Source organism: Pseudophryne corroboree, chromosome 6 (assembly GCF_028390025.1).
Source record: "Pseudophryne corroboree isolate aPseCor3 chromosome 6, aPseCor3.hap2, whole genome shotgun sequence".
Taxonomy (NCBI): domain Eukaryota; kingdom Metazoa; phylum Chordata; class Amphibia; order Anura; family Myobatrachidae; genus Pseudophryne; species Pseudophryne corroboree.
In genome coordinates, this window is record NC_086449.1 from 101606213 (window position 1) to 101894570 (window position 288358).

The window sequence follows — 288358 nt, forward strand, 5'->3', positions numbered from 1 at the left end:
CACGGCTCTCCTCACTCGTACCTCAAACTGTCTTTCTGCTATCTCTTCCTGGATGTCTCAGCGCTTTCTTAAACTCAACATGTCTAAGACTGAGCTGATCATCTTCCCACCCTCCCGCACAGCCTCACCTCCCACAATCTCATTATCCATTGATGGCACACCTATCTCCCCTAGCCCCCAAGTACGCTGTCTTGGCGTAATCCTTGACTCCTCCCTCTCCTTCAAACCACACATTCAGCACCTCTCACAAACCTGTCATTTTCATCTCAAAAAACATTTCTAGAATCAGACCTTTTCTCACACAGGATGCCACTAAAATCATTATTCACTCACTGATTATTTCCAGACTGGACTACTGTAATCTCCTCTTAACTGGCCTCCCTGACAATCACCTCTCTCCACTCCAATCTATCCTCAATGCTGCTGCCCGGCTCATCTTCCTCACCAAACGCACTACCTCTACCTCCCCCCTCCTACAGGCCCTCCACTGGCTTCCCTTCCCTTTCAGAATCCAATTCAAACTTCTCACACTCACTTACAAAGCCCTCACCCACTCCTCTCCCATCTACATCTCTGACCTTATCTCCCTTTACTCTCCCACCCGTCCTCTTCGCTCTGCTAATGCACGCCGTCTCTCCTGTCTTCTGATTACTTCCTCCCATTCCTATCTCCAAGATTTTTCACGTGCTGCTCCATTTCTCTGGAATTCTTTACCTCTCCCCCTCAGACTCTCCACCTCTCTACAAAACTTCAAACGGGCTCTTAAGACTCATTTATTTACCAAACCTAGCCAAATCTCAACATAACCCTCTGTTCCACGCTCTCTATGTACCCCATCTGTGTCATCCCTGTCTGTCTACCCCTCCCCTTAGAATGTAAGCTCTCACGAGTAGGGCCCTCTTCCCTCATGTGCTTATACTTTTCTTACTTTAATAATCCTCAACTGCCCAGATCCCACAGTTTTTTGACCACCTGGAACTTATCTCTATGTTTACTGGTGTAGTTATGCTTAGTTGCCCTGTACTTGTCCTATATTGTATTCAACTGTAAGTCACTGTTTTCCTATTTTTTATGTGCATTTGTACTCTGTAATCGGGCGCTGCGGAACCCTTGCGGCGCCATATAAATAAAGGATAATAATAATAATAATAATAATTAGTTCTCACAACTGCGGGGTCTATCGAACCTCTTCTACTTCCTCAATGACCAGACTTCCTCGTACAGGGCTCTTGTCACTACCCAGAACTGGCCAGGCTGGCTTTGATGGTGTGGCTCTTGAAGTTTCACTCCTAAGGGCAAAAGGATTTTCTTAGGCGGTCATCCCAACTATGTTGAAGGCCCGCAAACCGGCATCTGCCGGATCTATTACAGAGTCTGGAATTCTTATTTCACCTGGTGTGCTGATAAGAATTATGGTGTTCACAGATTCAAGATGTCCAGAATCCTGGCTTTCCTGCAACAAGTCCTGGACTTAGGCCTTCATCTGGCCTCCCTTAAGGTTAACATATCTGCCTTATTGGTGTGGTTTCAGAGAAAAATTGCGTCTATACCTGACATTCATACATTCACTCAGGGTGTATTGCGGATTCAACCTCCCTATGTCCCTCCTGTGGATCCATGGGATTTGTCTGTTGTCCTGAATGCCCTGCAAGAGTCTCCATTTGAACCTCTTGAGTCAGTGGACCTTAAATGGCTTACGGCTAAGGTTCTTTTCTTACTGGCTATTGTCTCTGCCAGAAGGATGTCGGACTTAGGCGCTTTGTCCTGTCGTCCACCCTTTCTGATATTTCATTGCGACCGAGCAGTTCTTAGAACTCACCCTGGTTATTTACCTAAGGTGGTGTCATCTTTTCACCTTAATCAAGAGATTGTGGATCCCTTGAGGAACTACTTTAGGACATCCCCAATGTATTCCTTGTGGAACACAGTGTACCCTGCTGCAGAAAAGGAGATTTATGGTAGACTTACCATTGTTAAATCTCTTTCTGCAAGGTACACTGGGTTCCACAGGGCGTCCACTCTGACGCACCTAGCTTCTATGGGTTTGTATGGCATTAGCAGCTGGTCCCTTCTCCTGTCGTGAGAATGTGGTTCTATGTGACTAACATCTGCCTTCTCTTTTACCTGCTCCTGCATTGGACTGGTTAAAGAAACTGATCTCACAGTGCCTGGAGGCGGGGTTATAGAGTAGGCCCCAATGCATCCTGGGACAGCTAAAGCTTTAACCTGTTGGTGCCTGGATCAAGATCCATCTCTCCACCCCTATGTATTCCCTGTGGAACCCAGTGTACCTCGCAGAAAGAGTTTTAACAATGGTAAGTCTACCTTTTATATCGACATAAATATAGAAAATGACAGCTAAAATGGACTCCTACCAAATAATACATGTGAGATGAAGGTTCTAGATTGTCGGTAGAATAGATGTCACAGCCTAGGCATTCAAACTCATCAATACTTCAGCATCCCCCTCACTCTCAGAAATTATCAGGCAGCTCCTCCACCAACATGTTTTGACCATAAAATGGTCTTTCTCAAGGTAGCTCTGGCGTATTTATAATTGGTGCAGTGTTGGCGTATTTATAATGGGTGCACTGCACCCATTCTAAATGTGCATTCATGCATGCGCAGTAGGAAAATCACTGAGATAATGGACGCTGCATTTTTTTCCTGGAGATCTGCGCATACGCTGTAGACTTTGGGACAGCGCTAGTCTACACAGCGCTGCCGGCTAGAGAGGAGGGGGCCCGGCCGGAGCCTGCACACAGGCCTCCTCCTCTCTAGAAACGCCCCTGCAAGGTAGGAATCTATTTTATCTGTAATGTTTATATATTTCTTTCTATGTAATCAATAAACATTTGCTGGGACAGCTGTGTATTGCATAGCTGTCCCAGCAAGAAGAGGATGCTGCATTCTGGACGAAGCAGTATCCGACTGGGGCATGAAGGGCCAGTGGCGTGCGGTGAGGTGAGGCAGGGCCTTTCCTGTCATACTAACGTTGATGCCAGAGTTTTGAGCATATAAAGTATGTGAAAGTATTGTGGCCTCTACACCTATCCTATTGGTTCAGTCCACATGGGTGAAATTACAAATTCTTTACATACTACACCATATTTTGTTCTTTGCTTTTTTTTTTGGAGGTATCTGCACCTGAGAACGTTTTTGAATTATTCAAAGGGAAACAGAACTGGAAGGAACTATTTCTTCGTATTGAGGACCTTTGTCTATCTAAAGGTTATATTTGGTTACATTACTGAAACAAGACTGAGCGCTAGACTATACACCAGAGGTTCTCAAACTCGGTCCTCGGGAGCCCACACAGTGCATGTTTTGCAGGTAACCTAGCAGGTGCACAGGTGTATTAATTACTCACTGACACATTTTAAAAGGTCCACAGGTGGAGCTAATTATTTCACTTGCGATTCTGTGAGGAGACCTGCAAAACATGCACTGTGTGGGCCCCCGAGGACCGAGTTTGAGAACCTCTGCTATACACCTTTGTTCTTTTGTATATGTTCTTTTGGATTTGGTGATCCTGTGTGTGTATAGGGCAGCATAAGTCTGGTTGCGCCTTGGGACTGTTCACTTCTTCTTTCTGGTTGCCAGAAGCTGTTTAGATTAGTTCATCTTTAATTTTCATGTATCAATTTTTTCCTAAAACACTCGGTTTCATCACATTATAGGTAATCTATTTGTATCATGATCTCACAATACACACTACTGTATTATATATAGCACTTTATAAACAAATAATAATAATAATAATAATAATAATAATAATGTTCCTACAGATTGGAATGTAATTCACAGGAGGCAAGCATGAACTTGTGAAGTATACCTTAATAAAAAAGTAGATATACAGTATTTCTAAACCAGAGATCATTTCAAAGTAAATAATATTTCTTTCAATTAAAACATCACATTGTATATGTTTCTGTAACAATATTCCATATTCCAAGCTTCATTCTTGGGCAAGATATAATCCTGCACAGGACTGTGAATGAGTAAGTTCAGTATACTGTGAACCAACAATTCTATATAGTTGTAAAATTCTGATCGGAATGGATGTCCAGTAGGTTGATGGTGCTCTCAAGAATAAAAGTAATTATCATATAGAGAAAAAATTAGAAAAGAAGACTCTTTTTTGGGCATCTTCATTAAAATAGATATAAAATGTAAGGACAGAATACAAATAAAACAATCAGGTGTTTCACTGTGTATTACCTCTTTAATGTGTTGTAGTTGTTTATCCTTTAAGATTGAGAATGTTAGCTGTGGTTTTCTCCTGTCCTATAGGATTGTTATGGGAGAAGTTTGTGGAGTCTTAGCTGATGCTAGGCAGATTTAGTACCTATGTGATCTGGTTCACCCTCCCACCCTTCTTATATCTCTGTTGTGTGTTGTTCAGCTCACTCAAATGAAGACCGCAAGCAACAAGAATGTGGAATAATACCAGGCGGATACCCTTATAATAGGCTTTTTTAAAGAAGTCATGGCACCTTGTCTGTATTTTTTTTTTTTAAACAACATTTGGTTTAAAACAAGGTGGTTTAAAATTAAATTAGCCAGCCATGAATTATATTATATAAAATTATATTGTACTAGTTACCAGCTTGTCAAAATGACTGAACAACATAAAAGTAAAGTCAGAATCGGAGGCTGTGCATGCCCAAATGGAGCAACAATTGAATTGCTCCATTGTGCGCCATCTAGTGGTCCGCCGGCACGCTAAACACTTTGATTCCCCCATAGAGGCGAGGAGCAGCGTTAGCCTTTTATTATATAGGATATAAGATCATAGATAGACACAAACCTACCTCTATTTAATGGCCTAGATGCACAGCAAAAACACAACAAAAGTGTTTGTATAGAAAAAACAAAGAAGCAGGAACTAAAAGGGACTTTATAAGAAGTGAAGGCTCAGCAGCAATATTTAGAAGAATCCAGCTTCTTTCTCAAGCTACCATATGTATAACGTATACATACACACACGCACACAGTCACACACATGTCCCTGCAGTCTCGTATTGCACTGCGAGGACATTGGAATAACAGGAGCTGTCTTTCCAGCACCCCATACAGCCTGTAAGGCAGAACAATGGTTTTCACACTGTGAGATTGTGAGTGATGAATGGTGACATCATTGCTCCCTGTTTTAAAGAGAAGAATGATGCATGGGGAGGGGAGGAAAAGGGGCTAAACAGACACGTGGTTAGGAGCAAGATAGCCCTGAGGCGGCCTACAGCTACACCACAGGTGTTTGCAGAAAACTTTATACTTTCATATTTCTCACCTTCCCCTCAAGCACATCCATTCCTGGAAAAGTTGTATCCCAGACATGTCTGTACTCAATCCCTTATACCTTCTGTGACCCTACACACAGCCGTGTATTTCAATGGGGCTGTATTGTCTGCACACAATAAATCCTGGCATTTATGACTTCCAGGGGTTTTAGCTGAAAGGCAACAATGACAGCAGATGCTGCTCCGTAATCCACTTTAATTTTGCAGCCATGTCCCTCTCTTTCCATTGCAAATCCAGTTTTGTGAAGTGATGGTCCCAGAGCTGCAGTTTCACACAAGCACATAGACATGAGCACAACATTTACAGATTAAACAAATAGAAGTGTATTAATAGGGTTTCCTGTATTTCTGAGAAGTTGGAAACTATAATATATGACAGATAAGGAACTCTTGCCTAGTGCAATCTCTTAAGGCCTCAACTTTAAAACCAAATATATTTTAAAGCCTTAAAGCATTATTAGACTTTTTATAACGCCTTTGCGTATGTCTGAGTGTGTCCATGATTTGTTTATGGCATACTAATACAGTAGATCTCCTTTATTCTGGAGACACACCAGATCACCATTTCTTTACCACTGTCTGCATAGAGGTGTCCTATGCCCAGGGTCGGAATGGCACACTGGGGCACAGGGGAAGCCCCCGCAGGGCCTCACTGCCTAAGGGCCCACCCCCTCTTATAGGGATCCGACTGTGCATTTGAATGATACATTAAACATATGTTACCGTATTCTGCACAGGACTATGGTGAATTTGTTACAGTGCTTTGCTGTTGTGAATATGGTACATTATCATGCATGCACTAGCAGTGTTTACTGTATATATTGTCAAAGTCAGAAAAATATCTCTATACACACTGCCCTATTTGCACCTCATACACGTCCGCGCTGCGCATGCGTACGCTCTCCCGTGCGTGCGCATACTCACAGTCGCGGGCACCCGCAGGCGCACTGTATGCGTATTTACGGTAGAGTTTATGTGATCGTAGCGTGCGACTCAATCGTTACATATTTTCACTATATAATGTATTTTGTAGATCATGGTCCCTTTGATAGATTCTGAAAGTTTAGTTAATATAGCATGTTCCTGGACAGAGAGATCCCTCTTTGTATTGTACAAAGGGTCTAACAGGAGTCATACAGTGGTGTTTAGTATCCATCGGAAGAACATTTAAAGAGCAATATTCCGGTGTTGGTTTGGAGCGGATTAATCGCTCGTGCGAATAGTTATGGACATAAGAAGTTTATGTCCATTTACTATTATTTACTCTTACTTAGCCATGCGGCGGGAAACCCAGTATCCCACCCACCTGAACAGTTGGAAGTAGCCACAGCCCACCTGTATGAATCAACCTATGACCTTTTGTTATAGTGCGAAGCCGAATTCCTGTGTCCAATGAACAATGAGATTGTAGGGACCATTGAATTGTATTGTGTGTGGGGCATAAATAGACAAGCCGACCATATCCAGCTCACTCTCTTCAACGGTTCTCATTGCTGATAATCGGGAGCTGGATATCGAGGCGCATGCGATCGTTTCCCCTTGTGCGTAAGTGTTTCTCCGCAATCATATTGTTCTTACTGTTATTGTGAGCCATTTCTCTCTCTCTCTCTTTTCTCCTCTTTCTCTCTTATTTTCCCTTAAAACATAATTGTATTGTATTGTATTTCCTGTGTAGTTATCTGGTTAGGTAGTCTATGTTATAGTGTAGTGTATGACTTGTATTGTGTTAATTCTTTTGCAAGTATATCATTCATAATATATATATATTAGGCGTTGGACCCTAAGCCCAGGTATCTGTGTATTTCTTATAGTGTTTAGTATTCTCAGAGCGTCGGTGACGCTCGAACAGCATTTGAGTTAATAAGGTTATACTGTGTTGCATTTACACTCTATCACTACACTAAGGTCTTACAGCATATTACATAGTTTATGGATTAGATATAAAGGTTTAACATTGTGAGCGTCAGCGCCGCTGGTGATCTCCTCGTGGTCCCGAGCGTCCGCTACGCTATAGCGAATCATTACGATAGACGGCAGCCAATAGCGTGCCTGCCTGTGATCTCTCGGCCGTGAGCGAACGTGACGTTTGAGCGTCTCGACCACGGCTAAGCGATCGTTACGCTTCGAGCGTACCCTTACGGTACTTAATACGTCAATAGCGTACAGTGTTCTTAGACCTCATAAAAGGGTTTTATATAAGATAAATATTTAGCTTTATCAATTGGCGGCTCGCCCGTCCTTCACATATCTGCACTAGGTAATTTCAGCAGACATTATCCAGCAGCAAAGGGTGGGAGGTCATATTCCTCGTAGTGCTGTTTGGATAAGCGTCTGCTTCGCTTAGTAAAGGGTGCTGAAGGAATCCGGGACCGGAGGTAAGAACAAAATGATAGTGTCTTTTTAAAACTGTTTATTTCTGTCTTGCGTACACACGCACGCATATCTGCATTTCTTTTCATTCGTGTATTTTCATATATCACTCTCCTGTTTGCCATTATATAATTGATAAACGTACTAAGAGAGATTTGCCGCTATTTCATAGTTAAAGAGTAAAGGTAATACAGTTAAGGTATAGAAATACACACAGCTCTACCTAAAGGTAAAAGGAGAGATTGGTGTAGTGCGCGGTAGATGATCGAGGATCATCTACATTGATAAACGTGTTAGTTGTGTTACGGTGGACATTGGTTTTGTGTACACGTGTCTCTAACAAAGGGCTGAGACTCGCGTACGCAAAGGCCGACGCACGCAGCATAAATTACGCAACGGAGCGTCTGGGTACGCCCACGTAACTCAAGTCACACGATAGTGTTGATTTTTAAGTAACGCAACAGGCGATAAATAGCGCAACAGGCGATAAATAGCGCAACAAGCGATAAATAGCGCAACAGGCGATAAGTAGCGCAAATCTATTTTAAATTCGAAATTTAAATTAATAGATCCTTCTCCTAATTTGTAACACATCTGGTCTAAAGAGAAATTTCTGCGCAGAAATAGAAATAGAAACAAAAGTGTATATGTGGTGAGTGAGTGTGTTTTTACAATTTTGAGGATTGAACCAAAAGAAATCATCGAGTTCTCATGAAGATACATACGTGTAAGTGACATGCACGGTGGCTAGGGAGGCATCCTTGGTTAAACAAAAAATTTGAGCATTAGAGTATAGCAGACCAGGAGGTCATACTGTAACAGACCAGGAGGTCTAGGTACAGCAGACAAGGAAGTCCGCTATAGAGTCCACAGGCACAACACCAAAAAAAGGGTTGGTGCAACACCCATATAGGCCATACAAGCTCTTGCTGAAGGAATTCGCAGCCGCAATTTTCGATTCCGCTGGTCGCTCCGTACATAAGATTAGTTGCTTATGTGCTGAACGATTGTACCGCACGTAATTGTGTGCATTAGTAAACCTGACCGGTACTATTTGTGTACGAAGGTCATAAACGCTATTTGTACATTCTAACGTGATTTGTGTAATTTTTTATTTTTTCAAAAAGGGAAGTTCGCTGGTCACTCAGGAACTATCTGACAACCACACCTTTACTGGAAAGGGTTAATGCTCTGCGGATCACACTCACATGTTCCAGTAAACAAAGGTTAATAGGGGCCCTGGGTCGAGTACGCCAGCACTATATCAGTGTGATCAGGTCGTATTGGTCGGCGTGGGCGAGTGAGTGAGGTGCTCGGTAAACTTCACCGCCAACCTATCGTGAATATCTTGGTTTTTTGTAAGGTTCCGTAACACCTGCAAATTATGGGGGCCAGTTGTTCAGGAAGGGGGCGATCAACCTCGGTTCGGGTTGATTCTATAAACCGACCAGTCGGGTCGGCAAGGTACGTAATGTGTGAAAAGTACGGAAGTCACACAGAAGCTTTATGTGATGAATGGGAGAGAATGACAGTACATGACGGGGAGAAATTCCCAAGAGTAGGTAGCTTCAGCACAGAGGTGTTAACGAATTTAAGGAGAAGGATATGTCTCATTAAATCAGCAAAGAGACGAATCAAGCATTATGATTATTTGCAGTTGTGGCAACAGGAGGGTGACATACAGAGAGGATTGGCTCAGGCGGCGGGATCTGGCTCTATCAGGAAACTGATAGCCACGGCCCCACCGCCACCATACATAACGGGAGAAAAATTGGTTGCGGAGAATGACGCACTAAGGTGTAACAAACAAACACTTAGCAACTGTGTAAATGTTAAAGATAATGTTAACCAATTAACCAATGCAAGTATTAACCCGTGCAAGTTGTACCCTGTTTTGAACTTTCCCCAGGAGTGTGATCAAGAGGACGAATCGGCAACAATATCAGCGCTCTCTCTAGCAGCCACCATATCTGAGACAACAGTAGGCACGGCCCAACCTATAAGATTAGTAACAAAGTTCCCTAGCGGAGGGACAGGTGAGGTCGTATCAACGGGTAAGTACGGCACCATACACTATGCTGAAACTATTTCACCACAAACTGCAGAATCTACACAGAATGATGTTGTTAGAATTAATCCTGTTAAGGTAATAGTAGTGCCAAATGGGAAAACGGACACTTCAGGAGTCACTCCTGTTAGGAACATCGCCATGTATAGCCCGTTTACCCGAATGGAATTAAGGACCATAGTGTCTGAATTCCCTGACCCTAGAAAAGATTTAGTTGCTAGCCAAAAATACATCAGAGACCTAGGAAACACTTTAGAGCCCAATAATAAAGATTGGCAAGTACTGCTAAGAGCTTGTTTACCCTCCAATGTCGACGCAACTCAATTTTTAGCTGACTGTGGATTAGATCAGGATGTACCTCTTACAGATGTGTACAACAAAGATAATGTAAAAAGAATAAGTTTACAGTTAAAGGAGTATTTCCCAGCGGTAGTTAAATGGAACAAGATATTCTCCATTAAACAAAAGGAGTCAGAAACAGCTGCAGAGTATTTTCACAGAGCATTATCAGAGATGGCAAAATACACAGGCATAGAGGACATTAAAACAAACATAAACCATCGAGAAGTAGCAGTATCGGTACTGATGGATGGTTTAAAAAAGTCATTAAAGACTAGGGTACAGACCACACAACCATGTTGGCGAGGTCTGTCTGTGGCTACTTTGAGAGAGGCTGCTATTGATCACGACCGGAATATCACCAGACACAGGGAGTCACAAGGTGATAAGTTAATGTCAGTAAGTATACAGGCCCTGACCACAAAACAGCCTGTGTTAATATCACCAAACCCTGTGGGTAAGTCAAATGTGGTAACATGTTATTTTTGTCACAAACAGGGACACTTTGCACGAGACTGTAGATCGAGAAATGTACCAAAATCTTATCAACCCCCTAGACAACGACACGACACACGACATTGGGATCAGGGTCCACAGAGACGGAGTTATGAGCCACATACAGGGGAAACAAAAAGATACCCCCCGAACAGAGACTGGCACGCCTCTGGTAGTTCCCAGCTAACTCCCTCACAAGTAGTTGCTGCCAGCGGGATTCAGGGAGGTCACCATACCCAATAGGGGTGTGGCCATACCTGTAATCTGCAGCCAGTAAAATTGATTGCAAGCCTTGGAAGTGAACCCGAAGTTGCAATTAATGTAGCTGGTAAATCATTAAACTTTCTTGTAGATACGGGGGCGGCCAAATCAGTGATAAATTCGACAGTGGGCATGAGAACCACTGGTAGGACAATTCCAGCCATGGGAGTAACAGGAGTAGTCCAGCATTACCCTGTTAGCAAGCCAGCCGAGATTACAATAGGGCCTTTACATACCAAGCATTCCTTTTTGCTGGCTGCATCGGCACCGACCAATCTCCTGGGAAGAGACTTACTGTGTAAAATGGGGTGCGTCATTTATTGTACTCCTGAAGGTGTATTCTTGGACATACCTGAGAATCACGCTCAGGAAGTGCGAGACATGTTAGACTCCCCATCAAAATTAATGTCACATACCATTATGACAAATAGGACTCCCTCCCAAGTAGAAGAAATGACATCTCAGATACCAGAGTCACTTTGGACTAAAGATGGACAGGACACTGGATTAATGGCAAACGTAGCTCCGGTAGTTGTACAAGTAAAAGATGGAAGGATAGCTCCAAAAATCCCACAGTACCCTCTGAAGCCAGAGGTGGAGTTAGGAGTGTACCCAGTAATAGAGCGCTTGCTACAACAGGGCATTCTGGTAAGAACGTCCAGCACTGCCAATAGTCCCATCTTCCCTGTGAAAAAGAGTGGGGGGAGGGGTTACCGGCTAGTGCAGGATCTGAGGGGGATTAACAAAATAGTTGAGAGTCAGTTCCCCGTAGTGCCAAATCCAGCTGTCATCCTAATGCAAATCCCTCCCACTGCGAAATTTTTCACTGTTATTGACCTCTGCTCCGCTTTCTTTTCGGTACCTCTGCACCCTGACAGCCAATATTTGTTCGCATTTACATACAGAGGAGTCCAATACACATGGACTCGATTACCACAAGGATTCATAGATAGTCCAAGTATATTTTCCCAGGCTTTGCATGATTGTTTACAGTCTTTCCAACCAGTGAGTGGATCAGTATTAATACAGTACGTGGATGATCTACTACTGTGTTCTGATTCATTGGAAGCATCCCTGAAGGATACGAAACAGCTCCTGTTTCATCTTTCAGACACAGGACACAAGGTTTCCAAAGACAAGTTACAATTATGCCAAACTAAAGTAAAATATTTGGGACACTGTCTAACACAAGGACTGAGACACCTGACCGCTGATAGAATTCAAGCAATTAGAGACATGACTCTGCCACAAACCCAGCAACAGATCAGAACGTTTTTAGGAATGTGTGGGTATTGCCGTAATTGGATCCCAGGGTTTTCCATTCTAGCGTTACCCTTGCAGGAGATGGTCTCCTCAAACAAACCTGATCGGATTTCGCATACAGACGAGTCTGAGACGGCATTTGAGAGACTTAAACAGTGCCTAACGCAGGCACCAGCATTAGGTATGCCAGACTATGGGAAACCCTTTGAGCTGTACGGAACAGAAAGTGCTGGTTGCGCGGCAGGCGTCTTAACCCAAAAGCACGGTGATGCCAGCAGGCCAGTAGCATACTACAGCGCTCAGCTAGACACGGTAGCGCGATCCCTCCCCACATGCTTGCGAAGCGTTGCTGCGATAGCATTGCTAGTAACGAAAAGCGAAGATGTAGTGCTAGGTCACAACCTCACAATTCATACACCACATGCAGTGTCAGCCTTGCTAAATTCTGCCCAAACCAGGCACGTCTCATCAGCGCGGTTTACAAGATGGGAATTGGCACTAATGGCCCCCGTAAACATCACCATAAAGAGATGCAGTGCATTAAATCCTGCAACGTATCTCCCAGGTGTGCCTGGACAGGCACAAAGGGTGGAGGATGAGAGTGGTGGGGAAGGAGAATTTAACACAAAGGAGGACACACATGATTGTATGGAATATTTGACCCAAAATTTTACCGCAAGGCCTGACATCAGTGACAACCCACTGGAAGAGGTAGAACTTACGTTCTACACGGACGGTAGTTGTCATAGACAGTCAGACTCGGGAGACTTGTGTACTGGATACGCAGTCGTAGACGACCAAGGCACCATAGAAGCGGAACCGCTAGGCCCACCTCACTCAGCCCAGGTTGCTGAACTGGTCGCCCTAACCAGAGCATGTGAATTGGCTAAGGGTAAGTCAGCCAATATCTACACCGATTCTAGATACGCATTCGGGGTAGTCCATGATTTCGGAGCCCTATGGCGCCTCAGAAACTTCATGACAGCAGCTGGTACACCGGTAGCGCATGCAGCTCACATAAAAAGGCTTCTAACAGCGATACAGGAACCCGACAGAGTGGCTGTTATCAAATGTAAAGCACACACATATAGCCAAGACCCAGTATCACTTGGTAACAGCCGAGCAGACGAAGCTGCTAAGTTAGCAGCTGGTATCCCCAGACAGACAGACACCACACAACTGATGGTATTTAATACCATCAACACACAGAAGTTGTGTGAGATGCAAAATTTGTGTTCCACACAGGAAAAGGCAGTCTGGAAGGCAAAAGGATATGGCCAGGAGTCCTCAGGACTCTGGACGGATGGACACGGTAAACCAGTGGCCCCCAGAGCATACCTTCCATGTTTAGCTGAGGCAGCTCACGGGCTGACTCATCTGGGCAAGGAAGGGATGTGCAAGTTGGTAAGAGCATATTGGTGCGCCCCAGGATTTTCATCTCATGCAGGTAAGAGAGCAATGTCATGCCTTACCTGTTTGAGAAAGAACATCGGAAAGGCAATACCTACAGAACCATCTCATATCCCACCTGCCGGCGGCCCTTTCCAGGTAATACAGATTGACTTTATACAATTACCCCCTTGTCGGAATTTGAAATATGTACTTGTTTGTATAGATGTTTTCTCAAATTGGGTTGAAGCATTTCCTGCGGCTACAAATACCGCTATGTTTACTGCTAAGAAAATTGTGCAGGAATTTGTATGTAGATATGGTATCCCTAGAATTATCGAAAGTGATAGGGGTACCCATTTTACAGGTGATGTCTTTCAAGGAATGTGTAAATTGATGGGAATTGATAGCAAGCTGCACACTCCATACCGTCCACAGGCGAGTGCGAAAGTGGAAAGAGTGAACAGCACTATTAAAAATAAACTGAGTAAAGTGATGGCAGAGACAGGATTGACATGGCCAGAAGCTTTACCCATTGTACTGTACAGCATCAGAACCACTCCCAGGTCCCCTCTTAATCTGTCTCCCTTTGAAATCTTGTTTGGTCGACAACCGCATGTTATGATTAACCCTCAGGATGATTTGAAGTGTAACAATGAAGTGACTGTAAAATACTTGATTAACATGAGTAAACAGTTAAGGAATCAAAATGATAATCTGAAGTTAGTGATTCCTGATTTACCAGATAGTAATTGTCATGACATTGAACCTGGGGATTATGTAATGATACGGAATTTTCTACGCTCAGGTTGCCTTATTGACAGATGGGAAGGACCATACCAGGTCTTATTGACTAGCACTACAGCATTGAAGGTTGCTGAGAGAGAGACTTGGGTTCATTCGTCCCACTGTAAGAAGGTTGCTGATCCAGAGAGGTCCCGTGATAAGGAACAGACGGTAGAGGTTGTATCACTGGAGTGTCTGTTCCAGGAGGATTGAGGCGGCACCTGAGCATTGAAAATCACAAGACCAAAAGCAGTTGTCGATCCCCTGTTCCCTTTTATTGTTTTTCTCCAACTTCCCATCCCCTCTCCCTCAAATTATTTTTTCCCCCTTCTCATTCTTCTCCGTTTCCTCCTACAAGATGGACTTGCCCCAAGAGACTGTGATCCGGATTTTCCTGTTGACCATGATGTTGACCAGAGCAGTCTGTTCCGGCGAGAGTACCATGGAGGTCGAGAGAGGTTCTGGAATGGGTTCTGATGATAAAGATGGAGGCGTAGTTTTCCAAGAACAACTTAACCAACAAGTAAAGGTGAGTATCAGAAAACGATCCGATAGCATTGACAATAGAAGGAATTGTGAAGGATTGTTAGCTGAAGAAAACTGTATCTGTAGGCTCTGTGACAACGTAGTGGAGGACGGGTGCATCAAGAAATGCCAATCCAGTTTTAATATCCATATGGACCGGCATCCATTGAGTGACTATCACTCCTTAGTGGGTAGTGTGTTAAATAAAACAGATTGTTGGGTATGCTCTCAAGTACCTCAAGGTCATAGCAAATCAGGGCTAGTACCATTTCCTTTAACGTTAGGGGAGGTACTTGAGTTAAGTGGTGGGAGACCGGTGGACAGGAGGTTTAATATCTCCAGCCCTCCTAGTTTGAAGCTCCACCAATACCATGTGGATAGGTCCCTATTATGTTTTAACATCTCCAATCCCCGAAAGCCGGGAAATTGGGAAGTGTCATGGAGTAACCAAACCATGACCTTTTCGCATAGAGCAGATAGAATGCCTACAGATACAGAGCTTATACGCCACATAGCCAGTAGAGGAAAATCTTTCCGATATAAGTATACCTTAGGAAATAGGATTACGAGAGTTGGAGAGGTATCACCAGGATACTGTGCACATATCGTACAACCTGATACGTGTACTAAGCAGATGGAAGAATTAGGGTTAGGAGATTTCACATGGAAGGTGTGTAATATGGTTATGTCCTACTCCGTCCCATATGTTCTCCCCGATGATGCATATTTCATATGCGGGAGAAAGGCGTATAAGTGGCTTGCCCCAAACTCTGAAGGATTGTGTTATATTGGAAAAGTACTGCCTGAAGTAATGACTGTATCACATGACAAAATGAAAGACATACACCGTGTTGCCCAAACTCCTTATACTCACACCCATTACGAGCACGTAGTTAAACGGCACCTGATAGAAAGAACAGAGCATCCGGCCTCTGACATGATCCATGAATCCACCGGGATTCAGTTTCTAATCGCGTTAGACATCACTCGCACCGCCAGAGGAGTGTTGAATTATAAATACATATCTGCGCTTGCAAATTTGTTAGATAATATCACTGAAATGTATGATGACACGTTTAGGTATACTGGAAGAGAACTTCAAGCTTATAAAACAGAACTGGTACAGCATAGAATGGTTCTTAATTACCTCACAGCAGTGACAGGCGGATATTGTGTCACTCTGGCAACACAATACGGCGTGAAATGTTGCACATATATTACGAATAGCACCGAGGACCCGGTCGAGGTCATAGACCAAAAGATGGACGATATTCTCCAACTGAAGTGGGAATTTCGCAGGAGACACAATCTCACTCTTGCTGCTGTAGGTAATGAGCTGACTGGTTGGGTGTCATGGTTGAACCCGCGAAATTGGTTCTCTGGTTTAGGAGAGTGGGCTCAAGGAGTCATAATGGATGTTGGGAAGTTTCTCCTATGTATCTTAGGTGTTGTCATATCAATTGGTTTGATATTTAGATGCGGTCAGGCTTTAATGAAGTGCAATCGTCGTACCAGGGTGATGAGTTTAAGGAGTGAGGAAACTGTAATTCCAATGGATTTGATTTATGACCCAAATGTAGAAACAATGATGTGATGAAAATGCGATTTCTACGGTCCGTTTCTTTCACCTGTTTTTCCGTTTCCTCCAAGGTAAAAAGACCCACTTGGACGAGGAATTTGATGAGCCGATATACAGACAACAGATGGATTAAAGAAGAAGTTTTGACAACCCGATACACAGATTTTTGATGAACTTTGCCATAGATCCCCAGTTTCCCTAGAAATTTTAAAATTACGCTAGCCCAACACTTTTGTAAATCTATGGACATTGACAAAGCTTTTGCTCGCACCTTATGGGCAAAAGCACAAAGAAGACTGCATTCAACAGACACCGAACAAGACTTCAACCGACAAATGTTCATTTACCTGACATAGAATACCACTGCATTTACCATAAGTGTTCTTTATCTTCATTTCTACAACCCTCAGGTAATGACACACATAGTCGATAGGGAATACAGGCACAGATATCAGCAATCACATATCTCCCCCATTCATGTATCATCAACTAAAATGTGCTCCCCATTTTGTTACAACCAAAATCCGAAAAGAGCTCGGTAAAGTTTGACAGCCCATCCACAGACCCGTACCACGGGATAAGAAGGAATTCAAATGTATACTTCGCAATACCTCGAAGCTTGATTTAAAACATGTACGGCACGATGATACATGACCCCCAAACATGGATTCATACACACATGCTTCTGCTATCTCACTAGGTCATACCCTCTTCACACCTTCTCCTCTCTCCTCCCTTACCCAACCATGGAAATGTATTAACCCCTGACATATATTTTTCTCTTTTTGAAATGTTTTAGGAAGTGGCAGTTATTGTTGACTGCCAAAGGGTGGACTGTCAAAGTCAGAAAAATATCTCTATACACACTGCCATATTTGCACCTCATACACGTCCGCGCTGCGCATGCGTACGCTCTCCCGTGCGTGCGCATACTCACAGTCGCGGGCACCCGCAGGCGCACGGTATGCGTATTTACGGTAGAGTTTATGTGATCGTAGCGTGCGACTCAATCGTTACATATTTTCACTATATAATGTATTTTGTAGATCATGGTCCCTTTGATAGATTCTGAAAGTTTAGTTAATATAGCATGTTCCTGGACAGAGAGATCCCTCTTTGTATTGTACGAAGGGTCTAACAGGAGTCATACAGTGGTGTTTAGTATCCATCGGAAGAACATTTAAAGAGCAATATTCCGGTGTTGGTTTGGAGCGGATTAATCGCTCGTGCGAATAGTTATGGACATAAGAAGTTTATGTCCATTTACTATTATTTACTCTTACTTAGCCATGCGGCGGGAAACCCAGTATCCCACCCACCTGAACAGTTGGAAGTAGCCACAGCCCACCTGTATGAATCAACCTATGACCTTTTGTTATAGTGCGAAGCCGAATTCCTGTGTCCAATGAACAATGAGATTGTAGGGACCATTGAATTGTATTGTGTGTGGGGCATAAATAGACAAGCCGACCATATCCAGCTCACTCTCTTCAACGGTTCTCATTGCTGATAATCGGGAGCTGGATATCGAGGCGCATGCGATCGTTTCCCCTTGTGCGTAAGTGTTTCTCCGCAATCATATTGTTCTTACTGTTATTGTGAGCCATTTCTCTCTCTCTCTCTTTTCTCCTCTTTCTCTCTTATTTTCCCTTAAAACATAATTGTATTGTATTGTATTTCCTGTGTAGTTATCTGGTTAGGTAGTCTATGTTATAGTGTAGTGTATGACTTGTATTGTGTTAATTCTTTTGCAAGTATATCATTCATAATATATATATATTAGGCGTTGGACCCTAAGCCCAGGTATCTGTGTATTTCTTATAGTGTTTAGTATTCTCAGAGCGTCGGTGACGCTTGAACAGCATTTGAGTTAATAAGGTTATACTGTGTTGCATTTACACTCTATCACTACACTAAGGTCTTACAGCATATTACATAGTTTATGGATTAGATATAAAGGTTTAACATTGTGAGCGTCAGCGCCGCTGGTGATCTCCTCGTGGTCCCGAGCGTCCGCTACGCTATAGCGAATCATTACGATAGACGGCAGCCAATAGTGTGCCTGCCTGTGATCTCTCGGCCGTGAGCGAACGTGACGCTTGAGCGTCTCGACCACGGCTAAGCGATCGTTACGCTTCGAGCGTACCCTTACGGTACTTAATACGTCAATAGCGTACAGTGTTCTTAGACCTCATAAAAGGGTTTTATATAAGATAAATATTTAGCTTTATCAATATATCAAGAGACCCAGACCATGCACTCTCTAATGGTTAGCCAAGCATCTGTGGTGACTGGCTACAATACTACTTGAGGCTAGCCACACCCCCAAGCATGGGCCCCTACCACTTCAATCCCCTGGTGGGCCTTCATATCCCAGTCTGACACTGCCTATGCCACGTTGCCCCAGAGTAATTGAAGATCCTAGTGGGAAATTTAAAGGACCAACATTGTGGTTCTGCAGTTCTACTACAGGGGGGGATATTTACTAAAAATCAATTTTGGGAGAGTTAACAAATTGCCCCTAATCGCCCCTTATTGCCCTAATTGTTGGAATAAAAATAACTGATTTACTAACAAGCGTTTTGGTTATATTATGTCTCCGAACTCCATGCATTATCCAACAGCCAAAGATACGCAGGCATCCCTGCAATTCACCTTATGCACAGTAAATACTATACAAAAGTACTCTGTTGTTAGTGGATCAAATACGCACAATGGTAATGGAGCCCACTCCATATTCCCCCTTAGCACTGGGGTCCACGTGCTATTAGCCTTCTCCCCCCCCCCCCTTTTAGATGTTTGCAATGGGGTAGTTAAGCAGTCCACTTAGCCGGCTGGCCAGTACCTCACATGTCGGAGGATATGCACTCCTCTTACTCTGACCTCCAAAGACGCGTTTCCCCGCTTATATTGCTTATCAGCAGCTTCCTCAGTGTGTTCTATATATATTTTGTGATTGGTGCCTGGGATTGTAAGTTGTCTTGTGTTTTAATGACCTCTACTTCTTCAGGACCAGTAGCCGGAGGAAGTCTTTTCGGTGGTACCAAATTATGGAGAGGTCAACTGCTCTAGCACAATGAAGTTGACAGTGGAGGTGCCAAAAAGCGCTTCAGTTACATAAAACATTATATGAAGCATAAGATGGCCACAGAGTCCAGGCAGAATAGGCAGAGTGGCACTTGCTCCAGCTTCCAGCATGAGTGGCTAGAGTACGAAGAGCCACTACGGGTCATGCAGGATACAGATGCCCCACAAAAACAGAGTGAGTAATAAGCTAATGCTATCCTTTGTCATGTTAGTTTAATGTGCATAGTGTGTTTGCAAATATTGCTTGTTAAAAAGCTGTATTTAAACTCCAGGAGTTCCCCTATTACTTTACTCTCTCTAGATGCTGAAAAAAACATTTGGTAGGATCTTCATAAAGGTTGCTCTTGAAGTATTTGACATGCCTGGTGGCATCCTCACTGGTCTCCTGGCACTGTACTCCCTCTGCTGTGGTCTTGATCAGTGGTGCACCCTGATATTTGCACTTATAATTGAACTGCTCACCTCTCAAATTTGATCCCATCCTGATACTCAAGCTGTGTGAGTGGGCGACACAAATCCCAATCTCTTTGTGAGCAATATTCTCCTATCATTGACCCAACTGGCGATTTCCCTCCCTAACCTTTATTCTGTCCTTTGGTCCTATAGCACTGTCTCAGGCTATAAGATTATCTATTCCAATTCGTAATACATTAATACATGATTCTCCATTTTTCCATTCGGGATGCTGAAAACCTTCAAAGTACTTTTAACTTCAAACGGCATCCCAAAAAGATCAAGTACTGTACTTAAGAATTGACCTGACCTCCTGCTATGATTCTATATTCCGTGAAAATTTCCCACTTCTGTTCTCCAGAATGCAGACCGATTTGACATCTTGGAATTGAGTTATTATCTAGTGCCTGGGTAGGATCATAGCTGTCAAGATAAACATTATACAAAAACATTTTTTCAGAACCTCCCTGTAGCTGTTCCTGATGTCTTCCTCAGTAATGTTCTCAGTGTTCTTGTCCACTTTATTTGGAATCACAGAACACCAAGTATCACAGTTAAAGTCCTTGGAGATCAGTTCCAGGAGGTGGTAGAGGTTTTCCCGACGTCAAACTCTACGATCTGTCCTCCCATTTCTCCCATATTATTGCTTCCTACTCTCCCCCGGGCTCTACTACCTGGCTTGACATTGAATCAGCCTATGTTAATCTACCAGATCTGACCCCTTTATGGTGCCTACCTTCTGCACACAATAATCAGCACTCATTGTCTCCTCAAATTCGGTGGCTTCTGAGGCATTTAGTGTTGAAATGTCTGCATGCAAATATTGGTTTTAGGGCCTGGGGTTGATAATGCAATAGCAGCTGTTTTTTTATTTTTCATCTTTATTTCATGCCCTTGTCCTCAATGCTCACACAGTTTATCAGGTAGGCATAAAGGGATATGTGCAGAAATCCTTTGTCCCAATGATACTGAGAGTTTATATTGTGACCTGGCGTGATTGGGAGTCTTTCCTGCCTCAGTTTAAACAATAAGTGTAAGTCACTAGACCAGTTTGTGTTCACATTTCTTTGGGCCCATTACAAGTGCAGTAGGTCCAAGGCTACCATGTTGCCAGCTTTGGTGGGATTTCTTTTTTCTCTAAGGTGCATGTCTGCTATGATCCCTCAAAATCATTTCTTGCGAACATGCTTAAATGTTGGGCTAAAGAGTCTAATTCTAGCATGGATCCGAGGAAACCTGTGGATCTGAAGGTATTGCAGGACTTGCCTTCAAATGTTTTTAATGTGGCCTCATCACAGTTCGAGGCTCATCTTTTCTGAGACACTTTTTCATTTGTCTTTTTTCGGGGCGTTTCTGGTTACGCTTGGGCCACACATAGCGGTTTAGCGGGTCCCATTCAGCGGGACCCGCTTGGCAGGAAAGAGCGTTTTTGGTTCACACACTAGCCTTTCCACAGAATGCCGCTGCGTAGGATCCGGCCAGTGCCACAACCAAATTTCAAGTAGAACACAGTGCAGCACAGCCACACTGTGTGAACACATACATTCAAATGTATGTGTTCTATGTGAAATCCGGTCATCCTGTCATCTTGCTCAACCACAGCATATGTGTGGACGGCTACATAGGAGACCATGTACAAGCTACTTCCTGCAAAGCGGGTCCCACTGAATGGAACCCGCTAAACCGCTATGTGTGGCCCAAGCCTAAGTGAGCTGGTGTCATGAACCTGACTTAAATCTCCTATGTTGTAATAACCAGCCCTGTGACTTAGCTCAGCCTCCTGTCCTACAGGCCAGGATTTTCTGCAGTATTCCAGAGTTCGCTCAGCCTTGCTTTAGAATTACTTATTGATTTTTTGTTTTTATTCTCTGACTCCAGTATCTTCTGAGCATTCTAGTTTGTAGGCTGCTATAACCTCTGTGTAAGACTGGGGTATTACCGCAGCATTTTCCCCAGGCTAATTTTGCACCTGTGTGGACTCCAGATTGCAGCAGTGATCTCAGACCAGCTGGTAACTATTTGTGTGGCTGAGGTTTATGCAAGCTCCGGTGTGCAGTACTGTGGTGTTCTCTATCATTGCTGCCCCCCATGATCTCCAGCATGTATCTCACCAACTGCAGGCCTCCGGTCAACTGACTGTCCTATCACTGCATAGCAAGGGGAATAAAAGGATCTTTACTGGTACTAGCAGATGGCCTGAACAATGGTGCTCCTGCTACGTTTCCAGATCTCAGTTCTGCATTGTTAGCAGCTCCAGAACAACCACCTAGAAGTGGTGCTCTTTGCTACAGTATATTCCCGGTCCCAGCTGGTCCAGTTTCCCCGGTCCCAGCCAGTTCAACCTTCCAGTCCCAGACAGTACAGTCTCCCAGTCCCAGCTGGTCCAGTGATATTCCAGTGCCAGCCGATCCAGCAATACTCCGGTGCCAGCCGGTACAGTGATGCTCCCATTCCCATCCGGTTCAGCGATACTTCTGGTGCCAGCCAGTCCAGCGATACTCCCGGTACCATCCAGTTGAGCATTATTCCAAGCCTGGCTCCATTACATTCCAGTCTGGTTCCATGCCCCGGCTCCTTGTATTCCAGTCCAGTTCCAAGATTGATTCCACCGCAGTCAAGTCCAGTCCCAGCCCAGTCAACACTCCAGTTCGGTTCTTGCCCCAGAAGTGTCATAATTCTGGCTCCAGCCCGGCCGGCACTCCAGTCTGGTTCCTGTCCAGTTCAGTACCAGTTCATGCAAGAAGTGTCAGCAATCCAGTTCCAGCCCAGTCAGCACTCCAGTCCAGTTCCAGTCAGGTTCTACGTCAGTTCAGATCCAGTCTATGCAATAAGTGACATCCTCCCGGTTCCAGTCTGGTCAGCATGTTAGTCCAGTTTCCCGTTCCTTTATACCAATTCTGCCTTCTCCAGTAACAGCTGATACAGAACTACTCAAGTGTACCTCAAGGAGTTTGTTCTGTTATTAATCCAGTTTCATCCTAAATGACAGTCGCCTCAGACTTCAAACAAGTATTCTAATCCTACACTCCAGTTCCATCTCTTCATTGAAAGAACCTCAGGGAACATCAAAACGCAGTCTCATGACAATTGGTAGCTGCTATTAAAAGGGCAACTACATTGGGTTTACTTATGAGGACTGTTTTAATTAAAGAAGACACAGTTTTATGCAAGATTTACAGCTCAAAGACAGAACAATTAAGCAAGGGGTGATGGATTAATTTGATGGGTCATGTGAATAGTGCAATATGCCCAGACAGTCTTTCTTCTGCGTATTTTAATTTGCAGCTTAAAGGTGGTACTCAGTGGCTAATACAGTATGTGCAGACTCCTCCCCGCTTAGTAAAGCTCAGTTTGTGGCCATTTTTAAGCATTGTTTGGTTCATTTAGGTTTGAGGGATGAGGACTATGGCACACACTGTGGGGCAGATGTATTAAGCCTGGGCAGTGGCAAACGCAGGATTTGCATGGGTTTTTTTCCAGCACTGGGTGGAGCCAATCACGGGGGTGGGGACTGAGGTGACCCAGTATATGCTGGGTCCGTAAAACTAGTGTGTCTGTGTGTGTGTGTGTGTGTGTGTGTGTGTATATATATATATATACATATATATATATATATACATATATATATATATAATATATATATATATACATATCTACACATATATAGGGTTCACTATGGTATGCCGGCGGACAGGCTCCCGGCGACCAGCATACCGGCGCCGGGAACCCGACCGCCGGCTTACCGACAGTGTGGCGAGCACAAATGAGCCCCTTGCGGCCTCGCTGCGCTCGCCACGCTACGGGCACGGTGGCGCGCTATGCGCACCACGCTATTTTATTCTCCCTCCAGGGGTGTCGTGGACCCCCACGAGGGAGAACAATTGTCGGTATGCCGGCTGTCGGGATCCCGCCGCCGGTATACTGTGCGCCGGGATCCCGTCAGTCGGCATACTGAAGACCACCCCATATATATACCGTGTGTGTATGTAATATATATATACACACACACACACATACATAAACACATATACATAGCATATTAAACATGCATATATATATATATATACACATACAGTACACGTATATATACACATGTATATATATCATGTGTGTGTGTGTGTTTATATGTAGTATGTATATATACATGTGTATATATGTATGCACATGGATATATATGTACTATAATTAAAATAAAGTAAACTTTTATTGCACTTACAAGTGCCACCAGGAAGACAGCAGGCTGCAGAGGACGCTAGACAGCCATTAATAATACTCATGCAGCTAAAAAATAAATAAATTAAAAAAAATACTTTTCTCTGACGTCCTAGTGGATGCTGGGTACTCCGTAAGGACCATGGGGAATAGACGGGCTCCGCAGGAGACTGGGCACTCTCAAAAGAAAGATTAGGTACTATATCTGGTGTGCACTGGCTCCTCCCTCTATGCCCCTCCTCCAGACCTCAGTTAGAATCTGTGCCCGGCCAGAGCTGGATGCACCTAGTGGGCTCTCCTGAGCTTACTAGAAAAGAAAGTATTTGTTAGGTTTTTTATTTTTAGTGAGATCTGCTGGCAACAGACTCACTGCTACGAGGGACTGAGGGGAGAGAAGCAAACCTACCTGCTTGCAGCTAGCTTGTGCTTCTAAGGCTACTGGACACCATTAGCTCCAGAGGGATCGAACACAGGGCCCGACCTCGATCGTCCGTTCCCGGAGCCGCGCCGCCGTCCCCCTTGCAGAGCCAGAAGACGGAAGAACCAGGAGAAAATCGGCGGCTGAAGACTCCGGTCTTCAATAAGGTAGCGCACAGCACTGCAGCTGTGCGCCATTGCTCCCACAGCACACCACACGCTCCGGTCACTGGTGGGTGTAGGGCGCTGGGGGGCGCCCTGGGCTGCAATAAGTATACCTTTTGTCAAATGTGCACATAATACAGTTATAAACTGTATATGTGCCTAATCCCCCGCCATTAACATTATTAAAAAAGCGGGAGAAGCCCGCCGCGGAGGGGGCGGGGCTATCTTCCTCAGCACACCGGCGCCATTTTCTCTTCACAGCTCCGCTGGAAGGACGCTCCCCAGGCTCTCCCCTGCAGTATACACTACAAGAAAGGTAAAAAAGAGAGGGGGGGCACATAAATTTATGCGCAAAAGGTGATATAAGCAGCTATTGGGGGAAAATTCCTCTGTTATATAGCGCTCTGGTGTGTGCTGGCATACTCTCTCTCTGTCTCCCCAAAGGACTTTGTGGGGTCCTGTCCTCAGTCAGAGCATTCCCTGTGTGTGTGCGGTGTGTCGGTACTGCTGTGTCGACATGTTTGATGAGGACGCTTACGTGGAGGCGGAGCAGGAGCCGATAAGTGTGATGTCGCCCCCTGCGGGGCCGACACCAGAGTGGATGGATATCTGGAAGGTATTAACCGACAGTGTCAACTCCTTGCATAAAAGGTTCGATGACGTAACAGCTTTGGGACAGCCGGCATCTCAGCCCGCGCCTGCCCAGGCGTCTCAGAGGCCATCGGGGGCTCAAAAACGCCCGCTACCTCAGATGGCAGACACAGATGTCGACACGGAGTCTGACTCCAGTGTAGACGAGGATGAGACAAATGTACAGTCCACAAGGGTCATCCGATGCATGATTACGGCAATGAAAAATGTGTTGCACATTTCTGACATTAACCCGGTTACCACTAAAAAGGGTATTATGTTTGGGGAGAAAAAGCAGCCAGTGACTTTTCCCCCATCTGATGAGTTAAAGGAATTGTGTGAAGAAGCGTGGTGTTCCCCAGATAAGAAATTAGTGATTTCTAAGAGGTTACTAATGGCGTACCCTTTCCCGCCAACGGACAGGTTACGTTGGGAAACATCCCCTAGGGTGGACAAGGCGCTCACACGCTTATCAAAAAAGGTGGCACTGCCGTCTCAGGATACGGCCGCCTTAAAGGAGCCTGCAGATAGAAAGCAGGAGGCTATCCTGAAGTCTGTGTATACACACTCAGGTACTATACTGAGACCTGCAATTGCTTCAGCATGGATGTGTAGTGCTGCAGCTGCTTGGTCTGATACCCTGTCAGATAACATTGATTCCCTTGACAGAGATACTATTTTGCTAACCATAGAGCATATTAAAGACGTCGTCTTATATATGAGGGATGCACAGAGGGACATTTGCCGGCTGGCATCTAGAATTAATGCAATGTCCATTTCTGCCAGGAGAGTATTATGGACTCGGCAGTGGACAGGTGATGCTGACTCTAAAAGGCACATGGAGGTTTTGCCTTATAAGGGTGAGGAATTGTTTGGGGACGGTCTCTCGGACCTCGTATCCACAGCAACAGATGGGAAGTCGACTTTTCTACCTCAGGTTCCCTCACAGCCTAAGAAAGCACCGTATTAACAAGTACAGTCCTTTCGGCCTCAGAAAGGCAAGCGGGTCAGAGGCGCGTCCTTTCTGCCCAGAGGCAGGGGTAGAGGGAAAAAGCTGCACCAGACAACCAGTTCCCAGGAACAAAAATCCTCCCCTGCTTCCACTAAGTCCACCGCATGACGCTGGGGCTCCACAGGTGGAGCCAGGTGCGGTGGGGGCGCGTCTCAGCAGCGACCAGTGGGTTCGCTCACAGGTGGATCTCTGGGTTCTATAAGTGGTATCTCAGGGATACAAGCTGGAGTTCGAGGCGTCTCCCCCTCGCCGTTACCTCAAATCAGCCTTGCCAGCTGCTCCCAAAGAAAGGGAGGTAGTACTGGCGGCAATTCACAAGCTGTACCTTCAGCAGGTGATAATCAAAGTTCCCCTCCTTCAACAGGGACGGGGTTACTATTCCACAATGTTTGTGGTACCGAAACCAGACGGTTCGGTGAGACCCATTCTAAATTTGAAATCCTTGAACACTTATATAAGGAAGTTCAAGTTCAAAATGGAATCGCTCAGGGCGGTTATTGCAAGCCTGGAAGAGGGGGATTTTATGGTGTCACTGGACATCAAGGATGCTTACCTACATGTCCCCATTTACCCACCTCACCAGGAGTACCTCAGGTTTGTGGTACAGGACTGTCATTACCAATTCCAGACGTTGCCGTTTGGTCTGTCCACGGCACCGAGGGTATTTACCAAGGTAATGGCCGAAATGATGATACTCCTTCGAAAGAAGGGAGTTATAATTATCCCGTACTTGGACGATCTCCTTATAAAGGCAAGGTCCAAGGAGCAGTTGTTAGTCGGAGTAGCACTATCTCGGGAAGTGCTACAACAGCACGGCTGGATTCTAAATATCCCAAAGTCGCAGCTGATTCCTACGACGCGTCTGCTGTTCTTGGGCATGATTCTGGACACAAAACAGAAGAAGGTGTTTCTCCCGGAGGAGAAGGCCCAGGAATTGTCATCTCTGGTCAGGGACCTCCTGAAACCAAAACAGGTGTCGGTGCATCACTGCACGCGAGTCCTGGGAAAGATGGTAGCTTCTTACGAAGCAATTCTCTTCGGCTGGTTCCATGCAAGGATCTTTCAGTGGGATCTGTTAGACAAGTGGTCCGGATCGCATCTTCAGATGCATCGGTTGATCACCCTGTCCCCGAGGGCCAGGGTGTCTCTGCTGTGGTGGCTGCAGAGTGCTCATCTTCTCGAGGGCCGCAGGTTCGGCATTCAGGACTGGGTCCTGGTGACCACCAAGCCTCCGAGGTTGGGGGGCAGTCACTCAGGGAAGAAACTTCCAAGGACAGTGGTCGAGTCAGGAGACTTCCCTACACATAAATATTCTGGAACTAAGGGCCATTTACAATGCCCTGAGTCAAGCAGAACCCCTGCTTCAAAACCAACCGGTGCTGATTCAGTCAGACAACATCACGGCGGTCGCCCATGTAAACCGGCAGGGCGGCACAAGAAGCAGGATGGCGATGGCAGAAGCCACAAGGATTCTTCGATGGGCGGAGAATCACGTGCTAGCACTGTCAGCGGTGTTCATTCCGGGAGTGGACAACTGGTAAGCAGACTTCCTCAGCAGGCACGACCTCCACCCGGGAGAGTGGGGACTTCATCCAGAAGTCTTCAAGCTGATTGTAAATCGTTGGGAAAGGCCACAGGTGGACATGATGGCGTCCCGCCTCAACAAAAAGCTAAAAAGATATTGCGCCAGGTCAAGGGACCCTCAGGCGATAGCTGTGGACGCTCTAGTGACACCGTGGGTGTACCAGTCGGTTTATGTGTTCCCTCCTCTTCCTCTCATACCAAAGGTACTGAGGATAATAAGAAAGAGAGGAGTAAGAACTATACTCATCGTTCCGGATTGGCCAAGAAGAACTTGGTACCCGGAACTACAAGAAATTATCTCAGAGGACCCTTGGCCTCTGCCGCTCCGACAGGACCTGCTACAGCAGGGGCCCTGTCTGTTCCAAGACTTACCGCGGCTGCGTTTGACGGCATGGCGGTTGAACGCCGGATCCTAATGGAAAAGGGCATTCCAGATGAAGTCATTCCTACGCTGATAAAAGCTAGGAAGGATGTGACAGCAAAACATTATCACCGCATATGGCGAAAATATGTTGCTTGGTGTGAGGCCAGGAAGGCCCCAACAGAGGAATTTCAGCAGGGTCGATTTCTGCACTTCCTACAGTCAGGAGTGACTATGGGCCTAAAATTGGGATCCATTAAAGTCCAGATTTCGGCCCTGTCTATTTTCTTTCAAAAAGAACTGGCTTCACTGCCTGAAGTTCAGACGTTTGTTAAGGGAGTGCTGCATATTCAGCCCCCTTTTGTGCCTCCAGTGGCACCTTGGGATCTCAACGTTGTGTTGGATTTCCTAAAATCACATTGGTTTGAGCCACTTCAGACCGTGGAGTTGAAGTATCTCACCTGGAAGGTAGTCATGCTGTTGGCCTTGGCCTCAGCTAGGCGTGTGTCAGAATTGGCGGCTTTGTCCTGTAAAAGCCCATATCTGATTTTCCATATGGACAGGGCAGAATTGAGGACTCGTCCCCAATTTCTCCCAAAGGTGGTATCAGCGTTTCATTTGAACCAACCTATTGTGGTGCCTGCGGCTACTCGGGACTTGGAGGATTCCAAGTTGCTGGACGTAGTCCGGGCCCTGAAAATCTATGTTTCCAGGATGGCTAGAGTCAGAAATACTGACTCGCTGTTTATCCTGCATGCACCCAACAAGCTGAGTGCTCCTGCTTCAAAGCAGACTATTGCTCGCTGGATCTGTAGCACGATTCAACTTGCACATTCTGCGGCTGGACTGGCGCATCCTAAATCAGTAAAAGCCCGTTCCACGAGGAAGGTGGGCTCTTCTTGGGCGGCTGCCCGAGGGGTCTCGGCATTACAACTTTGCCGAGCTGCTACTTGGTCGGGATCAAACACTTTTGCAAAATTCTACAAGTTTGATACCCTGGCTGAGGAGGACCTTGAGTTTGCTCATTCGGTGCTGCAGAGTCATCCGCACTCTCCCGCCCGTTTGGGAGCTTTGGTATAATCCCCATGATCCTTACGGAGTACCCAGCATCCACTAGGACGTCAGAGAAAATAAGAATTTACTCACCAGTAATTCTATTTCTCGTAGTCCATAGTGGATGCTGGGAGCCCGTCCCAAGTGCGGACTTTCTGCAATACATGTATATAGTTATTGCTTAACTATAGGGTTATTGTTATGAGCCATCTGTTGAATGAGGCTCAGTTGTTGTTCATACTGTTAACTGGGTATAGTTATCACAAGTTGTACGGTGTGATTGGTGTGGCTGGTATGAGTCTTACCCTGGATTCCAAATCCTTTCCTAGTAATGTCAGCTCTTCCGGGCACAGTTTCCCTAACTGAGGTCTGGAGGAGGGGCATAGAGGGAGGAGCCAGTGCACACCAGTTATAGTACCTAATCTTTCTTTTGAGAGTGCCCAGTCTCCTGCGGAGCCCGTCTATTCCCCATGGTCCTTACGGAGTACCCAGCATCCACTACGGACTACGAGAAATAGAATTACCGGTGAGTAAATTCTTATTTTTATTTTATTTTTTAGTGGAGGGGGGTTTCTGGATGCTCGGAAACCTCCCCTGGGTGCGCCACTGCTGGGGAAGGGATAAAGAAGTGATAAAGCAGTGTTAAGTGCAAGTTGATAATGCACCAGCCAGTCAGCTTCTAACTGCCATTTTTCAAATCTGTAATGATTGGCTGGTGTGTTATCACCTTGCACTTATCACTGCTGCTTTATCACTTCTTTATCCCTTCTCCAGGTTAATACATCTGCCCCACATTTCTTTAAGATAGGTGCTGCCATTCAGGCGGCTGGTAGATGAATGTCATCAGCGAATACAGTAAGTCCTACATTTGGTACGATAAACTCTACTTTTGAGCTAACCTAAAAACACAGTTTATCCACTGGTTTTTAATAATTAGCATTCAAAAAGAGGGTCTGTAAAGGGATTTGTCATTTTTCCTCCTAGGGAACCTTCATTCAATTGGCTTATATCTAAAGGGTCACAGGAGGGTTTTTGAGTTTTCTTCTTTACCTGTTATTGTTATTATCCATGAATACTTTACTAGGTCTTTTCCATTGTTGTTTATGGTTTTCGTGAGGATACTGACATTAGAGAATATTTTTGTTTATAGTGCAAGATGTTTCACCAGATCGGTGTGGGTTATGGGCCACTCTTATTTTTATATATATATATATATATATATATATAGGCAGAGACTAGTGGCGGCTGCTGCCCGTGCTGCAGTGCAGGCCACACATACTGTAGCATTGGGGTGGTTAAAACAAATAAACATACCTATAATGTTACATGTAATATCTGTGGTGGCTGCCTCAGGTGCGTCATTGAGGTCAGTGACTGTGTGTGTGTGTGTGTGTGTGTGTGTGTGTGTGTGGGGGGGGGGGGGGGGGGGGCAGCATTCACAGAGATCCTGGGCTGCCCCCGGACACTCATCTGGCTGCACCGCTGGCTTCTACACTGTGACAGGAGCTGCACATAATGCTGCATATAATTTTACAGTCAGGAGCTCAAGCTTTTGATGTCACCACTTGAAGGCCCGCACCCCCTAGTGATGCCATTTGGGTCTAGGGATCTTTCTTAAAGGCAGAGGTTCCCAAACACAGTCCCAGTAATGGATTTACTGTTATGTGGCCAAAGCGGGTGCTTAGGGCCTGGCAGGTCTCAGGGAGCCTGCTGATAGGGCAGAATCTGGGCAGGAGCCACTGTTACGGTGCTGGTGTCTAACGCGGACCAGAGCTGAACTATAGTGAAAGAATTCAAAATAAACTACGGCTCCCAGCATCCCTTGCTGCAGGGAGCTCCCAGTATCTGTGTAGTTACACATGCTAGATACACTGGAATCAGTTAGCTTTCCGACAGACAGGATCCCGGCAGTCAATATATCGACGCCAGGATCCTGAACCAGGAGGCAATGTCGGCGTCGAGATACCAACACTGCATGGGATGCCGCCATCACATTACCGATTAGAAAAGAAAAGGGAAGAAAAAGCAGATCAACTATCTATCTATCTATCTATCTATCTATCTATCTATCTATCTATCTATCTATCTATCTATCTATCTATCTATCTATCTATCTATCCAGTTATATATATAAATAGTGCACTCACATTCCTGGGGTGCACATCAGGTAGACACGAGTATAACGTGTAGAAGGAACACTACTGTGTGGCGTAATGTTTTTATGGAGCACTGCTGTGTGGCGTTACATGAATAAGGAATACTACTATACAGTGGAATGTGAGTAAGGGGCACTATTATGTGGCGTAATTTGAATTGGGTGTACTAATGTGTGTTCATGCCCCTTCCCCACAATACCATGCCCCTTTTTCAGGGGGATTTATAATACACTGACTGACTAGGGAGGGCGTGGTTGTTTGAAGAGGGGTGCCCCAAATCAGGTTCTTTCTTAGGGCCCCATGAGGTGCAAATCCGCCTCTGCACAGTCCTCAAGGCACCATAACATACATAGTAACATAGTATTTGAGGTTGAATAGATGCAAATTGCCCATCGTGTTCAACCTGTTTTAAGTTGTGATGATTCTACATACTTGCTAAATAATGTTTAATGACTAGTTAGCTACTATAACTCATGTTACCCCCGGATTAACCACGTTGATATTTTAAGTATTATAACCTTGGATAGCTTTTTCATTCAGAAATGTATCAATTCCTTTTTTAAATCCAATTACAGAGTCCGCCATTACCACCTTCCCTGGTAGGGAATTCCATATCCTGATTGCCCTAACAGTGAAGAACTCTTTCCTCCGTTGCGTTCGGAACTTTCTCTCCTCCAGTCACAGCGAGTGCCCACATGTCCTAAACTGTGTTCTTTTAATAAATAATTCCTCTAATAACTCTTTGTGATGTCCCTTTACATATTTGAAAATATTAATAATATCTCCTCTTAGGCGCCTCTTTTCTAGTGTATACATATTCAGCCAAGTAAGTCTTTCCTTATAGTCCAGTCCTTCTAGGCCTTTAATCAATTTAGTAGCTCGCCTTTGAACACTTTCGAGTTCACTGATGTCTTTTTTATACAATGGTGCCCAAAACGGAACACAATATTCCTGGTGCGGACGTGCCAATGCCTTATACAGCGGCATGATTACATCCGAGTCCCTTGTCTCAATTCCCCTTTTTATGCACGCTAGCACCTTACTTGCCTTCTTTACTGCGGTTTGACATTGTGTACGGGTATTAAGCCTATTATCAATGAATACCCCCAAATCTTTTTCCAACTCTGTTTCCCCTAGGCGTTCCCCATTTAATATGTAGGATGCAAGTTTGTTTTTAGTCCCAAAATGCATAACCTTGCATTTGTCTGTATTGAACCTCATTTTCCATTTCGACGCCCAGAGTTCAAGTTTAGATAGATCATTCTGCAAGGACTCCACATCCAATTCTGAATTAATTATCTTACACAGTTTAGTATCATCTGCAAAGATTGACACTGTGCTTTCCAGGCCTATGTCTAGGTCATTGATAAATATGTTGAACAGTAGTGGTCCGAGTACGGACCCTTGTGGTATTCTGCTGACTACTGGGGACCAGGTTGAGGACTTCCCATTGACCACTACTTGCTGTACCCTGCTATCCACCCAGCTGCTTATCCATGTGCAAATAGTTTTTCCTAGGCCAATCTCCTTTAATTTGATCATCAGTCTCCTGTGAGGAACTGTATCGAAGGCTTTTGCAAAATCTAGAAAGACCACATCCACTGCTTTTCCTTGATCAAGATTATTGCTCACTTCCTTGTAAAAGCTAATTAAGTTAGTCTGACATGACCTGTCCCTCACAAACCCATGCTGGTTCTTGCTAAAAATCCTAGCGGACTTCAGATACTCCTGTATGACGTCCCTTAGAATTCCTTCCAATATTTTCCCCACTATAGATGTTAAACTAACTGGTCTGTAGTTTCCCGGAAGATTTTTGGATCCCTTTTTTAAATTATGGCACTACCTCAGCTATACGCCAATCCTTTGGTACCATGCCTTATCTAATTGAACTATTGAAAATCAAGTATAGGGGTTGTGCTAGTTGTGAACTAAGCTCCATAAGAACCCTCAGGTGAAGTCCATCAGGACCAGGTGATTTATTAATCTTAATTTTGCTTAGTCTCTCCCGGACTACTTCTTTGCTTAAACAAGTATCTAACCATGAATCATTACTGTCACAATTGTTATGCTCTACTCCCACCATCAGTTCTTCACTGGTGAATACTGATGAAAATAATTTGTTCAGTATTTCTGCTTTTATTTCGTCATTTATCAATTCTCCTAATTCATCTTTTAATGGACCTATATTCTCCTTTTTTAACCTTTTACCGTTTATGTATTTAAAAAACTTTTTAGGATTGGTTTTACTCTCTATAGCGATTTGCTTTTCATTTTCCAGTTTAGCTGCTCTTATTGCTTTTTTGCTTTTCTTATTACACTCCTTGTAATACTTGAAAGAGTCCTCCTTTCCATTAGATTTAAATGCTTGGAAAGCCCGCTTTTTTTTATCCATTTCTGCCTTAACCTTCTTGTTAAGCCACATCGGTTTGAGTTTAATACTCCTGCATTTACTGCCCATGGGAATAAAGTTATGAATATTGCTATCCAGCAACCCTTTTAAAACATCCCACATTTCCGAAGTGTTCTTGTTATTAAACAGAACTTCCCACTCTATGTCGTTAAGTGCACATCTAAGCATACTGAAATTAGCCTTCCTAAAGTTAAAAGTTTTGGTGGAACCCCTGTAGCTATGTTTCCTGAAACTGATGTCGAATGTGATCATATAGTGATCACTGTTACCCAAAGTCTCCCCAACTTTAGTGTTTGATATAATGTCCACATTATTAGTAATTACTAGATCCGGAGTAGTTTTACCCCTAGTTGGGTCCTCGACTAATTGAGACAAGTAGTGATCCCTAAACATATTTAAGAACCTGCTGCCCCTCGCTTTATCACATGAGTCCCCCAATCCCGCAGCCGTTTTGATTTGCTGCAATAGTTGTTCTTCCTCATGTATGCTAATATCCGACTGTTTGTAGCACGTGCCTATTACTAGTTTTTTGCATCAATTCCCACACTTGAGATTTCTACCCATAGTGACTCCACATTATCGCCAGTCTCCTCATAGATAACCTCCTTTAGGTATGGTTTAAGTGATGGTTTAACATAAAGACATACACCTCCTCCTCTTTTCTTAGCCCTGTCCCTCCTAAAAAGAGAATACCCCTCCAAGTTAGCAACCCAGTCGTGAGAGTCGTCCCACCATGTTTCCGTAATACCTATAATGTCATACTCAGCCTTTGATGCTAACAATTCCAATTCCCCCATTTTACCTGCTAGACTTCTTGCGTTTGCAAGCATACATTTTAGTTTATCGGTTCCTTTATTTGTTTGTTTTCCTAAAGCTTTCCCATCCTGGTTAACTAGTGCATCCGTAGAGTTACTGATACAGACTGTCCTTCTCACTCCCTCTCCAACCCGACCGTACTTAGTATTGCCCACCTTACTTTTCTCTTTGGTCAATCCAATGTTCCCGTCTAAAATCACCGCCCTGACATAAGTATTTTCCCTTAAGTCCCGTACAACAATTTCTATAGTCTGTAATGATGACACATAATTGTTATTATTTAATGCTTTAGCAATACCTTTCTTAACACCCTTAATAGAACCCATGCAAATACCCTTACCGGCTGCACTTTTCCTCCCCCCTTCTCCACACCCATTTATCTCACTACCACCATCCCTACTATACTCGCTGCATGACCCATAGTTTCTAGCTAAACCTTCCCCCCAGGCTCCTAGTTTAAAAGCTCCTCCAACCTACTAACCATCCTACCCCTCAGCACTGCAGCCCCTTCCTCATTCAGGTGCAATCCGTCACAAGAAAAAAGATGGCGCCTGACTGAGAAGTCCGCCCAGTGTTCCAAGAACACAAACCCCTCTTTCCTACACCAGTCTCTGAGCCACACATTTACCTCCCTAATCTCCCTCTGTCTCCCTGGGTTAGCACGTGGCACTGGTAATATTTCAGAGAAAATTACCTTAGATGTCCTTTTTTTAGTTTCTGGCCTAAGTCCCTATAATCTTTCTTAAGGAAATCCCACCTACCACTAACTTTGTCGTTGGTGCCAACGTGTACCAAGACCGCCGGGTCTTTCCCAGCCCCTCCCAACAATCTATCTACCCGGTCCGCGATGTGCCGTACCCGAGCACCCGGGAGACAACAGACCGTATGGCGATCACGGTCCCGGTAGCAGATTGCCCTATCTGCCTTCCTAATGATAGAGTCCCCTACCACCACCATCTGCCTGGGCGCCTCTCTAGCTTTCATCCCATCTGAGCTAGAGGGACCACTCCTCCGGTTGCTAGAGTGAGCAGTCTCCTCCAGCTCCATCATTTCGTCACTATCATCCACCGAATCTTCGTCCAATCAGGCAAATTTGTGCCTCCCCCTCTTTTCCTCCCTTCTAACAGTGACCCAACTGCCTACCTGATTTTCCTCATCTACCAGTGACCCCTGCTGCAACTCCTCCACCGTTCTATTTAAACTTTGCTCGAGATTGTAAATATCCCTCAGTCGCGTAACGGTCTGCTCTAGATCAGTTACCTGGGCTTCCAGGGCAACCGTTTGCTCACATCTCATGCATATGTATTCGCCCTGGGTCGGCTGCTCCAGGTGCGCATACATCTTGCACGACACGCACTGAGTGAGACTCTCAATCACGGCCCCTCCCATTGTTTGAGAACTCAACTCCCTATTACCTTTCGAAAGTACAATAAAGAGAATAAAAACCAACTAACCAATACAATTAATACACAATAAGTAAGTAATCAATACTTATCTGAGTGGGACCTCTCCTGCGGCACCGATACTCCACCTAGCAGTTGCAGTTGTTCCAGCTCACTGCACCTACTTTTCACTCGGCTTCCGGCTCCTGCTTCTGCTGATTTCAACTCACATACACTTACAAATCCAAGCAACACTTTAAAATACAAGCTCCCTTAAAATACAAGCTTCATTTTTAACGGTCCAGGTTTTAAGTATATCGATGCTTGGCTACAGGTGACTTAATTAGTCCATCAGTCAATTTGATTTAACCATCTGTGCTGAGCCATGGATATACTTAAAACCTGGACAGTTGGGGTGCTTTGAGGACCACGTTTGTGAACCTCTGCTTACAGGCTTTTTTTAATCTTTGGATTAGTTGGATTATTTTGTGTGTGGCGGGCTGTGGTTTGATGAACCTGACTATGGTGGGAAGGTGCTGTAAATCAGCAGCCACATATGATGCAGAATGTCACTCTGGGGCACTTACCTCTTCGAAGTAAGGTGAAGTGTCCTACTTATTTATGGTTTCTCTACGGAAAGTTCTGTAAGGTGCTTCTCTACGGAGGCGCACAGTCTGGCCCAAGTAAGGGGCGGTGAGTCCTTAGCAGCGCAGCTGCATCTTCAGGAGGGGTGTGTTAGGCGTCACTCATCTTATGTAAACTTTATTTTGGTTCGAGCTAATTTTGTAGCATCTTTTTGTCCACCCCTCTTACAGTTTTCAGTTCGGGTATTAGGTAATAAAATCTTTGACTTTTTAATACAGGCAGTTATCTGTGTCATTATATCATTTATGAGTTAAAAGAGCTGCTTATATATTGGTGCTAAATGCAATAGAGTAATGGTTACCTTAGTACACCCACATGAGCCACTTATTTCTATTTAGTAAAATAGCAGGAGCAGCATTTAACTGTCATTTTATACTGCAACGAAGCTTCATTTTTAAGAAATTTACTGATTCATGCACAGTTGGGGAAGGGAACATATTCATATGTTTTGAGTTGAAAAATAAAATAATGTATCTGCTTTGCAAGTAATTCAGAGGCCCCAAGCCACTTATGTACTCATTCCTGCTCTATCCATCCTTCAAGTTCAATATATTTCTATAGTGTGCTTGATTTTTAGTATTATCTGTATTGTCAATGTACCCACACCTCCAATCACAATCCAGTGTCAGCCAGGTACGAGGAGGAGAGGAAATCCCAGACAGGGGGACAAAGATGCAGCTCCAGATAATATGACTGACTCTGAATAGGTCGCAGAGATGTGACTTTTTTAAAATTCCAATTTGTGATTAAGTTTAAGACTGACGCTGTATAAGGTCCATAGTGTATATGAGCATTTACTGCTGCTTTGCATGATGACATGATAACCTGCATTGTGCAAATAGGCCAGTTGAGATTGCAAGGATTGCCTAAGTATTTTCATTTAAAAAAAAATCACATCATGAATCTGAGCTATTTAACAAATTCCGCTTATGAGATCAGAATGAATAGCTTGCGTATCTCCACACCTAGAAACAGAAGATGCCCATTACTGAAAACAGTTGTGGTTGGCCAAAGTCACAATGCTGAAGTGAGGGTGTAAAATGCGTAAGTTGGAAAAAAGGAAAATATATGTAACAAATGCAGTACAGGTGTGGGTGTACATAGTTTGGGCTACTAATAATTACAATCAGAGAGATCATCCCATATAATAAAAGGCTAACACTGCTCCTCACCTCTTTGGGGTGAATTCAAGTGTTTTGTGCGCCAGCAGCCACTAGATGGCATCCGATGGAGAAAATCAAGTGTTGCTCTGTTTGGCCATGCACAGCCGCTGGTGCTGACAGTTATGATGTTCTTTAATTTTGATGAGCTGCTAATTAGTTGTCCAATATTTTTCTCTGAAAGTCCATGAATAATGAGTGTCTGGGAAGCTGTACACTCCTTCTCTAAAGTTATAGACATGTAACTTTTGTTGATGGTTGCTGATTGGCTAATATCATCTCCAATCTGTGATTGTCCTTATTCTCCAGTGACTGTTAAATATTTGCAGACTTTTTGGTGAATAGGGAGTCGGGACTCTATTTGCCCATCTCAATTTATGCCTGTTCTTTTATCTTTCTAAACTGGGGAAACAGTGTTGCTGTTCACACTTTTGTTACCAGCTACAATATATGGGGGAGATTCAAAAGTTTGAAAAGTCAGTTGGGAGTCTGTTTTTTCCTATCTAATAGACAGGAAAAAACAGACACCCAACCGACTTTTCACCCTATGAATCTTTAAAGACAAAGGGCTAGATGCATCATTGCTTGGAGAGTGCTAAAATGGAAACTGATAAACTACCAGCCAACCAGCTCCATGGCAGTTAGGAGCTGATTGGCTGGTACTTTTTTGCTCTCCATTTTATCACTCTCCAAGCGATGATGCATTTATCCCAAAGTTTAAATTACCCTCTCTATGCATTTGTTACTTCTAAAACTTAAATTTCAAAGCAGAAATGTATTTTTGACTTTTGTTGGATACAATTTCAAAATATTTTCATTAATCATATGTCCTCTACGGGGTTAACATCTGAAAGTCAGATCACCAAAGAAAATGGATTTTCCCTTCAGTTTATAAAACCGCAGGCAATTCACTTAAACACTATATTTCTCTGACTGAAAAACCATATTTCATGGGAGTATGTAATCTATGGATAGGGTTTTGTTCTTAAGCAAATGAATTTCGTCTGCGTTAAAAAACAGGTAAAAGTTAGCTGAGATCATTCATTACATTTATCTGTCCTCTGAGCAATTTACCTTATTGATTCCTTAATGGGAGAGATTTGAGTGAGTGGGCTGATCCATTTTCTTCAGAGGTTGATTTATTAAAACTTGAAATGGAGAATAGCAGGTTAGAGACAATGGTGAGAATGAATGGTCACATGCTCTGGTACAATGGGGAAAATGGAGGATGGTCAGATTGGAGACAGTGGTGAGAATAAATGGTCATATGCTCCGGCACATTGTGGAAAATGGAGAACAGCAGGTTTGGAGACATTGGTGAGAATAATTGCCACATGCTCTGGCACACTGAGAAAATGGAGTATAGCAGGTTTGAAGACAATTGTGAGAAGGAATGGTCCTATGCTCCGGCACACTGAGAAAATGGAGTATAGCAAGTTTGAAGACAATTGTGAGAAGGAATGGTCATATGCTCTGGCACACTGAGGAATTGGAGAATAGCAGGTTTGGAGACAATGGTGACAGTTAATGGTCAAATGCTCCAGCACACAGAGGAAAATGAGCATCGCAGGTTTGGAGACAGTGAATGTAGTGGTCACATGCTCTGGCACAATGAACAAAATGGTGGATGGGCGGGTTAGAGACAATGGTGAGAATGAATGGCCACATGCTCTGGCATTATGAGGATAATAGAGGATGGTAGGTGTGGAGACAGTGATGAGAATAAATGGTTACTTGCTTTAGCATAATGAGTAAAATGAAGGATGGCCGGATTGGAGACAGTGATAGGACAACATGTGTAAGGGTGGCGATGCAGTGTAGTGGCTGCTGCTGTGCAGGTGTACCACGCTCCTTACCACAAGTTGTTTCCCTCAGTTCCCGACCGTGCGTTCTCTTCTTCTGGGGAAATCCTTCCTTTTGAATCTCAAGATGGGGAGTCAGCCTGGAGGGCCCGACGGCTAGGGGAAGAGAAACACTAATCACCGTGTGTCAACTCTTCCCGGGGAAGAGCACACATGGGGGTGGCAACGACTTTCACCAGTTAGGTGAATGTCATCACTGGCCCTAAGGCCTCAGCCACCCAAGCGTCACCTATTTGGCACTTGTGCACCAGGTGAGAGCGAGCCCCACTAGGCCTAGTGAGGTCTCGTGAACCGGCGCTCAACACGGACCAAGACACACAAACACAGAGGAGTATACTCACACCGGCACTCTTGTCAGCTTGCCTGTTGCGGGTCTCTGCTCCTGGAAAGAGAATGACAGCAGCCTCCCTACAAACTAATATATAGGCTAACAATGAAACTGGGCCTATTTACTACAAACTCTAAACAATACAACTTGGTTAGCTACTACACCTAATTCCAGCAAGCAATACAAGCACATACAAGGCAACAAAGTGACAATAAAACAATGTGCTTGTTACCTCTTTAGTCCGGACTGGTGGAAAACTCAACCGCTTCACGCCGGTGGCCGAATGCCTGCGCAATCTCACTCCCTACTGGGGGCCGCCGCCCACTCCAGAGTCATGGGGTAGGCCGTGTGAGGCGGGACCGTCCCTTCACAGCCTTCCCGACACTAAACTACGTACAGAATATGAGAGCCTGCCATCCCTTCACAACCCACTCACAACTGGCCCAGAGCGAGCTACCGTACAGCCCACCCGCTGCGGGTACCCAGCCAGAGAGGGGGTCTGTACTGTGAACTTCTCCCACTTGTGGGGGTGAAACCCTGTAATAACCCTGTGGACCGAGAGCTCTCTACATTATCAATGGTTGTCCTGGCCTAGAGCAAAGACCACAATCCAAATCCCAGCTCCTAGCTTCCCTGCAGCCTAATGCCGGTATTTGCCCTTTAGGCCTATTGCCTGCCTGGCGGTGCCGTAATCTTGGCCTAGTGCCAAGATTACCAACTTTAACTGTGGCTCGTCTAACTAATATCCCCGCAGGCTTAAGCCTGTATTGCGCCCAGGCCTAATGCCTGCCTAACTATGGGGGGTGGGGAAGTAACCTTGGCCTAATGCCCAGGTTACTTAAATATGATGGCCCGTACTCTTATCTGCAACTCAGGCCTATTGCCTGTCTATGCCCACAGGCCTAATGACTCCCTCTAGGGAGGGGGAGTTATAGGACAGTAGTTATGGCCCAAGGCCGCCTACCCGGATCGGAGGGAGAGGCTGCAGTGGGGAGCTTTGTTAGGTCTTTTGCTATCAACACACTGCAGCACTCTCCGCCAGTCCTCCGCCGCTGGATCCCAGGCTCCGCTTCTTCTGTGTCCTCGGCCGCCGCCTCCTCTACTCCCTGCCGTCAGGTCTTCCTCCGCCGCTGGCTTCTTCTCTTCTGGAGCTCTTCACCACTCCGGCTCCTGACTGAGCTCTCCTGCTCCACAGTGTCTGTTATATGACGCTGGGAGGGGGCGGAGCTATGATGCGACGAGCCCTGATTGGCTCATCACGGCCCATTCCTGTTGGCTGACCGGGCGCGAGCCCCGATTGGCTCACGCCCGGCGCCAAACTCAAATGGCTGCAACGTGATTGGAGGGGCTTGAATCCCAACGGATGCAAACCCCTCCGTCCCGGAAGCTCGCCGCGCTGCCGCACCCCACCGCGTACCGCCGCCCGCCAGGGGGAAATGGAGGCGAGAGAGCTCCCTTGTTACCCCAGTACGGTGCCCGCTCACAGATGCTTTGGGACAAGCGTGCTAGGTTTGGAGACTTGGAGGTGACAGACTTTACTACAATAGGCAGGGTAGAGGGTGGCAGGCTCTGGAAGAGCCCTCTCATATAACTGGAGGGGCACTGCTGGGAGAGAGGTGATTGTCTAAAAGTGGATAACCCCATGAAAAACTATATTAGCTGACATTCTTATTTTTCTGCTTCATAAAAAAACATTTATAACGCATCAACATTCATTAACCAAATGAATGTGGACAATTCAAGAATATTTGCACAGTTGATTAGAAATAACTTAGGTAATGCTTATTTTTGTTTATTATAATGACTGTGTTTATGGGAGAAAGACATTTGGTTTAATTAAAGCTTTTGGGGGGTCATTCCGAGTTGATCGCTTGCTGACGATTTTTGCAGTGCAGCGATCAGGCTAAAAATCTGCATTTCTGCGCATGCGTATGGGCCGCGATGCGCACGCGCGTTGTATGGGTACAAAGCCCATTGTGGTTGTGCACAGGTTGTAGCGAAGTTTTCAGTCGCAGTGATGGCCGCAAGAAGATTGACAGGAAGGGGAAGTTTCTGGATGTCAACTGACCATTTTCAGGGAGTGTTTGCAAAAACGCAGGCGTGTCTGAAAAAACGCAGGCGTGGCTTGGCATTCGCTAGGCAGGTGTATGACGTCAAACCTGGACATGAATAGCCTGAAGTGATCGCAAGTGCTGAGTAGGTTCAGAGCTACTCAGAAACTGCACAAACTGTTTTTGCAGAGCTCGGCTGCACAAGCGTTTGCACTTCTGCTAAGCTAAAATACACTCCCCAGTGGGCGGCGGAATAGCGTTTGCACGGCTACTAAAACTAGCTAGCGAGCGATCAACTCGGAATGAGGGCCTTTGTACCTACAGTAATGCAAATGTTACTGGGATCTGCATGGTACAGTGCATTGCATATTGGTGATTGCAGATACAGTACACAGGTAATTTTTATCTGCTCGCCAAGAGAATCCAGGAAACTTTTCACATTTTGGGGAGCTCTCCTGGACTGCCAGGAGAGTAACTAGCCTCCTGGAAACAGCCTAACTTCCTCAGTGCAGTATGCAGCTTGGTTGCTTGATTGTGGTATTCTGCAGAAGGAGAGGGATTGCTCTGATGCGATTCTGTGCACCAGTGTGCCCACCCTCTGTCCAACCTACCATTACCTCTACATCCAGATCTCCAAGAGGGGTCAATCTATATGTAGGTTAGTGTGACCAGGTACTGTATACTGAGCATGTTCATGGACCATCTGCCACCTGATGTGGACAATCACTACAGTTATAAAGCTGTAACTGAAATAAGCGTAATTTGCACACATTTTAAGTTAACAAAGTATGGTCTACCTTTAGACTTGGCAAACCTCTTTATTTCCACTGTCACAATATCCTGCTGTACTGACTGCTTGTTTAGTGTATCAAAAAGCACCTGAAAGTAAGGGCACGTTAGTTGCCTTTATTTAAAGCAAAAGTATTTCTCTAACGTCCTAGAGGATGCTGGGACTCCGTAAGGACCATGGGGATAGACGGGCTCCGCAGGAGACATGGGCACTTTAAGAAAGACTTTAGGCTCTGGGTGTGCACTGGCTCCTCCCTCTATGCCCCTCCTCCAGACCTCAGTTAGAGAAACTGTGCCCAGAGGAGATGGGTGAACTGCAGGGAGGTCTCCTGAGTTTCCTGTAAGAAAGTATTTTGGTTAGGTTTTTTATTTTCAGGGAGCCTGCTGGCAACAGACTCCCTGCATCGAGGGACTGAGGAGAGAGAAACAGCCCTACTTCTCTGAGTTTCAAGGTCCTGTTTCTTAGGCTACTGGACACCATTAGCTCCAGAGGGATTGATACGCAGGTTTCATCCTCGCTGCCGTCCTCCTCGCAGAGCCAAAAGATAGAAGCCGGGTGAGTATGAGAAGAAAGAAGACTTCAGAGGCGGCAGAAGACATCTGATCTTCACTGAGGTAACGCACAGCGGTGAAGCTGTGTGGCATTGCTCCCGTTCACCTCACACACTCCGGTCACTGTAAGGGTGCAGGGTGCAGGGGGGGCGCCCTGGGCAGCAGTATAAACCTCTCCTATGGCAAAAGCATATATATACATGTACAGCTGGGCACTGTACATGTATATAAAGAGCCCCCGCCATGTTTTGATAGATTTTGAGCGGGACAGAAGGCGCCGCCGAGGGGGCGGGGCTTCTTCCTCAGCACTCACCAGCGCCATTTTCTCCACAGCACAGCGCTGAGAGGAAGCTCCCCGGACTCTCCCCTGCTTACTGACGGTGACAGTGGGTTTTTCAAGAGGTGGGGGGCACATAATTGGCGTGTATAAAGTTATAACAGCGCTATTGGGTAAAACATTCTATAGCACTGGGGTGTGTGCTGGCATACTCTCTCTCTGTCTCTCCAAAGGGCCTGGTGGGGAACCTGTCTTCAGAAAAGAGCTTCCCTGTGTGTGTGGGGTGGGTCGGTACGCGTGTGTCGACATGTATGAGGTTGAAGGCTCACCTAAGGAGGAGGGGGAGTGTATGAATGCAAGGTCTCCGTCGGCAGCGCCGACACCTGACTGGATGGATATGTGGAATGTCTTAAGTGCTAATGTGAATTTATTGCACAAAAGATTAGACAAAGCTGAGGCTAGGGAACAGTCAGAAAGTCAAACCATGCCTGTCCCAATGTCGACGAGTCCTTCTGGGTCTCAGAAGCGCACACTACCCAAATAGTTGACACAGATACCGACACGGATTCAGACTCCAGTGTCGAGTACGAGGATGCAAAATTACAGCCAAAAGTGGCTAAGGGTATTCGATATATGATTATTGCAATAAAACAGGTTTTGCATATCACAGAGGAACACACTCGTCCCTGACACGAGGGTACACATGTATAAAGAGAAAAAGCCTGAGGTCACCTTTCCATCCTCGTATGAGCTGAACGAATTATGCGAAAAAGGCTTGGGAAACCCCAGACAAGAGACTGCAGGTTCCCAAAAGGATTCATATGGCGTATCCTTTCCCGCAAAAGTATAGGATACGATGGGAGTCCTCTCCTAAGGTGGACAAGGCATTGACACGCTTATCAAAAAAGATAGCGCTGTCATCCCAAGATATGGCTACCCTCAAGGATGCTGCTGATCACAAGCAGGAGGTTACCATGAAGTCCATTTACACACATTCTGGTACAATACTTAGACCGGCAATGGCGTCGGCCTGGGTTTGTAGTGCTGTGGCTGCATGGACTGATTCTTTATCAGTGGAGATTGAGACCCTAGATAAGGATACCATTTTAATGACCCTAGGGCATATAAAAGATGCTGTATTATATATGAGGGATGCTCAAAGAGATGTTTGTTTACTAAGTTCCAGAATAAACGCTATGTCTGTTTCCGCTAGGCGAGTCTTATGGACCCGACAGTGGACGGGGGATGCCGACTCGAAGAGGCATATGGAGTTTTTGCCTTACAAAGGTGAGGAGTTATTTGGAGAAGGCCTCTCGGACCTCGTCTCCACAGCTACGGCAGGTAAATCGAATTTCTTGCCTTATGTTCCCTCACAGCCTAAGAAAGCGCCTCATTATCAAATGCAGTCCTTTCATTCGAATAAAAGCAAAAAAGTACGTGGATCGTCCTTTCTTGCCAGAGGTAAGGGCAGAGGAAAAAAGCTGCACACAGCTAGTTCCCAGGAACAGAAGTCCTCCCCGGCCTCTGCAAAATCCACCGCATGACGCTGGGGCTTCCTTGAGGGAGTCCGCTCCAGTGGGGGCACGTCTTCGACTTTTCAGCCACATATGGGTTCTCTCACAGGTGGATCCCTGGGCAATAGAAATTGTTTCTCAGGGATACAAGCTGGAATTCGAAGAGGTACCCCCTCGCCGGTTTTTCAAATCGGCTCTGCCAGCTTCTCCCTCAGAGAGGGAGTTAGTGTTAAATGCAATTCAAAAATTGTATCTTCAACAGGTGGTGGTCAAGGTTCCCCTACTGCAACAGGGGAGGGGATATTACTCAACCCTGTTTGTGGTCCCGAAACCGGACGGTTCGGTCAGACCCATTTTGAATTTAAAATCCCTGAACCTATACTTGAAAAAGTTCAAGTTCAAGATGGAGTCGCTCAGAGCGGTCATCGCCAGCCTGGAAGGGGGGGATTTTATGGTTTCCCTAGACATAAAGGATGCGTACCTTCATGTTCCAATATTTTCACCTCATCAGGCGTTCCTGAGATTTGCTGTACAGGATTGTCATTACCAATTTCAGACATTGCCGTTTTGGCTTTCCACGGCCCCGAGGATTTTCATCAAGGTACTAGCGAAAATGATGGTGCTCCTGCGCAAGCGAGGTGTCACAATTATCCCATACTTGGACGATCTCCTCGTAAAAGCGAGATCTTGGGAGAAGTTACTGGACAGCGTGTCACTTTCATTGAAGATCTTACAGCAACACGGCTGGATTCTCAATATCCCGAAGTCGCAGCTGGTTCCTACGACGCGTCTGACCTTCTTGGGCTTGATTCTGGACACAGACCAGAAAAGGGTTTTCTTCTGACGGAAAAAACTCAGGAACTCATGACTCTGGTCAGGAACCTATTGAAGCCAAAACAGGTGTCAGTGCATCACTGCACTCGAGTCCTGGGAAAAATGGTGGCATCATACGAAGCCATTCCCTTCGGCAGGTTCCATGCGAGAACCTTCCAATGGGACCTTCTGGACAAGTGGTCCGGGTCACATCTACATATGCATCGACGGATCACCCTGTCCCCCAGAGCCAGGGTATCTCTCCTGCGGTGGCTGCAGAGTGCTCACCTCCTAGAGGGCCGCAGGTTCGGCATTCAGGACTGGATCCTGGTGACCATGGATGCAAGCCTCCGAGTTTGGGGAGCAGTAACACAGGGAAGAAATTTCCAAGGTCTTTGGTCAAGTCTAGAGACTTGTCTCCACATCAACGTCCTGGAGTTGAGGGCCATATACAACGCCCTACGTCAAGCGGAGGCATTACTTCGCGACAAACCAGTTCTGATTCAGTCAGACAATGTCACCGCAGTGGCTCTTGTAAACCGCCAAGGCGGCACAAGGAGCAGGGTGGCAATGGCGGAAGCCACCAGGATTCTTCGCTGGGCGGAGAATCATGTCAGCGCACTGTCAGCAGTGTTCATTCTGGGAGTGGACAATTGGGAAGCAGACTTCCTCAGCAGACACGATCTGCATCCGGGAGAGTGGGGGCTTCATCAGGAAGTCTTCGAGCAGATCGCAAGTCGGTGGGGACTCCCCCAAATAGACATGATGGCGTCCCGTCTCAACAAAAAGCTAAAAAGGTATTGCGCCAGGTCAAGAGATCCTCAGGCAGTAGCTGTGGACGCCCTGGTGACATCGTGGGTGTACCGGTTGGTCTATGTATTTCCTCCTCTTCCTCTCATACCCAAGGTGTTGAGAATAATAAGACAAAGAGGAGTGAGAACAATCCTCATTGTTCCAGATTGGCCACGAAGGACCTGGTATCCGGATCTGCTGGAAATGCTCACAGAAGATCCGTGGCCTCTTCCTCTAAGACAGGACCTGCTGAAACAGGGGCCCTGTCTGTTCCAAGACTTACCGCAGCTGCGTTTGACGGCATGGCGGTTGAACGCCGGATCCTAGCGAAAAAAGGTATTCCAGATGAGGTCATTCCTACACTAATAAAGGCTAGGAAGGACGTGACATCAAAACATTATCACCGAATATGGCGAAAATATGTTTCTTGGTGTGAGGCCAGGAATGCTCCTACGGAAGAATTCCAGCTGGGCCGTCTCTTTCACTTCCTACAAACTGGAGTGAATTTGGGCCTAAAATTAGGCTCCATTAAGGTTCAGATTTTGGCCCTATCCATTTTCTTTCAGAAGAAATTGGCCTCTCTTCCTGAAGTACAGACGTTTGTGAAGGGAGTACTGCATATTCAGCCTCCTTTTGTACCTCCGGTGGCGCCTTGGGACCTTAACATGGTGTTAAGTTTCCTTAAGTCACATTGGTTTGAACCACTCAAAATGGTGGAGTTAAAATATCTCACTTGAAAGGTGGTCATGTTGTTAGCCAGAGCTTCGGCTAGGCGAGTTTCGGAATTAGCGGCTTTATCACAAAAAATCCCCTTTCTGGTTTTTCATATGGATAGGGCGGAATTGCGGACTCAATTCCTACCTAAAGTGGTCTCATCCTTTCATATGAACCAGCCTATTGTCGTGCCTGTGGCTACACGTGACTTGGAGGATTCCGAGTCCCTTGATGTGGTCAGGGCTTTGAAGATTTACGTGGCCAGAACGGCTAGGATCAGAAAAACAGAGGCATTGATTGTCCTGTATGCGGCCAACAAGGTTGGCGGCCCTGCTTCAAAGCAGACTATTGCTCGCTGGATCTGTAACACAATTCAGCAGGCGCATTCTACGGCAGGATTGCCGTTACCAAAATCGGTTAAGGCCCATTCCACTAGGAAGGTGGGCTCTTCTTGGGCGGCTGCCCGAGGGGTCTCGGCACTACAGCTGTGCCGAGCTGCTACTTGGTCGGGGTCAAACACCTTTGCAAAGTTCTATAAGTTTGATACCCTGGCTGAGGAGGACCTCCTGTTTGCTCAATCGGTGCTGCAGAGTCATCCGCACTCTCCCGCCCGTTTGGGAGCTTTGGTATAATCCCCATGGTCCTTACGGAATCCCATCATCCTCTAGGACGTTAGAGAAAATAAGATTTTAAATCTACCGGTAAATCTTTTTCTCGTAGTCCGTAGAGGATGCTGGGCGCCCGTCCCAAGTGCGGACTACTTCTGCAAGGCTTGTATATAGTTACTGCGTACATAAGGGTTATGTTATAGTTTCTTCGGTGGTGGACCGAGGCTATGTTGGTTTTTCATACTGTTAACTAGATAGTATATCACAAGTTATACGGTGTTATTGGTGTGACTGGTATGAATCTTGCCCTTGGATTACCTAAAATCCTTTCCTTGTACAGTCCTTCTCCTCTGGGCACAGTTTCTCTAACTGAGGTCTGGAGGAGGGGCATAGAGGGAGGAGCCAGTGCACACCCAGAGCCTAAAGTCTTTCTTAAAGTGCCCATGTCTCCTGCGGAGCCCGTCTATCCCCATGGTCCTTACGGAGTCCCAGCATCCTCTACGGACTACGAGAAAAAGATTTACCGGTAGGTTTAAAATCTTATTTTTGATTTCCTTTATATTGGCATTTATCACTGCGGTGCGAACGGGTATGGAATGCGCATGCGCGGTGACCACAGTGTGTGTCCGTGACATTGCCCGGCGACAGGTGTCGTCGTGTTACGTTGCGCCAACCGAAGGAAGCGGTCGCAGAGCCGACCGCAAAGAAGATTGATAGGAAGAAGGAGTTCCAGGGCGGATCTGGACCGTTTGGAGCCGTTTTTGGGGAGTGGTGAATAAAACGCAGGTGTGTCCAGGAGAACGGAGGGCGGAGGAGTGACGTCAAAGCCGGCTCCAGCATCGCAGAGTTCGTCGCACAGGGTAAGTATGTCCAGGCCTAGTCGTCTTTCGCTTGAATTTTTTTATCTTAGCAGGGCTGCACAAGCGTTCGCAGCCCTGCTTAGCTAAACTACACTCCCCCATAGGCGTGTACTAGTTGATCGCATGTTGCTGGCTGCGATCAACTCAGAATGACCACCCGTATGCAGAACCATCCTTTTCCAGTTGCATCCTCAACAGCTCTCATTGATGTCCACAGTGTATTTTGGTGAGAACTTAAAAGCATACGTGTTAGCTTTCCCAAATGAAGCTTACATCTGAAATCTTCTCCAGTACATTGAAATTCCGAGAACGTTGCATTATGAAAACACCTTTGTGTTGCAGTTTATCCAAGTGATTACCGGCCTCATTCACTTCCACTCCACAAACTTTAATCTTTGGCAGCTTCGACAAGAAGATGCATAAAATGTTCAGTGCCTGCAATTTCCAATGTAATTTTCCAAAAATGCCATCCGTAATGTTTTGTTGGCACATTCTGCATCCCCAGTTCTTCAAACACAACAGTTTTTATTTTGATTTATGTCAGCGAAATGATTTGATGCATATAAATAATTTAAGGCTCATTTTTAAAAGCTCTCTCTGGATTGAAAGCAGGACGATGATGTACAAGTGTGTGTTGTGGCTAATTCATGGGTATCCTCTAGCCAGGTTCGGCTAGGTTATAGTTTTAATTTTAAGGGGGTCAGATGGAGCACAAAATGTGGATGCAAGTGAGTTTCTGTGTATTACTACAACTGCAAACTGATCTCTAGATGTCATTTATATCGGTGCACATTTTGTATAGTGTTGCAGTGTTTCCCAGCTGCAGTACTCAGGGACCTGTGACAGTGCATGTTTTACAGATCTTCTCAGTATCACACATGAAATAATTATCACTTCCTCTGTAGGGCCAGATTAATAATGGGGCAGACCATGGAACTACAGCTACAGGCCTCTACATAGAAACAAACCCATTAGCATGACAGCATGGGGATGAGCAGACGCCAAATACCACACTGTTGGCCCTATAGTACTAAGCTTATATTTCTACTTTCCTCACACAGTTAAGGAACTTTTCTAGATTTACATAGGTTAGTACTAGAGGATGCGATGCATCCCGCTACTTATCTGGTACATACCTGCTTTAATAACACTGTTTTGCTCTCATTAGATATACCCCACTAGATATGCCCCCAGCTGGTTTGCCCCCACTAGATATGCCCCCATCTGGTTTGCCCCCACTAGATATGCCCTCAGCTGGTTTGCCCCCACTAGATATGCCCTCAGCTGGTTTGCCCCCACTAGATATGCCCCCAGCTGGTTTGCCCCCACTAGATATGCCCTCAGCTGGTTTGCCAACTTCATTTGCCCCCAGTGGGTCCTGGGTCCCCCCCCAGCAGTGCCACTGACACACACACAAAAAAACAAACAAAAAAAACACAATACTCACCAGCCCCGCTCCTGCTTCTGGACCGTTGCTGATCTCCGCCTGGCGCCCACTCCTCTGAACTATGGGAGCGACGTCATGACGTCTCTCCCATAGTCCACGCTGTGGGACTCAGGAGCCGGAAGCCGGAGCTCAGCAGTGAGCTCCTGCGCCAGCTGCCGCTGCGAGGAATTTGCTGGGCGCCCGTTGGTAACACAATCTCAGCGGGCGTTCCAGCTCCAAATGGAACTACGGAACGCAGTTAGGCCCTGTTCCGGCTCACTTTAACCTCTGTCCCCCAGCACATGATATAATACAGCAAACCGATCCCCCCACCGGCACATTTTACCCCCCCCCAGCACATATTATACAGCACACAGATCCCACAGATCCCTCCCAGCACATTTTACCCTCCCCAGCAGATATTATACAGCACACTGATTCTCCCACCAGCACATTTTATCCCCCCAGCACATATTTTACAGCACACAGATCCCCCCCGACACATTTACCCCCCCCCCCCGCACATATTATACAGCACACAGATCCCACCCAGCACATTTTACCCTCCCAAGCACATATTATACAGCACTCCGATCCCCCCCCCAGCACATTGAATCCCTAGCATTGTGCACAACTTCCATTGTCCACTCACCACCACATGCAGCTCTTTCCACCGGGTCCTCCCGTCTCTGACAGCTACTTATTATATGGCAAGAGAGTCGGACGTGCGGTGAAAGCACCAAGTCGTCTCATTCCCGCAGCCGCGGCCAGCCGGAGGACTTGCAGAGGCGGACTAAGGAAGCAGAAGCCTGTCTAGTGCTGCCCGCCCGCCTGTCCCTTTTTTAATGTGGGCAGTGCGGCGCAGCTCGGCATACAGCGCTGCCTGAACAATGTCTAGTGTAGTGGCCGGGTAAGGTGGGCAGGAGGTGTCAGAACTGGTTTCGCCTCCTAATACAACTGACGGAATGCAGTTCCGGCCCACTTTAACCCCTGGGTATGTACCTCGAAATGTGAGTAAAATCACAAAGGACAGCTCTCCTGATAAGAAATGTCCTTTTTGATAGAAGGTCTTCCAGGTTTCTGTGCATGCTCAGAATGATGTGTGCCACCATGGGGAGTGCTGGGAGGGACCCGATTGGAACCCTTTCAGAAGGCAGGCGAGAAGAAGTCCATAGGCTTTGTAAATGCCAAATTGCTTTCTCACAAATATTTAAAATGCCCGCTCTAATATATATTGTAAACGCCTGCCCATCTTATTACCATTTGCCATGAATGTGTGCTGTACATCGCAAAACACTGCATCCCATAAGAGAAAACAATACACCCACACATTATCTGGGTACCAAAGCTCATTGATGTATATATTTGTTATTAAAAGGATATGGATTCAATATATTACAATGTACAGTATACACATAATTACATGGTTACAACTCACACAGTAAGCAGTTAAAACATACAGTTACATACAGTTACAGTTACAGGCCAGCATACAATACCATTATCCTTAAGTTATATAAATTCGTCTTTCCATATCACTCTCTCTCTCTCTCTCTGTGTAAAATCATGCAGGAACTGGTCTGCCAGTAACTCCATCATCGTCTAGTCCAAAACAGCAACTGACCTCCTGTGTGATCAGCAATGTGTTATCTAGTTTTGGGGGGGAGGGGACTTTCTCATTCATGATGAGTCACTAGTTTATTTGTATGCTAAACAGGTTCAACCTTGAAGACATCACCAGGGGCTGGCCTGAGCTTCCTATCCACCATCCTAATAAGAGTGATTTTAGCTTTCATACATTCAATCATAACTCCTTGTTGCAATGTCCTACAACTTAATAACAAGTATCAAATGAATCTACACATTAATCTGCTTGCTTTAATACCAAATATGACAGGTGTATCTGGTTTCATTCAAATAATACACATACATGACATTACTTCATTATATAATTTTAAATCATCATTATGTATGGCGCTTGATATTATTATAATTATGTACTGTATGAAATAAGTGTTGAATCCATCTCTGTGGCATGTCCGTGTAAATGCGTGTGTTACCATATTTTGCTGTGCGTATTTGCAAGTATAGCGACTCATAATGTGTGTAGTTTGTATGTTCTTTTTATGTAATATTTTTGACTTCGACAGCTTGTATTGGGTAACGCCATATGAAGGTGGTGTTACCCACCGGGTCCAAGCTTCGGAATGTATCACATTCCAGAGCTTGGTACCTATGGAATTGCAGCTGTTTTCTGAGTTTGAGCACAGTTTCATGCTTAGTACATCCTGCCCTTAGAGAGATGTTAGGGCTGATGGTGTGGGGGTGTACACGCCCACATGGCACTGGCCACACCCACACAACACTGGCCACACCTCTCTGCTTCTCACAATAGCATGTTGATCATTTTAAACCTCAGGCCCATGTGGTCCATTATACAGCTCTGCATCTGTGACAGCAGGGAATGAATACACTGTGCACCATCTAGGTGATTCAGAAAGCACACAATGTTGGAGGTCCTTGAGGACTGGAGATGGGAAACAGTGTGGTTATTCATAATGTTAACATTATATTGTCAACATTGAAAGGTGTTCTCTGGTATCTCTGGGAGATGTGGGTGGTCCTGGTAGGAGGAACCATGGGAGCCTGGTCTTATAAATTGTTTCATTGCTGCACTGATCACCCTGTACAATGCCAAGATCAATTGTGCAGTGGATTTTAGGGCCACGATAATGCAAATTACGGCAATTCATGCCATCAAGCCCATGGCATATCGGATCTGCCTGGGATCTGTGAGTGGGCAGGATCTGGGTTGCGGTTCTACTCTTCCGTGTGAGAGAACTTCCAGAAATCCATGAGTCTTCTGGACAATTAGGAAACATCTAATAAATCTAATAGATTATGGTACTGAAAACTATTCCCGATCCTGTTCAGTTATACAAGCAGAAGGAGAGCAGACATTTAGGATTATATTCATAATACAAAACAAGGAGGGATATTTATTAGAGATGAGCGCCTGAAATTTTTCGGGTTTTGTGTTTTGGTTTTGGGTTCGGTTCCGCGGCCGTGTTTTGGGTTCGACCGCGTTTTGGCAAAACCTCACCGAATTTTTTTTGTCGGATTCGGGTGTGTTTTGGATTCGGGTGTTTTTTTCAAAAAACCCTAAAAAACAGCTTAAATCATAGAATTTGGGGGTCATTTTGATCCCATATTATTATTAACCTCAAAAACCATAATTTCCACTCATTTTCAGTCTATTCTGAATACCTCACACCTCACAATATTATTTTTAGTCCTAAAATTTGCACCGAGGTCGCTGGATGACTAAGCTAAGCGACCCTAGTGGCCGACACAAACACCTGGCCCATCTAGGAGTGGCACTGCAGTGTCACGCAGGATGTCCCTTCCAAAAAACCCTCCCCAAACAGCACATGACGCAAAGAAAAAAAGAGGCGCAATGAGGTAGCTGACTGTGTGAGTAAGATAAGCGACCCTAGTGGCCGACACAAACACCGGGCCCATTTAGGAGTGGCACTGCAGTGTCACGCAGGATGGCCCTTCCAAAAAACCCTCCCCAAACAGCACATGACGCAAAGAAAAAAAGAGGCGCAATGAGGTAGCTGACTGTGTGAGTAAGATAAGCGACCCTAGTGGCCGACACAAACACCGGGCCCATTTAGGAGTGGCACTGCAGTGTCACGCAGGATGTCCCTTCCAAAAAACCCTCCCCAAACAGCACATGACGCAAAGAAAAAAAGAGGCGCAATGAGGTAGCTGACTGTGTGAGTAAGATTAGCGACCCTAGTGGCCGACACAAACACCGGGCCCATTTAGGAGTGGCACTGCAGTGTCACGCAGGATGTCCCTTCCAAAAAACCCTCCCCAAACAGCACATGACGCAAAGAAAAAAAGAGGCGCAATGAGGTAGCTGACTGTGTGAGTAAGATAAGCGACCCTATTGGCCGACACAAACACCGGGCCCATTTAGGAGTGGCACTGCAGTGTCACGCAGGATGTCCCTTCCAAAAAACCCTCCCCAAACAGCACATGACGCAAAGAAAAAAAGAGGCGCAATGAGGTAGCTGACTGTGTGAGTAAGATAAGCGACCCTAGTGGCCGACACAAACACCGGGCCCATTTAGGAGTGGCACTGCAGTGTCACGCAGGATGTCCCTTCCAAAAAACCCTCCCCAAACAGCACATGACGCAAAGAAAAAAAGAGGCGCAATGAGGTAGCTGACTGTGTGAGTAAGATAAGCGACCCTAGTGGCCGACACAAACACCGGGCCCATTTAGGAGTGGCACTGCAGTGTCACGCAGGATGTCCCTTCCAAAAAACCCTCCCCAAACAGCACATGACGCAAAGAAAAAAAGAGGCGCAATGAGGTAGCTGACTGTGTGAGTAAGATAAGCGACCCTAGTGGCCGACACAAACACCGGGCCCATTTAGGAGTGGCACTGCAGTGTCACGCAGGATGGCCCTTCCAAAAAACCCTCCCCAAACAGCACATGACGCAAAGAAAAAAAGAGGCGCAATGAGGTAGCTGACTGTGTGAGTAAGATAAGCGACCCTAGTGGCCGACACAAACACCGGGCCCATTTAGGAGTGGCACTGCAGTGTCACGCAGGATGTCCCTTCCAAAAAACCCTCCCCAAACAGCACATGACGCAAAGAAAAAGAAAAGAAAAAAGAGGTGCAAGATGGAATTGTCCTTGGGCCCTCCCACCCACCCTTATGTTGTATAAACAAAACAGGACATGCACACTTTAACCAACCCATCATTTCAGTGACAGGGTCTGCCACACGACTGTGACTGATATGACGGGTTGGTTTGGACTCCCCCCAAAAAAGAAGCAATTAATCTCTCCTTGCACAAACTGGCTCTACAGAGGCAAGATGTCCACCTCATCATCATCCTCCGATATATCACCGTGTACATCCCCCTCCTCACAGATTATCAATTCGTCCCCACTGGAATCCACCATCTCAGCTCCCTGTGTACTTTGTGGAGGCAATTGCTGCTGGTCAATGTCTCCGCGGAGGAATTGATTATAATTCATTTTAATGAACATCATCTTCTCCACATTTTCTGGATGTAACCTCGTACGCCGATTGCTGACAAGGTGAGCGGCGGCACTAAACACTCTTTCGGAGTACACACTTGTGGGAGGGCAACTTAGGTAGAATAAAGCCAGTTTGTGCAATGGCCTCCAAATTGCCTCTTTTTCCTGCCAGTATAAGTATGGACTGTGTCAGTGCCAGATTAATGTCTACATGGGCCTGGAGCTGAAATTCATGAAGGGCCTATTGTGTGTCGCTGCAAAGCTTGATTAAGGAGGGGGGGAGCAGGGGATACGTTATTTCTCCCCCCCCCCCCCTCCCTCCCCCCATGCTTGCCATCAACCACCGGCCGATTACATGTATTTTTCTTTTTTTAATGAAGACGTTCAATGGCCTAAAGGGCCCTACACATTGGCCGATCCGCCGCCGAGCTGCCCGACGGCAGATACGGCCGCCGGGCGACTCGGCGGGGGAAGGGGGGGGGGCAGTGACGGGGGGAGTGAAGTTTCTTCACTCCCCCCTCATGCGGCTCCATTGAAGTGCAGGCAAATATGGACGATCTCGTCCATATTGGCCTGCATGCACAGCAGACATGGCACCAGCGATGAACGAGCGCGGGGCCGTGCATCGTTCATCGCTGGTGCCTCCACACTGCACGATATGAATGTTATCTCGTTCATTAATGAACGAGATCGTTCATATCGTGCAGTGATATCGGCCAGTGTGTAGGGCCCAGAAGGGCCAGGCCCCCATGTGTTCAGCGGTTTCCTCCAACTCTGCCATCATGCACCTTGAAGCTGAGTACCCAGCATGGCCAACTTGCATCAGTGGTGGGCACTGATTTACATTTGCCCTTTGAGGAGACCATCACACAGAAGAAGCAGTGCTCTTCTGCTGCATAAGTGAGTTATGCACCAGGAGAGCAAGCACAGCTGTCACATAACAGGAGACTCATTAAATCCCCAGCAGTGACCACCGTATATTACAGAGAGCATCAGTGACCATGTAAATTACAGAGAGCATCACAGTGACCACTGTATATTAGAGAGCATCAGTGACAACCATATTATACAGAGAGCATCAGTGACCACCGTATATTACAGAGAGCATCAGTGATCACCGTATATTACAGAGAGCATCAGTGACCACCATATTATACAGAGAGCATCAGTTATCACCGTATATTACAGAGAGCATCAGTGACCACCGTATTATACAGAGAGCATCAGTGATCACCGTATATTACAGAGCGCATCAGTGACCACCGTATTATACAGAGAGCATCAGTGATCATCATATATTACAGAGAGCATCAGTGACCACCATATTATACAGAGAGCATCAGTGATCACCGTATATTACAGAGAGCATCAGTGACTACTATATTATACAGAGAGCATCAGTGACCACCATATTATACAGAGAGCATCAGTGATCACCGTATATTACAGAGAGCATCAGTGACAACCATATTATACAGAGAGCATCAGTGACCACCGTATATTACAGAGAGCATCAGTGACCACCGTATTATACCGAGAGCATCAGTGATCACTGTATATTACAGAGAACATCAGTGACAACCATATTATACAGAGAGCATCAGTGACCACTATATATTACAGAGAGCATCAGTGACAACCATATTATACAGAGAGCATCAGTGACCACCGTATATTACAGAGAGCATCAGTGACCACCGTATTATACAGAGAGCATCAGTGATCACCATATATTAGAGAGCATCAGTGACAACCATATTATAAAGAGAGCATCAGTGACCACTGTATATTACAGAGAGCATCAGTGACCACCGTATTATACAGAGAGCATCAGAGATCACCATATATTACAGAGAGCATCAGTTACCACCGTATTATACAGAGATCATCAGTGACCACCGTATATTACAGAGAGCATCATTGACCACTGTATTATACAGAGAGCATCAGTGACCACTGTATATTACAGAGAGCATTGGCGACCACCATATTTTATAGAAAGCATCACAGTGACCACAGTATATTACAGAGATCATCAGTGACCACTATATATTACAGAGAGCATCACAGCAGGGACCCCTGGAATGGGATAAATCAGACAGCAAGCTGTAGTCAGATCTATAGAGAGACAGACAGACAGACAGACAGACAGACAGGGAGGTACAAAGGAGCAGTGTTACCTCTAAACACAGAACCCTCTCTTTATTACCTGTGTTAGGATGATTTATCAACCACCAAAACGTGCACAATTTACACAGAACTTTTTCTAGAAATGCCTATTATAGGAGCACACTCCATTGCACTTCATAGGTATGGTCCATTTAAAGCATATTTTACCTGTCCTTATGTTCTGCTATCCTCTAAGAGTGTGTCAATAGTTATCTTTACTGCCATGCAGAGGTATAACTGGGGTTGATGGCGCCCAGGGCAAATAAAAAATTGGTGCCCGCTAACTATATAGTACCCAGAACATCGCACTGGGATGCACACACCGGACAGAGGGCAATTGTCATTCCTGTTAAAAGCCCTGACATACAGAGCAAGGAACCTCCAGTAAGGGAGGGCAACAAAGATGCATGGGACGGAGAGAGCAAGAGACACCTAGGACAGAGAGAGAGAGACACCTGGGGAAGAGAGAGAGAGCGATAGACGCCTGGGACGGAGAGAGAGCGAGAGACACATGGGTCAGAGAGAGACAGATACACCTGGGGCAGAGAGAGAGAGACAGAGACACCTGGGGCAGAAAGAGAGTCAGAGACACCTGGAACAGAGAGAGATGTGGAGCAGAGAGAGAGAGACGTGAAGCAGAGAGAGAGATGTGGAGCAGAGAGAGAGAGAGACATGGAGCAGAGAAAGTGAGAGCTGTGGAGCAGAACAAGAGACACTTGGGGCAGAGAGAGAGAGCAAGAGATACCTGGAGCAAAGGAAGAGCAAGAGACACCTGGTGCATAGAGTGAGTGAGGGACTCCTGGAATGGAGAGAGAGAGACAACTGAGGCAGAGAGAGAGTGAGAGACTCCTGGAGTAGAGAGAGAGTGAGAGACACCTGGAGCAGAGAGACGTGGAGCAGAGAGAAAGCGAGGGACATCCGGGGCAGAGAAAAAGCAAGGGACACCTGGAGCAGAGAGAGAGAGAGAAACACCTGGAGCAGAGAGGGAGAACAAGAGACATCTGAAGCAGAGAGAGATGTGGAGCAGGGAGAGTGAGAAAGAGAGCTGTGGATCAGAGAGAGAGAGAGAGAGAAAGAGCAAGAGATGTGGAGCAGAGGGAGAGGAAGAGACACCTGCAGCAGAGAGAGAGCGAGAGACACCTGGAGCAGATAGAGAGACGTGGAGCAGAGATCTATAGACACCTGGGCCAGAGAGAGAGAGAGAGAGAGAAAGAGAGACACCTGGAGCAGAGAGAGAGAGCAAGAGCAAGAGATGTGGAGCAGACGGAGAGAAACCTGGAGCAGAGAGTGATCAAGAAACATCTGGAGCAGAGAGAGAGGAAGAGACACCTGGAGCAGAGAGAGAGCGAGAGACACCTGGAGCAGAGAGAGGGATGTGGAACAGAGAGCTAGAGACACCTGGGCCAGAGAGAGAGAAGGAGACACCTGGAGCAGAGAGAGACACCTGGAGCAGAGAGAGAAACACCTGGATCAGAGAGAGAGACATGGAGCAGAAAGATAGAGACACCTGGAGCAGAGAGAGATAGAGCGAGAGACACCTGGAGCAGAGAGAGAGAGAGAGACACCTGAAGCAGAGAGAGAGACACGGAGCAGAGAGAGAGAGACACCTGGAGCAGAGAGAGAGAGAGAGAGAGAGAGAGAGAGACTTGGCGCAGAGAGAAGCGAATGACAGAGACACCTGGTGCAGAGAGAGAGACATGGAGTAGAGAGAGAGAGAGAAAAAGAGTCGTAGAGCAGCGAGAGAGACACGTGGAGCTGAGAGAAAGAAACACTCGGAGCAGGGAGAGACACCTGGAGCATAGAGAGAGAGAGACCAGGAACAGACAGAGAAAGAGAGACCTGGGGCAGTTAGATAGTGACAGTGAATGCGGAAATTAATCTTAGGAGTGTAGGTGAGGCAGTAAATGAGGGATGGGATAATGAGAAGTGGTACGACAGGCAGAGTGGTACTGATGATGGGAGTGTGACAGGCTGGACGGAGTACAGGACACCGGAGGTGGGTGATGGCTATATGGTGGCCCGATAAATGCAGACGCTGGCCCCTTATACTCAAACACCTTCTCTGCTTACCCCACACCTGGTTGTAGCAGCTTCCACTCTCTTCCTTAAAAGCCTTCTGCGGTTCCATCGTGGCAACGGCGGGGGGGTGTCTGAGGAATCAGAACACTAGCACAGTCAGCGGCTGCCCTTCCTCCAGGTCCCGGCACATTTCTTACGTTATTTCAGCAGCTCCCTTCCGACCGCTGCTCTGACCAATGACTGCCCCTTCCTTTTAGAGCTCACAGGTCTGCGGGCGTTGCATACCCCAGCTTGCTGCTTTGCGCTGGCCCTGGGCTCCAGCGCCCAACATGCCCTGCTCGCACTGCCAGCGTTACACCACTGCTGCCATAATGCTGCCACCAGATAACCCTCTAGATGTGGAGCGTACATGACAACAGCAGCTGAAGATGCCAATAAGCAGCTGCAAAACACCCCACACCACTGTTTGGCGGCATTTAAAAAAAAAAAAAAAAGTACAGGACTGGCAGCAGAAGCAGAATCAGCAGGCCTACAGATGAAGCAGGGAGAGGGAGACAATGCTGCGTGGAGTGCGCGCTGTCCAGTGGGCGAAGCTTCGGGTGATGGCTGATGAGGTGCTCATCAGCGGGAGGACCAGGGGGCGGAGCTTAGTATTTTCCGGGGATGGTGCTTCAAGTGAAGTGGAACTCAGGAGCGGATGGACCAGGGGGAGGGGCTTAGCATGACTCTGGGGTGGAGCTTCAGGTGATGGGAACTCAGGAGCGAAACAAACTAGGGGATGGAGCTTATAATGGTCCGTGGGGACAGCTTTGGATGCTGTGGGCGAGGAATTAGTGAGAGGAACAGGTAGAGCTGCAGACGGACTAAGGGGGCGGAGCTAATCGCGGTCTGGGGGCGGAGCTAATCACGGTCTGGGGGCGGAGCTTATCGTGGAGGGAACAGATGAGAGGAACAGGTAGAGTTGCAGACGGACTAAGGGGGCGGAGCTAATCACGGTCTTGGGGGTGGAGCTTATCATGGAGGGAACTGATGAGAGGAACAGCCAGGTACAGCTGCAGACGGGCTAAGGGGGTGGAGCTAATCGCTGTCTGGGGGCGGAGCTTATCGGTGACCTGGTGCAGGGGGTTGGTTGTGCAGGGCTGCTAGCGGCTGGGGAGGGGATAGGCAAACCTTTGCCTGCTTGTGACTGAACGCAAACGGGAGAATGCTTGTGATGACAGGAGAAAAGTTTTTTCCCCATGTCAACACTATCTGCGCTTCATGGATTCCTGTGGGCCTATTTTCAGTGGGGGGCCTGGAGCTGCAGCTCCATCCGCCCCATTGTTAATCCGGCCCTGGACTGTGTGACGTGCCTACTTGGATGCGGTCACTCATATAATCCTCCACCATTCTTTCAATGGTGAGAGAATCATATGCAGTGACAGTAGACGACATGTCCGTAATCGTTGTCAGTTCCTTCAGTCCGGACCAGATGTCAGCATCAGCAGTCGCTCCAGACTGCCCTGCATCACCGCCAGCGGGTGGGCTCGGAATTCTGAGCCTTTTCCTCGCACCCCCAGTTGCGGGAGAATGTGAAGGAGGAGATGTTGACAGGTCGCGTTCCGCTTGACTTGACAATTTTCTCACCAGCAGGTCTTTCAACCCCAGCAGACTTGTGTCTGCCGGAAAGAGAGATCCAAGGTAGGCTTTAAATCTAGGATCGAGCACGGTGGCCAAAATGTAGTGCTCTGATTTCAACAGATTGACCACCCGTGAATCCTTGTTAAGCGAATTAAGGGCTCCATCCACAAGTCCCACATGCCTAGCGGAATCGCTCCGTGTTAGCTCCTCCTTCAATGTCTCCAGCTTCTTCTGCAAAAGCCTGATGAGGGGAATGACCTGACTCAGGCTGGCATTGTCTGAACTGACTTCACGTGTGGCAAGTTCAAAGGGCATCAGAACCTTGCACAACGTTGAAATCATTCTCCACTGCGCTTGAGACAGGTGCATTCCACCTCCTATATCGTGCTCAATTGTATAGGCTTGAATGGCCTTTTGCTGCTCCTCCAACCTCTGAAGCATATAGAGGGTTGAATTCCACCTCGTTACCACTTCTTGCTTCAGATGATGGCAGGGCAGGTTCAGTAGTTTTTGGTGGTGCTCCAGTCTTCTGTACGTGGTGCCTGTACGCCGAAAGTGTCCCGCAATTCTTCTGGCCACCGACAGCATCTCTTGCACGCCCCTGTCGTTTTTTAAATAATTCTGCACCACCAAATTCAAGGTATGTGCAAAACATGGGACGTGCTGGAATTTGCCCATATTTAATGCACACACAATATTGCTGGCGTTGTCCGATGCCACAAATCCACAGGAGAGTCCAATTGGGGTAAGCCATTCCGCAATGATCTTCCTCAGTTGCCGTAAGAGGTTTTCAGCTGTGTGCGTATTCTGGAAACCGGTGATACAAAGCGTAGCCTGCCTAGGAAAGAGTTGGCGTTTGCGAGATGCTGCTACTGGTGCCGCCGCTGCTGTTCTTGCGGCGGGAGTCCATACATCTACCCAGTGGGCTGTCACAGTCATATAGTCCTGACCCTGCCCTGCTCCACTTGTCCACATGTCCGTGGTTAAGTGGACATTGGGTACAGCTGCATTTTTTAGGACACTGGTGACTCTTTTTCTGAGGTCTGTGTAAATTTTCGGTATCGCCTGCCTAGAGAAATGGAACCTAGATGGTATTTGGTACCGGGGACACAGTACCTCCAACAAGTCTCTAGTTGGCTCTGCAGTAATGATGGGTACCGGAACCACGGTTCTCACCACCCAGGATGCCAAGGCCTCAGTTATCCGCTTTGCAGTAGGATGACTGCTGTGATATTTCATCTTCCTCGCAAAGGACTGTTGGACAGTCAATTGCTTGGTGGAAGTAGTAAAAGTGGTCTTACGACTTCCCCTCTGGGATGACCATCGACTCCCAGCAGCAACAACAGCAGCGCCAGCAGCAGTAGGCGTTACACGCAAGGATGCATCGGAGGAATCCCAGGCAGGAGAGGAATCGTCAGAATTGCCAGTGACATGGCCTGCAGGACTATTGGCATTCCTGGGGAAGGAGGAAATTGACACTGAGGGAGTTGGTGGGGTGGTTTGCGTGAGCTTGGTTACAAGAGGAAGGGATTTACTGGTCAGTGGACTGCTTCCGCTGTCACCCAAAGTTTTTGAACTTGTCACTGACTTATTATGAATGCGCTGCAGGTGACGTATAAGGGAGGATGTTCCGAGGTGGTTAACGTCCTTACCCCTACTTATTACAGCTTGACAAAGGGAACACACGGCTTGACACCTGTTGTCCGCATTTCTGTTGAAATACCTCCACACCGAAGAGCTGATTTTTTTGGTATTTTCACCTGGCATGTCAACGGCCATATTCCTCCCACGGACAACAGGTGTCTCCCCGGGTGCCTGACTTAAACAAACCACCTCACCATCAGAATCCTCCTGGTCAATTTCCTCCCCAGCGCCAGCAACACCCATATCCTCCTCATCCTGGTGTACTTCAACACTGACATCTTCAATCTGACTATCAGGAACTGGACTGCGGGTGCTCCTTCCAGCACTTGCAGGGGGCGTGCAAATGGTGGAAGGCGCATGCTCTTCACGTCCAGTGTTGGGAAGGTCAGGCATCGCAACCGACACAATTGGACTCTCCTTGTGGATTTGGGATTTCGAAGAATGCACAGTTCTTTGCTGTGCTTTTGCCAGCTTGAGTCTTTTCATTTTTCTAGCGAGAGGCTGATTGCTTCCATCCTCATGTGAAGCTGAACCACTAGCCATGAACATAGGCCAGGGCCTCAGCCGTTCCTTGCCACTCCGTGTGGTAAATGGCATATTGGCAAGTTTACGCTTCTCCTCCGACAATTTTATTTTAGGTTTTGGAGTCCTTTTTTTACTGATATTTGGTGTTTTGGATTTGACATGCTCTGTACTATGACATTGGGCATCGGCCTTGGCAGACGACGTTGCTGGCATTTCATCGTCTCGGCCATGACTAGTGGCAGCAGCTTCAGCACGAGGTGGAAGTGGATCTTGATCTTTCCCTAATTTTGGAACCTCAACATTTTTGTTCTCCATATTTTAATAGGCACAACTAAAAGGCACCTCAGGTAAACAATGGAGATGGATGGATACTAGTATACAATTATGGACGGACTGCCGAGTGCCGACACAGAGGTAGCCACAGCCGTGAACTACCGTACTGTACTGTGTCTGCTGCTAATATAGACTGGTTGATAAAGAGATGTCGTAGTATGTACGTATAAAGAAGAAAGAAAAAAAAACCACGGTTAGGTGGTATACAATTATGGACGGACTGCCGAGTGCCGACACAGAGGGAGCCACAGCCGTGAACTACCGTACTGTACTGTGTCTGCTGCTAATATAGACTGGTTGATAAAGAGATGTCGTAGTATGTACGTATAAAGAAGAAAGAAAAAAAAACCACGGTTAGGTGGTATACAATTATGGACGGACTGCCGAGTGCCGACACAGAGGTAGCCACAGCCGTGAACTACCGTACTGTACTGTGTCTGCTGCTAATATAGACTGGTTGATAAAGAGATGTCGTAGTATGTACGTATAAAGAAGAAAGAAAAAAAAACCACGGTTAGGTGGTATACAATTATGGACGGACTGCCGAGTGCCGACACAGAGGTAGCCACAGCCGTGAACTACCGTACTGTACTGTGTCTGCTGCTAATATAGACTGGTTGATAAAGAGATGTCGTAGTATGTACGTATAAAGAAGAAAGAAAAAAAAACCACGGTTAGGTGGTATACCATTATGGACGGACTGCCGAGTGCCGACACAGAGGTAGCCACAGCCGTGAACTACCGTACTGTACTGTGTCTGCTGCTAATATAGACTGGTTGATAAAGAGATGTCGTAGTATGTACGTATAAAGAAGAAAGAAAAAAAAACCACGGTTAGGTGGTATACAATTATGGACGGACTGCCGAGTGCCGACACAGAGGTAGCCACAGCCGTGAACTACCGTACTGTACTGTGTCTGCTGCTAATATAGACTGGTTGATAAAGAGATGTCGTAGTATGTATGTATAAAGAAGAAAGAAAAAAAAACCACGGTTAGGTGGTATACAATTATGGACGGACTGCCGAGTGCCGACACAGAGGTAGCCACAGCCGTGAACTACCGTACTGTACTGTGTCTGCTGCTAATATAGACTGGTTGATAAAGAGATGTCGTAGTATGTATGTATAAAGAAGAAAGAAAAAAAAACCACGGTTAGGTGGTATACAATTATGGACGGACTGCCGAGTGCCGACACAGAGGTAGCCACAGCCGTGAACTACCGTACTGTACTGTGTCTGCTGCTAATATAGACTGGTTGATAAAGAGATGTCGTAGTATGTATGTATAAAGAAGAAAGAAAAAAAAACCACGGTTAGGTGGTATACAATTATGGACGGACTGCCGAGTGCCGACACAGAGGTAGCCACAGCCGTGAACTACCGTACTGTACTGTGTCTGCTGCTAATATAGACTGGTTGATAAAGAGATGTCGTAGTATGTATGTATAAAGAAGAAAGAAAAAAAAACCACGGTTAGGTGGTATACAATTATGGACGGACTGCCGAGTGCCGACACAGAGGTAGCTACAACCGTGAACTACCGTACTGTCTCTGCTGCGACTGGATGATAAATAATGATATAAAAAATATATATATATCACTACTGCAGCCGGACAGGTATATATATTATATAATGACGGACCTGCTGGACACTGTCTGTCAGCAGAATGAGTTTTTTATAGAATAAAAAAAAAAACACCACACAAGTGAAGTTACACGACGAGTGTTTAACTTTTTCAGGCAATCACAATATAGTATACTACTAACTATACTGGTGGTCAGTGTGGTCAGGTCACTGGTCAGTCACACTGGCAGTGGCACTCCTGCAGCAAAAGTGTGCACTGTTTAATTTTAATATAATATGTACTCCTGGCTCCTGCTATAACCTATAACTGGCACTGCAGTGCTCCCCAGTCTCCCCCACAATTATAAGCTGTGTGAGCTGAGCACAGTCAGATATATAATATATACATAGATGATGCAGCACACTGGGCTGAGCAGTGCACACAGATATGGTATGTGACTGTCTTGTACTCCTGGCTCCTGCTATAACCTATAACTGGCACTGCAGTGCTCCCCAGTCTCCCCCACAATTATAAGCTGTGTGAGCTGAGCACAGTCAGATATATAATATATACATAGATGATGCAGCACACTGGGCTGAGCAGTGCACACAGATATGGTATGTGACTGAGTCACTGTGTGTATCGTTTTTTTCAGGCAGAGAACGGATATATTAAATAAAACAACTGCACTGTCTGGTGGTCACTGTGGTCAGTCACTAGTAAACTCTGCACTCTCTTCTACAGTACTCCTAAGCTCCAGTAAATCAGGTCAATCTCTCTCTCTCTCTCTCTCTCTCTCTCTCTCTCTCCTAATCTAAATCACTGTACTCCCTAACAGCTGCTCCCCGTCCCCAATCCTCCCCACAATTATAACTAAGTCACTCAGTCTTTACTCTTTTCTACTATAACGGAGAGGACGCCAGCCACGTCCTCTCCCTATCAATCTCAATGCACGTGTGAAAATGGCGGCGACGCGCGGCTCCTTATATAGAATCCGAGTCTCGCGAGAATCCGACAGCATCATGATGACGTTCGGGCGCGCTCGGGTTAACCGAGCAAGGCGGGAGGATCCGAGTCTGCTCGGACCCGTGAAAAAAAAAATGAAGTTCGTGCGGGTTCGGATTCAGAGAAACCGAACCCGCTCATCTCTAATATTTATCAAAGCTTGGAGAAAGATAAAGTGAAGAGAGATATAGGGGTGTATTTTAGCTGGAGAAAGTCTAACATTTTGCACGTCCATATAAAGTATCATTAATATTTCTAATGATGGAAGATGCTCGGCCTCTCTCATCTTTTGTAGAAAACATGACGCCATCTCTGGGTGGCATTACTGTGCACTTGTAGTGGGAAGAAGAGGAGAAAAGCAGGAAGAGACAGTTCTCTTTCTGTTTTCTCCCAGTGCAGTCAGTGCTACCTCAGTTACTCCACACAGTCAATAGTCACCCCATAACACACCGGTCTCCCACACCATGAGCACAGCAGCGCTGACCTCTCTGGCCCTGACTTTGGTGAAAGACGGTAAGCATTAGAAACTTTCATTTATTTATACGGCAGGACAGGTTTTTTTAATGTGGTCTGTCACAGCAGGCCTTTTTATATAATATGGAGGTATTGTTAATACAATGAATGGCGATAATTATCTACAAATTATAACATTTATTACTAAATAGATTCCAAAGTGCAAACCAATCAGCTCCTAACTCATTTTTCAAACACAGCCTGTAAAGTGACAGATATGGGCTGATTGGTTGGTACTTTATCTCTCTTCACTTTTTCTCTCTACAATATACCCCAAAATGCATTTGCCATAATAAAAATACTGTGAATGAAATACTACTGCAACTAGAGAAACGCTACTGTATAGTGACAGGATCCTACCAACTCCTTTCCCCACCCCCCCACGTGGGACACAAATGTCCATGGGTGGGACAGCGGGACTGACCCAAAAAAGAGGACTGTCCCGCGAAAATCAGGGCAATTGGGAGGTATGCTGTCATATCCTGGTTTTTGTCTACTTGTTAAATCACACCTTCTGTGTTGATATAGTTGCTTTATTGATTTTCCCCAGCCAGACGTTCTGCCCAACATTATTTTTTGAATGCAGCAGCTAAACTGATTTCCTTGTCCAGTATTCTGCTGCAGCTGCTGTGCTATACCAGTCTCCTGTATCTAATCAAATCCAATATAAAATGGTTTTGCTAGCATTACAAAGACAAGAATACTCCAACATGCATTTATTTACTTATCTCAAAATGTCTCCCAGCTCTACCCCTCTGCTTTACCCAAGATTTGTGTCTGTCATCACTGGCTTTCTGAGCCGGAGTTGCAGAGACGCCAAGTTCATCAGGCACAGTATGAGGAGCCAGAGGAGGCTAGGCCAGGGTTGAGTTGCATGTATTGGGTGGGATTCAAATGATATATCACGCCCAATTTCCTTTCTAAAATGATCTCCGTTATTGCACATATTGCGCCCATAGTGATCAGGTTTAGCTGTGTAAAGGGTTGGGTGCCTCCCTACTCCGGGGGTAGCGAGCTGAAATACTGATACCACGCCCCTGAGGGCAGAAACAGAACGGGTGTGAAAAGGGGTGAAAATAATTGAATCTCGCCTATTGAGTGTGGTATTGGTGTAATGTGTGTGGACGGCATAACATTGATGCTCAGACTCTGGGTAGCATGCGGGGACACCTGGCATTATTGGGACACAGTCAGAGAACACTATGAGCATAACCATATTAAGGGGGGGGGATGCAGGACGTACTGTACCCTGGGCCCCCATCTGTCAGGGGGCCCCTCGGCCAGAGCACACTGACATCACTAGCTTTCCCACTTATGCAGCAGCAGAACCAGACAGCCAGAATGCGAGCAGGACAGTATGCAGTACAGGCAGAGACACAGGAGTATCAGATTTCATGAACTATCAATGGAACTTCCAAACCAGAGGAGAGATAGAAGCTCCACCCTTCTATCTCTCCTCTGGGTGGGTAGTTCCATCCCTGTGTCACCTACAGCTCTCTCCACAACCAGGTTTCTGAGTCCTGTCTAACTGTCCCGCATGTCAGTGACCCCCCCCCCCCCCCCCCGCAGAAATGCAAAAGCATCGCACAGCGACGGTGCTTTTGCATCTCAGGAGTTACTCCCGGCCAGCGCAGCCAGGAGAACCTCTTTGCTGCCCCGAGTCACAGAGGCTGCGTGTGACATCACGCAGCCGCCGTGGCCCGCCCCCCAATGGTCCGGCCACGCCTGCGTTGCCCGGATCGCGCCCCCCTAAATGGCGGCTTAACGTCACCATCCATCCCCCTCCCGCCCAGCGACCGCCTCTGCCTCAGAGGCAATTGCTAGGCAATGACGGCTGGCATGCGCAGGCGCACTGCGACGCTGGCGCATGCGCAGTTCCGACCCAATCGCTGCGCAGTGATAAACTGCAGCAAGCGATCGGGTCAGAATGACCCCCTATATAAAGCACTGTTGATAAATATTTGAAATCAATTAATGATCTCAAAATGATATATATTTGAGTAATTACTTAGTACATGGATTGTTTTATGGATCAAAAGCAATCACATATTTTTTTGTTTACTAAATGGCAGGATAGGGTGAAGAGAACGTATTTTCTCTTTAACCTTCCTAGGGTGTTGCAATGGAGCATACACCTAAGGTGTAATTTGATATGGGTCAAAAAAGACCCGAACATCCTAGGAATGTTAAGATAGAAAAACAATTTTAGTACAGGCAGAATATAACAAATCATAACGAAAGCCATTTTGCATTTATTAATCAAGATGCTCCATTATTCTAAACATTCAAAAATTCTATTGAATATGGCTAGGCCAAGAACATTTTGGAGTACAATTGATCTGTATGATGTAGTCCAACTGTGGTCCCTCCTTTGAATGGTAAATTGATAAATTCATGCTCTTAATTATGTTACATTAGACTGTAAAGTTTTGAATTGATAAATCTTGTATTGTTTGTAACAGTTATTTTTAAGTTGAACAGCTAAAATTACTGGTTTCCAGTTCACAGATACTTATTTCCATAAATGTTACTTGATACTGTAACAAACAAATATTATTGCCACTAATCAAGGATATAACATTGGGGCTACTTAATATTTTATTTTTGTGCCAAAGCAAATGTAAGCCCCTGTATCAATGAATCCTGTTCTTTTTCCATTGTTTGTAGCAAGTGTCGAACTGGGGCATAAAGTGACCACCGGGGAAATGCAGTGTTAGGTGCCCATCATGTTTAGGGGTGTGGCCAGTGGGCTCCTTGATAAAAATAAATAGTAAATACTAGTGATGAGCGGGTTCGGTTCCTCGAGATCCGAACACCCCCGAACTTCACCCATTTTACACGGTTCTGAGGCAGCCTCGGATCTTCCTGCCTTGCTCGGTTAACCCGAGCGCGCCCGAACGTCATCATCCTGCTGTCAAATTCTCTCGAGATTCGTATTCTATATAAGGAGCCGCGCGTCGCCACCATTTTCACTCATGCTTTGGAGATGATAGCGAGAGGACGTCGCTGCGTTCTCTCAGTTTCTGTGATCAGTGTGCTGCAAATATCTGTGCTCAGTGTGCTGCAAATATCTGTGCTCAGTGTGCTTGCAAATATCTGTGCTCAGTGTGCTGAAAATATCTACGTTCTCTGCCTGAAAAACGCTCCATATTTGTGCTGCATTGTACTATATAGTAGGAGGACAGTGCAGAATTTTGCTGTGACCACCAGTATATATAGCAGTACGGTACAGTAGTCCATTGCTCTACCTCTGTGTCGTCAAGTATACTATCCATCCATACCTGTGCTGCATTTTAGTTGTTCGCAGTATATAGTAGGAGGACAGTGCAGAATTTTGCTGTGACCACCAGTATATATATAGCAGTACGGTACAGTAGTCCACTGCTCTACCTCTGTGTCGTCAAGTATACTATCCATCCATACCTGTGCTGCATTTTAGTTGTGCGCAGTATATAGTAGGAAGACAGTGCACAATTTTGCTGTGACCACCAGTATATATATAGCAGTACGGTACAGTAGTCCACTGCTCTACCTCTGTGTCGTCAAGTATACTATGCATCCATACCTGTGCTGCATTTTAGTTGTGCGCAGTATATAGTAGGAGGACAGTGCAGAATTTTGCTGTGACCACCAGTATATATATAGCAGTATGGTACAGTAGTCCACTGCTCTACCTCTGTGTCGTCAAGTATACTATCCATCCATACATGTGCTGCATTTTAGTTGTGCGCAGTATATAGTAGGAGGACAGTGCAGAATTTTGCTGTGACCACCAGTACATATATAGCAGTACGGTACAGTAGTCCATTGCTCTACCTCTGTGTCGTCAAGTATACTATCCATCCATACCTGTGCAGCATTTTAGTTGTGTGCAGTATATAGTAGGAGGACAGTGCACAATTTTGCTGTGACCACCAGTATATATATAGCAGTACGGTACAGTAGTCCACTGCTCTACCTCTGTGTCGTCAAGTATACTATCCATCCATACCTGTGCTGCATTTTAGTTGTGCGCAGTATATAGTAGGAGGACAGTGCAGAATTTTGCTGTGACCACCAGTACATATATAGCAGTACGGTACAGTAGTCCATTGCTGTACCTCTGTGTTGTCAAGTATACTATCCATCCATACCTGTGCTGCATTTTAGTTGTGCTCAGTATATAGTAGGAGGACAGTGCAGAATTTTGCTGTGACCAACAGTATATATATAGCAGTACGGTACAGTAGTCCACTGCTCTACCTCTGTGTTGTCAAGTATACTATCCATCCATACCTGTGCTGCATTTTAGCTGTGCGCAGTATATAGTAGGAGGACAGTGCAGAATTTTGCTGTGACCACCAGTATATATATAGCAGTACGGTACAGTAGTCCACTGCTCTACCTCTGTGTCGTCAAGTATACTATCCATCCATACCTGTGCAGCATTTTAGTTGTGCTCTGTATATAGTAGGAGGACAGTGCAGAATTTTGCTGTGACCACCAATATATATATAGCAGTACGGTACAGTAGTCCACTGCTCTACCTCTGTGTCGTCAAGTATACTATCCATCCATACCTGTGTAGCATTTTAGTTGTGCGCAGTATATAGTAGGAGGACAGTGCAGAATTTTGCTGTGACCACCAGTATATATATAGCAGTACGGTACAGTAGTCCACTGCTCTACCTCTGTGTCGTCAAGTATACTATCCATCCATACCTGTGCTGCATTTTAGTAGCTGCTGCCACTATTCATGGCCGAGACGATGAAATGCCATTAACGTTGTCTGCCAAGGCCGATGCCCAATGTCGTAGTAGAGAGCATGTAAAATTCAAAAAACAAAAGGTCAGTAAAATGACCCAAAAATCAAAATTAAAAGCGTCTGATGAGAAGCATAAACTTGCCAATATGCCATTTACGACATGGAGTGCCAAGGAACGGCTGAGGCCCTGTCCTATGTTCATGGCTAGTGGTTCAGCTTCACATGAGGATGGAAGCACTCATCCTCCCGCTAGAAAAATGAAAAGACTTAAGCTGGCAAAAGCACAGCAAAGAACTGTACGTTCTTCTAAATCACAAATCCCCAAGGAGAGTCCAATTGTATCGGTTGCGATGCCTGACCTTCCCAACACTGGACGGGAAGAGGTGGCGCCTTCCACCATTTGCACGCCCCCCTGCAAGTGCTGGAAGGAGCACCCGCAGTCCAGTTCCTGATAGTCAAATTGAATATGTCACTGTTGAAGTACACCAGGATGAGGATATGGGTGTTGCTGGCGCTGAGGAGGAAATTGACAAGGAGGATTCTGATGGTGAGGTGGTTTGTTTAAGTCAGGCACCCAGGGAGACACCTGTTGTCCGTGGGACGAATATGGCCATTGACATGCCTGGTCAAATTACAAAAAAAATCACCTCTTTTGTGTGGAATTATTTTAACAGAAATGCAGACAACAGGTGTCAAGCCGTGTGTTGCCTTTGTCAAGCTGTAATAAGTAGGGGTAAGGACGTTAACCACCTAGGAACATCCACCCTTATACGTCACCTGGAGCACATTCATCAGAAGTCATTGACAACTTCAAAAACTTTGGATGACAGCGGAAGCAGTCCACTGACAACTAAATCCCTATGATTCTGTCACCATTGAAATAATGGTGGAGGATTATAAGAGTGACCGCATCCAAGTAGACATGTCAGACAGTCCGTACGTATACTGGCAGGAAAAAGAGGCAATTTGGAGGCCCTTGCACAAAGTGGCTTTATTTTACCTAAGTTGCCCCCCCCCTCCAGTGTGTACTCCGAAAGAGTGTTTAGTGCAGCCGCTCACCTTGTCAGCAATCGGCGTACGAGGTTACTTCCAGAAAATGTGGAGAAGATGATGTTCATCAAAATGAATTATAATCAATTCCTCCGTGGAGACATTCACCAGCAATTGCCTCCAGAAAGTACACAGGGACCTGAGATGATGGATTCAAGTGGGGACGAATTAATAATCTATGAGGAGGGGGATGTACACAGTGAAAGGGGTGAGGAATCGGACGATGAGGAGGAGGTGGACATCTTGCCTCTGTAGAGCCAGTTTGTGCAAGGAGAGATTGATTGCTTCTTTTTTGGTGGGGGCCCAAACCAACCAGTCATTTCAGTTACAGTCGTGTGGCAGACCCTGTCACTGAAATGATGGGTTTGTTAAAGTGTGCATGTGCTGTTTATACAACATAAGGGTGGGTGGGAGGGTCCAAGGACAATTCCATCTTGCACCTCTTTTTTTATGTATTATTTGCATCATGTGCTGTCTGACACTGCAGTGCCACTCTTAGATGGGCCAGGTGTTTGTGTTGGCCACTTGGGTCGCTTAGCTTAGCCATCCAGCGACCTTGGTGCACCTCTTTTTTTCTTTGCATCATGTGCTATTCGGGGATTTTTTTTTGAAGTGCCATCCTGTCTGACACTGCAGTGCCACTCCTAGATGGGCCAGGTGTTTGTGTCGGCCACTTGGGTCGCTTAGCTTAGCCATCCAGCGACCTCGGTGCACATTTTAGGACTAAAAATAATATTGTGAGGTGTGAGGTGTTCAGAATAGACTGGAAATGAGTGGAAATTATGGTTATTGAGGTTAATAATACTGTGGGCTCAAAATGACCCCCAAATTCCATGATTTAAGCTGTTTTTGAGTTTTTTTTTTGTAAAAAAAACACCTGAATCCAAAACACACCTGAATCCAAAACACACCTGAATCCGACAAAAAATGTTCAGGGAGGTTTTGCCAAAACGCGTCCGAATCCAAAACATGGCCGCGGAATCGAATCCAAAACCAATACACAATACATAATAACATCAATGCACTGTAGAAAATACACCATAGTCCTGTGCAGTATAATGTAACATATGTAGAATTCAAGTAGACAGTCTGGAACCTGATCTTTCAAAGAGGGGTTGGGCCTCCAGGCAAGGGGACCCACCGAGGGTTCCCCCCCTTGTATCCCGGTGGGCCAGTCTGACCCTGTTTGTAGCAACAAAAGATTACCCTGCCAGGATCTGTCCCAACAATGTTCCTGTGTATGCCAACCTTATCAAGCAGTAGAGGCATCAGAAGTTATTTTCATAGGAAATAGCTGTATAGGTCTTTTGCTATTGGAGACAAAGGGGGTATATTTACTAGAGATGAGCGCCGGAAATTTTTCGGGTTTTGTGTTTTGGTTTTGGGTTCGGTTCCGCGGCCGTGTTTTGGGTTCAACCGCGTTTTGGCAAAACCTCACCGAATTTTTTTTGTCGGATTCGGGTGTGTTTTGGATTCGGGTGTTTTTTTCAAAAAACCCTAAAAAACAGCTTAAATCATAGAATTTGGGGGTCATTTTGATCCCAAAATATTATTAACCTCAAAAACCATAATTTACACTCATTTTCAGTCTATTCTGAATACCTCACACCTCACAATATTATTTTTAGTCTAAAATTTGCACCAAGGTCGCTGTGTGAGTAAGATAAGCGACCCTAGTGGCCGACACAAACACCGGGCCCATCTAGGAGTGGCACTGCAGTGTCACGCAGGATGTCCCTTCCAAAAAACCCTCCCCAAACAGCACATGACACAAAGAAAAAAAGAGGCGCAATGAGGTAGCTGTGTGAGTAAGATAAGCGACCCTAGTGGCCGACACAAACACCGGGCCCATCTAGGAGTGTCACTGCAGTGTCACGCAGGATGGCCCTTCCAAAAAACCCTCCCCAAACAGCACATGACGCAAAGAAAAAAAGAAGCGCAATGAGGTAGCTGACTGTGTGAGTAAGATAAGCGACCCTAGTGGCCGACACAAACACCGGGCCCATCTAGGAGTGGCACTGCAGAGTCACGCAGGATGGCCCTTCCAAAAAACCCTCCCCAAACAGCACATGACGCAAAGAAAAAAAGAGGCGCAATGAGGTAGCTGACTGTGTGAGTAAGATAAGCGACCCTAGTGGCCGACACAAACACCGGGCCCATCTAGGAGTGGCACTGCAGTGTCACGCAGGATGGCCCTTCCAAAAAACCCTCCCCAAACAGCACATGACGCAAAGAAAAATAAAAGAAAAAAGAGGTGCAAGATGGAATTGTCCTTGGGCCCTCCCACCCACCCTTATGTTGTATAAACAGGACATGCACACTTTAACCAACCCATCATTTCAGTGACAGGGTCTGCCACACGACTGTGACTGATATGACGGGTTGGTTTGGAGTCGGACCCCCCCCAAAAAAGAAGCAATTAATCTCTCCTTGCACAAACTGGCTCTACAGAGGCAAGATGTCCACCTCATCATCATCCTCCGATATATCACCGTGTACATCCCCCTCCTACCAGATTATCAATTCGTCCCCACTGGAATCCACCATCTCAGCTCCCTGTGTACTTTGTGGAGGCAATTGCTGCTGGTCAATGTCTCCGCGGAGGAATTGATTATAATTCATTTTAATGAACATCATCTTCTCCACATTTTCTGGATGTAACCTCGTACGCCGATTGCTGACAAGGTGAGCGGCGGCACTAAACACTCTTTCGGAGTACACACTTGTGGGAGGGCAACTTAGGTAGAATAAAGCCAGTTTGTGCAAGGGCCTCCAAATTGCCTCTTTTTCCTGCCAGTATAAGTACGGACTGTGTGACGTGCCTACTTGGATGCGGTCACTCATATAATCCTCCACCATTCTTTCAATGTTGAGAGAATCATATGCAGTGACAGTAGACGACATGTCCGTAATTGTTGTCAGGTCCTTCAGTCCGGACCAGATGTCAGCATCAGCAGTCGCTCCAGACTGCCCTGCATCACCGCCAGCGGGTGGGCTCGGAATTCTGAGCCTTTTCCTCGCACCCCCAGTTGCGGGAGAATGTGAAGGAGGAGATGTTGACAGGTCGCGTTCCGCTTGACTTGACAATTTTCTCACCAGCAGGTCTTTCAACCCCAGCAGACTTGTGTCTGCCGGAAAGAGAGATCCAAGGTAGGTTTTAAATCTAGGATCGAGCACGGTGGCCAAAATGTAGTGCTCTGATTTCAACAGATTGACCACCCATGAATCCTTGTTAAGCGAATTAAGGGCTCCATCCACAAGTCCCACATGCCTAGCGGAATAGCTCCGTGTTAGCTCCTCCTTCAATGTCTCCAGCTTCTTCTGCAAAAGCCTGATGAGGGGAATGACCTGACTCAGGCTGGCAGTGTCTGAACTGACTTCACGTGTGGCAAGTTCAAAGGGCATCAGAACCTTGCACAACGTTGAAATCATTCTCCACTGCACTTGAGACAGGTGCATTCCACCTCCTATATCGTGCTCAATTGTATAGGCTTGAATGGCCTTTTGCTGCTCCTCCAACCTCTGAAGCATATAGAGGGTTGAATTCCACCTCGTTACCACTTCTTGCTTCAGATGATGGCAGGGCAGGTTCAGTAGTTTTTGGTGGTGCTCCAGTCTTCTGTACATGGTGCCTGTACGCCGAAAGTGTCCCGCAATTCTTCTGGCCACCGACAGCATCTCTTGCACGCCCCTGACGTTTTTTAAAAAATTCTGCACCACCAAATTCAAGGTATGTGCAAAACATGGGACGTGCTGGAATTTGCCCATATTTAATGCACACACAATATTGCTGGCGTTGTCCGATGCCACAAATCCACAGGAGAGTCCAATTGGGGTAAGCCATTCTGCGATGATCTTCCTCAGTTGCCGTAAGAGGTTTTTAGCTGTGTGCGTATTCTGGAAAGCGGTGATACAAAGCGTAGCCTGCCTAGGAAAGAGTTGGCGTTTGCGAGATGCTGCTACTGGTGCCGCCGCTGCTGTTCTTGCGGTGGGAGTCCATACATCTACCCAGTGGGCTGTCACAGTCATATAGTCCTGACCCTGCCCTGCTCCACTTGTCCACATGTCCGTGGTTAAGTGGACATTGGGTACAACTGCATTTTTTAGGACACTGGTGAGTCTTTTTCTGACATCCGTGTACATTCTCGGTATCGCCTGCCTACAGAAGTGGAACCTAGATGGTATTTGGTAACGGGGGCACACTGCCTCAATAAATTGTCTAGTTCCCTGTGAACTAACGGCGGATACCGTACGCACGTCTAACACCAACATAGTTGTCAAGGCCTCAGTTATCCGCTTTGCAGCAGGATGACTGCTGTGATATTTCATCTTCCTCGCAAAGGACTGTTGGACAGTCAATTGCTTACTGGAAGTAGTACAAGTGGGCTTACGACTTCCCCTCTGGGATGACCATCGACTCCCAGCAGCAACAACAGCAGCGCCAGCAGCAGTAGGCGTTACACGCAAGGATGCATCGGAGGAATCCCAGGCAGGAGAGGACTCGTCAGAATTGCCAGTGACATGGCCTGCAGGACTATTGGCATTCCTGGGGAAGGAGGAAATTGACACTGAGGGAGTTGGTGGGGTGGTTTGCGTGAGCATGGTTACAAGAGGAAGGGATTTACTGGTCAGTGGACTGCTTCCGCTGTCGCCCAAAGTTTTTGAACTTGTCACTGACTTATTATGAATGCGCTGCAGGTGACGTATAAGGGAGGATGTTCCGAGGTGGTTAACGTCCTTACCCCTACTTATTACACCTTGACAAAGGGAACACACGGCTTGACAAATGTTGTCCGCATTTCTGGTGAAATACTTCCACACCGAAGAGCTGATTTTTTTGGTATTTTCACCAGGCATGTCAACGGCCATATTCCTCCCACGGACAACAGGTGTCTCCCCGGGTGCCTGACTTAAACAAACCACCTCACCATCAGAATCCTCCTGGTCAATTTCCTCCCCAGCGCCAGCAACACCCATATCCTCCTCATCCTGGTGTACTTCAACACTGACATCTTCAATCTGACTATCAGGAACTGGACTGCGGGTGCTCCTTCCAGCACTTGCAGGGGGCGTGCAAATGGTGGAAGGCGCATGCTCTTCACGTCCAGTGTTGGGAAGGTCAGGCATCGCAACCGACACAATTGGACTCTCCTTGTGGATTTGGGATTTCGAAGAACGCACAGTTCTTTGCGGTGCTTTTGCCAGCTTGAGTCTTTTCAGTTTTCTAGCGAGAGGCTGAGTGCTTCCATCCTCATGTGAAGCTGAACCACTAGCCATGAACATAGGCCAGGGCCTCAGCCGTTCCTTGCCACTCCGTGTGGTAAATGGCATATTGGCAAGTTTACGCTTCTCCTCCGACAATTTTATTTTAGGTTTTGGAGTTCTTTTTTTACTGATATTTGGTGTTTTGGATTTGACATGCTCTGTACTATGACATTGGGCATCGGCCTTGGCAGACGACGTTGCTGGCATTTCATCGTCTCGGCCATGACTAGTGGCAGCAGCTTCAGCACGAGGTGGAAGTGGATCTTGATCTTTCCCTAATTTTGGAACCTCAACATTTTTGTTCTCCATATTTTAATAGGCACAACTAAAAGGCACCTCAGGTAAACAATGGAGATGGATGGATACTAGTATACAATTATGGATGGACTGCCGAGTGCCGACACAGAGGTAGCTACAGCCGTGGACTATTGTACTGTACTGTGTCTGCTGCTAATATAGACTGGATGATAATGAGATGAAGTATGTATGTATAAAGAAGAAAGAAAAAAAAACCACGGGTAGGTGGTATACAATTATGGATGGACTGCCGAGTGCCGACACAGAGGTAGCTACAGCCGTGGACTACTGTACTGTGTCTGCTGCTAATATAGACTGGTTGATAAAGAGATGTAGTATGTATGTATAAAGAAGAAAGAAAAAAAAACCACGGGTAGGTGGTATACAATTATGGATGGACTGCCGAGTGCCGACACAGAGGTAGCTACAGCCGTGGACTACCGTACTGTGTCTGCTGCTAATATAGACTGGTTGATAATGAGATGTAGTATGTATAAAGAAGAAAGAAAAAAAAAACCACGGGTAGGTGGTATACAATTATGGACGGACTGCCGAGTGCCGACACAGAGGTAGCTACAGCCGTGGACTACCGTACTGTACTGTGTCTGCTGCTAATATAGACTGGATGATAATGAGATGTAGTATGTATAAAGAAGAAAGAAAAAAAAACCACGGGTAGGTGGTATACAATTATGGATGGACTGCCGAGTGCCGACACAGAGGTAGCTACAGCCGTGGACTACCGTACTGTGTCTGCTGCTAATATAGACTGGTTGATAATGAGATGTAGTATGTATAAAGAAGAAAGAAAAAAAAACACGGGTAGGTGGTATACAATTATGGATGGACTGCCGAGTGCCGACACAGAGGTAGCTACAGCCGTGGACTACCGTACTGTGTCTGCTGCTAATATAGACTGGTTGATAATGAGATGTAGTATGTATAAAGAAGAAAAAAAAAAACCACGGGTAGGTGGTATACAATTATGGATGGACTGCCGAGTGCCGACACAGAGGTAGCTACAGCCGTGGACTACTGTACTGTGTCTGCTGCTAATATAGACTGGTTGATAAAGAGATGTAGTATGTATGTATAAAGAAGAAAGAAAAAAAAACCACGGGTAGGTGGTATACAATTATGGACGGACTGCCGAGTGCCGACACAGAGGTAGCTACAGCCGTGGACTACCGTACTGTACTGTGTCTGCTGCTAATATAGACTGGTTGATAAAGAGATGTAGTATGTATGTATAAAGAAGAAAGAAAAAAAAACCACGGGTAGGCGGTATACAATTATGGATGGACTGCCGAGTGCCGACACAGAGGTAGCTACAGCCGTGGACTACTGTACTGTGTCTGCTGCTAATATAGACTGGTTGATAAAGAGATGTAGTATGTATGTATAAAGAAGAAAGAAAAAAAACCACGGGTAGGTGGTATACAATTATGGATGGACTGCCGAGTGCCGACACAGAGGTAGCTACAGCCGTGGACTACTGTACTGTGTCTGATGCTAATATAGACTGGTTGATAAAGAGATGTAGTATGTATGTATAAAGAAGAAAGAAAAAAAAACCACGGGTAGGTGGTATACAATTATGGATGGACTGCAGAGTGCCGACACAGAGGTAGCTACAGCCGTGAACTACCGTACTGTGTCTGCTGCGACTGGATGATAAATAATGATATAAAAAGTATATATATATCACTACTGCAGCCGGACAGGTATATATTATATAATGACGGACCTGCTGGACACTGTCTGTCAGCAGAATGAGTTTTTTATAGAATAAAAAAAAAAACACCACACAAGTCACACGACGAGTGTTTAACTTTTTCAGGCAATCACAATATAGTATACTACTAACTATACTGGTGGTCAGTGTGGTCAGGTCACTGGTCAGTCTCACTGGCAGTGGCACTCCTGCAGCAAAAGTGTGCACTGTTTAATTTTAATAATATGTACTCCTGGCTCCTGCTATAACCTATAACTGGCACTGCTCCCCAGTCTCCCCCACAATTATAAGCTGTGTGAGCACAGTCAGATATATACATAGATGATGCAGCACACTGGGCTGATCAGTGCACACAGATATGGTATGTGACTGAGTCACTGTGTATCGTTTTTTTCAGGCAGAGAACGGATTATATTAAATAAAACTGCACTGTCTGGTGGTCACTGTGGTCAGTCACTACTAAACTCTGCACTCTCTACAGTACTCCTAAGCTCCAGTAAATCAAGTGTCTCTGTCTCAAATCAATCTCACTCTCTCTCTTCTAATCTAAATGGAGAGGACGCCAGCCACGTCCTCTCCCTATCAATCTCAATGCACGTGTGAAAATGGCGGCGACGCGCGGCTCCTTATATAGAATCCGAGTCTCGCGAGAATCCGACAGCGTCATGATGACGTTCGGGCGCGCTCGGGTTAACCGAGCAAGGCGGGAAGATCCGAGTCGCTCGGACCCGTGAAAAAAAACATGAAGTTCGGGCGGGTTCGGATTCCGAGGAACCGAACCCGCTCATCTCTAATATTTACTATCTGGCGGTTTTTCAGAGCTGCAAATGTTCGATAATACTAACTAATGGATTTCAAACAGCATCTGTAATTAACGCTAAACAAGCATAATTTAGTATTAATTACTAATGAAGTTTAAAATCCATCGGTCAAAGTCACTGATCCATGGCTTTGAAAAACCGAGGAATACTACATTTACCCCAAGGTCTGAAAAATTATGCTTTTTGGACCTTGTTCAATTGGAGAAGACCAACGTTCCCATGGGCTGATTCCATGACAATGCGGCATCATTTACACAAAATAAAAATAAATTCAAAGAATAAAGTTGTGGCCTTGTATTTGGTATAAAATAATAGCCCCTCGATAGTGTTACATTTTTTTAAAATAGTTTCATATAAATTCTTAATATTTTAGTTTAGTTTTGTTTTGTGACTCACACAATAATTTCATGGACTCTATACCGGAGTCCTGTGCTTAAATGTGGGAAAATATCTGTTTCCCCAAGAATAACATGGAATAACATTTCCATAAATAGGTTCCTTAGCATGGGCAACCATTTAATATATAATACAATATAGCCATTAATTTCAAATATGTTAACAGTCTTGCTATGTTAGAATTTCATTGAAATGTTTAGTCTAATCTACAGTGCTAGTAATTAATTATAACTTTTTAACTATAGAGCAGGTTCAAGAACCACTTTGAAACAATTTTGAGCATCTCTACTCATTATTATTAATCAGTTTCAGAGAGTTCAAAGACAAAACAAAGACATAGACCAAGGCTTTACAGTATCCTGGGTTCAGTGGAAAGTGTTCTTGCAGTTAGTAATGTCTGATAGGTAGTGGGAATCAGGAATCCAAAGTCAGACACAATAATAGTGACAAGGAATATTACATTACATGTAGAGGCATCATTAGGGTCTTTGTCAGCCAGGGCAAGTTGAAGAACACCCCCTCCCCCCGAAAAAAACCCAATATGCATCTATTTTCCAGAAAAAAAGGGACATGGTCTCTTTTTTGATGAGTAACTGTGTGAGAAAGAGAGAAGAGAGAGAGAGAGAGAAAGGCATGGGGAGAAAAAGCATAGGGGGAGAGAGGGAGGGGGGGGGGAGGCATGGGGTGAGAGGGGGGGGGGAAGGAGAGAGAAGGAGGAGAACGATAGAGAGACCAGGAGAGAGAGAGAGAGAGAGAGAGAGAGAGAGAGAGGAGAGAGACAGAGAAGGGGGTAAGACAGGGGGTGGCAAGGGGAAGAGAGAGAGAGAAAGAGAGGGGTAAGAGAGATAGTAACATAGTTTCTGAGGTTGAAAAAGACAATTCGCCCATCGAGTTCAACCTATTTGTGGTGTCCTATGCTGTATTATTTTTAGGACTAATTTTGTCTATTGCTAATGTTTGCCGTTGTGTTTGTTCCTCATTTTTTCTTTATAACTATAGTGCGTGACTACACACCATAACCCTGTATATCCTTATCCATTAGGAATTTATCTAGTCCATTCTTAAAAGTGTTGACCAAGTTTGCCATTACTGCTCTTTCAGGCAGGGAATTCCAAACACATATTTTCCTTACTGTGAAAAAAACATTTTGCCTCTGTGTGCGAAATCTCCTCTCCTCTAACCTAAGCGGGTGTCCACGTGTCCCCTGTGTTGATCTTACCAAAAACAGATCCCCCTGCAAGCTCTGTGTATTGTCCCCTTATATATTTGTAAATGTTTATCATGTCCCCTCTGTTATCAGCCGCAGCGTGGCTCTTGGAGGAGGCAGGTCCTGGCTGTTGCCAAGTGACCGGGACGCTGCACTTCCTCGTTAGCCGGCACTTCCGGCTTCTGCCATGCGCCTAGCAATGCTACCGCAGGGGAAACTGGGAGCGGAAGAGCGCCTAGCAACCGGGATGCTAGATGCAGGCAGCGTTCCCGGTTGCTGGGTAATTAGTCAGGCTGTGTCTTGTGGACATGCAGCAGCACAGCTGCATGTCCTTTCATTAATTTCTATTACTGGGTTCTGATTGGTGCAGCACCATTTATATTCCCTTCCTGACCTCTCCCAAATCGTTGGTGATAGTTCCTGCTTCAGTGTGAACCTGTCTGCTCATAGGATATCCTGTCAGCCTGTGTTGTGCCCGTGACCCGGAGACCTTGCTCGATTTATTACCTGACCAGATCCAGCCAGCCTTGTGTTTTTGAGTTTTCATACAAACATTGCTTTGCCTGCTCTTCTGTATTAAACATCTATGAGCATTGTTGCTCTCAGTTTATTTAGTTGCTTATAACATCTTAGAGCATTGTTGCTTTCACAATCACTCGTATATTTAGTGTTATTGCTTTTAACACTGCAATTTGATAAATGTAATTTGTTTGTGTTTTGAATTCTCTCTTCAGTCTGTGCCTCTGTTCTTATGTTGGGATTTCGGCAGCTGCACCGCACATAATCTGTTCATTGTCCTTCTGTATTCTCTCCCGTTGGTAGTCTTGCAGGTTTTAGTTTAGCTTTCCCCTTACTCACTCACAGTCTCGGTTGGTGCTTTGTTACCTCGTAAGACTTGGGGGCATTGGAGTCTGGGTGGACCTAATTTCCCCATTGAAACACAGCTGCTATAGGAAAAGACTAGCTCTGCAGGCACCAACCGACCACTGGGAGGAGTAACGGAGTCAGGGGTAGAGTAGCAGTTGCTGCGGTCATTCATACTAACCACAGATTCACTCATGAGTACTGGAACTCCCCAGTTGCCACCCACTCCCCTGAGTTCCAGGTACTCAGTTCATAACAGTATCACCAACCACAAACCGTAACTCTGTGGGTCATTTGTCTCCGGATGGATCCAGCCCAAAATCTGGCTCAGATTCTGGCAGGCCAGATCCAGGGTTTGACCCAGCAGCTATGGGATCTTACTCTTCATGTGGACACTCAGGAGGAAACTCATAGGACCCAGACTGTCTCATTATCTGCTCCCAGGGATCCTAAGCTAAATCTCCCAGATAGGTTTTCTAGGGACCGGAAACAGTTTGTGAACTTCCGGGAAAGTTGCAAACTGTATTTCAAGCTCAGGCCTTACTCTTCGGGTACAGAAACCCAGCGAGTAGGGATCATAATTTCCCTGTTTCAAGGTGACCCACAGTCTTGGACCTTTGTTCTTTCAGCAGATCAGCCTAGTCTGCTTTCTATGGATCCCTTCTTTATAGCCTTGGGTGTTCTCTATGATGACCCAGATCGGGCAACATCCTCAGAGGCCCATCTTCATTTTCTTAAGCAAGGGAGAAACTCTGCAGAGGTGTATTGCACCAAATTTCGCCGATGGGCCAATGACTGAGGCTGGAATAACCCAGCATTTCGGAGTCAGTTCCGGTTGGTATTAACAGAACAAATTAAGGATTTTCTCATCCAATATCCTTCCCCGGCCACTCTGGATGCACTCATGGAGTTAGCCATCAAAGTAGATAGGCGGATTTGGGAACGAAGAATGGAGAAAAAGGTTCCCAAACCTACGTCTTGTTGGATGGTGCCAGAGGTTGCAGGGAATATGGAGAAACCCATGCAAATAAGAGCTTTTCACTTAACACCTCAAGAGAAATTGAGACGTCGCACTCGGGGACTGTGTCTCTATTGGGAGACCAAGGGACATCTAGCGAACACTTGTCTGCAGAAGGTGCAAGTCTAGTAGACCCGAGAAATATTGGGAGAGTTTTTTCGGGTCTCTGTTCTATCTCCCCGAACAATTCTTTATTGTTACCTATTAGGATAAGTACCCCTTCTGTCCAAGTGAAGTAACTGCTTTTGTTGACTCCGGGGCTGACGGAAATTTTGTGGACTTGGAATTTGCTCCTGCCAGAGGAATTCCTACGGAGACTTTTTGCTCACCAATTTGTGGATTAGATGGCAGTCCTCTCCAAAATGGTTGGGTGAGCACCCGGAATCTTGCTCTCCAGTTTTTTGTCGGAATGTTCCATTGTGAAAAGTTGTCATTTTTCCAGGTACATTGTACTCTAACTCTAGTATTTCTGGGTCTACCTTGGCTAAAGACTCATAATCCATTATTCAACCGGAGTACAGGAGAACTTGGGGCATGGAATGTGCAACCAAATGCCTGGCCATGCCGGTCAGCTCAGCACTTCCAGTTCCTGAAGGGTTGCCAACCCAGTACATATCTTTTATGGATGTTTTTTCCAAACAACAAGCTGAATCTCTACTTCCTCACCATCCTTATGATTGTGCAATCAATCTCATACCTACAGTTAGACTCCCAAAAGGCCGCCTCTACGCTCTGTCTTTGTCCGAGATGAAAGCCATGGAGTAATGCATCCGGGAGAGTTTAGAGAAAGGTTTTATCAGGCCTTCTAAGTCACCGGTGGGAGCCAGGTTTTTCTTTGTCAGGAAAAAGGACGGCTAGTTATGGCCATGCATTGATTATAGGGGACTGAATAAAATTACAATCAAAAATACATACCCATTGCCTCTGATCTAATTCTTATTTGATCAGCTCAGAAATGCTACATTTTTCTCTAAGATTGATTTGCGAGGAGCATACAATCTCATCGGGTCCGACAGGGGGACGAGTGGAAAACAGCACTCAACACCCACTCAGGCCACTACGAGAATTTGGTAATGCCTTTAGGACTCTCCAATGCCCCTGCCGTCTTCCAGGATCTTAGAAATGATGTTCTTCGAGAATTCCCTGGAAGATTGTGGTCGTCTATCTTGATGACATATTGATCTACTCTGCCTCACTCAAACAAAACCAAGCTCATGTAGAAGCGGTCCTCACTACGATCAGGGAAAATTTCTATGCAAAATTGGAAAAATGTGAATTTGAGGTAGAGAAGGTAGCCTTCCTAGGATACATCATCACCTTCAAGGGATTTTCTATGGATCCTAAGAAACTTAAGGCAATTGTGGAATCAGTTTGTCCCACTAATCTAAAAGCTACCCAACGTTTTTTCGGTTTTGCAAACTACTACAGAAGATTTATCGATTCATTTTCTTCAATTGTAGCCCCAATTGTGAGTCTAACCAAGAAAGGTGCGGATCCTGCTCATTGGTCACCACAAGCGGAAAAGGCATTTCAGGGCCTTACAAAAGCATTTTTCTCTGATCCTGTTCTCCAGCATCCCGAACCAGATCTGCCTTTCATTGTAGAAGTGGATGCTTCCGAAGTATGCGTTGGAGCTATTCTGTCACAAGAGGATCCAGTTAGTCATAAGCTCCACCCCTGTGCCATTTTCTCTCAGAAATTTTGCCCTGCTGAAATCCAACTATGACGCAGAAAATTGAGAGCTCTTAGCAGTCAAATGTGCTTTGGAGGAATGGAGGCACTGGCTGGATGGAGCAAGACAAACAGTAACCGTATTCACAGACCACAAAAATGTTGTCTATCTTGAATCTGCAAAAACATTTAACTCTCGGTAAGCCAGATGGGCGTTGTTCTTTGCTAGGTTCAATTTCGTAATTACCTATAGACTCGGCTCCAAAAACATCAAAGCTGACACTTTATCCTGAAGTTTACTGTCTAGCCATGAAGTCGTTAAGCTTCTTGAGCTGATTCTCACCCCAGGATGTATTCTTGCTGGTCTAACCATGAATCTTGCATTCCAAGTCCAGTCAGCACAGACACAGGCCGCATCTGAGACTCCTTCAGGACTCCTGTTCATTCCAGAGAAACTCAGAGCACCCATGTTATCTGAATTCCATTTCAACAAGACCTGAGGACATCCAGGGGTTAATAAGACTTTATACCTTCTCTCTTGCTAAGTATGGTGGCCAACTATGAAGACAGACGTTTAGGAGTTTGTTAGGGCCTGTCATGTCTGTGCCAAAAACAAGTCTCCTCCTATTCTTCTTTCTGGACTATTACCCTCCAAGCCATGGACACATTTGTCAATGGATTTTATTGTGGAACTGCCAAGATCTCCAAATGCTCGGTCATCTGGGTAGTAGTTGATCATTTCAGTAAAATGGCTCATTTCATTTCCCTGTCTGAACTGCCTAATGCTAAGGACCTTGCCTCATTGTTCATTCAACACATATTCCATATTCATGGCCTACCACAAGACATTGTCTCGGAATAGAGGCTCTCAATTCGAAGCCCGTTTCTGGAGGTCTTTTTGTGCAGAACTGGGGATCAATATCAGCCTCTCATCAGGGTATCATCTACAGTTCAATGGCCAGACAGAATGGGTTAATCAATCGCTGGAGCAATATCTACGATGTTATATCTCTAAATACCAGGATGATTGGGTTGACCACCTACCCTTTGTAGAATTTGTATATAATAATTCTGAACATTCTTCAACTTCCATGTCTCCTTTCTTTTGTGTTTCTGGTATTCATCCTGAGTTTAATACTTTCACTCCCTCACAACAGTCTAGTTCTTTTTTTTCTCATGTGTCTCGCCTCAGGAGGATTTGGAGGGAAGTACTTCAAGCCTTGGATGATGCAGCAGCCCGGTCTAAGAGATTTGCTGACAGATTTTGGAAACCTTGTTCTTTCAAAGCAGGAGACATGGTGTGGTTATCTGCCTGAAACATCAAGCTCCACCAGACATCTCAGAAACTGGGTCCCCGTTACATTGGACCATTTCAAATCATCCAGAAAGTCAATCCTGTTGCTTTCCGTCTGCAATTACCCAGATCTTTGAGAATCAATAATTCCTTCCATTGTTCTCTGTTTAAACAGGCATTTGTTTCCAAAAATATTTAAAATAAGATGTTTCAGGAAACCTCCTCCAGTCATGATTCGGGGATGTCAAGAGTTTGTGGTTGAGAGAATCCTGGACCCAGGCCCGGCGCTAGCCGCTCAGCAAGGGATGCAGTGCAGGTAGGCGCCGGGTAGGAGAGGCGCCTTCACTGCTCTGCATAGCTGAAGCGCCGTCCTGTCCCCCCTGCTGCTGCTGCGCCTGCCCTGTCACACTGACAGGCAGCCGCAGCAGCGCCGGCAGCATGACTCATTCTCCTCTGTCCCCTGTGACAGTGAGAGGAGTGTTTTCGGTCTGCCTAAAGGGGGCGGAGCTACACGGACCAAGGGGGCGGAGCTACACGGACCAGGCTAGCAGACTGTGGAAGATCTGGCCAGCAAGATTGTGGTAAGGGTATGTAAAGAGTGTGAGAGAGAAAGTGTGTGTGTGTGTGTGTGTGTGTGTGTGTGTGTGTGTGTGTGTGTATGTGTGTTTGTTTGTATTTAAAAAGTGGACGCTGTCTGCCGTAATGTGTAAAAAGGGGGGCGCTGTCCACCGTAATGTGTGAAAAGGGGAGCGCTGTCCGCCGTAATGTGTAAAAAGGGGACTCTGTCCGCCATTATGTGTAAAAAGGGAGGCGCTGTCCGCCGTAATGTGTAAAAAGTGGACGCTGTCCGCCGTAATGTGTAAAAAGGGGACTGTCCGCCGTAATGTGTAAAAAGTGGGGCGCTGTCCGCCGTAATGTGTAAAAAGGGGAGCGCTGTCCGCCGTAATGTGTAAAAAGGGGACTCTGTCCGCCGTAATGTGTAAAAAGGGAGGCGCTGTCCGCCGTAATGTGTAAAAAGTGGACGCTGTCCGCCGTAATGTGTAAAAAGTGGACGCTGTCCGCCGTAATGTGTAAAAAGGGGGGCGCTGTCCGCCGTAATGTGTAAAAAGGGGACTCTGTCCGCCGTAATGTGTAAAAAGGGGAGCGCTGTCCACCGTAATGTGTAAAAAGGGGAGCGCTGTCCGCCGTAATGTGTAAAAAGGGGAGCGCTGTCTGCCGTAATGTGTAAAAAGGGGACTCTGTCCGCCGTAATGTGTAAAAAGGGAGGCGCTGTCCGCCGTAATGTGTAAAAAGTGGACGCTGTCCGCCATAATGTGTAAAAAGGGGGGCGCTGTCCACCGTAATGTGTAAAAAGGGGACTCTGTCCGCTGTAATGTGTAAAAATGGGAGCGCTGTCCGCCGTAATGTGTAAAAAGGGGAGCACTGTCCGCCGTAATGTGTAAAAAGGGGACTCTGTCCGCCGTAATGTGTAAAAAGGGGAGCGCTGTCCGCCGTAATGTGTAAAAAGGGGAGCGCTGTCCGCCGTAATGTGTAAAAAGGGGAGCGCTGTCCACCGTAATGTGTAAAAAGGGGAGCGCTGTCCGCCGTAATGTGTAAAAAGGGGACTCTGTCCGCCGTAATGTGTAAAAAGGGGAGCGCTGTCCGCCGTAATGTGTAAAAAGGGGAGCGCTGTCCGCCGTAATGTGTAAAAAGGGGAGCGCTGTCTGCCGTAATGTGTAAAAAGCGTAATCTGTCGGCCGTAATGTGTAAAAGGGGCTCTACCTGGTGTAGTGGCGCTACTGTGCGGCATAGTTTGAATAATGGAGACTACTATAATATGTAATATGAATTGGTATTATTTTGTGGCCACACCCCTTCCCTGCGAAGCCACGCCCCTATATTTTTTGTGCGCGCCTGCGGCGCGCACTGCCCCAATTTTACATACAGGTGTGTGTGGGGGTGGTGCCAATTCCCTCTCTTGCACACAGCGGTAAAATGTCTAGTTACGGCACTGTCTGTGTGCAGGGCCATAACTAGCGCTGCACAGAGTGAGTGTGGGCATAGAGTTCACATCCATAGGCTTACAAGGATCTCCTGCAGCTCAGGGGCCCAAGAGGCCATGGTAACCCCCCCGGCCCTACATGTAAAGTATGGGAGGGCGCAAATTTATATTTTGCAGGAGGGCGCTGAACACCCTAGCACCGGCCCTGCCTGGACCCCAAGTTTGTGTGAGGTCAAGTACATTTTTAGTTAATTGAAGAGGCTATGGTCCTGAAGAGAGAGCCTGGGTGCTTGGGAAGTTCCTCCATGCTCCTGAATTAAAGAAAGGATTCTTCAAGAAATATCCCCGGAAACCAGGATCTAAGGGTTTCTTAACCCCTCTTTAAGTGGGGGTACTGTTAGTGCCGGGAGGCTCACGTCCCGTATGTTGCTTAGGAGCCGGGACGCCGCACCTCCCGCTGACCCCTGCCTGGCACCTAGCAATAAGCGGTCACTGGATGCAAGGTCTCATGGTCCCCGCCCGGCACCTAGCAACAGGCTGACACCGCACTCCTTGGCAACAGGGATGCCGAAAGCAGAAGGCATTCCCCGTTGCTTAAATTCTTTTGTATGTGCAGCAGGCTGCTGCACTTAGTGATTAATTAAGGTTCTAAGTAGTGAATGGTGCAGCACCATTTTTATTCCCTTCCTGGTCACTCCCAAAATGCTGGTGATAGTTCCTGCTTTGTGAGAACCTGTCAGCTCATGTGAGAACCTGTCAGCTCATGTGAGAACCTGTCAGCTCGTGTAACACCCATGATTCTGAGACCTTGCCTGATTGATTCCTGATCTGATCCAGCTGGCCATGTACTCAGGTTTTGGTGTGGAGTTTCCACACAGGCACTGCCTTGCCAACTTTTCTATATCATAATATCCTGTGCATTGTTGCATTTACAGATTAATTGTGTTTATAGCATATTCCAAACTGTGCATTTTTGCACTCACATTAGGTTATCTCTCTCTGTCCGCATATAAGTGCAGCAGCAACTAGATAGGGTGCAGTGTACATCTCACCTACTGCAACCTACTCTTTATCAGCCTCCAATAGCCGCCTTGTCTAAACATAAAACCTGGGGGCATCTGAGTATGGGGTGGACCTAATCTGCCCTGGAAAGGCGGCTGCTATAGGCGAAGTCTTTGGCTGCAGGAGGCTAAAAGACAGCTGGGCAAGGGTAATTGTGTGAGCTTCACCAAGAACCCTGTAGTCCACGTAACACATTATCTTTGGTGAGATTGTGTGTTAATCCCTGCATCTGATCCTCCTTTGCAAACACAGATGAGAAAAGCTAATTTAATTTATCCGCTATGACATTATCATTTTTGATTAAGACTTCCAGCTTTTCCTTTAAAGGGCCTATACTCTTCTTCTTTAATCTTTTGCTGTTGATATACATTTTTGGGGGATTGATTTGCTTTCCTTTGCTACTAGCTTTTCAGTTTCTACTTTAGCCACTCATTTTTTTTCTTTCAGATTTTGTTACAATTCTTATAGTGCTGGATTGACTCCGCATTCCCGTCTAATTTGTATTTTTTGAATGCTCACCTTTTTTGTCCATTAGTTCCTTAATCTTTTTGTTAAACCACATTGGTTTGGAATTTTTAGTTCTTTGTTTGCTGCCATGGGAATACATTTGCAAGTATTATTAATGAGCAGTGATTTTAATACCTCCCATTTCTCCATAGTATTTTTTCCTTGAAACAAATTTCCCTATTCAATGTCCCGTAAAGCTTCCCTCATCATGTCAAAGTTGGCTTTGCTAAAGTTGAGAGTCCTAGCTGAGCCAATATACAGTAGCGCTGCTTATGAAAACTGATATTGAATGTGACCATATTATGGTCGCTGTTTCCCATGGGCTCCCCTACTATAATATTTGATATGAATTCCCCATTGTTAGTTAATACCAGGTCTAAGATTGCATTGTACCTAGTTGGTCCTTCGATTAGTTGAAGTAAGTAGTTATCATTTAGTGTGCTTAAAAACATATTACCACTAGCAGTAGCACATGAATCTCTAGATAGTTAAATCTCCCATCACTATTATGTCTCCTAATCCTGCTGCTTTTTCAGTTTGCTTCAGTAACAATTCCTCATTAGACACATTAATACCAGGCGGCTTGTAGCATAGCCCCAATACTATCTTTTTTGTACCCTTTCCCCCGCTTGCAATTTCTACCCATAACATCTCAACAGTATTTACAGTCCCCTCGTGAATATCTTCCCGTATATCAGGTTTTAAAAACGGCTTTACATAAAGACATACCCCTTCCACCCCGTTTATTTAATCTGTCTCTCCTGAACAGCGTATATCCCTCTAGATTGTCAAATCATGAGATTCGTCCCACCAAGGGCCTAATTCAGACCTGATCGCTAGGGTGCATTTTTTTGCATCCCTGCAAACAGGTAGTCGCCGCCTATAGGGGGAGGGTTTTGGATGTGTGCCGGTGTGCTATCACATTTGTAGCAGAACTGCAGTTTCTGCTCAGCCCAGGGCTTACTAAGCTGCTGCGATGATCGGGGCCGGAGCTGACGTAAGAAACCCTACCTCCAAACGCCTGTTCTCTCCTGCGTTTTTCCGGACACTCCTTAAAAACAGTCAGTTGCCACCCACAAATGCCCTCTTCCTGTCAATCTCCTTGCGATCGCCGATGCGTTCATTTTTTTCACATCATCCCATGGCTGACTGGCGCTCCCCATTGCTGCGGTCCGTTGCACCTGCGCATTGCGGTGCATACACATGCGCGGTTCAGAACTGATCACAGCCTGTGAGAAAACGCACAGCAGCGATCAGTTCTGAATTACCCCGCAAGTTTCAGTAATGCCTATGATATCAAACTGTTTGCTTGCTGCAAGGACTTCTAGTTCCCTCTTTTTACCTGTAAGGCTTCTAGCATTTACATACATACAATTAAGATAAATATGTCCCCTTGTGCTAGGGACATCAGTTTCTATATGCAGTAATGATGACCCATAATCGTTGTTAGTGTTTTGGCAATACCTTTGGTAGTACCCTTGTTAGTACCCATGTTAATACCCTTGCCCTTGTAGGCTGCTTTTCTCTCCCCCCTACTCCATCCCCATTTCATTCACTACCTCCATGCTCACTATTCTAACTGCATGAGGGGTGTGTGAAAGCGTTGAGACAGGCATCACTGTGTTCCTCCACCCCCTTTCCCCTTCAGTACAAGCAGCAATGTATACCTCCATCAGTGGCGGGTCACCCTCTCATCAGCACTGGCAGCAGCGGGTCCCCTTTCAGCACCAGCAGCAGGCCAGGCCCTCTCTTCTAGTTTTCGTGCTGGGGCCGGCACTAGATTGTGACATTGATCCTTGACAACACAGCAGTGTCAGAAAGGGGGAGTATTACAGGGGAGGGGATGGGTTGGATCAGCTGAACCGCCTCCTCCTGCCAGTACTGCGCTGCCTGCCAGTGCTGGTTCGGGCCCCTTTCATTGCACCGCACCTCCGCTGGTCTCCTTTTTTTTTTATTTTAAAGTGTCCAAACAATTTTTTTTTGGGGGGAGAGGTAGGCATGGGCCAGCGCCTCCCCCCTCTGCTGGCCCTGCCATGTCACCAAGGACATGTGCCCCACTCACATCCCACTTTTTACGTTACCGATTGCATGCTGTTGGGATTTCATATGTCCGGGTTGATTTTTGATACATGGGCTCCTATGCTTTTAATCACTGCACTCCTTTCAGCTATGATTGTGATGCACAAATACTTCAGAGGAAAATCAGCATTTATATCTGCCTGTGAAACCAGGTCAGTGTTTCAGGAAAGAGGTCAATCTGATATTGCCCTCTGAGGAAATCTCCTATGTATAAATCAGTGATTTGTACTCCACATCCATTTTGGATAATCGATTCCTGATGTAGCAAACAATATCCCAGGCACTTGTAATCCCTTGCACTAACCTATTGGATAGGATGGAGATTGCATATTTTGAGGGCTTGACTTTATCAGGCACTGTAGTACTTGAAAAAGCAAGAAATTGATTTTAACCATAAAAAAATAAGTCCTAGTTCAGAGCGTCCATACTATATGTAGTTGGACATTCATCCAATGTTTAAGAGAAAAACTCTGATTTGAGTTGCTGTACAGTAAAGCAACATGGGATGCAGAGTTTTAAGCATTACTTCTGGCTCCCTAAGCCTGGAACAGGGGTGTACAAGAGCAGATGAAGTGCAATTAAGGTGCATACACATAAGTGTGACATGCTTCCTGGATGTGAACCCTAGGCTGACTGACCAAATCAGTGTGCCCTGAGGGGAGATACAGCTGATCACTGATAGAGGTGGGCCTGGCCGGTCATTATTCCTTGCCCATCGTGGAGTCTAATGACACTTGGACTGCTGGATAAGTAGGTGGCTCTTCCGCATTCCACCCACTTTGTAGTAAAATTGTCAACTTAATGCCACAAATGGACATTTCCCAGAATTGTGTCACATTGGGCCCAACCTCTACCCATTGTAATTTCCAGCATTATGCTCCCTATCTTGCCCATTTCACTAGAAAGTTGGCAAGATGCTGTACTGTAACTCACCCTTCCATAAGTCTGGGGGTCAGATGTCTCCCAAAATTTCAGGAGCCTTGTGAACATTTAGGGAGAGTAGGTAAATAGGTACACATGTGTTTTGCTTAGAAGTATGTACTCTATTTGGGTATCCGGTCTGTAGATCTTCAATAAAAAGGTCTAGTCAATAGGTCGACCACTAATGGTCGACATGCATTAAATCAACAGGGTCAAAAGGTCGACACAGAAAAATAAAATTTTGGTTGTTGTTTTATGTTTTTTTTAAAAATTTACCCCAATTTGTTGAAATGTGTCGGCTCATAACCCTTCGGGCGCGGTGGTTCGCTCCGCTCTACTTCGCTCGCCACAAGGTTACTAATGGTGGTAGTTTGTGACATGGATAGTCAGTTTGATGAAATGTGTCCCTTCGCGTGCTCACTTCACTAGCCACGCTTCGGGTTCGGTGGCTTGCCCTGCTTCGCTCACCATAAGGTTACTAAAGGTAATAGTTTGTGACATGGATAGTAAATGCAGCAAAAGTTGTAAAAATATTTAAAATAAAAATTAAAAATTGTGTCGACATTTTAACCCTGTCGACCTTTTGACTGTTGACCTTTTACTGTTGACCTAATGACTGTCTATTTGTTTAATGTCTATCTTCTGTATCAGAACCCTCTATTGGCTGTCAGGGGTATTTTCTATTACTATTTTTTAACCTTTGCATTGTTATAAAAGAAATAAAATGGAAAAGAAGAAGAGAAAAGAACATACATAAGAATTTAGGTGCACAAGAAAGGAGAAGTAGATGAAGTTCATTTAAAGTAAAGAACTTTTATCTTGATGTTAAGATGGTATTTTATTTTCCTTCTAATTGACTACCAGTGACGTGAGATGATATGAGGCAGGTGAGACAGAGCCTTTCCTGTCATACTAACACTTGAGCCAGAGTTTTGACTGTATAAAGTATATGAAAAATACAAAAAATATGTTAGAAATATCTTCTTTGTATTATTCTAATCATTTTTATAGTCGAAACTCTGGAGAATAAAGTCTATGGCAGGTGAGGCAGTGCCTATCACCTGCCTATCTTTTCCGCACTTATCTTGTCAAAACTCCCCAAATTTCTAGCAGTATATACTGGTGCACCCATGCATAATGCTCACATGAACCATTTGGCTCATATATTCTTTGTAAATTTGGCTCTGGTGCTAGCCAGGGCCTCCTCAGCCATTTTCATCACTGCACGTCCCTGTTTACTACGTGACACTACAGATACCCACAGCCATGGATGTGAAAGTCACTGCTATAACAAGGCTTTGGAGCGGGGCTAGCATCAGAAATCATGGGGCCCAGTACAAGTGAACCATGCAACCCCTCCCCCCGAACCCCCTCCCAACACCCGAAGGGTGCAAAGGTGTAGCATGGTGTGCTGAGTGATTTAACAAATGAGAATTATAGTTACATGTCATCCTTAAGGCCAGTGCACATAACAGGGGGGGCACTCATTTCACCCAGCAGGTAAAATGAGCAATGTGTTAGATTGTGCCCACAGGGGCCGCGCATCGCTATCGCTGGGGGGCATACACATGGAGAGATCTGTGCTTAACATCTAAGCCAGTCATGTCCAAACTGCGGCCCTCCAGCTGTTCTGAAACGACATATCCCAGCATGCCCTGACACAGTTTTGCTGTCAGAGAATGCTAAAGCTATGTCAGGGCATGCTGGGATGTGTCGTACCTCAACAGCTGGAGGGCCACAGTTTGGACATGCATGATCTAAGCAATCTGGTCAGATTGCTTAGATTTTAAGAATGGATCTCTCCGTGTGTGTACCCCCCTTTAGATTCAGATATGTGGAGCTGAACATGGTTGTGCTTCACTTCATCCACACCTTTCTGATCAGCTGCCAATGGCCATGGTTCTATGTACAACATTCAGAAGATGAGGATGAAAAGACATAGGGGGTCATTCCGACCCGTTCACATGCAGCGGTTTTTTGCTGCGGTGCGAACGGGATGGAACTGCGCTGTGCCCGCAATGCGCACGTGCATTGTTGCCCAGCGACAGCCGTCGCCGGGCAATGACCAGAATAAAGAAGAAAGTGATCGCTAGTGCGATCGCAAGAAGATTGACAGCGGGGAGGTGTTCCGGGGCGGATACTCACTGTTTTTCTGGGCAAGGAGATCCGAACACAGGCGTGTCCTGGTGTTTGGAGGGTGGTAGTCTGATGTCAATTCCGGGACCTTCATCGCTGGATCCATCGCACAGTGTAAGTAACTGCAGAGCTAGTCTTGTTCTGCACAAAATCTTTTTTTGCATAGCAGGGCTGCACAAGCGATCGCAGCCCTGCTATGCTAAAATACACTCCCCCATAGGCGGCGTCTACTTGATCACATGAGCAGCAAAAAGTTGCTATGTGCGATCAACTCGGAATGACCCCCATAGGGCATCCCGCAGCAGAAAATGCTGTAAAAATTGAAAATCCACTTCTCTGAGTTTTTTCTGCATTCCCCTATGTACTAAGCTTCGGAATGGCTGGAACCAGTGGGTAACTCCATCTGTAGCTCACGAGACCCAACAGAAGCCTTTGGGCTTCTTTCCGCATTCTGCCCAGAGAAGGATCCAATCAGACAATGGGGGTCATTCCGAGTGGTTCGCTCGTTCTTTTTCATCGCATCGCACCGATTTTCCGCAAACTGCGCATGCGCAATGTTCGTACTGCGACTGCGCCAAGTAAATTTGCTAAGAAATTTGGTATTTTACTTACGGCATTACAAGGTTTTTTCTTCGTTCTGCTGATCGTAGTGTGATTGACAGGAAGTGGGTGTTTCTGGGTTGAAACTGGCCGTTTTATGGGAGTGTGTGAACAAACGCTGCCGTTTCTGGGAAAAACGCGGGAGTGGCTGAAGAAACGGGGGAGTGTCTGGGCGAACGCTGGGTGTGTTTGTGACGTCAAACCAGGAACGACAAGCACTGAAATGATCGCACTGGAAGAGTAAGTCTCGAGCTTCTCAGAAACTGCACATAAAAATCTTTTCGCAATATTGCGAATACTTCGTTCGCAATTTTGCTAAGCTAAGATTCACTCCCAGTAGGCGGCGGCTTAGCGTGTGCAATGCTGCTTAAAGCAGCTTGTGAGCGAACAACTCGGAATGAGGGCCAATATGTAGGACAGAGAAAAGAAGACTCCTTTTTGGGGCCACTCTTGCGTAAGAAAAAATGTTTTTTGTTTGACATGCAGATTGAGGAGAGTATAAAACTTAACTTTTAATATAAATATCAAGTGAAATATATAGAGCCAAAAATTATTATCACCAGGTTACTAAGATTCTCTGAAACAGATATGATAATCTGAATGTGAAATAAGTAATAAAAATAGACTTACTTGACACCTTGTGCGCTGGTTCATATGAGACACGGAATTATACGGATGCAATTAAACTCGATATAAGACAATTTAAATTAAATTAAATTCGTAAGCATGTACAGCTAAACCCAAATCCCTGTGGTTGTGGTCCAAATATTAAGTTGGATAATAAAGCAGTATGATCCAAAGGATATTTACTCAATCAGTGTAATCATTTGTGGCTGCAGAAGGTAATTGGAGATATAGGGCCTTATTCAGCAAGGATCGCAAAGCAGCAAAAATCACTGAAAATGCGTAAAATCGCAAAATCTGCACCATATACGACATAAACTGAGAAAAAAAAGTAACTTCTGAGACAAAGCAAACACTGCGTATGCACTATGAAAAGTAGGCGTGTTGGGGGCGTACTAAAGGACTGGACTCGCAAAAACTACGATCATGGGCGTGTTGTGGGTGTATGCTGATGATCGGTGGGCGGTGCATTCGCAATTTTTACAACTGATCGCACATTTATGGTGTGCAGTTTCTGAGTGACTACAGGTCTACCTTAAATACTGCACAAGCTGACCTCAGTTGTAGAATGTTCGATGTATACTATAGAGATGAGCGGGTTCGGTTTCTCTGAATCCGAACCCGCCAGAACTTCATGTTTTTTTTCACGGGTCCGAGCGACTCGGATCTTCCCGCCTTGCTCGGTTAACCCGAGCGCGCCCGAACGTCATCATGACGCTGTCGGATTCTCGCGAGGCTCGGATTCTATCGCGAGACTCGGATTCTATATAAGGAGCCGCGCGTCACCGCCATTTTCACACGTGCATTGAGATTGATAGGGAGAGGACGTGGCTGGCGTCCTCTCCGTTTAGAATTAGAATAGATTAGAGAGACACTTGATTTACTAATTTTGGGGAGCATTAGGAGTACTCAGTAGTGTACAGTGCAGAGTTTTGCTGATAGTGACCAGTGACCACCACTTTTATTTATAATCCGTTCTCTGCCTGAAAAAAGCGATACACAGCACACAGTGACTCAGTCACATACCATATCTGTGTGCACTGCTCAGGCTCAGGCCAGTGTGCTGCATCATCTATTATCTATATATAATATTATATATATCTGTCTGACTGCTCAGCTCACACAGCTTATAATTGTGGGGGAGACTGGGGAGCACTACTGCAGTGCCAGTTATAGGTTATAGCAGGAGCCAGGAGTACATAATATAATCCGTTCTCTGCCTGAAAAAAGCGATACACAGCACACAGTGACTCAGTCACATACCATATCTGTGTGCACTGCTCAGGCTCAGGCCAGTGTGCTGCATCATCTATTATCTATATATAATATTATATATATCTGTCTGACTGCTCAGCTCACACAGCTTATAATTGTGGGGGAGACTGGGGAGCACTACTGCAGTGCCAGTTATAGGTTATAGCAGGAGCCAGGAGTACATAATATATTATATAGTGAGTGACCACCAGACACACAGTGCAGTTTATTTAATATATCCGTTCTCTGCCTGAAAAAAGCGATACACACAGTGACTCAGTCAGTCACATACCATATCTGTGTGCACTGCTCAGGCTCAGGCCAGTGTGCTGCATCATCTATATATATATTATATATCTGTCTGACTGCTCAGCTCACACAGCTTATAATTGTGGGGGAGACTGGGGAGCACTACTGCAGTGCCAGTTATAGGTTATAGCAGGAGCCAGGAGTACATAATATTATATTAAAATTAAACAGTGCACACTTTTGCTGCAGGAGTGCCACTGCCAGTGTGACTAGTGACCAGTGACCTGACCACCAGTATATAATATTAGTAGTATACTATCTCTTTATCAACCAGTCTATATTAGCAGCAGACACAGTACAGTGCGGTAGTTCACGGCTGTGGCTACCTCTGTGTCGGCACTCGGCAGCCCGTCCATAATTGTATATACCAGTGACCTAACCGTGGTTTTTTTTTCTTTCTTTATACATACATACTAGTTACGAGTATACTATCTCTTTATCAACCAGTCTATATATTAGCAGCAGACACAGTACAGTGCGGTAGTTCACGGCTGTGGCTACCTCTGTGTCGGCACTCGGCAGCCCGTCCATAATTGTATATACCACCTAACCGTGGTTTTTTTTTCTTTCTTTATACATACATACTAGTTACGAGTATACTATCTCTTTATCAACCAGTCTATATATTAGCAGCAGACACAGTACAGTGCGGTAGTTCACGGCTGTGGCTACCTCTGTGTCGGCACTCGGCAGCCCGTCCATAATTGTATATACCACCTAACCGTGGTTTTTTTTTCTTTCTTTATACATACATACTAGTTACGAGTATACTATCTCTTTATCAACCAGTCTATATATTAGCAGCAGACACAGTACAGTGCGGTAGTTCACGGCTGTGGCTACCTCTGTGTCGGCACTCGGCAGCCCGTCCATAATTGTATATACCACCTAACCGTGGTTTTTTTTTCTTTCTTTATACATACATACTAGTTACGAGTATACTATCTCTTTATCAACCAGTCTATATATTAGCAGCAGACACAGTACAGTGCGGTAGTTCACGGCTGTGGCTACCTCTGTGTCGGCACTCGGCAGCCCGTCCATAATTGTATACTAGTATCCAATCCATCCATCTCCATTGTTTACCTGAGGTGCCTTTTAGTTGTGCCTATTAAAATATGGAGAACAAAAATGTTGAGGTTCCAAAATTAGGGAAAGATCAAGATCCACTTCCACCTCGTGCTAAAGCTGCTGCCACTAGTCATGGCCGAGACGATGAAATGCCAGCAACGTCGTCTGCCAAGGCCGATGCCCAATGTCATAGTACAGAGCATGTCAAATCCAAAACACCAAATATCAGTAAAAAGCCTCTTTTTTTCTTTGCGTCATGTGCTGTTTGGGGAGGGTTTTTTGGAAGGGACATCCTGCGTGACACTGCAGTGCCACTCCTAGATGGGCCCGGTGTTTGTGTCGGCCACTAGGGTCGCTAATCTTACTCACACAGCTACCTCATTGCGCCTCTTTTTTTCTTTGCGTCATGTGCTGTTTGGGGAGGGTTTTTTGGAAGGGCCATCCTGCGTGACACTGCAGTGCCACTCCTAGATGGGCCCGGTGTTTGTGTCGGCCACTAGGGTCGCTAATCTTACTCACACAGCTACCTCATTGCGCCTCTTTTTTTCTTTGCGTCATGTGCTGTTTGGGGAGGGTTTTTTGGAAGGGACATCCTGCGTGACACTGCAGTGCCACTCCTAGATGGGCCCGGTGTTTGTGTCGGCCACTAGGGTCGCTTATCTTACTCACACAGCGTCCTCGGTGCAAATTTTAGGACTAAAAATAATATTGTGAGGTGTGAGGTATTCAGAATAGACTGAAAATGAGTGTAAATTATGGTTTTTGAGGTTAATAATACTTTGGGATCAAAATGACCACCAAATTCTATGATTTAAGCTGTTTTTTAGTGTTTTTTGAAAAAAACACCCGAATCCAAAACACACCCGAATCCGACAAAAAAAATTCGGTGAGGTTTTGCCAAAACGCGTTCGAACCCAAAACACGGCCGCGGAACCGAACCCAAAACCAAAACACAAAACCCGAAAAATTTCAGGCGCTCATCTCTAGTATACTACAATCATTGCTTCATTACACCCAGCTGAAGAAGCTCACACCTCAGACCACAAATCACTTCATTCAGCTGTATTGAAACTTCTAAACATGTAAGGGAGCTTTAAACTCTGTAACACATTTCTTTATAAAATATAGGTTAGGAACCTAATTGTTTTTACACTTACTAACAATCGAGGTTTGACAACCACATTATTTTTTAAAAGCAAACGTTAATTAACATTTCCATGCATTTTGTTTTGTAGGATCTGCTTAATGTCTTTTAGCTTCATAACAGTCTTTTAATGCTTTTTAAGCAACCAACACGTTTTTTGTTAACAAAACATACCCACATACATTTGTTTTTTGTTTTTGTTTTTTATATCGCTACACACACAAACATACAGTATGTTCAAGAACAGCAACACCATTTTTTTTTTTGGGTAGTGCAATATTTGCGGTTAAGACACAGCTGTTTGCAAAAGTTACAACATCAGAAACATGTACGCAAAAAATGCGTAAAATTGTAAATTTATACGCAAATAATGCATATTTTTTTTAGGTCTTCGCAATATTTGCACATTTCACAAGCCCACCTTCTTTTTGTAACATTAAATTAGTGTTTCAGTTTTTCAGTTTGGGCGTGCTTTCGCAATTTTACGATTGCTCGCAATTTTTGCAAATTTGTAATTTTTACAATCCTTACTGAATTGGCCCCATAGTTAAACTGGAAAGTTGATGTCCTGCATTGATATAATCTAATGAGCAGTCTACTGAAAGGAAAAATAGATGCCCTGATACAATGTTATAAAGTGAAACTTGTTTCAGAAAAAATAGACACGCAACAAAAACAATGTTACAAGATGTGACACATTACTGTAGGTTAGGCCATATACAGTATATGCCCTTTAAGGATTGTTGATTAAGCCTGAGGTATGGGGAAACTGTTTTTTTTTATGATATCACTGGATTTGTGTATTGAATCCAATTGTTTTTTCATTACAGGGTACTGGCCATGTCAGTTTGATACATAAGGCTGTCCCTGGGAAATCAGTCATCTGGCAAGTTAAAAGACATTGGGGGTAATTCCAAGTTGATCACAGCAGGATTTTTGTTAGCAATTGGGCAAAACCATGTGCACTGCAGGGGAGGCAGATATAACATGTGCAGAGAGATTTAGATTTGGGTGGGGTGTGTTCAATCTGCAATCTAATTTGCAGTGTAAAAATAAAGCAGCCAGTATTTACCCTGCACAGAAATAAAATAACCCACCCAAATCTAACTCTTTCTGCACATGTTATATCTACCACACCTGCAGTGCACATGGTTTTGCCCAATTGCTATCAAAAATCCTGCTGCGATCAACTTGGAATTACCCCCATTGCCTAGTATTAACTATAGCCTGAAGCAAATTTATTAGGATCACAAACGCCATGCTCTCTTAGCAATGCGAGCAGCTATTATATTGTGGTAAACATTTAAGATTTGCTAGATTGAATACATTTTTAAACATATACTAAACACATCTGAAGGTAGATATAACTCAGTATAAACAGAGCACATTTTAAACATAAACATAAGCACAATGTGGTTTAAACTTTATATGTTTATACTTGTGTTTTAGCATGTAATAAAAATGCATTGCAAATACCTGTCTGCCTGTAATTTCTTCCTGTAATTTCCTGTTTCCCCAGCATTCATCTATAAAATGTTGCAGTTTGTTCCTGAAGCAGAGAATAATTCTTGTCTGACACATTTAAGTTTTTCAAACAACCTCTGACAAAGACCTTCCTATGCAATGACAATCAGGCTGTGCCAATACAGTCATTCCGAGTTGATAGCTCGCTAGCAACTTTTTGCAGCGCTGCGATCAGATAGTCGCCGCCTATGGGGGAGTGTATTTTAACTTTGCAAGTGTGCGAACGCTTTTGCAGCCGACGGCACAAAAAAGTTTTTTGCAGTTTCTGAGTAGCTCTGGACTTACTCAGCCACTACGATCACTTCAGTCTTTTTGGTCCCGGAATTGACGTTGGACACACCTGCGTTTTTCCGAACACTCACAGAAAACGGTCAGTTGACACCCACAAACGCCCTTTTTCTGTCAATCACCTTGCAATCGGTTGTGCGAATGGATTCTTTGTTAAATCCATCGCCCAGTACCGATCCTCTTTGTACCCGTATAACATGCCTGCGCAATGCGGTGCATATGCATGCGCAGTTTTGCTGAGATTTAACCTGATCGCAGTGCTGCAAAAAGTTGCTAGCGAGCGATCAACTCTGAATGACCCCCACAGTCTCCAATAATTGCGAGATTAGAATAAAAGAAGATCCTACTGTACATATTTTTAAATATAATTCCTTTCTAGGCTTATTCCCAATATAAAGCTTCTCTGTTTTCCATTTCTTCAGAGACTCTAGATGGGATACCATATATGTTGAGATTCTACAAAAGTCAATATCCAATAACTGACACTATTAACCAACAAGGACCCAAAATCGATCCATGTTTTCAAAATATTTTTTCTTTCATCCAAGAGGATACTATGGTCCATTTAGTACCATGGGGTATAGACGGGTCCACTAGTAGCCATGGGCACTTTAAGAATTTGATAGTGTGGGCTGGCTCCTCCCTCTATGGCCCTCCTACCAGAGTCAGTTTAGAAAATGCGGTCACACTGAAGGAAACTCCTGAAGAGTTGTCTGCATTTATTTTCCATGTTTGTTATTTTCAGGTAGGGCTGTTTGGCACCAGCCTGCCTGCTTCGTGGGACTTGGGAGGGGGGGGGGGGGGGAACCAACCTCTTGAAGGGTTAATGGTCCTGTTCCTCGCTGACAGGACACTGAGATCCTGAGGGAACTATTCGCATGCCTCACCACGGTGAGCGTACATTCCCGCAGCATACTGCCACCCCTAACAGATCCAGAAGAATGAAGAGTGGTGAGTACTGAGCCGGCGTCCCGGTTAGCGGGGCGCCGGCCATTATGGTGGCACAAGGGTACGGAGATGCATGGCTTCTAAATGGGGCGGAATGCATCTCCAGTAACAGTACACAACTAAGTCTCAGTACACTGTACACAGTACCCAAACTGGCAAACACAGCCTTAAAACGGTTCTGCTCCATTTTAAGCACAGAAATTACCTCAGCCAGTATAAAAAAAAGTGGGAAGACCATGCGCCATTGAAGGGGCGGGGCTTCACTATGAGAGGATCCAGCAGCTCACCAGCGCCATTTTCCCTCTGCAGTGGACACAGACGCTGACTGACAGGGACACGCAGCTCCTCCGTTGTGACTCCAAATTACCTCAGCGGTACCAGGGAGTCATAGCAGGGGGGTAGCGACTATTAGTGTACTAAGTCCCCTATCAGGGTACTTGGTCTGCGACCTGGCTAAGCTTGGCATTAGCAGTAAGGGTGCGGTGGGGGCTGGCTCCAAACAACTCTGTCTTCCTGAAGGGCTCTTCGTGGGTTACTTGTGCTTAACCTTTTCCTGTGTATGTGTGCTGTCACATTTACACTATATCAGGCAAAGAGTGTGTTTCTTGTACAGCAGAGTGTTCCTTTTCACCAGGGGGCTCACTACTGGGTACTCAGGGTTCACAGAACAGCGGGGCTGAACCGGAGTGGGTTAATTCTCTTAAAGGAATGATCTCCACTCTTTCTACAAAATTGTCCTGCAATGAGAAAGAGATGCAATACTTAAAACAGACTGTGGATGAGTTTATGAATTCAGTCCCCAAAACAGCATCTCAATCCCCTCCCATTTGTCCGCAAAAGCGATCTCTGACCCATATCTGCTTTGGGCTGGCTACAGCAATCGGAGCACTCACCAGTGGGAGCTGACAGGCCAGGAACAGTCAGTGAGGGAAGCAGGGAGCATCAAATATGGCTGTAGAAGGAGGGCTGTACTGGTCAACAGGGGCACAGGGTATACCTCCGGTGGGCCCCACTGCCTGAAGGGTACTGGATCAGATACAGAACTAGTGGTGGTGATAGGGGGCACCAGCAAAATCTTACCTAGAGCATCAAATTGGCTATGGCAGGCTCTGTGCGGAAAGAACGTTGCAGCCCAAGGAGAGAGATCCAATTGGATCCCACCCTTTGTGTTTTATCCTTCGTAAACATATTTTCTGCCCACAAACTGACTGATTTGCTCGATATTTACTTACTTGCAGAATTGCATTTCCCACTACTTCTGTTTTTCCTAAACAGTTCATCAAGTATTTCTCATACGTCCTAGAGGATGCTGGGGTCACATCAAGAACCATGGGGTATAGACGGGATCCACAGGAGACATGGGCACTTTAAGGCTTTCAAAGGGGTGTGAACTGGCTCCTCTCTTTATGCCCCTCCTCCAGACTCGAGTTTAGAATCTGTGCCCAGGCAGACTGGATGCACACTGAGGAGCTCTACTGTGTTTTTCTGAAAATACTTTGTTAGGTTTTTATGTTCAGAGAGAACTGCTGGCAACAGTCTCCCTGCTTCGTGGGACTTAGGGGAGAGAAGTCAGACCTACATCTGTGAGTTTAAAGGCTCTGCTTCTTTGGCTACAGGACACCATTAGCTCCTGAGGGTCTGATCGCTAGGTACGCCTAGATGCTCGTTCCCAGAGCCCGCCGTCACACCCCTTGCAGAGCCAGAAGTCAGAAGACAGGTGAGTAGAAGAAGATCAGAAGACTTCAGTGACGGCTTTGAGGTACCGCACAGCGGCCGTGCTGCGCGCCATGCTCCCACACTCAGCGGCACTACAGGGCGGGGGGCGCCCTGGGCAGCATAACTAGCCTCAATAACTACCTGGCATGAGCGGACTAAGTGCCAGGGCACTGCCCGGACCCCCACCAGTATAATTTTTTTTTTACAAAAGAGCGGGTCTGAAGCGCGCCATTACGGGGGCGGTGCTTAGCCCTCACAGCACATAGCCCGGCGCCATTTTCTCTACACAAGGCTGAAGACGCTGGTCCTTCCTCACACTGCTGTACAAGTGACAGGGTGCAAAACGGGGGTGGGGGGGGCACAGTGATTTTGGTGCATTATATGTAACTTATAAAAGCGCTGGGACATTTTCTGTAGTGTTTTCAGACTGGGTTTGGGCGCTGGGGTGTGAGCAGGCAATATCTCCCTCTGTGTCTCTCTGACAGGCTTTACTGTGGGTCTGTACCCTATAGGCCAAGTGCATCTGCGTGTGGTGGGTGCATGTGTGTCGACATGTCTGAGGCGGAGTGCTCTTCCAAGGAGGAGACTGTTAGGGACACAAACGGCTGTGGGAGTGACCCTGTCGGCACCGCCGACACCTGATTGGGGGAATGTTTTGAGTGCTTTGAATGCAAATGTGGCTCTGATAAATAAGATTGGATTAATCTGAGTCTCAGAACCAGGCTTGGAAGAAATCCGTAGAGGGTGTGTTGTTTCAAGTCCAGAACCCCTCGGGATCACAAAAACATTCATTTGCCCAGCTGGCAGACACGGATACCAACACGGACACTGACTCAAGTGTCCACTATAGTGATGCCAGATTAGATCCAAAACTGGCAAAGAGCATTCAGTACATGATTGTGACTATAAAAGATGTATTACATATCACTGAGGACCCTACTCTTCCTGATACTAGGGTCTGTATGTATAAAGGGAAGAAACCTGAGGTAACATTTCCTCCCTCTCATGAACTGAACACGCTTTGTGAAAAGGTTTGTGAAAGTCCTGACAAAAAGTTTCAGATTCCCAAAAGGATTGTAGTGGCGTATCCGTTTCCCTCTGGGGATAGGGAAAAATGGGAGTCACCCCCCATTGTGGACAAAGCTCTGTCACGGTTGTCCAAAAAGGTGGCTCTCCCGTCCCCTAACACGGCAGCCCTAAAGGATCCTGCGGATCGTAGACAGGAAAATACATTGTAATCCATTTATGTCACCACGAGTACGCTACTCAGACCAGCCATTGCATCTGCGTGGGTGAGTAGTGCTATCGAAAGATGGGCAGATAACTTGTCATCTGAAATGGATACCCTGGATAGGGAAAGCATTCTTTTGACACTAGATCATTTCAGGGACGCTGCAGTCTACCTAAAGGAAGCTGCGAGAGATATTGGCCTCTTGGGATCACGGGCCAATGCCATGGCAGTCTCAGCTAGGAGAGCATTGTGGATTCATCAATGGAATGCTGATGCTGACTCTAAGAAAGCTATGGAGTCTCTACCGTATAAAGGTGGTGTGTTTAGTGATGGCCTCGCTGATTTGGTATCTACGGCTACAGCGGGTAAGTCATCATATTTACCTTATGTGCCTGCACCACAAAAGAAAGCACACCACTATCAGATGCAGTCCTTTCGGCCCAATAAATACAGAAAGGGCCGAGGGTCTTCCTTCCTTGCTACTAGAGGAAAGGGAAAAGCTAAATGATCACCGGCCGTGGCCAGTTCCCAGGAGCAGAAGACCTCCCCGGCTTCTGCCAAGTCCACCCATGACGCTGGGGCTCCTCTCCGGGAGTCTGCACCGGTGGGGGCACGTCTCAGGCTCTTCAGTCAGTTCTGGGCTTGTTCGGCCCTGGACCCATGGGCTTTAGAAAGTGTCCCAAGGGTACAAACTGGAGTTTCAAGACGTCCCCCCTCACCGATTTTTCAAATCAGCCTTACCAGCTTCTCTTCCAGACAGGGAGGTGGTATGCGCCGCAATACAAAAATTGTGTCACAATCAAGTCATTGTCAGGGTTCCCCCGTCACAACAGGGAGAAGGCTTTTATTCGAGTCTGTTCATGGTCCCGAAGCCAGGCGGCTCAGTCAGACCAATCCTGAACCTCAAATCCCTCAATTTCTACCTAAAAAAATTCAAATTCAAGATGGAATCTCTCCGGGCAGTGATCTCCAGTCTGGAGGAGGGGGATTTTATGGTGTCGGTAGACATAAAGGATGCCTACTTGCATGTTCCCATTTATCCCCCACATCAGGCTTACCTGAGGTTTGCAGTTCGGGATTGTCATTACCAATTTCAGACGTTGCCGTTTGGTCTGTCCACGGCTCCGAGGGTTTTCACCAAAGTAATGGCCGAAATGATGGTTCTCGTACGCAAGCAAGGAGTCACGATTATCCCGTACTTGGACGATCTCCTGATAAAGGCGAGATCCAGGGACCAATTGATGCAGAACATTACGCTCTCCCTGACAACTCTGCAGCAACATGGTTGGCTCCTAAACTTGCCAAAATCACAGTTGGTTTCCGACGAGACGGCTGTCGTTTTTGGGAATGATTCTGGACACAGAATTACAGACAGTTTTTCTTCCAGTGAATAAGGCTCTGGAAATTCAGAACCTAGTCAAACAAATGCTGAAACCAGCAAGAGTATCGATCCATCAATGCACTCGGTTGCTGGGGAAGATGGTGGCGGCCTACGAGGCCATTCAGTTTGGCAGATTCCATGCCAGAGTGTTTCAGTGGGACCTGTTGGACAAGTGGTCCGGGTCCCATCTGCACATGCACCAAAGGATAACCCTGTCTTCCAAGACCAGAATCTCACTCCTATGGTGGCTGCACAGCTCTCACCTCCTAGAGGGATGCAGGTTCGGGATCCAAGACTGGATCTTAGTGACCACGGATGCGAGTCTCTGAGGCTGGGGAGCAGTCACGCAGGGGGAAAGCTTACGGGGAAGATGGTCAAGCCAGGAAATGTGTCTACACATAAACGTTCTGGAGTTAAGGGCCATTCACAACGGCCTTCTGCAAGCGGAACATCTTCTTCGCAATCGGTCTGTCTTGATTCAGTCGGACAACATAAGAGCAGTAGCGTACATAAACCGCCAGAGTGGAACAAAGAGCAGAGCGTCAATGGCAGAGGCCACAAAGGTGCTCCGTTGGGCAGAAAGGCATACAAGCGCTCTGTCAGCGATCTTCATTCCAGGAGTGGACAACTGGAAAGCAGACTTCCTCAGCAGACACGATCTCCATCTAGGAGAGTGGGGTCTTCATCAAGAGGTCTTTGCAGAAGTGACAAGTCTTTGGGGAATTCCTCAAATAGACATGATGGCGTCTCATCTCAACAGGAAACTTCAGAGATATTGTTCCAGGTCGAGAGACCCTCAAGCAATAGCAGTGGACACCCTAGTGACACCGTGGGTGTTTCAGTCGGTGTAGGTGTTTCCTCCGCTTCCACTCATTCCAAAAGAGATAAAGATCATAAGAAGAACAAAGGTTCAAGCGATCCTCATTGTTCCAGACTGGCCAAAAAGGGCTTGGTATCCAGATCTTCAGGAATTACTCATAGGAGATCCCTGGCCTCTTCCTCTGTGGGAGGATCTGTTACAGGAGGGGCTGTGCGTGTTCCAAGACTTACCGCGACTTCATTTGACGGCTTGGAGGTTGAACGCCGGACCCTAGCCTGAAAGGGTATTCCCAAGGAAGTCATCCCCACTCTTATTCAGGCCAGCAAAGGAGTAACGTCTAAACATTACCACCGTATTTGGAGAAAATATGTGTCTTGGTGTGAATCCAAGAAGGCTCCTACGGAAGAATTTCAGTTAGGACTTTTTCTCCATTTTCTACAAGCCGGTGTGGATGCGGGCCTAAAGTTGGGCTCATTTAAAGTTCAAATTTCAGCTTTATCGGATTTCTTCCAAAAACAATTGGCCTCCCTTCCAGAAGTTCAGACCTTTGTGAAAGGCGTGTTGCACATCCAACCTCCCTTTGTGCCCCCTGTGGCACCATGGGCAGTGGCGCACCCAGGGGGGTTTCCGAGCACCCCGAAACCCCCCTCCACTAAAAATAAAATAAAAATATATATATTTTATTTTTATTTTTTTATGGGAGCATGAGTATTATTAATGGCTGTCTAGTGTCCTCTGCAGCAAGATGTCTTCCTGATGGCACTTGCAAGTGCTTAATAAAAGTTTACTTTATTTTAATTATAGTACATATACAGTATATCCATGTGCATACATAGATACACATGTATATACATACATACTGTACAAATAAACATACACACACAGATATATGTGTATATATTTGTGTACTGTATGTATGTATATATATATATATATATATATATATATATGCATGTTTAATATGATATGTATATGTGTATATGTATGTATATATATATATAAGTGTGTGTATATACACGATATAAATATGTGTGTGTGTATATATATATATATATATATTATACACACACACACAGACACGCTAGTTTTACGGACCCAGCATATACTGGGTCACCTCAGTCCCCACCCCCGTTATTGGCTCCACCCAGTTCTGGAAACCCCCCTATGCAAATCCTGCATTTGCCACTGATGGGATCTTAATGTGGTGTTGCAATTCCTTCAATCTCATTGGTTTGAACCTTTACAGAAGGTAGAGTTGAAATTCCTTACTTGGAAAGGGGTCATGCTGCTGGCCTTGGCAACAACAAGGCGGGTGTCTGAATTGGTGGCCTTGTCTCACAAGAGCCCTGTCAGGGCCGGGTGTTTTTGTGAATCCGTTAACCCTGGACCAACCAAAGGTGTAGGTGCTGGGGTATGATGAAAGCAGGGAGGACAAAGAAAGTTCCGTTTCATATATTTATTGTAAGCAACAATTCCAGTAAGGAGTTAAATGACAAATTATTAATTACCATATATAAACTGACGTATTGCATAAAGTGGTAGAAATGATAAGCAGGAACAATCTTAAAGATACATTGAGGAAATGTTCATAGAACTGAGTTTTAAGCAGGCTTGTGAAAGAATGATGAATTGTCCAAAAGAAACAAGATTTGATGCTGAACTGTAAAGTGTGTTAACTGGATAATGCAGACATAAATAAGTAACTGTAGAGATTTGTAATGAAGTTTAGAGATTTAACTGAAAGGCTGTGAAGAATTGTCCTTGATTGTAGCAACGCAGAAAATACAGTACTGAAATGGGTTACTTGCGAGTTCTGAAGATCACTGTGAAAACTGCAGCAGACGACAATGGTGATGAGTGGGTTAAGTTTAGAGCAGAGCAAACGAACAGCTGATGTTAGTAGAATCCTCCAAAATCTGTGTGGTTGAAGCAGGCAGACAGGGTAACCTCTCGCAAGACTCTGGGAATCCACTTGTTTGCCACTGGGAGAGTGATTGACTGACAGCACAGCAGGGAGCTGGAGGATCTTTAGCAGTGAAGGCTGCAGACGGACCTCTGGGAGCGGAGGCGATATCTGGACCGCGGGAATCACACAGGAATGCACGGAGAGAGCACAGAGCTAGGGCATAGAGTAGATACAACAAAGCACTGGCCCAGAGTAGCATAATCCCAGCCTACTTAAAGGCAGCACAAGCATGGGATTGGCTTACACTTACCCACAGGTGTTTTCACAAGTGCTCTGTATTGCTTATTTGGTCTCCAACATGGCCGCCTCCAATACTGCAGACACACAGCGGTGCCTTTGGCCATTTGGTCCCCGCACTCCCAGCTCCCAGATCCTGCATCACCTGTGCCACTGATCACGCCGCGTCCCCACATGGCCGCACAGCACCGCGAGCAACCGCACTGGCAACGGATGAACCCCAGAACCCACGGAGGTGAGAGATCAGTTCGTGACAGTACCCCCTCCTTTAAGGGTGGTCTCCGGACACCTTTGAGCTTTATCAGGATTCTTGGAATAGAATTTCTGTACCAGTCTCGGAGCATGAACATCTTCGGTAAAAACCCAGGACCTCTCCTCTGGACCATAACCCTTCCAGTCGACCAAAAACTGCAGACGTCCATATCGGCGACGTAAGTCAACAATCTCCTTAACTTCAAATTCCACATCCTGCAAAGAGTGAACTTTAGGAGGTTTGGACAGGGTAGTACGAAACTTATTGAGAATCAAAGGTTTCAATAACGATGTATGAAAGGCGTTAGGAATTTTCAAAGACGGTGGCAACTTGACTTTGTATGACACAGGATTGAGTACCTTTACAATGGGAAATGGGCCAATAAACTTGGGAGCAAATTTCTTAGAAGGAACTTTGAACTTAAGATTGCGAGTAGAAATCCAAACTTGGTCTCCTACCTCGTAGTTTGGTACAGCCTTACATTTTCTATCTGCGAAAGATTTATAACGAGCAGAAGATTTGACCAACGACTTGCGCACACAACTCCAGATTCTAGATAAACATTGAAGCTCTTGATCTGCTGCTGGAACCTCTAGGGCTGGCATTGGATGGAACTCTGGCACACGAGGATGAAAACCAAAGTTAGTATAAAATGGCGTAGATTCTGAAGACGAATGAAAGAGATTATTATGAGCAAATTCTGCCAATGGAAGGTAGTCAACCCAATCATCCTGTGAGGACAATATGTATAGCCGGAGAAAGGTTTCAAGATCTTGATGTACTCTCTCAGTTTGTCCATCTGTCTGAGGATGATATGCCGAAGAAAAATTCAACTTAATGTTTAAAGATGAAAAAAGCGATCTCCAAAACTTGGCTACAAACTGTGTTCCCCTATCAGAGATGATCTCTCGGGGAAGGCCATGCAACTTGAAGATCTCAGAAATGAACAATCTGGCTAGTGAAGGGGCTGATGGTAATCCAGTTAATGGAATGAAATGCGCCATTATCGAAAATCAATCCGCTATCACCCAAATGGTATTCCGCCCTTTTGATGGAGGTAAATCGGTCACGAAATCCATTGAGATATGAGTCCACGGTTGTTTGGGTATAGATAATGGATGTAACAAACCTGGCGGAGAACCCCTTGGACTCTTATGTTGGGCACATTCAGGACATGCTGCTATAAACTCTTGAACATCGGCTTTAAGACGTGGCCACCAGTAAGACTGTTGAATAAATTTGAGAGTCTTTAGAACCCCAGGATGACCCATGAAGGATGAAGAGTGAGCCCAAGTAAGCAGTCATTTTCGAAGATTTGTGGCGACAAAGGTTTTGCCAGGCGGAGGAACCGGAGAAGTTCGATTCAATAAAAAGGACGTAGGACTCACAATGGCTTGATTCGTGGTAACATCATTTAATTCAGAATAATTGAAGGACCGAGAAAGGGCATCTGCCTTTTTGTTCTGAGACCCTGGACGATAGGTGAGCTTGAAATTAAATCGTGTGAAGAAAAGCGCACATCAAGCTTGTCGTGGATTCAAACACTGAGCTGACTGCAGATATAGAAGATTCTTATGATCGGTATATACTGTAATGGGATGTTGGGCTCCCTCTAGAAGGTATCTCCACTCCTCAAATGCCAACTTGATGGCAAGTAATTCCTGCTCCCCAATTGCATAATTACGTTCAGCCGGTAGGAACTTACGGGAGAAATATCCGCAGGGATGGACTTTTTTATCTTCAAAGACTTGTGACAACACAGCTCCTACTGCTTCCGTAGATGCGTCCACCTCCAGTAGAAAGGGACGGTTCAAATCTGGCTGTCGAAGAATGGGGGCTGACACAAAGGCTTGTTTTAAATCAGAGAAGTCTTTGATTGCTTCAGAAGACCAGTTCATAGGATTTGCTCCCTTGCAAGTCAAGGCTGTGATGGGAGCGGCCAACGTAGAGTAATTCTTAATGAATCTCCTATAGAAATTAGCAAAGCCAAGGAATCGCTGAATCCCCTTGAGAGTCGTAGGAGTGGACCAGTCTCGGATGGCTTGTACCTTTACAGGATCCATACATAGCTCTGATCCGGAAATGATGTAACCAAGGAACGGTATGGAGGATACTTCAAAAGTACACTTCTCCAACTTACAATATAGTCGATTTTTCCTCAGACGTGTCAGTACCTCTTTAACTTGGTGACGGTGAGACTTCAGATCCTTGGAGAATATTAAGATATCATCCAAGTACACTACTAGACACTTGTAGAGAAGATCACGAAAAAGTTCATTCACATAGCTTTGGAAAACTGCAGGCGCATTACAAAGACCAAAAGGCATTACAAGGTATTCATAATGCCCATCCCAGGTATTAAAGGCAGTCTTCCATTCGTCCCCTGCACGGATGCAGATTAAATTGTAGGCCCCTCGAAGATCTAATTTTGTAAACACAGTAGCTCCCTTTACCCGGTCAAATAATTCTGGAATTAATGGTAATGGGTACTTGTTTTTCACAGTGATCTCATTAAGTCCACGGTAATCTATGCATGGTCGTAACACACCATCTTTCTTAATGAAGAAGAATCCGGCTCCTGCAGGTGAAGAAGATGGTCTGACAAATCCTTTGGTTAAATTCTCTTGTATATAATCAGGCATAGCTTGAGTCTCTGGGATGGATAGCGGATAAATTCGCCCCCTAGGAGGTGTTTTGCCCGGTACCAAAACGATTGGGCAGTCCCATTTGCGATGAGGGGGTAAGGAGTCTGCCGCTTGTTTACTGAAAACATCCACAAAGGATTGATAGACTGAGGGTAAGTCGGGAAGACTAACTGACCGGAGAGGTATAATTGAAGCTAAACAGTCCTTGGTACAGGATTTACCCCACGAAAGAACTTCCATGGTTTGCCAATTAAATTGTGGATTATGTTTCTGTAGCCAAGGTAATCCAAGTATCACCTCATGAGAGGCTTTGGGAATCACGAAGAAGGAAATATATTCGGAATGGAGCATACCTACTTTCATCTTGAAACATACGGTTCGATGAGTAATTATACCATCTGGAATTCGACTTCCATCCACTGCTGTAACAGCAACTGCCGCTCCCAGAGGCATAGTTTGAACTTTAGATCGTATGACAAAGGCTGAGGTGATGAAGTTCTCGGCTGCATCGGAATCTAGGAGAGCTGAAACTTTAACTGTAGAACTTGGAACTTCTAAATGAATAGGCAAAGTCGGCTCTTTCCCAGAACGTGATTCCAAAGTAACTCCTAGCTTAACCTCTCTTGAATAAGCTAGGAGCGAGAGTTTCCCGGACGGAGTTTGCAAGACTTAACTAAATGTTCGGAGGACCCGCAGTACATGCAGAGGTTACCCTGTCGACGACGAATTCGTTCCTCCTCTGTAAGGCGAGAGCGCCCGATCTGCATAGGTTCTTCTGTCGTTACAGGAGACTGAGATGAAGAATCTTGTCGAGGTCTAGGATGATAGCGCGGACTAGATCGCTCTGCCTTGGATTTCTCTAAACATCGCTCTCTGTAGCGTAGGTAAAGTTTATTACAGATAGAAATCAATTCATCCAGCTTAGTTGGCACATCCCGAATGGTTAAATCATTCTTGATTTTCTCTGAAAGTCCATTCCAAAACGCCGCGATCGGGGCCTCCTCATTCCAGTTTAACTCTGAAGACAACGTGCGAAACTGAATAATATATTGACTGACAGGACGTAAACCTTGACGTAGACGGAGAATCTCCAAAGATGCTGAGGTGGTTCTGCCTGGTTCATCGAAGATTTTCCGGAAGGATGATACGAACTCTTTGTAATTAGAGAGAATAGGATCTCCCCTCTCCCATAGTGGCGACGCCCATTCCAAAGCCTGACCGGACAGGAGGGCAATAATATATGCGACCTTAGAACGGGCTGATGGGAAACTAGCGGACAACAGTTCGAACTGGATCTCGCATTGGTTCAAAAATCCTCTGCAAAGATTTGGAGTCCCGTCAAACTTACTCGGAGAGGGTAACTGCAAACGGGACATAGGCAGCGTCACAAGAGAAACCGTAGTGGTAGCCGAAACAACCGGAGTTGGAACTTGGACTTGAGCCGTCTTTATAGCCGTATGAAGAACCTCCAAACGATCTGCCATAGTTTGCATAAACTGAACTATTTGTGTCTGTGTAGACTCCTGATTTTCCAGACGGGAGAGGATGTCTGTCGTAGCACCGCCTCCTGCGAATTGGTCACCTGACGGATCCATGTGGCCAGTGCTTACTGTCAGGGCCGGGTGTTTTTGTGAATCCGTTAACCCTGGACCAACCAAAGTTCCGTTTCATATATTTATTGTAAGCAACAATTCCAGTAAGGAGTTAAATGACAAATTATTAATCACCATATATAAACTGACGTATTGCATATAGTGGTAGAAATGATAAGCAGGAACAATCTTAAAGATACATTGAGGAAATGTTCATAGAACTGAGTTTTAAGCAGGCTTGTGAAAGAATGATGAATTGTCCAAAAGAAACAAGATTTGATGCTGAACTGTAAAGTGTGTTAACTGGATAATGCAGACATAAATAAGTAACTGTAGAGATTTGTAATGAAGTTTAGAGATTTAACTGAAAGGCTGTGAAGAATTGTCCTTGATTTTAGCAACACAGAAAATACAGTACTGAAATGGGTTACTTGCGAGTTCTGAAGATCACTGTGAAAACTGCAGCAGACGACAATGGTGATGAGTGGGTTAAGTTTAGAGCAGAGCAAACGAACAGCTGATGTTAGTAGAATCCTCCAAAGTCTGTGTGGTTGAAGCAGGCAGACAGGGTAACCTCTCGCAAGACTCTGGGAATCCACTTGTTTGCCACTGGGAGAGTGATTGACTGACAGCACAGCAGGGAGCTGGAGGATCTTTAGCAGTGAAGGCTGCAGACAGACCTCTGGGAGCGGAGGCGATATCTGGACCGCGGGAATCACACAGGAATGCACGGAGAGAGCACAGAGCTAGGGCATAGAGTAGATACAACAAAGCACTGGCCCAGAGTAGCATAATCCCAGCCTACTTAAAGGCAGAACAAGCACGGGATTGGCTTACACTTACCCACAGGTGTTTTCACAAGTGCTCTGTATTGCTTATTTGGTCTCCAACATGGCCGCCTCCTATACTGCAGACACACAGCGGTGCCTTTGGCCATTTGGTCCCCGCACTACCAGCTCCCAGATCCTGCATCACCTGTGCCACTGATCACGCCGCGTCCCCACACGGCCGCACAGCACCGCGAGCAACCGCACCGGCAACGGATGAACCCCAGAACCCGCGGAGGTGAGAGATCGGTTCGTGACAAGCCCTTATTTGATCTTCCATGAAGATAGAGCAGAGTTGAGGACTCGTCAGCAGTTTCTGCCGAAAGTGGTTTCGTCGTTCCACTTGAACCAAACTATTGTGGTGCCAGTGGCTACTGACGCCTTGCTGGAATCTAAGTTTCTCGATGTAGTAAGAGCTTTGAAAATTTATGTCGCCAGAACGGCTCAGTTTAGGAAAACAGAGGCTCTGTTTGTCCTGTATGCTCACAATAAAATGGGGCTCCTGCTTCCAAGCAGACTATTGCGCGCTGGATTTGTCATACGATTCAGCAGGCTCATTCTACGGCTGGATTGCCGTTACCGAAATCGGTGAAGGCCCATTCTACCAGAAAGGTGGGCTCGTCCTGGGCGACTGCCCGGGGGGTCTTGGCATTACAACGTTGCAGAGCAGCTACTTGGTCGGGTTCAAACACCTTTGCGAAGTTCTACAAGTTTGATACCCTGGCTAATGAGAACCTCATATTTGGTCAATTGGTGCTGTAGAGTCATCCGCACTCTCCCACCCGTTCTAGAGCATTGGTATAACCCTATGGTTCTTGATGTGACCCCAGCATCCTCTAGGACGTATGAGAAAATAGGATTTTAATACCTACCGGTAAATCCTTTTCTCTTAGTCCGTAGAGGATGCTGGGTGCCCGTCCCAGTGCGTACTGTATCTGCAATTATTAGTTGTGGTTACACATGTTGTGTTACATTTATAGCCAGCCTGTTGCTGATGTTGTTCATGCCGTTGACTTGCGCTGTGTTAAATGCCATGTTGTACGGCGTGCTTGAGGTGTGAGCTGGTATGTATCTCACCTTAGTTTAACAATAAATCCTTTTCCTCGAAATGTCCGTCTCCCTGGGCACAGTTCCTATAACTGGTGTCTGGAGGACTTTGAAAGTCTTAAAGTGCCCATGTCTCCTGTGGATCCCGTCTATACCCCATGGTTCTTGATGTGACCCCAGCATCCTCTACGGACTAAGAGAAAAGGATTTACCGGTAGGTATTAAAATCCTATTTTCTCTACACTTCCACATCCTAGATGGCCAAATGCTGGTACTACAGCCAGTGGCGTAAATAGAAATTTTTCTCCCCCAAGCCAAAAAATTCTTCGGCGCCCCCCCCCCCCATATCCCCCATAATTGGCACTAGTAAAGGGACAAACATGCACACGCCGAAGGTGGGCACCGTCAAAAAGGGGCGTGGCTTCATCAAAATGGGCATGGCTTCGCATAAAGGGGCGTGGCATTGCAGGAAAAGACTACCTTATACCCCAGTTTTGCAGTATGTATTAGGGAAATGGGGGAAGGGATGTCTCCTGCACCAGACAAAATTTATGAAATTATTCAATAACGCGATCCCCAATTTATATTATTGCATAACAAATTCTGCTTGCATCAATAGGGAGTGCTACCATAGCCAACAAAAGTAGAGCACAAAAATGGACAGAGCTAGGATTGTCTCTTCGTTGGTGCACATTAGAGGAAGAAGAATTTTTTTGTTTAAAATATAACTTTTATTCTTATTCAATAAAAATTGCCTAGCAATTGAGAAACATATCAGTGAAAATGTGTAAATAAATTGTGCACTGTGAGTAATTATATTGTGTGCTTGAAAAATTAAAAGCGGATTCACTGTGCTCAAATAGTTGTTCCGCTCTGTTTATTATTCTAATTAAATATCACTGGAATTATTCGTATTTATCTATTTTATTTAATTTTTATTTATATTGTCATTATACTTGGTACTTGTTATGTATTAAACAAAAGATCGAGACAGCATATCTTACACAATCATGAAAAGAATAGCAGGGGTAAGCAACCATAATATGGCGCAGACCTCAGAGGTAAGAATTAAGTTCAAATATTCCTAGGACATAATCAGTCCTTTTGTAAGCATTTGGATGTCACAGTATAAACTATCAATTCCATAAGATAGGATTATTTGCAGGTAAGCCGTATCGTAAATAGTTCCTTTAAAGGAACTCCATTGACAAGAGGCCCTGGTGTATGCACTGTTGATTAATCTTTCATATGCAACAAGATCATGTCTATTATATGGGTCTAGGTGCTGCGTGCATCATGACTCCATTGACAATGATCCTTAAATATTGGAATGTTTCAGGCTGTTATACACCAATTGGATCAGGTCTGTTATACAGTAAAGCCCATTATATTTGATTCAATGTCAAGTAAGAATGTTAATAAGTTAGGTCTATTATTATGGGTATTCACGGCTACTTACTGCACTTACGTCACCTTCAGTAGTTTAAGGTGTTAATGCAGACAATATGTGGTTAAAAGCTTCTCAAGCTTTATTTATTACCACATTCAGTACTAAGCCTGCTATGTCCTACCTGATTTTCCGGTATAATTAGTGCTGACAATTATCCTCCCTAATGGTCTGCTCACATTGATATTCCCTAGGCATTTAAATGAATATTATTTGTTTTATTCACTCTGATCTTGCCTATTTGCCTGCTATATTGTTGGACTAGGTTGCTGAACCCGTGCTGTATGTAGAGTTGTAATACACTGGCCCGCTAAGCGCTGAAGGGGCTTATGGATAAATGCACATTCCTTTACTATGTTATATATTGTTCTTAACAAATGACAATAATGAGCATTGACATCTTCCACAATTCTAATAGTAGTATAGGTAATTTAGGTACCACCCATTGATCCGGATGTGTCCGTCCTATACTACTTGTTGTTATCTTTTGCTGGAAAATACACCTTACCACCTATGGCTGTGTTGTAATTGCACACATCTCTCAAAATAGGTGGATATGTTTGACAGCATGTATCACAGTTCTAATACTGCTGCAGGACAACAGTCAGTGGCTTAATAGGGAATTTATCTGCATCATAGTATTAAGAAACAACATGTATTTCTGTATGTCACTTATTCGTGCATTATCAGTGTGGCAGAAATACAATTAAGGAGCGTGCCTATTAATGCTGTCTAGAGCTACTTTAATTATATACTGCCCAGAGTTCAGTAATCCCACATTTATTGGACTAAATGGGCGGTACATTTCCAGCGCGTCACACAATTACCATGTCACTGCGGGATACTTAACAGTAACTTTACTAAAGACGCTCTGTGCATTTACAAATTAGTTCATTCACCATTAGTGCAACAGAGTTTCTACTTTATAGCGTGCCGGATTGTTGCTGTCTGCAGCTAATATGAGCCGCCCAAGGCACAGTGGTTCCTATGTATTGTTTGTATCAACCACTATTAATAGACAATTCATAATCTAACACATTTGGCCACTATGAATTCCTACATAACAGTAACCGGACAATTGCAGTGATCTATAACCTATTTTCTTAATATATAGGCATATTGAGCACAGTGATCAGTGTGAGCGGGCTTCACGCACCGCTTTGAAACGCCGACGTGCACTTTTCGCAAATGCTTTAACGAGGCCTCGTTAAAGCATTTGCGAAACGTGCACGTCGGCGTGAAGCGAAACGTGCACGTCGGTGTTTCAAAGCGGCCACCACAGGAAAGAAAAATAATCCTGATTCTTGCCCCTTACATTATTTGTCATTTTTCCTCCTTATAGTAATGCCCAGTATACATTATGCCACATACTGCAATGGCCCTTAGACATTATGCCACACACAATAATGCACATGACACAATATGCACACACCGTAATGCCCCCGACACATTATGCCACACACCGTAATGCCTGTGACACATTATGACAGGAATCGCAAAGCCCGTTATACATTATGCTACACACTGCAATGCCCCTGATACATTATAGCACATACAATGTCTGTGACACATTATGACACACACCACAATGACCCTGAGACATTATACCACATACCACAATGCCTGTGATATAGTATACAACACACCGTAATGCCTGACACATTATGACACACACCGCAATGTCCGTGATACATTATGCCACACACTGCAATAACCCTGAGACATTATATCACATATCACAATGCCCGTGATATAGTATACCATACACCGTAATGCCTGTGACACATACCGCAATGCCCGTTATACCCTATGCCACACACCGCAATGCCCGTTATACATTATGCCACACTGCAATTCCCCTGAGACATTATACCACATACCACAATGCCCGTGATATAGTATGCCACACATCGTAATGCCTGTGACACATTATGACACACACCGCAATGTCCGTGATACATAATGCCACACACCGTAATGCCCATTACACATTACGTTCTACAGTAAGGCTTCTAATTACTTTTAAATTACCTGCTCATTGCCAGGGGTTTCATGCTCTTGGTTCCATGCATGGTGCCAGGGATTTTCATGCTCATGGTGTCATGCTCGTTGCCAGGGGTTTCATGCACTGGGTGTCATGCTCGTTGCTAGGGGGTAGTGCTTGTTGCTAGGGCCGTGCTCCCAGTGCCACATATACCCCCAGTGCCAGGTATTCCCCTACAGTTCCAGGTACTCACGTGCCCCCAGTGCCACATATGCCCCCTCAGTGCCTGCCACATATGCCCCCAGTGCCAAATATACCCCCCAGTGCTACATATGCCCCCAGTGCCAGATATTCCCCCACAGTGTCAGGTACTGACGTGCCCCCAGTGCCACATATGCTCCCTCAGTGCCTGCCACATATGCCCCCAGTGCCAAATATACCCCCCCAGTGCCACATATGCCCCCAGTGCCAGATATTCCCCCACAGTGCCAGGTACTCACGTGCCCCCAGTGCCACATGTGCCCCCTCGGTGCCTGCCACATATGCCCCCAGTGCCAAATATACCCCCCCAGTGCCACATATGCCCCCAGTGCCAGATATTCCCCCACAGTGCCAGGTACTCACGTGCCCCCAGTGCCACATATGCTCCCTCAGTGCCTGCCACATATGCCCCCGGTGCCAAATATACCCCCCCAGTGCCACATATGCCCCCCAGTGCCAGATATTCCATCACAGTGCCAGGTACTCATGTGCCCCCAGTGCCACATATGCCACCTCGGTGCCTGCCACATATGCCCCCAGTGCCAAATATACCCCCAGTGCCACATATGCCCCCAGTGCCAGATATTCCCCCACAGTGCCAGGTACTCACGTGCCCCCAGTGCCACATATGCCCCCAGTGCCAAATATACCCCCCCAGTGCCACATATGCCCCCAGTGCCAGATATTCTCCCACAGTGCCAGGTACTCATGTGCCCCCAGTGCCACATATGCCCCCTCAGTGACTGCCACATATGCTCCCCTAGTGCCGTGCTCCCCCGCTCTCCCCCCCCGCTCCTTTGTGATGGAGGGACACGGAGGGCACAGCGCGCGCCTCCCCGTGTCCCTTCTGGGTCTCCGGTGGGTCTGTTAAAGGAAGTGCCGGTTCATGAGCCAATCAGAGCTCACGAACGGCACTTCCTTTATTAGCTTTATTAGACCCGTCAGAGACCCAGGAGGGACACGGGAGAGGCGCGCGCTGTGCCCTATGTGTCCCTCCTTACAGCAGCGGAGGGAAGGAGACCGCAGATTGACATGCGGACGCTCGTCCGCATGTCAATCTGCACTAAATCAGTGGCGCCTCCGCAGTCCCTCGCCCCCAAGCCACTGCGAGGGCTGCGGGGGCAGTAGTTACGCCACTGACTACAGCCTGCTCACTAATGACATGTGGCACTTACCCTGAGGATTACATAGCTAATCACTATTCTCCACTGCCAAGAGGAGTACTGGATGAACTAGGGTACAGCGGTGGTCATTCCGAGTTGATCGCTCGCTAGCAGTTTGTAGCAGCCGTGCAAACGCTATGCCACCTCCCACTCGGAGTGTATTTTAGCTTAGCAGAACTGTGAATGAAAGGATCACAGAGCGGCTACAAAGTTTTTCTTGTGCAGTTTTAGAGTAGCTCAAAACCTGCTCAGCGCTTGTGATCACTTCAGACTGTTCAGTTCCTGTTTTGACGTCACAAACACGCCCTGCGTTTGCCTAGCCACGCCTGCATTTTTCCAGCCACGCCTGCGTTTTTTTGAACACTCCCTGAAAACGGTCAGTTGCCACCCACAAAAGCCCACTTCATGTAAATCACTCTGCGGCAACCAGTGCAACTGAAATGCTTCGCTAGACCATGTGTGAAACTACATTGTTCGTTGTAATACTACATTGTGCGTGCGCATTGCGCCGCATATGCATGCGCAGAAGTGCCATTTTTTTGGCCTCATCGCTGCACAGTGAACAAATGCAGCTAGCGATCAACTCGGAATGACCACCAGCATCCATTCAGTGTGCTTATTATGTGCTAATGTTGCATCCTCCATACCTACTTCATACACTGCCCCTGCCCCCATGAATAGTACCTAAAAGCAGTACACTGTCTGAGGTCATCATCTCATCCTTATTAGTATATCCCACCACCGGACACAAAGTCTTTGGGATGATTAAGTGCCATTGAACATATTAAATTCTATGGGAACTCTGGCAAGCAAAAAACATGGGGCCAGATTCAGGCCTGATCGCTGTTGTGCGAAATTGCGCAGTGGCCGATTATCGAAAGACTGCGTATGCACCACAATGCGCAGGCACATTGCCAAACAGCGATTGCATGGTGCGAAAATTTTGATCGCACGGGCGTTTGCAAGGTGATTGACCGGAAACAGTGGGTGGTAACTGGCCATTTTCTGGGAATGTCAGGAAAAAACGCAGGCGTGCGCAAGCATTTCCAGGGCGGGTGTGTGACATCCGCTCTGGACCCAAACAGGCTGTTTGTATCACACTGCAGGAGTAAGTCTCGGGCTACGCACCGACTGGACAAATCATTCGATGGTGAGTATGATGCGAACGGATTTGCAGCTGTCCACTGCCTGGCGAAGTTTTCACACGACGTACACATGCATTCGCACACTTGCACGGGGTGGGTTTTCACTCTCCCTGGGCGGCGACTATCTGATCGCAGACCTCTGCAAATTTGCAGCTCAGCGATCAGGTCTGAAATAGACCCATTGTTTCAAAATATATAAATCAACTTTTTCCTTTAGAGTAAGTAATCCCTTTATTAGATTCGGTAAGTTCCCCCCATAACTAACATTTTATTGCAAAAGTATCCAGATCAGACTGAAAGGACAAACCTGCCTCAACCCTGAATGTACCACCCTGCCAGTCAGCCTCCCTGTACAAAGACTTTAGCCAATCAACATACAGTGCAATCCATTACATACAGTAACTTACATGACCGTTACATGACTAGACTCTCCTCAAGTAGAACATGTTGTTCTTGTCCTGGGTAGAAACTGGTGTGGATTATTAGATAAAATACTAAAAAGGTCTACAGTTAATAGGTCGACAGGGTCAAAAGCTCGGCATAGAATAGGTAGACATAAGGAAAGGTCAGCACGATTAAAGGGCCGACAGGGTCAAAAGGTTGACATGTAAATGGTCGACACAAAAAAGGTAGATAAAAAAAAATTATGTTTATTTTTTGGGGGGGTGGTTTTGTCACTTTTTTTTTTGCAATAAACAAGCCCCATTGGTGTACCACGTCCCCTCGCATGGCTCACTTCACTCGCCATGCTTTTGGCAAAGTAACTATTCCTAATCATGGTCCACATGGATGAAAAAGTTGAAAGTAATGAAAAACTTGTATCTACCATATGTGTTGACCTTTTGAACCTGTCGACCTAATGGATGTCTACCATTAGTGGTAGACCTGTTGACTGTAGACCTTTTTAGGGTAGATCTATAGTCCAGATACCAAAGAAACATTCCCTGGGGTATATTTACTAAAATTTGTATTTTTCTGAATTAGGTTAAAGTTCAAACACGAATGACATCGAATGTGGGAATGTGCAACTTTTTGAATTTTGTACGCCTCATTTACTATGCTGTCGTATTCTGCATTTTCGTTTTTTCCTATGTCGATGTCATTCGTATTTTCGGCCAGTGGTTTACGGGAGTGAATAGTAAAACACTGCTGAAATTAACACAATGAATCTCAGCCGGATCTGTGAGATCCGTGCAGGGCTTCATTGTGCACCTTTAAAATAAAAATAAAAATGAAAGTATGAAAAATCAAGAAAAAATTTGCGTGGGGTCCCCCCTCCTAAGCATAACCAGCCTCGGGCTCTTTGAGCCGGTCCTGGTTGTAAAAATATGGGGGAAAAATTGACAAGGGTTCCCCCATATTTTAACAACCAGCACCGGGCTCTGCACCTGGTTCTAGTGCAAAAAATATGGGGGACAAAAAGCATAGGGGTCCCCCATATTTTTTGAACCAGCACCGGGCTCCACTAGTCAGAGATAATGCCACAGCCATGGGACACTTAATGCCAGGGCCACAGGGACCAAGATAAAAATCACTAACTAGTCACCCCTGGCCGGGGTACCCTGGAGGAGTGGGAACCCCTTATATCAAGGTTTCCCCCCCTCCAGCCACCCAAGGGCCAGGGGTGAAGCCCGAGGCTGTCCCCCCCCCCATCCAAGGGCGGCGGATGGGGGGCTGAGAGCCATAGTGTAAAAAAAAGAATATTGTTTTTGTAGCAGTACTACAAGTCCCAGCAAGCCTCCCCCGCAAGCTGGTACTTGGAGAACCACAAGTACCAGTATGCGGTGGAAAAATGGGCCCGCTGGTACCTGTAGTTCTACTACAAAAAAAATACCCCCCAAAAAAACAGAACACACACACCGTGACAGTAAAACTTTATTACATACATGCACACCTACATACACACATACTTACCTATGTTCACACGATGCTCGGTCCACTTCTCCATGTAGAATCCACGGGTTACCTGTAAATAAAATTATACTCGCACAATCCAGTGTAGCTCCATCCTCTTTGTAATCCACGTACTTGGCAAAAAAAACAAACCGAAAAACCCGATCCACGCACTGAAAGGGGTCCCATGTTTACACATGGACCCCTTTCCCCAACTGGCGGGACCCCCCGTGACTCCTGTCAAAGAGGGTCCCTTCAGCCAATCAGGGAGCGCCACGTCATGGCACTCTCCTGATTGGCTGTGTGCTCCTGAGCTGTCAGTCAGGCTGTGCACTGAAGATACAATGTAGCGCATAGGCGCTCCATTGAATCCAATGGTGGGAACTTTGCGGTCAGCGGTTGAGGTTACTCGCGGTCAATGCCAGTGATTTAATGCCAGGGCCGCAGGGACCAAGATAAGTGTCCCCCGGCTGTGGCATTATCTCTCTGACTAGTGGAGCCCGGTGCTGGTTCAAAAAATACGGGGGACCCCTACGCTTTTTGTCCACCGTATTTTTTGCACCAGGACTAGGCGCAGAGCCCAGTGCTGGTTGTTAAAATATGGGGGAACCCCTGTCATTTCCCCCCCCCCCATATTTTTACAACCAGGACCGGCTCAAAGAGCCCGAGGCTGGTTATGCTTAGGAGGGGGGACCCAACGTAATTTTTTTTTGCTGGATTTTTAACCCTTTCACACCCCTTCCCACTGATAAACATGCACGGATCTCACGGATCCGTGCATGCCTATCAGAACACGGTAAAAAAAAGCAGGTCTATTTTAAAACTGCTTTTTTTTTTACGATTTGTATCTTTTCATGGCAGTGCTTGGCTATTGCCGGCAGTGTTTGTGAATTAGAATTTTTAGTAAGTTACCGAGTTGTATAAAATAACAGGCGTATTTGACCGATGGTGTATTCATTTGTATTTTTTTTCTTTGACTTCCAAAAAAATACGAATGCCCTCATTACTGCTGAGATTTCAGTTTAGTAAATTCTAGAGATGAGCGCCGGAAATTTTTCGGGTTTTGTGTTTTGGTTTTGATTTCGGTTCCGCGGCCGTGTTTTGGGTTCGACCGCGTTTTGGCAAAACCTCACCGAATTTTTTTTGTCGGATTCGGGTGTGTTTTGGATTCGGGTGTTTTTTTCAAAAAACCCTAAAAAACAGCTTAAATCATAGAATTTGGGGGTCATTTTGATCCCAAAGTATTATTAACCTCAAAAACCATAATTTACACTCATTTTCAGTCTATTCTGAATACCTCACACCTCACAATATTATTTTTAGTCCTAAAATTTGCACCGAGGTCGCTGTGTGAGTAAGATAAGCGACCCTAGTGGCCGACACAAACACCGGGCCCATCTAGGAGTGGCACTGCAGTGTCACGCAGGATGGCCCTTCCAAAAAACCCTCCCTAAACAGCACATGATGCAAAGAAAAAAAGAGGCGCAATGAGGTAGCTGACTGTGTGAGTAAGATAAGCGACCCTAGTGGCCGACACAAACACCGGGCCCATCTAGGAGTGGCACTGCAGTGTCACGCAGGATGGCCCTTCCAAAAAACCCTCCCCAAACAGCACATGACGCAAAGAAAAAAAGAGGCGCAATGAGGTAGCTGACTGTGTGAGTAAGATAAGCGACCCTAGTGGCCGACACAAACACCGGGCCCATCTAGGAGTGGCACTGCAGTGTCACGCAGGATGGCCCTTCCAAAAAACCCTCCCCAAACAGCACATGACGCAAAGAAAAAAAGAGGCGCAATGAGGTAGCTGACTGTGTGAGTAAGATAAGCGACCCTAGTGGCCGACACAAACACCTGGCCCATCTAGGAGTGTCACTGCAGTGTCACGCAGGATGGCCCTTCCAAAAAACCCTCCCCAAACAGCACATGACGCAAAGAAAAAAAGAGGCGCAATGAGGTAGCTGACTGTGTGAGTAAGATAAGCGACCCTAGTGGCCGACACAAACACCGGGCCCATCTAGGAGTGGCACTGCAGTGTCACGCAGGATGGCCCTTCCAAAAAACCCTCCCCAAACAGCACATGATGCAAAGAAAAAAAGAGGCGCAATGAGGTAGCTGACTGTGTGAGTAAGATAAGCGACCCTAGTGGCCGACACAAACACCGGGCCCATCTAGGAGTGGCACTGCAGTGTCACGCAGGATGGCCCTTCCAAAAAACCCTCCCCAAACAGCACATGACGCAAAGAAAAAAAGAGGTGCAATGAGGTAGCTGACTGTGTGAGTAAGATAAGCGACCCTAGTGGCCGACACAAACACCGGGCCCATCTAGGAGTGGCACTGCAGTGTCACGCAGGATGGCCCTTCCAAAAAACCCTCCCCAAACAGCACATGACGCAAAGAAAAAAAGAGGCGCAATGAGGTAGCTGACTGTGTGAGTAAGATAAGCGACCCTAGTGGCCGACACAAACACCGGGCCCATCTAGGAGTGTCACTGCAGTGTCACGCAGGATGGCCCTTCCAAAAAACCCTCCCCAAACAGCACATGACGCAAAGAAAAAAAGAGGCGCAATGAGGTAGCTGTGTGAGTAAGATAAGCGACCCTAGTGGCCGACACAAACACCGGGCCCATCTAGGAGTGGCACTGCAGTGTCACGCAGGATGTCCCTTCCAAAAAACCCTCCCCAAACAGCACATGACGCAAAGAAAAATTAAAGAAAAAAGAGGTGCAAGATGGAATTGTCCTTGGGCCCTCCCACCCACCCTTATGTTGTATAAACAGGACATGCACACTTTAACCAACCCATCATTTCAGTGACAGGGTCTGCCACACGACTGTGACTGAAATGACGGGTTGGTTTGGACCCCCACCAAAAAAGAAGCAATTAATCTCTCCTTGCACAAACTGGCTCTACAGAGGCAAGATGTCCACCTCATCATCATCCTCCGATATATCACCGTGTACATCCCCCTCCTCACAGATTATCAATTCGTCCCCACTGGAATCCACCATCTCAGCTCCCTGTGTACTTTGTGGAGGCAATTGCTGCTGGTCAATGTCTCCACGGAGGAATTGATTATAATTCATTTTAATGAACATCATCTTCTCCACATTTTCTGGATGTAACCTCGTACGCCGATTGCTGACAAGGTGAGCGGCGGCACTAAACACTCTTTCGGAGTACACACTTGTGGGAGGGCAACTTAGGTAGAATAAAGCCAGTTTGTGCAAGGGCCTCCAAATTGCCTCTTTTTCCTGCCAGTATAAGTACGGACTGTGTGACGTGCCTACTTGGATGCGGTCACTCATATAATCCTCCACCATTCTTTCAATGGTGAGAGAATCATATGCAGTGACAGTAGACGACATGTCCGTAATCGTTGTCAGGTCCTTCAGTCCGGACCAGATGTCAGCATCAGCAGTCGCTCCAGACTGCCCTGCATCACCGCCAGCGGGTGGGCTCGGAATTCTGAGCCTTTTCCTCGCACCCCCAGTTGCGGGAGAATGTGAAGGAGGAGATGTTGACAGGTCGCGTTCCGCTTGACTTGACAATTTTCTCACCAGCAGGTCTTTCAACCCCAGCAGACTTGTGTCTGCCGGAAAGAGAGATCCAAGGTAGGCTTTAAATCTAGGATCGAGCACGGTGGCCAAAATGTAGTGCTCTGATTTCAACAGATTGACCACCCGTGAATCCTTGTTAAGCGAATTAAGGGCTCCATCCACAAGTCCCACATGCCTAGCGGAATCGCTCCGTGTTAGCTCCTCCTTCAATGTCTCCAGCTTCTTCTGCAAAAGCCTGATGAGGGGAATGACCTGACTCAGGCTGGCAGTGTCTGAACTGACTTCACGTGTGGCAAGTTCAAAGGGCATCAGAACCTTGCACAACGTTGAAATCATTCTCCACTGCGCTTGAGACAGGTGCATTCCACCTCCTATATCGTGCTCAATTGTATAGGCTTGAATGGCCTTTTGCTGCTCCTCCAACCTCTGAAGCATATAGAGGGTTGAATTCCACCTCGTTACCACTTCTTGCTTCAGATGATGGCAGGGCAGGTTCAGTAGTTTTTGGTGGTGCTCCAGTCTTCTGTACGTGGTGCCTCTACGCCGAAAGTGTCCCGCAATTCTTCTGGCCACCGACAGCATCTCTTGCACGCCCCTGTCGTTTTTTAAAAAATTCTGCACCACCAAATTCAAGGTATGTGCAAAACATGGGACGTGCTGGAATTTGCCCATATTTAATGCACACACAATATTGCTGGCGTTGTCCGATGCCACAAATCCACAGGAGAGTCCAATTGGGGTAAGCCATTCCGCGATGATCTTCCTCAGTTGCCGTAAGAGGTTTTCAGCTGTGTGCGTATTCTGGAAAGCGGTGATACAAAGCGTAGCCTGCCTAGGAAAGAGTTGGCGTTTGCGAGATGCTGCTACTGGTGCCGCCGCTGCTGTTCTTGCGGCGGGAGTCCATACATCTACCCAGTGGGCTGTCACAGTCATATAGTCCTGACCCTGCCCTGCTCCACTTGTCCACATGTCCGTGGTTAAGTGGACATTGGGTACAACTGCATTTTTTAGGACACTGGTGAGTCTTTTTCTGACGTCCGTGTACATTCTCGGTATCGCCTGCCTAGAGAAGTGGAACCTAGATGGTATTTGGTAACGGGGGCACACTGCCTCAATAAATTGTCTAGTTCCCTGTGAACTAACGGCGGATACCGGACGCACGTCTAACACCAACATAGTTGTCAAGGCCTCAGTTATCCGCTTTGCAGCAGGATGACTGCTGTGATATTTCATCTTCCTCGCAAAGGACTGTTGGACAGTCAATTGCTTACTGGAAGTAGTACAAGTGGGCTTACGACTTCCCCTCTGGGATGACCATCGACTCCCAGCAGCAACAACAGCAGCGCCAGCAGCAGTAGGCGTTACACGCAAGGATGCATCGGAGGAATCCCAGGCAGGAGAGGACTCGTCAGAATTGCCAGTGACATGGCCTGCAGGACTATTGGCATTCCTGGGGAAGGAGGAAATTGACACTGAGGGAGTTGGTGGGGTGGTTTGCGTGAGCTTGGTTACAAGAGGAAGGGATTTACTGGTCAGTGGACTGCTTCCGCTGTCGCCCAAAGTTTTTGAACTTGTCACTGACTTATTATGAATGCGCTGCAGGTGACGTATAAGGGAGGATGTTCCGAGGTGGTTAACGTCCTTACCCCTACTTATTACAGCTTGACAAAGGCAACACACGGCTTGACACCTGTTGTCCGCTTTTCTGTTGAAATACCTCCACACCGAAGAGCTGATTTTTTTGGTATTTTCACCAGGCATGTCAACGGCCATATTCCTCCCACGGACAACAGGTGTCTCCCCGGGTGCCTGACTTAAACAAACCACCTCACCATCAGAATCCTCCTGGTCAATTTCCTCCCCAGCGCCAGCAACACCCATATCCTCCTCATCCTGGTGTACTTCAACATCTTCATCTTCAATCTGACTATCAGGAACTGGACTGCGGGTGCTCCTTCCAGCACTTGCAGGGGGCGTGCAAATGGTGGAAGGCGCATGCTCTTCACGTCCAGTGTTGGGAAGGTCAGGCATCGCAACCGACACAATTGGACTCTCCTTGTGGATTTGGGATTTCGAAGAACGCACAGTTCTTTGCGGTGCTTTTGCCAGCTTGAGTCTTTTCAGTTTTCTAGCGAGAGGCTGAGTGCTTCCATCCTCATGTGAAGCTGAACCACTAGCCATGAACATAGGCCAGGGCCTCAGCCGTTCCTTGCCACTCCGTGTGGTAAATGGCATATTGGCAAGTTTACGCTTCTCCTCCGACAATTTTATTTTAGGTTTTGGAGTCCTTTTTTTACTGATATTTGGTGTTTTGGATTTGACATGCTCTGTACTATGACATTGGGCATCGGCCTTGGCAGACGACGTTGCTGGCATTTCATCGTCTCGGCCATGACTAGTGGCAGCAGCTTCAGCACGAGGTGGAAGTGGATCTTGATCTTTCCCTAATTTTGGAACCTCAACATTTTTGTTCTCCATATTTTAATAGGCACAACTAAAAGGCACCTCAGGTAAACAATGGAGATGGATGGATATTAGTATACAATTATGGATGGACTGCCGAGTGCCGACACAGAGGTAGCTACAGCCGTGGACTATTGTACTGTACTGTGTCTGCTGCTAATATAGACTGGATGATAATGAGATGTAGTATGTATAAAGAAGAAAGAAAAAAAAACCACGGGTAGGTGGTATACAATTATGGATGGACTGCCGAGTGCCGACACAGAGGTAGCTACAGCCGTGGACTACCGTACTGTACTGTGTCTGCTGCTAATATAGACTGGATGATAATGAGATGTAGTATGTATAAAGAAGAAAGAAAAGAAAAACCACGGGTAGGTGGTATACAATTATGGACGGACTGCCGAGTGCTGACACAGAGGTAGCTACAGCCGTGGACTACCGTACTGTACTGTGTCTGCTGCTAATATAGACTGGATGATAATGAGATGTAGTATGTATAAAGAAGAAAGAAAAAAAAACCACGGGTAGGTGGAATACAATTATGGATGGACTGCCGAGTGCCGACACAGAGGTAGCTACAGCCGTGGACTACCGTACTGTACTGTGTCTGCTGCTAATATAGACTGGTTGATAATGAGATGTAGTATGTATAAAGAAGAAAGGAAAAAAAAACCACGGGTAGGTGGTATACAATTATGGACGGACTGCCGAGTGCCGACACAGAGGTAGCTACAGCCGTGGACTACCGTACTGTACTGTGTCTGCTGCTAATATAGACTGGATGATAATGAGATGTAGTATGTATAAAGAAGAAAGAAAAAAAAAAAACGGGTAGGTGGTATACAATTATGGACGGACTGCCGAGTGCCGACACAGAGGTAGCTACAGCCGTGGACTATTGTACTGTACTGTGTCTGCTGCTAATATAGACTGGATGATAATGAGATGTAGTATGTATAAAGAAGAAAGAAAAAAAAACCACGGGTAGGTGGTATACAATTATGGATGGACTGCCGAGTGCCGACACAGAGGTAGCTACAGCCGTGGACTACCGTACTGTGTCTGCTGCTAATATAGACTGGATGATAATGAGATGTAGTATGTATAAAGAAGAAAGAAAAAAAAAACCACGGGTAGGTGGTATACAATTATGAACGGACTGCCGAGTGCCGACACAGAGGTAGCTACAGCCGTGGACTACCGTACTGTGTCTGCTGCTAATATAGACTGGTTGATAATGAGATGTAGTATGTATAAAGAAGAAAGAAAAAAAAACCACGGGTAGGTGGTATACAATTATGGACGGACTGCCGAGTGCCGACACAGAGGTAGCTACAGCCGTGGACTACCGTACTGTACTGTGTCTGCTGCTAATATAGACTGGATGATAATGAGATGTAGTATGTATAAAGAAGAAAGAAAAAAAAAACCACGGGTAGGTGGTATACAATTATGGATGGACTGCCGAGTGCCGACACAGAGGTAGCTACAGCCGTGGACTACCGTACTGTGTCTGCTGCGACTGGATGATAAATAATGATATAAAAAATATATATATATCACTACTGCAGCCGGACAGGTATATATTATATAATGACGGACCTGCTGGACACTGTCTGTCAGCAGAATTAGTTTTTTATTTTATAGAATAAAAAAACACCACACAAGTCACACGACGTGTGTTTAACTTTTACAGGCAGACATTCACAATACAATATAGTATACTATATACTGGTGGTCAGGTCACTGGTCAGTCACACTGGCAGTGGCACTCCTGCAGAAAAAAAGTGTGCACTGTTTAATTTTTTAATATGTACTCCTGGCTCCTGCTATAACCTAACTGCTCCCCAGTCTCCCCCACAATTAAGCTGTGTGAGCACAGTCAGATATTATACATAGATGATGCAGCAGCACACTGGGCTGAGCACAGATATGGTATGTGACTGAGTCACTGTGTATCGTTTTTTCAGGCAGAGAACGGATTATATTAAATAATATAAAACTGCACTGGTGGTCACTGGTCAGTCACTAGTATAACTAACTAATACTATCAGCAAAATTCTGCACTCTCTGTCTGAGTACTCCTCCTAAGCTCCAGTAAATGAAGTGTCACTGTCTCACTCTGTCACTAGTATAACTAACTAATACTATCAGCAAAATTCTGCACTCTCTGTCTGAGTACTCCTCCTAAGCTCCAGTAAATGAAGTGTCACTGTCTCACTCTCACTCTTCTATCTATTTCTTCTCTAAACGGAGAGGACGCCAGCCACGTCCTCTCACTATCAATCTCAATGCACGTGTAAAATGGCGGCGACGCGCGGCTCCTTATATAGAATCCAAGTCTCGCGATAGAATCCGAGCCTCGCGAGAATCCGACAGCGTCATGATGACGTTCGGGCGCGCTCGGGTTAACCGAGCAAGGCGGGAAGATCCGAGTCGCTCGGATCCGTGTAAAAAAAGCTGAAGTTCGGGCGGGTTCGGATTCCGAGGAACCGAACCCGCTCATCTCTAGTAAATTCCCGAGATGACACTTTGAAGAAAAAACACCAAATCGGTCAAAATCGGGACCTTAGTAAATATACCCCCCTGTGTTTTCAGAACAAGTGAGACATAACAGATGTTAGATTACATAGTTATGTTTCCACAGTTTTACCAAATTCCTCCAACCTCCAGTCTAGACACCATCAGCCTCTGACACCAGATCATAGTGATCCTGAGTCATACCCCAGTGTCCTAAGGAGGTGGCACTGCTGCATTCAAAAAGTATTATTACACTGACTGAGTCTGGCTTTAAAATTGGAGTAAACTGGTTCCAACCTTCTTTGTCCATAATCTTAGTGACAGTTGCCCAGACTCTATCCAAGATAGACATACACTTGTCTGTATAATAAGTATATTACTGTCAGTGTTTTCTGGTACTTAACCCATGTGTGGAAAAGAAACTCTTAAGTTCTGTCTGCCAACTCCTCTGGTATCTTTGTGTTTTAATATGGCTGTGTAAATGCCTGGAATCGTTATGATGTACCGATGGATGGGACATCAGCAGTCACAATACAGACAGAGGCATCTCATTCATTAGAATCCCGGCAGCCCCCCAGAAAGTACCCTAACCCGCCCCTGCCCTCTAGCCTAAACCTCCCTTGTGGGTGCCTAACCCTAACCTCCCCTTGTAAGTGCCTTACCATAACCCCCCATCCCCGGTACCTAACTATCCCCTTCCCGTTCCTGCACCCTAACCCCCCTTCTAATGCCTAAACCTAACCTCCCACCCACCGGGGCAGGACGCAAGCGCATCCTTCTAAAAGAGCGTTTGGGATTCCAGGTGTCAGTATTTTGACGCTGGGATCCCGATCTCCACTGGGATTTTGATGCTAGCATTATGCTGTAGTTCAGGATTCTGGTGTCAGTATTTGGGATCCCATCCGGCGGCATTGTAACTACACCCCAAATGCCTCGCCTGAGAAGGAACCCAACTAAGGGCCTAATTCAGACCTGATCGCAGCAGCAAATTGTAACTCTAATGGGCAAAACAAAGTGCACTGCAGGGGAGGGGGAGGGGGAGGGGGGGGGCAGATATAACATGTGCAGAGCGAGATAGATTTGGGTGGGTTATATTGTTTCTGTGCAGGGTAAATACTGGCTGCTTTATTTTTACACTGCAATTTAAATTTCAGTTTGAACACACCCCACCCAAATGTAACTCTCTCTGCACATGTTATATCTGCCCCACCTGCAGTGCACATGGTTTTACCCATTTGAGAACAAATTTGCTGCTGCGATCAGGTCAGAATTAGGCCCAAAGGACCTTATTCAGCTTCAGTTACAGTTTTGCTAATTTAGTAAAACTGCAGCTGCTATCATTCGCATGCTGGGGGCCGCCCAGCAAAGGGCAAGGCCACCCGGCATGCTAAGGGCCACCAAGCACTGCATTTGCAATTTAATCGTGAGAGCATAGTGATTAGATTGCGATTGCAGGCAGGCACAGGTCAGCCACGTTTCCCGTTGCAGCGGCAGGGATACCGAAAATGGCCTGGACCCACCCCAGTTTTTGCTGACATGCCCCCGCAATGCTGCGTCACTGACCCCTACCTGTCAATAAGGCCGAGGCGTTTGCATTACTGAGATTCCATCTCCCTGTCTGCGCATGTACACTGGGCCGATATCCGAAGGTATACAATACATTAGACATAGTTGTTGGTTACTGCGGCTGTGCTACAATTAAATCGGTAAGGGTGGGGCAAAGACATTCTTGTGTGTAACACTTGCTCCCCTGTATGCTACTTCCTTGGTACTTGATAGGGTAACATCATCTAACTTGTACAGCTAATGTCTATTGCCAGTCCCTCCAGTTTTACCGCCACCTTCTTCCGCCAAGGAATATTATCTGCATCATTATCATGATGTATAATGGGTGACATCTGATTATACTGTTGAGGTATTTCACTCTTCCTGTGTCCCAGTTGCTGCATCTCTTTGCTGAGATCCTTTACGAATTGATTAAAGAGGTGTGGTGTGGTAAGAGGCACAGTCAATAAAGCTTAGACCCACCTAGGGGGTCATTCTGACCCGATCGCATGCTGCACTTTTTTGCAGCCGTGCGATCGGGTCGGAAATGCGCATGCGTTGCGGCCACAATGCGCAAGCGACGAGTCCTACGATGAAAGCATTCGCACCAGCCAATGCATGAAGATTGACAGACAGGAGGCAGATCCGGGCATCAACTGACCGTTTTTCGGGGGGTGGTGATCCGAACGCAGGTGTGTCCAGGCGTTTGGAGGGCGGATGTCTGACGTCAATTCGGGGACCTGACAGGCTGAAGTGATCGCAGTGGGTAAGTAAGTCAGGACCTACTCCTAAACTGCACAAAATGTTTTTGCATAGCTCGGCTGCACAATTGATCGCAGCCTTGCTATGCAAAAAAACTCTCCCCATAGGCGGCGTCTATCTGATTGCACGGCAGCTAAAAACAGCTACCATGCAATCAAATCAGAATGAGGGCCATAGGTCCCTTTTATGCAGAGGGATTTTCGTGTGGGCTCCAAAAGTTTCCTTGGACTGGTGAATTGTGGTGCAACTAACAAGTGCACTGCCATGCAAAACAGAATTTTAGTTACCAAACATTCTTACAAACTAGTCTTAAGTCACTTTCGCTTGCAATATAAAGCATATTGGCTTGGCTTTTCACCTATATAAACGGGTTGGGATTGATTAGCTGGCGTTTGTGATGCCAGCAGTCAGAATACCGACCGTGTCAGCCCGATGATTGGAATCCTGACAGGGGAATACTTACCTTCCCCCCTTGGCCCCCTAACCCTAACCCATCCTTCCCGCGGCCTAAACCTAACCCTCTGCAGACTAACCATAACCCTCTCTGGGGGGTGCCTAAACCTAACACCCCCTCCCCTCAGCCTAAAACCAACCCCCCCCCCCCACTCGCAGGCGCCCTTTCCCCTGCCGCAGCTTACTTGTCCTTCATCCCGGAGGATGCTCATTCTGCATCTCAGATGTTGGGACTCTGGCTCCGGGGGGGGGTGACCTTATTGGTATCGGGATTCCAGCATCGGTATTCTAACTGCCAGGATCCTGACAGTCGGGATCCTGACCGGATCCCATGTGAACACAATCAGTTTGTGCATGTATTGTCATTTTAATTTTTTTTAATGCCATTTTGTATTGATATTATGGGATAAATTTACTAAGATAGGAGTTCTATTTAAGATGAGATGTTGCCCATAGCAACCAATCAGATTCCAGGTATCCAGATTCTAGAAGGTGCTAGATAAATGAGAAGTAGAATCTGATTGGTTGCTATGGGCAACATCCCATCTTAAATAGAACTCCCATCTTAGTAAATTTACCCCTATTAGTGTGGCTGTTGGGACAGTATTACACTGATATGTGCTATAAGTCTACAGTACAAAAACAAATTCCCATTTGATATTATAACAGATGATTATATTTATTTGTACTGAAATTAGTATCATTTGCGCCTGTTTTTTCATTACCTTGTGCTTGGCAAATGCAACTTTATTGTTCATTAATACATACCTCCCAACATCGGGAGATGGTTAGGAGAGACTCCTGACTGAAAATGGGGTGTGGCCTATAAAAGAGGGCGTGGCTTCATGGGAGAGCTGCGATCGCGAGCCACTCTCCTTTTTTCCGTCACTGTGGGGGCATGGCCAGCGCTCTGTGAGCTGCTGGCATGCCCCCAGTCCCGTCAAGCTCCCTAGGCAGAGCATTGACTGACAGGAGCCTCCCAAATGCCCACCGTGGAACACTGAGGCCCGTGGGTGGGACAGCAGGACAGTCCCAGAAACAAAAAACGGGACTGTTCCACAAAAATCGGGATAGTTGGGAGATATGTGACACTGTCCAGACATAAAGATTCATAGGTTGTATTTTGCACAAGGTAGTGATCACCCTTAATTGACCTATTTCCTAGGCATTTGCACAAACATGCACTTAGGGCCTTATTCAGCTTCAATTGCAGTTTTGCTATAGTCACATGCTGTGGGCCACCCAGCACTGGGCAAGGCTTCCCAGCATGCTAGTGGCGGGCAGCGATGTGTCCACAATTCAATTGTCTGTTACCGTCCTTTTCCTGTTCAAGTGACCGCGTGTGTTGTTAAGTGGCCGACCCGAACCCACCCCCGATTCTCGCTAAATTCCCCCCTTCAGTGCTGTGTCAATCAGGCAAAGGCGTTTGCATTAGTGAGTGTATGTGCACGCGCAGTACGGCTCCTCCGTGTGCGCACTGGGCATAAACTTGTCAGTATGAGATCCATACTAAAAAAGGCCCTTAGTCTACATTGCCCATGTTTGAACCCCCTTATACCTCTGTTGAGCCTCTCTAAATGAAAGGAGTCATAATCGCAAAATGTGTCCCAGTCACAATGGCGATGTATGTATAAGAAATTTGCAGTAATAATAATGTGCAATCTACATCGAACGCCACACCAGAGCCACAATAATTACAAAGCAGGTTTTGCACTGTACAAAGCACATTTTGCAGTTAATGAATCAAGGAGGTGATTTATTATCGTAGAGGTAGAGGGATGTTATATAAAATACAGGGCGAAGTTAGGATCATGTCAGTGGATGCACCTATATAACATAACCATGCAGTAAAGGGACTATTCATCTCTGTAAACTCAATATTATAGACAATGGTTTTGAAGTTCTTGATACCTAAGTTAAAACATGCATTTTTATTTCTGGTTTGTACTATGCCGTAATCCCATAATAGATATTCTGCAACACCGTCATTTAGGTACTAAATTTAAAATCCTTTTATCGTTGCAAGGGGTATAATTACTCAGCCTAAAATTATCTTCCTGCTTATACTGTTTAGGGAAACTTTCTCCTTTATAGAGAAATGAGAGTCACAGAGAGAGAGAGAGAGAGAGAGAGAGAGAGAGAGTTGTGGAGAGGTACGGTCAGTCTCAAAATATATTGCATAAATAAACATTTTATTCCAAACTGGTTGCCACAGATGACAGAAGCACACTGGCAAAGACTTCAAAGGGTGGAGCATGACAACATAGACGCGCAATGCTTTTTCCTGAGCATATTTTCTGTTGTTGCTATAACACCCATCAGCCATAACATTTAAATCACCTGGCAAATATTATGCAAGTTCCTCTCGTGCCACCAAAGCAGCTCTGACCTGTCAAAGCATGGACTCCACAAGACCTCTGAAGGTGTCCTGTGGTATCTGGCAGCAAGACGTTAGCAGATCCTTTAAGTTCTGTAAGTTGCAAGGTGGGGCCTCTACGGCTTTGAGTTTTATTTCCAGCACATCCCACAGATGCATGATCGTGGTGAGATCTGGGCAATTTGGAGGCCAAGTCAACTCCTTGAACTCTTTGTTATGTTCCTCAAACTATTCTTGAAAGATGTTTGCAGTGTGGCAGGATGCATTACCTTGCTGAAAGTGGCCACTGCCTTCAAGGAAAGCCATTGCCATTAAGGGATGTACTTGGTCTACAACTATGTTTAGGTAGGTTGTGTCAAACTAAAATCAACAAGGTTTCCCAGCAGAACATTGCCCAGATTATTATACTGCCTGTGCTAGCATGCCTTCTTCCAAAGTGCATCCTGGTACCATCTTTTCACCAGGTAAATGAAGCACACGCACCCAGCGGAGGACTAGGGAAGAGGGAGCAGTGCGATCGCATGGCTCGCCTGCTGCAAGAAACGGCACTGCAAATTTCTTTGCAAATGACCGCTGGCTTATGTGAGGCATCCTACCCACACAGGTGGGTGTATATTTGTTGTTGAGGAGCTCCTATAGGGCCCACATGTTAGTTTTAGATTTATAATTTATAATCCAGCCCGACAGATGGTCCTCTATATGTAAAATGAATATAACCAAAAATTTTATATAATTGGTGCTGCCAGCACCTGAATAGGAGGCAATAATAGCCGTGATGTTTAATCAGTGCAAATTTAGGGCAACAAGTCTCCTTGTGACACACACATTGTTGGTTGCGTCCGGCTCACAGCCACTGTATGGTGCAATAGTAATAACCATCTCACCTGCAATCCAGCTTGCCCAAGGGTTGTTCATCTCGGATTTGAAGTCATCATGTGTCTATTAATGTGAATCCAACAAGCAATTGGATCAGAGTGTTATGCACACCAGTGCCAGCAGGAATGTACTGGTGTCTGAACGGTGAGGGATGCAAAACAAATGAACTCACAGACAGACTGGGGAATATGACATTACATACACAGAAGGTGATAGGGTAACAAAATAAACACAAAGTGAACAGAGAAGCCCAAAGGCTAAGAAACTGGGTGTCTCCCTAGTATTAGGAATGCTCAGATGGAAATAAGCAAGATGTAGTGATTTAATACGTAGAGAACCCGAAATGCTGTTGCTAAGGGCAACAGCAAAACCCTAAAGGGTTACCAACGGGTGTGGCAGTAAACTCCTTGGTCAGAGATGGAATAATAGACACAAGGAGAGTCTCCACAATCCTAGTCCTCACTTGCAGTGCACTGGTTCAGCTTACTGCCACTAAACACCTTGCACAGTGAGAAAGGATTTTGGCAGGCAAGTCTGAGAATACAGCCGCAAACTTGCTAGGTTCACAGAGTAGCAAAAGAACCCCAGCAGGTTAAATGACTGACTCCAGTCTTACTGCTAGGTCTGGATTGGCAGAGTGTAATACCAAATCCCAAGGCCTATTTGCAGTAAGCAACAAACAAATACAAAGTTTACACAGTACTAGCTAGCTTTCAGGAACTGACTAACCAACAAAGATTCAGCAGCATCTGCCTAACCTGAGAAGAGGGTTTATATAGCAGGTGCTGTCCACGCCCCACTCAGACCTCACAGACTGTGAGCACAAAAACCAGCACCGGATCCCCTGCCATGCAGAGAGCCTGTAACCACTGCACAGCAAAAGACCCGAACCGGAGTATCAGCTACGCTCAGGTTACTCCGCTAGCACTTGTCTCCCGGTTGCCATGGCGACGTGGCAGCACAGAGCAGGAGACCCTAACAGTACCCCCCCTCTGACGAGGGGTCAAAGAACCCCTACCACCGGGTTTATCGGGGAACTGCGAGAAGAAAGAGCGTAACAGTCTGGGGGCATGAAGATCACAACTGCGCACCCACGATCGCTCCTCCGGGCCATACCCCTTCCAGTGCACCAAAAATGACAGCAGACCCCGAACCATCTTGGAGTCAAGAATCCTTTCAACAACAAACTGCTTCTGGCCACGTATCAGAAGAGGGGAAGGTCTTCCACTGGAAGAAGGATTACTAATCGCCCGTTTTAAAAGGGAACAATGAAATGTTTTATTGATACCCAAAGAACGGGGTAGATCTAACTGAAATGCCACCGGATTGATAACCCTAGTGATCTTATAAGGACCGATGAACCGGGGGCCTAACTTATGAGATGGCTGTCTCAACTTCAAATTCTTGGTAGACAACCAGACGAAGTCTCCTAATTTGAAGCTGCAGGGTCTTTTCCGCTTATCAAAAACCCTTTTGGTCACTAATGACACAGACACAAGGGCTTTCTTCACTTTCCTCCAAATACCTCTAAGGACCGAAACCACAGAGGAACCACCAGGCGTGGAGTCCAGGGGGTCAAAAGAATTGGCTTTAGGATGATGCCCATACACACAAAGGAAGGGAGAGATCCCTGTAGCAGAGTGAGCCGCATTGTTATAGGCAAACTCCGCCATGGACAGATGAGCAACCCAGTCAGTCTGACACTTGGAGACATAACACCTGAGGAACTGCTCCAAGGACTGGTTCACCCTTTCAGTCTGCCCATTAGACTGCGGATGGTAGCCTGACGACAAGCTGACAGAAATCTGGAGATCGGAACAAAATGCCCTCCAGAATTTGGCCACATACTGGGATCCGCGGTCAGAGACCACATCAAGTGGCAACCCGTGGAGGCGCACAACATGCAGCATAAATAATTCAGACAGGCGTCTGGCCGATGGCAGCCCAACCAATGGAACGAAGTGCACCATCTTCGAAAACCTGTCAACGACAACCCAGATGGCTGTCATCCCCGAGGATTTGGGCAAGTCCACCACAAAATCCATTGAAATGTGGGTCCATGGCTTAGATGGAATAGAGAGTGGATGTAATGGGCCAACAGGAACCTCTCTAGGAGTCTTATTTCGGGCACAGATGTCACATACCCGAACCCACTGATCCACATCCCTAGCCACCGAGGGCCACCACACCGCCCTAGATAGCAACTCCCGAGTTCTGGCAATTCCCGGGTGACCTGCCGACTTCTTGGCATGGAATTCCAGGAACACTCACTGTCTTAACCTAGGAGGCACAAACAAAAGACCTACCGGAAGGTCTGGAGGAGCCTGCTCCTGTGCTCTAAGGACTAATGACAAGAGGTCCTGGGTAATGCCCACTTTAATACATGATGGGGACACAATGGGCAATGGCTCCTCGGTGGTCTCCTGGATTGGAGCAAAACTCCACGAGAGCGCATCAGCCTTGATGTTTTTTGACCCAGGGCGATATGTTATCAAAAAATTAAAGCGAGCAAAAAACAAAGCCCATCGTGCCTGCTTGGCATTGAGGCGCTTCGCTGACTCTAAATATGCCAAATTCTTATGGTCGGTGAGAATTGAGACCACAAACTTAGCCCCCTCAAGCCAGTGTCTCCACTCCTCGAGTGCATCCTTAATAGCCAACAATTCCCGGTTACCCACGTCATAATTCATCTCGGCAGGCGAAAATTTACGGGAAAAGTAAGCACAGGGATGAAGGCGATTATCAGACACCCCTATCTGAGAGAGCACTGCCCCAATACCCATCTCAGAGGCATCCACCTCCACCACAAAAGGACGCTCTGGATCTGGGTGTCGCAGCACCTTGGCCGAGACAAATGCCCTTTTGAGACGGGCAAAAGCCGCTTTGGCCTCACAAGACCAGTGAGCAACATCCGCCACTTTCTTAGTGAGTGCCACCAAGGGCGCCACTATAGACGAAAATCCAGCGATAAATCGTCTATAAAAATTTGCAAAGCCCAGAAAACGCTGAAGCGCCTTCAAACTAGTGGGCTGCACCCAATCCAGGACTGCCTGTACCTTGGAACCCTCCATTTGGAAACCCTCTGGGGAGATAATATATCCTAGAAATGCGATTTGCTGAACTTCAAATTCGCACTTCTCCAGCTTCGCCCCAAGCCGGTGGTCTCTGAGTTTCTGGAGGACTAAGCGTACATGCTTCCGATGTTCCTCCAGGGAATGGGAGAAGATTAGGATGTCATCTAAGTATACAACTAAGAATCTATCCAAATATTCCCTGAGCACATCGTTCATGAAGTCCTGGAAGACTGCCGGGGCATTACAGAGCCCAAAAGGCATCACCAAATATTCATAATGCCCTGAGTGGGTATTAAAGGCAGTCTTCCATTCATCCCCCTTTCTTATTCAGATTAGATTGTACGCACCGCGTAGGTCAATCTTAGAAAAAATGGTGGCAGTACGAAGCTGGTCAAACAAGACCGAAATGAGAGGCAGTGGGTATGAGTTTTTAATCGTGATACGGTTCAATTCCCTGAAGTCGATGCAGGGTCGCAACGAACCGTCCTTTTTACCCACGAAGAAGAACCCCTACCCAACTGGAAACTGTGAAGGTCTGATAAATCCCTTAGCCAAGTTCTCCTGAATGTACTCTGCCATAGCCTGAGTCTCAGGACGTGACAGGGAGTACAACCTGCTCTTGGGAAGCTTAGCATTCGGCAACAAATCAATGGCACAGTCATAGGGGCGATGGGGAGGTAGTACCTCTGCAACTCTTTTGGAGAACACGTCCGCAAAATCTGCATAACATCCTGGCAATCCTGGCAAACTTAGCTGTGAAAGCCTGACTGGAAGGCTCAAGCAACTCCTGAAACAATCAGTACCCCAACTAAGAATCTCCCCAGAGACCCAGTCACATTGAGGATTGTGGGCCCTTAACCAGGGTAACCCCAAAACCAATGGGGCAAAAGTACAGACAGTCACATAAAAGGACAATTTTTCAGAGTGTGTGGCTCCAATAAACAAAGAAATCTGGCTAGTGCAAGAGGTAATTTTACCCTGGGATAATGGTTCCCCGTTTAACCCACAACTCTCAATTTCCGATGCCAAGGGTACTAAGGGAACAGAGTGTTTCAGGGCGAATTGGCAGTCCATAAAAACCCCGTCGGCCCCACTGTCCACAAAGGCCTCAGTCTTGACAGTTTGACCGAGGATCTTCAAGGTTCCCGGAATGATAAAAGTCTTCTTGGGAAATTCTGACTTCTGGCCTGACAGGATATTTCCCATCACCCTCAGGCCCTGAAGTTTTCCGGCTTTTCTAGGCATGATACTACCACATGACCTTTATTCCCACAGTACAAACATAACCCCTGCTGTCTCCTCCGCGTCTTCTCACGCGAGGAGAGGCGGGTAGCCCCAATCTGCATAGGCTCCTCGGAAAATTCCTCAGAGTCTGAGGTTCCCTTGGGAAAGAAGGAAACATCGGTCTCCCTTTCAAGCCTGCGCTCTCTCAGCCGTCTATCCACCCGAATGGATAACTGCATGAGCTGATCCAAGCTATCAGGCAAGGGATATTGTACCAGTTGGTCTTTTAACTGGTTAGAAAGACCTCTTCGGTACTGGTGTCTCAGGGCTGGGTCATTCCACTGGGTATCATGGGCCAACCTCCGAAACTCCGTACAATAAACCTCAACTGGCCTTCGCCCTTGCTTAAGGATCGAAATCTGAGCCTCGGCTGAGGCCGTCTTGTCAGGGTCATCATACAACATGCCCAGTGCCGTAAAAAAAGCATCAACACTTTTAAGCGACGGACAGTCAGGCTGCAACCCATATGCCCAGACCTGTGGGTCTCCTTGTAGCAAGGAAATCACTATGCCCACCCGCTGAATCTCCGACCCAGAAGACTGAGGCCTAAGCTGGAAATATAGCTTGCAGCTCTCCTTGAAACAAAAGAACTGCGAGCGATCTCCAGAAAAACGATCCAGGAGATTTACTTTCGGCTCCTTAACCCCTGAAGGTACTGCTGCTGCGGGAGCTCCGCCAGCGGCCTGCGAGGTGTGCATTTTAATGGACAAATCATTAAATTGTCGAGTCAGGACCTGCACCTGATCGACCACCTGTTGCAAAGTATTTTGAGGGGTATGCTCCATATTCCCACAAAATTTCAACAGGAGTATTAGGCTGCTGAATATGTTATGCACACCAGTGCCAGCAGGAATGTACTGGTGTCTGAATGGTGAGGGATGCAAAACAAATGAACTCACAGACAGACTGGGGAATATGACATTACATACACAGAAGGTGATAGGGTAACAAAATAAACACAAAGTGAACAGAGAAGCCCAAAGGCTAAGAAACTGGGTGTCTCCCTAGTATTAGGAATGCTCAGATGGAAATAAGCGAGATGTAGTGATTTAATACGTAGAGAACCCGAAATGCTGTTGCTAAGGGCAACAGCAAAACCCTAAAGGGTTACCAACGGGTGTGGCAGTAAACTCCTTGGTCAGAGATGGAATAATAGACACAAGGAGAGTCTCCACAATCCTAGTCCTCACTTGCAGTGCACTGGTTCAGTTTACTGCCACTAAACTGACACCTGAACACCTTGCACAGTGAGAAAGGATTTTGGCAGGCAAGTCTGAGAATACAGCCGCAAACTTGCTAGGTTCACAGAGTAGCAAAAGAACCCCAGCAGGTTAAACGACTGACTCCAGTCTTATTGCTAGGTCTGGATTGGCAGAGTGTAATACCAAATCCCAAGGCCTATTTGCAGTAAGCAACAAACAAATACAAAGTTTACACAGTACTAGCTAGCTTTCAGGAACTGACTAACCAACAAAGATTCAGCAGCATCTGCCTAACCTGAGAAGAGGGTTTATATAGCAGGTGCTGTCCACGCCCCACTCAGACCTCACAGACTGTGAGCACAAAAACCAGCACCGGATCCCCTGCCGTGCAGAGAGCCTGTAACCACTGCACAGCAAAAGACCCGAACCGGAGTATCAGCTACGCTCAGGTTACTCCGCTAGCACTTGTCTCCCGGTTGCCATGACGACGTGGCAGCACAGAGCAGGAGACTGTAACACAGAGAGCCTAACCCCTCAATTGATTGTTATTAGTGATGTGCACCTGAAATTTTTCGGGTTTTGTGTTTTGGTTTTGGATTCGGTTCCGCGGCCGTGTTTTGGATTCGGACGCGTTTTGGCAAAACCTCCCTGAAATTTTTTTATCGGATTCGGGTGTGTTTTGGATTCGGGTGTTTTTTACAAAAAACCCTATAAAACAGCTTAAATCATAGAATTTGGGGGTCATTTTGATCCCATAGTATTATTAACCTCAATAACTATAATTTCCACTCATTTTCAGTCTATTCTGAAAACCTCACACCTCACAATATTATTTTTAGTCCTAAAATTTGCACCGAGGTCGCTGGATGGCTAAGCTAAGCGACCCAAGTGGCCGACACAAACACCTGGCCCATCTAGGAGTGGCACTGCAGTGTCAGACAGGATGGTACTTCAAAAAAATTGTCCCCAAACAGCACATGATGCAAAGAAAAAAAGAGGCGCACCAAGGTCGCTGTGTGACTAAGCTAAGCGACACAAGTAGCCGACACAAACACCTGGCCCATCTAGGAGTGGCACTGCGGTGTCAGACAGGATGGTACTTCAAAAAAATTGTCCCCAAACAGCACATGATGCAAAGAAAAAAAGAGGCGCACCAAGGTCGCTGTGTGACTAAGCTAAGCGACACAAGTGGCCGACACAAACACCTGGCCCATCTAGGAGTGGCACTGCAGTGTCAGGCAGGATGGCACTTCAAAAAAATTGTCCCCAAACAGCACATGATGCAAAGAAAAAATGAGGCGCACCAAGGTCGCTGTGTGACTAAGCTAAGCGACACAAGTGGCCGACACAAACACCTGGCCCATCTAGGAGTGGCACTGCAGTGTCAGACAGGATGGCACTTCAAAAAAATAGTCCCCAAACAGCACATGATGCAAAGAAAAAAAAAATGCACCAAGGTCGCTGGATGGCTAAGCTAAGCGACCCAAGTGGCCGACACAAACACCTGGCCCATCTAGGAGTGGCAATGCACTGTCCTCCTACTATATATACTGCGCACAACAACTAAAATGCACCACAGGTATGGATGGATAGTATACTTGACGACACAGAGGTAGGTAGAGCAGTGGACTACTGTACCGTACTGCTATATATTATATACTGGTGGTCAGCAAAATTATGCACTGTCCTCCTACTATATATATACTGTGCAAAACTTAAATGCACCACAGGTATGGGTGGATAGTATACTTGACGACACAGAGGTAGGTGGAGCAGTGGCCTACCGTACTGTACTGCTATATATACTGGTGGTCACTGTCAGCAAACTGCAAAACTAAAATGCACCACAGGTATAGAATCTAGATGGATAGTATACTTGATGACACAGAGGTAGGTAGAGCAGTGGCCTTCGGTACCGTACTGCTATATATACTGGTGGTCACTGTCAGCAAACTGCAAAACTAAAATGCACCACAGGTATAGAATCTAGATGGATAGTATACTTGACGACACAGAGGTAGGTAGAGCAGTGGCCTTCCGTACCATACTGCTATATATACTGGTGGTCACTGTCAGCAAACTGCAAAACTAAAATGCACCACAGGTATAGAATCTAGATGGATAGTATACTTGACGACACAGAGGTAGGTAGATCAGTGGCCAACCGTACCGTACTGCTATATATACTGGTGGTCACTGTCAGCAAACTGCAAAACTAAAATGCACCACAGGTATAGAATCTAGATGGATAGTATACTTGACGACACAGAGGTAGGTAGAGCAGTGGCCTTCCGTACCATACTGCTATATATACTGGTGGTCACTGTCAGCAAAACTCTGCACTGTACTCCTCCTATATAATACTGCTGGTCCCCAGTCCCCACAATAAAGCAGTGTGAGCACAGATATATGCAGCACACTGAGCACAGATATGGAGCGTTTTTCAGGCAGACAACGTATACTGGTGGTCACTGGTCAGCAAAACTCTGCACTGTACTCCTCCTATAGAATACTGCTGGTCCCCAGTCCCCACAATAAAGCAGTGTGAGCACAGATATATGCAGCACACTGAGCACAGATATGGAGCGTTTTTCAGGCAGACAACGTATAATACTGGTGGTCACTGGTCAGCAAAACTCTGCACTGTACTTCTCCTATATAATACTGCTGGTCCCCAGTCCCCACAATAAAGCAGTGTGAGCACAGATATATGCAGCACACTGAGCACAGATATGGAGCGTTTTTCAGGCAGACAACGGATAAAACTGGTGGTCACTGATCAGCAAAACTCTGCACTGTACTCCTCCTATATAATACAGCTGCTCCCCAGTCCCCACAATTAAGCAATAAGCACAAATATTTGCATCAACATTAATAAACGGAGAGGACGCCAGCCACGTCCTCTCCCTAACATTTCCAATGCACGAGTGAAAATGGCGGCGACGCGCAGCTGCTTATATAGAATCCGAATCTCGCGAGAATCCGACAGCGGGATGATGACGTTCGGGCGCGCTCGGGTTAACCGAGCCATACGGGAGAATCCGAGTATGCCTCGGACCCGTGTAAAATGGGTGAAGTTCGGGGGGGTTCGGTTTCCGAGGAACCGAACCCGCTCATCACTAATTGTTATATTTATATATGGTTTTAAGATTGTACATATATTGTGGATGTGTTATACGATTTGCTGATACAGTATTTATACGGGATCTGTTATATATGTGAATAAATAATTTTGGATTTTATTTGTGGTCATAGGAGTTTGGATAAATATTATCTAATGTTGCCACAGCTCCCTTGGGAACCCCATGTTAATTTTTCTTCTTGTACCTTATCTAATAGAAGGTATCTTCCAAGGTGAAGCTTATTACTAGAGCAGAATTGGGGCTTATTTATATATATATTAGAGATGTGCGGCGGGTACTTTTTCGTGTTTTTTGTTTGGGTTTTGGTTCTAATTCCCCGCTCGTGTTTTGGTTTTAGATTGGTTTTGCCAAAACCACCCTTTCGTGTTTTGGTTTTGGATCTGGATGATTTTTAAAAAAACATAAAAATGGCTAAAATCACAGAATTTGCAGGTAATTTTGATCTTACGGTATTATTAACCTCAATAACATTAATTTCCACTCATTTCCAGTCTATTCTGAACACCTCACAATATTGTTTTTAGGCCAAAAGGATGCACTGAGGTGACTGTATGACTAAGCTAAGTGACACAAGTGTGCGGCACAAACACCTGGTCCATCTAGGAGTGGCACTGCAGTGGCAGACAGGATGGCACTTAAAAAAACTAGGCCCCAAACAGCACATCATGCAAAGAAAAAAATAATTGCAATGAGGTTGCTGTATGAGTAAGCTAAGCAACACAAGTGTGCGGCACAAACACCTGGTCCATCTAGGAGTGTCACTGCAGTGGCAGACAGGATGGCACTTAAAAAAACTAGGCCCTAAACAGCACATCATGCAAAGAAGAAAAAGAGGTGCAATGAGATTAAGCAAAGCGACACAAACAATTGGCCCATCTAGGAGTGGGACTGCAGTGTCAGAAAGGAGGGCAGATATAGAAAAAAACCCATTCATTTCCACTCATTTCCAGTCTATTCTGAACACCTCACACCTCACAATATTGTTTTTAGGCCAAAAGGTTGCACCGCGGTAGCTGTATGACTCAGCGACACAAGTGTGCGGCACAAACACCTGGCCCATCTAGGAGTGGCACTGCAGTGGCAGACGGGATGGCAGATTTAAAAAATAGGCCCCAAACAGCACATCATGCAAAGATGAAAAAGAGGTGAAATGAGGTAGCTGTATGACTAAGCTAAGCGACACAAACAATTGGCCCATCTAGGAGTGGCATTGCAGTGTCAGACAGGATGGCACTTAAAAAAAAAAATAGTACCCAAACAGCACATCATGCGAAGAAGTAAAAGAGGGCAATGAGGTAGCTGTATGACTAAGCTAAGTGACACAAGTGTGTGGCACAAACACTAGAGATGAGCGCCTGAAATTTTTCGGGTTTTGTGTTTTGGTTTTGGGTTCGGTTCCGCGGCCGTGTTTTGGGTTCGACCGCGTTTTGGCAAAACCTCACCGAATTTTTTTTGTTGGATTCGGGTGTGTTTTGGATTCGGGTGTTTTTTTAAAAAAACACTAAAAAACAGCTTAAATCATAGAATTTGGGGGTCATTTTGATCCCATATTATTATTAACCTCAAAAACCATAATTTCCACTCATTTTCAGTCTATTCTGAATACCTCACACCTCACAATATTATTTTTAGTCCTAAAATTTGCACCAAGGTCGCTGGATGACTAAGCTAAGTGACACTAGTGGCCGACACAAACACCTGGCCCATCTAGGAGTGGCACTGCAGTGTCACGCAGGATGTCCCTTCCAAAAAACCCTCCCCAATCAGCACATGACGCAAAGAAAAAAAGAGGCGCAATGAGGTAGCTGACTGTGTGAGTAAGATAAGCGACCCTAGTGGCCGACACAAACACCGGGCCCATTTAGGAGTGGCACTGCAGTGTCACGCAGGATGTCCCTTCCAAAAAACCCTCCCCAATCAGCACATGACGCAAAGAAAAAAAGAGGCGCAATGAGGTAGCTGACTGTGTGAGTAAGATTAGCGACCCTAGTGGCCGACACAAACACCGGGCCCATTTAGGAGTGGCACTGCAGTGTCACGCAGGATGTCCCTTCCAAAAAACCCTCCCCAATCAGCACATGACGCAAAGAAAAAAAGAGGCGCAATGAGGTAGCTGACTGTGTGAGTAAGATTAGCGACCCTAGTGGCCGACACAAACACCGGGCCCATTTAGGAGTGGCACTGCAGTGTCACGCAGGATGTCCCTTCCAAAAAACCCTCCCCAATCAGCACATGACGCAAAGAAAAAAAGAGGCGCAATGAGGTAGCTGACTGTGTGAGTAAGATTAGCGACCCTAGTGGCCGACACAAACACCGGGCCCATTTAGGAGTGGCACTGCAGTGTCACGCAGGATGTCCCTTCCAAAAAACCCTCCCCAAACAGCACATGACGCAAAGAAAAATAAAAGAAAAAAGAGGTGCAAGATGGAATTGTCCTTGGGCCCTCCCACCCACCCTTATGTTGTATAAACAAAACAGGACATGCACACTTTAACCAACCCATCATTTCAGTGACAGGGTCTGCCACATGACTGTGACTGATATGACGGGTTGGTTTGGACCCCCCCCAAAAAAGAAGCAATTAATCTCTCCTTGCACAAACTGGCTCTACAGAGGCAAGATGTCCACCTCATCATCACCCTCCGATATATCACCGTGTACATCCCCCTCCTCACAGATTATCAATTCGTCCCCACTGGAATCCACCATCTCAGCTCCCTGTGTACTTTGTGGAGGCAATTGCTGCTGGTCAATGTCTCCGCGGAGGAATTGATTATAATTCATTTTAATGAACATCATCTTCTCCACATTTTCTGGATGTAACCTCGTACGCCGATTGCTGACAAGGTGAGCGGCGGCACTAAACACTCTTTCGGAGTACACACTTGTGGGAGGGCAACTTAGGTAGAATAAAGCCAGTTTGTGCAATGGCCTCCAAATTGCCTCTTTTTCCTGCCAGTATAAGTATGGACTGTGTGACGTGCCTACTTGGATGCGGTCACTCATATAATCCTCCACCATTCTTTCAATGGTGAGAGAATCATATGCAGTGACAGTAGACGACATGTCCGTAATCGTTGTCAGGTCCTTCAGTCCGGACCAGATGTCAGCATCAGCAGTCGCTCCAGACTGCCCTGCATCACCGCCAGCGGGTGGGCTCGGAATTCTGAGCCTTTTCCTCGCACCCCCAGTTGCGGGAGAATGTGAAGGAGGAGATGTTGACAGGTCGCGTTCCGCTTGACTTGACAATTTTCTCACCAGCAGGTCTTTCAACCCCAGCAGACTTGTGTCTGCCGGAAAGAGAGATCCAAGGTAGGCTTTAAATCTAGGATCGAGCACGGTGGCCAAAATGTAGTGCTCTAATTTCAACAGATTGACCACCCGTGAATCCTTGTTAAGCGAATTAAGGGCTCCATCCACAAGTCCCACATGCCTAGCGGAATCGCTCCGTGTTAGCTCCTCCTTCAATGTCTCCAGCTTCTTCTGCAAAAGCCTGATGAGGGGAATTACCTGACTCAGGCTGGCAGTGTCTGAACTGACTTCACGTGTGGCAAGTTCAAAGGGCATCAGAACCTTGCACAACGTTGAAATCATTCTCCACTGCGCTTGAGACAGGTGCATTCCACCTCCTATATCGTGCTCAATTGTATAGGCTTGAATGGCCTTTTGCTGCTCCTCCAACCTCTGAAGCATATAGAGGGTTGAATTCCACCTCGTTACCACTTCTTGCTTCAGATGATGGCAGGGCAGGTTCAGTAGTTTTTGGTGGTGCTCCAGTCTTCTGTACGTGGTGCCTGTACGCCGAAAGTGTCCCGCAATTTTTCTGGCCACCGACAGCATCTCTTGCACGCCCCTGTCGTTTTTTAAATAATTCTGCACCACCAAATTCAAGGTATGTGCAAAACATGGGACGTGCTGGAATTTGCCCATATTTAATGCACACACAATATTGCTGGCGTTGTCCGATGCCACAAATCCACAGGAGAGTCCAATTGGGGTAAGCCATTCCGCAATGATCTTCCTCAGTTGCCGTAAGAGGTTTTCAGCTGTGTGCGTATTCTGGAAACCGGTGATACAAAGCGTAGCCTGCCTAGGAAAGAGTTGGCGTTTGCGAGATGCTGCTACTGGTGCCGCCGCTGCTGTTCTTGCGGCGGGAGTCCATACATCTACCCAGTGGGCTGTCACAGTCATATAGTCCTGACCCTGCCCTGCTCCACTTGTCCACATGTCCGTGGTTAAGTGGACATTGGGTACAACTGCATTTTTTAGGACACTGGTGAGTCTTTTTCTGACGTCCGTGTACATTCTCGGTATCGCCTGCCTAGAGAAGTGGAACCTAGATGGTATTTGGTAACGGGGGCACACTGCCTCAATAAATTGTCTAGTTCCCTGTGAACTAACGGCGGATACCGGACGCACGTCTAACACCAACATAGTTGTCAAGGCCTCAGTTATCCGCTTTGCAGCAGGATGACTGCTGTGATATTTCATCTTCCTCGCAAAGGACTGTTGAACAGTCAATTGCTTACTGGAAGTAGTACAAGTGGGCTTACGACTTCCCCTCTGGGATGACCATCGACTCCCAGCAGCAACAACAGCAGCGCCAGCAGCAGTAGGCGTTACACGCAAGGATGCATCGGAGGAAACCCAGGCAGGAGAGGACTCGTCAGAATTGCCAGTGACATTGCCTGCAGGACTGTTGGCATTCCTGGGGAAGGAGGAAATTGACACTGAGGGAGTTGGTGGGGTGGTTTGCGTGAGCTTGGTTACAAGAGGAAGGGATTTACTGGTCAGTGGACTGCTTCCGCTGTCACCCAAAGTTTTTGAACTTGTCACTGACTTATTATGAATGCGCTGCAGGTGACGTATAAGGGAGGATGTTCCGAGGTGGTTAACGTCCTTACCCCTACTTATTACAGCTTGACAAAGGGAACACACGGCTTGACACCTGTTGTCCGCATTTCTGTTGAAATAGTTCCACACCGAAGAGCTGATTTTTTTGGTATTTTCACCAGGCATGTCAACGGCCATATTCCTCCCACGGACAACAGGTGTCTCCCCGGGTGCCTGACTTAAACAAACCACCTCACCATCAGAATCCTCCTGGTCAATTTCCTCCCCAGCGCCAGCAACACCCATATCCTCCTCATCCTGGTGTACATCAACACTGACATCTTCAATCTGACTATCAGGAACTGGACTGCGGGTGCTCCTTCCAGCACTTGCAGGGGGCGTGCAAATGGTGGAAGGCGCATGCTCTTCACGTCCAGTGTTGGGAAGGTCAGGCATCGCAACCGACACAATTGGACTCTCCTTGTGGATTTGGGATTTCGAAGAACGCACAGTTCTTTGCGGTGCTACTGCTTTTGCCAGCTTGAGTCTTTTCATTTTTCTAGCGAGAGGCTGAGTGCCTCCATCCTCATGTGAAGCTGAACCACTAGCCATGAACATAGGCCAGGGCCTCAGCCGTTCCTTGCCACTCCGTGTGGTAAATGGCATATTGGCAAGTTTACGCTTCTCCTCCGACAATTTTATTTTAGGTTTTGGAGTCCTTTTTTTACTGATATTTGGTGTTTTGGATTTGACATGCTCTGTACTATGACATTGGGCATCGGCCTTGGCAGACGACGTTGCTGGCATTTCATCGTCTCGGCCATGACTAGTGGCAGCAGCTTCAGCACGAGGTGGAAGTGGATCTTGATCTTTCCCTAATTTTGGAACCTCAACATTTTTGTTCTCCATATTTTAATAGGCACAACTAAAAGGCACCTCAGGTAAACAATGGAGATGGATGGATACTAGTATACAATTATGGACGGACTGCCGAGTGCCGACACAGAGGTAGCTACAGCCGTGAACTACCGTACTGTGTCTGCTGCTAATATAGACTGGTTGATAAAGAGATGTCGTAGTATGTATGTATGAAGAAGAAAGAAAAAAAAACCACGGTTAGGTGGTATACAATTATGGACGGACTGCCGAGTGCCGACACAGAGGTAGCCACAGCCGTGAACTACCGTACTGTACTGTGTCTGCTGCTAATATAGACTGGTTGATAAAGAGATGTCGTAGTATGTATGTATGAAGAAGAAAGATAAAAAAACCACGGTTAGGTGGTATACAATTATGGACGGACTGCCGAGTGCCGACACAGAGGTAGCTACAGCCGTGAACTACCGTACTGTGTCTGCTGCTAATATAGACTGGTTGATAAAGAGATGTCGTAGTATGTATGTATGAAGAAGAAAGAAAAAAAAACCACGGTTAGGTGGTATACAATTATGGACGGACTGCCGAGTGCCGACACAGAGGTAGCCACAGCCGTGAACTACCGTACTGTACTGTGTCTGCTGCTAATATAGACTGGTTGATAAAGAGATGTCGTAGTATGTATGTATGAAGAAGAAAGAAAAAAAAACCACGGTTAGGTGGTATACAATTATGGACGGACTGCCGAGTGCCGACACAGAGGTAGCCACAGCCGTGAACTACCGTACTGTACTGTGTCTGCTGCTAATATAGACTGGTTGATAAAGAGATGTCGTAGTATGTATGTATAAAGAAGAAAGAAAAAAAAACCACGGTTAGGTGGTATACAATTATGGACGGACTGCCGAGTGCTGACACAGAGGTAGCCACAGCCGTGAACTACCGTACTGTACTGTGTCTGCTGCTAATATAGACTGGTTGATAAAGAGATGTCGTAGTATGTATGTATGAAGAAGAAAGAAAAAAAAACCACGGTTAGGTGGTATACAATTATGGACGGACTGCCGAGTGCCGACACAGAGGTAGCCACAGCCGTGAACTACCGTACTGTACTGTGTCTGCTGCTAATATAGACTGGTTGATAAAGAGATGTCGTAGTATGTATGTATAAAGAAGAAAGAAAAAAAAACCACGGGTAGGTGGTATACAATTATGGACGGACTGCCGAGTGCCGACACAGAGGTAGCCACAGCCGTGAACTACCGTACTGTACTGTGTCTGCTGCTAATATAGACTGGTTGATAAAGAGATGTCGTAGTATGTATGTATAAAGAAGAAAGAAAAAAAAACCACGGTTAGGTGGTATACAATTATGGACGGACTGCCGAGTGCCGACACAGAGGTAGCCACAGCCGTGAACTACCGTACTGTACTGTGTCTGCTGCTAATATAGACTGGTTGATAAAGAGATGTAGTAGTATGTATGTATAAAGAAGAAAGAAAGAAAAACCACGGGTAGGTGGTATACAATTATGGATGGACTGCCGAGTGCCGACACAGAGGTAGCTACAGCCGTGAACTACCGTACTGTGTCTGCTGCGACTGGATGATAAATAATGATATAAAAAATATATATATATCACTACTGCAGCCGGACAGGTATATATATTATATAATGACGGACCTGCTGGACACTGTCTGTCAGCAGAATGAGTTTTTTATAGAATAAAAAAAAAACACCACACAAGTGAAGTCACACGACGAGTGTTTAACTTTTTCAGGCAATCACAATATAGTATACTACTAACTATACTGGTGGTCAGTGTGGTCAGGTCACTGGTCAGTCACACTGGCAGTGGCACTCCTGCAGCAAAAGTGTGCACTGTTTAATTTTAATGTAATATGTACTCCTGGCTCCTGCTATAACCTATAACTGGCACTGCAGTGCTCCCCAGTCTCCCCCACAATTATAAGCTGTGTGAGCTGAGCACAGTCAGATATATAATATATACATAGATGATGCAGCACACAGGGCTGAGCAGTGCACACAGATATGGTATGTGACTGTCTTGTACTCCTGGCTCCTGCTATAACCTATAACTGGCACTGCAGTGCTCCCCAGTCTCCCCCACAATTATAAGCTGTGTGAGCTGAGCACAGTCAGATATATAATATATACATAGATGATGCAGCACACTGGGCTGAGCAGTGCACACAGATATGGTATGTGACTGTCTTGTACTCCTGGCTCCTGCTATAACCTATAACTGGCACTGCAGTGCTCCCCAGTCTCCCCCACAATTATAAGCTGTGTGAGCTGAGCACAGTCAGATATATAATATATACATAGATGATGCAGGCATGCAGCACACTGGGCTGAGCAGTGCACACAGATATGGTATGTGACTGAGTCACTGTGTGTACCGTTTTTTTCAGGCAGAGAACGGATATATTAAATAAAACAACTGCACTGCTGGTGGTCACTGTGGTCAGACACTAAACTCTGCACTCTCTTCTACAGTATCAGCCTCAGGTCAATCTCTCTCTCTCTCTCCTAATCTAAATGGAGAGGACGCCAGCCACGTCCTCTCCCTATCAATCTCAATGCACGTGTGAAAATGGCGGCGACGCGCGGCTCCTTATATAGAATCCGAGTCTCGCGAGAATCCGACAGCGTCATGATGACGTTCGGGCGCGCTCGGGTTAACCGAGCAAGGCGGGAAGATCCGAGTCGCTCGGACCCGTGAAAAAAAACATGAAGTTCGTGCGGGTTCGGATTCAGAGAAACCGAACCCGCTCATCTCTAACAAACACCTGGCCCATCTAGGGTTGGCACTGCATTCCCACTGCACTAATGGCGGATACCGGACGCATGTCTAACACCAGCATAGTTGTTATGGCCTCAGTAATCCGCTTTGCAACAGGGAATTTATATATACGGCAGTATCACTGGACATATATGGCAAGATCACTGGACTGGATTTATACGCCAGTACCACTGGAATTATACGGCAGGATCACTGGATTTATACGGCAGTACCGCTGGACGTAAACGGCAGTATCAATGGACATATACGGCAGTATCACTGGACTGGACTTATACGCCAGTACCACTGGAATTATACAGCAGGATCACTGGATTTATACAGCAGTACCGCTGGACATATACGCAGGGGTGTAGCGAGGGTGGCTCTGGTGGAGCGCGAGCTCCGGGTGCCGAAAAAGTTAGAGGGCGCGCTGCTTCCAGCCACACCCCTACTGGCAGCCAAGTAGCAGATGGAGAAGCATAGGGAGCGCACATTGAATTGTACTTGGAGACTAGGTAGGGTACAGGGCAGGCCATAGGTGACAGCAGAAGACACTGACAGCCGACACATGCTTGAACTCTGCCCGTCCCTTTTATACTGTATGTCTCACTGTCTGCTTGTAGCTGTGCTGCAGGGTTACTTCTGTCCTGAAGTATCTCTCTCTTTCCTTGAACCTGCAGCACATGTCACTTCGGAAGAACCTCTCTCTGCCTCGGCTGCTGTAGCACCTCTCTCTGCCCCAGCTGTTGCAGCATTTCTATCTACATTGGTACTACAGCACCTCTGTCTTCTGCCCCAGCTGCTGCTGCAGAACCTCTTTCTGCCCTGACTGCTGTAGCACCTCTCTCTGCCCCAGCTGTTGCAGCATTTCTATCTACATTGGTGCTACAGCACCTCTGTCTCTCTGCCCCAGCTGCTGCTGCAGCACCTTTCTGCCCTGACTGCTGCAGCACCTCTCTCTGCCCCAGCTACTGCTGCAACACCTCTCTCTGCATTAGAAGCTGCAGCACCTTAATCTGCCCCTCAGGCTGCAGAAGTACCTCTCTCTGCCACTCAGGCTGCTGCAATACAGCTCTCTCTGCCAATCAGGCTGTTGCGGCACCGCTCTCTCTTCCCCTCAGACTGCTGGCTCATAGCTCTCTCTGCCCTTCAGGCAATACAGGGACATTATTTTCATTGAAGCATAGTGGGATTATCAGGTCTGGGATGACAGTTCTAGAGTATTATTTTCATTGAAGCACTTGGAGATTATGCAGTCAGGGGGGCAATTTTGGTGCATTATTTTCATTGAGCATGTGGGGGTGGTCAGGTCTGTGGGTGGGGGGTTACATTTGGGCCAAGATTTTCATTGAGGCATTGGGAGAGTATCATATCTGAGGGGGTAAGTTTTGGGGCATTATTTCCATTCAGAGATTGGGGAGGTTATCAGGTCTCTTGGGGGTTCACATTTGGGGCTTTGTTTTCAATGAGGAATGGAGGGGTTGTGAGGTCAGGTTAGTTGGGGCATATATAGTATTTTTCATTTTTTTTTAATTAAGCAAGTAAATAGTTAAATACATCTAATTCAATAGTGGCTCTACCATGGTATAATGTGTATAAGGGGTTCAACCATAGTGTAATGTGTATAAAGGGCTCTACTGTGTGGTGTAACATGTATAAGGGGCTCTACTATGTGGCATAACATGTATAAATGGTACTAATGTGTGGTGTAATGTGAATTGGTACTATTCTGTGGCCACACACCTTCCCAATGAAGCCATGCCCCTATATTGTTGTTGCAAGCTATCGGCATGCACTGACCCTATTTTAAACATGGGGCCACCCATAGGAAACGTTCACCCTGAGCTCCACAAGGTCTAGAATTGGCACTGTCTCCAATTTAGGATGTTTAAATATTGTTTCTTTCCAAATGTAACCACATGTTGGCTAGACCCCCATTTCAGTTCAGGGGGCGGGGTGCCAAAACATACCTTTGCTCTGGACACCATGTCGCCTAGCTACACCTCTGCATATACGGCAGTATCACTGGACTGGATTTATACACCAGTACCACTGGAATTATACGGCAGGAACACTGGATTTATACGCCAGTACCACTGGAATTATACGGCAGGATCACTGGAATTATACGGCAGTATCAATGGACATATACAGCAGTATCACTGGACTGGACTTATACGCCAGTACCACTGGAATTATATGTCAGGATCACTGGATTTATACGCCGGTACCACTGGAATTATTCTGCAGGATCACTGGATTTATACGGCAGTACCGCTGGACATATACAGCAGTATCAATGGACATATTTGGCAGTATCACTGGACATATACGGCAGTATCACTGGCCTCGATTTATACGCCAGTACCACTGGAATTATACGGAAGGATCACTGGATTTATACGGCAGTACCGCTGGACCTATACGACAATATCACTGGACCTATACGGCAGTATCACTGGACATATACGGCAGTATCACTGGACTGGATTTATACGCCAGTACCACTGGAATTATACGTCAGGATAACTGGAATTATACGTCAGGATCACTGGATTTATACGCCAGTACCACTGGAATTATATGGCAGGATCACTGGATTTATACGCTAGTACCACTGGAATTATATGGCAGGATCACTGAATTTATACGGCAGTACCGCTGGACATATATGGCAGGATTAATGGACATATACGGCAGTATCACTGGACTGGAATTATACGCCAGTACCACTGGAATTATACGGCAGGATCACTGGACATATACGGCAGTATCACTGGACTGGATTTATACGCCAGTACCACTGGAATTACACAACAGAATCACTGGACTCATGCGCCAGTACTACTGGAATTATACTGCAGGATCTCTGGAATTATACGGCAGGCTCACTGGAATTATACGGCAGGATCACTGGATTCATACGGCAGTACCACTGGACATATACGGCAGTATCACTGGACATATACAGCAGTATCGCTGCACTGGATTTATATGCCAGTACAACTGGAATTATACGGCAGGATCACTGGATTTATACGCCAGTACCACTGGAATTATACAGCAGTATCAATGGACATATACGGCAGTATCACTGGAATTACACGGCAGAATCACTGGACTTATGCGCCAGTACTACTGGAATTATACTGCAGGATCTCTGGAATTATACGGCAGGATCACTGGAATTATACGGCAGGATCACTGGATTTATACGGCAGTGCCATTGGACATATACGGCAGTATCAATGGACATATACGGCAGTATCACTGGACTGGACTTATACGCCAGTACCACTGGAATTATACGGCAGGATCACTGAATTTATACGTCAGTACCACTGGAATTATACGGCAGGGTCACTGGAATTATACGGCAGTATTATTGGACATATACGGCAGTATCACTGGACTGGACTTCTATGCCAGTACCAATTGGAATTATACGGCAGGATCACTGAATTTATACGCCAGTACCACTGGAATTATACGGCAGGATCACTGGAATTATACGGCAGGATCACTGGATTTATATGGCAGTACCACTGGAATTATATGGCAGGATCACTGTAATTATACGGCAGGATCACTGGAATTATACGGCAGGATCACTGGAATTATATGGCAGGATCACTGGATTTATACGGCAGTATCACTGGATTTATACGGCAGTATCACTGGATTTATACGGCAGTATTATTGGACATATACGGCAGAATTATTGGACATATACGGCAGTATCACTGGACTTATACAGCAGTATCACTGGACATATACAGCAGCACAGGGACACCACCACTGGACTGATGCAGCACAACACAGCACCACTGCAATGGACTGGACTTTTACAGCAGCACTGGGCATATGGCAGCAGAGGACACCACCACTGTGACTGGACTGATGCAGCACAATACACCACCACTGGACTGATGCAGCACAACACAGCACCACTGGACTGGACTTATACAGCAGCACTGGACATATGGCAGCAGAGGACACAACCACTGTGACTGGACAGATGCAGCACAAGACACTACCACTGAGGACACTTAGGACAGAGACACGTCCTCTCGCTACACTCTCCAATGCCGGAGTGAAAATGGCGGGGACGCTGACAGCAGGATGATGACGTTTTGCCTAGTTTTGGTTTCCAAGTCAGGCGGGAAAACCCGAGCCTGACTCGGATCCGGGCTCGTGTTGTGAAATCTCTTATAGTCTGTCTCCACAATTCATGAACTCCCAGGTAATATCATCAGAAGTTTTTGCTTTCTCATTCATCACATAGTGTCTGTTAGTGTTAACACAATGTACTGCCAATCGAAGTGCCAGGAAATTAATTAATTATTGCCACAAACATCTTGGGTCCAACATATTTTTTTCCTGGTTACATGTAAAGCCTCAGTCCGTCATTAATTTTCTGTTTAAAATTATAGTGGCTAGCTGGTTACTAGTGGATTGATATCAGGAGTGGATCTAGGCATGGGCAAGCAAGGCAGGTGCCCAGGGCGCTGCGGCCCACGGGCACTTCCGCAGGCGCTCGCTGCCCACCCGCTCCCCACACTCCTGTCAAAGTCAGAAAAATGTCTCTATGCACGTTGCCATATTTGCACCGCACACTGGTCCGTGCTGCGCATGCGTACGCTCTCCCGTGAAGGCGCATACCCGCAATAGCGTGCACTCGCAGGCGCGGTATGCGTATTTACGGTAGAGTTTATGTAGTCGTAGCGTGCGACTCATTCGTTACATATTTTCACAATTAATGTAGTTTATAGATCATGGTCCCTTTGATAGTTTCTGAAAGTTTGGTTAATATAGAAGGTCCCTGAGCTAAGGAATCCCTCTTTGTATCGTACGAAGGGTCTAACAGGAATCATACAGCAGTGTTTGGTACCCATCGGAAGAGTATTTAATTAGCAATATTCCGGTGTTGGTTTGGAGCGTATTAATCGCTCGTGCGAATAGTTATGGACATAAGAAGTTTATGTCCATTTCTACTATTTACTCATACTCAGGTATGCGGCGGGAAACCTAGTTCCCCACCCACCTGAGCTGTTTGAAATCGTCACAGCCCACCTGTATGAATCAACCTATGACCTTTTGTTATGATGCAGGGCCGAATTCCGACGTCCAATGGACAATGGGATTGTAGGGACTGTAGGATTGCATTGTGTGTGGGGCATAAATAGGCCGGCCGACCACATCCAGCTCTCACTCTTCAACGGTTCTCATTGCTGAAAATCGGGTGCTGGATGTCCAGGCGCATGCGATCGTTTACCCTTGTGCGTAAGTTTCTCTCCGTAATCATTGTCTTTCTGTGAGCCAATTTCTCTCATCTCTCTCCGTCTCTCTCTCTCTCTTTCCCTTCTCTCTCTCTCTCGTATCTCCCCTAGACTAGTATTGTATTGTATTAGATAGTATTGTTTAGTTCTGTGGTTAGGAAGTCTCTGTTATATTGTAGTGTATCATTTGTACTGTTATCCCCTTTTTACAAGTATACTAGATATAATACAGTTAATAGGCTTTGGAACCTAAACCAGTATCTGTGTATTTTCTATAGTGTTAAGTGTTCACTTGAGCGTCGGTGACGCTCAAGCAGCTTTGTAGTTAGTCAGGTTACACAAGGTTGCATTTACACCCTGTATTCACATTAAGGTATTCCGTGTATTTCATTGGTATAAGGTTTAGACATAAAGGTATAGCGTTGTGAGCGTCTGCGCCGCTGGTGATCTCCTCGTGGTCTCGAGCGTCCGCTACGCCATAGCGAATCATTACTCTAGTCATAGCCAATAACGTGTCCTGTGATCGCTGGGCCGTGAGCGAACGTGACGCTTGAGCGTCTCGCCTACGGCTGAGCGATCGTTACGCAACTAGCGTACCATTACGGTACTTCTTAAGTAAACAGCGTACAGTGTTCTTAGACTTCATAAAGGGTTGTTTATACGACAAAGGAATATAGTAATTGTCAATTGGGGACTCGTCCTATCCTTCTCATATCTGCACTAGGTAGATCAGCAGACATTATCCCCCCAGCAAAGGGTGGGAGGTTGTCTCGCAGTGCTGACGGGATAAGCGTCTGCTTCGCTTAGATAAAGAGTGCTGAAGGAATCCGGGAACCGGAAGTAAGATCAAAACGCTTGTGTCTTTTAAAACTGTTTTATTTCTCTTCTGTCTTGCGTATACACGCACACATACATTTATCTGCATTTCTTTTTCAAATTTCGTATATCACTATTCCTGTTTGCCAAGTTTTATAGTTGATAGAAAGTGCAAAAAGAGATTTGCTGTTATTTCATAGTAGAGGTAATAGTTAAAGTATAGACCAACACACGGCTTGTCTGGGAGATAAGACAGTCAGTGTGGTGTGCGGTAGATGATCAGGGATCATCTACATTGATAAAGGTAGAAATTGTGTTACGGTGGATCTTTGTTTTGCGTACACGTGTCCCTAACAAAAGACTTGCGTACGCAATCCAAACGGCAGACGCACGCAGCGTACATTACGCAACGTAGCGTCTGGTTACGCAACGTAGCTCAAGTCACGAAAAGTTGAATTAGCGCAAAGCGATAATTAGCGCAAAGGCGATAAGTAACGCACAGCGGTAAATAACGCGACGCGGTAAATAACGCAAATCTATTTTTGGAAAAATCTGAAATTTAGTTTAACAGATCCTGCTCCTAATTAGTAACACTGTTGGACTGAAGACAATTTCTGCGCAGAAATAGATATAGAAACAAAAGTGTACATGTGTTGAGTGAGTGTGGTTTTGTATACAAAAGTTTATATAACTTTAAGGTGGAACCAAAAGGAAAGTCGGGTACTCGTCAAGGGACACACGTGTAAGTGACATATACGGTGGCTAGGGAGGCATCCCTGGTTAAATAATATTTGAGCATTAGAGTATAGCGGACCATAAGGTAACAGACCAGGAGGTCATTAACAGAAGGTAACAAGACCAGGAGGTCGTAAGGTACTAAAGAGGTCCGCTATAAAAGTCCAGTGGCACAACGCCTGGGGTGTTGGTGCAGAACCCATATAGGCCATAAGCTCTTGCTGAAGGAATCGCGGCCGGAAACATCGATTCCATTGATCTCTCAGTACATAACAAGTAGTGCTTGTGTACTGAACGATTGGACCACACGTAATTGTGTGCAGTAGTTAGTAATCTGACCTAATACCATTAGAGTAAAGTGGTCACAAACGCTATCTGTACATTCTGACGTGATTTGTGTAATTTTTTATTTTTGGAAGGGAAGTTCGCTGGTCACTCAGGAACTATCTAACAACCCCACCTTTACTGGAAAGAGTAAGTGTCCTGCGGGTAACCCTCATATGTTCCAGTAAACTGAAGGTTCCATAGGGGCCCTGTATCGAGTACGCCAGCACCATATCGGTGTGATCAGGTCGTATTGGTCGAGGTGGGCGAGTGAGTGGGGTACTCGGTAAACCGCCACCGCCGGCCTACTGTGGAGTAATTTGGTTGTCTGTAAAGGCTTGCTGAAAACCTTGATACAGAAATCCAAGGAGGACTAAGCAACACCTGCAGACTATGGTGGCCAGTTGCTCAGGTAGGGGGCGATCAACCCTGGTTCAGGTTGATTCTGTGAACCGACCAGTTGGGTCGGCACGATATGTAATGTGTGAAAAATATGGAAGTCACACCGAATCTTTATGTGATGAATGGGAGAGAATGACTGTACAAGACAGGGACAAATTCCCAAGAATAGGTAGCTTCAGTCCAGACGTGTTACAAAATTTAAGGAGGAGGATATGTCTCGTAAAATCAACAAAGAGACGAATTCAGCATCATGATTACTTACAGTTATGGCACCAGGAAGGTGAGATACAGAGAGGTTTGGCTCTGGCGGCGGGATCTGGGGCAGTCAGGAAGCTGATAGCCACAGCTCCACCTCCACCATACATTGCAGGAGAGAAGTTGATTACGGAGAGAAACGCACTGGGTTGTAAAACACAAACTCTTAGTAACCCTGTAAATGTTAATGATGTTAACCAAATAACTCATGCAAGTATTAACCCGTGCAAGATGTACCCTGTTTTGAACCTTCCTCAGGAGTGTGATCAAGAAGAAGATTCGGCAACAATTTCAGCGCTCTCTCTAGCGGCCACCATATCAGAAACCACAGTAGGAACTGCACCACCCACGAGATTAGTTAAGGCCCCTAGCGGAGGGATAGGTGAGGTCGTGTCAACGGGTAAGTACGGCACCATGCATTACACTGAAACAATTGTACCACAACAAGCTGTAGAATCTATACAGGAAGAGGCTGTTAGAATTGCTCCTGTAAAGGTGATAGTAGTTCCCAATGGGAAAACAGATGCATCAGGAGCCACACCCGTCAGGAACATTGCCATGTATTGCCCGTTCACTAGAATGGAATTGAGGACCATAGTGTCTGAATTCCCAGACCCCAGAAAAGATTTAGTGGCAAGCCAAAAATACATCAGGGATCTAGGAAACACTTTAGAGCCCAATAATAAGGATTGGCAGATAGTGCTAAGAGCTTGCTTACCTTCCAATGTCGACTCAGTTAAATTCTTGCCTGATTGTGGACTAGATAAAGATGTACCGCTTACAGATGTGTACGACCAGGATAATGTAAAAAGGATAAATTTACAGCTAAAGGAGTATTTCCCAGCCGTTGTTAAATGGAATAAAATATTTTCCATTAAGCAAAAGGAGTCCGAAACGGCAGCAGAATATTTCCACCGGGCACTATCAGAAATGGCAAAATACACTGGTATAGAAGACATTAAGACCAACCCAAACCATCGAGAAGTAGCAGTATCTGTACTGATGGATGGTTTGAAAGAAACATTAAAGGCTAGGGTACAGACCACACAACCATGTTGGCGAGGTCTGTCAGTGTCCACCTTGAGAGAGGCTGCTGTTGATCACGACAAAAACATCACTAGACACAGGGAGTCGCAAAGTGATAAGTTGATGTCCGTAAGTATACAGGCGCTGACCACAAGGCAGCCTGCGTATGTACCACCGAAAATCCTGTGGGTAAGGCAAGTGTAATAACATGTTTTTCTTGTAACAGACCGGGACACTTTGCACGAGAATGTAGAACAAAGAATGTACAAAGATCTTTTCAACCCCCTAGACAACAACACAACACACGACATTGGGAGCAGGGTCCACAGAGGCGGAGTTTTGAGCCACATACAGGGGAAACAAAAAGATATCCCCCGAACAGAGACTGGCAGGCCTCTGGTAGTTCCCAGCTAACTCCCCCACAAGTAGTTGCTGCCAATGGGATTCAGGGAGGTCAGCATACCCAATAGGGGTGTGGCCACATCTGTAATCTGCAGCCAGTTAAATTGATTGCCAGTCTTGGAAGCGAACCAGAGATTGCAATCAATGTAGCTGGTAAAACTTTAAACTTTCTTGTAGACACAGGGGCGGCCAAGTCAGTGATAAATTCGACAGTGGGCATGAGAACCACTGGTAGGACAATTCCAGCCATGGGAGTAACAGGAGTAGTCCAGCACTACCCTGTTAGCAAACCAGCCGAGATTACAATAGGGCCTTTGCATACCAAGCATTCCTTTTTGCTGGCTGCATCAGCACCAACTAATCTCCTGGGTAGAGACTTACTATGTAAAATGGGTTGCGTCATTTATTGTACTCCTGAAGGTGTATTCTTGGACATTCCTGAGAATCACGCTCAGGAGGTACGAGACATGTTAGACTCCCCATCAAAATTAATGTCACATTCCATTATGACAAATAGGAATCCATCCCAAGTAGAAGAGATGATATCTCAGATACCAGAGTCACTTTGGACAAAAGATGGACAGGACACTGGATTAATGGCAAACGTAGCTCCAGTAGTTGTACAAGTAAAAGATGGTAGGATAGCTCCAAAAATCCCACAGTATCCTCTGAAGCCAGAGGTGGAGTTAGGAGTTTTCCCAGTAATAGAACGCTTGCTGCAACAGGGCATTCTGGTAAGAACGTCCAGCACAGCCAATAGTCCCATCTTCCCTGTTAAAAAGAGTGGGGGGAGGGGTTACAGGCTAGTGCAGGATCTAAGGGGGATTAACAAAATAGTTGAAAGTCAGTTCCCCGTAGTGCCTAATCCAGCTGTCATCCTAATGCAAATTCCTCCCACTGCCAAATTTTTCACTGTTATTGACCTCTGCTCCGCTTTCTTTTCGGTACCTCTGCACCCTGACAGCCAATATTTGTTTGCATTCACATACAGAGGAGTCCAATACACGTGGACTCGGCTACCCCAAGGTTTCATAGATAGTCCAAGTATATTTTCTCAGGCTTTGCATGATTGTTTACAGTCTTTCCAACCAGACAGTGGATCAGTATTGATACAGTATGTGGACGATTTATTACTGTGTTCAGATTCACTGGAAGCATCTCTGAAGGATACGAAACAGCTCCTGTTTCATCTTTCAGACACAGGTCACAAGGTTTCCAAAGACAAGTTACAATTATGCCAAACTAAGGTAAAATATTTGGGACACTGTCTAACACAAGGACTGAGACACCTGACCGCTGATAGAATCCAAGCCATTAGAGACATGACACTGCCACAAACCCAGCAACAGATCAGGACGTTTTTAGGAATGTGTGGGTATTGCCGTAACTGGATCCCAGGGTTTTCCATATTGGCGTTACCTTTGCAGGAAATGGTCTCTTCAAACAAACCTGACCGGATTTCGCATACAGACGAATCCGAAACAGCATTTGAGAGACTCAAACAGTGCCTAACGCAGGCACCAGCACTAGGTATGCCAGACTATGGGAAACCCTTTGAACTATACGGAACAGAAAGTGCTGGGTGCGCAGCAGGTGTACTAACCCAAAAACACGGTGACGCCAGCAGGCCAGTCGCATACTACAGCGCCCAGCTAGACACGGTAGCGCGATCCCTCCCCACATGCTTGCGTAGCGTTGCGGCGATAGCATTGCTAGTGACAAAAAGCGAAGATGTCGTGCTAGGCCACAACCTCACAATCCATACACCGCATGCGGTATCTGCCTTATTGAATTCTGCCCAAACCAGACACGTCTCATCAGCAAGGTTTACAAGATGGGAATTGGCATTAATGGCCCCAGTAAACATCACCATAAGGAGATGCAGCGCATTAAATCCTGCAACATTTCTCCCAGGTGTGCCTGGTCAGACACAAAGGGTGGAAGGTGAGAGTGATGGGGAAGGAGGATTTAATGCAAAGGGAGATACACATGATTGTATGGAATATTTGACCCAAAATTTTACCGCAAGGCCTGACATCAGTGACAACCCACTGGAAGATGCAGAACTAACGTTCTACACGGACGGTAGTTGTCATAGACAGTCAGACTCGGGAGACTTGTGTACTGGATACGCAGTCGTAGATGACCAAGACACCATAGAAGCGGAACCGCTAGGCCCACCTCACTCAGCCCAGGTAGCTGAACTGGTTGCCCTAACCAGAGCATGTGAATTGGCTAAGGGTAAGTCAGCCAATATCTACACCGATTCTAGATACGCCTTCGGGGTAGTACATGATTTCGGAGCCCTATGGCGGCTCAGAAATTTCATGACGGCGGCTGGTACACCGATAGCGCATGCAGCTCACATAAAAAGGCTTCTAACAGCGATACAGGAACCCGACAGAGTGGCTGTTATCAAATGTAAAGCACATACATATAGCCAAGACCCAGTATCCCTTGGTAACGGCCGAGCAGACGAAGCCGCAAAGCTTGCAGCTGCTACCCCCATACAGACAGACACCACACAACTGATGGTATTTAATACCATCAACACACAGAAGTTGTGTGAGATGCAGAATTTGTGTTCCACACAGGAAAAAGCAGTCTGGAAGGCAAAGGGATATGGCCAAGAGTCCTCAGGGCTCTGGACGGATGGACATGGTAAACCAGTGGCCCCCAGGGCATACCTTCCATGTCTGGCTGAAGCAGCTCACGGGCTGACTCATCTAGGCAAGGAGGGGATGTGCAAATTGGTAAGAGCATACTGGTGCGCCCCAGGATTCTCCTCTCATGCGAGTAAAAGAGCAATGTCATGCCTTACCTGTCTGAGAAAGAATATTGGAAAAGCAATACCTACAGAACCATCCCATATCCCACCTACCGGCGGCCCTTTCCAGGTAATACAAATTGACTTCATTCAATTACCCCCATGTCGAAATTTGAAATATGTACTTGTTTGTATAGATGTTTTCTCGAATTGGGTCGAAGCTTTCCCAGCAGCTACAAATACCGCTATGTTTACAGCTAAGAAAATTGTGCAGGAATTTGTATGTAGATATGGTATCCCTAGAATCATTGAAAGTGATAGGGGTACCCATTTTACAGGTGATGTCTTTCAAGGAATGTGTAAGTTGATGGGAATTGATAGCAAGCTGCACACTCCGTACCGTCCACAGGCGAGCGCGAAGGTCGAAAGAGTGAACAGCACTATTAAAAATAAATTGAGTAAAGTAATGGCAGAGACAGGATTGACGTGGCCAGAAGCTTTACCCATTGTTTTGTATAGCATCAGAACCACTCCCAGGTCCCCTCTTAATCTGTCTCCTTTTGAAATCTTGTTTGGTCGACAACCGCATGTCATGATTAACCCTCAGGATGATTTGAAATGTAACAATGAAGTAACTGTAAAGTACTTGATTAACATGAGTAAGCAGTTGAGGAATCAAAATGATAATCTGAAGTTGATGATTCCTGATTTACCAGATAGTAATTGTCATGACATTGAACCTGGGGATTATGTAATGATACGAAATTTTCTACGCTCAGGTTGTCTTATTGATAGATGGGAAGGACCATACCAGGTCTTATTGACTAGCACCACAGCATTGAAGGTGGCTGAGAGAGAGACTTGGGTCCATTCATCCCACTGCAAAAAGGTTGCTGATCCAGAGAAGTCCCGTGATAAGGAACAGACGGTAGAGGTTGTATCACTGGAGTGTCTGTTCCAGGAGGACTGAGGCGGCACCTGAGCCTTGAAGATCGAAAGCAGTTGTCGACTCCCGTCTCCCTTTTATTGTTTTCCTCCACTTCCCATCCCCTCTTCCTTGAAATTTCTTTTTCCCCCTTCTCATTCTTCTCTATTTCCTCCTCAAAGATGGACTTGCCCCAAGAGACTGTGATCCGGATTTTGATGTTAACCATGATGTTGACCAGAGCAGTCTGTTCCGGCGAGAGTACCATAGAGGTCGAGAGAGGTTCTGGAATGGGTTCCGATTATGATGATGGAGGCGTAGTTTTCCAAGATCAACCAAACCAACAAGCAAAGGCGAGTATCAGAAAACGATCCGATAGAAGAAATTGTGATGGATTGTTAGCTGAAGAAAATTGTATCTGTAGGCTCTGTGATAATCTGGTTGAAGATGGATGCATAAAGAAATGCCAATCTAGTTTTAATATCCATATAGACCGGCATCCATTGAGTGACTATCACTCTTTAATGGGTAATGTGTTAAACCAAACAGATTGTTGGGTATGCTCTCAAGTACCGCAGGGTCATAGCAAATCAGGGCTAGTACCATTTCCTTTAACGTTAGGGGAAGTACTTGAGCTAAATGGTGGGAGACCGGTGGACCGGAGGTTTAATATCTCCAGCCCTCCTAGTTTGAAGCTCCACCAATACCATGTGGATAGGTCCCTCTTATGTTTCAATATCTCCAATCCCAGAAAACCGGGAAATTGGGAAGTGTCATGGAGCAACCTTACCATGACCTTTTCACACAGAGCAGATAGAATGCCTACAGATACAGAGCTGGTACGCCACATAGCCAGTAGAGGAAAATCTTTCTGGTATCGATATACCTTAGGAAATAGGATTACTAGAGTTGGAGAGGTATCACCAGGATACTGTGCACATATCGTACAAACTGATACGTGCATTAGGCAGATGGAAGAATTAGGGTCAGGAGATTTCACCTGGAAGGTTTGTAACATGGTCATGTCCTTCTCCGTCCCATATGTTCTCCCCGATGATGCATATTTCATATGCGGGAGAAAGGCGTACAAGTGGCTTGCCCCAAACTCTGAAGGATTGTGTTATATTGGAAAAGTATTGCCTGAAGTGATGACTGTTACACATGACAAAATGAAGGACATACACCGTGGTGCCCAAGCTCCTTATACTCACACTCATTACGAGCACCGAGTTAAAAGACAACTGTCAGAAAGGTTAGAGCATCCGGCCTCTGATCTTATCCATGAATCCACCGGGATTCAGGTCCTGGTCGCGTTAGATTTCACTCGTACCGCTCGGGGAGTGATGAATTATAGATACATTTCCGCACTCGCCAATTTGTTAGATAATATCACTGAAATGTATGATGACACGTTTAGATACACTGGAAGAGAACTTCAAGCTTATAAAACAGAACTAGTTCAGCATAGGATGGTTCTTAATTATCTTACAGCAGTAACAGGCGGATATTGTGTTACATTGGCAACACAGTACGGCATAAAGTGTTGCACTTATATCACGAATAGCACCGAGGATCCGGTAGAGGTCATAGACCAAAAGATGGACGACATTCTCCAATTAAAGTGGGAATTTCGCCGAAAACACAATCTCACCCTTGCTGCTGTAGGTAATGAGCTGACTGGTTGGGTGTCATGGTTGAACCCGCGAAATTGGTTCTCCGGTTTAGGAGACTGGGCTCAAGGAGTCATAATGGATGTTGGAAAGTTTCTACTATGTATCTTGGGTGTCGTTATATCGATTGGATTGATATTTAGATGCGGGCAGGCTTTAATGAGGTGCAAACAAAGTACAAAAGTGATGAGCTTGAGGAGTGAGGAAACCGTAATTAACCTGGATTTGATTTATGACCCAATGATAGAAACCAGGATGTGATGAAAATGCGATTATACGGTCCGTTTCTTTCACCTGTTTTTCTGCTTTTCTCCAAGATACAAAGACCCCCTTGGACGAGGAAGTTGACGAGACGCTATACAGACAACAGACAAGCACCAAAGATGAAGTTTTGACCACTTGAGAAATGGACACTTGATGAACTTTGCCATGGATCCCCAGTTTCCCTAGTACTTTTAAACTCACGCTAGCCCAACATTTTTTGTAAATCTGATGGCTCAGACAAAGCTATTTGCTCATGCCCAAGGAGCAATACAGCGCAAAGAAGACGACTCTCAACAGATACCGAACACAACTTCGACGACAGATGTACATTTCCCTGACATAGAATATCATTGCATTTTCCATAAGTGTTCTTTATCTTCATCTCTACAACCCTCAGGTAATGACACACATAGACGATAGGGAATACAGGCACAGATATCAGCAACCACATACCTCCCCCATTCATGTATCATCAACTAAAATGTGCTCCCCATTTTGTTCAAAATCAGAAAAGAGCTCGGTAAAGTTTGACAGCCCATCCACAGACCTGTACCACAGGATAAGAAGGAATTCAAATGTATACTTCGCAATACCTCGAAGCTTGATTTACAACACGTACGGCACGATGATACATGACCCTCCAAACATGGACTCATACACACATGCTTCTACTTTCTCACTAGGTCATACCCTCTTCACACCTACTCCTCTCTTCTTCCTTACCCCACCATGGAAATCAATTAACCCCTGACTTGCATTTTTCTCCTTAAATGTTTTGTGGCAGTTATTATTGACTGCCAAAGGGTGGACTGTCAAAGTCAGAAAAATGTCTCTATGCACGTTGCCATATTTGCACCGCACACTGGTCCGTGCTGCGCATGCGTACGCTCTCCCGTGAAGGCGCATACCCGCAATAGCGTGCACTCGCAGGCGCGGTATGCGTATTTACGGTAGAGTTTATGTAGTCGTAGCGTGCGACTCATTCGTTACATATTTTCACAATTAATGTAGTTTATAGATCATGGTCCCTTTGATAGTTTCTGAAAGTTTGGTTAATATAGAAGGTCCCTGAGCTAAGGAATCCCTCTTTGTATCGTACGAAGGGTCTAACAGGAATCATACAGCAGTGTTTGGTACCCATCGGAAGAGTATTTAATTAGCAATATTCCGGTGTTGGTTTGGAGCGTATTAATCGCTCGTGCGAATAGTTATGGACATAAGAAGTTTATGTCCATTTCTACTATTTACTCATACTCAGGTATGCGGCGGGAAACCTAGTTCCCCACCCACCTGAGCTGTTTGAAATCGTCACAGCCCACCTGTATGAATCAACCTATGACCTTTTGTTATGATGCAGGGCCGAATTCCGACGTCCAATGGACAATGGGATTGTAGGGACTGTAGGATTGCATTGTGTGTGGGGCATAAATAGGCCGGCCGACCACATCCAGCTCTCACTCTTCAACGGTTCTCATTGCTGAAAATCGGGTGCTGGATGTCCAGGCGCATGCGATCGTTTACCCTTGTGCGTAAGTTTCTCTCCGTAATCATTGTCTTTCTGTGAGCCAATTTCTCTCATCTCTCTCCGTCTCTCTCTCTCTCTTTCCCTTCTCTCTATCTCTCGTATCTCCCCTAGACTAGTATTGTATTGTATTAGATAGTATTGTTTAGTTCTGTGGTTAGGAAGTCTCTGTTATATTGTAGTGTATCATTTGTACTGTTATCCCCTTTTTACAAGTATACTAGATATAATACAGTTAATAGGCTTTGGAACCTAAACCAGTATCTGTGTATTTTCTATAGTGTTAAGTGTTCACTTGAGCGTCGGTGACGCTCAAGCAGCTTTGTAGTTAGTCAGGTTACACAAGGTTGCATTTACACCCTGTATTCACATTAAGGTATTCCGTGTATTTCATTGGTATAAGGTTTAGACATAAAGGTATAGCGTTGTGAGCGTCTGCGCCGCTGGTGATCTCCTCGTGGTCTCGAGCGTCCGCTACGCCATAGCGAATCATTACTCTAGTCATAGCCAATAACGTGTCCTGTGATCGCTGGGCCGTGAGCGAACGTGACGCTTGAGCGTCTCGCCTACGGCTGAGCGATCGTTACGCAACTAGCGTACCATTACGGTACTTCTTAAGTAAACAGCGTACAGTGTTCTTAGACTTCATAAAGGGTTGTTTATACGACAAAGGAATTTAGCATTGTCACTCCGGTTGCAGCAAGCGTGTGGGCACCAGCTGGAGCCGCTGCAGCTGGCTCCATTGACAGACAAACACTAGAGGTCATAATTGACCTCTAGTGTCTGTGTGGCGCTATGGGAGAGACGTCATGACGTCTCTCCCATAGAGAGGAGCCGACGGTGGCCAGAGACGGAGCAGCAGTGGTCTGGAAGCAGTAGTGGGGCTAGTGAGTATTGTTTTTTGTGTGTGTGTGTTTGTAAGCGGCGCTATAAGGAGGCATCTCTACAGGGGGCACATCTAAGGGGGCATAACTACAGGGGCATCTCTACTGGGGGCACATCTAATTGGGCATAACTACTAGAGATGAGCGGGTTCGGTTCCTCGGAATCCGAACCCGCCCGAACTTCAGGTTTTTTTACACGGGGCCGAGCGACTCGGATCTTCCCGCCTTGCTCGGTTAACCCGAGCGCGCCCGAACGTCATCATCCCGCTGTCGGATTCTCGCGAGGCTCGGATTCTATATAAGGAGCCGCGCGTCGCCGCCATTTTCACACGTGCATTGAGAATGATAGGGAGAGGACGTGGCTGGCGTCCTCTCCGTTTATAGAGAAGAGAGTGAGACTAGAGTAGAGAGAGACACAGTATTTACTTTAGTAATTTTGGGGAGCATTAGGAGGAGTACTACTACTTGCTGAAGTGATAGTGTGACTGTATATCTGACTTGTGGGGGAGACAGTGGGGAGCAGTTAGAGTCTGAGAGCAGGAGTACATATTTTAACGTACAGTGCACACTTTTGCTGCCCGAGTGCCACACTGCCATTGTGACCACACTGACCACCAGTATATATTGTGATTGTCTGCTTAGGAGTACTACTTGCAAGTTGCTGATAGTGTGACCAGTGACCTGACCACCAGTTTAATTAATCACCACCAGTTTAATATATATATATATATATATATATATATATATATAATTGTATATAATATATATATAATTGTATACCACCTACCCGTGTTTTTTTTTTCTTTCTTCTTGATACATACTACTATAGTAGCTTACTGTAGCAGTCTGCGGTGCTGCTGAGCTGACAGTGTCCAGCAGGTCCGTCATCAGTCATTACATAATAAATATATATACCTGTCCGGCTGCAGTACTAGTGATATTATATATATATATATTAATTTCATCTCATTATCATCCAGTCTATATTAGCAGCAGAAACAGTACGGTAGTCCACGGCTGTAGCTACCTCTGTGTCGGCAGTCGCTCGTCCATCCATAAGTATACTAGTATCCATCCATCTCCATTGTTTACCTGAGGTGCCTTTTAGTTGTGCCTATTAAAATATGGAGAACAAAAATGTTGAGGTTCCAAAATTAGGGAAAGATCAAGATCCACTTCCACCTCGTGCTGAAGCTGCTGCCACTAGTCATGGCCGAGACGATGAAATGCCAGCAACGTCGTCTGCCAAGGCCGATGCCCAATGTCATAGTACAGAGCATGTAAAATCCAAAACACCAAATATCAGTAAAAAAAGGACTCCAAAATCTAAAATAAAATTGTCGGAGGAGAAGCGTAAACTTGCCAATATGCCATTTACCACACGGAGTGGCAAGGAACGGCTGAGGCCCTGGCCTATGTTCATGGCTAGTGGTTCAGCTTCACATGAGGATGGAAGCACTCAGCCTCTCGCTAGAAAAATGAAAAGACTCAAGCTGGCAAAAGCACCGCAAAGAACTGTGCGTTCTTCGAAATCCCAAATCCACAAGGAGAGTCCAATTGTGTCGGTTGCGATGCCTGACCTTCCCAACACTGGACGTGAAGAGCATGCGCCTTCCACCATTTGCACGCCCCCTGCAAGTGCTGGAAGGAGCACCCGAGGTCCAGTTCCTGATAGTCAGATTGAAGATGTCAGTGTTGAAGTACACCAGGATGAGGAGGATATGGGTGTTGCTGGCGCTGGGGAGGAAATTGACAAGGAGGATTCTGATGGTGAGGTGGTTTGTTTAAGTCAGGCACCTGGGGAGACACCTGTTGTCCGTGGGAGGAATATGGCCGTTGACATGCCTGGTGAAAATACCAAAAAAAATCAGCTCTTCGGTGTGGAAGTATTTCAACAGAAATGCGGACATCATTTGTCAAGCCGTGTGTTGCCTTTGTCAAGCTGTAATAAGTAGGGGTAAGGACGTTAACCACCTCGGAACATTCTCCCTTATACGTCACCTGCAGCGCATTCATAATAAGTCAGTGACAAGTTCAAAAACTTTGGGCGACAGTGGAAGCAGTCCACTGACCAGTAAATCCCTTCCTCTTGTAACCAAGCTCACGCAAACCACCCCACCAACTCCCTCAGTGTCAATTTCCTCCTTCCCTAGGAATGCCAATAGTCCTGCAGGCCATGTCACTGGCAATTCTGATGATTCCTCTCCTGCCTGGGATTCCTCCGATGCATCCTTGCGTGTAACGCCTACTGCTGCTGGCGCTGCTGTTGTTGCTGCTGGGAGTCGATGGTCATCACAGAGGGGAAATCGTAAGACCACTTTTACTACTTCCACCAAGCAATTGACTGTCCAACAGTCCTTTGCGAGGAAGATGAAATATCACAGCAGTCATCCTGCTGCAAAGCGGATAACTGAGGCCTTGACAACTATGTTGGTGTTAGACGTGCGTCCGGTATCCGCCGTTAGTTCACAGGGAACTAGACAATTTCTTGAGGTAGTGTGCCCCCGTTACCAAATACCATCTAGGTTCCACTTCTCTAGGCAGGCGATACCGAGAATGTACACGGACGTCAGAAAAAGACTCACCAGTGTCCTAAAAAATGCAGTTGTACCCAATGTCCACTTAACCACGGACATGTGGACAAGTGGAGCAGGGCAGGGTCAGGACTATATGACTGTGACAGCCCACTGGGTAGATGTATGGACTCCCGCCGCAAGAACAGCAGCGGCGGCACCAGTAGCAGCATCTCGCAAACGCCAACTCTTTCCTAGGCAGGCTACGCTTTGTATCACCGCTTTCCAGAATACGCACACAGCTGAAAACCTCTTACGGCAACTGAGGAAGATCATCGCGGAATGGCTTACCCCAATTGGACTCTCCTGTGGATTTGTGGCATCGGACAACGCCAGCAATATTGTGTGTGCATTAAATATGGGCAAATTCCAGCATGTCCCATGTTTTGCACATACCTTGAATTTGGTGGTGCAGAATTTTAAAAAAAACGACAGGGGCGTGCAAGAGATGCTGTCGGTGGCCAGAAGAATTGCGGGACACTTTCAGCGTACAGGCACCACGTACAGAAGACTGGAGCAACACCAAAAACGCCTGAACCTGCCCTGCCATCATCTGAAGCAAGAAGTGGTAACGAGGTGGAATTCAACCCTCTATATGCTTCAGAGGTTGGAGGAGCAGCAAAAGGCCATTCAAGCCTATACAATTCAGCACGATATAGGAGGTGGAATGCACCTGTCTCAAGCGCAGTGGAGAATGATTTCAACGTTGTGCAAGGTTCTGCTGCCCTTTGAACTTGCCACACGTGAAGTCAGTTCAGACACTGCCAGCCTGAGTCAGGTCATTCCCCTCATCAGGCTTTTGCAGAAGAAGCTGGAGACATTGAAGGAGGAGCTAACACGGAGCGATTTCGCTAGGCATGTGGGACTTGTGGATGGAGCCCTTAATTCGCTTAACAAGGATTCACGGGTGGTCAATCTGTTGAAATCAGAGCACTACATTTTGGCCACCGTGCTCGATCCTAGATTTAAAACCTACCTTGGATCTCTCTTTCCGGCAGACTCAAGTCTGCTGGGGTTCAAAGACCTGCTGGTGAGAAAATTGTCAAGTCAAGCGGAACGCGACCTGTCAACATCTCCTCCTTCACATTCTCCCGCAACTGGGGGTGCGAGGAAAAGGCTCAGAATTCCGAGCCCACCCGCTGGCGGTGATGCAGGGCAGTCTGGAGCGACTGCTGATGCTGACATCTGGTCCGGACTGAAGGACCTGACAACGATTACGGACATGTCGTCTACTGTCACTGCATATGATTCTCTCCCCATTGAAAGAATGGTGGAGGATTATATGAGTGACTGCATCCAAGTAGGCACGTCACACAGTCCGTACTTATACTGGCAGGAAAAAGAGGCAATTTGGAGGCCCTTGCACAAACTGGCTTTATTCTACCTAAGTTGCCCTCCCACAAGTGTGTACTCCGAAAGAGTGTTTAGTGCCGCCGCTCACCTTGTCAGCAATCGGCGTACGAGGTTACTTCCAGAAAATGTGGAGAAGATGATGTTCATTAAAATGAATTATAATCAATTCCTCCGTGGAGACATTGACCAGCAGCAATTGCCTCCACAAAGTACACAGGGAGCTGAGATGGTGGATTCCAGTGGGGACGAATTGATAATCTGTGAGGAGGGGGATGTACAAGGTGATATATCGGAGGATGATGATGAGGTGGACATCTTGCCTCTATAGAGCCAGTTTGTGCAAGGAGAGATTAATTGCTTCTTTTTTGGTGGGGGTCCAAACCAACCCGTCATTTCAGTCACAGTCGTGTGGCAGACCCTGTCACTGAAATGATGGGTTGGTTAAAGTGTGCATGTCCTGTTTATACAACATAAGGGTGGGTGGGAGGGCCCAAGGACAATTCCATCTTGCACCTCTTTTTTATTTTTTTTCTTCTTTGCGTCATGTGCTGTTTGGGGAGTGTTTTTTGGAAGGGCCATCCTGCGTGACACTGCAGTGCCACTCCTAGATGGGCCAGGTGTTTGTGTCGGCCACTAGGGTCGCTTATCTTACTCACACAGCTACCTCATTGCGCCTCTTTTTTTCTTTGCGTCATGTGCTGTTTGGGGAGTGTTTTTTGGAAGGGCCATCCTGCGTGACACTGCAGTGCCACTCCTAGATGGGCCAGGTGTTTGTGTCGGCCACTAGGGTCGCTTATCTTACTCACACAGCTACCTCATTGCGCCTCTTTTTTTCTTTGCGTCATGTGCTTTTTGGGGAGTGTTTTTTGGAAGGGCCATCCTGCGTGACACTGCAGTGCCACTCCTAGATAGGCCAGGTGTTTGTATCGGCCACTAGGGTCGCTTATCTTACTCACACAGCTACCTCATTGCGCCTCTTTTTTTCTTTGCGTCATGTGCTGTTTGGGGAGTGTTTTTTGGAAGGGCCATCCTGCGTGACACTGCAGTGCCACTCCTAGATGGGCCAGGTGTTTGTGTCGGCCACTAGGGTCGCTTATCTTACTCACACAGCTACCTCATTGCGCCTCTTTTTTTCTTTGCGTCATGTGCTGTTTGGGGAGTGTTTTTTGGAAGGGCCATCCTGCGTGACACTGCAGTGCCACTCCTAGATGGGCCAGGTGTTTGTGTCGGCCACTAGGGTCGCTTATCTTACTCACACAGCTACCTCATTGCGCCTCTTTTTTTCTTTGCGTCATGTGCTGTTTGGGGAGTGTTTTTTGGAAGGGCCATCCTGCGTGACACTGCAGTGCCACTCCTAGATGGGCCAGGTGTTTGTGTCGTCCACTAGGGTCGCTTATCTTACTCACACAGTTACCTCATTGCGCCTCTTTTTTTCTTTGCATCATGTGCTGTTTGGGGAGTGTTTTTTGGAAGGGCCATCCTGCGTGACACTGCAGTGCCACTCCTAGATGGGCCAGGTGTTTGTGTCGACCACTAGGGTCGCTTATCTTACTCACACAGCTACCTCATTGCGCCTCTTTTTTTCTTTGCGTCATGTGCTGTTTGGGGAGTGTTTTTTGGAAGGGCCATCCTGCGTGACACTGCAGTGCCACTCCTAGATGGGCCAGGTGTTTGTGTCGGCCACTAGGGTCGCTTATCTTACTCACACAGCTACCTCATTGCGCCTCTTTTTTTCTTTGCGTCATGTGCTGTTTGGGGAGTGTTTTTTGGAAGGGCCATCCTGCGTGACACTGCAGTGCCACTCCTAGATGGGCCAGGTGTTTGTGTCGGCCACTAGGGTCGCTTATCTTACTCACACAGCTACCTCATTGCGCCTCATTTTTTTCTTTGCGTCATGTGCTGTTTGGGGAGTGTTTTTTGGAAGGGCCATCCTGCGTGACACTGCAGTGCCACTCCTAGATGGGCCAGGTGTTTGTGTCGGCCACTAGGGTCGCTTATCTTACTCACACAGCTACCTCATTGCGCCTCTTTTTTTCTTTGCGTCATGTGCTGTTTGGGGAGTGTTTTTTGGAAGGGCCATCCTGCGTGACACTGCAGTGCCACTCCTAGATGGGCCAGGTGTTTGTGTCGGCCACTAGGGTCGCTTATCTTACTCACACAGCTACCTCATTGCGCCTCTTTTTTTCTTTGCGTCATGTGCTGTTTGGGGAGTGTTTTTTGGAAGGGCCATCCTGCGTGACACTGCAGTGCCACTCCTAGATGGGCCAGGTGTTTGTGTCGGCCACTAGGGTCGCTTATCTTACTCACACAGCTACCTCATTGCGCCTCTTTTTTTCTTTGCGTCATGTGCTGTTTGGGGAGTGTTTTTTGGAAGGGCCATCCTGCGTGACACTGCAGTGCCACTCCTAGATGGGCCAGGTGTTTGTGTCGGCCACTAGGGTCGCTTATCTTACTCACACAGCTACCTCATTGCGCCTCTTTTTTTCTTTGCGTCATGTGCTGTTTGGGGAGTGTTTTTTGGAAGGGCCATCCTGCGTGACACTGCAGTGCCACTCCTAGATGGGCCAGGTGTTTGTGTCGGCCACTAGGGTCGCTTAGCTTAGTCATCCAGCGACCTCGGTGCAAATTTTAGGACTAAAAATAATATTGTGAGGTGTGAGGTATTCAGAATAGACTGAAAATGAGTGGAAATTATGGTTTTTGAGGTTAATAATACTTTGGGGTCAAAATGACCCCCAAATTCTATGATTTAAGCTGTTTTTTAGTGTTTTTTGAAAAAAACACCCGAATCCAAAACACACCCGAATCCGACAAAAAAAATTCGGTGAGGTTTTGCCAAAACGCGGTCGAACCCAAAACACGGCCGCGGAACCGAACCCAAAACCAAAACACAAAACTAGAGATGAGCGGGTTCGGTTTCTCTGAATCCGAACCCGCCAGAACTTCATGTTTTTTTTCACGGGTCCGAGCGACTCGGATCTTCCCGCCTTGCTCGGTTAACCCGAGCGCACCCGAACGTCATCATGACGCTGTCGGATTCTCGCGAGGCTCGGATTCTATCGCGAGACTCGGATTCTATATAAGGAGCCGCGCGTCGCCGCCATTTTCACACGTGCATTGAGATTGATAGGGAGAGGACGTGGCTGGCGTCCTCTCCATTTAGATTATAAGAGACTGAGAGAGATTTACTGGAGCTGACTAGGAGGAGTACTGTTACTGTAGAAGTGTAGAGACTGAGTGGAGAGAGTTTACTAGTGAGGACAGTGCAGTTTACTTTATAATCCGTTCTCTGCCTGAAAAAAGCGATACACAGCACACAGTGACTCAGTCACATACCATATCTGTGTGCACTGCTCAGGCTCAGGCCAGTGTGCTGCATCATCTATTATCTATATATAATATTATATATATCTGTCTGACTGCTCAGCTCACACAGCTTATAATTGTGGGGGAGACTGGGGAGCACTACTGCAGTGCCAGTTATAGGTTATAGCAGGAGCCAGGAGTACATAATATATTATATAGTGAGTGACCACCAGACACACAGTGCAGTTTATTTAATATATCCGTTCTCTGCCTGAAAAAAGCGATACACACAGTGACTCAGTCAGTCACATACCATATCTGTGTGCACTGCTCAGGCTCAGGCCAGTGTGCTGCATCATCTATTATCTATATATAATATTATATATATCTGTCTGACTGCTCAGCTCACACAGCTTATAATTGTGGGGGAGACTGGGGAGCACTACTGCAGTGCCAGTTATAGGTTATAGCAGGAGCCAGGAGTACATAATATATTATATAGTGAGTGACCCCCAGACACACAGTGCAGTTTATTTAATATATCCGTTCTCTGCCTGAAAAAAGCGATACACACAGTGACTCAGTCAGTCACATACCATATCTGTGTGCACTGCTCAGGCTCAGGCCAGTGTGCTGCATCATCTATTATCTATATATAATATTATATATATCTGTCTGACTGCTCAGCTCACACAGCTTATAATTGTGGGGGAGACTGGGGAGCACTACTGCAGTGCCAGTTATAGGTTATAGCAGGAGCCAGGAGTACATAATATATTATATAGTGAGTGACCACCAGACACACAGTGCAGTTTATTTAATATATCCGTTCTCTGCCTGAAAAAAGCGATACACACAGTGACTCAGTCAGTCACATACCATATCTGTGTGCACTGCTCAGGCTCAGGCCAGTGTGCTGCATCATCTATTATCTATATATAATATTATATATATCTGTCTGACTGCTCAGCTCACACAGCTTATAATTGTGGGGGAGACTGGGGAGCACTACTGCAGTGCCAGTTATAGGTTATAGCAGGAGCCAGGAGTACATAATATATTATATAGTGAGTGACCACCAGACACACAGTGCAGTTTATTTAATATATCCGTTCTCTGCCTGAAAAAAGCGATACACACAGTGACTCAGTCAGTCACATACCATATCTGTGTGCACTGCTCAGGCTCAGGCCAGTGTGCTGCATCATCTATATATATTATATATCTGTCTGACTGCTCAGCTCACACAGCTTATAATTGTGGGGGAGACTGGGGAGCACTACTGCAGTGCCAGTTATAGGTTATAGCAGGAGCCAGGAGTACATATTATATTAAAATTAAACAGTGCACACTTTTGCTGCAGGAGTGCCACTGCCAGTGTGACTGACCAGTGACCTGACCACACTGACCACCAGTTTAGTTAGTAGTATACTTATATTGTGATTGCCTGAAAAAGTTAAACACTCGTCGCGTGACTTCACTTGTGTGTTTTTTTTTTTTTTATTCTATAAAAATAAAACTCATTCTGCTGACAGACAGTGTCCAGCAGGTCCGTCATTATATAATATATAATATATACCTGTCCGGCTGCAGTAGTGATATATATATATTTTTTATATCATTTATCATCCAGTCGCAGCAGACACAGTACGGTAGTTCACGGCTGTGGCTACCTCTGTGTCTCTGCACTCGGCAGGCAGTCCGTCCATAATTGTAATACCACCTAACCGTGGATTTTTTTCATTCTTCTTTATACATACATAGTTACATAGACATCTTCTCTTTATCAACCAGTCTATATTAGCTGCAGACACAGTACAGTACGGTAGTTCACGGCTGTGGCTACCTCTGTGTCTGCACTCGGCAGGCAGTCCGTCCATAATTGTATACCACCTAACCGTGGATTTTTTTCAGTCTTCTTTATACATACATAGTTACATAGACATCTTCTCTTTATCAACCAGTCTATATTAGCTGCAGACACAGTACAGTACGGTAGTTCACGGCTGTGGCTACCTCTGTGTCTGCAGTCGGCAGGCAGTCCATAATTGTATACTAGTATCCATCTCCATTGTTTACCTGAGGTGCCTTTTAGTTGTGCCTATTAAAATATGGAGAACAAAAATGTTGAGGTTCCAAAATTAGGGAAAGATCAAGATCCACTTCCACCTCGTGCTGAAGCTGCTGCCACTAGTCATGGCCGAGACGATGAAATGCCAGCAACGTCGTCTGCCAAGGCCGATGCCCAATGTCATAGTACAGAGCATGTCAAATCCAAAACACCAAATATCAGAAAAAAAAGGACTCCAAAACCTAAAATAAAATTGTCGGAGGAGAAGCGTAAACTTGCCAATATGCCATTTACCACACGGAGTGGCAAGGAACGGCTGAGGCCCTGGCCTATGTTCATGGCTAGTGGTTCAGCTTCACATGAGGATGGAAGCACTCAGCCTCTCGCTAGAAAAATGAAAAGACTCAAGCTGGCAAAAGCAGCACAGCAAAGAACTGTGCATTCTTCGAAATCCCAAATCCACAAGGAGAGTCCAATTGTGTCGGTTGCGATGCCTGACCTTCCCAACACTGGACGTGAAGAGCATGCGCCTTCCACCATTTGCACGCCCCCTGCAAGTGCTGGAAGGAGCACCCGCAGTCCAGTTCCTGATAGTCAGATTGAAGATGTCAGTGTTGAAGTACACCAGGATGAGGAGGATATGGGTGTTGCTGGCGCTGGGGAGGAAATTGACCAGGAGGATTCTGATGGTGAGGTGGTTTGTTTAAGTCAGGCACCCGGGGAGACACCTGTTGTCCGTGGGAGGAATATGGCCGTTGACATGCCAGGTGAAAATACCAAAAAAATCAGCTCTTCGGTGTGGAGGTATTTCACCAGAAATGCGGACAACAGGTGTCAAGCCGTGTGTTCCCTTTGTCAAGCTGTAATAAGTAGGGGTAAGGACGTTAACCACCTCGGAACATCCTCCCTTATATGTCACCTGCAGCGCATTCATAATAAGTCAGTGACAAGTTCAAAAACTTTGGGTGACAGCGGAAGCAGTCCACTGACCAGTAAATCCCTTCCTCTTGTAACCAAGCTCACGCAAACCACCCCACCAACTCCCTCAGTGTCAATTTCCTCCTTCCCCAGGAATGCCAATAGTCCTGCAGGCCATGTCACTGGCAATTCTGACGAGTCCTCTCCTGCCTGGGATTCCTCCGATGCATCCTTGCGTGTAACGCCTACTGCTGCTGGCGCTGCTGTTGTTGCCGCTGGGAGTCGATGGTCATCCCAGAGGGGAAGTCGTAAGCCCACTTGTACTACTTCCAGTAAGCAATTGACTGTTCAACAGTCCTTTGCGAGGAAGATGAAATATCACAGCAGTCATCCTACTGCAAAGCGGATAACTGAGGCCTTGACAACTATGTTGGTGTTAGACGTGCGTCCGGTATCCGCCGTTAGTTCACAGGGAACTAGACAATTTATTGAGGCAGTGTGCCCCCGTTACCAAATACCATCTAGGTTCCACTTCTCTAGGCAGGCGATACCGAGAATGTACACGGACGTCAGAAAAAGACTCACCAGTGTCCTAAAAAATGCAGTTGTACCCAATGTCCACTTAACCACGGACATGTGGACAAGTGGAGCAGGGCAGGGTCAGGACTATATGACTGTGACAGCCCACTGGGTAGATGTATGGACTCCCGCCGCAAGAACAGCAGCGGCGGCACCAGTAGCAGCATCTCGCAAACGCCAACTCTTTCCTAGGCAGGCTACGCTTTGTATCACCGCTTTCCAGAATACGCACACAGCTGAAAACCTCTTACGGCAACTGAGGAAGATCATCGCGGAATGGCTTACCCCAATTGGACTCTCCTGTGGATTTGTGGCATCGGACAACGCCAGCAATATTGTGTGTGCATTAAATATGGGCAAATTCCAGCACGTCCCATGTTTTGCACATACCTTGAATTTGGTGGTGCAGAATTTTTTAAAAAACGACAGGGGCGTGCAAGAGATGCTGTCGGTGGCCAGAAAAATTGCGGGACACTTTCGGCGTACAGGCACCACGTACAGAAGACTGGAGCACCACCAAAAACTACTGAACCTGCCCTGCCATCATCTGAAGCAAGAAGTGGTAACGAGGTGGAATTCAACCCTCTATATGCTTCAGAGGTTGGAGGAGCAGCAAAAGGCCATTCAAGCCTATACAATTGAGCACGATATAGGAGGTGGAATGCACCTGTCTCAAGTGCAGTGGAGAATGATTTCAACGTTGTGCAAGGTTCTGATGCCCTTTGAACTTGCCACACGTGAAGTCAGTTCAGACACTGCCAGCCTGAGTCAGGTCATTCCCCTCATCAGGCTTTTGCAGAAGAAGCTGGAGGCATTGAAGAAGGAGCTAAAAGGGAGCGATTCCGCTAGGCATGTGGGACTTGTGGATGCAGCCCTTAATTCGCTTAACAAGGATTCACGGGTGGTCAATCTGTTGAAATCAGAGCACTACATTTTGGCCACCGTGCTCGATCCTAGATTTAAAGCCTACCTTGGATCTCTCTTTCCGGCAGACACAGGTCTGCTGGGGTTGAAAGACCTGCTGGTGACAAAATTGTCAAGTCAAGCGGAACGCGACCTGTCAACATCTCCTCCTTCACATTCTCCCGCAACTGGGGGTGCGAGGAAAAGGCTCAGAATTCCGAGCCCACCCGCTGGCGGTGATGCAGGGCAGTCTGGAGCGACTGCTGATGCTGACATCTGGTCCGGACTGAAGGACCTGACAACGATTACGGACATGTCGTCTACTGTCACTGCATATGATTCTCTCAACATTGATAGAATGGTGGAGGATTATATGAGTGACCGCATCCAAGTAGGCACGTCACACAGTCCGTACTTATACTGGCAGGAAAAAGAGGCAATTTGGAGGCCCTTGCACAAACTGGCTTTATTCTACCTAAGTTGCCCTCCCACAAGTGTGTACTCCGAAAGAGTGTTTAGTGCCGCCGCTCACCTTGTCAGCAATCGGCGTACGAGGTTACATCCAGAAAATGTGGAGAAGATGATGTTCATTAAAATGAATTATAATCAATTCCTCCGCGGAGACATTGACCAGCAGCAATTGCCTCCACAAAGTACACAGGGAGCTGAGATGGTGGATTCCAGTGGGGACGAATTGATAATCTGTGAGGAGGGGGATGTACACGGTGATATATCGGAGGGTGAAGATGAGGTGGACATCTTGCCTCTGTAGAGCCAGTTTGTGCAAGGAGAGATTAATTGCTTCTTTTTTGGGGGGGGTCCAAACCAACCCGTCATATCAGTCACAGTCGTGTGGCAGACCCTGTCACTGAAATGATGGGTTGGTTAAAGTGTGCATGTCCTGTTTTGTTTATACAACATAAGGGTGGGTGGGAGGGCCCAAGGACAATTCCATCTTGCACCTCTTTTTTCTTTTCTTTTTCTTTGCATCATGTGCTGATTGGGGAGGGTTTTTTGGAAGGGACATCCTGCGTGACACTGCAGTGCCACTCCTAGATGGGCCCGGTGTTTGTGTCGGCCACTAGGGTCGCTAATCTTACTCACACAGTCAGCTACCTCATTGCGCCTCTTTTTTTCTTTGCGTCATGTGCTGTTTGGGGAGGGTTTTTTGGAAGGGACATCCTGCGTGACACTGCAGTGCCACTCCTAGATGGGCCCGGTGTTTGTGTCGGCCACTAGGGTCGCTAATCTTACTCACACAGCTACCTCATTGCGCCTCTTTTTTTCTTTGCGTCATGTGCTGTTTGGGGAGGGTTTTTTGGAAGGGACATCCTGCGTGACACTGCTGTGCCACTCCTAGATGGGCCCGGTGTTTGTGTCGGCCACTAGGGTCGCTAATCTTACTCACACAGCTACCTCATTGCGCCTCTTTTTTTCTTTGCGTCATGTGCTGTTTGGGGAGGGTTTTTTGGAAGGGCCATCCTGCGTGACACTGCAGTGCCACTCCTAGATGGGCCCGGTGTTTGTGTCGGCCACTAGGGTCGCTAATCTTACTCACACAGCTACCTCATTGCGCCTCTTTTTTTCTTTGCGTCATGTGCTGTTTGGGGAGGGTTTTTTGGAAGGGACATCCTGCGTGACACTGCAGTGCCACTCCTAGATGGGCCCGGTGTTTGTGTCGGCCACTAGGGTCGCTAATCTTACTCACACAGCTACCTCATTGCGCCTCTTTTTTTCTTTGCGTCATGTGCTGTTTGGGGAGGGTTTTTTGGAAGGGCCATCCTGCGTGACACTGCAGTGCCACTCCTAGATGGGCCCGGTGTTTGTGTCGGCCACTAGGGTCGCTAATCTTACTCACACAGCTACCTCATTGCGCCTCTTTTTTTCTTTGCGTCATGTGCTGTTTGGGGAGGGTTTTTTGGAAGGGACATCCTGCGTGACACTGCAGTGCCACTCCTAGATGGGCCCGGTGTTTGTGTCGGCCACTAGGGTCGCTTATCTTACTCACACAGCGACCTCGGTGCAAATTTTAGGACTAAAAATAATATTGTGAGGTGTGAGGTATTCAGAATAGACTGAAAATGAGTGTAAATTATGGTTTTTGAGGTTAATAATACTTTGGGATCAAAATGACCCCCAAATTCTATGATTTAAGCTGTTTTTTAGTGTTTTTTGAAAAAAACACCCGAATCCAAAACACACCCGAATCCGACAAAAAAAATTCGGTGAGGTTTTGCCAAAACGCGTTCGAACCCAAAACACGGCCGCGGAACCGAACCCAAAACCAAAACACAAAACCCGAAAAATTTCAGGCGCTCATCTCTACACAAAACCCGAAAAATTTCAAGTGCACATCTCTAATAACTACAGGGGCATCTCTACTTGGGGCACATCTGATGGGGAATCTCTACTGGGGGCACATCTATGGGGGCGTAACTACCGGGGGTGTCCTCATAGATAGCAAGCTAAGCAGTAGTACCCAAAGTAGGACTGCAGCAAAGAAGGCTAATAAGATATTAGCATGCATAAAACGGGGTATTGATGCTAGGGACGAGAGTATTATACTCCCATTATATAAATCACTAGTGAGGCCACACCTTGAATACTGTGTACAGTTCTGGGCACCGTACTACAAAAAGGATATCCTGGAGCTTGAAAAGGTACAAAGGAGGGCGACCAAACTAATTAAGGGCATGGAGACGATGGAATACAAGGAAAGGCTTGAAAGACTAGGCATGTTTACATTGGAAAAGCGGAGACTAAGAGGGGATATGATCAACATCTACAAATATATAAGGGGACAATACTCAGAGCTTGCGCGGGACCTGTTTTTGGTTAGATCAACACAGAGGACTCGTGGACACTCGCTCAGGTTAGAGGAGAGGAGATTCCGCACAATACGGCGTAAAGGCTTTTTCACGGTAAGGACAATACGTGTTTGGAATTCCCTGCCTGAGGGAGTTGTAATGGCGGAATCTGTCAACACCTTTAAGAATGGGTTAGATAAATTCCTATTGGATAAGGATATCCAGGGGTATGGTGCATAGTCATGCATTATAGTTACTATTTAGTCAAATCATCATGCAGAGGACACCACAAATAGGTTGAACTCGATGGACAATTGTCTTTTTTCAACCTCAGATACTATGTTACTATGTTACTATGTTACTGGGGGCACATCTACTGGGGACAAATCTACAGGGGGTACATCTACTGGGGGATGAATCTACAGGGGGCACAACTACAGGACCACGCCCCTTCCCTAAGAAGCCACGCCCCTATTAATGCTGTTTTCCGTGGCGGGGCGGGGCGGGGGGGGAGGGGCAAAGGAAACTTTCGCCATGGGCGCCACAAGGTCTAGAACCGGCCCTGATTGATATATAAACTGTACTTTACAACTGTGTGTTTGAATTGTGTTGTATTATTATACCACTCTATTCTTTTCTCCGCCACTACCTCTCATTGGTAAAGCACTGTATAGCTATAATATGTTTCAGTTGTGTTCCAAGCTCTATTATAAAAATACATAATTTTTAGCTCATCTCTCTGTTGGTTCTATTGTTAGTTTCTTCTTTTTTGATATTGTCATCCTTGTAAATTTCTTGACTCGAGTTTTTGCCATTAATCCTTTGTCATCTACTATTATCCTCAGTCACTGTCTCTCTAACTCTCTCAACTGTCTGTCACTGGTCTTTTAGCAGCTTCCTGTCTAGACATCAACAAAACGTACTGTACATGGCATGTTTCAGAACAGAAGTTTGCCATACATATGTAAGACTGTAAGTATGCAAGTGTGTATATATAATAATATTAATGATTTAGAACAGTAAAATGGAGCTCCTTTTTACTGTTCTAAATTAGTAATATTATTATGTCTGTATATCTGACATCCAGATGGTCGTGCAGAAGCTGCTAAGGTATTTTACTTAAGGTGACCATTTTGATATTATGGAAAAATAATTTTTATAAAATACACATATATAGTTAGATAGGGTCTATGTGAATATTTGTGAGGAGGAAAATAAGTGTGTATATATACTGTACAGTCTCTCCCTCTCTAGTAAAGCTGTCGCTTTCAAGTCCCTGATGATTAATCTGATCTGTGCTGTTAATATATCAGAAAATATAGTGAAACATATTGGGATTGATGGAGATTTACAACTAAATTTGGCTTCCAAAAAAGCATGCACAAATGTAGAGGCGCATGTTACCGGAGATGCTACCGTCCTTATATATACGCCTGTCTTGGTAGTCATCATCGTCATCATCAGGGACGGACTGTGGTCCGAAATAGGTCCAGGCATGCGTGCGCACATGACAGGGCCGTGTGCCGCTAAAGGGGGCACAAGGACACTAGCGATGGGGGCATGCCACGAGTTAAGGGGGTGTAGACTCAGGGCCGTCTTTTCGTATGGGCTCAATGGGATCTTGGCCAAGGGCCCCAGGAGTTGATAGCTAAGGGTCCCCTCTTTCCAGAGGTACCAGATTTTTTAAAATCGGCCCTGGGAAACCGGAGATATCCGACTTGAAAGCAGTGGTCCCCATCCAAGCCTGATAATTGATCTTCCTAGCCAGATATCTCAGGTTATGTCTGACTTATAGTTTTTCTGATGGTATAATCCAAAAGCTGGGACTTTCCCCTTTTTGTGTATACTAGCAGCTTGTCTCTACTATGCCCAGAACCAGAGATATCAGCCTTCAAGCAGCTGGTCCCTGCTCCAGCTCCACACGCCTAATATGCAGTTATAGATTTTCGTTGGTGAATTGCTCTGGCTCTGATCCCCAAGTCCCCAGAACCTTCTGAAAGGTGAGACTCTCTAGTTTTTTTTAATCTTATTCAAAGCTAAGAAATATATTTTCAGGAACTACCACCTGTTTACACCTCTTTGGTTGTAGTAAATAGTGAAAATGTGATAAAAATGTGATCAACTCTGCCCACCCATACTACTGTAGTGTTTACTCCTTTCTACAACATGGGCATAACTATGGTTGTGCAAGCAGTGACGTTAAACAGGGCTTAGGGCCCTGAGGCTGGCACAGTAGCTGCCCCATGGCACTTACTTGCATGTGGCTCTCAGCGTACATGGCACAGCACCCTACAGCCAGTAGCTCTACTGCAGAGTCACCCAGAGAATCCAAGGATGCTTTGTGTAGTGCTCTACTTTCCAAAGCCAGTGTCCCTGTCCCCTATGGTTTAGGGGGTGGGACAAGCATAGGATGCACTGCCACACTATTACAGTAATATACACAGTGCAAAAACACCTAAAATACATTACGCAAACTGGCATTCATTATTTGTCAGCCCTATAAGGTGTAATTAACAAAAAAAAACACAACATCACCACGTTATCTTTTGGTGCTTGAGTGAAATTATGACAACTTTAAAAAATTCCACCTCCGCTTATACTCTTCCAAGCAGCAAATCTCTTTAAGGCTTCTTATTGTACTAGAAGAAAGATCTCCTAGTGTATCAAACCTTCAATATATTTCACATGCCACAATCAATAATACAGCCCCCTCCCGGAAATGGTGGTCTACTTTATATGTAAACATTAACACATTCACTGGAGCGGCTGAAGACGGTTAAGATCACACTCCTTCCTTAAGTTCACTTTCCATATTTTTCCATTGTATATGTGGGATAAAGGAAAACTTCCAATAGTGTAATACAATCTATTTAATAAATTTCAAAAATTAGAACAATGTTTACATTAGAACAATGTTTAAAGATGGACTCTCACCCGGTCACATGGTCTACCTATTACAAGAGTAGACAATAGCGCATAGATCTTTACAGTGTTACTGGCGTCCCCGGATCCCCACTGTGTCGTCCAACCGAGAGAGAGTTTCACCAAACAGTCCCCACCAATGCGTTTCGATATCTAAGTATCTTCCTCAAGGCACGCCTTGAGGAAGATACTTAGCTATCGAAACGGGTAACAAGCTGAAATGATTATAAATAACGAGACAGTACTTGTAAAAATAAACCATACTATGCAAGTTAAAAGGGAGTGGGGGAACTTGGACCTTGAACTATTCCAAAACGGTTTTGCAATTTTCACACCTCTCGCACAAATATTTTGCAGTCACACAGCGTTTGAAAAAGCTGTGTTTTTCCCATGCGATATAAAAATGCTTAATTCAAAAGTAGAGCAGTGTGTTAACTTACATTATTTAGTTAAATTTAAATTGAAAAATTAAAAAAAAGAAACACCCACCAAATCTTTCCGTATACTAACCGAGGCTTAAGTGGATGATTGTATGTCACATACACACGTTTGAGTGACAAAAGAGATTTATTGAAGGTGGTGAGGATGTTGAAGATGATGAACATCCCAGAAGGCCTTGCGCATCATAAACAAATGAAAATAAAAAATAAAAAAAATAGTTAAATTGTTCGAATTGACCATCGACTAATCCAAATAATAGCAGAAATGGTAAACATCGACAAAGAAAGTGTTCGCCAAGTTTTACATCAAGATCTTAACATGACAAAGTTTGTGCAAAGATGGTTCCAAGACTTCTCACTGCCGAGCAAAAAGAAAACCAAAAATGAATTTGTACAGACATTTAAATTAGAACATGTAAATTACCAAGGATTAGTATTCTCAATCACTGCCAACAATACAGAAACATTGCAGCAAAAGGATGGAATTTGTAAATAAACAGAACTTTCAAACTACTTTTGGCTGGTGTGTTTGGAGAATCATACACGGGTCAGTGAGATCCATGTATGCTCCTCATGTAAGTGTGTTGAAACAGTTAAAAATAAAGAAAAAAAATGCGTGAGGTGCCCCATTCTAAGCATAACTGGCCCCAGGCTCTTGGACCGGTCCTGGTTCCAAAAATACAGGGGAAAAAGGATATAGGGGTCCCCAGTATGTTTCAAACCAGCTCTGGGCTCGACTAGTCAAGGAGATAATGCCACAGCCGGGGGACACATTTATACAGGTCCCTGCAGCCGTAGCATTAAATCATCAATTAGTCAGCCCGGGCCAGGGTTCCCTGGGGGAGTGTAGACCCCCAATAAAGGGGACCACCCTCTCCAGGGTCCCCAAGGGCTATGCTCAACATTCCTGGGCTGTGAATGCTGAGTTCATAGTCCATTAAGGTCCATTAAGGATGCGCTTCTCAACATTCACAGTGGCAGAGAACAGCCTATGGTGAAGGAGAGGGACAGCTGCAACGGCACCTTCACCAATTACATAGCGCTGCTGCGTCTCCCTCCTCCACCTCCCTCCTCCTCCCCCTAGTGGCCGCTGAGCTCCTCTCCTCGGTGGGCGGCGATGGCCCGCAGCACACAGCGGCATGTAATGAGTCAGTTTGACTCATTACATGCCGCACTGCTTTGGGCCCCTTGACAGTGACGGGCCCCAGTGCAAGGCACAGCTTGCACTGGCAGTAGATCCGCCACTGCCCTGCACAGAAACAATATAACCCACCCAAATCTAAATCTCTCTGCACATGTTACATCTACCCCCCCCCCTGCAGTGCCCATGGTTTTGCCCATTAGAGGAAGATTTTGCTTTTGCAACCAACCTTGAATTAGGCCCTAAGTGTGTAAAATGAAGAATATTGTCTTTTACAGGTCCCAGCAAGCTTCCCCCCTCTGATACCTGTAGTTCTATTGTAAAGGAAATATTACAATATTACCCCTTAGTACACACAGCCCCTCTTTGTTGCCCCTCAGCAAACAGTCTCTGCAATATTGCCCTCCAGTACACACAGCCCCTCCCTTCCATGGTACCTGGCATTTTTGCTTTAGTGTGGTGAGAGGAAGCACGGATGGCTGGTCCCTTGGGAGGGGCCAGCACTGTTAAGCAGTGTTATGGCGGGATGTATTAACATACATCGCTGCCCCTCGCAGTGACTTTAATCGCATATGTACTAACATATGCGATTAACATTGCAATGCGGTGGCGGAGGCCCCCCGCTATATCTGTGAGGTGGTGTGCAGGGTGTCTCCGTCACATCCCTGGGCTCTCCACACTCCTCCCAGGCCAGGAAGCAGCAGCTGGCTGTCCCGGGCGCCTCCTCCTCCCTGCAGCTGGAAGGACCTCCGGCTGTGTTGCTAGGGGGAAGATGCGTTTGACTTCCGGGTCCAGGCTGCCTAGACAGAGGTATGTCGGGGGGAAGGGGGGTATGCATCAGCGTCGCGGCAGGATGCGGCGGCCAGTGGTAAGGAGCCCATAGGCTTCTATAGGGTATCGCCATCAAAAGATGGCGATACCCTGTGTGGTGAAAACGCGGCGGCCGGGGATTAGTACATATGAAAATGCAGTAAAATCTCTGAAAACGGGGGTTTTACCGCATTTTCCCTTTTAGTACATCCCGCCCTTAGTCAGACAACCCCGATATGTATGGTGCCCTGGCTCGGTCCTTTCCTTTCAGATTGTACGGTGGGCGGCACAGCTGTCAATATACAACTGCACTGCCAGTTACTCAGCTCTTTTAATGAGCTTTTCTGCATGCGCAACAGCTTGAACACTGCCCGATCGGGGTCTCTGAATTTAGCAGGTGAGAGGGGTGGTGGGAGCTGTGGCAGAAGCACGGGTCTCGGCTCAGCGGCCCAATCCACTCCTGATATAGCAGTTACTGCACTGTAAATAAAGTGCGCTGTGCTATGAATAAAATAATAATTTTTTTCATCCCAAAACGACAAGGCCCCACCCCCCTGAATCCGCCACTGGGTTTATCTGTAAGAAGTTAATTCGGTCTGATTATCATCACCTGTTGGAGAGCTTTTTCAGGCCTCTCTGAGTCAGGAACTTGCTGGTCATTAATGTTCCTTTGTCAGTCTGTGGCTACTCAATATAGGACCCTGTTTCAACTACTCTGTGAAGTCCTGAGGTCTTACTTCTGGACCATCTGCTCAGCATTTAGTCTTCAGTGTTCAGGTTTGATTATCAGGTAAAAACACAAAACAACAGCAAACATTTATTTTGTGTGTCCACATTTTGACCATGTCAACCTTTTGTTCATGTTGACTTGAGTGTCAACCTTTTACTGTTGACCTAATGAACTCTATCTTTTTAATGTCTATCTTCTGTATCACACCTGTGGCAGTTTTTTTAGATGTGCTATAAACTGCTGTGTGTTTGTCCTGCTGCTCTGTCGCTTAGTAACCAGCCAGCTCACTGCAGCCTTTGGCCTAAAGCAGATGGAAACAATATTGTAAGCTGTGAGGTGGTCAAAACTGACTGGAAATTAGTTGAAATTAATGCTATTGAGGTTAATAATACTCTAGGGACAAAAATACGCCCAAATTATGTGCTTTTAGCTTCTTTGTCACTTTTCGGGGGGAAATCCAAAACCAAAACCAGTCATGGCCAAAATCCAAAATCAAATACAAAACCAAAGCTGTATGACGAATGAGAGCCAAAACCAAAAGCAAAAATGGTCCGGCGCACGTGTCTAGTTCTTCCAGTACGATCTTGAGACAAAATGCCAGTTCATGCACTGGAAAACACCATTATCACCAAGAATGAAGATAGCAAGTCAAAGCAAATACAAATTTAAAGCCATGTTAATTGTTTTCTTTGATATAAAGGGAGTTATTTTGGCAGACTGGGTACCAGAAGGTGCAACCGTCAATCAACATTACTACAACAATGTTCTATAAACTTTGCTGGAAAGAATCAGAATAAAGAGGCCATAGTTGTGTAAAACTGGTTTCATCCTCAATCAGGACAATGTACCAGCCCACACAGCTCTCTCTGCAAAGCAGTTTTTGGCCGAGAAACAGATGGCAGTGCTAGGACACCCCCCCTACTCACCAGACCTAGCACCGAGTGACTTCTTTCTTATCCTTAAAGTCAAATCTGTACTCAAGGGAACCCATTTTGCATCAATTACTGAGGTAAAGAGTGACAGAAGCATAGCCCCTTAGATGGTCACAGTGAAAGCAGCACAGCCCCTTAGATGGACACAGTTACAGCAACACAGTCCCTTAGATGGACACAGACTAAGGGGACTGGACACAGCTTGAGGATGGACACAGCACAGCGACTTAGATGGACACAGTGACAGCACAGCTCCTTAGATGAACACAGTGACAGCAGCACAGCCCCTTAGATGGATACAGTGGCTGTAGCACAGCCCCTTAGATGGACACAGTGACAGCAGCACAGCCCTTTATGGACAAAGTGACAGCAATTGTATTCCACACACGCAGTTGGATGGACACCTCAGGGCAGAGCACAGCATACAGCAGTGTGACTGGAGGAAATGGCACAGACTATGGGGACTGGACACAGCTTGTGGATGGACACAGCACAGCCACTTAGATGGACACAGCGACAGCACAGCCCCTTAGATGAACACAGTAACAGCAGCACAGCCCCTTAGTTGGACACAGTGACAGCAGCACAGCCCTTTAGATGGACACAGTGACAGCAGCACTGCCCTTTAGATGGACACAGTGACAGCAGCACTGCCCTTTAGATGGACACAGTGACAGCAGCACAGCCCCTTAGATGGACACAGTGACAGCAGCACTGCCCTTTAGATGGACACAGTGACAGCAGCACAGCCCTTTAGATGGACACAGTGACAGCAGCACAGTCCATTAGATGGACACAGTGACAGCAGCACAGTCCCTAGATGGACACAGTGACAGCAGCACAGTCCCTTAGATGAACACAGTGACAGCAGCACAGTCCCTTAGATGGACACAGTGACAGCATCACAGCCCCTTAGATGGACACAGTGACAGCAGCACAGCCTTTTATGGACACAGTGACAACACTCGTATTCTGCACAGCCACTTGGATGGCCCCTCGCAGAAACAGAGCGCTGCATACAGCAGCGTGACTGGAGTGAAATGACACTGATTCCTGGCTGATGCTCCTTATATGGAATCCAAAACCCAAGAGAATCCTTCGCTGGCGGGAACAACTGAGTCTCAGGTAGTCTTAGATTTCAGAAGTTTGGAGTGGTTTGGATTCCAGGGAATCAAAACCGCTTATCTCTGGAAAGAACCATGTTTCATCACAGGTAATAACTTTATCTAAAAAATGCGAATCCACTTGAATTTGTTCCAAAATGTCTGTACAAATTCATTTTAGGTTTTCTTTCTGCTCGGCAGTGAGAAGTCTTGGAACCATCTTTGCACAAACTTTGTCATGTTAAGATCTTGATGTAAAACTTGGCGAACACTTTCTTTGTCGATGTTTACCATTTCTGCTATTATTCGGATTAGTCGATGGTCAATTCGAACAACTTAACTATTTTTTTTATTTTTTTTTTCATTTGTTTATGATGCGCAAGGCCTTCTGGGATGTTCATCATCTTCAACATCCTCACCACCTTCAATAAATCTCTTTTGTCACTCAAACGTGTGTATGTGACATACAATCATCCACTTAAGCCTCTGTTAGTATACGGAAAGATTTGGTGGGTGTTTCTTTTTTTTAATTTTTCAATTTAAATTTAACTAAATAATGTAAGTTAACACACTGCTCTACTTTTGAATTAAGCATTTTTATATCGCATGGGAAAAACACAGCTTTTTCAAACGCTGTGTGACTCCAAAATATTTGTGCGAGAGGTGTGAAAATTGCAAAACCGTTTTGGAATAGTTCAAGGTCCAAGTTCCCCCACTCCCTTTTAACTTGCATAGTATGGTTTATTTTTACAAGTACTGTCTCGTTATTTAATAGCCACACCATTGGGTGACCTAGGGAATCACCAGTGAGTACATGTAAAAATTATATCATTTTTTTTCCAGCAAACTAATTCCACCCAATGCAACATTTCTAGTTTTGAGCGTTTTTAATACGTGTTAATTATACAAATTTGAATGCATCCGACTGCACCTTACATTCTTTATTTTCACTGTGAAGGTATGTCTGTCATTGCAGTACTCGATTTAGAACAATATGGGGGAATTCAATTGCCCGGCCCAATCAGTTTGGCAATAGCTGCTCTGTACGGCAGCCTTATCTTGCACAAAAGTGTTCACCATAGGGTGCAAGATGGGGTGCCACAATTAACCCCAAACTGTATTCTACAGTAATACATATATTCCTCCATTGCGATAATGTCCTAAATTTAATATCAATATTTTAGAATTACATCATCAACGTATTTGCGGTGTACACCTAGTCCTGCAATAACAGAATCAGCACTTCTCACACATTTATATATATATATATATATATATATTTGGAAAGTTCGATGGAATAAGTTTTCCATTTCCTATTAATAATTTACTACTTCTTCCGCTGTTAATGCTGTGGAAAAAACAAGGCATGGTCAGACAATGAATAAAAGTTGGTCCATTTACATCACTAGAACAAAAGATTGAATGATCTATTAATGATGGGGAGAAAAGCCCTAAATCTAGCGGAACAGCAGTTTTAGCTGGAGATAAGGCTTCTCCTTATTTTAGAAGTCCCAAGCTCATCGATGGCTCTCATCGACTGCACCCAGCAATAGCTTCCCCTGTGTAAGGCATGAGGACACCTGTTTAAGAAGAATCACTTTGGTACATGTATCTCTGCAACCCTCAGCATGGTAATAGCAAGTGCCGGGAACGTAACAATTTATTTCATTTTATAAAGCATTTTTTCTTACACTAATTAAATTTTGCTTAATTTGTTTTAGTTTACAGATATTTGCTTGTTTGCTTTTACCGACAGTGGCTCTGAAAGTCTGGACTTCCAGTCCTCTACAGAGGAGTGGATAATGCACATTTGGCACTGCATTGCATAGGCATTTCTCTAATGGGTGCAGTGTGTATGGTGCACATTGGCCCTGGGTCCAGGGGGGCCCACACCGCATACACTGCACCCATATATTAAACTTACCCCTCCAGAGTCCTGCAACGGCGGCCCTGCTGTGCGGGCACAAATAACTTGGAAAATGGCTGCTCTGGCCATTTCCGAGTGATTAGCGCATGTGCACTGGAGATGTCCCCGGGAACAAGGCGCTGGCGCCATGTTCCCGGAGACCTGCGCATGTGCAGTAGACTCTGGCATTATGCCAGGATCTACTGCTGCTGGAGAGCAAGGGGCCCGCGACGGATGCTGCACGCTGGTCTCCTCCTCTCTTAAAACGCCCCTGCTGCATTGGTCTGATGAAACAATAAATTGAGCCTTACCACTGCCTTTCCCTAACAGCCAGGGAGCTAAGCCTCAACATAAGAAGATTCTCTGTCGCTGCAATAGAATTTTTTTAATATTACCAGTAAAGTCCCTTTACCTTCTTTACTTTTGGCAGTTCATGCACTGGTCACATTTCAAAAACAGTACAATACCTACAGAATACAAAAAATACCATTACTTTATTTATATCTTTTCACACAATAATGAAAGTCTACCCAAAGTGGGCAATGTTAAAAAAAAATTGAAATAGCAAGATTGTGGACTATTATTATTACAGGTTGAGTATCCCTTATCCAAAATGCTTGGGACCAGAGGTATTTTGGATATCGGATTTTTCCGTATTTTGGAATAATTGCATTGCATAATGAGATATCATGGCAATGGGACCTAAATCTAAGCACAGAATGCATTTATGTTACATATACACCTTATACACACAGCCTGAAGGTAATTTTAGCCAATATTTTTTATAACTTTGTGCATTAAACAAAGTGTGTCTACATTCACACAATTCATTTATGTTTCATATACACCTTATATACACAGTCTGAAGGTCATTTAATACAATATTTTTAATAACTGTGTGTATTAAACAAAGTTTGTGTACATTGAGCCATCAAAAAACAAAAGTTTCACTATCTCACTCTCGCTCAAAAAAGTCCGTATTTCGGAATATTCCGTATTTCGGATATTTGGATATGGGATACTCAACCTGTATTACATTTTATTTATAAGGTGCCACAAGTGTTTTGCAGCACCATACATACGGCAGACATTAGAACAATACAGGGTACACAGAACTTAATGCAAAGGAGTAGTCGGCATACTGCTAGGGGCAGGCAGCCACTGGAAGAGATAAATAGGTATAGATTAGACATTCGCTACATAGGAGGGAGCTGTAACTGAAATGCGAGAGAAGAGAGTTGTGAGAACAGGAGGGAAGAGGGCCCTGCTCCAAGGAACTCACAATCTAGGCTGTGCAGGTGACAGACAGGTGACATGAGGTGCGAGTAAGCAGAAGGCAGCCTGATGGCAGCTAGTAGATGGCCAAGGCATGAGGCAGTGGGTTGGGAGAGTGGCCTCGAGACTAGGTTATGTGGAAGGGTACGCTTTGATGAACAGGTGGGTTTTTAGTGCCTGTTTGAAGCTTTGCAAGGTCGGGTAGAGTCTGATAGAGTGAGGGAGCTCGTTCCAGTAAAGGGCAGTGCAGATAAAATCTTGGATTCGCGCATGGGATGCAGTGACCAGGGCAGAGGAGAGGCGATGGTCACTGGCCGACCAGAGTGGGCGGGAGGGAGTATATAAGGAGATGAGGTTGGAGATGTAAGGAGCAGTGGGGTTAGAGAGGGCATTGTATGTGAGAGTTTGAAGAGGATTCTGTAGGGGAATGGAGTAAGTGCAGGTTTTGTCGAAGGGGAATGACAGATGTATAGAGGCGGGAGATGAAGATGAGTTGAGCTGCAGAGTTGAGAACAGATTGGAGTGGAGCAAGATGAGAGAATGGGAGGCCAGTGAGGAGAAAGTTGCAACAGTCTAGCCTTGAGATGACCAGTGAATGGATAATAAGTTTTGTTGCCATCAGGGAAAAAAACAGCCTGATCCGAGCTACGTTGCATAGCTGGAACCGACAGGATTGAGACAGAGATTGAATGTGGGGAATGAAAGAGAGGGAGGAGTCAAGAGTGACGTCCAAGAAACGGAGCTGAAGCCAGGGAAGATGATGGTGTTCTCAGCTGTGATAGAGATATTGGGGGAGACTCTGGCTGGGGAAAGATGATGTGTTGGGTTTTGTCCATGTTGAGCTTCAGGGAGCGCTCAGACATCCAGGAAAATATGGTGGAGAGGCAGCTGGATAAAAATAATTAAGTATTTTTTCTTTATCCACCACCAACAAATACTTTGAGGTTCTTGCTTTAACATGTTTCTATCCTTATGAAACAGAAAAAAATCAAGATTGTCATAACTAAACAAGAAATAGTTTGCTTATAAAAGATGCTATTGTCTGCTGCTATCCAAAAGTGGAACCTATTTAAATGTGATACCAAGAATAATAATATTACAGGAAACGATGACAAGTTCTTCGCAATTTGCATAATTAAATAAGTTCATGAATTGTCAGGAGGTGCAGTATCTTATTGGAGACCCAGCCAGATTCTGTAAGTGCTACAGTGGAGCCTTAAGAGTGTCTGCTCTATAGTATTAGGAAAATTGCTGCCCCAGGGTTTGGCTGTCTATCCAATGGAGCCGAATTTCGGCCAGAGGGGGCTGCCGAGTATTTTTACTCCAAGATTTAAAGAGATTTAAACATTAAATGTCCCACTCAGACTTATAGGTGTCATTCTGCATTAAGTAGAGGTACGTACAACTCAGATTCACCCATATTTGCTCCTATCTGCATATGTGACTGTCCAGCTAAAGCCTGTTGCTGGCTGCATAAGATCAGGAGTTATCCATACAGTTCGATAGTATGGGATTTTGTTCCACTATTTATATATTGGGTATACAGTATATTGGTAGGCTTACCATTCTATCCCTTTAAACTGGGACATTCATGAATGGTACAGGTTCTGTGGCTGGCTGACTTCAATCCTGCATTTCACCTAGTTTTAATCAGCCACAGAACCTGTGTAATCCATGAGTGTCTCGGTTTACATGGATAGCATGGTAAGCCAAAACGTATATTGGCAGTCTCACTACCAGTCAGATAAGTTGCCATACATAAGCCAGATCATAATGTTCGACAATGACAATTTAACAACAAAAAAATTCCATTGTCGTTACTTTTACTAACTAAGCAAGCTCCAGCTGTATTATTTTTGCGTCAAGATTGTATTGTATCTATTGTGATTTTTTTGTGTGGAGATTTGTGTATTTTTATTTCCAGCAATTTATTATGTTGGGAAAATTAATTTGCACAATTTATTTTAGATATATTTTATACCTGTGTGCTCAGGGGCGGATTGGGAAACAAAAGTGGCCCTGGAAGATTAACTAAAAGTGGCCTCATGTGGGCGGCACCAAATCAACTGTAGGTGGAGCTAATACCAAAGTAGGCGGGATTAATACTTCAAAATGTAATGTACATGGGGTTACACCAACAAAAGGCAGAGCATGTTATATTGCCCTTGGGGGCTCCCCATCACGCCGCACACCCGCAGCATGGCGCCCCGCCACAGCCACTGAACAAGCTCAGCTTAGTTAGGAACGAGGAGGCTTCTCCAGGATCCTATGTCACCCGACGGCGCTGACCAGCAACCGACGCTGCCAGGTATTACCGATGGGGGACGAGGCCTCAGCTGCTACAGAACCTATATATTAGGCCAGATCTGTGACTCCGCCCAGCATTGTGACTCCACCCAGCGTTATACACACAGTCACAGATCTATGCTAATATATAGGAGATATATACATACATATAATATATATACATACATATATGTATACTATATATACATGCATACATACACATATATATATATATATACACACACATATATACACATGTGTATATATATATATATATATATATATATATACACACACTCACACACACACACACGCACACACACACACATATACAGACACTATATATATTTACATACACACATATATATGTGTGTATATATTGATAATGTCAAATATTACCTAAAAACATGAAGCTATTTACTAATACCGTGGAGCCGTTATGGCCGCTAGACTACGTGCACGTGCTACGCACTTTGTACGCTATTTGCGTACAGATTCCCGCACGTGGTACGCACTTGGCGTACACACACAGCGCTGAGTGTACGGATTACACACAGTGGGCGCACACACAGTGGATAACCTTTTACACCTTGCTAATAAGACACAGTGAGAAGATACTTATACTTTAAACCTTAATAACTAAGTACCGAAAAGCAATTGAGTCACTAAGGAAAGCCTTTTGCAATAAACAGTGAAAACACAAGACCTGGTTTGGATTTAAAACCGCAGCAGTTCTAACACTGCCGTGGATTATTTAGAGAAAAAGGGGAAACACAATACAAGTTATACACTACAAACTAACAGGGAAATCTAAACAGAATAACAGAATATACATGAACAATAGCGAACGATCGCAAACAAGAGCGGACAGAATGAGAACACAATGAGAACAAATGGCGAACAAAATGGATAACAAAATGGCTACAGAGAATAATACATACGTGGGGATGATTCGCAAGCGCGTCCTGGATCTAGCCCTCAGCATTCAGAGAGAAAGCCTTCAGAGAGAGTGAGTGACTGGACAGGCAATGGTGGTCTTTATATACACAACATACATTCACAATACAATGGTCCCTACAATCTCATTGTTCATTGGACACAGGAATGTGTCTCCACATTATAGCAAAGGTCATAGGTGGATTTGAACAGGTGGGCTGTGTCTTTCTCCAACTGCTCTGGTGGGAGGTATCCTTAGGATTCCCGCCGCATGTGTAATTTACAGCAAATACAATATATGTTCATAAAATACTTTTGCACATAACTATACGCAGGAGAGAGCGATCCTTTCTTAACTAGCATCGGAATGTTACTCATAAAATACCCTACAGCTGGATACTAAAGACCACCTTTCAACCTTTGTCTGACCCTTCCTATCATGCAAAGAGGAATCTCTCTGTCCAGGAACAGTTTAAACTAAACATACTTGCTGACATTGTCTAGGGGAATATTTACTAAAATATACGCTATATGGGTTAAAAATGCTACGATCGAGTCGCACGCTAGACGCTTACAAACTCTACCGTAAATGAGCATACACCGTGCGTGATCGCCGGAGCGATCTTACGCAAATTGCGGATATATGCACGCACGGCAGAGCGTGTGCACGTACAGCGGGCATGTGCATGAGGGATTAGTACAAGGCATATGTATCAGGATATTTTTCGACTTTGACAATATATTTATATATATATATATATATATATAATGTGTGTATGTATATATATATATATATATATATATATATATATATACACACACATATATATATATATATATGTGTATATATATATATATATATACACACATATATATATACTGTATATACATACACACACAATCCAATGGAGCCGACACTGTGATACTATACAGAGCCGTCTTAACAGCAGTGTAGGCCCCTGGGCACAGCAATGTACCCATCAGCGGTAGGGGTGGGGGGTGCTATCAGTGGCAGCTTTGATGTCCCGCGGAGGTTAGGGGGGTTCTATCTTTCGCTCAGCATGTAGGACCTGGAGAAATAATTTCTGCTAATTACTCCTTTGCTGCACAAATGGGACGGGAAGGAGAACACTAAACCATAGAAGGGGACATTGTGCTGAATGAAGGGGCCCTGGTACATGACTTCCAGGGTGGTAGGGGGTGTTTAATACACAGAGGAGGGGTGGATAGTGGAGTGGGCTTAATATTCATTGTTTTCTGGGGGTCAGGGCAGCTTGCTTTACTGCAGATATCTCCAGTTCCTGGAAATAGATTTCTTAGCTTTATTAGGATAAAAAAAACTAGAGAGTCCCACCTTTCATGAGGTACTGGGGACTTTGGGATCAGACTTCAGGAGCCAGAGCAATCCACCAACAAAAATATAAAACTGCATATTAAGTGTGTGGAGCTGGAGCAGGGACCAGCTGCTTAAAGGCTGATATCTCTGGTTCTGGGCATAATAGAGACAAGCTGCCAGTGTCCACTGAAAGGGGAGAGTTCCAGCTTTTGGAGTATACCTTCAGAAAAAACTTTAAGTCAGACAGAACCTGAGATATCTGGCTGGGAATAGCAATTTACAGGCTTGGATGGGGACCACTGCTTTGAAGTCAGATATCTCCGGTTCCCCAGGGCCGATTTTCAAAAATCTGGTACCCCTAGAAAGAGGGGACCCTAGGCTAGCAGCCTAGGGCCCTTTTACTCCTGGTGCCCTTGGGCAAGAGCCCATTGAGCCCATACGAAAAGACGGCCCTGATACTATATTGCTGTGACTGTGTATTGCAAAGTTGCACAAAGACCCTGGGGGCTCCCCTGAATCACTTGCTGATGGGCATCGGTTTATTTAACTGAACAATAACTCCCTAATTGAGGTTTAATTTACATATACAGAGAGTGTTGAGTCAATGCATGGAGCGCACTGTGACAGAAGTGACCGTGTAGCAGCACATGTATTTCACAAGGGCTCGCGTCTGCCTGATCGACAATGGGTTAGAGACGGTTAGAAGACTCATACTCACCGTCACCGACGAGATGAATCCTTGCACCGTGGCCGCACTGTCTCTTCTGCCGAGGTCCGCGCCGATGACGTTAATGACATTTGGAACACAGACCTTCTCTTCTGGACAGCTGGGTGGTGGTGGGGGAGGGCCTCTTCTCCTAATAGCGGCCAGTGGCTGCGGCGCTATAGTTAGGACACACATTGCGTTGGTGACGTGCGCGGGGGAGGAGCCTCATATGACAAGCGGCCACACACACCAATCGGCCCCCCGGGACATTCCCCGGTAAAACTAATGGCCAGTCCGGCCCTGTGTGTGCTATATTCTGTCATACCGAATTTCAATACATAACATGGGCAATTTGGGAAATTGCACCTAATAACTTTATTAGTTCTTTATTAGTTTTATCATTTAACTATTTAATGTATTATGCACTACACATTTCAATTAAAATCAGCATCTTATTTTGTTTTGTTGTTTGTTTCATTTAGACAGATGATTTAAAAAATAATAATTGTATTTTGAGTGTATGTACGCAAGTGTATTTAAACTGCAAGCTCCAACGCAGAGGCGCAGCCAGAACTTTGTGGACCCCATAGCAACATTTTGAAAGGGCCCGTTCAGTCTTCTCACCTCTCTCTAAAGCAATTGTTCATATTATGCTCCATAGTGATGCCCTAATTCATTTTATTCCCCATAATAGTGCCCTACAGTAGTTCATTTTCTGAAGTGTAATGGTGCTTTAGTTAATGTTATGCCCCATAGTAGTGCCCTTGTACATAATATACCATAAAGTGCCCCCCAGTTCATATTATGTCATATTGTTGTGCCCCAAATTAACAATATGCTACATTATACTGCTGCCAGTACATATGCCACAGTGTCGCCAATCATAATATACCAAACAGTACAATTTCCGGGAACCAGGTAGACAACTTTATAACCTGGATACTGTGGGAACCCTCTAAGGAGAGGCATCGCAAGGAGGCTGCAGGCCGCGCCCATGTGTCACCCTTACAGGGGGTGACACCAAAATGCCAGTTACTCCGCAGTGAGAGGAGCTGGGTGCTGCAGTGTGATATTATCCTGCAGCACCCGGTCCTGTAACAGAGGAGCTGAAAGTGCAGGCACTAGTCTCCGGGGGAAGCCCAACATCTGTGGGGATGCTGGGCACTCCCCCAGAGTGAGGCAATCATGAGGCCACATCCCAACAGTGACGCAAAACGGGGGCTTACACAAGACCACAACCCTACCTGCTAAGCCACTCCCCCTTTTCAGTCATGCACACATTCGACACGCAGAGGGAGACTCTTGGCCGGACCGGGTGTCCCCGACCATCGTGCCGCCACTGACCCTAGGCCTCTAGGCCCCATAGCAATGGTACACCCTGCACCCACTATAACTACGTCTATGCTCCAATGGGTGAAGGACTGACGTGAATGATTACATGATCACTTTACAGCGCTGCACAAAGTGATTTGCACTATATAAATAAATTACAATGTTGATTGAAAAAACAAACAAACACTTATTTAATATAAAACGAGGCTATTTATTTTAAACCAAAGTTGAGTCATGCCTATGGCGCAATAACTTTCTGAAAGGTATGGGGGATTCTGATTTCTCAATAAGAGTATAATTTAAATTTATTGGTGTGCTAATGGAACATCCTGCTGTATTCTGGTGGATACAGCTTACTGTTCTGGGTAAAAGTTCCTAAGACAGCTTGAAGTCTGTAATGCTACTGATTTTTATACAACTTTGGTTCTTTTTATATACTTTCCTGACATTTGTTTCAAAATGGTATGTCTCTAGTTTTTTCTTCCTTAAGGTAAGCGCAGCAGCTTGTGTTTCTGCACTGTACCCAGTTTGATGAGGGACTGTTTGCATAGCGTCTGGAAATCTTATTAATCTTGTAAATGGAAACAGCAGACAGAGAGACCTCATAAGAGAGGGCTGTAACGGAATGTTTTATTGCTGCAGGAGCACAGCCTCTCCGAGCTGCTGAAAAAAGATTTTTCTGGTAGGGTGACATTTCCATCTGACCTTTTCCAATTAGAGGCAAATCTACAAAGCAATGTACTCTGTTTTAATGCACTCGATAGCCAAAACATGTAAGAGGGTATTGTAATTAATGAGTGCTTGATCATTTTTCTATAATAGAAAAATACCAGCAGTAAAAGTATGGTTACAAATATTTTGCCCCAAGCATGTTACATACGGAGTTGTGATTTTAATATTCAACATAAATGGAAGGTCAGCCATGTAATAACAAGACATATATGAAATATACATGCTGTATGGTTCTTCTGTCATTAGTTTAGACCACAGGTTCTCAAACTCGGTCCTCAGGACCCCACACAGTGCATGTTTTGCAGGTCTCCTCACAGAATCGCAAGTGACATAATTAGCTCCACCTGTGGACCTTTTAAAATGTGTCAGTGAGTAATTAATACACCTGTGCACTTGCTGGGTTACCTGCAAAACATGCACTGTGTGGGGTCCTGAGGACCGAATTTGAGAACCACTGGTTTAGACGCATTCTGATTGGCAGCACCATACTTGCCAACATGTAACATAAATTCAAGAGTCGCTTTACTGATAGGAAAAGCATAAGAGCTCATTACATGGTTACACACCGTGTCTCGGTTATTTTTTCCAAATATGTTTTATTGAGGTAAAGCATAAACCATAATACAGAGACATAGCCGCATTTGTATGATACAGAAAATGCAAGTAGATAAATATAGAGCGGTAACGGCATAGTTTCAAGTCATACCTCAAATTTTCCATTTTCTAACTTAAAGTATTCATGTTAGAAGGGTGACCAGTATATAGCATGGTGAAATAGAGAAAAAGAAGAAAAAATATTTCTATGAACTTGTAACCGGTCTAATACAAAAGTAGAATTTAAGCTATATAGAGGCGTCCAACAACGTGGAGGATGCATAGTATAAACAAGAAAGATATAAAAACAGAGAAAACGATTCATATACACTGCTCAAAAAAATAAAGGGAACACTTAAACAACACAATGCAACTCCAAGTCAATCACACTTCTGTGAAATCAAACTGTCAACTTAGGAAGCAATACTGATTGACAAACAATTTCACATGCTGTTGTGCAAATGGAATAGACAACAGGTGGAAATTATAGGCAATTAGCAAGACACCCCCAATAAAGGAGTTGTCCTGCAGGTGGTGACCACAGACCACTTCTCAGCTCCTATGCTTTCTGGCTGATGTTTTGGTCACTTTTGAAAGCTGGCGGTGCTTTCACTCTAGTGGTAGCATAAGACGGAGTCTACAACCCACACAAGTGTCTCAGGTAGTGCAGCTCATCCAGGATGGCACATCAATGCGAGCTGTGGCAAGAAGGTTTGCTGTGTCTGTCAGCGTAGTGTCCAGAGCATGGAGGCGCTACCAGGAGACAGGCCAGTACATCAGGAGATGTGGAGGAGGCCGTAGGAGGGCAACAACCTAGCAGCAGGACCGCTACCTCCGCCTTTGTGCAAGGAGGAACAGTAGGAGCACTGCCAGAGCCCTGCAAAATGACCTCCAGCAAGCCACAAATGTGCATGTGTCTACTCAAACGATCAGATACAGACTCCATGAGCGTGGTATGAGGGCCCGACGTCCACAGGTGGGGGTTGTGCTTACAGCCCAACACCGTGCAGGACGTTTGGCATTTGCCAGAGAACACCAAGGTTGGCAAATTCGCCACTGGCGCCCTGTGCTCTTCACAGATGAAAGCAGGTTCTCACTGAGCACATGTGACAGACGTGACAGAGTCTGGAGACGCCAAGGAGAACGTTCTGTTGCCTGCAACATCTTCCAGCATGACCGGTTTGGCAGTGGGTCAGTAGGGTGGCATTTCTTTGGGGGGCCGCACAGCCCTCCATGTGCTCCCCAGAGGTAGCCTGACTGCCATTAGGTACCGAGATGAGATCCTCAGACCCCTTGTGAGACCATATGTTGGTGGGGTTGGCCCTGGGTTCCTCCTATTGCAAGACAATGCTAGACCTCATGTGGCTGGTGTGTGTCAGCAGTTCCTGCAAGGCATTGATGCTATGGACTGGCACGCCCGTTCCCCAGACCTGAATCCAATTGAGCACATCTGGGACATCATGTCTCGCTCCATCCACCAACAGACTGTCCAGGAGTTGGCGGATGCATTTGTCCAGGTCTGGGAGGAGATCCCTCAGGAGACCATCCACCACCTCATCAGGAGCATGCCCAGGCGTTGTAGGGAGGTCATACAGGCACGTGGAGGCCACACACACTACTGAGCCTCATTTTGACTTGTTTTAATGACATTACATCAAAGTTGGATCAGCCTGTAGTGTGTTTTTCCACTTTAATTTTGAGTGTGACTCCAGATCCAGAACTCCATGGGTTAATAAATTTGATTTCCATTGATAATTTTTGTGTGATTTTGTTGTCAGCACATTCAACTATGCATAGGCGTGCGCACGGGGTGTGCCTGGTGCGCACAGGCACCCCCTAATGTCCGGCACCCCCCACACGTCACTCCTGCTACTACAACATGAACACACACACACAGTGATGCCCGTGAGTTACCGCCGAGCCTGACCTCCTGTGCTGCGTATTGCTGTGCTGTCACTGTTCTCCCCCCACACCCCCTACCGCTGCGCCCGCCGCCCAGTCAAAGTCAGCATCTCAGTGTTGTGGATGGCCGGGGCCGCACAGCGCACCCGACGTCACGCTTCGAACGCCGCACGCCCACTCTCCCCTCATCCTGCACTGTCCTCCCGCCCGGTGCTCAGTCTCCCGCCCACGCTCAGTGTGCCCTGCCACTGCCGACACGTCAGGACTCAGGAGGACTAAGAGCTGCCGCTGGAGCAGCTGGACAGACCGACACTTAAGCAGAGAGAGTGACACAGGACCCTGTCACTCACTAACTATAGTCTGCAACTGTGAGTGAGTATGCTGCTGCAGCCTCCAGGGAAAAGAGTGGGGACCAGGGGGCATAAAATATAAAATATAAATAATTGAATACATTTTTTTCAGAGATATCATATTAGTAATAAAACATTTTAACATTTGTTAAATTATATATATATATATATATATATATATATTTATAAATAATAAACAGAGGGTGTTCTATAGTGAAGATCAGTTTATTCATAAAAGACACAGCTATAAAGGATAAAATCCTCGGCACTTGATACTACTGTATATAATTGGTACTAAATTTCTCAGCACTGTGGGCTTTAAACCACATGATTTTGTCTATTGTATCATGGCAGAAAGCAACACTCTCCTAGTACCTCCATGTCGGGACCACACACCGCACCACTGGCCGCAAGCCACAGCACGTCGGGACACCATCTACACTAGTACCAGAAGGTTCTAAATGGGACAAATTTATGGTGCGGTGTGTGGTCCCATCATAGAGGTACTAGGATGTGTTCCTGTCTGCCGTGATACAATAGACAAAATCATAAGGTTTTAAACCCACAGAGAAAGTTGGTACACGTTATATATCTGTGTGCCGAGGTTTCCATCCTTTAAAGCTGTGTCTTTCATGAATAAACTGATCTGCACTATAGAATGCCCCCTCTGTTTATTATTTTCAGATCTTTTCATCCCATGGGGTCCCAGGACTTACAGCAGGGAGCTGTCGTCTGGTAATTAAGAAGGGAGCGAGTGCAATCAGTCCTGTGGTTTATTGGATGTGGAATTGATTGATTCAATATCCAGGTGGAACTTATACACCTATATATTGGAATTTGAGCACACCTATATAGTAATCTTTTACTTCTTTGCATATTCAATGTGATCTGGACGCGATATTTGCATCCAGGATCTTATTGCAATATGCAGTCGTATCGCTTGGATGTATTAAGCAGGCTTAGAGATACAGAAGGGAGTGGGAGGCTGAAGGAGTCAGAGTGTAGGGGACAGGCTGACAGAGACAGAGTGAAGGGGGGAGGCTGAGAGAGACAAAGTGAGGGGGATGATGATAGACGCAGGGATGGGATGATGGTGTGGCTAAGAGATGCAGAGGGGAAGAGGTGACACAAGTCTGGTTGAACCTCTGTTGTATGACGATAACTTTGGTTATATTACTACATAAACAGGCATCTTTTGGACCATGTGATATCCTACATGAATAATGAATATCAACTGAAGACGTCATCTGCCCAGAGAGGATACATTTCTTCAAAGGTTCCCCGTTGTGAGAAACCACTATATAGGTAATGGAAAGGAATGCTCCCAGAGTGACAAGAAACAGACGGCATGTCATCATTGACACATCCTCATTTTCAGTAGTCATGCCCCTTGGGTGGGCTGTACAGTGTGTGTGTGTGGGGGGGCTTGCTGCCAGACTGGGGAGGAGTACTGTAATTGCAGAGAGTGCCGTCAGGGGTGTTTGCTTGGTACACGCCACAATATCTGACAATGTATCTGCATTATTATGATTGGCACAAAGGTGGATGTTTCATATTGCAGTGACAGCCAATAGGCGGTGCTAGATACGCCCAATAGGTGGTGCTAGACACGCCCCTACGGTGCACCCCCTAACAAAATGTGCTGCGCACGCCTATGCAACTATGTAAAGAACAAAGTATTTAATAAGAATATTTCATTCATTCAGATCTAGGATGTATTATTTTAGTGTTCCCTTTATTTTTTTGAGCAGTGTAGTATCCACGAAGGTGAGAGAGGCCATCCACCCATCCATGGAGAGACTGTCGGGGTAAAAGAAGTCACATATATATCGGAGATCCAAGGGTATGCAGATGGAGAACAAGGGGAAATGGAGAAGAAAGGAAGAGGAAAGGAAGAAATAGGTAGGTATGTTAGCGAAGGGAAAGAGGGAATAGTTGGCAGTTTAGATTTATGGAAGGATGACGGGTGTCTGTGGTCCAGGAGACGGTGACAGTACCATGTGGTGCAATGGAAACTTTGTTGGATAGCTAGTTTGGTAGGTGTAGGTAGAGTATGATTTAACTTTTCCCAGCATTGGAATAGCACTGGAGTCAAAACCTCCATGTCAAGGGATGTTTCTAGCCAGTCCATTGTAAAAAGAAAGAGCAGTCTGGAGGTCGCCATGTGTAAAGTAGGGGGGGGGGGGAATCATATATCCATTGTTGAAAGATGTCTTTCCTCTCTACGGCTGAGAGCAGCATCACTAGTTTTTTATCAGATGAGGGAATATTTGGCTGGTCTAGTAGGTGGCCAAAAAGAGCCCAGGGAGCGGTACATCGGAAAATGTATGCCTAAGCTAGAGGAACTATACGTCTGTAATTCACCCCAAAATGTCTGTATATAAGGACAGTGCCAGAAGCAGTGCATAATGTCGGCTACTGGCACAGAGCATTTAATGCATTTTGCATACTCTGAGAAGCCCGTCAAGTGGCTCCATTTTGCAGATATGTATGCCCTATGCAGGATCTTATATGACACTTCCTGATAGACACTTGCTGGAATAAGTTTCAAAGAAGTAGCAAAGTTTTCCAATATCGTCTCAGGAGACATAGAAGGGATCTGAGATGACCACTTTTTAAGTTGTACAAGGTCAGAGGTAGGAACGATATCCGTACGAATTTGGGTGTAGATTGTCGATATGGAATAAATGCCCGAGTGCATTAGTGTGTCTAGTGGATTAAGAAAGTCCGCTTTATCTAAGTGTGACAAAGTCGAGTGTAGGTAGTGGGAGGCTTGGAAATAATAGAATCCGTGGATGTTCTATTTATCTACAGCTTCAGTGAAAGTAAGTGGTTTGTGGAGGGGGATAAGGAGGCTGCGCACATGCGTGATTCCCGCAGCATTCCAATTGTTAAAGGGAAAGGATGCACGGCCGTTTTGGAAATCTAAGTTACCGAGGAAAGGAAGAAACGGTGAGTGAAGATAATGTAGGTTTAATGACTTTCTCGATCTTCTCCAATAGTAGGGGACAGTAAAGGGCTGTCATATTGGGGCAGTTTCAGGGTGGTATTATTAGCATGTAAAATAAAGCTAAGGGATAGAGGGGTACAAAGTTGAGAGTCGAGCCATGAGTCGATGAAAATATGAGTGTCTCTGAGCCAGTCCATGGCAAAGCGTAGAAGGCAGGCCCTATTATACTGCTCTATGTCCGGCAAATTCAATCCTCCATTCTGTACCAACTGGGATAGTTTAAGAAAGCTTATTCGAGGCCGTTTAGGTAAAGTTTATTTCTAAAATCATGACTGCCACTCAATATCATTCTCCTCATCCTTAATTAATTGATTCCTTCAGCATCATGGTTACAACATCATTCAATATACAGTATTTAATGATCATCATTAACTCCTTCATCCCCATCATTAATTAACCACCCACATCACCAATTACTTGAAATTATATTAATGTGGCATAAACACCTGGCCCATCTAGGGTTGGCACTGCAGTCCCGCTGCACTAATGGCGGATACCGGATGCACGTTTAACACCAACATAGCTGTCAAGGCCTCAGTTATCCGCTTTGCAACAGGATGACTGCTGTCATATTTCATCTTCCTCACAAAGGACTGTTGGACAGTCATTTTCTTAGTGAAGTAGTACAAATGGTCTTCTGACTTCCCCTCTGGGATGACGATCGACTCCCAGCAGCAACAGCAACAGCAGCAGCTGCAGGAGGAAGTGGTTCTTGATCTTTCCCTATTTTATCCTCCAAATTTTTGTTCTCCATTATTTTTCTGGAGTTATATAACAAAATGCAGCAAACGAGAGCGTACCTCTACACCACACAGGGCAAACCCTGTAAACATTTGGATTGAATATTAATAACCCCTTTATTTGGAGTAAACAATAAAGAGCACAGGACAGCACCACTGAACTTATATGGCAGCACCACTGGACTGGACTTTTACAGCAGTATCACTGGACTGGATTTATACGCCAGTACTACTGGATTTATATGGCAGTACCACTGGACATATGCGTCAGTATCACTGGAATTATATGGCAATACCACTGGAATTATACGGCAGTATCACTGGACTGGATTTATACGCCAGTACCACTGGATTATACGGCAGTACCACTGGATTATACGGCAGTACCACTGGACATATATGGCAGTACCACTGGATTTATATGGCAGTATCACTGGACTTATACGGCAGTATCACTGGACTGGATTTATACGCCAGTACCACTGGATTTATACGCCAGTACCACTGGACATATACAGCAGTATCACTGGATTTATACGGCAGTACTACTGGACATATACAACACCACCATTGGACTGATGCAGCACAACACAGCACCACTGGACTGGACTTATACAGCAGCACTGGACATATGGCAGCAGAGGACACCACCACTGTGACTGGACTGATGCAGCACAAGACACTACCACTGTACTGATGCAGGACAACACAGCACCACTGCACTGGACTTAGACAGCTACACTGGACATATGGCAGCAGAGGACACCACCACTGTGACTGGACTGATGAGCATAAGACACTACACTGGACTGAGCAGCAAAGACAGCACTGGAATTGCCACCTCTCTTTCCCTCCCGCACAGACACTGAGGACGGAGACATGTCCTCTTGCTACACTCTCCAATTCCAGAGTGAAAATGGCGGCGACGCGCGTCTCCTTATATGGAATTCAAAACCTGCAAGAATCCAACAGCAGGATGATGACGTTTTGCCTTGTTCTGGTTTCCGAGTCAGGCGGGAAAACCTGAGCCGGGCTCGGGTAGTGAAGTCCGGTAGGGTTCGGTTCTCAGGGAACCGAACCCGCTCATCTCTACAAAAACCCACCTTAACCACAATAAAACCATTAAACCAGTGGCACCCAAATTATGTGCTTAGGCTTCCTGGGGTGCCACGAGGCACTTGCGGGGGTGCCTCGGGTTGGCTGTCCAGAACCAAATCAAATTATTTATGGTCAACATGATAGGCAAAACTGGTGCTAGTGGCTGCCAATCATAAACCATCATAAATCATAAGCACAACTGTACATCACCACATAACTGACCCTAAGGATGACAAGTAGGCACATTTTACAGAATTTTATATTTTTTATTCAAAATTTTTCCAAAGAACGTTTGGGAACCACTGCATTAAACCATTCATCTCTATTACAGCATTATCTCCTTTTTTACCCACCATAATAAAACTCATATATACAGATGGAGCCGCGCTCATCTGAAGTGGCTCCATCGCAGGCGTGCACTCCCGGCGTGACTGGGCGATCTGTCCTCCTAGTCGAATTTTATTACCAGATAGGTTCAGGGATTGTTACAGGTAATTTTCAGTGTGCGAAAGGGAATTTGGGGGTGGGGATTTGCACCCCCCTTCCTCTTTGTCTGTTGTTTGTCTGTGACCCCTCCCCCTTCCAGCACCTGATATATAATTACCTCCAGGTATGATTGAGCAGCTTCCAAATTGTTTGTCTGCTTGTGTGCATGAGGCATTGAATGGGAGCAGCATTTGGAAGGCATGCTGTTCCTTGTAGTGCCAATGGGAGATCCTGGGGGTGGCTCCCGGGTAAGTTAGCTCTCTGTCTGGAAGTGTTTTAGTAATAGCCTTTATCATGAGGCGTACTGTGACAAATTACATGGCCCTATGTGGGCACTGCTATTATGTAGGTTAGGACTGCTGTATCAGCACAGACAAACAACAGACAAAGAGGAAGGGGGGTGCAAATCCCCACCCCCAAATTCCCTTCCGCACACTAAAAATTACCTGTAACAATCCCTGAACCTAGCTAGTAATAAAATTCAATGCCTCATGCACACAAGCAGACAAACAATTTTGAAGCTGCTCAATCATACCTGGAGGTAATTATATATCAGGTGCTGGAAGGGGAAGGGGTCACAGACAAACAACAGACAAAGAGGAAGGGGGGTGCAAATCCCCACCCCCAAATTCCCTTCCACACACTGAAAATTACCTGTAACAATCCCTGAACCTAGCTGGTAATAAAATTCAGAGAATTCGTCACAAATGTTTGCAAACACATGTTTAGCTGCTGGCCACTTCACGGCTTCTCTGATACAGCAGTCCTAACCTACATAATAGCAGTGCCCACATAGGGCCATGTAATTTGTCACAGTTAGCCTCATGATAAAGGCTATTACTAAAACACTTCCAGACAGAGGGCTAACTTACCCGGGAGCCACCCCCAGGATCTCCCATTGGCACTACAAGGAACAGCATGCCTTCCAAATGCTGCTCCCATTCAATGCCTCATGCACACAAGCAGACAAACAATTTGGAAGCTGCTCAATCATACCTGGAGGTAATTATATATCAGGTGCTGGAAGGGGGAGGGGTCACAGACAAACAACAGACAAAGAGGAAGGGGGGTGCAAATCCCCACCCCCAAATTCCCTTCCGCACACTGAAAATTACCTGTAACAACCCCTGAACCTATCTGGTAATAAAATTCGACTAGGAGGACAGATCGCCCAGTCACGCCGGGAGTGCACGCCTGCGATGGAGCCACTTCAGATGAGCGCGGCTCCATCTGTATATATGAGTTTTATTATGAGGGTAAAAAAGGAGATAATGCTGTAATAGAGATGAATGGTTTAATGCAGTGGTTCCCAAACGTTCTTTGGAAAAATTTTGAATAAAAAATATAAAATTCTGTAAAATGTGCCTACTTGTCATCCTTAGGGTCAGTTATGTGGTGATGTACAGTTGTGCTTATGATTTATGATGTTTTATGATTGGCAGCCACTAGCACCAGTTTTGCCTATCATGTTGACCATAAATAATTTGATTTGGTTCTGGACAGCCAACCCGAGGCACCCCCGCAAGTGCCTCGTGGCACCCCAGGAAGCCTAAGCACATAATTTGGGTGCCACTGGTTTAATGGTTTTATTGTGGTTAAGGTGGGTTTTTGTAGAGATGAGCGGGTTCGGTTCCCTGAGAACCGAACCCTACCGGACTTCACTACCCGAGCCGGGCTCAGGTTTTCCCGCCTGACTCGGAAATCAGAACAAGGCAAAACGTCATCATCCTGCTGTTGGATTTTTGCAGGTTTTGGATTCCATATAAGGAGACGCGCGTCGCCGCCAATTTCACTCTGGAATTGGAGAGTGTAGCAAGAGGACATGTCTCCGTCCTCAGTGTCTGTGCGGGAGGGAAAGAGAGGTGGCAATTCCAGTGCTGTCTTTGCTGCTCAGTCCAGTGTAGTGTCTTATGCTCATCAGTCCAGTCACAGTGGTGGTGTCCTCTGCTGCCATATGTCCAGTGCTGCTGTATAAGTCCAGTCCAGTGGTGCTGTGTTGTGCTGCATCAGTCCAGTGGTGGTGTTGTATATGTCCAGTAGTACTGCCGTATAAATCCAGTGATACTGCTGTATATGTCCAGTGGTACTGCCGTATAAATCCAGTGGTACTGGCGTATAAATCCAGTCCAGTGATACTGCCGTATAAGTCCAGTGATATTGCCATATAAATCCAGTGATACTGCCATATATGTCCAGTGGTACTGCCGTATAATCCAGTGGTACTGCCGTATAATCCAGTGGTACTGGCGTATAAATCCAGTCCAGTGATACTGCCATATAATTTCAGTGGTATTGCCATATAATTCCAGTGATACTGCCGCATATGTCTAGTGGTACTGCCATATAAATCCAGTAGTACTGGCGTATAAATCCAGGTACCGGTCCTGACGTCAGACATCCGCCCTCCGTCCACCTGGACACGCCTGCGTTCTTCTTACCACTCCCCGATAATGGCTGGAAACGGTGAGTATCCGCCCCGGAACGCCTCCCTTTTGTCCATCTTCTGCGATCACATTTGTCGCTGGCGGCGGCGTTGCCGGGCAATGACGCGCGTCTGCAATGCGCACGCCGTGCATGCACATTTCTGACCCGTTCGCACCACAGCACAAAACCGCTGCATGGGAACGGGTCGGAATGACCCCCATAATAAGCACAATAAACATAATGCAGGTGTAGCTATTTTGGGTAATAACATTCAAGGATTCTTTATCACCCCACCCCCCTGAAAAGGAACCAGATGAGGCAGACATTTTGGGCGCGCTATATAGGTTACCCTGGGTGGAATAGACAACCCTAAAAGAGATGACACAAAATGGGGAAATTGCAGCATGCTAAATCTAGACACTAGATGCAGTGACGTGCGGTGAGGTGAGGCAGTGCCTTTCCTGTCATACTAACGTTTGAGTCAGAGTTTTAGCTGTATAAATTATATGTAAGATACAAAGAATATGTTAGAAATATCTTCTTTGCATTATTCTAATGATTTTTATAGTCAAAGCTCTGGAGTAAAAAGTCTATGGCAGGTGAGGCAGTGCCTATATTTTCTGCACATCTCTGATCAAAACTAACCAAATTTCCAAGAGTTTATACCTCTGAACCTTTATATAATGCATATTGTGTGTAAATCTGGCTCTGGTACTAGCCAGTACCTCCTGAGTTCTTTACCTTACAGCACTTCCTTGCATAACCATCAGATCCATATATTTTTCATCCCATCCACGGGCGTACCAGGTGAGGCAGCCATTTGGGTGCACTATAAAGGTTACAGTGTGTGAGATAGGCCATACAAGGAGCTAAGGCATATACAGAAAAAATGAAACGTGTCATTTATGAATTGCTTACAAATCAGTCTGTGTGGTGGATGTCACAGAACCGCATTTGCCCAGGAACCAGTTTCTGTGTGGTGAGAAGTCACAGAACGGTGTCTGCCCCAGTATCTCTGCATTAACCAGCGTTTTAAGTATGCTTTAAGTCGGTCCATCGGCTCATACGTTGTCTCAGCCAGGAGTGGATCTGGGGGACCATGGCATGAGCGGGAACTCCGAAGCAGGCACAGTCAGGAGTCATCATGGGCATGGTGGGAGCAGCACAGTGGTAAGGGTCAGGGAGCAGAGCCCACATGTGCAAGATGGCGACAGGCAGGAGAGGGACTAATACTTTCACAGCCCAGCAGCGGGAGAAGAACATGATCCAGGAAGCGCCAACAATGGAGATAGCGTTGGCAGCCCGGGAACATCAGGATCGACACAAAACCCCACTGTGAGCATCAGTAGCTGGGTCGGCCATGTAGCAGTCAGCAGGATGCAGCAGTCAGCAGTTCAGGTCGAGAAGCAACAGACCCTGCCTCAGCAGCAGCCGCGGTGGCCAGGGAGACAAGGGGCCGGTGCAGGGGAGCACTCCTGAAGGACAATGCTAAGATGGTGGTGAGCTCGACCCCAAGAAGAGTTTCCCAAGCACATCTGCATGGGCCAACATCCTGAACATCAAGGCCGGTAAATTCCATGGGCAGAGGGGGGCCAGGAGACACCAGCAGCAGCGAGTGCATCTGTGGTGATTGGTATGCAGGCAGACAGTGGACACGAAGGAGGGCATCCAGTTAACCCTAGCCAATCCTGGAAGGCCCATTCCATGGAAATTCTGGGGCCCCCAAGCGAAGAGCTCAGCAGCATGCAACTGCTTAGTCTGGGGCCAGAAGATGGACTAAGTCCAGCAAAACCTGCTTTTTCAATAGATTTAGGGTTCTTCTGGATGTTGATAAATGTGAATTTTTAATCATCAGCAGCTATGCAGGAGTTAATGCTGTACATTCAATGCCCTATGGATCTGGACTCACTGGCCTTTGTCTTTGATATGAGTCTGATCTGACAGCTCTAAATACAAAGAGGAACATGACAGTTTATGCAGCAGTGACCAGAGACTTGATGTACTGTACAGTACATTTCTATTTTGAAAGATTTGTATCTGAAATGTTTTTCTCTGTCAATAAAGGTCATTTACTAATGACAACTATTAGCACCAATGTGTTTAATTATCCATATCCAACAGAACAATGATTAGTTCGCTGCCTCACAGCACTGCCTCCCTGGGTCCAGTTCCCACCAATGTCCTGACCTTGTGAAGTTTGTATCATACTTGCTGTGAAGATATCAGGTTCCAAATCACTCAGGCACAGTGGTAGATGAAAAACCAACAGTGGTTTATTGAATAGAATGGGTTATAAACCGAACAGCACACTTCTGTAATCCAATTCCACAAGACAATTCCAACCACAAACTCCTGACAGAACATGACTTCTTAGTCAAGGAGCAGAGAATCTCTCTCAGCTCTCTGGGTAGCTCTACTTATGCCCCCAGAAGCTTCATATTGCAGGGGTGTGTTTGATTTCTTTGTCTTAGGATCTTACAGCATTGGAATACAATACATATTCTAATCAAGGTGATTACATCATTCAGTGAGCCACTCTGTCTGGTCAGCTCACTGTTGGACAATAGGGAGTAAACAAGAAGGGACAATGGTACCTGATATGTCTCACCCTTTGAGTGTCCACTGTGGTGTTAGTAAACAATAGGATACTAGGTCTAACATAAATAAATGACCTAAAGTGTAACAGATAACAATGAAATAGCAGATATTACCAATATTAAGGTTGATTTAAACACAACCTGGGGGTGAGCAGGGACATGCTATGGGGATAAAAAAGTACATTTTTGACATGGGAAATGAGGCAAAACTATATTAATTGTCACAGACCTCTCATTTCCTCACACTCCTCTCCCACTTTTTAGACCTAATGTCCCGCCAAGTTGTAAGTAAAGTCCTCAATGTCCAAGCGAGGCTGTTTGGACAATCCAGTAAGTGTTTTCTTGAGTTTGGTGAGAGGGTGTTTAGCAGTTCAGAAGTTCCTCCACCACTTTTAAGCCCTGTGCCTGCACAGTATAAGCTAGCTGCCACTGTAACCCCACCTGGGTCAAAAGGACTGAGGGCCATGTTTCCTGAAGAGTCTAATGACCAGCCTTTTGGGTCTGGTGGAATTAATAATCCACAATTGTTTAATTCTTCACCAGATTCCCAATTATATGTCCCTGGCAGCAAATAACTCTGGGCCCAAAACATACTTGTAAATGCCTGTACCTCTCCCACCTGAGAACAAGCAAATAGTGGGATGCTGGCTGAGAGCAGTTTCCCTCCTGGTGGTGCATTACATCCCTCGCCTCTGGCACTTCAGGAGTGGGTATTTTATCCATGGGTCCCAAACATAAATTTGTCAGTTGCATAAGGACGGGCCCATGCTGGCGCTCGGCCATGGCTCCAGATACAGTGTGGGGCTCTCCTCCCCCCCCCCCTCCCCGGATTGAATGCCCAAAATCTGCCCAATGGCAGTAACATGTTGGGGCTCCTGTCCTATTGCCAAAGGCAAATTGAACTTAGGCTGCAGGGAAGTAGCAAAAATTGACAATTTGTCTCTCAATTCTTCCCCCTCAAAAGCCACTTCCACTGTTCCCTCAGGTAATCCTCGTGTGGCTGCAGAGAAACTGACAGGACTGACTGATCGCTGTTCAGGTCTTCTCCCTCAATAGCCAATTGCTCCTCCCCCAAACATAACACTGGGAATGCACAGTAGCCAGGACTGGTAAGTGTTCATCTGAGGAATTCCCTTGTCATAGACCTCTCATTTCCTCACACGTGCCTGCAGTACTTTGAATTACTCCCCTCTGGGCTTCAAAGAGATATAGCTGATCAATTATGTGGGCAGGGTTCTTCCCCCCATTAGGCTCCACCTACTTCTGACACAGTGGCACAATCTGCGAGTCTTTGAAGAGTAGTTGTGGATACATTGACGTAATTTTCAAAGAATCAGGTCATTCATATTGGCTCACAAAGCTAAACTAATTGTGGCATTATGCTCCAGTTCCCCTCCATTTCACTAAGTTAATAAAGAGTTTGTATATTCTCCCCATATTTCTGTGGGTTTCCTAAGAGTACTCGGGTTTCCCCCAACAATTCCAAAACATACATTAAGGTTAATTTGTTTCTGACAAAAAATTCACTGAAACGTGTTGAGAAAGCTGCAATCTGCGCTGTGTATATGTGGCAGGGAATATATATATTGGAAGTTCCACTGGGGCAGAACTGATGTTAATGACTACAAATACATGATATTGATGCGTCATTCGACCCATCGTGCATGTTTTGGGTGTTAATATGGGGGGGTCATTCCGACCCGTTTGCACGCAGCGGTTCTTCGCTGCGGTGCGAACGGGTCGGAAATGCGCATGCACGGTGGACGCATTGCGCACACGCGCCATTGCCTGGTGACGATCGTCTCTGGGCAACAACACCGCCAGTGAGAAATGTGATCGCAGCGGCGATCACAAGAAGACGGACAGGCGAGAAGCGTTCTGGGGCCGATACTCACCGTTTTCCAGGCGTGGTGAGTCCAACGCAGGCGCGTTGAGGCGTTTAGAGGGCAGATGTCTGACGTCAGGACCGGGACCTTCATCACTGGATTCGTCGCACTGGGTGAGTAACTGCAGCCCTGGTCTTGTTTCACTTGAAACTGTTTTAGCATAGCAGGGCTGCACAAGCGTTCGCAGCCCTGCTATGCTAAAATACACTCAACCCCAGGGGCGGCCTCAGGTTGATCCACGAGCAGCAAAAGTTGCTACGTGTGATCAACTCGGAATGACCCCCTAGATGCGATGCACGGCCCCACGGGTCACAAGCCGCATAAACTGATCATATGTGCTGCACATATGATCAGTCAATCCCGGCAGTGGGCAGTTGTGGAACTATGATACACCTTACGGTGCAATCTATCATGCGCCAGGGAGCTAACGGGGAGGGTCGTGGGACGGCATTACAATGCTGTGGAATATGTGTACTCAATATAAATAACTTCACTTAATAAATAAATAAATAACAAGGACCACATGTCCATTTATTCTTGATTATGTAACTTCCCCCAATGAATGAAGGGCTCTCTATGACCATTTGTAGGTTTGCAGGTGCAAGGGAAAATGCTTATGAGGAAAACTTCCCATCAGTGTCCATTTGGCTGCCACTTGTATGTTCATTCCAACCGTCCATTTATGCGATATATTAATCATACAAGTGATATGCATCACAACCATACAACTGTAAGTATTAAATGTTACCATACGGTGCAGGTAACAGTGTCACAGCAAAAAAAGAATTGACAGTCCCTTAGTCCCTGCAGGGCCTCTAGGCTTCAGCCTAGCCATTCTAATTGATAATAGGGTCCTGACCTTACCATTCTGGTGCTTGAAGCCACATCTGAAATGGCAATTTCCTATCCTAACATCGGCGTCTAAGTTGTGTTCAGTTTTAAACATGATTAGATCTACCAACAATGTATGTTCTATGAATTTATTATTTAATAATAGTGATGTGCACCGAAAATTTTTCAGGTTTTGGTTTTGGATTCGGTTCCGCGGCCGTGTTTTGGATTCGGACGCGTTTTGGCAAAACCTCCCTGAAATTTTTTTTCGGATTCGGGTGTGTTTTGGATTCGGGTGTTTTTTTTACAAAAACCCCTCAAAAACAGCTTAAATCATAGAATTTGGGGGTCATTTTGATCCCATAGTATTATTAACCTCAGTAACCATAATTTCCACTCATTTTCAGTCTATTCTGAACACCTCACACCTCACAATATTATTTTTAGTCCTACAATTTGCACCGAGGTCGCTAGATGGCTAAGCTAAGCGACCCAAGTGGCCGACACAAATACCTGGCCCATCTAGGAGTGGCACTGCAGTGTCAAACAGGATGGCAGATTTAAAAAATAGTCCCCAAACAGCACATGATGCAAAGAAAAAAAGAGGTGCAATGAGGTAGCTGTGTGGCTAAGCTAAGCAACCCAAGTGGCTGACAAAAACACCTGGCCCATCTAGGAGTAGCACTGCAGTTTTCTAGCGAGAGGATGAGTGCTTCCATCCTCATGTGAATCTGAACCACTAGCCATGAACATAGGCCAGGGCTCAGCCGTTCCTTGCCACTCCGTGTCGTAAATAGCATATTCGCAAGTTTATGCTTCTCATCAGACGCTTTTAATTTAGATTTTTGGGTAATTTTACTGAACTTTTGTAGTATAGTTGACGAAACAGAGGTAGAGCAATGGACTACTGTACCGTACTGCTATATATATACTGGTGGTCACAGCAACATTCTGCACTGTCCCCTCCTACTATATACTGCGCACAACTAAAATGCAGCACAGGTATGGATGCATAGTATACTTGACGACACAGAGATAGAGCAGTGGACTACTGTACCGTACTGCTATATATATATATATATATACTGGTGGTCACAGCAACATTCTGCACTGTCCTCTCCTACTATATACTGCGCACAGCTAAAATTCAGCACAGGTATGGATGCATAGTATACTTGATGACACAGAGGTAGAGCAGTGGACTACTGTACCATACTGCTATATATATATATACTGGTGATCACAGCAACATTCTGCACTGTCCCCTCCTACTATACACTGCGCACAACTAAAATGCAGCACAGGTATGGATGCATAGTATACTTGACGACACAGAGGTAGAGCAGTGGACTACTGTACCGTACTGCTATATATATATACTGGTGGTCACAGCAACATTCTGCACTGTTCCCTCCTACTATATACTGCGCACAACTAAAATGCAGCACAGGTATGGATGCATAGTATACTTGACGACACAGAGGTAGAGCAGTGGACTACTGTACCGTACTGCTATATATATACTGGTGGTCACAGCAACATTCTGCACTGTCCCCTCCTACTATATACTGCGCACAACTAAAATGCAGCACAGGTATGGATGCATAGTATACTTGACGACACAGAGATAGAGCAGTGGACTACTGTACCGTACTGCTATATATATATACTGGTGGTCACAGCAACATTCTGCACTGTCCTCTCCTACTATATACTGCGCACAGCTAAAATGCAGCACAGGTATGGATGCATAGCATACTTGATGACACAGAGGTAGAGCAGTGGACTACTGTACCATACTGCTATATATATATACTGGTGGTCACAGCAACATTCTGCACTGTCCCCTCCTACTATATACTGCGCACAACTACAATGCAGCACAGGTATGGATGCATAGTATACTTGACGACACAGAGGTAGAGCAGTGGACTACTGTACCGTACTGCTATATATATACTGGTGGTCACAGCAACATTCTGCCTGTCCCCTCCTACTATATACTACAATGCAGCACAGATATGGAGCGTATTTCAGGCAGAGAACGTAGATATTTGCAAGCACACTGAGCACAGATATTTGCAGCACACTGAGCACAGATATTTGCAGCACACTGAGCACAGAAACTGAGAAAACGCAGCCACGTCCTCTCGCTATCATCTCCAATGCACGAGTGAAAATGGTGGCGACGCGCGGCTCCTTATATAGAATACGAATCTTGCGAGAATCCGACAGCGGGATGATGACGTTCGGGCGCGCTCGGGTTAACCGAGCAAGGCGGGAAGATCTGAGGCTGCCTCGGAACCGTGTAAAATGGGTGAAGTTCGGGGGGGTTCGGATCTCGAGGAACCGAACCCGCTCATCACTATTTAATAACAATACCCTTCCGGGGGATAACAACAAAATGCTACCTTCTCCACGGTGATAGGGCGCCGCATGTGCCAGTGTTAACAATAATATCCTGCATATCTGTGTTTATGTAGAAAAGAACAGCATGGGGATTTTGTCATATTTTTATCAAAACATTTAAGCTTGTAGTCACGCCTGGCTGGCCCATTAGGCAAATTACGCAGCTGCGTATGGCACCATCACGGTAAGGGCGCTGTCACGGTCTGCCGCACATGTGACTCCCACTGCAAGTTGCAGTGGGATCATCTACATCTGCAGCTGCCCACCCACCTGCTAGTGCCTCCAGCCTGCCCGCACGCCAGCCAGCGCCTCCCTCCTGTCTGTTGTCAAAGTCGGAAAAATATCATGCTACACGTTGCCATATATTCACCTCATGCGCTTGCCCGCTGCACGTGCACATTCTCTCCCGTGCGTGCGGATACTCGCAGCTGCGTGATGGCGCCTCCTCGGCCATGCGCTCGAGCGCGTGGTATGTGCATTTACGGTAGAGTTTGTGTGCGTCTAGCGGGCGACTCAATAGTTAAATAATAAAACCAAATAGTATGTTTTATAGATAATGTTCCCCTTAATAATGACTGTAAGTTTGTTTAATGTAACTGGTCGCTGGACAGAGGAATTCCTCTTTGCATGATATGAAGGGTCAGACAGGGTTTGAGCTGTGGTGTTTGGTACCTAACTAAAGAACATTTTATTAGGAACAATCCGGTGCTGGTTGGGTAAAGATTTATCGCTCCTGCGTATAGTTATGGCCATTAGTAGTTTCTGGACATTTCCTATATTTGCAGTTCATTATCAATGCGGCGGGAATTCTGAGATTCCCTCCCACCTGAGCAGTTTGATATAGTCACAGCCCACCTGTTCAAACTAACCTATGACCTTTTGTTATAATGCGAGGAGACATTCCTGTGTCCAATGAACAATAAGATTGTAGGGCCCTTTGTAGTACACTGTATGTTGTGTATATAAGGGTCACTGTCCCCAGACCGGCCAGTACTCTCTCTCTTCAACATTTATCTCTGATAATTGGAGGACTGGATTCCGGTTGCGCTTGCGAGTGTTCCCCGTATGGTATGTTTCTCTGTGGCCACTTTGTTACCCGTTTTAATGTTAGCCATTCATTCTTAGTCGATGTATTTGTGTTTGCGATCGTTCGCTATTGTGTATATTTTTGTTTAGTTATTCTGTTAGGTTTTAATGTTAGCCTGTAGTGTATGAACTGTTCACTGTTTTCTTTTCCCTTTTACTTAGCTAAATATTGTTAGTAAAGGTGTTGGAACCTTAGCAAGGTATTGTGTGTTTATTACATTGCTGAGGGTAATCGGAGCATCTCAATCGCTCAAACAGCTAGCTTACAGATCAAGGTTAAATAGCATTATATCATTGCAGTATCTCAACACTAAGATCTACAGTATAAGCATACTCTGTGTAAGGTTTAAGAGGTTATTATCTGTGTGTACGCTCGCTGTGTGTATTCCGTACTCACAGCGCAGCGTGTGTACGTAACTTGCGTACCACGTGCAAGGTCTTTGTACGCAAATAGCGTACGAAGTGCGTAGCACGTGCACGAGGGACAGCGGCCATTACGGCTTCATGGTATTAATAAATAGCTTGTGTTCTAAGGTAAATAATCAGCTTTATCAATTGAGGGCTCGTCCGTCCTCCACATATCCGCCACTAGCGAGCACAGACTTTATCTGTCAGCAAAGGGCGGGAACGCAGTATCCCTTCGTATCCATATTGGTGGTGAGGGATACAGTGGTGCTGACTAGATAAGCGTCTGTTACGCTACGCTGTAGGAGTGCTGGGGTGGAATCTGAAACCGGAAGGTAGGAAGGTAAGAACAAAAACGCTATTATCTTTTAAAACTGTTTATTTCTGTTTTGCGTACACACACACACACGCACGCACACATCTACATTGTTGCGACTCACTCTCTTGTTGCCATTAGAACCGATTATTAGACACGTGCTGAGGAAATCTGGTGCTATTTAGTTGAGATTATAAAGGATAATTTTTAAGGGAATAATTGTAAAGGACACGCACACAGCATAGCAAATACTGTGTGGTGTACGGTAAGCGATTACAGTTGAACATCGTTTACATTTATAGAAGCGTGTTAGTTGCGTTGCTGTGGGCATATCTGGACTTTGTGCATACGTGTCTCGGGCAACGTGCGAGATTACGTACGCAACACAAAAGCATACGCACGTGGCGTGTTTACGCAACGGAGCGTACGGATACGCCCACCGAGACTCAAATCACACGATAACATTGTTTTAGTGGGGGCGGTATAGTATAGCCACCTGATAATAGCACAGGTTTGTTCAGTTTCCAAAAAGCTTAGTTAAAAGAGAACCTTTTTCTATTGCAATACTCAGGGATTGAACTACTGCCTGTATGAAAGGAATTTCTGTACAGAAAGATCAGTGTATATGAGTGAGTAAGAGTGAGTGTGGAAATAAAGGTATTATTTTTTGTGAACCCACAAATCGGGATCCCGTCGGAGACCACATCAGGTGAGTGGACACTTGGTGGCGTGGGACTGGCTTGCCCGCGTTAACATTATACAAAGTAAAAGGAGCAAGTAGTATCCGCAGACAAAATGACTGCGAAGGTTTAAGCGCAGCCCGGGGGGTTTTGCGTATTACCCATATAGATTGAGCTCCGGCTGAAGGGTTCGCAGCCTAAACAACTGATTCCGTTGGTCGTACAGCGTATATATATTAAGTTACTTATGCGCAGTGCGACTGGACCGCACGTAATTGTGTGCATTAGTTTGTTACCTTGATACCCATTAAAATTTACTGTGGGATCATAAACGCTATTTGTACATTCTAACGTGATTTGTGTAGGTTTTTGTTATTTTAAGGGAGTTTCGCTGTTCACTCAGGAAATCTCCAACAACCAATACTTACTGGGGAGGGTAGCATACTCCCACACGCCCCAGTAAATAGAGGTTACAAAAGGATCCCGCGGATTGGGTACGTCCAGTGGTGGGCACATTGCTGGAACTCGTACTGGCCAATTGGGGCGTAAAGTGAGTGAAGGCACTAGTTGAACTTTCACCGTCGCCTTACCGCGGGCAATTTGGTTTGTTTTGTAAGAATTTGCTGAGACAGCAATATCTGCAAACAATGGGGGCCAGTTGTTCAAAGAAGGGACGTCCAACAAGGGTTCACGTTGGTAGTTGTTGGCCCAAATGGTCAGCACGGTATATAATGTGTGAAAAATATGGATCACACTAGAGATGAGCGGGTTCGGTTCCTCTGAATCCGAACCCGCCCGAACTTCAGGTTTTTTACACGGGTCCGAGCAGGCTCGGATCTTCCCGCCTTGCTCGGCTAACCCGAGCGCGCCCGAACGTCATCATCACGCTGTCGGATTCTCGCGAGGCTCGGATTCTATATAAGGAGCCGCGCGTCGCCGCCATTTTCACACGTGCATTGAGAGTCATAGGGAGAGGACGTGGCTGGCGTCCTCTCCGTTTAGAGAAGAGAGAGACACAGTATTTTGGGGAGCATTATTAGGAGGAGTACTACTATACTGTATACTACTATACTTACTACTTGCTGAAGTGATATTTATAGATTAGATAGTGTGACTGTAAGTGTATTATCTGACTTGTGGGGGAGACACTGACAGTGGGGAGCAGTTAGAGTCTGAGAGCAGGACTCAGGAGTACATATAACGTACAGTGCACACTTTTGCTGCCAGAGTCAGTGCCACACTGCCATTGTTGTGACCACACTGACCACCAGTATGATAATATATTTTGTGATTGTCTGCTTAGGCCTCGGAGTACTAGTTGCAAGTTGCAACGTGACCTGAAGTGACCACCAGTTTAATAATCAATCACCACCAGTTTAATATATATATATATATATAATTGTATATAATATATATATATATATATATATATATATATATAATATTGTATACCACCTACCCGTGGTTTTTTTTTTTTTCATTCTTCTTTATACATACTACTATAGTAGCTTACTGTAGCAGTCTGCGGTGCTGTGCTGACCTGACAGTGTCCAGCAGGTCCGTCATCAGTCATTACATAATAAATATATATAGTACCTGTCCGGCTGCAGTACTAGTGATATTATATTGATTTCATCTCATTATCAATAATTTATCATCCAGTCTAGACTCTATATTAGCAGCAGACACAGTACGTTAGTCCACGGCTGTAGCTACCTCTGTGTCGGCACTCGGCATTCCATCCATAATTGTATACCACCTACCCATGGTTTTTTTTTTTTCTTTCTTCTTTGTACATACTACTATAGAGTATAGTAGCTTACTGTAGCAGTCTGCGGTGCTGCTGAGCTGACAGTGTCCAGCAGGTCCGTCATCAGTCATCATTACCTAATAAATATATTATCTACCTGTCCGGCTGCAGTACTAGTGATATTATATATACATACATATATATTTTGATTTCATCTCATTATCAATCATCCAGTCAATATTAGCAGCAGACACAGTACGTTAGTCCACGGCTGTAGCTACCTCTGTGTCGGCACTCGGCAGTCCATCCATAATTGTATACCACCTACCCGTGGTTTTTTTTTTTTTCTTTCTTCTTTGTACATACTACTATAGAGTATAGTAGCTTACTGTAGCAGTCTGCGGTGCTGCTGAGCTGACAGTGTCCAGCAGGTCCGTCATCAGTCATCATTACCTAATAAATATATTATCTACCTGTCCGGCTGCAGTACTAGTGATATTATATATACATACATATATATATTGATTTCATCTCATTATCAATCATCCAGTCTATATTAGCAGCAGACACAGTACGTTAGTCCACGGCTGTAGCTACCTCTGTGTCGGCACTCGGCAGTCCATCCATAATTGTATACCACCTACCCGTGGTTTTTTTTTTTCTTTCTTCTTTGTACATACTACTATAGTATAGTAGCTTACTGTAGCAGTCTGCGGTGCTGCTGAGCTGACAGTGTCCAGCAGGTCCGTCATCAGTCATCATTACCTAATAAATATATTATCTACCTGTCCGGTTGCAGTACTAGTGATATTATATATACATACATATATATATTGATTTCATCTCATTATCAATCATCCAGTCTATATTAGCAGCAGACACAGTACGTTAGTCCACGGCTGTAGCTACCTCTGTGTCGGCACTCGGCAGTCCATCCATAATTGTATACCACCTACCCGTGGTTTTTTTTTTTCTTTCTTCTTTGTACATACTACTATAGAGTATAGTAGCTTACTGTAGCAGTCTGCGGTGCTGCTGAGCTGACAGTGTCCAGCAGGTCCGTCATCAGTCATCATTACCTAATAAATATATTATCTACCTGTCCGGCTGCAGTACTAGTGATATTATATATACATACATATATATATTGATTTCATCTCATTATCAATCATCCAGTCTATATTAGCAGCAGACACAGTACGTTAGTCCACGGCTGTAGCTACCTCTGTGTCGACACTCGGCAGTCCATCCATAATTGTATACCACCTACCCGTGGTTTTTTTTTTTCTTTCTTCTTTGTACATACTACTATAGAGTATAGTAGCTTACTGTAGCAGTCTGCGGTGCTGCTGAGCTGACAGTGTCCAGCAGGTCCGTCATCAGTCATCATTACCTAATAAATATATTATCTACCTGTCCGGCTGCAGTACTAGTGATATTATATATACATACATATATATATTGATTTCATCTCATTATCAATCATCCAGTCTATATTAGCAGCAGACACAGTACGTTAGTCCACGGCTGTAGCTACCTCTGTGTCGGCACTCAGCAGTCCATCCATAATTGTATACCACCTACCCGTGGTTTTTTTTTTTTCTTTCTTCTTTGTACATACTACTATAGAGTATAGTAGCTTACTGTAGCAGTCTGCGGTGCTGCTGAGCTGACAGTGTCCAGCAGGTCCGTCATCAGTCATCATTACCTAATAAATATATTATCTACCTGTCCGGCTGCAGTACTAGTGATATTATATATACATACATATATATATTGATTTCATCTCATTATCAATCATCCAGTCTATATTAGCAGCAGACACAGTACGTTAGTCCACGGCTGTAGCTACCTCTGTGTCGGCACTCAGCAGTCCATCCATAATTGTATACCACCTACCCGTGGTTTTTTTTTTCTTTCTTCTTTGTACATACTACTATAGTATAGTAGCTTACTGTAGCAGTCTGCGGTGCTGCTGAGCTGACAGTGTCCAGCAGGTCCGTCATCAGTCATCATTACCTAATAAATATATTATCTACCTGTCCGGCTGCAGTACTAGTGATATTATATATACATACATATATATATTGATTTCATCTCATTATCAATCATCCAGTCTATATTAGCAGCAGACACAGTACGTTAGTCCACGGCTGTAGCTACCTCTGTGTCGGCACTCGGCAGTCCATCCATAATTGTATACCACCTACCCGTGGTTTTTTTCTTTTCTTTCTTCTTTGTACATACTACTATAGTATAGTAGCTTACTGTAGCAGTCTGCGGTGCTGCTGAGCTGACAGTGTCCAGCAGGTCCGTCATCAGTCATCATTACCTAATAAATATATTATCTACCTGTCCGGCTGCAGTACTAGTGATACTATATATACATACATATATATATATTGATTTCATCTCATTATCATCCAGTCTATATTAGCAGCAGACACAGTATGGTAGTCCACGGCTGTAGCTACCTCTGTGTCGGCACTCGGCAGTCCATCCATAAGTATACTAGTATCCATCCATCTCCATTGTTTACCTGAGGTGCCTTTTAGTTGTGCCTATTAAAATATGGAGAACAAAAATGTTGAGGTTCCAAAATTAGGGAAAGATCAAGATCCACTTCCACCTCGTGCTGAAGCTGCTGCCACTAGTCATGGCCGAGACGATGAAATGCCAGCAACGTCGTCTGCCAAGGCCGATGCCCAATGTCATAGTACAGAGCATGTCAAATCCAAAACACCAAATATCAGTAAAAAAAGGACTCCAAAACCTAAAATAAAATTGTCGGAGGAGAAGCGTAAACTTGCCAATATGCCATTTACCACACGGAGTGGCAAGGAACGGCTGAGGCCCTGGCCTATGTTCATGGCTAGTGGTTCAGCTTCACATGAGGATGGAAGCACTCAGCCTCTCGCTAGAAAACTGAAAAGACTCAAGCTGGCAAAAGCACCGCAAAGAACTGTGCGTTCTTCGAAATCCCAAATCCACAAGGAGAGTCCAATTGTGTCGGTTGCGATGCCTGACCTTCCCAACACTGGACGTGAAGAGCATGCGCCTTCCACCATTTGCACGCCCCCTGCAAGTGCTGGAAGGAGCACCCGCAGTCCAGTTCCTGATAGTCAGATTGAAGATGTCAGTGTTGAAGTACACCAGGATGAGGAGGATATGGGTGTTGCTGGCGCTGGGGAGGAAATTGACCAGGAGGATTCTGATGGTGAGGTGGTTTGTTTAAGTCAGGCACCCGGGGAGACACCTGTTGTCCGTGGGAGGAATATGGCCGTTGACATGCCTGGTGAAAATACCAAAAAAATCAGCTCTTCAGTGTGGAGGTATTTCAACAGAAAAGCGGACAACAGGTGTCAAGCCGTGTGTTGCCTTTGTCAAGCTGTAATAAGTATGGGTAAGGACGTTAACCACCTCAGAACATCCTCCCTTATACGTCACCTGCAACGCATTCATAATAAGTCAGTGACAAGTTCAAAAACTTTGGGTGACAGCGGAAGCAGTCCACTGACCAGTAAATCCCTTCCTCTTGTAACCAAGCTCACGCAAACCACCCCACCAACTCCCTCAGTGTCAATTTCCTCCTTCCCCAGGAATGCCAATAGTCCTGCAGGCCATGTCACTGGCAATTCTGACGATTCCTCTCCTGCCTGGGATTCCTCCGATGCATCCTTGCGTGTAACGCCTACTGCTGCTGGCGCTGCTGTTGTTGCTGCTGGGAGTCGATGGTCATCCCAGAGGGGAAGTCGGAAGACCACTTTTACTACTTCCAGTAAGCAATTGACTGTCCAACAGTCCTTTGCGAGGAAGATGAAATATCACAGCAGTCATCCTGCTGCAATGCGGATAACTGAGGCCTTGACAACTATGTTGGTGTTAGACGTGCGTCCGGTATCCGCCGTTAGTTCACAGGGAACTACACAATTTCTTGAGGTAGTGTGCCCCCGTTACCAAATACCATCTAGGTTCCACTTCTCTAGGCAGGCGATACCGAAAATGTACACAGACCTCAGAAAAAGACTCACCAGTGTCCTAAAAAATGCAGCTGTACCCAATGTCCACTTAACCACGGACATGTGGACAAGTGGAGCAGGGCAGGGTCAGGACTATATGACTGTGACAGCCCACTGGGTAGATGTATGGACTCCCGCCGCAAGAACAGCAGCGGCGGCACCAGTAGCAGCATCTCGCAAACGCCAACTCTTTCCTAGGCAGGCTACGCTTTGTATCACCGCTTTCCAGAATACGCACACAGCTGAAAACCTCTTACGGCAACTGAGGAAGATCATCGCGGAATGGCTTACCCCAATTGGACTCTCCTGTGGATTTGTGGCATCGGACAACGCCAGCAATATTGTGTGTGCATTAAATATGGGCAAATTCCAGCACGTCCCATGTTTTGCACATACCTTGAATTTGGTGGTGCAGAATTTTTAAAAAAACGACAGGGGCGTGCAAGAGATGCTGTCGGTGGCCAGAAGAATTGCGGGACACTTTCGGCGTACAGGCACCACGTACAGAAGACTGGAGCACCACCAAAAACTACTGAACCTGCCCTGCCATCATCTGAAGCAAGAAGTGGTAACGAGGTGGAATTCAACCCTCTATATGCTTCAGAGGTTGGAGGAGCAGCAAAAGGCCATTCAAGCCTATACAATTCAGCACGATATAGGAGGTGGAATGCACCTGTCTCAAGCGCAGTGGAGAATGATTTCAACGTTGTGCAAGGTTCTGCAACCTTTTGAACTTGCCACACGTGAAGTCAGTTCAGACACTGCCAGCCTGTGTCAGGTCATTCCCCTCATCAGGCTTTTGCAGAAGAAGCTGGAGACATTGAAGGAGGAGCTAACACGGAGCGATTCCGCTAGGCATGTGGGACTTGTGGATGGAGCCCTTAATTCGCTTAAGAAGGATTCACGGGTGGTCAATCTGTTGAAATCAGAGCACTACATTTTGGCCACCGTGCTCGATCCTAGATTTAAAGCCTACCTTGGATCTCTCTTTCCGGCAGACACAAGTCTGCTGGGGTTGAAAGACCTGCTGGTGAGAAAATTGTCAAGTCAAGCGGAACGCGACCTGTCAACATCTCCTCCTTCACATTCTCCCGCAACTGGGGGTGCGAGGAAAAGGCTCAGAATTCCGAGCCCACCCGCTGGTGGTGATGCAGGGCAGTCTGGAGCGACTGCTGATGCTGACATCTGGTCCGGACTGAAGGACCTGACAACGATTACGGACATGTCGTCTACTGTCACTGCATATGATTCTCTCACCATTGAAAGAATGGTGGAGGATTATATGAGTGACCGCATCCAAGTAGGCACGTCACACAGTCCGTACTTATACTGGCAGGAAAAAGAGGCAATTTGGAGGCCCTTGCACAAACTGGCTTTATTCTACCTAAGTTGCCCTCCCACAAGTGTGTACTCCGAAAGAGTGTTTAGTGCCGCCGCTCACCTTGTCAGCAATCGGCGTACGAGGTTACATCCAGAAAATGTGGAGAAGATGATGTTCATTAAAATGAATTATAATCAATTCCTCCGTGGAGACATTGACCAGCAGCAATTGCCTCCACAAAGTACACAGGGAGCTGAGATGGTGGATTCCAGTGGGGACGAATTGATAATCTGTGAGGAGGGGGATGTACACGGTGATATATCGGAGGATGATGATGAGGTGGACATCTTGCCTCTGTAGAGCCAGTTTGTGCAAGGAGAGATTAATTGCTTCTTTTTTGGTGGGGGTCCAAACCAACCCGTCATTTCAGTCACAGTCGTGTGGCAGACCCTGTCACTGAAATGATGGGTTGGTTAAAGTGTGCATGTCCTGTTTATACAACATAAGGGTGGGTGGGAGGGCCCAAGGACAATTCCATCTTGCACCTCTTTTTTCTTTAATTTTTCTTTGCGTCATGTGCTGTTTGGGGAGGGTTTTTTGGAAGGGACATCCTGCGTGACACTGCAGTGCCACTCCTAGATGGGCCCGGTGTTTGTGTCGGCCACTAGGGTCGCTTATCTTACTCACACAGCTACCTCATTGCGCCTCTTTTTTTCTTTGCGTCATGTGCTGTTTGGGGAGGGTTTTTTGGAAGGGACATCCTGCGTGACAATGCAGTGACACTCCTAGATGGGCCCGGTGTTTGTGTCGGCCACTAGGGTCGCTTATCTTACTCACACAGCTACCTCATTGCGCCTCTTTTTTTCTTTGCGTCATGTGCTGTTTGGGGAGGGTTTTTTGGAAGGGACATCCTGCGTGACACTGCAGTGACACTCCTAGATGGGCCCGGTGTTTGTGTCGGCCACTAGGGTCGCTTATCTTACTCACACAGCTTCCTCATTGCGCCTCTTTTTTTCTTTGCGTCATGTGCTGTTTGGGGAGGTTTTTTGGAAGGGACATCCTGCGTGACACTGCAGTGACACTCCTAGATGGGCCCGGTGTTTGTGTCGGCCACTAGGGTCGCTTATCTTACTCACACAGCTACCTCATTGCGCCTCTTTTTTTCTTTGCGTCATGTGCTGTTTGGGGAGGGTTTTTTGGAAGGGACATCCTGCGTGACACTGCAGTGACACTCCTAGATGGGCCCGGTGTTTGTGTCGGCCACTAGGGTCGCTTATCTTACTCACACAGCTACCTCATTGCGCCTCTTTTTTTCTTTGCGTCATGTGCTGTTTGGGGAGGGTTTTTTGGAAGGGACATCCTGTGTGACACTGCAGTGACACTCCTAGATGGGCCCGGTGTTTGTGTCGGCCACTAGGGTCGCTTATCTTACTCACACAGCTACCTCATTGCGCCTCTTTTTTTCTTTGCGTCATGTGCTGTTTGGGGAGGGTTTTTTGGAAGGGACATCCTGCGTGACACTGCAGTGACACTCCTAGATGGGCCCGGTGTTTGTGTCGGCCACTAGGGTCGCTTATCTTACTCACACAGCTACCTCATTGCGCCTCTTTTTTTCTTTGCGTCATGTGCTGTTTGGGGAGGGTTTTTTGGAAGGGACATCCTGCGTGACACTGCAGTGACACTCCTAGATGGGCCCGGTGTTTGTGTCGGCCACTAGGGTCGCTTATCTTATTCACACAGCTACCTCATTGCGTCTCTTTTTTTCTTTGCGTCATGTGCTGTTTGGGGAGGGTTTTTTGGAAGGGACATCCTGCGTGACACTGCAGTGACACTCCTAGATGGGCCCGGTGTTTGTGTCGGCCACTAGGGTCGCTTATCTTACTCACACAGCTACCTCATTGCGCCTCTTTTTTTCTTTGCGTCATGTGCTGTTTGGGGAGGGTTTTTTGGAAGGGACATCCTGCGTGACACTGCAGTGACACTCCTAGATGGGCCCGGTGTTTGTGTCGGCCACTAGGGTCGCTTATCTTACTCACACAGCTACCTCATTGCGCCTCTTTTTTTCTTTGCGTCATGTGCTGTTTGGGGAGGGTTTTTTGGAAGGGACATCCTGCGTGACACTGCAGTGACACTCCTAGATGGGCCCGGTGTTTGTGTCGGCCACTAGGGTCGCTTATCTTACTCACACAGCTACCTCATTGCGCCTCTTTTTTTCTTTGCGTCATGTGCTGTTTGGGGAGGGTTTTTTGGAAGGGACATCCTGCGTGACACTGCAGTGACACTCCTAGAGGGGCCCGGTGTTTGTGTCGGCCACTAGGGTCGCTTAGCTTAGTCATCCAGCGACCTAGGTGCAAATTTTAGGACTAAAAATAATATTGTGAGGTGTGAGGTATTCAGAATAGACTGAAAATGAGTGTAAATTATGGTTTTTGAGGTTAATAATACTTTGGGATCAAAATGACCCCCAAATTCTATGATTTAAGCTGTTTTTTAGTGTTTTTTGAAAAAAACACCCGAATCCAAAACACACCCGAATCCGACAAAAAAAATTCGGTGAGGTTTTGCCAAAACGCGGTCGAACCCAAAACACGGCCGCGGAACCGAACCCAAAACCAAAACACAAAACCCGAAAAATTTCCGGCGCTCATCTCTAGATCACACACACAGGTATTTTGCAAAGAATGGGAACGAATGACAGAGGATGATGGGGAGCAGTTTCCCCCGGGTAGGCAGTTTGAACCCTGAGGTATTGCAGAATCTAAGAAAAAGGATAGGCCAAATAAAATCTGCAAAGCAGAGGATTAGACATTCTGATTGTTTACAGGTATGGCAACAGGAAAGTGAAATACAACAGGAATTAGCTCAGAAAGCAAATTCAAATCCTGGTAGGAGTCTGATAGTAACGGCACCACCACCGTATATAATAGGGGACAAAGTGGCTGCAGAGAATGACATGCGGGTGTACGATAAGGGTGCACTTAACCAATGTAGTAATGATAAGAATAAAATGAAAGTTAATGCAAATGTTGATACTAACGCTAACCCATGCAAGTTGTATCCCATTTTAAACTTCCCCCAGGAATACGACCAGGAAGATGAGCCCACTACGATTTCAGCTCTCTCTCTAGCGGCCACCATAAACGATACTTCAGTGGGCATCGCCCAACCAGTAAGAGTGGTATCAAAGGCACATAGTTCAGGGACAGGTGAGGTTGTATCTAGAGGTAAGTACGGCACTGTACAATATGCTGAAACTGTTGCACCACCCACTGTAGAATCAACCCAGAGTGAAGTAATTAATATTAATCCTGTTAGAGTGATAGCGGTCCCCAATGGGAAGACCGACACAAATGGGGTCACACCCATCAGGAATATTGCAATGCATTGTCCATGGTCCCGAGCAGAATTAAGAACAATTTTGTCTGAATTTCCTGATCCCAGAAAAGATTTAGCCGCATGTCAAAGGTTCATTAAGGACCTGGGTAACTCCACTGAACCCAACAACAAAGATTGGAGGACACTACTGAGGGCATGTCTGCCCTCTAGTATTGACCTTGTGAAATTTATAGCTGACTGTAAATTAGATGAAGAAGTACCCCTTACAGATGAGTATAATCAAGATAATGTAACCAGAATCAATCTGCAGCTAGGAATATACTTTCCAGCTGTGGTAAAATGAAACAAAATTTTCTCCATCAAACAAACGGAAGGAGAAACTGCCTCTGACTATTTCCACCGGGCACTGGAGGAAATGGCTAAATATACTGGGATCGTGGAAATTGAGGCAAATGTACACCATAGAGAGGTAGCGGTGTCCGTCTTGATGGACGGTTTAAAGGAGGTATTAAGGAATGGGGTGCAAACCACTCAACCTAACTGGAGAGGTATGTCGGTGGCCGCCTTAAGAGAGACTGCTGTTGGGCACGACAGGAACATCACAAGACGCAGGGAGTCACAGAGTGATAGACTGATGGCTATAAGTATCCAAGCCCTTACAACAAGGCCGCCTCAGTCTAAATCTCAGACCCCTGGTGGTAAGCCACATACGGTAAAATGTTACAATTGTAATAGGGAAGGTCATTTTGCACGAAACTGCATCAGTAATCCACACAATGCATATAAAAACCCTAGACAACGACATGACATACGAGATTTGGATCAAGGACCGCAGAGACGGAGTTATGAGCCACACGCAGGGGAAACAAGAAGGTATCCCCCAAGAAGAGACTGGCAAGTCTCTGATAATTCCCATTTACCTCCTTCACAGGTAATAGCTGCCAGCGCAATGCAGTTCACCACGCACCATAGGGGTGGGGCCACACCTGTAGTCTGCAGCCAGTGAAATTAATTGCGAGCCTTGGAAATGAACCTGAGGTCACAATTGATGTAGCTGGTAAATCTCTAAATTTCCTTGTAGATACGGGGGCGGCCAAGTCAGTGATAAATTCGACCGTGGGCATGAGAACCACTGGTAAAACCATTCCAGCCATGGAAGTAACAGGAGTAGTGCGACAATACCCTTTAAGCAAACCAGCAGAGACTACGATAGGGCCTTTGCATACCAAGAATTATTTTCTGCTGGCTGCATCGGCTCCGACTAATCTCCTAGGGAGAGATTTACTGTGCAAAATGGGATGCGTCATATACTGTACTCCTGAAGGTGTGTTCTTGGACATACCCAAAAACCACGCTCAGGAAGCGCAGGATATGCTAGACTCCCCAACAAGATTAATGTCACACACTGTTGTTGTAAATAGGTGTCCGTCCAAGGTAGAGGAAATGATTTCCCAGATACCGGAATCACTTTGGGCCAAGGATGGACAAGACACTGGATTGATGGCAAACGTAGCCCCAGTAGTTGTGCAAGTAAAAAATGGTAGGATAGCTCCAAAAATCCCACAATACCCTCTGAAGCCAGAGGTGGAGTTAGGAGTTTACCCTGTAATAGAGCGCTTGTTACAACAGGGCATTCTGGTAAGGACGTCCGGCACTGCCAATAGTCCCATCTTCCCTGTTAAAAAGAGTGGGGGGAGGGGTTACAGATTAGTGCAGGATCTAAGAGGGATCAACAAAATAGTTGAGAGTCAATTCCCTGTAGTGCCAAATCCAGCTGTCATCCTTATGCAAATCCCTCCCACTGCCAAATTTTTCACTGTGATTGACCTCTGCTCCGCCTTCTTCTCGGTACCTCTGCACCCTGACAGTCAATACTTATTCGCATTCACATACAGAGGAGTCCAGTACACTTGGACTCGATTTCCACAAGGTTTCATAGACAGTCCAAGTATTTTCTCACAGGCCCTGCATGATTGTTTACAGTCTTTCCAACCAGAGAGTGGATCAATATTGATACAGTATGTGGATGATTTACTGCTGTGTTCAGATTCACTGGAATCGTCCCTGAGAGATACGAAACAACTCCTGTTTCATCTTTCAGACACAGGACACAAGGTTTCCAAGGACAAGTTACAATTATGCCAGACCTGTGTGAAGTATTTGGGACATGGTCTAACACAAGGACTGAGACACCTTACCGCTGATAGAATTCAAGCAATTCGTGACATGACCCTGCCACAAACCCAGCAACAGATTAGAACGTTTTTAGGAATGTGTGGGTATTGCACTAACTGGATCCCAGGTTTTTCCATACTGGCCCTACCTTTGCAGGAGATGGTCTCATCAAGCAAACCTGATTGGATTTCGCACACAGACGAATCCGAGATGGCATTTGAGAGACTCAAACAGTGCCTAACGCAGGCACTGGCATTAGGTATGCCAGACTATGGGAAACCCTTTGAGCTGTACGGAACAGAGAGTGCTGGGTGCGCAGCAGGTGTCTTAACCCAGAAGCATGGTGATGCCAGCAGGCCGGTAGCCTACTACAGCGCCCAGCTAGATACGGTAGCGCGATCCCTCCCCAAATGCTTGCAAAGTGTTGCAGCAATAGCATTGCTAGTCACAAAGAGCGAAGATGTAGTGCTAGGACACAACCTCACAATTTATACACCACATGCAGTGTCAGCCTTACTGAATTCGGCCCAAACCAGACACGTCTCATCAGCGCGGTTTACAAGATGGGAATTGGCATTGATGGCCCCCGTAAACATCACCATAAGGAGATGCAGCGCAGGATTTTCTTCCCATGCGGGTAAAAGAGCAATGACATGTCTCACCTGCTTGAGGAAGAATATCGGAAAGGCAATACCGACAGAGCCATCCCATATCCCTCCGACAGATGGCCCTTTCCAGGTAATACAGATTGATTTCATACAATTACCACCTTGTAGAAATGTAAAGTATGTTTTGGTCTGTATTGATGTATTCTCAAATTGGGTCGAAGCATTTCCCGCGGCCACAAATATCGCTGTTTCAAACAGAAAAATATTTCTTCTGCGCTGAAATGCAAGGGGTGCAGCTACTCAACGGGTTATCACAAACCTAGGTGCATACATGAAACAAAAAAATGTGAATAGCGCTCCCCAATTAGGATATATATCACCAGTACGTAATGTCCATCAGATTCTTTCAAGCAGTATTGATAACAGTAGTTCACGTTCTGATGTCTTCTCACATAGCCGTTCAAGATACCTCAAATGAAATTAGAAAAAACGCCTCTCATAGCGTAAAACAATTTTTCCATTTATTCTAAAACGTTAAAATTTATAAGATAACAAACAATCAGTTATCCACCACCATACAGAGTAACTGCGTACCAGAGTGGGCCTATACAAGGCATGTGTTGCACATGAAAGGGTTAGTCCCGGGTGTAACTCCTCCACGGTCCAGCTGTTCTGCCCTTCAAGGTTCCACGCTGTATCAGTCTCTGCCTTGATCCACCAACGCGTTTCAACATAAAGTCTTTTTCAAGGTGTAGTGGTGGTTCTCAGGCCTTCTATATTTATACTACTACTAGCCAATCACAAGCAAGTGGGCGGTCTTACATTAATTAGTGCCTTTACAATCCTCAATTTAACTCAGTTATAAACCTTTATCACATTATATGATTCCCCCAACATGTACATTCCTTTATCCACCAAAAATCTCTCTTGATATGCATTCATAAAGGTTTTTATTTATTTTAATTCCGTTTTCCCGGAAGTGGTAATTAGTACTTCCGGTTCCGTTAAGGTTACTGCTCTATAATCCTTGTTCCCTCTCCGTGTGGTTCCCCCCCATTTACACTTGGAATAGTGGCTCCCCGATCCTCTGTGTTCCGCTGTATTAGTGGAACGCATTTGCGCTCCACCGGCCACTTCCGGTGGGCGCGATGATGCTCCGTCGTACCCGTGGAACGCATTTGCGTTCCAGCGGTCACTTCCGGTTGACGTGATCGCGTCTTTTTCATTCTATACCTCTGGAACGCAAATGCGCTCCATCTGCACTAACCTTTTGCTTCCTGATAGTGCTATGTTGACACTCACTGTCCCCCAATTACGAAATACATATTATTTGAGTCTCCTATTATTACAGTGGTTTCTCCCATATTCTATAGGGAAATTGATATTAAATGGATCATAACCTATGGGAACTGTTTGTTTGTTGATTTACTTATTTACATACAATTGCATTGTTAGAGAGATTCTTTTTTATGATGAATACATGGCTGTACCTTATTACACATTCATTAAATTGAAATTTACATATTTCTCAGCGTATCACATTTTCTAGAAGGAATAACGTTATTATACTCCACATTTTATTGCATATAATGATATTCTAGTGCATTTTTCTAACTTATTTCAAAAACCACTTAAGTTCAAACTCACTATTTAACCCTCTCGGTTCAAGTGTATGCATGTCATAAATTAACTTCATTTCTGCTTTTGCTAAAGCCGATTCTGTTCCTTTAACTCTCCAATTACCTTCAATCTTTCTAATTCCTACCATTTATTTAATCCCCTTTGTGTTGCATTCGTGTGCGTCTTTAAAGTGTTTTGAGACTGTATGATTCTCAAAACCTTTTTTAATGTTTCTAAGATGTTCCCCCCATCTTTCTTTTAACATCCTCGAAGTCCGCCCAATATATTCCAATCCGCATTCACATTGTATCAAATAGATGCAGTTTTTGCTTGTACACGTAATAAAACTTGTTATTTTATAAAAATCCCTTTTCTGTTTGAAATCTATAGTTACTATTTTACTGTCTTGTTTTGTATGTGTTCTACAAACTAAACATGTACCACATCTATGAAAACCAACTGTTTTTATTCTACCTGTGCGTTTTTCGGGTACAGCACTTCTCACAATTTTATTTTTTATATTGGCGGCTCTTCTGTATGTGAATTGTGGTTTTGGCGGAATTATAGTCTTTAGTATGGGGTCCTGAAGCAATAGGGGCCAATGTTTGGAAAAAATCTTTTCGACTTGTTTATATTCATTATTAAATGTGGTAATAAAGGGTAAAACAGGATTTTTCCCACTTTTATTTTCCTTATATACTATAAGATCTTCCTGTGTAGATGCACCTATTTCTGCAATATCGTGATCTATCTGTGATTCTGTATAACCTTTATTAATGAATTTCTTTTTTAATTCTCCAACCTGCAGCTTAAAAACACCATCCTCCGTACAGTTTCGTCTTATACGTTGTATTTGGCCTTTTGGGACATTATGTAACCATCTTGGATGGTGATGGCTGCTGGTGTGTATATAGGAGTTACTATCTGTCGGTTTGAAATAATTTTTAGTGTGCAGACTCGTCCCATTCTTATATATAACCAAATCTAAAAAATCAACTTCTTGTAGGTCAATTTTAAAAACTAATTTAATATTTAATTGATTCTCATTAAGTTTGGTGCAAAAATTGTCTAGTCCTAATCGATCCCCTCTCCATACAAAAAATATGTCGTCTATAAATCTAATCCAACTTATGATGTTCTCACTGTGGACTTTGTCACCTCCCCATATTTCAGTCTCCTCCCACCATCCCATAAAGAGGTTCACGTATGAGGGGGCAAAACGTGTCCCCATGGCGGTACCCCGTTTTTGATTATAAAATTTCCCATTGAACCAAAAGAAATTATTATTTAATATAAATGAGATACCTTCTTTTATGACATTTATCTTATTGTTTTCCATGTCATTTTTCCGAAGGAAGAATTCCACTGCTTCTAATCCTTTTTCGTGTTGTATGATAGTATATAATGAACTGACATCTGCTGTTACCAGCAGACTGTCCTTATCAATACTTAATGATTTAATTTTCTGGATCACCTCCATCGTGTCTTTAACATGTGATTTTAACTTTTTCACTTCGGGCTGTAGAAAATGATCCAGAAAATGCGACAGATTGGAGGTTAAGGAATCTGTACCTGATATGATTGGACGGCCAGGGGGGTTATTTATGTCTTTATGAACTTTCGGTAAAATGTACATTACTGGTAATACCGGATTATCTTTAATGATATATTTGGCTTCTTGATCTGTAACTATTCCATTATTTTGTGATTTGGAAATAAAAAGTTTCAAATTATTATCTATTCTTTCACTGGGATTGCCCTTCAAAATACTGTATGTTTCGTGATCATTCAGCTGTCTTAAAACCTCATTATTGTATTTGGTGGTGTCCATTACGACAACACCCCCCCTTTGTCCGCCGGTTTAATGGTGATATCTGTATTGCTTTCCAATTTTTCTAATGCCAGTCTTTCCTTAATGGTCAAATTTGATTTCTTATCTACCCGGTGAGTCAATTTTTCTAAATCTGCACATACCATTTTATTAAAACTCTCTACTAGGCATCCTCTACTGAAAACAGGATTGAATGTGGATCTTGGTTTGAAAATATTAGGTTGATTACCTGTGTCCACTTTCTGACTCACAAAATACTTTTTGAGTGATAGATTCCGTACATACTTCTGGATATCTATGTATGTCTCAAATTTATTTAATTTACTTTTTGGAGCAAATTTCAGTCCCTTTTTTAGGACTGTTGTCTCATCTGTACTGAGAGGGTATTGACTGAGATTAAATATTTTGATGTCTGAGCTCTCTTCTATTGTGTTTTTAGCTTCTCCTGAGTGATCCTTTCCAATTGATTTTTTACCTCCTTTCCCTCTTTTCCCTCTACGTGTTTTTTTGATCTTTTTAGACCATACCAATTCCTCCTCCTCCCTCTCCTGTCTAAAAAATGTTCATTTCCCAATGCCTCATATCTATTATAGGTGGGTAATGCTCCCCTTTCTCTCGCTTTATATGGAGTCTGAAAATTAAAGGAACAGAATCGGCTTTAGCAAAAGCAGAAATGAAGTTAATTTATGACATGCATACACTTGAACCGAGAGGGTTAAATAGTGAGTTTGAACTTAAGTGGTTTTTGAAATAAGTTAGAAAAATGCACTAGAATATCATTATATGCAATAAAATGTGGAGTATAATAACGTTATTCCTTCTAGAAAATGTGATACTCTGAGAAATATGTAAATTTCAATTTAATGAATGTGTAATAAGGTACAGCCATGTATTCATCATAAAAAAGAATCTCTCTAACAATGCAATCGTATGGGATATATAAGTAAATCAACAAACAAACAGTTCCCATAGGTTATGATCCATTTAATATCAATTTCCCTATAGAATATGGGAGAAACCACTGTAATAATAGGAGACTCAAATAATATGTATTTCGTAATTGGGGGACAGTGAGTGTCAACATAGCACTATCAGGAAGCAAAAGGTTAGTGCAGATGGAGCGCATTTGCGTTCCAGAGGTATAGAATGAAAAAGACGCGATCACGTCAACCGGAAGTGACCGCTGGAACGCAAATGCGTTCCACGGGTACGACGGAGCATCATCGCGCCCACCGGAAGTGGCCGGTGGAGCGCAAATGCGTTCCACTAATACAGCGGAACACAGAGGATCGGGGAGCCACTATTCCAAGTGTAAATGGGGGGGAACCACACGGAGAGGGAACAAGGATTATAGAGCAGTAACCTTAACGGAACCGGAAGTACTAATTACCACTTCCGGGAAAACGGAATTAAAATAAATAAAAACCTTTATGAATGCATATCAAGAGAGATTTTTGGTGGATAAAGGAATGTACATGTTGGGGGAATCATATAATGTGATAAAGGTTTATAACTGAGTTAAATTGAGGATTGTAAAGGCACTAATTAATGTAAGACCGCCCACTTGCTTGTGATTGGCTAGTAGTAGTATAAATATAGAAGGCCTGAGAACCACCACTACACCTTGATAAAGACTTTATGTTGAAACGCGTTGGTGGATCAAGGCAGAGACTGATACAGCGTGGAACCTTGAAGGGCAGAACAGCTGGACCGTGGAGGAGTTACACCCGGGACTAACCATTTCATGTGCAACACATGCCTTGTATAGGCCCACTCTGGTACGCAGTTACTCTGTATGGTGGTGGATAACTGATTGTTTGTTATCTTATAAATTTTAACGTTTTAGAATAAATGGAAAAATTGTTTTACGCTATGAGAGGCGTTTTTTCTAATTTCATTTGAGGTATCTTGAACGGCTATGTGAGAAGACATCAGAACGTGAACTACTGTTATCAATACTGCTTGAAAGAATCTGATGGACATTACGTACTGGTGATATATATCCTAATTGGGGAGCGCTATTCACATTTTTTTGTTTCACAAATACCGCTGTATTTACTGCAAAGAAAATTGTGCAGGAATTTGTGTGTAGGTACAGTATCCCTAGAATCATTGAGAGTGATAGGGGTACCCATTTTACAGGTAACGTCTTTCAAACAATGTGTAAGTTGATGGGAATTAATAGTAAGCTGCACACTCCGTACCGCCCCCAGGCGAGTGCGAAGGTGGAAAGAGTGAACAGCACTATTAAAAATAAATTGATCAAGGTAATGACTGAAACAGGACTGTTATGGCCCAAAGCTTTGCCAATTGTATTATACAGCATCAGAACCACCCCCAGGTCCCCTCTTAACCTGTCTCCTTTTGAAATTCTGTTTGGTCAACAACCCCATGTTATGATTAACCCCCAGGATAATTTTAAATGTAACAATGAAGTAACCGTAAAGTACTTGGTTAAGATGAGTAAGCAATTGAGGAATCAGAATGATAATCTAAAGTTGGTGACTCCTGATCTGCCAGACAGTAATTGTCATGACATTGAACCTGGGGATTATGTAATGATACGGAATTTTCTACGCTCAGGTTGCCTTATTGACAGATGGGAAGGACCATATCAAGTCTTATTGACCAGCATAACAGCATTGAAGGTTGCCGAAAGAGAGACTTGGGTCCATTCGTCTCATTGTAAAAAGGTCACTGACCCAGAGAGGTCCAGTGATAAAGAACAGACGGTAGAGGTTGTATCACTAGAGTGTCTGTTCAGGGAGGATTAAGACGACACCTGAGCGCCAAGAATAATAAGACCAGAAGCTTGTCGAACCAGATTTCTTTTTCCCATTTGTTATTTTCTCCAGTTCCCACCTCCCTCCTATTTCCTTTCCCCCTTCTTATTTTTCTCCTTTTACTCCTCTAAGATGGACTTGCCCCAAGAGACTGTGATCCGGATTTTCCTGTTGACCATGATGTTGACCAGAGCAGTCTGTTTCGGTGAGAGTACCATGGAGGTCGAGAAAGGATCTGGAATGGGTTCTGATGACCAGGATGCAGGCGTAAATTTCCAAGAGCAACATAATCTCCGAGCAAAGGCGAGTATCAGAAAACGATCTGGTAGCATTGATAATAGAAGAAATTGTTAAGGATTGTTAGCTGAAGAGAACTGCATCTGTAGGCACTGTGACAATATAGTTGAGGATGGGTGCATCAAGAAATGTCAGTCCAGTTTTAATGTCCACATGGACCGGCATCCATTGAGTGACTATCACTCCCTAGTGGGTAAAGTGTTAAACCAGACAGACTGTTGGGTATGCTCTCAAGTACCTCAAGGTCATAGCAAATCAGGACTAGTACCATTCCCTTTAACTGTAAGAGAGGTACTTGAGCTAAGTGGTGGGAGGCCAGTGGACAAGAGGTTTAATATCTCTAGTCCTCCTAGTTTGAAGCTCCACCAATATCATGTGGATAGGTCCTTAGTGTGCTTTAACATTTCCAATCCCCGAAAGCCGGGAAATTGGGAAGTGTCATGGAGTAATCAAACCATGACCTTTTCATACAGAGCCGACAGAATGCCCATAGACACAGAACTTATACGCCAGATAGCCGACCATGGAAGATTTTTCCGGTATAGGTACACTCTAGGAAGTAAGACCATGCGAGTTGGAGAAGTATCACCAGGATACTGTGCACATATCGTACAAACAGATACGTGTACTAAACAGATGGGAGAGTCAGGGTTAGGAGATTTCACATGGAAAATTTGTAACATGATAATGTCATACTCCGTCCCATTTGTTCTCCCCGATAATGCATATTTCATATGCGGGAGGAAGGCGTATAAGTGGCTTGCCCCAAACTCAGAGGGATTGTGCTATATTGGAAAAGTACTGCCTGAAGTAATGACTGTATCCCATAACAAAATGAAAGATATTCACCGCAGTGCCCAAGCTCCTTATACTCACACTCATTACGAGCACATCGTTAAACGGCACCTGATAGAGAGGACAGAACATTCAGCCTCTGATCTGATCCATGAATCCACCGGGATTCAATTCCTACTCGCATTAGATATCACTCGTACCGCCAGAGGAGTGATAAATTATAAATATATATCTGCGCTTGCAAATTTATTAGACAATATCACCGAAATGTATGACGACACATTCAGTTACACTGGGAAAGAGTTACAAGCCTACAAAACAGAACTGGTTCAGCATAGGATGATTCTCAATTACCTCACAGCAGTGACAGGCGGGTATTGTGTTACCCTTGCAACTCAATATGGAATAAAATGCTGCACGTACATTACAAACAGCACGGAGGACCCAGCCGAAGTCATAGACCAAAAGATGGATGACATTTTACAATTAAAATGGGAGTTTCGAAGGAAACACAATCTCACACTCGCTGCTGTGGGTAATGAGCTGACCAGTTGGGTGTCATGGTTGAACCCACGAAATTGGTTCTCGGGTTTAGGAGAATGGGCCCAAGATATTATTATGGATATAGGGAAATTTCTTTTGTGTATTCTGGGGGTCGTCATATTGGTTGGCCTGATATTTAGATGCGTTCGGGTTTTAACGAAGAGTAAAAGCAATACCAGGGTGATGAGCTTAAGGAGCGAGGACACTGTAATAACAACAACTAATTTGATTTATGACCCAACGATAGAGACAATGTTGTGATGAAAATGTGATTCCACGGTCCGTTTCTTTCACCCGTTTCTCCTTTGTTTTCCTCCAAGGTACAAAGACATCCGCTTGGAAGAAGAATTTGACAACCTCTTTTATACAGACCATTGATGAACTATGCTACAAGCCCCATTTTCCCTAGTGACTTTAAATTTTACGATAGCCCAAATATTTTAGTGACTAACTTTCTGGACAATGGAAAAACTTTTGCCGTCATTTATAGCAAAAGCATCAGGAGACTACAGTCAACATGTACATCGAGACAAGACACAAGACAAGACCTCAATCGGTAAATGTATATTAAACTCACATAGTTTATGACTGCATTTACCATAATTGCTTCTTATCTTCATTTCTACAACCTTCAGGTAATGACACACATAGTCGATAGGGAATATAGATACAGATATCAGCACTCACATATTCCCCCATTCATGTATCATCAACTAAATGTGCTCCCCCATTTGTTGCAACCAAAAGCCGAAAAGAGCTCGGTAAAGTTTGACAGCCCATCCACAGACCCGTAATACGGGATAAGAAGGAATTCAAATGTATACTTCGCAATACCTCGAAGCTTGATTTAAATCACGTACGGCACGATGATACATGACCCCTCAAACATGGATTCATACACACATGCTTCTACGATCTCACTAGGTCATACCTTTTTCCCACCTTCCTCTCTTCTCCCTTACCCAATCATAGAAATGTATTTACATATGACATATATTTTTCTCTTTTTGAACTGCTTTAGGAAGTGGCAGTTATTGGTGACTGCCAAAGGGTGGACTGTCAAAGTCGGAAAAATATCATTCTACACGTTGCCATATATTCACCTCATGCGCTTGCCCGCTGCACGTGCACATTCTCTCCCGTGCATGCGGATACTCGCAGCTGCGTGATGGCGCCTCCTCGGCCATGCGCTCGAGCGCGTGGTATGTGCATTTACGGTAGAGTTTGTGTGCGTCTAGCAGGCGACTCAATAGTTAAAATATAAAACCAAATAGTATGTTTTATAGATAATGTTCCCCTTAATTATGACTGTAAGTTTGTTTAATGTAACTGGTCGCTGGACAGAGGAATTCCTCTTTGCATGATATGAAGGGTCAGACAGGGTTTGAGCAGTGGTGTTTGGTACCTAACTAAAGAACATTTTATTAGGAACAATCCAGTGCTGGTTGGGTAAAGATTAATCGCTCCTGCGTATAGTTATGGCCATTAGTAGTTTCTGGACATTTCCTATATTTGCAGTTTATTATCCATGCAGCGGGAATTCTGAGATTCCCTCCCACCTGAGCAGTTTGATATAGTCACAGCCCACCTGTTCAAACTAACCTATGACCTTTTGTTATAATGCGAGGAGACATTCCTGTGTCCAATGAACAATAAGATTGTAGGGCCCTTTGTAGTACACTGTATGTTGTGTATATAAGGGTCACTGTCCCCAGACCGGCCAGTACTCTCTCTCTTCAACATTTATCTCTGATAATTGGAGGACTGGATTCCGGTTGCGCTTGCGAGTGTTCCCCGTATGGTATGTTTCTCTGTGGCCACTTTGTTACCCGTTTTAATGTTAGCCATTCATTCTTAGTCGATGTATTTGTGTTTGCGATCGTTCGCTATTGTGTATATTTTTGTTTAGTTATTCTGTTAGGTTTTAATGTTAGCCTGTAGTGTATGAACTGTTCACTGTTTTCTTTTCCCTTTTACTTAGCTAAATATTGTTAGTAAAGGTGTTGGAACCTTAGCAAGGTATTGTGTGTTTATCACATTGCTAAGGGTAATCGGAGCATCTCAATCGCTCAAACAGCTAGCTTACAGATCAAGGTTAAACAGCATTATATCATTGCAGTATCTCAACACTAAGATCTACAGTATAAGCATACTCTGTGGAAGGTTTAAGAGGTTATTATCTGTGTGTACGCTTGCTGTGTGCATTCCGTACTCACAGCGCAGCGTGTGTACGTAACTTGCCTAACACGTGCGAGGTCTTTGTACGCAAATAGCGTACGAAGTGCGTAGCACGTGCACGAGGGACAGCGGCCATTACGGCTTCACGATATTAATAAATAGCTTGTGTTCTAAGGTAAATAATCAGCTTTATCACTGTGCCTCCCAGAGACAGCAACATTAGCTGAACTGAGAGTGGGAAATAGCGGCCACTGTGATAGTTCCCAAGGGGAGGAGGGAGAAGACAGAGCCAGTGATGGAGTGGAGTCTGTGCTGCTTACTGGATGGCACCCAGATTGTGAAGACCAAGTGGAGCACCCTGTATGACTCAGGCATCAAGTTCATCTCTTCTCCCACCCACTCTGGGCTGAGGCAAGTGGGCAAGGTTAGGGGCGAGGCAGGGCAGGAGAAGCAGCCTTTATTGCCTATATATCTATATGTCCTAATACAGTGTCTCCCAGTCACCTCTGCCTCCCCAGTCACCCACTATCTCCCTGTCACCCCTGCCTCCCCAGTCACCCACTTTCTCCCTGTCATCCCTACCTCCTCAGTCACCCACTATCTCCCTGTCACCCCTGCCTCCCCAGTCACCCACTATCTCCCTGTCACCCCTGCCTCCCCAGTCACCCACTATTCCTTGTACCCTTGAGGGTACTATGTGTGGCCACACCCCTTCCCTGTGAGACCACACCCCTTTTTTGCATTGTGCACTACCAGCGTGCACGGTCCCTTTTTAAAGCTTATCCCTTCAAGGGTCGCCAAAACCTATAATCGCTTACTAAAAAAATTAAGCACGGGCCGGCCCTGCTTGCAGCCCATCATCAAGGAACCCCAATTTCCTGCAAGTACCTACACTAGCATACATGCCAAGCACACCATTACATTGCTACATTGGAAACATCTATACAGGGGTTGCCTTTTGTAGCCTTAATTGAAAGCTGTAGTGGTTGGTTATAATAATAGGGCAGATAACTCCTGGTCCAGCCAGACCCCCAACTTGGTTGAAAAGGCATTCAGAGGTTAAAATCATGAGGACCCCCCAACTCAAACTCATCCATACAGGGGGACATGTACTAAGCAGTGATAAAAATGGAGAAGTGAGCCAGTGGAGAAACTGTCCATTGCAACCAATCAGCATTGACGTAACATTTATTTTTTGCATACTATAAAAGTATACAGAGCAGCTGATTGGTTGCCATGGGCAACTTCTCCACTGGCTCACTTCTCCACTTTTATCACTGCTTAATGCTCCTTTTATGAGGGTTTGTTTACCTGCATTGTTCAGCCTGTATAGTTACAGATTTTGAGAAGCGTAAATAGCAGAAGTCTGGAGAATATGTTATGGATGAGGCTGGTACTCTATCACACCCTGAAAGATGGGACAACTTTAGGCCACTCCTGTCATCCTATGATCATAGGAGTTTTCAAAAGGTGCAATGACAGAGGCCAGCTGAAAGACTCCCTGGCAGGACTGGCTTCTGCTCTGCTGTCTGGAACCAAGGCAGCTGTGTAGGCACTTTCATGCCTCAATGATTTCACCAGTCTGTAGAATGTTTCTTTGTCATGGATATTGTTTCAGCCTTTAACATTACTGTGTCCACTCTGCACAGACAACAGGTACACTTTAAAGGATATAACTCCCTTCTGCTTACAATGGCAGAATGACATGGTTTAAAGATAAATACGTATCTTTACTCAACGAGCGTGCAGCAGATGGTTTAGTCATTTGGACAAAGCCCTGCAGATTAGAAGAACATCTGCATACAGTTATAGCCGTAGGTATTAGTTACCATGCAGACATCCATACTTTACAGCACAGGTAATATAACTAAATACTTGTCCTTGGGTTAAAGTTGTCATTCCATGTAAAAGAAGATGTATCCATTTTCCAATACCCAGTTTTGTATCCTGTGAGGATTATTAATAATATTTTATGTAGTGTTTTTACACAGCATTGGATAATTATTCAGGTTTAGTATCCCTGCCCAGTCTACCTTTTACCCCAGATTATTTGTCCTTAAAACATAGGACAAATCTACAGCATATCTGTATAATGATTAAGTGTGCTGCTTTTGGACCCAAAGAACCCATCTGTGTACAAAGTCTCCTTCTGTCAGTCTAGTCTATGCATCTTTATGATTCAATCCACAGCTACTGTGTGTTCCAAGGTGTCTGGCCGTATGACTCCTGAGCAGGGCTTAAAGTGGTCCTGAGAGGTGGTGAAATTAATTTACCACAGCACCTACCCCCCCCCCTCCCCGCATTCTTCCCCTCACATTAAGCAGAGCCAGAGCCAATACTACTGTTTTTGGCATCCCCCCCCCCCTGCAAATTATAAATTAGTGCCCTACTTCTCATACTTTACAAAGGGACATTGATCTCACAAAGAAGCAGCATGGTCACCAAATAGTACCCTCAATTCAAATTACACCACACAGTAGCACAATCCTGTTCGCACCATGCCGCATGTAGTGCCCTTGATTCATACTACACCACATAGTAATGCCCCTTAGGGAGGTTACATCACTTTTTTCACGTTGCGCTACACAATGGTACACTTTATACACATTATGCCACACAGTAGTGCCTCTTATATACAGTGCCACAGTAGTTCCCCTTTTACACAGTTCCCACAGTAGTAGTTCCCTTTACTCATAATGTCCACAGTTGTAGTGCCCCTTACACATAATGACCACATTAGTACCACTTATAAACATAATGCCTACAGTAGTAGTGCCCCTTATACATAATGCCCACAATAGTAGTGCCCCTTACACATAATTACCACAGTAATGCCGCTTATGCATATTGGCCATCATTCCGAGTTGTTCGCTCGCTAGCTGCTTTTAGCAGCATTGCAAACGCTAGGCCCCCGCCCTCTGGGAGTGTATCTTAGCTTAGCAGAATAGCGAACAAAAGATTAGCAGAACTGCTACTAAATAATTCCCTGCAGTTTCTCAGTAGCCCCAGACCTACTCCTAGACTGCGATCACCTCAGTCCGTTTAGTTCCTGGTTTGCCATTTTTTTCACTTGATCACTGCGCTGCGAAAATCGGCAGCGAGCGAACAACTCGGAATGACCACCATAATGCCAACAGTAGCGCCCCTTATACACTTCTCTACCTCTATCTCTCCAGCAGCTCCATGCCCGGTACCCCTACAGCAGCTTCCACACCACGATAAGTAGACATGACAAACTGTTGTCAAACCGTCCCTGGTGGTCTAGTGGGTGCTTACCTACTCCTAGTGGAAGCAGTGGCTCCAGCGTCTTCCTCCAGGTCCTTTGCAGGTGCAGTTCCGTGTCAACCTCCAATGCTCCAGTGTTGTGGTGAGTGTTAAACCCCTAATCCCTATGCCTAACCCCCTAGTGTCTAGCTCTATCCGATTCCCACACCTCTGCACCTGCAGCCTAAACCAAACCTTCCTTCGCAGCCTACATTGTGAACATGTCGACATTCTGGGGATGTTGACATGGTGCCTGCAGTGCCGGATTTTTCACTAGGCATGTGAGGCCTATGGCAGCACAGCTGTCACACACAGAGCTGGATTAAGACTTTGGGGGGCATGGGGCACTTGAGACAGTCCCTAAGGTATCAAATTAAGATCATAATACTATATATATATATATATATATATATATATACAGTATATACAAAGAATAATCTCAATTTGTGCTATAGAAGGAGCAGCACTTAGGATAGGACCCCTGTTAGTCAGGACCTTACAGAATTACACAACAACAAAAATGGTATCCCAGTGTGCTAATATATATATGGCTGAACATTCAATGTCAAACGACGTTACAGATTAATTCACCTGCCTAGGCCAATTGTGAGTTCAGTGTACCAAAGACTTTATTTTGACAAACCAGATACGCAAAAGATGATAACCAACAATGGTCAAACAATGACTTTTATTTGTTTAACATTTCTTTTTGTTTTAAAAAATATTGCAACACCGGACCGATTCTCACAAATGTCAATGTACAGAATATGGTATAAATCTCCCCTCACCATAACAAAGGTGTGAGCTCTTGGTGGAGATTTTCAACACAGCGACACATTGAATTTGATTGGTGAACCCTACGCATTTCGTCACTATGACTTCGTCAGGGGTATAGTGCAATTTGACTTAAAAGTATGTAAGGATAGCCATCCCTCTATTTCAGTTCTATCAACAATTATAAAATCAATTGGTATAATAAATCCAGCAGAAGGGAATCTCAGACGTGATCTGAATATGGCATCAACAAATGTCCAGTAAGGATGGTTTATTTTCTTACTGGTAACCAATGGATCAATACAATAGAAGGATACAGTCTCACTTTTACAAGCTTCTAATGTGTGCATGTGTTCAGATCACCAGTCAGACTCCCTGCCCTTTGCAATTCTTCCCCCGGGGGGCAATACTGTTGTGCCTAGAGGCGGCCTGACCCTTAAATCTTCCATTGGGTGCCTATGGACAGTGTGAACCATGTTGACATTATGAAAGTTGCTATGGATACTGTCAACCATCTGACTGGATACTCTCAGTTATTTGTCTAAATCAATGGTGGCTCCAGAGGTGGGGCAGCAGTGCAGTCCAAAATTCAAATAGGGAAGCCACACCAACTGCCACCCGAAAACTAGAGATGAGCGGGTTCGGTTTCTCTGAATCCGAACCCGCCAGAACTTCATGTTTTTTTTCACGGGTCCGAGCGACTCGGATCTTCCCGCCTTGCTCGGTTAACCCGAGCGCGCCCGAACGTCATCATGACGCTGTCGGATTCTCGCGAGGCTCGGATTCTATCGCGAGACTCGGATTCTATATAAGGAGCCGCGCGTCGCCGCCATTTTCACACGTGCATTGAGATTGATAGGGAGAGGACGTGGCTGGCGTCCTCTCCATTTAGATTATAAGAGACTGAGAGAGATTTACTGGAGCTGACTAGGAGGAGTACTGTTACTGTAGAAGTGTAGAGACTGAGTGGAGAGAGTTTACTAGTGAGGACAGTGCAGTTTACTTTATAATCCGTTCTCTGCCTGAAAAAAGCGATACACAGCACACAGTGACTCAGTCACATACCATATCTGTGTGCACTGCTCAGGCTCAGGCCAGTGTGCTGCATCATCTATTATCTATCTATATATAATATTATATATATCTGTCTGACTGCTCAGCTCACACAGCTTATAATTGTGGGGGAGACTGGGGAGCACTACTGCAGTGCCAGTTATAGGTTATAGCAGGAGCCAGGAGTACATAATATATTATATAGTGAGTGACCACCAGACACACAGTGCAGTTTATTTAATATATCCGTTCTCTGCCTGAAAAAAGCGATACACACAGTGACTCAGTCAGTCACATACCATATCTGTGTGCACTGCTCAGGCTCAGGCCAGTGTGCTGCATCATCTATATATATTATATATCTGTCTGACTGCTCAGCTCACACAGCTTATAATTGTGGGGGAGACTGGGGAGCACTACTGCAGTGCCAGTTATAGGTTATAGCAGGAGCCAGGAGTACATAATATTATATTAAAATTAAACAGTGCACACTTTTGCTGCAGGAGTGCCACTGCCAGTGTGACTAGTGACCAGTGACCTGACCACCAGTATATATAATATTAGTAGTATACTATCTCTTTATCAACCAGTCTATATTAGCAGCAGACACAGTACAGTGCGGTAGTTCACGGCTGTGGCTACCTCTGTGTCGGCACTCGGCAGCCCGTCCATAATTGTATATACCACCTAACCGTGGTTTTTTTTTCTTTCTTTATACATACATACTAGTTACGAGTATACTATCTCTTTATCAACCAGTCTATATATTAGCAGCAGACACAGTACAGTGCGGTAGTTCACGGCTGTGGCTACCTCTGTGTCGGCACTCGGCAGCCCGTCCATAATTGTATATACCACCTAACCGTGGTTTTTTTTTCTTTCTTTATAGTCATACTAGTTACGAGTATACTATCTCTTTATCAACCAGTCTATATATTAGCAGCAGACACAGTACAGTGCGGTAGTTCACGGCTGTGGCTACCTCTGTGTCGGCACTCGGCAGCCCGTCCATAATTGTATATACCACCTAACCGTGGTTTTTTTTTCTTTCTTTATACATACATACTAGTTACGAGTATACTATCTCTTTATCAACCAGTCTATATTAGCAGCAGACACAGTACAGTGCGGTAGTTCACGGCTGTGGCTACCTCTGTGTCGGCACTCGGCAGCCCGTCCATAATTGTATATACCACCTAACCGTGGTTTTTTTTTCTTTCTTTATACATACATACTAGTTACGAGTATACTATCTCTTTATCAACCAGTCTATATATTAGCAGCAGACACAGTACAGTGCGGTAGTTCACAGCTGTGGCTACCTCTGTGTCGGCACTCGGCAGCCCGTCCATAATTGTATATACCACCTAACCGTGGTTTTTTTTTCTTTCTTTATACATACATACTAGTTACGAGTATACTATCTCTTTATCAACCAGTCTATATATTAGCAGCAGACACAGTACAGTGCGGTAGTTCACGGCTGTGGCTACCTCTGTGTCGGCACTCGGCAGCCCGTCCATAATTGTATACTAGTATCCAATCCATCCATCTCCATTATTTACCTGAGGTGCCTTTTAGTTGTGCCTATTAAAATATGGAGAACAAAAATGTTGAGGTTCCAAAATTAGGGAAAGATCAAGATCCACTTCCACCTCGTGCTGAAGCTGCTGCCACTAGTCATGGCCGAGACGATGAAATGCCAGCAACGTCGTCTGCCAAGGCCGATGCCCAATGTCATAGTACAGAGCATGTCAAATCCAAAACACCAAATATCAGTAAAAAAAGGACTCCAAAACCTAAAATAAAATTGTCGGAGGAGAAGCGTAAACTTGCCAATATGCCATTTACCACACGGAGTGGCAAGGAACGGCTGAGGCCCTGGCCTATGTTCATGGCTAGTGGTTCAGCTTCACATGAGGATGGAAGCACTCAGCCTCTCGCTAGAAAACTGAAAAGACTCAAGCTGGCAAAAGCAGCACAGCAAAGAACTGTGCATTCTTCGAAATCCCAAATCCACAAGGAGAGTCCAATTGTGTCGGTTGCGATGCCTGACCTTCCCAACACTGGACGTGAAGAGCATGCGCCTTCCACCATTTGCACGCCCCCTGCAAGTGCTGGAAGGAGCACCCGCAGTCCAGTTCCTGATAGTCAGATTGAAGATGTCAGTGTTGAAGTACACCAGGATGAGGAGGATATGGGTGTTGCTGGCGCTGGGGAGGAAATTGACCAGGAGGATTCTGATGGTGAGGTGGTTTGTTTAAGTCAGGCACCCGGGGAGACACCTGTTGTCCGTGGGAGGAATATGGCCGTTGACATGCCAGGTGAAAATACCAAAAAAATCAGCTCTTCGGTGTGGAGGTATTTCACCAGAAATGCGGACAACAGGTGTCAAGCCGTGTGTTCCCTTTGTCAAGCTGTAATAAGTAGGGGTAAGGACGTTAACCACCTCGGAACATCCTCCCTTATACGTCACCTGCAGCGCATTCATAATAAGTCAGTGACAAGTTCAAAAACTTTGGGTGACAGCGGAAGCAGTCCACTGACCAGTAAATCCCTTCCTCTTGTAACCAAGCTCACGCAAACCACCCCACCAACTCCCTCAGTGTCAATTTCCTCCTTCCCCAGGAATGCCAATAGTCCTGCAGGCCATGTCACTGGCAATTCTGACGAGTCCTCTCCTGCCTGGGATTCCTCCGATGCATCCTTGCGTGTAACGCCTACTGCTGCTGGCGCTGCTGTTGTTGCCGCTGGGAGTCGATGGTCATCCCAGAGGGGAAGTCGTAAGCCCACTTGTACTACTTCCAGTAAGCAATTGACTGTTCAACAGTCCTTTGCGAGGAAGATGAAATATCACAGCAGTCATCCTACTGCAAAGCGGATAACTGAGGCCTTGACAACTATGTTGGTGTTAGACGTGCGTCCGGTATCCGCCGTTAGTTCACAGGGAACTAGACAATTTATTGAGGCAGTGTGCCCCCGTTACCAAATACCATCTAGGTTCCACTTCTCTAGGCAGGCGATACCGAGAATATACACGGACGTCAGAAAAAGACTCACCAGTGTCCTAAAAAATGCAGTTGTACCCAATGTCCACTTAACCACGGACATGTGGACAAGTGGAGCAGGGCAGGGTCAGGACTATATGACTGTGACAGCCCACTGGGTAGATGTATGGACTCCCGCCGCAAGAACAGCAGCGGCGGCACCAGTAGCAGCATCTCGCAAACGCCAACTCTTTCCTAGGCAGGCTACGCTTTGTATCACCGCTTTCCAGAATACGCACACAGCTGAAAACCTCTTACGGCAACTGAGGAAGATCATCGCGGAATGGCTTACCCCAATTGGACTCTCCTGTGGATTTGTGGCATCGGACAACGCCAGCAATATTGTGTGTGCATTAAATATGGGCAAATTCCAGCACGTCCCATGTTTTGCACATACCTTGAATTTGGTGGTGCAGAATTTTTAAAAAAACGACAGGGGCGTGCAAGAGATGCTGTCGGTGGCCAGAAAAATTGCGGGACACTTTCGGCGTACAGGCACCACGTACAGAAGACTGGAGCACCACCAAAAACTACTGAACCTGCCCTGCCATCATCTGAAGCAAGAAGTGGTAACGAGGTGGAATTCAACCCTCTATATGCTTCAGAGGTTGGAGGAGCAGCAAAAGGCCATTCAAGCCTATACAATTGAGCACGATATAGGAGGTGGAATGCACCTGTCTCAAGTGCAGTGGAGAATGATTTCAACGTTGTGCAAGGTTCTGATGCCCTTTGAACTTGCCACACGTGAAGTCAGTTCAGACACTGCCAGCCTGAGTCAGGTCATTCCCCTCATCAGGCTTTTGCAGAAGAAGCTGGAGGCATTGAAGAAGGAGCTAAAAGGGAGCGATTCCGCTAGGCATGTGGGACTTGTGGATGCAGCCCTTAATTCGCTTAACAAGGATTCACGGGTGGTCAATCTGTTGAAATCAGAGCACTACATTTTGGCCACCGTGCTCGATCCTAGATTTAAAGCCTACCTTGGATCTCTCTTTCCGGCAGACACAAGTCTGCTGGGGTTGAAAGACCTGCTGGTGACAAAATTGTCAAGTCAAGCGGAACGCGACCTGTCAACATCTCCTCCTTCACATTCTCCCGCAACTGGGGGTGCGAGGAAAAGGCTCAGAATTCCGAGCCCACCCGCTGGCGGTGATGCAGGGCAGTCTGGAGCGACTGCTGATGCTGACATCTGGTCCGGACTGAAGGACCTGACAACGATTACGGACATGTCGTCTACTGTCACTGCATATGATTCTCTCAACATTGATAGAATGGTGGAGGATTATATGAGTGACCGCATCCAAGTAGGCACGTCACACAGTCCGTACTTATACTGGCAGGAAAAAGAGGCAATTTGGAGGCCCTTGCACAAACTGGCTTTATTCTACCTAAGTTGCCCTCCCACAAGTGTGTACTCCGAAAGAGTGTTTAGTGCCGCCGCTCACCTTGTCAGCAATCGGCGTACGAGGTTACATCCAGAAAATGTGGAGAAGATGATGTTCATTAAAATGAATTATAATCAATTCCTCCGCGGAGACATTGACCAGCAGCAATTGCCTCCACAAAGTACACAGGGAGCTGAGATGGTGGATTCCAGTGGGGACGAATTGATAATCTGTGAGGAGGGGGATGTACACGGTGATATATCGGAGGGTGAAGATGAGGTGGACATCTTGCCTCTGTAGAGCCAGTTTGTGCAAGGAGAGATTAATTGCTTCTTTTTTGGGGGGGGTCCAAACCAACCCGTCATATCAGTCACAGTCGTGTGGCAGACCCTGTCACTGAAATGATGGGTTGGTTAAAGTGTGCATGTCCTGTTTTGTTTATACAACATAAGGGTGGGTGGGAGGGCCCAAGGACAATTCCATCTTGCACCTCTTTTTTCTTTTCTTTTTCTTTGCATCATGTGCTGATTGGGGAGGGTTTTTTGGAAGGGACATCCTGCGTGACACTGCAGTGCCACTCCTAGATGGGCCCGGTGTTTGTGTCGGCCACTAGGGTCGCTAATCTTACTCACACAGTCAGCTACCTCATTGCGCCTCTTTTTTTCTTTGCGTCATGTGCTGTTTGGGGAGGGTTTTTTGGAAGGGACATCCTGCGTGACACTGCAGTGACACTCCAAGATGGGCCCGGTGTTTGTGTCGGCCACTAGGGTCGCTAATCTTGCTCACACAGCTACCTCATTGCGCCTCTTTTTTTCTTTGCGTCATGTGCTGTTTGGGGAGGGTTTTTTGGAAGGGACATCCTGCGTGACACTGCAGTGCCACTCCTAGATGGGCCCGGTGTTTGTGTCGGCCACTAGGGTCGCTAATCTTACTCACACAGCTACCTCATTGCGCCTCTTTTTTTCTTTGCGTCATGTGCTGTTTGGGGAGGGTTTTTTGGAAGGGCCATCCTGCGTGACACTGCAGTGCCACTCCTAGATGGGCCCGGTGTTTGTGTCGGCCACTAGGGTCGCTAATCTTACTCACACAGCTACCTCATTGCGCCTCTTTTTTTCTTTGCGTCATGTGCTGTTTGGGGAGGGTTTTTTGGAAGGGACATCCTGCGTGACACTGCAGTGCCACTCCTAGATGGGCCCGGTGTTTGTGTCGGCCACTAGGGTCGCTTATCTTACTCACACAGCGACCTCGGTGCAAATTTTAGGACTAAAAATAATATTGTGAGGTGTGAGGTATTCAGAATAGACTGAAAATGAGTGTAAATTATGGTTTTTGAGGTTAATAATACTTTGGGATCAAAATGACCCCCAAATTCTATGATTTAAGCTGTTTTTTAGTGTTTTTTGAAAAAAACACCCGAATCCAAAACACACCCGAATCCGACAAAAAAAATTCGGTGAGGTTTTGCCAAAATGCGTTCGAACCCAAAACACGGCCGCGGAACCGAACCCAAAACCAAAACACAAAACCCGAAAAATTTCAGGCGCTCATCTCTACCGAAAACACTGCCAAACATTGCAGGCCAGGACTCACTGGCAGTTGGTTGGACACCCATGTTTGAATTTTGGACTGTGCTGCATCCTCATATTTGGAGCCGCCACTGGTCTAAGTGATTATTTAACTTAATGTTATATAAGAATGTAAGCCGAACCATAAAAATCTAAATTTGGGTGGAGTTCACAAAGATATTATAAAATACAGAGTTCTAGTTATGGTCACTAGGATGTTACTCATATCTGGCCCTCCGAAGGCTCGACTTCATTTCTTTCTCTTGTTATCAATGTACCCGGTTCAACTTCAAGCCACATACATTGTATATGTGGCTCCCTATGAACTTCCCATTCATTGCCATTATTACATGTCCCTTACATGTCCCTTACTGAGGTAATGAGCATGTTTGGTGAACAACACATCTTCTTCTCCTGTGACAGCTTGTAAGTACTGATGCTTCAAAGGGGGCGTGTGGTAGGTGGTACAATATGAAAGAGGTGATACGGGGCATGGTTGCAGTGATAGCGTCATTGTAGCCACACACCCCACTTTACTATGCTGAGAATTCCGGCATTATACAGCAGGGGGCAGGGCTACAATGTCGCGATTCAACAAGAATCGCATCATCAGCCACTGAGACCGCCCTCTTTGCTCGCTAAGTGAGCGGCCGGGCAGGGAGGTTCCTCAGAAATCGGTAAACTTGCCTGTTCTTCAGGAGCCTCCTGGACATTCTAGGTGAGTAGGAAAGTATGACTTACATTCGGGATGCTGACAGGGATTCTGTTGCTGGCATTGTGATTGATGTTGGGATTCTTCTGACCAATGTAGGGATTCCAGCGTTGGTATTCCAAGTGCCGGCATCACGAATGCCAGTATGCTGACTGGATCCCAGTTTGATGAGGAATGTACAATTAGTGTAGGGTGCAGTTAGTATGGGCCAAATATGGGTTACATCAGCCAAACTGACAATTTATATAGTGTTAGATTTACGTCCAATCAAGTTGATAAACATTTGGAAAATGCATCTGGCTTATACCGTAATTAAACTGTTTACATTTAACTTAAATATTAATTTCCATTTTCATGGGATCACCAGATATCTAGTACAGAAAGTCAATGTTTCTTCAGCAAGTAGATAACATAAATCATAGTGTTATTTCATGATATGGGAACATGCGATTTTTGTGCCTCGGTTCCACGGCTGCTTTTAATCTAATGTCCCAAAGTGAAGTGTTTTAAAAGGATGGTTTGATATGCCCTTTCAGAGACTACGCTTTTTGCTTACAGTACAAGACTGATATGACAGGACTTGACTTAATTTTGTAAATATGGCCTTTGTCTTTCTTATCCCTTGTTATACTGTACATTGGCCCTCATTCCGAGTTGTTCGCTCGTTCTTTTTCATCGCATCGCAGTGAAAATCCGCTTAGTACGCATGCGCAAAGTTCGCACTGCGACTGCGCCAAGTAACTTTACTATGAAGAAAGTATTTTTACTCACGGCTTTTTCTTCGCTCCGGCGATCGTAATGTGATTGACAGGAAATGGGTGTTACTGGGCGGAAACACGGCGTTTCAGGGGCGTGTGGCTGAAAACGCTACCGTTTCCGGAAAAAACGCAGGAGTGGCCGGAGAAACGGTGGGAGTGCCTGGGCGAACGCTGGGTGTGTTTGTGACGTCAACCAGGAACGACAAGCACTGAACTGATCGCACAGGCAGAGTAAGTCTGGAGCTACTCTGAAACTGCTAAGTAGTTAGTAATTATTGCGAATACATCGGTCGCAATTTTAAGAAGCTAAGATTCACTCCCAGTAGGCGGCGGCTTAGCGTGTGTAACTCTGCTAAATTCGCCTTGCGACCGATCAACTCGGAATGAGGGCCATAGTAAGCAAGTGGAAGTTCTGTTTAGAGAAAAATTTATCAATTTTTGGGAGGACCATTTTGTTTAGTTTAAACTACTTGTGTTAGTACAGTTCAGCCAGCCACACACACTGCCATATCACATAACAATGTTAGGCACATGGCCTGGTAACACAGCTTGGATCTAAAATGAGTCAGAAGCCTGACATATAGCTAATCATTGGTTTATCTGTCATGTATTACATGTAGTTTAAACTAACACATATAAACATATACTGTATGTGTCTATTGCCCGTGCATAGGCCATAATGGGTCAGTGTGTGCGATGCACATGGGCCCCTAAGTACGAGGGGCCCACACCGCACACACTGCACCCATATAGTGTACTTACCCCTCCAGAGTCCCGCGACGGTGGCCCTGCAGTGCAGGCACAAATCACTTGGAAAATGGCAGCATCGGCCATTTCCGAGTGATTTGCGCATGCCCCTGGAGATGTCCCTGGGAGCAAGCCATGGGCGCAGTGGCGTATCTATAATGGGCAGGGCCGGTTCCAGGGCTTCTGGCGCCCCGGGCGGCATTGGGGGGCGTGGCTTCATACAGGGGGCGTGGTCATTTACGCCCCCTGTACAGACTGGAATGATGTGCGGTGCGCGATGACGTCATCGCGCACCGCACATCAAAGGTCCTTTCAACGAAGAGAAACTAGACGCGTAGTGTCTAGTTCCCTTCGTGGAGAGGACCTTGGCCGTGCGGTGCGCGATGACGTCATCGCGCACCGCACAGTAAAGGACCTCTCCACAAAGGGAAACTAGACGCGTACGCGTCTAGTTTCCCTTCCCAGCGGCCAGCGGCAGCAGGGTGACAGCGGGGGCCGGGGGGCACACACTGCAGCAGCGGATCTTGCCCTGGTGCGGCGCCCTCCGGAAGGCGCCCTGTGCCCTCCGGAAGGCGGCGCAACGGGCAAAAGTACTGCTTGCCCGTGGCAAGATCCGCTACTGATAATGGGTGCAGTGTGTGCGATGCACACAGGCCCCTGGGTACCTTTCTGATGTCCGGGTGTGGGCCCCCTCCTCTCCTGTCCCGTAGCCGGCAGCAGTGCTGTTAGCGCTCTGTCTGAGCACTAGAGACTCTGGCACAGTGCCAGAGTCTACAGCGTAAGCGCAGGTCTCCGGACAAATGGCCGCCGCGCCATTTATTCGGAGACTTGCGCATGCGTTGTAGACTCTGGCACTGTGCCAGAGTCTCTAGTGCTCAGACAGCGCGCTAACAGCACTGCTGCCGGCTACGGGACAGGAGAGGAGGGGACCCACACCCGGAGACTGCACACTGGTCCCCTCCTCTCTAGATACGCCCGTGCGTGGGCACCATGTTCCCAGAGACCTGCACATAATGTCAGAGTCTACTAGCTGCCGGAGAGGAGGGTGTTGGCAATGGAGGCTGCAAGCGGGTCCCCTCCTCTCTTAAAACGCCCCTGTCCCCGTGAAAGGAATAATACTTTGGAATGTGCTGCTTTCTATCTGGTTTGGCTAAACCATATGTCCTAATGTGTATTTCCTCAACTAGAATTTGTAAGTGCATAAAAGTGGTGGTGTATTTATCAAAAATATGAACGGTACCAGGGGCGTAAGTTCAACCCAGTCGCCCAGAGACAAGTTGGAGTTTGGTGCCCTCCCTCCTTATAAAAAGGGAAAACAAAAATGGTGTGTGCATGACTTACATATGTTACGATCCTGATGCTCAGGACAGGGGAGATCTTATGTAGTGAGTCCTGAGCACCAAGACGGAATGCTGGGATTGGGAAATGGGAAGGAAATAGCCCCTAGCACCCTGCCTCCGTTGTCTTACCCGTGTTATCAATTCACGCCTGAACGACTATGGTTTCTTGGGCCCATGGCAGCCGCGTTTGAAGGGCAGATTGGTCTGCCCAACTCCGATGCCCCTTCAGGTCTTAAAGAGAGACAAGGCGTGAACTGAGACAGGGTAATAACAAGGGGACCTCTAACTGAAACAACCACGCTAGGGGCTATAAACTTCCTAAAAACTAAACGTATGTGCGGCACGCCGCCAAAGGAAAAGAACTACAAAGAAACTACTGTCCACTCCCCTACACGGCACCGCCGAGTTCCGGGGAGGACAGTGAAAGCGGAAACCTCCGCAAATGCACCAATTCACAGTAAAGTAAACACTAAGCGGCATAGGCCGCAACACGCGGCGGCAGCCGCTACTCACGAAACCGGGCGAGAACCCCAGATGACAAACAGGTTCGCAAGGACTAGAAGGATTCCCAGGACCGGCTTCGGACCTCCAAAGTACCAAAGGGCAGGGAGCAAGATCCACCAAACACGGCTGACAGGAACAGAGTTCTGCAAGGCAGCAACAGCATACAAGAAGCTATCACCGGCGGGGCTGCAGTGTGCTGGCTCACATAAAAAGGCCCTGCTGGCCAATAACAGGAGGGCCAGCAGGACCAGCCCCCAGACCCAATAATTAGAATATCACACTGATAGGTACTTATTTAAGCAAGGAAGTAGTCTGTGACCGATTAAAACATTTAAAGATTAATAAATCACCAGGGCCCGATGGTATTCATCCAAGGGTTCTAATGGAGCTTCACTCTGAACTGGCAAAACCGCTATCTTTGATCTTTGAGGATTCAGTTATATCAGGTATGGTTCCCAAAGACTGGCGTATAGCGGAAGTAGTGCCTATATTCAAAAAGGGAAGTAAAGCTGAACCAGGTAATTATAGACCAGTTAGTCTTACATCTATAGTGGGGAAAGTATTGGAAGGTATTCTAAGAGATAGTATTCAGAAGTTCCTTGAAACCAATAAGGTCATTAAAAGGAATCAACATGGGTTTATGAAGGACAGATCCTGTCAAACCAACTTACTTGGCTTTTATGAAACAGTAAGCGCAAACCTAGATCAGGGTAAAGACGTGGATGTAATCTTTTTAGACTTTGCCAAAGCGTTCGATACTGTACCACACATGAGACTTATATACAAGCTACAAGAATCGGGGCTAGGAAGCACAATATGCACTTGGGTCAAAAACTGGTTAGATAATAGGAAGCAGCGCGTTGTGGTTAATGGATCTTTTTCAACTTGGACTGAAGTGCTAAGTGGTGTGCCGCAAGGCTCAGTATTAGGACCGCTATTGTTCAATATTTTCATTAACGACCTAACAGAAGGTCTAGAGAGCATGGTGTCAATTTTTGCAGATGATACCAAATTGTGTAAGGCTATAAATACAGAGGAGGATGCCGAGTCTCTTCAGAATGACTTAGTTAAATTAGAAGCATGGGCAGCCAAATGGAGAATGCGCTTCAACACAGACAAGTGTAAGGTAATGCACTGTGGTAACAAGAACAAAAATTACACCTACCTACTAAATGGGGTAAAATTAGGGGATTCTGTACTGGAAAAGGACTTAGGTGTCCTCATAGATAGCAAGCTAAGCAGTAGTACCCAAAGTAGGACTGCAGCAAAGAAGGCTAATAAGATATTAGCATGCATAAAACGGGGTATTGATGCTAGGGACGAGAGTATTATACTCCCGTTATATAAATCACTAGTGAGGCCACACCTTGAATACTGTGTACAGTTCTGGGCAACGTACTACAAAAAGGATATCCTGGAGCTTGAAAAGGTACAGAGGAGGGCGACCAAACTAATTAAGGGCATGGAGACGATGGAATACAAGGAAAGGCTTGAAAGACTAGGCATGTTTACATTGGAAAAGCGGAGACTAAGAGGGGATATGATCAACATCTACAAATATATAAGGGGACAATACACAGAGCTTGCGCGGGACCTGTTTTTGGTTAGATCAACACAGAGGACTTGTGGACACTCGCTCAGGTTAGAGGAGAGGAGATTCCGCACAATACGGCGTAAAGGCTTTTTCACGGTAAGGACAATACGTTTTGGAATTCCCTGCCCGAGGGAGTTGTAATGGCGGAATCTGTCAACACCTTTAAAAATGGGTTAGATAAATTCCTATTGGTTAAGGATATCCAGGGGTATGGTGCATAGTCATGCATTATAGTTACTATAAATAGGGATAAAATGCAATGGCTGACAGCAGCATCAGTCAGAAATTTTAGTCAAATCATCTTGCATAGGACACCACAAATAGGTTGAACTCGATGGACAATTGTCTTTTTTCAACCTCAGATACTATGTTACTATGTTACTATTCTTAGCAATGGGGAACGCAGTCCACCTGTGGCGTCCCCGTTGCTATGGACCCGGCGGCCCTGCGCGCACGGCATCCTGCGTTGCCAGGGACCAGGCGGCTATCGTGCGCACGGCGTCCTGGCGTTGCTAGGTGCCGTGCGGGGAACAGGGAAGGAGAGAGGCGCGGCGGCCGTGACCGCTGCTCAGTCAGGGCACGGCCGAAGACCGCCGCGCCTAACAGTACCCCCCCTTGAGGAGGGGTTAAAGAACCCCTAGAGCCAGGTTTCTGAGGAAACTCCTGAAAGAAAATCCTCTTCAGCTTGGGAGCATGTAAATCTTTATCCAACACCCAAGATCTTTCTTCAGGGCCATAACCTTTCCAGTGGACCAAAAAATAGAGCCGACCCCAAGAAAGCTTAGAATCTAAAACCTTCTCCACCAAGAACTCTTGTTGCCCCTGAACATCCACCGGAGATCTACCCTGGGAAGTCCTCCGAGGAAATCTCCTGGAAGAATAATACTGTTTCAAAAGAGAACAGTGAAAAGTATTGCCAATTTTGAGAGATCTCGGCAAGCGTAGCCGAAAAGCAACTGGGTTGACCTTCTTAATGATAAGGAATGGTCCAATAAATTTGGGTCCCAATCTAGCCGAAGGTTGTCGGAGCTTGATGTTGCGAGTTGACAACCATACCTTATCTCCCACCTTAAAAGTGCAAGGACGTCGGAGCCTATCAGAAAATGTCTTTTCTCGGAAGGCAGCTTTTCTCAAGGCAAGGTGCACCTTTCTCCAAATTGTTCTGAGATGGGAGGTTAAGGTCAACGAGGAGACTGGAGAATGAGGAAAAAAAGAGTTGGCTCTAGGATGAAAGCCAAAGGCTGAAAAGAATGGGGACTCCTTGGTGGAAGAATGACAAGAGTTATTATAAGCAAATTCGGCTAACGGAAGAAATTCAGACCAATCATTCTGGAGTTTGGCCGAATACAACCGTAAATACTGTTTTAATGACTGGTTAACTCGTTCGGTTTGTCCGTTAGATTGTGGATGGTACCCAGATGTTAAAGAGAGTTTCATATTTAATGAGGCACAAAAACGTTTCCAGAAACGAGCAATGAATTGCGGACCCCGATCAGAGACAATATCCCTGGGCAACCCATGGAGCCTGAACACATGACGGAGAAACAAGACTGCCAACCCTTGAGCAGAGGGTAATCGGGGAAGAGCAATGAAATGAGCCATCTTACTAAAACGATCTACTACCACCCAAATGACTCGAAATCCGGCTGAAAGAGGAAGGTCCACCACGAAATCCATGGATATATGTGACCATGGCCTGAGAGGAACGGCTAAAGGTACGAGTTGCCCGATCGGCAATGAACGAGGAACCTTATGCCGTGCACAAACCTGACAGGAATGGACAAATTCCCTTACATCTTTAGAAAGACTAGGCCACCACACCGAGCGAGAGACTAACTCCAAGGTCTTAGTGATACCTGGATGACCAGAGACTTTGTTGTCATGAAACTCAGCTAAAACAGTGCCTCTCAGAAATTCAGGGACAAAGAGACGATCAGCAGGAGTCGGTTTAGGAGCCTGCTGTTGAAGCTGGACTAACTGAGTAAATAAATCCTGTGTGAGGCCTGCCCGGATGACAGATGATGGAACTATGGGGGTAGTAGCAGGATGGTTATTGTGAACCGGAAGAAAACAACGTGACAGGGCATCAGCTTTAGTATTTTTGGAACCGGGCCTGAAGGTGATAATAAACCTGAAACGAGTAAAAAAACAAAGCCCAACGTGCCTGCCGAGCATTAAGCCGTTCAGCTGACTCAATATACTGCAGGTTCTTATGGTCAGTAAACACTGTAATAGTATGCCTAGCTCCCTCCAGCCAATGCCTCCACTCCTCGAAAGCCCATTTAACTGCCAGCAATTCTCAATTACCAACATCATAGTTGGATTCTGCGGAGGAGAATTTCCTGGACATGAAGGCACAAGGGTGTAATTCCTGAGACTCCGGATCTTCCTGAGATAGGATAGCCCCCACTCCAACCTCTGAGGCATCTACCTCAACTATAAAGGGGAGCTCCGGGTTAGGGTGCCTGAGAACAGGAGCCGAGACAAAGGCCTGCTTTAAGGCCCGAAAGGCTGACTCGGCTGCAGGCGACCAATTGGAAGGGTCCGCTCCTTTTTTAGTCAATGCTACTATAGGAGCGACCAAATCAGAAAAGGTATGAATGAACCGCCTATAATAGTTTGCAAACCCTAAAAAGCGCTGAATTGCTTTTAAATTTGTGGGTTGCGCCCCTATTAAGGTTGGCCTGGAGTTTTTTCGGTTCCATGAAAAATCCCTGGGGAGAAATAATATACCCCAAGAAGGACACTTCCGTGATGTGAAAATCACATTTCTCTAGTTTTGCATATAGATGATTCTCCCGTAGTTTTTGAAGAACCAGACGCACATGGGTAATATGTTGTTCCATAGACTCAGAATAAATCAAAATGTCGTCTAAATAAACGACAACGAACTTTCCAAGAAAGTCACGAAGAATATCATTGATGAGGTCTTGAAATACCGCAGGAGCATTTGACAGCCCAAAGGGCATCACCAGGTATTCATAATGACCCGACTGTGTGCTGAAAGTCGTCTTCCACTCTTCCCCAGATCTTATTCAGATGAGATTGTAAGGTCCTCTAAGATCGATTTTTGAGAAGATAACGGCAGAGCGTAACTGATCAAAAAGTACTGAAATCAAAGGCAAATGGTAGGTGTTTTTAACAGAAATTTTATTCAGAGCCCAAAAATCAATACATGGTCTGAGCGACCCATCTTTTTTCTCAACAAAAAAGAATCCTGCACTCAAAGGAGATTTCGAAGGCCTAATGAAGCCTTTTTTCAGGCTTTCCTGGATATAATTATCCATAGCCGTGGTTTCTGGCCCGGAGAGGGCATATAATCTCCCTTTAGGTAAAGTGGCCCTGGGAACTAAATCTATAGCGCAGTCATAGGACCGATGGGGAGGCAGAACGTCCGCATTACCCTTAGAGAACACATCAGCAAAATCCTGATATTCTAGAGGAATAAGTTCTGGGGTAACTGCCGCAACCCGGACAGGATGGGAAATACACTCCTTAACACAAAAAGGACCCCATTGGGAAATCTCCCCAGACCGCCAATCTATGGTGGGATTATGAAAGGCAAGCCAGGGGTGACCCAAAACTACTGGAACTGCCGGACAATGTGTAAGGTAAAATTCTATTTCTTCTGAATGTAGGGCCCCCATTGTCAGCAATACTGGAGGTGTGCGGTGAGTAATAACTCCATTGGAAAGCGGACCCCCATCCAAGCCATGCATGGTGATACGTCTATCTAAGGGTATCAGTGGAACGCCTAAAGCCTTAGCCCAAGCTAAATCCATAAAATTTCCTGCAGCTCCACTGTCGACGAAGGCCGACACCAACGAACTGAGGCTGCCAAAGGAAATCTTTACCGGAACTAATAGAGAAAGATTAGAGGAGATTAACTGCAGACATAAGTGAACCCCCTCGCAATTCACTTGGTCAGAGCGTTTCCCGACTTGTTCGGGCAGTTACCTGCGATATGTCCCTTACCACCACAATACAAACAAAGACCAGAACTTAACCTTCTGGTTCTTTCCTCTGGGGACAGCCGGGAGAGACCCATTTGCATGGGCTCCTCGACGTCCTCAGGAAAAGTATATACACATGGATTAGGCCTAAAAGTTGTTCCTCTTTCAGCCCTCCGCTCTCGGAGACGACGATCAATTTTAATAGCGAGCTCCATGAGTTTGTCTAGAGTCTCAGGAGCGGGGTACTGAAGGAGACTGTCTTTAATCACTTCCGACAGACCGAGGCGAAACTGACTGCGCAGGGCCGGGTCATTCCAGCCACAGTCGTTCGACCAACGGCGAAATTCGGTACAATACACCTCTGCTGGATTTTTGCCTTGCTTAAGGGCACGCAGGTGACTCTCAGCTGATGCTTCTCTATCTGGGTCGTCATATAAGAGGCCTAAGGAATTAAAAAAGGCGTCTACTGATAACAAAGCAGCATCATCCGCTCTTAGCCCAAACGCCCAGGTCTGTGGATCACCCTGAAGTAGAGACATCACAATCCCGACCCGCTGAGACTCAGTACCAGAGGAACGGGGCCTTAAACGAAAATAAAGCTTACAAGCTTCCTTAAAATTAAAAAAATCCTTTTGGTTACCCGAAAAACGGTCAGGTAAATGCATCTTTGGTTCTGGAACCATACTCGGGGAGGCTCGCAAAAGATCTTCCTGCGATCTCACCCGAAGAGTAAGGTCCTGAACCATCTGAGTTAATTCCTGTATTTGGTTAACCAAAAGTTGACTGGGGTTAGGCCCTAAACCTGCCGGATTCATGAGGCCGAATTTCTAGGCCCACCAATACAACGGAAAAAATTAAACCCCCTTTTTTTTTATGTGGGCCGGTGATAATGTTACGATCCTGATGCTCAGGACAGAGGAGATCTTATGTAGTGAGTCCTGAGCACCAAGACGGAATGCTGGGATTGGGAAATGGGAAGGAAATAGCCCCTAGCACCCTACCTCCGTTGTCTTACCCGTGTTATCAATTCACGCCTGAACGACTATGGTTTCTTGGGCCCATGGCAGCCGCGTTTGAAGGGCGGATTAGGTCTGCCCAACTCCGATGCCCCCTCAGGTCTTAAAGAGAGACAAGGCGTGAACTGAGACAGGGTAATAACAAGGGGACCTCTAACTGAAACAACCACGCTAGGGGCTATAAACTACCTAAAAACTAAACGTATGTGCGGCACGCCGCCAAAGGAAAAGAACTATAAAGAAACCACTGTCCACTCCCCTACACGGCACCGCCGAGTTCCGGGGAGGACAGTGAAAGCGGAAACCTCCGCAAATGCACCAATTCACAGTAAAGTAAACACTAAGCGGCATAGGCTGCAACACGCGGCAGCAGGCGCTACTCACGAAACCGGGCGAGAACCCCAGATGACAAACAGGTTCGCAAGGACTAGAAGGATTCCCAGGACCGGCTTCGGACCTCCAAAGTACCAAAGGGCAGGGAGCAAGATCCACCAAACACGGCTGACAGGAACAGAGTTCTGCAAGGCAGCAACAGCATACAAGAAGCTATCACCGGCGGGGCTGCAGTGTGCTGGCTCACATAAAAAGGCCCTGTTGGCCAATAACAGGAGGGCCAGCAGGACCAGCCCCCCGACCCTAATTACTAGTTGCTGTGCAGCTGCCCTGCTGCACGAGCAACCTAATTAACTATTCTTAGCAACGGGGAACGCAGTCCACCTGTGGCGTCCCCGTTGCTATGCACCCGGCGGCCCTGCACGCACGGCGTCCTGCGTTGCCAGGGACCCGGCGGCTATCGTGCGCACGGCATCCTGGCGTTGCTAGGCGCCGTGCGGGGAACAGGGAAGGAGAGAGGCGCGGCGGCCGTGACCGCTGCTCAGTCAGGGCACGGCCGAAGACCGCTGTGCCTAACAACATAATGCTATAGGTAATGTTCTCAGCTGGTCTACAGGAACCTGAGTGCACAGTGAATTTCCTGTGGTCCTGCTACGCTGTGTGACAACAGTTGGTGGGTCAGGGTCAGACTCACAAGATTCAGCCATCTGCAGCATACAGATTCAGCTTTCACTGGCGGGTCCCATCTCACAGTCCAACAGCAGCGGCAGGTGCACTAACTCTTGCTGTAGTGCAGGCTAATCAGTGCCATGAGGGAGCCATCCTGTCCTCTATTGCAGGTGTTAGCAGTGCTCCTGGGACAGAGCCAAATAACTCCGCAGCAGCAGCAGTCTCGTGTGCGCTGCAGAGCTCTGTTAGAAGAGTAGCGGTCATACTTGGTTCCCGCTGTGACCTACACAGGTGCTGCTGTAAATGCAGGTGCCCCTTTAGGGCTTGGAGTCCGGAGGCAGATGTCTCCATTGCCTGTGGGAGTTATGCCTCTGATGGGTCCTCATAAACTATAATTCCTTAATTCTGTATATCGCAGTAATAAGAAATATTTGAGGCCTGTACTTATAGAAAACCTATTGCGATATTAGGGATGCTCTCTGCATTAGGGAGCAAATTCAGAACTGACCGCTGCTGTGCATTTTCGCACAGCGGACAATCAGGTCTGAACTGTGCATGCATATGCACCGCAATGCGCAGGTCTGACGGTCCGCAGCACTGGGAAGCATTGGGTTGATGCGATTTTATATATATATATATATATATATATATATATATATACATATATACATGTATATATATTATTAGTTTTTATTTATTTATTTTTTGCTCCCCTTGAGTGGCATCATAGCTTGTTCCAGACACAAAGTTCCGTGTTTTTGCTTTACTTACAAAGCTTATTAGTTTAGAATTTGGGCTAGACTACAGTACAGGCTGAGCATAATAAGGGCTGTAGTCTGCAGCATTACATTGACTAATGCAGGTGATATCTCTGATATCTTCTGCATTATGGAAACTTAAATCATTAAGTCATTTCCGTAAGGTTTCAATTGAATAAATAGACCTCTTATCTCTAACTAAAATGTGATTTATTGCTGGTCCATTGATTTTTTTTATTTTTTTTTACAGGTAGTCGATACTCAGGACAGGGGTATTTAGGGACAACAGTAACGGCTGCCCTCATCTGCCTAATTTTATTATTTTCATTGCTTGGTTATAAGCCCTCATTTGATGATTGGCAATTTAATAAATAATAAAAAAGCCATGAACTATGATATTTTGTTTTATTTTTCATAATGTATGCATATTTACTAATTATGACAGCTGGCAGGGACAGTCTGTGCATGTCCTACCCACATTTACACTCCACTCAAGATGCAGTGTGGTACAGTACATGGGAAATATTTTGCAGTTACTGGCAAATTTTGGTCAGACTGTACTTTAACAAGCAGCCAGTTTCCGCCCCCCAATTAGTGCCGCCCCTAGGCAAGTGCCTCATGTGCCTAATGGGAAATTCACCACTGCCTAAGAGGCAAGAGGACTGATTAAGTGCCCGAATTCTCTACACACTGGCCCTAGGGCTGTTTCACTGGCTCCCAGTGCGAACATGAAAAAAAATGCGCGACCCCCGTTCTCCCGGAAACAAATGTAAAATATAAAAGAGGCATGGCCTCAATAAAAGGGGCATAGTCTTGCAGGAAAATACTACCCTTACACCCCAGTTGTGCCCCAAGGCACTTTCTATGTTCACCCCAGTCCTCCCCATTTACACTCTTACAATTTGATTCTTATGATTAACATGAACTATAACAGATCAAAACTCATCTGTGTTTTCTAGCTGCCTACTCAACATCCTCCTCATTCATTTTTCCTGTTTGATGTTCTGGTTTGAAATTTGCAATAAAATTTGCTTACAAAAGAACACAAGACATTTGCAAATCTGATGATAGAAAGTATTTAATAATGTACATAAGTGACCCACACTAAGTATACATTTCTGTTTATAGTACATGAATCATACATTTATATGTGTGTACATAAGCATATTAAACGATCTTATTTGTCATTGCCATTTCACTGATCAGAAGATATCTGTATATAACTAAATGCAACTTTATGTACACAAGCAAAATTAAAAGTGCAAATTTTAATGACATTTTTGAAAACCTATCCAGTTCCTGTTTGAATTTGCATAAACTTCCAATCTCTTGCACAGAGTATTATTAAATAAGAATTTCTGAAATAATGAAATAATATAAAGATATTAGAAATCTCTAAGGAGGATTGTTACCAGGTAAGTGCACGAGCCTACCGGCTAATACCCCTTTTCCACTAGCTGTTTTTACCCGTGTTTTTGCACGGGGGCGCGCACGGATTTTTAGTAGGTGGAAACGGGTCAACACGGGTTGAGTGACCCGGGAATCCAACCCGTCTATTTACCTGGGTAGAACACGGTAATGACACGGATAGCGGTGCAGTGGAAACGGTCATTACACGTGTTTTCAGACCCGAGTAACGCTCTGAGATGCTGATTGGCTGCTTCTGGGGCACTGGAAGATGATGTCATCCCTGGGAGACACGCTGGGCACATGCAGGCACCGCAGCAGCAAACAACACTACGCTGGGCACATGCAGGCATTGAGGCAGCTTGCAAACAAAACACTCTGAAGTCGCGCTGGGTACATACAGATATTTTTATTGCAGCAGCTTCCAAACAAACAGACAATATACAGCAGCAGAAGCTCCAGCACAGCAACATGGCTAGCCATACCTGGTCAGACACAGAGATCAAAGAGCTGCTTAATATTCGGGGAGAGGAAGAAATAAGAGGGCAGGTGACTGGAACAGTTAAGGATGCTATCGTCTACAAGAACATATCCCTTATGCTGGCAGAAAGGGGCATCCAAAAAACCCAGCAACAAGTCGTTAACAAATTGAAGGCACTACGCAGACAATTCACCAAAGTACACGACCATAACCGCAAGAAAAGTGGTGCTGGGCGTATGGAATGGCCATATTATGACCTATGCTATAGTGTCTTCGGCAAAACTGCGATAACAAATCCCATAGCACTATCGTCATCCAGCTCTGCCAGTCGCCAGATGTCAGTCGACGAGGACTGTGACGAAACACAGCACAGCCTTCCCAGCTCACAATGCAGCCCATCATCCCCGCTGCTTATATCGGACAGCAGTTTCGAAGACTCGACCGTCAATGATGATTCCATCAGTGCCACTATTGAGGACGTACCACAGTCTCAGGCGGAGACGTCGCAACCCCCCAAGACCACGACTTTGCGCTCAAATAGTAAGTATTACCATTACAAATACAGTTGCAGCAGTCCCTATATGTAAAGGCGTGGTAATGTTGCAGAGTATAGCTAGTGTGCAGGTGGGAGAAGGCCACAAACACGTATATGCTACCACTGCTATTTTTTTTATAGAATCATGGTAATGTTGCAGAGTATAGCTAGTGTGCAGGTGGGAGAAGGCCACAAACACGTATATGCTACCACTGCTATTTTTATATTGTTGCTTACATTCTGTTTCATCTCCTTCACAGTCTACAACGTTCCACAGCGGAAAAAGAAACTGAACAAAACAGAACAAACGGTCAAAGCAATGAAGTCCATTATCGTGGATCACCTGCGTGAGGCAGATAGTGAGCTCAATGCCCAGGAAGATGCACGGCTTGAGAGATTTCTTGCGTCAGAAAAAGAAATGCATCAAACTTTTATGAGTCAGTTAATGACCATGCATGATAGGCAGATGACATTTTTTGAACGCACGTTTGCACGTACCATAGGGAATACCACACAAACACAACAGCAAGACACAGCCTACCCACAGCACCCATATGGTCCATACAACTATGAGCCTCCCTCAAATCCCCCAACACAAATCCCGCAATCCTCAGAATTTCGGGTATATAGACAACTGCCTTAGAGCAGCGGGTTATAAAACAATATTTGTGTTTTAAGGTTCTGTTTGTACTGTATCCTCAACCCTGATACCTACAAATGCAAACATTATTTCGATTTTACAGAGTGCCTTGTTGGCACTTTAAACTTTTATATTGTTACCTCAGAAAATGGGCAGTGGGATCCAGATATTGGGGCTACCTTTTTATATTGTTACCTCAGAAAATGTGCGGCAGTGTGATCCAAATATTGGGGGTAACCCGATACCTGCCAAACCAAACATTAGGGTTTTTTTTTTACAGAGTGCCCTGTTTGCACTTTACTCTTTTACCTCAGGGCAGGTGTCTTCACCATGTGGCCCTCTAGCTGTTGTGGAAACACATAGCAACACATGCTGGTACATGTTGTTCCACAACAGCTGGAGGGACGGACACATGTTGAAGACCCCTTGCGTTATGTGGAATTTTACAGTGTCATGTTTGCACTTAAATATTTTATATTGTTACCTCAGAAAATGTGTGCCAACTGTTTAAAAGAAAAAATATAATAACAACTTTTGAACCAAATTTTTATAACTGAAAAACGAAATAAACAAAAATTGTTTGCACACAAAAACTTGTCTGTCTTCTCTACTGCAACATTGTTTGAAGATTAGCTGCAATGGTGGCCCTTATGCACTCGCTGGCAGCGTCATGCCCCCCCACCAAGCCTGGTGCATCATGTACAGCGCCCCCCGCCCCATGATCATGTATATTCCACTCGGGGAGAAAGTTTTCCTTTTGAATCTCACATATGTTATGGAGAATGCAGCAGGCCGCTACTATATCTGGCATTATTTTCAAGTCCACATCATTCCTCTTCATGAGGCAGCGCCAGCATCCTTTTAAACGCCCAAACGCATTCTCCACTGCCATACGGGCCGAACTTAGGGCATGGGTATATGATGTCTGTTCGGGGGATAAGTGAACATGCTGGGTGTAGCCCTTCATTAGCCAGCGCTGTAATGGGTATGCTGCATCACCAATGAGATGGACCGGGATGTCCACACCATGGGGTAAATTTACTAAGATTCGTGTTTTCCCGTTTGAGGTCAAAGTTCAATCACGAATGACATCGAAAGTGTAAATATGCAACTTTTTGAATTGATTACGACTAATTTACTAAGCTGCCGTATTCTGCATTTTCGGGTTTTCCGATGTCGATGTCATTCGTTTTTTTAGGCAGTGTTTTACGTGAGTGACTTGTAAAACACTGCCGACTTTAATACAATGAATCTCGGCCGGATCTGAGAGGACCCGTGCTGGGCTTCATTGTGCACTTTGTTTAAAAAAAAAATAAAGTTTAAATGTTTAAAAAAAATTGCATGGGGTCCCCCCTCCTAAGCCAAACCAGCCTCGGGCTCTTTGAGCCGATCCTGGTTGCAGAAATATGGGAAAAAAATGGACAGGGGTTCCCCCATATTTAAGCAACCAGCATCGGGCTCTGCGCCTGGTCCTGGTTCCAAAAATACGGGGGACAAAAAGCGTAGGGGTCCCCCGTATTTTTAAAACCAGCACCGGGCTCCACTAGCTGGACAGATAATGCCACAGCCGGGGGTCACTTTTATACCGTGCCCTGCGGCCGTGGCATCAAATATCCAACTAGTCACCCCTGGCCGGGGTACCCTGGGGGAGTGGGGACCCCTTCAATCAAGGGGTCCCCCCCCTGCCACCCAAGGGCCAGGGGTGAAGCCCGAGGCTGTCCCCCCCATCCAATGGGCTGCGGATGGGGGGCTGATAGCCTTTGTTGATAGTTATGAATATTGTTTTTAGTAGCAGTACTACAAGTCCCAGCAAGCCTCCCCCACAAGCTGGTACTTGGAGAACCACAAGTACCAGCATGCGGCGGAAAAACTTGGCCGCTGGTACCTGTAGAACTACTACTAAAAAAATACCCCAAAAATGTCAAGACACACACACCTTGAAAGTAAAGTTTTAATACATCCATCCACACAAACATATACACATACTTACCTTATGTTCACACGCAGGTCGGTCCTCTTGTCCAGTAGAACCCATGGGGTACCTGTTGAAAAAATTATACTCACAAAATCCAGTGTAGATCGGTCCTCTTCAAATCCATTTGTAATCCACGTACTTGAGAAAATAAAAAAAACGGAGTCCCGACCACGAACTGAAAGGGGCCCCATGTTTTCACATGGGACCCCTTTCCCCGAATGCCAGAAACCCACTCTGACTTCTGTCTAAGTGGGTTTCTTCAGCCAATCAGGGAGCGCCACGTTGTAGCACCCTCCTGATCGGCTGTGTGCTCCTGTACTGACTGACAGGCGGCACACGGCAGTGTTACAATGTAGCGCCTATGCGCTCCATTGTAACCAATGGTGGGAACTTTCTGCTCAGCGGTGAGGTCACTTTCGGTCAACCGCTGAGCAGAAAGTTCCCACCATTGGTTACAATGGAGCGCATAGGCGCTACATTGTAACACTGCCGGGATAAAAAAGCAGGTCTGGTTTTTTTTAGCACTTTTTCACGATTTGTATTTTATCACGGCAGTGTTTGGCTATTGTCGGCAGTGTTTGTGTTTTGCACTTTTTAGTAAATTCCCGATTTCTAGCAAATTGCAGGCGTATTTGACCGATGGTGTATTGATTCGTGATTTTTTCCTAGGACTTCCAAAATATTACGAATGCCCTCATCACTGCCGTGATTATTGCTTAGTAAATTACCGAGATGACACTTTGATGAAAAAACGGCATCTCGGTCAAAATCGGAACCTTAGTAAATATACCCCCATGTACGATCACCGATTTCTGTTAATTAAGGCGCCCATAACTTTATTGTGATTACATAAACCTTTTCTTAAGCTAGCTTATCACTAAAATTAACACGACACAACACACTGAAATAAAGACACGGACACGGTAGCTGGAGTTAAAGGTCAGACGATGTTTATTGATCGCTGACCAACTCTTTAAACTATAATTGTGATCGAATTAGAATTAATTTAGATTATAGATTTCAATTTAGCTTGGAGGATGGCAAACAGAAAGTCGCTACCCGACACCAGCACCAGTCACCTAGATGAAAAACCACCAAACCAAGGAGGGGAGTACTCAGACCCCGCCTCCTTCCCGCATAAACCGCATTGTGCTGGCCTCACCCCTCTTTCCTCTGGCAAACGTTCGGTTCCCGCAGGGGAACGTCTAAATGTCCAGCCGCAAGAGAAGGACACACCTGCCGTCCTTCTAAAGAGGGAGCCCCACAATGACCACTTATGCCTGTGTGACAGCTGGTTGGTAGCGACTTCCCGCCAATCTGGCTTTCAATAGCCAACTGAAGGAAACAAAAATTGATGCAATCCGGGAGGGCGGGTGGGCATACAATGAATGGCAAGAGGAAGTCTGAGGCAAATGCTCTCCCCTATATACTATCCTAAGCCCAACCTATTAAGCTTGATGGACAACCTTCTAATCCAATAGGGAAAACCACAGGAAAAAACTGATCTGCCTAGCAACTGCTTAGTCATTAAACAACCAATCACAAAAAGTTGAGCTCTTATATTGCCTCAGGCTTATGCAGCCTTCAGCTTATTAAAACATTAATATTATTACAGGGGTAAAACTTGACTATTGGTTTATGGGCGAACATTTCAGTTTAAGTAGTAAATAATCTTACCTCTCGAGGTAAAAGCCATCCACCAAGCTTGTCCTCAGCAATACTGTAAAGATCGGAGTTGGCGAGAACCCTTGCATCATGTGACCGTCCGGGCCACCCTATGAAGACATCTGTGAAACTAAAAATAAAGGTTTATGCATTATCATAAAACAGGCCAAGCCTATTTCAAACACATTAGTGAAACAGTGCTTACCAGTATTTGTGGTCCACTACCGCTTGCAGAACAATGGAATGCCAACCCTTACGATTGTAATAGTCTGCTGGGTTGTCACGGGGGGCGATGATGGGGATGTGGGTCCCATCTATGGCACCAGCACACTGTGGGTAGCCACGCTTCTTAAACCCTTTTATAGTCTCATCTAGCCGCTGTCCTTGTGGCAAGGAAATAAAGCGATGGTACATGGTATCCAGCAATGCCCGCGTGACCTGGTAGACAATCTTGCAGACCGTGCCAATCCCTACTCCAAATAAACTGGAAACTGTGCGATACTCTCCAGGGGTAGCATACCACCAGAGAGCAATCGCTAATCTCCTGGCTGGCTCAATGGGCTTACGGAACCTGGTGGTCTGCATGGTTATTGCGGGGGACCGTAGTTCCAAAACATACTCGAATGTAGCGCGAGACATCCTGAAGTTTGCCATCCACTGCTCCTCCTGATATGCTAGAATAGTCTGCATGAATGCTTCCCCATGTCTGCGATCTCTCATCCACATTCTTCGGCTTGGTGTACAGTTCATTGTTATGAGAGAAATAACAACAGTGGATGATATACGCGCTCTCCTCCTTTTCAAATATTTGCGTCGATAGGTAGCCCTCTCTGCAAAGAATTGAGCTCTCCTTCTCCAGCTCTGCAGTAGGTAGCACAAGGTGAAAAGCTGCATCAAGCTGTCTGTAGCAGAAAGCAGCAGTAAAACTGCAAACAGTCTGCGACTCCATGCTAGACACAGCTACTGCACCGGCGTCCATTGCTGCAATGCTGTGAGCAGGCCCCACCCCTCTGTTTTGGTCCTTTTGATGACATCATCTTGATGAGACAGTAAAAAGTCCATTTGTAATGACAGCAATAGGCTTTTACATAGAGATGAGCGGGTTCGGTTCCTCGGAATCCGGACCACCCCGAACTTCAGCCTTTTTACACGGGTCCGAGGCAGACTCGGATCTTCCCGCCTTGCTCGGTTAACCCGAGCGCGCCCGAACGTCATCATCCCGCTGTCGGATTCTCGCGAGGCTCGTATTCTATCGCGAGACTCGGATTCTATATAAGGAGCCGCGCGTCGCCGCCATTTTCACACGTGCATTGAGATTGATAGGGAGAGGACGTGGCTGGCGTCCTCTCCGTTAGAATAGATAGAGACACTTGAGTTGATTTACTACTAACTTAGTAATTTTGGGGAGCATTAGGAGTACTCAGAGAGAGTGCAGAGTTTTGCTGATAGTTACTAGTGACCACCACCAGTTTTATTTATTATTTAATATAATCCGTTCTCTGCCTGAAAAAAAACGATACACAGTCACATACCATTTCTGTGCTCAGCCTCAGTGTGCTGCATGATAATATCATCTATGTATATCTGACTGTGCTGAGTGCTCACTGCTCACACAGCTGAATTGTGGGGGAGACTGGGGTGCAGTTATAGCAGGAGTACAGTGCACACTTTTGCTGCCAGTGTGACTGACCAGTGACCACCAGTATATTGTCTGCCTGAAAAAGTTAAACACTCCTGTGGTGTTTTTTTTTTATTCTACAAACGCATTCTGCTGACAGTGTCCAGCAGGTCCGTCATTCATTATATTATATAAATATTTACCTGCAGTAGTGTTATATTTTTTTTGTTCATCTCTATCATCTTTATCATCTCTATATTAGCAGACGCAGTACGGTAGTCCACGGCTGTGGCTACCTCTGTGTCATCAGTGCTCCTCCATAATTGTATACCTACCTGTGGTGGGGTTTATTTTTCTATCTTCTTCATACTAGTAGTTTAGGAGTCTGCTGACAGTGTCCAGCAGGTCCGTCATTATATTATATATACCTGCAGTAGTGATATATATATATTTTTTATATCATTATCATCTCTATACTAGCAGACGCAGTACGGTAGTCCACGGCTGTAGCTACCTCTGTGTCGTCAGTGCTCGTCCATAATTGTATACCTACCTGTGGTGGGGTTTTTTTCTATCTTCTTCATACTAGTAGTTTAGGAGTCTGCTGACAGTGTCCAGCAGGTCCGTCATTATATTATATATACCTGCAGTAGTGATATATATATATTTTTTATATCATTATCATCTCTATACTAGCAGACGCAGTACGGTAGTCCACGGCTGTAGCTACCTCTGTGTCGTCAGTGCTCGTCCATAATTGTATACCTACCTGTGGTGGGGTTTTTTTTTCTATCTTCTTCATACTAGTAGTTTAGGAGTCTGCTGACAGTGTCCAGCAGGTCCGTCATTATATTATATATACCTGCAGTAGTGATATATATATTTTTTATATCATTATCATCTCTATACTAGCAGACGCAGTACGGTAGTCCACGGCTGTAGCTACCTCTGTGTCGTCAGTGCTCGTCCATAATTGTATACCTACCTGTGGTGGGTTTTTTTTTCTATCTTCTTCATACTACTTGATAAAGCTAAATATTTATCGTATATAATACCCTTTATGAGGTCTAAGAACACTGTACGCTATTTGTGTATGAAGTACCGTAAGAGTACGCTAGTTGCGTAACAATCGCTTTGCCGTGATCGAGACGCTCAAGCGTCACGTTCACTCACGGCCAAGAGATCACAGGCAGGCACGTTATTGGCTGTTAACTAAAGTAATGATTCGCTATAGCGTAGCGAACGCTCGGGACCACGAGGAGATCACCAGCGGAGCTGACGCTCACTATATTAAACCTTTGTATCTAAACCATAAACAGTGTATTGTGCAGTAAAACCTTAGTGTAATGTTAGAGAGTAAATGCAACACAGTATAACCTTATTACCTTAAAAGCTGTTTGAGCGTCACCGACGCTCTGAGAATACTTAATACTATAAGAAATACACAGATACCGTGCTCAGGGTCCAACGCCTAAAATATATATTATGAATGCTATACTTGCAAAAGAGTTAAACACAATACAAGTCATACACTACAATATAACATAGACTACCTAACCAGATAACTACACAGGAAATACAATACAATACAATTTAAGGGAAAATGAGTGAGAAAGAGAAGGAGAGAGAGAGAGAGAGAGAGAGAGAGAGAGAGAAATTGAGAGAGATTGGCCCACAATAACAAGAAGATCAATATAGTTGCGGAGAAACACTTACGCACAAAGGGGAAACGATCGCATGCGCCTCGATATCCAGCTCCCGATTATCAGCAATGAGAACCGTTGAAGAGAGTGAACTGGATATGGTCGGCCTGCCTATTTATGCCCCACACACAATGCAATTCAATGGTCCCTACAATCTTATTGTTCATTGGACACAGGAATTCGGCTTCGCATTATAACAAAAGGTCATAGGTTGATTCATACAGGTGGGCTGTGACTATTTCCAACAGCTCAGGTGGGAGGGAAACTGGGTTTCCCGCCGCATGGGTAATAAAGTGCAAATAAAGTAAATGTTCATAAACTTCTTATGTCCATAACTATTCGCACGAGCGATTGATCTGCTTCAAACCAACACCGGAATATTTCTAATTAAATATTCTTCCGATGGATACTAAACACCACTGTATTACTCCTGTCTGACCCTTCGTATCAAACAAAGAGGGATTTCTCTGTTCATGAACATTCTATATTAACCAAACTTGCAGAATCTATCAAAGGGCCCATGATCTACAAAATACATTATATAGTGAAAATATGTAATGATTGAGTCGCACGCTACGATCGCATAAACTCTACCGTAAATACGCATACCATGCGCCTGCGGGTGCCCGCGACTGTGAGTATGCGCACGTACGGGAGAGCGTACGCATGCGCAGCACGGACCTGTGTGAGGTGCAAATATGGTAGTGTGCATAGAGATATTTTTCTGACTTTGACAGTCCACCCTTTGGCAGTCAACAATAACTGCCACTTCCTGAAAACATTTCAAAAGGAGAAAAATATATGTTAGGGGTTAATACATTTACATGGTTGGGTAAGGGAGGAGAGGAGATGGTAGGAAAAGGGTATGACCTAGTGAGATAGCAGAAGCATGTGTGTATGAATCCGTGCTTGGGGGTCATGTATCATCGTGCCATACGTGTTTTAAATCAAGCTTCGAGGTATTGTGAAGTATACATGTGAATTCCTTCTTATCCCGTGGTACGGGTCTGTGGATGGGCTGTCAAACTTTACCGAGCTCTTTTTGGTTTTGGTTGTAACAAAATGGGGGAGCACATTTTAGTTGATGATACATGAATGGGGGAGATATGTGATTGCTGATATCTGTGCCTGTATTCCCTATCGACTATGTGTGTCATTACCTGAGGGTTGTAGAAATGAAGAAAAGACATAATTACGGTAAATGCGGTGGTATTCTATGTCAGGTAAATGTACAGTCGTCGATTGAGGTCTTGTTTGGTGTCTGTTGAATGCAGTCTTCTTTGTGCTTTTGCCCATAAGGTGCGAGCAAAAGCTGTCAATGTCCATAGATTTACAAAAGTGTTGGGCTAGCGTAATTTTAAAATTTCTAGGGAAACTGGGGATCCATGGCATAGTTCATCAAAAATCTGTGTATCAGGTTGTCAAACTTCTTCTTTAATCCCTCTGTTGTCTGTATATCGGCTCATCAAATTCCTCGTCCAAGTGGGTCTTGTTACCTTGGAGAAAACGGAAAAACAGGTGAAAGAAACGGACCGTAGAAATCGCATTTTCATCACATCATTGTTTCTACATTTGGGTCATAAATCAAGTCCAGGTTAATTACAGTTTCCTCACTCCTTAAACTCATTACCCTAGTACGATGATTGCACTTCATTAAAGCCTGACCGCATCTAAATATCAATCCAATCGATATGACAACACCTAAGATACATAGGAGAAACTTCCCAACATCCATTATGACTCCTTGAGCCCAGTCTCCTAAACCAGAAAACCAATTTCGCGGGTTCAACCATGACACCCAACCAGTCAGCTCATTACCTACAGCAGCAAGAGTGAGATTGTGTCTCCTGCGAAATTCCCACTTCAATTGGAGAATATCGTCCATCTTTTGGTCTATGACCTCGACCGGATCCTCGGTGCTATTCGTAATATATGTGCAACATTTCACGCCGTATTGTGTTGCCAGTGTGACACAATATCCGCCTGTCACTGCTGTGAGGTAATTGAGAACCATTCTATGCTGTACCAGTTCTGTTTTGTAAGCCTGAAGTTCTCTTCCAGTATACCTAAACGTGTCATCATACATTTCAGTGATATTATCTAACAAATTGGCGAGCGCAGAAATGTATTTATAATTCAGCACTCCTCTAGCGGTGCGGGTGAAATCTAACGCGATTAAGAATTGAATCCCGGTGGATTCACTTATCAGATCAGAGGCCGGATGCTCTGTCTTCTCTATCAGGTGCCTTTTAACAACGTGCTCGTAATGGGTGTGAGTATAAGGAGCTTGGGCACCACGGTGTATGTCTTTCATTTTGTCATGTGATACAGTCATTACTTCAGGCAGTACTTTTCCAATATAACACAATCCTTCAGAGTTTGGGGCAAGCCACTTGTACGCCTTTCTCCCGCATATGAAATATGCATCATCGGGGAGAACATATGGGACGGAGTAGGACATAACCATATTACACACCTTCCATGTGAAATCTCCTAACCCTAATTCTTCCATCTGCTTAGTACACGTATCAGGTTGTACGATATGTGCACAGTATCCTGGTGATACCTCTCCAACTTTAGTAATCCTATTTCCTAAGGTATACCTATACCGGAAAGATTTTCCTCTACTGGCTATGTGGCGTACAAGCTCTGTATCTGTAGGCATTCTATCTGCTCTATGCGAAAAGGTCATGGTGTGGTTACTCCATGACACTTCCCAATTTCCCGATTTTCGGGGATTGGAGATGTTGAAACATAATAGGGACCTATCCACATGGTATTGGTGGAGCTTCAAACTAGGAGGGCTGGAGATATTAAACCTCCGGTCCACCGGTCTCCCACCATTTAACTCAAGTACCTCCTCTATCGTTAAAGGAAATGGTACTAGCCCTGATTTGCTATGACCCTGAGGTACTTGAGAGCATACCCAACAATCTGTTTTGTTTAACACATTACCCACTAAGGAGTGATAGTCACTCAATGGATGCCGGTCCATATGGATATTAAAACTGGATTGGCATTTCTTAATGCACCCATCCTCAATGACATTGGGAGTAATTCCAAGTTGATCGCAGCAGGAAATTTTTTAGCAGTTGGACAAAACCATGAGCACTGCAGGGGGGGCAGATATAACATGTGCAGAGAGAGTTAGATTTGGGTGGGTTATTTTGTTTCTGTGCAGGGTAAATACTGGCTGCTTTATTTTTACACTGCAATTTAGATTGCAGATTGAACTCACCACACCCAAATCTAACTCTCTCTGCACATGTTATA